Source organism: Scomber scombrus, chromosome 8 (genome assembly GCF_963691925.1).
Source record: "Scomber scombrus chromosome 8, fScoSco1.1, whole genome shotgun sequence".
NCBI classification, from domain to species: Eukaryota; Metazoa; Chordata; class Actinopteri; order Scombriformes; family Scombridae; genus Scomber; species Scomber scombrus.
Window position 1 is genome coordinate 10346070 of NC_084977.1, and position 283452 is coordinate 10629521.

Here is a 283452-nt window from a genome sequence, read left to right on the forward strand (position 1 = left end):
TATGTGGATGCAGAGGAGTGACAACACTTTTTTTTCTAATAGGAGGGTAATTTGTAATCAAAATGAAGAGCATCTTCACTGACACACAATTCCTCCCTCACTCAATCACATGAATCTGCTCACTATTGCACACACACACACACACACACATGCACACACAGGCTCAGCCACATGAACAATAAATCTCAAGGGCGCAGCTAAAGTCAGAGCCGCGGGGCCGAGAACATTAACACTCCTGTTTTGGTCCCTCTTACTATGCATCAATACATCCTCTCATCCTCCCCTCCTTCTACTATCTGGCACTGTCATCAGCTTTCACAAAATGCAGGCACACACTCACACACACACACACCTGGATCTATAATTTACATGTTAAATCTTTAGGCTGTCATTATCAGATCATTTGTTCAAAGGGAAGCTCAGTGGTGTACAGGCTTTTAAAGTGTCAGTCCTTCTTACATTACATCACATTCAGAAATAACATCTGACCTACAAGATTGCATCCTCACAGCTACACACCTGAACGTATCCTTAAACACAATGCTTCCTATATGGTACGAGCAGCTATTCTCAGGCTGATTTTGCCTGACTGAATGTCAGCTTTACGCCACCGACAAATATAGAGCTGTTTAGCAGACAGAAAATGTCAGTCCTTTAACAGGGGTGGGTCAGAGGACAGGGGAGTCAGTTAGTGTGCCAAAAGGATGAGAGGTCTGCGTGTGTGTGTGTGTGTGTGTGTGTGTGTGTGTGTGTGTGTGTGTGTGTGTGTGTGTGTGTGTGTGTGTGTGTGTGTATGTCGGGCATTATCCTGGCGCTAAGTCTTGACAGGACACAACAAGGACACAATATCATTGATCTAAGAAGAGGAAGGCTTGTGTGAGGGTGTAATCAGCTGTAAAGGGAGTAGACGTGAAAGATAGATATCTACAGCACCTGGATGCAGCATGTAAACACATGTCTACCTGTTAATAAGGACGTGTGTGTGAATTTTTTAGCTGACTCCCATTAATAGTCATGTGGTTGGATTAGAGAAGTCACTGCAGCTACTGTATGTGTCTGCTTGAGGAACATTTTGTGGCTGAAGAGTCAAAAAAAATGTACATTTTGTTGCTTAAGAAAAATCATTGGAGTGGGAAGTGTTCTGGATGTCGTAAGCAAGTGATGAGTAAGAGGGAGAGGCTGCTTGGTAACTTATCCGCTCCTCACGTCATCACTTGACACATGTTTGAGTGTTTCTAACCTGTTGATAAGTGTTCAGAGATGCTGTTAGTGCTGCAGATTTCAGAACCACAAAGAAAGATCAGTTCTCACTGTATGCGTTTGTGTGTGTGTGTGTGTGTGTGTGTGTGTGTGTGTGTGTGTGTGTGTGTGTGTGTGTGTGTGTGTTTGTCCAATAAGGGATTTCTGATATTGATATAGATTCAGATAAACCTGCTGATATATGTTGTTTTTTTTGTCGTTTCTTTTAGAGTTTCCTTTAGTTTTGTACATCATGCATCGTAAGCAATAAAGAACTTAAGGATGGAGAATGGACAAAAAGTAGTTTTCTAAGACTTACTTGTTAATATTATAAAAGTGGCTTGAATTCTTGTGCTGTAATAGAACAGGAATTCTTACATGAATAAAAACTACTCAGTTAAGTATTGTGAGGATTTTTATAGCCTACCACAAACACTAGAAATCTTTTAATTGTCTCAAAACACCTTTCTTTAACACATGAATAAGTGCTAATAGTGAGTCCTGAGTCAAATGTATTAATTTCGGGTGATAACAGTATTTGTAGGCCTATCAATTTATCAATTTAAAAGTTGCAGTCCGTAAGATTTTTATGAAATCAAACCCTAGATAATATTCTTTCAGCAACAGCTATTCAATGTATTTATATTCAGTGATTACTTCTCTCTATAGTTGTCTCATTAGTGGTGGAATCAGTCTGCCATTCAAATTATTCACCTAAGCACGAGGGATACACATGAAACAATGCACGCACATAATCCAGCACAATTTAAGTCATTGATAAATGTTGACTGACTTTTTAATTAAATTAAAGCAGGCACGTTTGTTCACATTACTTTAAGCAGCTTCTACAAAGGTTTGTATTAAACCTCACTTGCTGTTACCACAGTAACCACGGATGTTATTGCCAAATCAACCAGGGCTGAAGTCTCAAGGATTACAGCTATAAGTCAAGTAGTATCGGTTAATAGAAAAGTCTGCAGGGCTAAGTGTGTATATGGGCATTTTGCTGCAGTAGCCTGTTGGCACTGTGTGAGCAATCTCACACACTCAGAGCGCTGAAGAGAAACTGAACGCTCTTATAAACTCCAGTAATCTTTGAGCCTGGCATCGTCCAGTTCTATAAATTGATTTGCTGTATATTGGACACGTCCTGTCTGTCGTATGTGGCTCCACGTTTCTTAAAGATTTGACTCCACATATACACACACCACAAAAACACACACACATACACAGTGGGTACTAGGATTGGGTCGGGGGCTTAGAGCAGGAAGCAGAGGCTCACAGATGACTTAAATAAATGCACACTTGAATGTTTTCTCGCTCCCTCTCTCGCCTGACAACTTTTCTTTCCCCGCTTTATCTGTCCTCACACTCCGCTCCCACCTGCTTGGCTCACAGCGCTCCAACCTTCTTCTTTCTCTTTCTTTCCACTCCCTCCTCCTTTCATTTCAGCTGTGCTGCCAACTGCTCCGCCACTCCTCTCACTCCACTGACAACGAGCAGGCTCTAATCCTTCACACGGCCCCTCGAAACTCTGCCCGCTCTTTGTGCTGCTGCTGTATCTTACAGCTTTGGAGTTCCTGAAAGCTCCCTGTGACAGAGACAGGAAGGATAGCAGACAGACAGAAATGGCAAATGTATACACTACTAAGAACACAAAAGCCCAGAAGAACAAATGCAATGCGAGGGACAAAACATTTTTGTGTTCACACTACTGTGTGTTTCTGCGTGTGCGTGTTTGTGTGGGTGTGTGCATGTGCAGTCTGATCCCGTTATTTCTCTAAGGGTGATGTTAGAGCGTGAGCATGAAGCATAGAGACCATCTAATGCAATAAGTCAATAATACATCCCATCATTGCACACGCACATGCACAAACACACGAACACACACAGCACAAAACAGCCTTCCAGGGGTAAAGATGATTTTCTTTTTGAACTAGTTCAAGTTTCATCCTCTGTACTCACCCATGACAGCCAGGCTGAAGTGGACAAACTCATAACAATAGAGATCATGCTCTCATTTATCCATCATGCATCATCCATCATGTCTCATGTATCCATGGAGATTAAGATCACGTGTCTGGAATATTCAAAAAGAATTAGGAGAGGTGATAAGTCAAAACTCAACAACTGTTTATGCATCACTTTCAGCGTGACCCCACTTCGAGAGCTTATGAACACACACACATAAATGCACACACACACACACACACACACACACACACACACACACACACACACACACACACACACACACACACACACACACACACACACACTATCGAGCATAAAAGCCTTTCTGTAGATGACATTGTGTAGGAGCAGAGGAGAGTGTGGCTGTCAGCAGGATTCCCTCTGCTTGCTTGCCCTTGAATGGCATAAGAGGAGCCTACAGTAAGAAAAGATGAGCAGAGACTCACTGGATTGTTGTACCATAAAGGACAACACCATCAATAGATGGCCATGCTATAGGGCCATTGTCAAACTTAAAGCTACAGTATGTAAGTTTTTTCTTATATTTTTTTTGTTGTTGAAATATGCTAAACATATCTTAATGTGGAGAGTTGTTATCAAAGACTTCACTGACCCCGGCTCATTGAACAGCTGAACAGCAGTACAAAGATATTTCCTTCTCGTGTCCCAGAGATTTTAAATTGTTTCAACTTGAGCTAAAAATGTGTGCATATCCCGGGGCTTTATTAATCTGTTTCTTAAATGTACCGAGATACATTTACAAGTAGAGAGGCTGGAGGGAAAAAAAAAGAAGAACCAGAGTTTCTGGTGAGTTCTGAGTTCAGTTATAAGCTGAATTAAACAGAAACATGCAGCCGGTGCATCTGTTGCTAGCTAACTTACAGTTAACGTAGAGTTGGCTGTGCGGGGCGAATAAACACAGACAGTCCAGCAGAATTTGCACAAGTGTGACTGCTGGACTGTTAGCAAGTGCTATTTGATTTCCAGAAATTGCATATTGTAGCTTTAAAAGTAGGTTCCTGTATTTTTTCAACCTGGAGCTTAACCTCATAATTGTGGCTATTCTCAGCAATGAGTCATGCTAACCTCCATTGTAGAGACTCAGGAAATGTGACTCTGACAAAACAAGGGTCAGGCTACATGAACCTAAAGCTTTCCATATAAACTCAAATTTTAAATCATGTTAAATGCTTGTCTGTGAGTTGAAATGAAAAGAATAAACAGAAAGTAGCCTCTTAGCTATTGTAGCTTCTAACGGCCAAACAGCCATCTAATCAAGCAAATGGTAGCTTGGCGATTGATCCATTATTTAGAATGGTCACAATTATGCGAGCCAAGTAAAAAATACTGTAAATTTCCTTTAACACGGGTCAACTTACAAAAGAAAAAGTGCTCAGACTTAATGAGACTTAGAGTGGACTACATGAGTGGAACAGGCCAGGCAGTGTAGGTAGGTGTATTTAAAAGGAGCAAATAATCATTGTCAGAATAGATGTCCGTCCTAGAAAAGTCAACATAGTATGATTAAAACTTGAAGTGAAGACAGTATTTATATTCCTATATTTATTAGCTAAAAAAAATAATCAAAAAACACTGCAAACGAGCCAGAACTAGTTGTAGTTCTTGTTCATGCTTTACGCTGTGGTTCTGACTGTGGTTTATAAGGTTCTGACTGAGGCTTCAGAGGTATCTAATGGATGTGAAAAGTGACGAACAAGCGCCTTTTCAAACATGCCCAGAATGTGACTCGCAGAAAGAGACGGAGAGAGAGACACAGAGGTCAGAGGTCACAAGTCTGTTTGAGGCAGATGTTTTGTAATTACATGACGACACACTTTCTATACATTAATGTGCACTCAAACGAACAAACAAAGACAAACACCATAGTGAGCAGCAACACACCTGAGGGTCTCTGACCTATATACTGTCATATAATTATGACTATACATGTCTATACACACACACACACACACACACACACACACACACACACACACACACACACACACACACACACACACACACGCGCACACACACACACACACACACACACACACACACACACACACACACACACACACAGTCTGTTAATCATTGGCCTAATGATGTTGGTTGTCTGACTTACAGTAGCTCTCCTCCTTCTAGTCTCTCAGCTTTAAACAACTCAACAACTCACAAACACACACACACACATACACACATACACACATACACACACACGCACACATTAAACACACAGAGACTATTATTGTACGAATCTACACAGAACTTGCTTGTGTACGACTAGCAGTTCTGGCTATTTAAAACTGCAGTAACTTATATTAAGTAACGTTTTATCTTTTACTATAATTAAAACGATAAACAGATGTTTAACGAATGGCTGTGGTTTCTTTCTTTCTCAAATGTGTCTCCTGTGGTTCTTTTCTGTGTTCCGATGCATTACAGTGATGTGAAAAAATACACCAACTATGTCAGCACAATGTGCAGATGGAGGGAGGGACGGAGGGCAGAGAGGTGATTGATTTAGCCTCTGCACCAATGCCCTGGCACTGGAGATGGGATGGAGGGATGGAGAGGTGGGAGGGAAAGAGAAGAGAGGTATGTAACGCTGCTGCACCTGCAAACTCACTCAAACCTTGTAAAAGCTAAACTATACTTCAACTCTTCCCTTTTTTTGTCTTTTTGTATCTGTTAACCTCCCTAATTCTTTTTGTCACCTCTCTCTGCCTCCTCTTTGGCCCCAGTGTTTCTCCCCTCTCTTGTTTGTTCCTCATTTCTTTTTTTTAAATTCTGCTTCTCTCTCCTTATTTGTCTTGTCTTCTGCTCTCTCTTGCCTTACCTCCCTCCCTTATCTCCTCTCGTCTTTTTGGCAGGAACAGCAGTTTTATTATCCAACCTCACCTCTGCCAGGATGGGTCAGATACTGCAGTGGAGAGCCTTCTTCACTTGGCACTTAACGTCGAGAGAGAGAGAGAGAGAGAGAGAGAGAGAGAGAGAGAGAGAGAGAGAGAGAGAGAGAGAGAGAGAGAGAGAGAGAGAGAGAGAGAGAGAGAGAGAGAGAGAGAGAGAGCTAAAAACACAGCTGAGGGAGGTAGAAAGGCAAGAGGGGAGTGAATCCATGTACTGCACATACTTTAGGTGAGAGGGTTCAGCATTGCAGCTTGGTTAATGTTATAAAAGCTGAGCTTTTATGCATGTAAAGTAGTTGTGTGTGCAGTGTTTGCTGCAGCTTCTCTTGGTAATAGTGGTGCATCACTGTGGCTGAGGGCTTTCTAAGCAGCGATGGTAGACCAGACATGGCATGCCGATGCCAGAATGCCAGGCCTGGTCTCTGCTGCCAGCGTTGAGGAACCTCAATCGATCCTGACAGCTCAGTGTGTCACCGGGTCACGCTGACACACTGAAGCAGAAAAACAAGGATAAGGAAACAAGCAGAGACAAAATTTACTCTTCTCCATTTACTATTTGCAACAGTAATCAGTAAATATAGTGAGATTGTAATTTGATGCATGGAGTGTTTCCAGTTGTTTGAACACAGCCTGTGTACACTGATAGCATTCCCATAGCGCCCTTTTCACTACAGCCACTAAGCTTTCTTCTTCAAACAGACAATTGACACTGACTGGCCACCAAGGCTTGTTTAAGGAATCATTTCATGCTGTTCATACATTCAGTTCAGACAGCACTAGTATAAACAATATTCCTATATTTTATTGGCTAAATAAACATTTTTCCAGATATATTCCTCTAAGTTGTGTTTAAAATTGACCAAAATCTAGAAAACACAGACACACCATCAACGTGACAAAATTACAAACAAGTTATTATACCATGATAAAATGAGTGGTCCATCATAATTGATGAGTTTAGACAGTGGCTGAAGCTGAAATGCAATCAGGAGATCAAAGGGGATATACATTTCCGTACCTAAGTTCATGACAATCTGAGCAGTTTTCAAGACATTTCACTGAAGGCACAAATAGCACTACAGGAGCCACGACGTGGGGGTACATCATCTGGGATACATGAATATTGGTACAAAATGTGGTGTCTGTCAATCAAGTATATTGAGGTGTTTCACATGAAAAATGACAACTTTGACCTGCTGCTAAAGGAAAAGTCATAGGATCACAAAGGTCTTGAGTTATCCTCTGGGAACCATGAAAGTGCAATCCATCTAGATTTCAGATATTTCAGACAGAACAACACTGCTATCCATAGAGCTATGTTGCCAGTATGGCTAGGAATGAAAAATCAAGTTCAATTTAGGTGCTAATTCTTAATTTGTACTATACTGTACTATAAAGACAAATGTTGTTTTTTAAAAGTTTAAATACCAACTGTTTAAGAATCCAAACTTGTGTGAGGAATCCTTATGTGGAAAATTTGAAACCTGAAACTATGAGGGTGACTCTATCACTGGGCAGTGTTATTTTATATACATAAAAAGACAGAAAACCACTAGTGTATATGAAGTATTAAACAAGGATTTATGCAAATATTTTCACCTCCTCCTAGAGTAATGGCAGATACATCAGCCGAGTAAACTTACTTGTGACACAACATGATGACACATTACTGTTTTTGCCCCAAGCCTGACTAAAAAAATGCTGGACAAATGTCCCCAACAGACGTTTGGCTTTCTGACCTCGTCCTGCTGACCTTTGACCAGCTGTCTGATGGCAAAGCTCCCTGCAGGACTGAACCTTTGAACCTGAACAGAAACCATGGTGAGCCAGATTCACGCGGTGACTGTGAGATTATCTAAAAGACCTATATAACAGGATTTCCATCCCTGCTTTGGACAGATAGAGGGATGAAATGAGGGTGGAGGGAGAGGAGTATGAGAGGAAACAAACTGATGTGACAGAAAACAGAAATCACATCTCACTCAGACAAAACTGTATCACAGTCTTCCATTGAAGCATCGGCTCGGTTCAGATCTGACACATGACGAGAGCATCTTTTATCCAGGTTTCTGATACGGCTATGACAGCAACAAAAACCTGAGCCGAAAATCTTCCGAACACTTCCTGCTCGCTTCCTTCTACATTCAGCAGGTTGTCAAAGGAAGAGTGCGTATCTGTGCTGAGCAGCATGAGAAGGTGAACCAGCCTCAGATTAAACCTCAGAATAGCAGCTCAGTGTTCCTGTAATAGAGCTCATCTTCCTCTGAGAGTAACAGCTCATTACCACAGGACTGCCCCCAAGGACCCCCCCACCCCCCTCCCCCCTACCATTGCCAGCACCTCACCCCTCTCAACACGACTTCACCCCTGAGATGGAGCCCCCACATCATGACGCATATCTACGCATATCTCCCCCACCGTCCAATCCTGTAAGCTGCTAATGTTCATAACATTAAAGTAATTCCTTGTCTCCTTCTTCTTTGTACTTTACCCTCCCCTCCTGTATCATTCATTTTGCCCTTATGTCAAACATGTGACCCATCTTTCCTTCACCTGAACCCCCCACAACCACCACACACACACCCGCGCGTACACTCCCCCCCCCCAACGCCCTCTGTTCCCCTCTGTCCCCTTGCAGTGGCTCTCGTCGACACCTTTCCTGATTTGGACTTTTTTTGATGAGAATTCCCCACCTCAATCTCTTCTGTTTCCCTACTTAACCCTCCCAGGGGCTTCCCAGATCTGCTCTGAATGACACACACACACACAGACGCACACTCGCACTGGCGAAAACACACACAAATGACTTGATCATGCTCACGCACAGCGCATGAGCACGCACGCGGACGCACACACTTTGCTTCGTTGTAGCCTTAATGAGGTCTCATCATGTCTTTTACTCCCTCTCCTCCTCCTCCTCTCTGCTTTCTCCTTTCCTCTTCGTCAAGTGTCATAATTTTCATTCTGGTGCTCTACTGAGGTGTCAAATTAAAACATTAGCTGAGGCAAGTAATTGAGCTTCGTTTGGAATCTAGATCATCATAATAAACTGCTCTGTGAGTCTGACAGACGCAGACTCTTCAAAGACACATGCAAACAAACTCTGTGAAGTCGCCGCTCCATGAATACAAAGTCTATTTTCTGTCTTCTTTGTTCCAGCATGTCTGTGTGAGTGTCGGGATGTGAGAAAGTAAGAATAAAAAGATGGAGAGTGTGTCTGAGTTTAGAAGTGCTGGATGAAGAAGAAGGTTTCATCATGAAGAAGAGGACCTGGATGTGGAGGGGAAAGCCTAATTGTGGAGCAGAGTGTCTCGTGATTATATGTCCCTCTTCATCAATAGGTATATAACCAGCAAGGGTCACCTGTTCTACCTGAAGGAAATGAAAAGCATTTATGCTTACCTCGCATTTTTGTCAAAACGCAAATAAAGGATATATTCCCATATGCCCTTTCTCACAGAACTGCTGGCTCAGCACTTTTCGCAGCTGGTTATAGTAGCTGTGTTTGTGTGATGGATGGCTTCTTGATCCTATTCCAGGTAGAGGTGTAGTCTGACTCATCTTGGGAGACACTGAGTATAGCCGAGTAGATACCCACTCAGATGAAATACACACTGACGCTCCACACACAGCTGAGCAGGCACGGCTGACGGCTTTGAGACGGACAACACAGTGGTGTGTGTACATTGTTCTGCGCTGTAGTCAGCTGCAGAAATTTGACATGTGAGTAAATGGTGCAACGCTTGTTATGTAAAGTTTCTTCACTAACAAACAAATGTCCAGTCTCAGGAGAATACCTGCTCAAACTCAGACTCAATTTCCCCCTCTATCCAGAGCTGTGGTGGGCTGATGAGTCTGGATGTGATCTTTATTGCTTCCCAAGAGAGCACAAAGAGCAGATTACTCTGTCTGTCACTATTATCCACCTTGTACTTACCCATCTCTAACAATCTCCCTGAGGAAATAAGCACATTTCCACCCCAGCAGGATGTAAACTCTTTTCTTTCATTTAAAAGGCAGCCAATTTGGCCTTTGTGTTATATGGGGAAAAATCTGTAAAAATCGTAAATTATGAGAAAGGCTGGTTTTGATTTCCTTTGGGTATTTTTTTGTTTAATTGATTATTGGAGAGGAGATGAAAAGAGGGCAGGGAAAGAGAGAATTTGAAAGATGCATGGTCAGATATCATTCTGGAGGCTGCTGCGAAAAACAGTAATTTTTGGATCAATACAAGAGAGATCAAGATAAAAGATGAGAATAGAGGGAACAAAGAAGGAGAGATGCAATTTTTTGTGTTTCCTTTCCTCCACATGGGCCTCCCTCTCTTCACCAAGATGCTTTGCTATCGATCCGACGCAGGAACTCTGTGCATGTGCGTGCATGTACGTGCATGTGTGTGCGTTAGTGTGTGTGTGAGGGAGAGCAGATGCTTGTAGCTCTCGATAAGCCTGACTCAGCTCGACCCAGTGTGTGTGTGTGTGTGTGTGTGTGTGTGTATGTGTGTGTAACAAACCCTCTCAGCCTCATTTGCAGTGAAGAACTTTTTGTAAACTCAACAGCTCCCATCTGAGATGGTCAAACTCAACAATAAGGAAGCCTGTTTTCACTCTAAGAAGCTGTTTTTACTCTATGCTGACATTTCTCTGTAACAATATGCTCTCACTTTGCCTGAATGCAAGGAAAAACTTGGAAGCACACATTGCTGATTGTTGATGGTAGAACGTAGATATTTTTGCTCTTATCTTTCATCTGGCTTCTTCAGCTGATGCACATAAATAGTGCCTCCATCAAAAGGTTCTCACTCAGAAGTCCCTTGCAAGGAGGGATATTAAGCTATTAGAATATATATATATTTAAAAAATCTTCAGTCATTTATCTTAAGTCACTGTTTGAGCGTGACTTGTTGGCCTTTTACAAAAAAGATGAGTTCTTTTCCTCCGCTCTGAACGATTAGAGAGAGATAACTCACGACTGTAGGCTAAAGTGCTAATGGATTTAGAACAGCGAGAGCCATCACAGGAGGGAGCGTTTGCATGCTGGAGTGAGATTTGTAAGAAAAAACTCATCATATATCCTCCACACGCACACACACACACACACACACACACACACACACACATACACACGCATGCGCATTCCCACTCTCTGATGAGTTAAACGCACTGAATTTGCACCAAAACAAACCAGATTAAATTAAAACAGACCTGCCCCTGAAATGTGTCAGGAAAAGATAATTTATCGTGTCTTGTTGTTTCATCATGTCGTTTTGATTTGTTTTGCATCTTGTAACGCTGTTTTGTCTCACATTTTTAGAATCATGGTTCATATCCAGTCTTCAATAGAATAATCAAAACACCCTTTCTGGTCACTTGGGGATGGCGGGGGCAACATAAAGCTATGAACACAACATTATCATTATCACCTTATAAAACTGTGTTGGGGTTTGGGTTAACAAGCAGGCATCTATTTACACATCCAGCTGACACAGAGCAACATCAGCCTTTGTTTATTGCGCTTCTGGCAAGCTAACAGATTTAAGTCCAATACTCACACACTTTTTTAGCTCCTTTTTGGTGTCCAACTGCTGAAGGAAATAGCTGGTTCTTTAGCCTAAGTGACCCACCTGCCAGCCGCTGACTTCTGTCTTCTGTTTGGTGGACAAATAGTTGGAAACAAGTTTAATGAAAGCATTGAGACTGAACCAAAACAGTAAAACTTTGGGCTGTAGAATAACAAGCGAAAAAAAATCTAAAATGAGCTTTGATACATTGTTAATAGAAAAATATTGATCAGTGCAGCTCTAAAAAATTCCATCCTTCTCAATGCATGGGCCAGAATATAAATTGAGAGAATAAAACAACACTGACAAACCTGTATTTTACCAGCATAAATCTGTGTTTTTTAAAGCTGATATCCTGTAACTATCATATCAAAGCCATCTGTAATTTAAATGCTCACAATGGTAACTATTTTGTAACGCCTGCCAGCTAAATGTAGGAGTAGGGCAGAGTGGTTTCTTTGTGTTGTGTCAGATTCAAGTGCTCTCAGAAGTGCTCTCCAGCTGTGTTCAGCACCGGCACTCTATTTATAAAAAAGTGCATTGAGGCGTGGGAGGTGAGCATAATGTTGCGTCAATATTTCAGACGGCATAAACCACATTGGTGTGTTACTCAAGTAACTGAGGAGAAAGGAGATGTCTGTGTGTGCAGCCACACACACACACACACACACACACACACACACACACACACACACACACACACACACACACACACACACACACACACACACACACACACACAGAGTGGCCTGGCCTATAATCGTCCCTATTTAAAATGCTAATTTCCTCTCTCCCGCAGGTGCCTCACTGTGTTTGAAACTAAATTGCTCATCATAGCAGGTCAATCTGAGCCTAATGAATTCATCTGTTCTCCCATTACACTTACCGATGCTGAGTGGTGGACGACAGGTGTGCTGAGTACTCAAGGGTTTGAAAGCAAAACCTGCGGGCTCTCCTTGATTCCTCTGTGTGTGTGGAGACGGATTTCCACATAAGCCTGTGAATATTTTAGTATTTGACTCGAATGAGGCTTTGACCTTTACTATCTCCATTACAAGGGATATTTTACTCAGTGGTGCTCTCTTGCTCAGTGACATTGAACTACTAATAAGACCAAAGCAGCCTCATAATAACACTGCACCCCCACACCAGCCTGTTTCAGACTTTTAGGTTAAAAACTGAAAGGAGGCAGTATTCATTTCATTTGAGAGGATTTATAACTTTAAGCTGTACATAAATTATTGACTTGTTAAAACTGGAGAACAGCCACACAATGCAGGGGCAATATTGCTTTCAGAATGGAGATCATTTACATAAAAATACATCAACATGCACCCATAGACATATGCAAAGTACCTTATAGAGTGTATTTTCTAAGCCTGCAGCACACTGGAGTAGTGCTATGTTCAGGATGCACATTGCGGGATACATGATGGTGTGGGTGGATGGTAGACACACACATAAACACACACAATAACACATGAAGCTTTAGGCCTGTAAGCAATTATCTGTCCTGACTCTTTGGTTTATGTCAAGGCTGTTCTTGATATGAGTGGTCAAATTGGTAAAAGACACTTAAAAGGATTTTTCTTATTGTCCACAAATCTCATGTGCACAGCCAAACCAACAATAAGCTCATCCTCCTTATAAGGTTTATGTGTGTATTCCAAAGTCTGATATGTCATATTCCTCTGTGCTGTAGTTTGTTGTTCAAAAATTATTAAAAATACATCAGTGAGCCTCACCGTTGCATCAGGTGACCTGTTCATTCCCCCTGAAGGCAACGGCTACCTTAGATTGTTCAGAAACGGCTCTGAAGACTAATAACAGCCATCATGTTTTCAGTCTCAAGAGAGTAGTTCCAGATACAGTAGACATTACTTTGTACGCTTTGCATCACAAATTAATTTACAGAGCTTTTTGGGCTACATATCACAACCTCTTGACTTAAAGTTCTTTACAATGTAAAATCAAAGTCAAGAGGTTTGACATGTACAGTAGCACATCAAGCTAGCAAACCTATAAAAATGTACTCCCACACACTCTCTGGTGCTGTACAAGGAACCACTCTCCAGAAACTGAAACTGTGGTAAGTTATTAGTTTTCGGAACTGTTTTGACACAATGTGCCCAAACTCTTTGTGGTGAAGGAACATGTCACCCAGTGCAGCAGTGTGGTCTACAGCATATAGGAATATGATATATCAGGCTTTGGATAGGCACATAAGACTTTTTTGACTCTGCACATAAGACTTGTTGACAAAGAGAAAAATATTAAAAATCATCAGTCATATCTTTTAAAGTCATGTAATAAGTGGGAACAGTCTGCTAACAAACTACATTGTCAAAAACCATAGTCCACACACACCCAACAGAGAGTAAACACAGGTAATGATAACTGTGACTGAGCATAATTTTCTTCCATAGCCCAGCAACACGACACAACAAACCAGTCTCCCTGAGGGGGGTGAGAGGGGTGGGGGGAGGCTGGAGAGAGAGGTGAAGAGGAGAAGTGTGAGGGAAACAAACAGCGAGGAAGGGAGGTGTGATAGAGGAAGTGGCCGCAGGAGGACTGACAGATGAAAATGACAGCAAGTGACCAAACATTTTCCACATTTTTCTTTGTTATTTCACCCAAAGCAAAGAAAAAGAAATACATCAAGGACAAAACAGAGAGGGGAGATGTAGATGAGAGCCAAAGTAAGTAAGGAACTAATCTGCTATAAGTGGCAGATTTAGAGTTCATCGGCAGCTGTGATGTAATACTTAATGCATAGCAATAAATTAACTCATGGCACCACGTGGGCTTCTTCCCTAGCAACATACTGTACCAGGCATGAGAGGGATGGAGCTAAATGCAGTCATTCAGTAAGCAGCAGGATGGAGCAAAACAGCCCCTCCTCTCTCTATAGCCCCTTTAAGTGCACTGTAGTATTTCCCTCACTGTAAACAAACAATAAATCAGCTCCACTGTGCGGTGCACCTGCATGTTGCGCTTCAATAAACCTTATTTCATGCATGCATGTGTGGTTTTGGTGCAGCTTTTTTCTTCCAGTCATTGATCAACTTTCTTATCACCTTTCTTACTTCTCCGCTGCGTGCAGATTGATTTAATGGTCTAATTAAATGATTACATGCACTCAATGATTACATGCACTCACACAGCTAAGAGACACGTTGAAATGTACACGTTTGAGTAAACTATGTTGGAGATGTTAGGAATGTACTGGTGAAAACATTTGTCAAAAGAAATGGTAAAGGCTTGCCTAATAAGTATTAACAGTTAAGAGTTTGAGCTGTGCTAAACTCACCTCTCAACAAACCTTTAATGTGGACACTGAGCCACTTAGATGCATCCAGGACTTTGCCTGACTCTAAAGGAGAGACAGAAAAAAAGTTTGTGACAGCTGAGGCTTGGCAAAGAGTTTTAACGATGTCTCTCGACTGCAGATCTACACGGTCTTACAGGCTGAAGCTGCTACCTCTCTGTTTCGAAGGGTTAAATGTATCACGTTCTCAGGGGGAATGAAGCTCATCTAAAACGGTGGATTATGTAAGGAGAGCCTTTGCTTGGGCTAATCCTCCTCTCCTGTCTGACTGCCACACTGTTCTTTGATGGTGGGTTTATACTGGAGACGATGGGGTGTCAGGCGAATTCTGTTGTTCCCCCGAGAGAAACAAAAATAATGCTGCTGTTTCCTTATCAACATTCATTTAATGCACTGACGCTTGTGTCCACTTACAAACTCCTACAAACATTCTGGATTATTTTGTTTACATTTAAATTACATTTAAGTTGCACGTAAGAATCATTGCGGCATTGACTAAACCAATGAGTAAAGAGTGTACAGTACACACATGTGGACATCCCAGTAGCTGGCAGGTTGCTCCCAGCGTTTTCCACTTCATGAATAACCATGCCACTTGCCCTGTCTTTCGTTGGCTGCTCCTCATTAGTTTCCTGCTAATCGTGGGAATGAGAGTCTTGTGCTTGCATGCAGACTCAGTAACAGTTAATGGCAAAATTAGTGTCTTCTTTGTGACACACCAAATGAGCTGTATATGTTGGCATGTTCAACGCATGCTCGTACCCGTGGGAGAGACAGTGGGAGGCATGGAGAGAAAACAATGAGGATTACGATGATAGGCATGATTCACATCTGATTTTGATGTTTATCTATTTATTTAAAATGCATGTTAGGTGTTTGTGTGTGTGAAGAAGGGAGGGATTTCCAGCTTAATCGCCTGTCTGAGTCTGATAATGAGATAATCGGACAGTCCTCTATTTGCCCAACCCTTCCTCATTCTCTTCAGAGCCCTCTATCCTTAGCTGACTGCTCCATCTCTCCTCCATTGGCCTGTGCAACCTGAGCCAACCGCTGATTGGTTGAAGCGGGAATTCTGAGGCAAAGGACTAGTGGTTAATTATGCTAATCCAAGAAAGTGATAAGGAGACGGTTTTGAACGTTTAAAACCTCTGGAAACACACACACACACATACACACACGCACATTGAAGCTGTGTGGTTTAGAGAGAGAGAGAGAGAGAGAGAGACAGGCTCTGTGAGAAAATATACTATTTTGTGTGGAAATAGAGAAAGAGAACAGAGTCATAATTAAGCTCTTCCCTATTTCTCATAAATCTCCATTTACTATATGTGTAATATTTGGGGATTCTACTCAAACTTTTAACTGTATTGTAAATATTAAATTATAATCTTTACCAAACACTCTGGATGTTGGGCTTTTCCTCCCCCTCCCCACCACTCATTGCTCACTTGCCCTCTGTTGCTGGTACGCTGCTGGCCTTTACCCCCCCACCCCTCTTCTTGTTAACTGATGTCTGTGGGCTGATAACACTGCTTCACTGATCCACAACTCATGAAACGCCACTCTGATTTTTTTTCTTCTCTCCCTTTCTTTCTCTTCTTTTTCATCTCTGCCCAAAACTGTCTCAGCAGCGGTGGATAATTTCTAGCTGCTCACAAACATATCATTACTGTTTTCTCTGTTTTGGATTATGTGTTTTTTAAGAGCAACACCCAGCAGACTTTTAACACAGCTTCTCCTAACAGACTGATTCTAAACTCATTTACTTTTACAATCAGCAACCCTGCACCCACTTTTATTGGATTTACAAGCTTTGCTGTGGAACTACTTTCTATGCTCTTCAATGCAGCATTTACTAAATCTATAGTCTGATAGTTTGAGTGTATCTGTAATCTCTTGTTTGAATTTACAGGGTGTCCCATTGTGAATCTTGTGGAGGAAACAATATATTTAAAAAAAATAATGTATTGCCTTGTAATGTAATGCTGGTAACCTCTTGTGTCCCACATCAGTCAAAGTCCAAAATTGCCTCTGCAGTCTTGCAAAATCACAAGACCTGCTCAGCGGTGCAGCCCTGTCTGCCAGGACTCAAGCTGCACTGTGGAGAAAACAGAGTCCTGCAGGAAAGAGAGGGAGGGAGAGAGAGCTATAGATTATCAGGAGCATTTCCCTCCCATCTCACTCACCCTTCTTAGCTTCTTTTATACTTGTTATTGCTTCATGCCTGACGCGTAACCTTAAATGTTGAGCTGATGGATGCCCCGTATTCCCAGCTGCAGCTGCAGTTTTCTCGCCCACAACAGCAGATACTCAGAAACCTGCAAACTGTGAGAGGGTTGCCCTCTCACTCTGCCAGATTTCTCCATATAAAATTATGCCTACAGCTTCCCAGAGGCATGAATGTCTGAGCTCAAAACTTACAGAGGAAGAAGGAATCAGCAGAGTGAGGGAAGGATGCAAAGAGAGACAGCAAAGACAAAATAAACTGCAAGAGGTTTCTGTGCCTGCTTGGTTCTTGTTTAGATTTAAGTGCCAAATAAATTGCCTGTGGTTGGCTACTGGAAAATAAGCTTCATTACAATACATTTATCTTTTAGTTATATTGTTCTGCTTCTCGGACTGAGCCACAAAATGCATCATATGTAACATCTATTACATATCAGACATCCGTAGACGTTTATGGTGAGACTTACAGTTAACTGCAGAGTTAACTGACTTAAAGACATCGAAAGAGACAAAGTGAGAGAAAGAAAGAGAGAGAGAGAAAGAGAGAGAGAGAGATAGAGATGGGATAGAGCAACAGAGGAGGGGGATAGAGGAGAGATCGAGTATCTGTGGGAGTATAATTAACTCCATGGTCTGCCTCTCTGCGGGCCTGCGGCATACTGCTCTGAAATGCTGATTCAGTACACAGATAGACAGAATAGCACGGCAGGGTGAGAAGGGGGTGAGGAGAGGGATGCAGTAAGAGAGAGACGAGGTGTTGCAATGAACCAAAAATGTGAAATGAAGCAAGGCATGTCTCCTTTGAACAAAAAGTCACAAATGGAGAAAGAAAAGAGTGAAATGATGAAGGCACGAGTGAAATAAAGCTGCGGCATCAGTAGTTGACTTTTATCAAGTGCCAAGCTGAACATCTGCAGATGCTTCACAGACAGCAGTGCAAAGCCTCATTCTGCATGAAGAGGCAAACAGTGACATCTACAGGTGTAATAATGCATGTGAGCCGCACTGAAATCCTACTGCAGAACTGCTGATAGATACACTTTGTTCCTGTTCAGGCAGAAGAAGAAGAACACAGTAAACCCCTCATGTTGGAGTCACTGAGTGCAGCTGTCCACAGGCTGTACTGAGCCTCTCTCAGGCATTAATGTATGTATGTGTTTGAGAATTTACCTTTATAAAAAGATAATGAAGACATAAACTAAGCAATGCACGTGTGTGTCCTGAGGTCACAGTGTTGTGTGGGGTGCTGAGAGGTCAGTCACAGTTGAAAGTAGTCAGTCTGTCACCAGGCTGGGGGGCAGAGGCCGCTCACATCTATAATGCATCAAGCTGAGTGTCAGGTAAACTGGAGACAAGAACTAAACAATGGGACCAATAAATACTAGGGATTGATAGATGGACAGACAGATAACATAAATGTTTATTTAGATTGATATGATCAACACTCATTTGTTAAAATATTGTACACAATACAGATGAAAGACTACTGTTGAATTTTTTGAAATGCAGTTTTGCTTTACAGATCTGGAACTAATTCCCAAAAAACTGCAGGTCTTCAAATCATGGCTGAAGACTTTTCAGTTCTCTGTCGCCTTTTATTAAATCAAATCTGTGTTATTCTATTTTAGCTTATTTTTATTTTCCTTAGCTATTTTTGACTGTATTTAAATGGCCTTTTATAATGTTTTTCTTTTGCTCTTTGTCCTGAATGCTTTTAATGTTTTATGTAAAGCACTTTGCCTTGTTCTTGAAATGTGTTATACAACTTGCCTTGCCTTCAATGCTGTGAGCAGCACAAATGAAAGTCCATTCACCTTCTTTGTATTGGGGATGGATGCAGAAACCTCAGAGATTATCTATAAACCATCTGCATGGCTAAAATGATCACTTTACTTTTTTGTGTATATTTTGGTGAACTAGTCATTTAAATGTGTCTTCTTTAGTGTGGTGTTCATTGATTTCCTAATTTTGTTTATATATGTTGTGTTTTTGCATTAAGGATGGGAATATTATCAAGCAGTTTGTCACTTGTTAAGTTCAGATCCACCCAGTCATACAGTCCTTTATTGTTTTTTATGGCTTCACTGTTAAATAAAAATAGTTTTCTTTTTAAGATCACATACCACTACTTAAAAGGTACATAATTCAGCAGGCTTCAGGCTGGTGAGACACACTTCTTGAAGCTTTTTGTGTTGATGCGGAGTATGAGTTGCATAATGGGTGAAGTGAAAGTTCCTGTTGCAATATAGACATCTACAGTCTGTGTAAGAAACAAACAAAACGCATCAGGTGCTTTTCTCTTCACAATATGGAAAGGCATGAAGGGAAAAAAACAAACACTGAATAAATGATCTGCTTTGTTAAGCAGGACAGAGTATTATCTGTTTGTTTTTAGGTTCTTAGAGAGTTCATATTGTCCACACATCCTCACATGCCCAGTTCAATACCATCAATCCTCCACTCACCAACAACAGGAGGATTATAGTACTCTCAAAAACAACAAAAATTTGGGTCATTTTTTAAAAGCATTTTACTCAAACAAGAGTTGCATTCAGCTGCAACAGCACTTACTAATAAATTCATACATTATGTATGAGTACATTCAGGAAGGGGACAGTGCGAGAGGAGCTGCCTATTATTCAGGAAAATAAAATATGGTATTTTCAAGTACATCCCATTCAGAAATCATCATATTGCAGCCACAGCAGTGACTGTTCACATTAAAGTCCTTAAAAGGTGTCCTACATGCCATAAAAAGCTTTCACCATAACCGTATGAGCTTAAATTAACATCCCATCTTGGGCCTCAGTTCAGCGAGTCGATTAAGGTCCAATCAAATGTGAATTTAAAGTCTGACAAGCAGTGCAGGTCGGTGCTCAGAGAGGACGAGCAACACTTCCACGCTACAGCTGTGCTTTGTCTTTCAGCTGTGTCCAGTCACCTGGGTCTGTGTGTCAGAGCAGGGATCAGGCTGATCGTCGTCCCTCGGCAGGAAACCCCAAGTCCTGAGCAGAGTGAAGCGCTGGGCGGGTTTAGCGGAAAAGTAGTCCATCTGTTTCTGAGAGTAGGTACTGACTGGAGAGACAATGTTTCTGTAGCTCCAGTCCTGGTGATGCAAATCAGAAAGCAGTTTTAATGACACAAAATGGTCAGAAGCATTACTATAGTTACTAAAATGATATAAAAATGTTACTAACAAACAGAAATTCAACTTTGGTAAAAATTAGCCAATATATGTTGTCTTCTACAACTACCTTATTTCTAATGAACATATACATTATACACTTTTTTAGGGCTATAAGATTTTTGCCAACAAACACATTCCTGTCTTTCTAATTAACTGTGACTAATCATATATTTAATTTCATGTTGAGAATGTATTTTCTTTGTTTAGAGGAGAATTATTTTCAATCGTTTTGTTTAAATAAAGGGAATGAATGTATATCCTGTACAGCATCATGTTATTTCTTCCTGAAGAGGACTGTATGACGATACAGTTTTTTTTTCGGTTTATTCTCATCTCACCACCTACAGTACAGACACACTCAACAGACAACTGAAATCTACTCAGAAGGGAGTCAAACAAAACCTCCAGTCGATGGGGGTCTCTTATCTGAAGGCCATGTGTCTGGAGGTCTTTGACATGAAACAGTTTGGTTTCCCCCGGTCTCCATTTATTGTGTGCGTGCTACAGCTATTATGACTAACAGTGCTGAGGTCCTGTACCTGCCAGTGAAGGTTGAAAGCCTCAAGCAGCTTTATCCTGCCCTCTCTGGAAGGCACACAGTCAGGAGGAACAGGCTGCACAAGCTCAGAGCCCACCGTCATACCTTCAAACACCAGCAGGGCTCTGATGGCAAACCAGCCCCCAAACCTCGGATGCACACACACTCCGAACATCTTCTGCAGGCAAACAGAGATAAAGACGAGTGAGGAGACAAGAAGAGAAAAGTTGCACTACAAGTATCTGCCACAACTGATGAAATGAAATAAAACAGCAACCATCTGCATTCCTCAGGAATGAAAAGCATTACTTTTAAACCCCAGGGTTGGTCTGTGACATCAGACTTCTGGTAGTAGAAAGCTGCTCCAGACACATGAGCAGCAGTCTGTGCCAAGAACTTCGGCTTCCTGCTGGGCAACAGCTCGTAGTCATACCGCACATCCACCTTCTGTCCTGGAAAACACTGCAGGGAAGAGAGAGGAGAGGGAAATATTTAGGTGTGACAAACCAATCATGAAAATAATAGTCGCAATACCATCCGCGGCTAGAATTGGCAGATATGATAATGTAGACCATAAAATACTTAAAATAAAACAACTTTCAGGGAGTTTTCTGTATAGTTTATACCATGGTATCATGGCTGGATTGACCCTAACCAATTATGGAGTCCTAGGGCAAAAATATACTATTGAGCCTACCCCTGCTATGTGTGTATTGTGAATGCACCCAGTAACCTCCTAAAAGCCTAAAGCCCATTAAGTATACACACACACGCACACGCACACGCACACGCACACACACACACACACACACACACACACACACACACACACACACACCTCTGAGACAGCAGAAGACACACAGTGTTTGACACACTGGTCTATGGGGTCAGATAGTGTCTGGCAGCCTCTCTCCTGCATGAAGGGCAGGAAGGCTTGTTCAAACATGGCAGGAGTGCTGAGTATCACCACAGCCAGGCAGTCATCTGGGTAAGCCAGTTGCAGAGAGGGGGGCAACACTGAGTTGTACCAACCAACCTGTGAACATGTTAAGACAGAGTGTCAAAGAGAGGCACAGAGGCAGTAACAAACAGTTTAGTAGGGAAGCAAAAGTGAGGAGTCATGAGTGTGTATTAAACAATACATAATCATACATCCCAAACTTGTCAGTTCTCGCTGTGGATGCATTGACCGGCAGCACATAGTTCACATTTTGTAGTCCTTCTTGGTATTACACTAAAAAAACAGTACCTTGAGAGGATAGACTTCAAATCCATGTTTAGATATACAGTCCTCTAGCAGTCCTGTTACACTTTCCACATTTTCAGTGGAAGCCGCCATGCTTGCACGTCAACACAGACCTTTGGATTGTGGGATATGGTGTTCTTTGTTTAGTCCAAATCGCACTTTCTGCGATGAATTATTGTGTCTAAACGACTTGCTATATTAGGATATACCATAACATGTATTGAGGACGTATTCAACTGAACTATTTCTGTAATATTGTGAATGAAAAGTAAGGGTAACTAAAAAACTACAACACCCAGACTAACTGTGCGGCTACGTCTTACGTAATCACGTTGCTGTTATGGGCTCCTGGATTTAAAAGTGGATCGCAAGGTTTTCTGTGAGTAGCTTTATTAGCCAGCTAGCACAAATGTATATACCTCTATTTTCTTTTATCGTGATAAATTATTTTTTTGCCAGAGACAAATTGTAAGCTGTTAGCAAAAGCAGACGCCATTCAGTATCTTAGAGACGGTGAATCTTTTTTCCCTCCTGCCAACCAAGAGAGTGATGTTATGAAGGCTGAGAGGAGAAAAAAAAGTCGTCATAAAACTGCTGCTAACTGATAATAGCTTAGCTTAACATTACGCTAACATATGATAATTAACGTCTACTGTGACTCGTTGATGTTTATTTCGAGGTGTTTAGTGTACAAATCGCTATGTCTCTCTCAGTAAGCGTCTATTCTACTGGAGTGTCCCTGAGCAACGTCCTGTGTCGCCTCCAGTTCAGCTCTGTTATCACTGCTGGAAGCTGGAGAGAGATGCTGTGTGTTCAACACGGGTGTGGAAATCAATCATCAATGATCAGACTGCCTTCATATTCTGGCACCTCAAGTAGAAGCTGATAAAAGCTTCTCCACAAACGTGCAAATGAATACCCAGGCTTTGCTGTAATTTAATCTCCCACCAAGTGTCAGAGATCTTACCTGGGTTAACCAGTCAACCGACCTGCTACAAAACACGTCTAAAGTTACTGTATCACTATCTTACAGTGGATTTATGATGTACGGTCACTGTCTGGTCATACAACACCTGCATGGACTATGTACACCTAGGATCAAGAATTAACACTAATGCTGATGAGATGATGGTGATTACTCGATGCTTTCCTCTCTAGTTCAACTCAGACATGAACTGGGACAACCAGCTGAGCTCTATCCTCTCAGTAGCAGATGGCAGCGTGGCTAAAATGAGGGTGAGTAGATTCTCCTCCTTTATACGTCTTGTACATAAAATATACACATTACTCAGTGAGGGCCCCTACCTTAAAGGAAAACCCTGGTATTTTCCAACCTGGACCCTATATTCCCATCAGTTTGGAAGTAAGTGACAAATGGGGACAAAAAATACTCAATACAGTTTTGAGGACCAGAAGTTTCTGTCCACATTAGTCACTTAGACCCAAAATGATGGGAAAATATCCAGATTGAAAAAAATACAGGAATTTCCCTTGCAGGCGGCAGGTTAACTTCAGTGCAAGTAAACAACATAAGTGAACTCACTGTGGTGTTTTGATCAGTTGTAAATTGTCATTATTGGAGCTATCTGTAGATGGCACTAATGCTCCACAAAAAAACTGGGTAGTTCAGTCCAGGTTAAAGAGGCATATTGATAGTGAGAATTTGGAAATACCCTTTGAATCTCAAAGTCTTTTATGTGCCCACAGGAGAGACTGACCTCACCAGGGAAATTCTCCAAAGGAGGAGAAGGTGGGTGAATCACTTTATATCTCTCTGTTTGAGTAAAAAGGGGAAATTACTTATTAATGAATGCATGTGTGTAACTTCTACTCTGGCAGACTTCCCAGCAAAATGCAGCTCATGACAGGAGTGACAGTGGTTTAAATGACTTTCATTTGATTTTAAACTTTTGTGAACACTTCCCCTCCTCCTTCACACGCCTCTTCCTCTTCAGATTTGTTTGCAATACGGGAGAGGGTTCATGATTCAGATTTAGACCCTCCTGCTCTGCCTCCTCGAGCTCCCCTTCACCGGCAGCTTTCCCCATCTCTCAGTCCTGGTGTGCAGTGGACAGACCTATCTACTATCCAGTCGCAACTCCAGATACAGAGCCAGGTGTGTGATTGTTTGTTTAGCAGTGAGACGAAACAGTTGGCGCGTTTATCTGATTCATTACATTGTTGTTTTTTTAGAAGTGGAAAAAAAATCAAAAATTTCACCCTGTAATGTTTTTTCAAGGCGATTGAGTCTCTCACCCGGAAACTCCATGACACAGAAAGGGAGAGACAGTCTCAACAGGGTCACATCCAGACGCTGCAAGGTAACCTGCTGCACCATCATTTCTAAACTGAGTATATACTGGGTTACATTATCCTCACACAAATACAGCACCAGACAGCACAAAACTTTATTTCTGTATTTTGTTCACTTTATTGTGTTATTGTATTTTACTGTACTTACCGTATCTTTTTGTGTTTGGTACTGTATTATATTTTTTATGGTGGTTAATTGTTTAATTGTTTGTAGGACAACAGATGTAAATTAGCTTCTGGCTAAAACTAGTACAATCATCTTTTTATTTCTTGTAAATGATTAATGTCCATACACACACTTCTTTTATAAACTAAATTAAACTATAGGGCCTTTCAAAACCAGAGTTACAAGGTGCCTCACAAAATATAATACCATGAAATACAAGTAACTACAAGATGTAAAACAGAGAAGTAAAAATAACAAAAGAAAGACCTAACAAGAAAATGCAATAAAAACAGTTATCAAACTAGGAAAATTAAAACATAATGTAAAAGAACACCATTATAACTTTTGAATAGATGTTATTAAACTATAATAAAAATGCCAGCCTGCCCAGGTGGGTTTGTAAAAGCTTTTTAAACTGAGGCACTGACTCCACTGATCTGATACTGAGGGGGAGTATTTTCGGCATCATTGGAGCTAAAATAGCATGATTCTCCTTTTGTTTGAAGCCTGGACTGAACTTTTAGCAACATTTGATTCTTTGATCTGAGAGGTATCAGTGCAGAATAAGGGGTTAAGAGCTCTGAAATTTAAAGTGGAGCCGGACGATGTAAGGATTTAAATGTAATCAATACAATCTTAAATTGAATTGTATACCGAATTGAGAGCCTGTGTAGTCAGTCAGGACTGGAGTGGTGTGTTCCCTACGTCGAGGATTTTGTGAGAAGCAGCTGCGTTCTTCACCAACTTCAAACAGATGAGCAACTTGATGCCTCACTTGGCTTTTTTCCAATTATGTTCACTCTTTAATTCAATATATTATGGTTGGCATGTAAAACAGCACATTGCATTCACCACAGTAACAATTAATCTTGAATACAAATGTGCACAATATTTTCCACAGTCACAGTGGAGCTCTCATTAATTATTTGTACTGAAACAGAAATCTTTCGATTATGATTTAGTCATATTTATTTAATATGTTACACACACTAGAGGAGAGGGTTCAAACAATAACTAAAATTGTTTGAACAATTTTAGTTATTTGTTTGGTAAAACGGGAAATTCAAAGTAAAATGTCGTTCTGTTAACACAACTTGTGAATGTCTTATGAATTCTGTTATTTCATTATCGTCGTTTTGCATTCTCTGGAAATGATTGGTTAATTACATTGCTTTGAACTGCAGGTCAGCAGCCTGTATGAGGAAATTAATTCTTTTAACATACCCGTATGACTAAAATTCAGTTGGTTCTCGACAGCGAGAGATAACATCAATTTCAGTTACTTTTTGATTTTTTGCACAGTCCTGTTGCATGCAGTGCATACATTTCAATACTTTGACTCCTGTGCCAGTCCTGCTCTGCTAATAATCTCTCCTATAACAAACTTGTGTATCCTTCAATAGAATAAATAACTGGTGACAGAATTCTCTTCATCCTACTGTTTGGTTGTCTTAGTCTGTCAATGAAGCAAAGAGACAACTTAAAACAAACTTTTGCTCATTGCTCTTTAACACAATGCAACCTCTTGTTGTAACTTGTTTTTCACTGTAGCATCAACTGTGTTGTGGTTGAAATGCTTTGCGGTGTATATACAGTATTAGTCAAAAGTTTGGAAACACTCTCTCATTCAAATAAATGAGAAAGTATTTCCAAACTTCTTACTGATACTGTATATAAATAATTTTATTAGTTCAATGACAGTAAACAAACAAATTCCTCATCAAGAGATTCTGGCAGACTATTCCAGCCTCTGCTTGGCATTACATAAAAACATACATTTCTGTCTAAATGGCACACATGGGCATTGCTTTATGGCTCAAAACAGGAAATATGCGTCCATTTTTAGTCTTCATTAAATAAACTCTGGTGCGTTTCCACTCTGATAACTTCATAGTTTCAACTTCACATCAGCTTTTCTCGGGGGAGAGATTGAAGAGTGGAGCCAGTAGCAAAATCTTCCCTGCAACAGGAAGCAAGAGGATTTACAGGAAATGTGGTCTCAATTTTGTGAACCATCAGCACAAACAGTACCACTAGCAATAGATACTGTAGGTGCTACCAAGTTTCCCGGCCATGGTCTCATTTATGTACATTAATTATGCCAAAATGCATACTTTTTTCCATCCTTGAGCTACTGTGGTTTGGATTGTGCTTCATCTGCCAAATGACTAAGTGTACTTCACTTTTGTCTGAAGTTGAGATCCCACATGAGCTTTCTCTCCTGTTCTTTCCCTACTCACTGCCCACCCCTCTGTCTGATAAAGCAAAATATACTCATGTATAATTAAAAACATTAATAAATTATTCAGATGTATCCACAAGGCTTGTTAAGGAGAGAAATTCCCGTCCTCATAGTGACCTCTCTTCTTTTCCAGAGGAGGTTCACAGGTTGCGTGAAGAGCTGAGGGAGAGGGAAAGAGAGCGGGATGAATCTAGGAGGGGACAAAGTCCAGGAGCAGAGAGACGGATGGAGCAGTGGAGGAGAGAGGTTGGGCGTGAGCTGAGCAGTCTGCGGGGACACATCACCAGAGCCACGTCGCTAGGCAACCTGGAGGAGAGGTGCTTTAGGGGTGGAGCTGGGGGGGCGTAACTGCAGACTAAAGTGACAATAGGTCCAGATCGTGATTGACATAGAAATGTCCTGAGGTAGAATTCAAAAAGAATTTGTGGTTTGTGGTTTGCAGAGGGCAGGTGTAAAATAAAAGAAACCACAAGTCTTTATCTCCTTTTCTTTTCATAGTTTCAGCTCAAAGCTCCGGCGAGAGGAGCTGGAACACCTGCGGAGAGAGTTGGACCAGCTGAAAGCACAGCTAAGTGAGTCGCACACGCACATCATACCCACATATTGATTCAGCGGGAATGCACATGTCCAAAGCCTGGTGCTGGCCTGTAAAGTGAAGGCAAGCGCAGTCTTGTAGACAACATCTGTTCCCTCTTTGCCCCATAACAGGGAGACAGGAGGAGGATGTGTTCCTCCAGCAGGCAGAGGCCAGAGAGACCAGGAGACAGTACGAACGCAGCTGCAAGGTAAACACAATGTACCACGCAGGTTGTGTTTGCTAGTGGATGTGTGCTTTGTTTGTTTTTTTCAGATCCTTAACCTTTCCTTTTGTGTGCTTTGCTCAGACGTTGGAGGAGCTGACAGACAGCTACAGAGCTCACAGCACTGATCTGGCAAGGACCGTCTCTCAATATTCACAAACACAACAAGAGGTTCGCCAGATCAGGTACACGTGTTAGCGCGTACAGATGTGTGTATCTGGAGTTTTGTGTCTTAAATCTCTTCTGTGAATTATCATACTGTATGTTACAATTAACCTCTTGCAACAGAGCAACTGTGTCAGAACTGAAGGAGGAGGTCAGGACTCTGATTCTACGAGGTGAACCAACATCTCTACCTTTACTGTCGGCACATACATCAGGCAAGTCACTATCCTTCAGTTGCTCTTACACATATGCACATGCACAGTTTCATTGGACTATTTAACTAGTTTTTGTTTTCCCATTTGCTTCAGGTGCATCACCTCTCCCACTCCCTCGCAGCCATAGAAGAGGGGTCAAAGCAGAAGAGGCGGAGCAGGACTCTGACTCTGAAGACTTTAGCCCAACACCAAGTCTGGCTGATGTCAGCTCAGATGATCTGTCATGGCTGGAGGACAAAGAGTCAAGTGAGCACAAATGTTTTCTTGGAGAAAGATTAGCACAAGCATGGTGGTGTGATGCACCTCCAGGTACAGCATGTAGTACAACATGCTGAGTCATCAATGACACATATTTCAATTATATCATTTTCACAAGCCTTCTGTCCAGCTCCATGTACTCCACCACCAACACGCTCTGACAATTGGATCACACGGGAATGATATGCAGGGCACCAGATGGGCAAGTACTGATGACGGTTATAGCAAGATTGGACTTGTATTTCCCCTTCGTTCCCTCCCACACACATTTGGCTCAACCTCCACTCTGATTCATTCCCAGTAGATTTGACTCACTGCAGGGAGCACTCCTCTGTATTTGCCATTTCAAGAAATTGTTTGTTAACGGAACAGTTTGACATTTTGGGAAATTCTCTTATTCGTATTCTTGCTGGGAGGTAGATGAGACAATCAATGATATGCTCATATCTGTCCTGGAGTCTCAAATGGTTGCCTGGCAACATAATGGTGACGACAAAGTGTCAAAGAAGTTACTGCACCCAAAAATTGTGTAGCACATAACCCCCAATAAAACCACATCATGTACTTTTTTGGACTTTTCTGAGCTGTAGAGGTGCTGGTGAGCAAATTTTTACCAGGCTAGCTGTTTCCATGTTTCCTCTCTTTGCGCTAAGCTAAGCCAACCAGCTGCTGACTGCCGCTTCATATGTACTGTACAGACATGAGACTATGACTAATCCTCACAGCTAAGAAAAAGAGACTAAACAGACAAATTCCAAACTATTTCTTTAGATATACCAAGAGGAGGAAGGTAGAGAAAGTCAAGAAAAGAAAAGTGAGGAATGTAATGTGCAGATGTGCAGCACCATTGTGAGCAGGTTTCTAATCCTACTGTGTTCCTCTGCCTGCAAATTAAGCAGTAAAGATCTCATTTCCTCTCAGACAGTCTCTGCAAAGCTTATCGTTCCTTGCAAAATTTGGTACCCTGTGTGTGTGTGTGTGTGTGTGTGTGTGTGTGTGTGTGTGTGTGTTTGTGTGTGTGTGTGTGTGTGTGTGTGTGTGTGTGTGTGTGTGTGTGTGTGTGTGTGTGTGTGTGTGTGTGTGTGTGTGTGTGTGTGTGTGTGTGTGTGTGTGTGTGTGTGTGCCTTGCTCACCCCCAAGATTTACTGTAACACAAAGTTGATGTTCCCGGAAGAGATTACAATCTCAGCTCTAAATGTTTCCCAGAGTGTTTTTAGGCCCATGAAGCCACACTAATTTGACGATAGTTTCCACACGCACGCACACACACACACACACACACACATACACACGCACACACACATACACTCATACCACGTCACAGTTGTTATGGGAAAACATTTGAATGTCTTCCAACCTAATCTCACATAGTAATACAACAAAAATGCAGTCAATCACTCACACACACAAATTAACTGCCCCTTCTCTGCTCTTCACCTCTGCCAGCTCTTCATCAGAAGCCTCGAGTACGCCTGAGTGTTCAGTCCAGACGGAGCGACTTTGCTGGTCCGGGAACTGATCCAGAGGAGGAGGAGGAGGATGATGATCTCCTAGATGAGGATTTGAACCCAGATTTAGGATCTGACCTGAGTCTTAATGACCTGTGATCTTTTTATAAGGTGAAGTTTTGTCATTTGAATTTGAAAGGAGTAAGTAACATTTCTTTCTCCTTCTACAATACACTACCTGAGATGTATTAATTACAGTATTATAATTATTGATACTGGAATGTATTATTTTAGTTTGATTTGATCAGTGCAGTTTAGAGGTACAGCCCTGTTTTTAAAACTAAAAGAAATATTCTGGTGAACACAAGCAGCCACATGACTTATTTCCTACGTGGTCCCAAGAGAAGGGGAAAGGAAACCAAGAATGACATTAGCAGCAGGCTTTGGCACATAAAATAACAGGTAATTAAGTCTTCCTGGTTGATATCATTACTGTTGTTTGCAAGATCTGCAGATATAATGTGTGATACTGTATATGATTGAAAGCAGCAGGGAAATTCTCCCAGCGTGGGAAAGTCTCAAATGTTATTTTTAAACAGTTATTTGTGAGAATACCAGAAGTGTTAGAGACAGACTGCACAGTGGTGGACTATCAGGTTAATAACTTTTTAATTGACTTTTAATCACTTGTCTATTCATTGTTTAAACTCCCTGGACCTGTATAACGCACCCAACCCTCTCCTACCACACTGCTGGGAAAAAAAAACACTAAAAGATTCAGCAAATAAAACTGGTCTCTTTGTTAGAGACACCATTCATCAAAGCATTGTTTTCCCCCTCATTCACATTAGTGTTATCTGCTAGAGGTCGAGATCTCTGAGGACGATTCAAACTGTTGAAAACTGTGATAGCGGCAAATTTCCTTTAAATAATCAGCCGTAACTGTCTCCACATGTACAGCATGATAGGATCCTGGGAACAAACTGAGGAGACAGGCAGCTGTTTAAAGAACTCTTATGCTTTGTGAGAGCTTCTCATTGAGAGTACAACTCTTTTTATGATGGCAGGGCTTTGTACCAGCTAAGTAGCATTTCTGCAAACCACTCACAGGTTCTCACTGAAAGCTTGACTTGGCCTGAAGCTTTAACTACTAAATTCTGAAAGTCCATCCTGCCAGGGTATAATGCTTTAATTGTTGCCACACCCTCTGCGTTGCGCACCACTGACAACAAATTATGGGTCCAACCAGAGTTAAAGGCAGAAGCACTGTGATTGGCCGACTAAACCACAAGCTTTAGTTTTAGGCACAAGATTAAAGTAGTTATGTTTAACTTTGTTATGATTAGAAATTGTTGCAGTTAGGTAAAGGTTTGCTGTAGTTAAGGGTTGGAAAAGGATCTGGCAGGATTTCAGCTGTGCTCATAACTACAGTGGGATCTGTAAGAAGACACCACTGATCATGATGCTCTGCAGAGTGCAACACTGATTTAAAAAAAAACAACTAAAAAGGCATACCCACAGTATGATTATATTGCTTTAAGTTGGTGAATTTATTAGTTATATAACAAACAAATTGCACTTTAATAAACTTTTATCACTGTTGTTAAGGTTCACAGTACATTTTACCTCTGAAGTTTAAGGTCATTGTACGATATGAAATGCTACACTGTTCAGTGTAGCAGAAAATTCGATATTTAATGGGGCTTTCTTCTTGATGCACTCTTCAATCCAGTAGGAATCTGATGAGGGATGGTTTTTGTTTCCTGGCATTGCAGTTGAAGTGAGGGTAAAGAAGAATCAAAAAGCCATTGACAAAGTCAAGGCACCTAGACACACTCCAGCTGCTCTGCGATCTCCATACACACAGCGCACAACACAAAGACAGACAGTAGTCCCTTTATGCTGTCATGTCTGACATGAGTCACTTTGTGCCAGGCTTGGTGTCAAGCTGTTAAATATTTCAGCATCTAGACACCTCCGCCCCACCCTCCCACCCCCCATCGAGGATCCCAGACCGCAGTGCAGAGCCACGGGGGAGCTAATGGATAGGTTAGGTGTGCAGCGGGGTGTGGAGGTGACTACAGAGAACAGGCAATAGTCAGAAATAAAGGATCCTCTAGAAAGTATTAAATGGCACATTATTACACTACAGTACCTCCTCTAACATGCTCTCTTTGTGTTAATATTGTGCTTGAAGAGACAGAGAGAAAGAAGGCTCATCTGTTTGTTATTGTAGCCAGATAACGGCGGATGAATCAGACCTTTCTACTGCAGTTTTAATGCATTTTCCAAGAATTGTGCAGTGGTGCTGCAGTAAAGGGGCATACTGATTCACTTGGATGTCTGTAAATTAAATGTTTAGTGTTTTGTCTCAACAATAAAAGTTTGTGTAAAAGTTGCAAGAGGAGCTTGACTTTCTGTGGTTCCCCTTTATCAATCAGCGATGTACTCTCAATGCACTTGTGTCTGTTGGTACTGAAGTCATGTTTACAGCAAACTCACTGTAGAGCAGAAGTCTTGAACAGGAATCAGGAAATACAAATGAGACTGATTTCAAAATAGCTTTAATCATAAAACACCAATGGTTCATAATCCACATCTGGCAACAAAGCCTCAATACGCTTCAGGACACTTTTGACACTTAAAGAAAGGGACAAATCCAGGACATCACAGATCATCACATCAGTGTCTCAGGTGTATAATTTAGATTAGAACTGGATGTACAGATGAGTGAAGAAAAAACAAGGGTTCACTAAAAGCTTTTATGAGTACAAAAATGATATAAATGGTATAACATGGCCATCACAGTCACTACATCTCAATTGAATACCATCGACTTTGACCATCATCAAAACAACAAAATCTTTTTCAAGAATGGTGTTCATCTGTAATAGCATTAGTGACTTCTGAAGGCTCATATTGGTCCAACAGGTTACTAAGACACTGTTGGATTTTCCTTTCATAAGTCACTCATCTGTTCATGGCATGAAGATTAAACATCAAACACAAATATTCGCTCCAATTCATAAGCTTTGTTTATTAATCCAGGTGATTTATTAAATCAGCTGTCACCTTGATGCGTTGCTACATGGGCTTCGTTCCAAATAAAGAGAAACATATGTTGTGTATTGATTTGGGTTGTTCTGTTGTCCTTTGTGTCTCACATATGCTCACATTTTCTGCACACTTGCAAAGCAAATATACAGCTAGGCTGATACGCAGTATAATCAATGGAATATCTGTAAAATTGCCTGATGAGAGCAAGGTGCTGTCAGTTCAGTCCATGTGACATTTCCAATAATGTTCGAGTGTGGTGAACGCTGAAGCAGCAGCTAAGATGAAGAGTTTCATAATGTTGTCTTTGTATGGTGCAATCATCAGTAGTATTTACAATGCACAGGACAATGCTAACATTGTGTGGAAAGGCCACTGGCCAATTTCAGTCTGCAACTGTCATGGTATGAATGAGTGCCTCATGGTGAACACGCTCAAGGCTAGTCTTCAAATACAGGCAAGTCAGAGCAGCTACCTTGCACTCAGTGTGCGCTCAAAGTCACACACAGTACTGGGAACGACTGGTTGACTTAGTTGATAGGAATAAAAATGTTTAAGGCACTCTCTCCTGGACTGAAGAAAAGAAGAAAAAAAATCACACTGGACATGTCAAACTCAACCCTAGGGACAGCACAACCTTCAACATAGAAAAAAACAACTAACTCTTAAATGACCCCTTCCATGCCTCCAAAAAAGCCATACATGCACCTTTAACAGACTCACACACCTGCACATACACCTACAAACGCACACATAGCTACGCCTGCACTTATGTACAAACACAAAACTCAGATTTTCTCATACAAAAACAAATGTGTCCATTTTTTTTTCCATTTTTGAAAAACTAAAGTGCAACTTCATTAACACTATAAACAGGCCATTTGTTAAGTTCGTTTCGCTTTTCTGGCCTCTCCGTCATACAACAAGAGGTCTTTTCTGCCAGACTTTACAACATTAACTGATAAAGGGAAATTAGTGCCCTCAGGTAAGAGTCTGGCAGGACTGTGCCCAGGTGTGAACCATCCTGGTGATGGATACAACTGATGATGTTGCCTCCTGCTTTACACCTACCCTTTTCAATTCTAGGGAAATCAAAATATATGATACAACCCCAAACCCTTAAAGATGGGGACAATATTAAGAGCAGAGTAATGAACAGAGGCACTGGCCCGATTTGTATTACAGACACCAAAATAGCCATTTGCCAAAGGGACCCTGACGTGGGTGATGTCTTCATTGTCCATTACAGCCTCCGTCATGTCTTTTCCTGGATAAATTAAAGCAATCCAGAAATTTGCTTACACCTACCCAGGATTCTCTCTGTTTGGTGCAGATTAAGGAGGAGAGACCAGGTCCGACCATTGTGGCATGAGCCTGGATTAAAGGAGAGTATTTGGGCACCAAAGTTCAGCCATGCCTCCATCAGTAGCTGTACATGGACAACGGTGTGTCCTCCATCATATCGTCCTGCACAGGAAAAATTGAGTAGTGTAAGAGTTCATGTACAGTATATGTTTACAAAATCTACACATCACACTCACTCCATACCATCAATTTTGTGGTACCACTCTCTAATAGGTCTTACTTTATAAAGGGTTTATAAGTTGTAAGTAATGACGTTATGAATGGTTGATTAAATCATGCATTCAAGCTTTATTTATCTATTTACACTGGGAATGTGCAATTGACTAATTATCTCTGAGGAACCAACACTGTAGGAGGAAGCCCAACTGTTTCAAGTTAGGAGGTGGGGAACCTGGTTGAGCAGCCAGAGAGAAAAAAAAGACTAGGATTTGAACTCCCAGAAGCTAGTGTGGAAGTGCTTCCCCCTCTAACCCAAAGCCCATCTAGGTGGGTGGAATTTTTTTATTTTTTATTTTTAGAAATATGTACCATAACTGGACAAAAATGTACTAAATTAACCCACTTTGCTGTACATGGAGCCAGTCCAATCCAGACTGAAGTGTCTCTGGGCCCCAGAGCACAAGCCTGAACTTCAGCCCTCATTCTCTGTCAATAACTGTGTCCCCAAAAGAAAAGAAAACTGTTGTTCAGACCTGCCTTCAGAGTTGGTGTTGTGGTTTCTTACCTGGTACCTCTTAGGACACCTTTCTTTTAAAAAAAATGCATAGCAGCAATCTTTGTCCTCATATAACTATAGATTTTAATAAATGGTTTGCAAGATAATCCATTGCATTGAGTTCTGCTGAGGTTATAACAGTGTACCTCACCTTTGTGCTTAATGATGTCTGACAGGTGTCTAAATACCAGCACTGCGACTGCATTGTAGGCGCTGATAGATAGATAGATAGATAGATAGATAGATAGATAGATAGATAGATAGATAGATAGATAGATAGATAGATAGATAGATAGATAGATAGATAGATAGATAGATAGATAGATAGATAGATAGATAGATAGATAGATAGATAGATAGATAGATAGATAAATAGGTAGCTCACCATAGGTAGGTCCTGGAGCCTGCGGAACTCTGGTCTGTTGTCTCTCCGTCGCAGTTTGAGGAAGAGCAGCAAAGTGATGATGACAGCGGTGATGATGAAGGCTGACACCAGGCCAGCCAGGAGGGGGTCTAATGTGGGAGACTCGTGGGCCGCTGGAACAAAAACACAGGGACATATTTCTACTAAGCTGTACCACAAGTAAACAAATGCATGGTTTAACGTGGATTTAACTCTGACCTAACATGATTCAAACATCAGGATGACAGTTTCTTAAATGGTTGTTTAAAGCTGTGAATAGAACTAAATATAGACGCTGCAGCAGCTCGAGTGTTCATCATGTAGTTCAAGACAGAAATGTCAAACACAGGGTGGTGATGTTAACCGTGCTTGAGCTCACAGTTGAACAAGTGTTTTTTTAATATAGCATCTGTGTAAGATTTATTATCTTATTATCATGAGTAAGTTGTTTATAGTGTAAGAATGTTTCAGTTTACTTTAAGAGCGCTGTTTAATCACTGCAGACGTCATAACTCTTGACCTTTCTATGTTGACGTCCCTCTGTGTGTGTATATTTCTGTGTAGGAGTTTGAGTCTGCATTTTGAATTTTTTTGCAGTTTATTTCTGTATATGGATGTTGCTATGGAAGACTGTTTTGTAAACTTAGCTGTTTTTTTATATCCTCTAGTCAAAAGTAACAACAACCACAGAGCAGTGAATGCTCCCTCTTCCTTAAGCTAATGGAAAGAGGCGACATGCCAAGTGTGGCCTAATAAAACCACACAGAGTGAGAGGATTTTGTATTTGAACTATATTCAAAGCAGGCTGGTTACTGAGAAGAGTTTATCAGTTTTTTTTGTAATGACATCCTGGAAAAAGATCTCTCAGTTTGGAAATAATAACATGTACTGTTTATGCACAGAATAGATACAGAAACATATACTGTCATTTAGTGGACAGACAGAGGGAGAGAGGCGGAGGAACGAAGGAAAAACAGAGAATGAGGCTCGAGGCCTGAGTCCCATGACTGCCTCTGTCCCTTTTCCCAAACAGAGCCATGATTGTGGAGCGGTTGGTGGTGACAGTACTTGTAGAAGATGTAGATGGGGGAATGTGTGGTGTGTGTTTGTGTCTGTGTGTGCAGAAGCAAGAGCTGTCTTGTGCTCGAAAAACAAAGAACAGCGTCGCTTTTGTTGTTAAGCTGATTCACTTCGTCTCTGTTAATATCCAGTGAATAGTCCACAACAAACTTATACACCAACACAGAAGATATTATGCACTTACTGTTGCCCCCAACATTGAGCTGGGATGGGTTGTCATCGTGGGCTTTGGCCTGGGCAGAGGTGCTGATTGGCAGACTGATGGTAGTCTTGCTGTGGGCTTCACTGTCAGACTTCGTGGTGTTTGGTTGTGGTGCGAGTGTCGGCGGCTGAGTATTGGGGGGCTTTTGGGAGGGGCTGGTGCTTGATGTTGAAGTGGAATGGGTGCTGGCAGTTGTATTGGCAGGTACAGGTTTGGTTTTGGGTGATGTGGTACCTGGCAGCTTGGGTGCTGGGGAAGAAATGGGGGAGTGCGTTTTGGTGTGAGTGGGCTGGCTTGATGTTGTAATGGTGTCAGGAAGTAAGGGTGTAGAATTGTTCAAGGGTGGTGTTTTGGTGGATGTGGCTGCAGGGGCAGTGTGAATTGCATGTGTGGGACTGGCAGCAGTGGAGATAGGGGCAACGTGAGAGGTGGGAGTGTGGCTCTCAAAATGGGGAGTTGGAGGCTGTAATGTTGAAGTATTTGTCAGGTTCTTGTTGTCCGGGACAGAACCTGTGTTGGTATCTATGGACAGAAAACGAAAGTGTTAGTATCAAAATGCTGTGATTCTACTGGGCTCTGATGAATGTGCATAATCAGCGTGTGTTCACATACATGAAATGAGAATGTGAAGCATTAAAGGGTCAGTTCATTAAAATTGCAAACCAACATATTTACTTCTTGAGTGATATCTAGCCATGCAGATAGTTTTGGTTTTATTTGTTTTCATTTTTTATAAACTCTGTCTCTGAGATTTCTGTCTCCTCTCCCACACAATGGGCGCAAACGTTACCTTCTTAAATTCACTGGAACCTCTTCTATCAACAAAATAGAAATAGTCAATTTGAAAACAGTAGTCTGTGTTCTGTGGATTATCAGTAACATGGACATTTTTTCTGGAAACTGACGTTGCTGTTTATTTTTAGCCATCCTAATGGCATGGCTCTAGGAATGGCAATGTTGGTCTTTCTGTCGGTCAGTTCACCATTTTTGTACAGATGGAAATATGTCAAAAACTTTCAGATGGATTGACTTCAATGCCATCATCAGCTGTGACTAAGTACAGCCTGTCTGAGCAGCTAGCATGTTTGTCAATTCGTAGTCTGGTTAAATATAATTCTTTCAGTGCTGTGAGCAACACAAAAAATTCATAAACCTTCAGTGTGTTTGAGATAAAGCGGAAAAACTTAGACACAAATATATCTTAACATAAAACCACAAGTGTATCTGCATGTCTACTTTAAACATCAAGTGCCTAAAAATATGCGCTAGTCTGTGAATATATTTATGAGTGTAATGTGTGAGCCGGCATCAGTATGCGTGAGAGTGAGAGTTTGTGTCTGAGGGGAGTATTTCCCTTCTACCTTTCTCACCCCCTTGTGAAAAGTCACACAGCATTTAATCACTTCTCTCTTCTCGTCAACACCATCAGAATGTTGTCGGGGCTCACTTTTCTAAGTTGCTCTCTCAACAGATTACAACTCTTCTGCTTCTGTCCTACAGCAACTCAAAAACAAAGTGTTTTTCCGTTTCTGTTTCCTGTTTGGTTTTTTTTTTATTGTTGTTAGATTAGGCTGAGGTTTCTGTCTCTATTTATGTTGTGTTGGTGACTTGACTAGCCACACTTTACCCCTGTCACAATGAGTCTACTCACCCTGTGCTCCACTTCTGGACACAGGCAACAGAGATAAAGACTTTGCTAAATATAGCTCCGAAACACTGAGCCACCTACTGCTGGGTTTCCCACTAAATCTTCTGAAGTGTGACAAAACTTCCCAGCTGGAAAACCTCAGACGCACGAAAACAATAAGCCCAGCATCATATCACCTTTTTTTTTTTATTCCAAAAATGTGACTCCACAACGCTGACGAGAAGTGGCTCAATCAGCCTGCCATCATTCTGCCATTATGTTCTCTTAATTGCTATAAACACACGAGTAGGAATAAGTACCATTCTTTGTTTGGGTTGGTATCGACGGAGTTTCTCCATTTGTAGTTGCGTTGCCATTAGAGCTTGGGTTTGTGTCAGAGCCGTTTAGTGCAGATGCAGCAGCAGGAGCATGACTGGTCTGGTTGACGCTTGAACCAGGAGGAGGGTTTGTAGCTGGGGGACTGGGTGTGGCCTCAGCACCGACAGGACTCATTGAGGTGGGGGCGGCAGCATGGGCATCTTCTGATGAGGGGGGGACAGAGCCAAATTTGGTTAATTATGGTCAATTCCTGGTGATGCCCCCAGAGTCATTAACAACTTCTTCTCTCATTTTTCTAACTAAACACAGGGAAACAGTCAGTGTACACACTCCAAAACCATCAGAATGAATTAGATGCACATCAGTCAACACAGGCCAGTGTTCATCCAAACAGTTATTGAAATTGGCAAATTTATACACACATATTATTTATCTGAAATGTATCTGACCGTGTATATATATCTTTTCAAGCAAAGCAGCGCAGCAATGCATGCTCAGTACAACCACAGTCTTGTCATATCGATCAGTGAGCAGCTTCACTTGAGAGCTTATAGGGCTTTAGTGTAGCTTTATAATTGTTGTTAGGAAAGAAGATCACATGTCATATTAGCCTTCCTAATCCAGATGTTTTTAGCATACTGGGAGCTAAATGCACCCTTAAACCTGAAGGATTATCTACCCACAATCCTTGAAGGCCAATATGAGGTAAAACTTGGAGGTGATGGGTCAGTAGAAAACATAATTTATGTAGCGAAAGTGTGTTTTTCCCCCCTTGTTTCCAATCTTGTAATTACCTCACATCCCCTCACTTTTATCTTGCACGACCTCATCAGGTTGGGAACATTTTAACGGATACTAACGGAATTACAATGAAACACTACACTTTTCTGTAAAACATAATTTTAGAGTACAACATTAAATGGAAAAGAACTGACTGACTTACTTTACATGGCATCTACTGCAGCCCACATGAGACGTAGTGCAAGAAATATATCTGGTCTTTGAAGTGATACCATTTTAATGAGGATCTTCAATCTCTCTCGTTCTCTCTCTCTTTCCTCTGGTCAGGATCTGTTTAGCACTATTGTATAAGTCTTCATTTCTGTTTCTACCTACAGTACTTCCCTTTGATGAAGACCAGAGCACTAATGTAATGTAATGTCATTACCGTTCAGTAACACACTGCCATGATGCCTTTCATTATCCCCATAATCACTCACACAGTTCATCAGTGCACACAGTGATAGAAAGAGAGACAGAGAGAGGGAGACGTATTTGAACTGTAAATGATACGAAAACAGACACACATAAATAGACAGAGGTGCTTGGCTATATAATACTGGCCTTGTTCCCTCACTTGGGTTTTTATTAGAGCTGCTTAGGTCAAATACTGGAGTCTGTTTTTGTATATATGTGTGTCTTTCTGTGTGTCTGTGTGTGTGCAGAGTGGATTCACACAGAGAGCCACTGTTTCCAGTATTGCACACACTCCTCTCTCCAGATATTACAGGGTCTTACTCACAATTTTTCAGGCCAGTGCAGCCTGTACCTGGGGAAATAGCTCTTACTCACTTCTTGACCCTACCGTTGAGAGGAACAGCCAACCATTTTTCTGCAAGCAGATGTCTGCTGCAGCTATGCTCAATGCTTGTCGTGCCTGTAATATCGTGTGTGTGCAAACCATCTAACTGCGGCTGTAAGCACCTATAACCACAGTTTTCTCAGCATGTGATTGTGGTGATTTTTTTCTAACTGTAAATCAACAAATACAGATATTGTGATTTTATGGAGTATAAGATAAGACAAAACAGAGGAAACTAAACATCTAAGATAGATCACGGAAGCTAGAGGTAATATTTTGACCTCACAGAACCTGTTTTTCAAGGATTCAGCGGTACTACAGCAGACATTTAATGTGTTCTCATTGGCACCATTAATTCAAGCTCTTGAGAACTCCTGTATGTATACTGACATTTAAAAAGAAGAGACCAAGATCTGACAATTGTGGTGATTTTTGAGTGAATGAGTTAGTGAGCATGGGTACATCTGAACCCATTTTCCCACGTTAGGGAGGAAGTGAAACAGCCCTCAAACAGCTCTGAGCATGTTGTCTGCAGCCTTTGAAACTGCACTTATTTCAGGTGTTTGCTGCCAACTGGTACGTGACCTTAAACTGCATGTCACAACTCTGGTCTGTCATCTTCTTTTCCAGACCTATGTATATATGGTTTTGCTATCATTATTATTATTATCATTATTATTATTATTACTATATATTATTAGAGCTGCAGCACTTAATCGATTAGTTGATGGATAGAAAATGATCAGCAACTCTTTTAGTAATGTTTTTAACTTACAAAAAGATTTGCTGATTTCTCAATTTCTCAAATGTGATGATTTCATGCTTTTATTTGTCATTTATTATAGTAATGATTAGCTGTGGGATTTAGATAAGAGATTTACAGACACCTTTGACTCTCTGAATTTATTTTTTAATTTTCTGACATATAGACAAAATGATGAGTCAATAAAATAAGATTAATTGATGATATAAGAGAAAAAAAATCCAAGATTAATAATTTAGTAAGGTTTTTTATTATATATCTGTCAATGCAATTAGGTTACTATGGTGCTTAATAATTGTTTATATTTCACATTTTTTGTTTGATTACTTAAATTCATTTTTGTGTGGGTTACATATGCAGTTAGATAATATGATGGCCAGCTGAGCTACTCCTTATTTGTACGTTGCTTTGGACAACATGAAAATCTGCCAAATGAATAAATAAGCAGACTAAATGTGAAACAAAATAAAGCTTTTGATTAGACAGTATAACAAGAGCAGAGATAGATTTGATATTTTTAAGTTTTTCGTTGCTGAGAGAGGCTCAGAGTGATTTATTGTTCCTGCCAAAAACAGAAGACTTGAATAGATATGGAAAAAGTTAATTAACTGCCAACCCCTGCTTTTCCTTGGAGCCACAAGCGTTTGACAGTAGAAACAAGATAATTACATCTTATTTGAATATAAGCTTTTTTTTCTTTTTCTTTTTTTAAAAATCTACCTGACAAGCATCCTAGATTTTGATTTTGCCCCCTGGACTGTATGTTAAATGCTCATAGAGTCAACAAACTGAATCTGTTACCATGGCACTGCTCTAAAACCTGACCATTAAGTCTATGTACTGTACTTCGAAGGAGAGCCAATTAGTATGAAGCCAGTGAAATGACAGTGTGCTGCTGCACATAGTTAGAGTTGTCATTTATCACAATGTACTACCCGGCTCATTTACAGCCAATAAATGACCTCCATTGGAGATGTGCTGTTTTCTATTCATTTGAATTTCATCTAGGGGAGCTGATGGGACAGTTCTGCCCAATAAAATCTTTTCAAATGTCAATAGTCTCATTTCCCTTTTATGTGAGAGGTGCTGATGGAAAAAAAAGAGCGAAGATAGGAGGAGGTGGAGGTGAAAGAAGAGGAGGAGGAGGAGGAGGAGGAGGAGGAGGAGAGAAAGGTATTATAACAGGTAGCAGAGAAAGAGGATGGTGTGTAACGTTTTTGTGAAATACAGGATGTGTTAGTGTAGCCTAATGCATGCAGAAAGAGGAAGGAGAGGGGGAAGGAAACAAGGTGAAAGACAAAGTGAGAGGCGGTTCAAGCAAACACTAGAGGCTTGAGTTTGGAAAGGAATGTCTAAATAAAGCTGTGATTTGAAATAAAATGAGGAGAGTACGGAACTGAGGCATGGTTTGGCTGGAGGTGGGCGAGAGCTCGTCTAACTCTGATCTTCAGGAAGCTGAAAAGAAAACATACAAGAGGAACTCGACTGTTCAGGCTCAGCTGTCTCTGTATGGTGTAATAAGGTGAAACAATGTGGGACTTTCTGCTGTCGTGTAAACTCACTTAAGCTTTGTCACCACAGGTGTTATAGAGTATGTGTACTGTTATAATTCATGATGTGGGGACATAAATCTGTTCACACAGTCCAATGTGGGGATTTGACTCCTTACTGTGAACACAAAGCAAATCCCCATAATAAAAATCATTAAATTTGAGGTTGAAGACTTTGTGTAAGTTTAAGGTTAGGTTCCAGGAAATGACCGTGAGTCAATGTCCTCTGAAATGATGGAAACACGACTATGCGCGTGTGCGCGTGCGAAGGGTGCCACAGCCAATCATTATGACAATTCTTTTTTCTTTTTTTTAAACCAAAAATCATAGCTCTAATCCAACTGGCAAACAATAAATAATCAAAAACAAAATGCTGCTTACCATGATCAGCTGATCCCACATTAATAAACAGCAGCAGCGCACAAAGAGCAATCCAGAGTTTGTTCTCCATCATCTCTGTCCTTTTCCCACACAGTCAGAAAATCACCAAACAAATGAGGTCTGTTCTCCTACTCGCGGGTCTGTCTTGTTCTCCGATCCCAGACTTTAATGGAGTAGTTTGAGAATCCTGGGCAGCTCCTGTACTGTACGACTCAAAGCAGGCAGCAGCAGCTCTGCCAGTGTATGCGTGGCTGGAGGGACTGAAGGAGGAGTGCGCGCGCCCTGAGTCTCTCTTTCTCTCTCTCTCTCTCTCTCTCTCTCTCTCTCTCTCTCTCTCTCTCTCTCTCTCTCTCTCTCTCTCTCTCGGTGAATGCAGTGCCACGTGTTCCCTGTTCAAAATAGGCAGCGGGTCTTGACTCTGTGCCATGACATGACGCGCGTATCCAGTACAAAGACAATCACCCACACACACAGCACACAAGGGCATGCAGTTACATCAAAATAACACAACTTCACAAGAATACCCAGTTCTTGTTGCACTTATTCTGCCCACTTCTTGTACTTATTAGTGTCTCTGCAGTGACAGTGAGTTAATGATGTAAGCATTCATTGACTCATTAAGTAAGCATGTGACAATAACTGAAGAACGGTGGGGATTTGTAATGTGTTAGTATGTTTATTAAATTAAATGTTTTAAATGTATTACATGAGCAGACCCTTTGAATTAAATTACTGCAGTTCTTTTTCATAAGGTTTGCGAATCATCATGTTATAGCCTATGTTTGCATCAGACTGTATAATATGTAATATAAAGTAAGTAATTTGTTAATAAAAGCAAGTCTAAATCAAGATTCAAGATACAAACATTTATTTGCTTGCCAACGAAACACTGATTGGAATTTGTCTTGGTGTGTGGCCGGGGTAGACAAACAATACAATAAAAACACACATCGACAATAAAGATAGACATCAGCATAAAAACATTAAAAATACTCTGGCAAAATCAATAAAACGTCAGCATAAGCCTATGTTATAATCTAACAGAGTAAATAATGATGAGGGGGGTTCTCTCATTATTTTCAGACCTATCATTTGTGTGCGGGTATAATAAATATCACAATGCCTGGCAAATGTTGAGTGATGACTTTCTATGCCACTTTCAGTACCTTATTAATCTTCTTTCCTCTCATCAGTTGAGCAGTTTCCATGCTGTGAAACACAATGTGAAAACAGGCTCTATCACAGCTCTGTAAACATCACACATCCCTGCCATTTATACCTTAAACTGGCCGAGTTGTCACATGAATAACAGTCATTTGTGGTCTTTCTGCACAATATGGCTTACATTGAAAGAAGAGAGTCTGAGTCTGCCATACTGAGGGTTTTAGTGGCCATTCTAAAAATTGACATTTTCTTTGGCTTGATCTTCACAGTTGAACTACTGTATATCATCCCCACTTGTTTCATGGCTGACGCTTTATGCAGGACGTTTTACTGTGGTGTGATGTCTTCAATGACCCACAGGGAGGCGCTGTTGCTCCACAGCTGATTCTTGACTCCTGAAATGTCCATCAAGACATAAACACTGTAGTCAGTCAGCAATTACATTGAATATAAGAGGTACACTCTACATTCATAATATGGCCGAATCATTAGAGAACAGCTTATAGAAAATGTTCCTGTCTTGTTTTACCATTTCAGCCAGTATGCCTGCCACCAGGATTACAGGATATTTTGATTTTGAACATATGATCTGTTGAGTCCTTTTTGCTAACATTAGCACTGTCCTGTCTTCAAAATCATAACATACACATGCTATGATATGATATGCACAAAATATACAGGCCTACAAGCACTCATATAAAAAAAATATTTATTTTAATCACAAAGGCGAATATATATCCAACTGTAATCCCTGATAATTAACATATAGGCATGTACTATTAGATCCCATTTTAAACCTACATGTATTTTTTTTCATATTGCATTATATTTTTCAGTATATGCTCATAGGCTATATGTTCTTTCTGTAAAGAGGATACAGGCTACACATGGGAATGTATTATACGTTCTATTTTTGCACGTTTTGAATACTCCAATACATTCGGGTATGTGAGACTATTTGTGGGGGTTATTGGCAATATATCAACGATAAGTTTTCTCTATTACATTTTTTTTAAAAGCTTCATATTTGGTAGTCTTCAATGTAACAACATACATAAACATATATTTGTGTAACCCTAACTCACATGCATTTAATTTGTAGGAATGAAAAGTGCAGTACAATCCATCAACTAATCGATTAAGTGCTGCAGCTCTAATAATATATAGTAATAATAATCATCATCATCATCATCATCATAGTTCTATATTAGTATATTATTATTGTTGTTGTAATTATTATTATTATTATTATTATTATTATTTTAACGTAATATAATTGTTGCATCATTATAACATGAGGATGACTTTTCATTGGGCAGAGGGGAGAAATGCCGCATGCAAATGTTCACATATAAGATTAGGGAAAACAGGATGTTGCTTTCAAATTTCATTTACAAAACGGATAGAAACATATCATAGCAATTGTTTAATCTAAACAATATAACTGACAAACAAGCTGGAAACGGCACACAGTTATAAAAAATACATAACTAAGTGATGATACATAACATTAAAGTACACGATTTTTTTTGTATTAATTACTCCATTTTCGTGTGTTCTCCGCCTTTAATATTTTTTTGGGGGGAAATCGCTGTTCGGGTAATTGGGTGGTCCCTCACCAGTTACGCTGTGACTCCGATATTTCCCACGGTACCTGAACGTAGCAAGAAGAGGCAGAACAGCGGCACGGCAGCGCGCTGCCAGCATCGTTTCATACCGTCGCAGGACAGAAAGGTGTGAAAATATCGGTCCTCTTGCCAGCCTAGAAATAATACACACAGACGGCATTGTTTTGATCATGCTGTCACACTCTGAAATGGTACTATAGCTGTCTCGTTTGGTTAAATTTGTCAGTTGGGTAGCGTCAATTTAGGCGCATCGCTACGTTAGCTAGTTGATATTAGCATAGCCGTTGCTATAGTATTTTTCTATAGTGTAGGTTAGCATCAGCTAGCCTGCTGTCAAGTGAGGCGAGCTAATGTTAGCTTGCCGGTTAGCTTCTCGTGTTATCATTAAACCCAAATCTGTGATGCCGTCTAGCTAACTTATTCACTCTGATTGCGACTGTGGAAATATTATGGAAACGACACTTTTCTAGAAAGCGACGTTTAACATTGGCTGACTGTGTTGCTCCTCTTTGATCATTTGACAGCTCCGTGTCAGCGGAGTTATGGAGACGCCGGGGAGGATAGCAGCCACACCGGACGCCCTGGACTTCACGGTGGAAAACGTAGAGAAGGTGGGTTTTGTTGGATCGGTCAGTCCTCGGTCAGCAGCCAAGTCATCTTATACTGTACTAGGTTTTTTGACTAAAGAAGGGATCATGCTTTAGATGAGACAGTTGATTTGAGAAGGAAAGATGAATAGCTTTATTTGCCTTGTAGCCTCATAATATAACATTGTTTATTGTATATTTGGTGTAGAGAAATAATGCGTGTGAGTCAACGCATCTGTCCCTTTAGGATCTGTCTCTAGTGAATGGTTGATGTTTAAGAAAACAATGTTCAAATCAGGACAGAATAACAGATCTGTCCATTTATGATGTGCAGTTTATAGTCCACCAGTGATCTGTTATCTCTGTCATTGTAAAATGCTCGCCTGGATCTTGTTTTCTGAGTTGGATTGGCTGTGTGTGTGTGTGTGTGTGTGTGTGTGTGTGTGTGTGTGTGTGTGTGTGTGTGTGTGTGTGTGTGTGTGTTTGTGCGCTTGCTTGGCAGTGTTGACTGTGGCTGCCTGGTTGCTGTGATGAATCTCCCTGCTGGGTGGCCAGAGACTCCGATGTGCTGGGCTGGGTGGGGAGACAATGGGGAGGATGGCACGATAGAGAGAGAGAGAGAGAGAGGTGCTCCTGTGGAAGAGCAGAGTTGATGTGATGAGATGGATTGGGGGACGAGGAGAGGGAGGGAGGGGTGGGAGAGGGTCGATGTCTGTGACAGTGCCAGTAAAGAAAGAAGGGGGGGGGGGTTTGTTGGCGATGCGACAGATATGATTAGAGTCAGGTTTGAACCAGAGAAAGCACATTCCTGTGGGGGCAAATGGTTTGCTCTGATACTGTGGTTTCTGGTGTAATGAAGGAGGAAGAAGAATGACAAACAGTGAGCAAGGTCTTGTCTCCCTGTGGATAATCCCCTTTTTTAAAAATGCATTCATGTTTCATCTCTACAGGTGAAAATAGTGATCTGTGTGTGTGAGAGAGAGAGAGAGAGAGAGAGAGAGAGAGAGAGAGAGAGAGAGAGAGAGAGAGAGAGAGAGAGAGAGAGAAAACATTCTATTATAATTTTGTGGTGGGGAAATTGGAAAAAACAGAACATTTTCTCTTATATTGTTCACATAAACTAAAGTGATAGGAAACCCACACACCTATTGTATGTGTACTATAATTAATGTAACGTTGAGGGTCATGAATAATTTGTCATCATGTATTAAAGTCATTTTTCGTCAAAGTAACTATTACATGAAGTTATTTTCTCGGGTTTCCCACCATTTTTCTCGGCTACAATTCAAGTGAAACTGCTTGTGTCACCTCTGCCTGATTTTCAACAAGGAAATAATCTGAGCCGCATGTCAGATATAGATTCGGTATTCAGTGATTTGATTTGTTTTGATTCATACTGTAGATACAGGAAGTGTATGCCGTGGATAAATGTCAGTGTAGTGATTATTCAATAAGCAATAGGTGCATGTTTTGTTTTCAAAGATTTTTTCGGCACAGACGCCTTTGTGCATGTTTTTACCGCTGACCTTCAAACCTACTTCTTTTTAGACACTGAGAAATAGTGCAAAGCAGCCACTGAATAAGATGTGATATTTTATTAGTGATTTCTTATTTCTTCTGTCGGATATTCATTTTCAGCTCCTGTGAATGCTTTCGTCAGCATTCATTCTGCTCTAAGTGGTAGAGCACTATTATAAATTTCATTAGCTGATAAAAACATGACAAGCATCATCTGAAGTATTGTTTCCTACGAAGTCTTTGACCACTTTTGTAATTACACCGCACACGCATTTAAAAACTGACTGATTGTTCCACTAAGACTCAGCTATATTTAGAAAGCATATTTAGACTCTTAATTTTTTTTTTGGCTAGGAAGGCGTATTTATATTTAATTGGTATCAGCACAATCTTGTTCATCCACTGGAATGACAGGGAGATGATGGGTTTCTTTACAGCCTCTCCATGTGCACCTGAAAGCATCACATTAGTATCTGCGTCCGACCACCTGCTTAAAACCTTTAGAAAAATCTGAGATATTGCTTTCATCTGTAATTTTATTCCTCTTTCTGCCAAACAGGCACAGCAGCAGGTGACTGCGAATATACACACTGCCAGCACACACGTCTCGCTGTTCATCTGAGGACATCAACAGGAGGTCAAATTGCTCTTCCTATCAGTTAATAAAAGCAGCTGCAGCCGCTAAAGGATTGAAACAGAAAAGATGAGCAGTGCAGAGTCATCACTGTGGTGTAGTTTGTGCTCGTTGTAAACACGGTGGTGGAGATCATGGTTCCTGGCTCAGAATTAGTCTTTTTTTGCAATAGAAAGCCCTTTGTTCATTCGTAGGACTGTCAAACAAAGTACCGCATTGTCACTAACTTTGTGTGTATAATGAATGGGTACGTATACTGCCTTACATTTCCGCTCGACTGTAATTAGCCTCCTCTACAATCCAATCTACTATCCACTAAGCAAATGGATTTTAGAGGAAATTGGGAGCTCTGCAAACGCTGTTAAAACATTTTGCTGTTTGGATTTTGTCACTTTGCACCCCCTCCTCCCTCAGACAAACAAACACTTAAGAGAAAAAAAAAATACAGCACAGTAGAGGGTCAGTCTGGGTCGACTTCTTGCTCACAGCATTTTGACAGTGGTGGCCTCCTGTTACCATAACTATCTGTACTCACCTGGTCATCCCCACTACCCCACACACACAGGACGCTGTCCAAACGAGGCTGTCGAGGTCCATTTAGTCTCGCTTAGCTCGGAGGCTCTTGGCTTGTGATGCACTTCTGCCTCTTGTAAAACTGTGTTCGTGGAATTTTAAAAGCAGAGGACACAATCGCGCCTGCCAGCTAGTGAATTATCAAGCATAGCGGGGCGGCAGAATTTGACACTGAGAAATGGCGCACGGTGTATTGAGTAGTTTTGTGGTGGCCAGAAAGGCTATTTCAGAAAGAGGAAGAGGGATCACAATGAGTATCCGCTTATAAGCCATCCACTAATTGACAGAAATGAATAGGAGCTCAACGTGGAGCACATATCATGATCCACACATGTTTTTTTCTGTTTCTTTAGTGTTTATTTTCGTATCCTTGGTGACAGTATCACATTATATTGATTCAGTGGCTGCAATTATTCACTGCTTTGAATCGTGTGGTGGAAATGGAAACTGCATATACATAACTGAGGCTTGCTAGTTTAAAACGCTCCCGACGCAAGGGTTTTATTTTCTGTTCATGTGTGCTCAGATGTTATCGCTATTGGCAACGTGGTACTCTTAATTTCTGTCTTGGCCGCACGCTGTCGACAACCGCCCGCGCACCCTCTCGCACAAACTATTCTTCTCTGTTCCCTCATTAATCGCTGTTCCTCTGCACGTCTTTGATTCTCTCAGTTAGATCGCAGCGACACAACGGGTCGGTGGTGTGGTGGCGACGATGCCCTCTGCAGCACGGCAGCAAACCCGGCCCCTTCCCATCCCTGTCGTGACTTTGAGGGTCACACTGTGGTAGACAGATGGCACAAGAGAACCCTTTGGCAGAGAGATGCCGTCACCTGCTGTGTGTGAACACAGTGTGCAAAGTGTGTTTGTGTGTGTGTGTGTGCGTGCATTGGGACATTTCAATGAGGTTCATAAAATATTAGGGACATCCTTGTAGCATTAAACTGCCCTTTCTCAACCCCAAATACTTCTCTTTATTTAAATCTCCTCCCTTGCTATTGCTGTTAATTTTAATGTGTGCTGCTTCATCATTGTCTTTCGTGTAGTATTCTTTGCTTCACAGCTCAGATATGCACTACAGTTATTCTCCTGGGCTCGGTGCACACAAGTGTATACCAGCTACAGTAAATCCGTGGTTATGTGCGGGAGCAGATGGCAAATCTGTCTTAACTGAACCATTTTTATTTATGTTTTTATCACTTGCATCCCCTCTTCCCCTCCCTCCTCACGTTAGAAAAGGAGTGCAGAGGAGGCTAATGACCTTTGACAGTATTTGCCAAGAGCACGCCATCATCAGGTGAAGCCAGGTGGTTCATGCAGGTTGCCGCCATCTGTGGATAGAAACAATTATTTGCTTCAGCTGCGAATAAACACTGCTGTTTCCAGGGGTGTGCGCACGCCAGAGTGAGAGAGAGAGAGACAATTAATAACGGACAATCACAGCCACACGTGGCGTGATTTCTAGGAGGAGACGGCCAGTGGATCTTTTGTGAGAAGATGAAAGTGGCGAAACGCACAGACTGTTTTGTGTCTTGCGCTTTGATAATAAACCTGGGAAGGACAGACACGCTCAGATGAGCGTTGTCTGGGATTGGACGAGGAGAGGTCTGCGATCACACGACGGGCTGCAGTAATGATCTGCTGCTGCTTTGAACTTTGATATGACAGCCTCATTTACAGAGAGGGTTGAGAGCAGCTGACTAACCAAAGGCCTTCCCAAAGTGTCCGCTTTTAAGAATGAAGGCATGTAACCGTCTATAGCATGGCCACAAAGTAAAACACTAATTTTTCTCCAGATTTGTAGATGACCAGCTAAGAAAAAGACGCATTCAGATGATACCACCTGCACATACCGTACCTGCACCTATAGTTCTCTCCCTCACATATATGTACAAATGCCACCTGACTATGCGAACAAACAGCTCATTAACACCCAGGCAGCCATGTTCAGATTCTCGTACAGTAAGTGGAGACAGATAATTGCATTGCACTTTGGCAGACGGCGAGAGAGCACCACCTGAGACTTTCTGCTTCCAGCAGGCATTGACTCTATATTGATGTTCTTCTGTACAGCTGCAATCGTACGCTGTTACACATCACTGTGTCTTTATAGCATTACTCATCCTTCCCTGTCAGACAGTTTAAACTTCCTCTAATGAGGGAATGGGGAGAAATGTGGATTTTAAAAAGAAGGCTTGAGATCCGAGGGATGAAATGAAACTGGACGGGCAGTTTAGGCTGGAGGGAGGCGAAAAGAGAGACAAAAACGAGAGGGAGGAAAATAAAGAGAATGGCTGGTGGAGGAGGAATTGATGTGAGCAGGCTTCAGGGGTAAAGACAACGATCAGAAGCTCACTGAATAGATGTTTTTTTCCTGTGTTGCTTGTCAGACACTTAGTGCCTGGCTGCAAGTTGTTTTAGTTCAGTGAGCATGTGTGTGAGACAGAAAGAGAAAAAACAGGCTTTTTTTTTTTTTTTTTTGTTGTGCCTGGACGTCTCTTCTGGCACTGCCAGGATTAGAGGTGCCTGTTTAATTAATGCTCCCATTTTCCTTTTTCTTTTATTTCCCTCTCCCAAACTCATTTTTTATCTCCTTTCTCATTGGTTGCTCCTTCTTGTTCTCCCTGCACTCAAGTACTCAAATTACTCAGAGCCGTACTTCAGAAAGTGCTGTTTTCAGGTCATTGCTTTCTTCAGTGTTCAGGTTTTCGAGGTAAAATGTCTGGTATGTGTGTGTGTGTTTGTTGCCTGTTTGCAAGTGAGAAAATATGCTCTTTTCTCAAGGTAACCCGCTCTTTCCACCGAAGGCTTTAAGAACGGCATTGTCTTCTTTCAGCTGTTCTGTTATCTCTGACACCACCCACTGTTGTGAATGTGCGGCGTGTAGTAGCAAACATTTCTCACATGGACTTTGATAGTACAAAGCTGTTCAACCCCCATATAGTTCAAACATCCAAAGATTGTATGGATTGTTTTCATTTCTTTTTCCTTCTTTATTTCCAGGCCCTCCACCAGTTGTACTACGATCCCAATATAGAAAACAAGAATCTGGCCCAGAAATGGCTAATGCAGGCCCAGGTGTCCCCTCAGGCCTGGCAGTTTTGCTGGGCTCTGCTGAGCCCAGACAAGGTACAGTGTGCACAAAAACACTCACATGGACATTACAAAAAGCTTCATTTTTTTCACTCATCATTTGCATTCATCTTATTATCTTTCTTAGGTGCCAGAGATCCAGTATTTTGGTGCAAGTGCACTTCACACTAAGATCTCTCGCTACTGGTCGGACATCCCCACAGACCAGTACGAATCTCTGAAGAGCCAGCTGTTCTCCCAGATTGCTTGCTTCTCCTCCGGCTCCAAGATGGTGCTCACCCGGCTGTGTGTGGCCCTGGCCTCGCTGGCGCTCAACACCATGCCCGAGGCCTGGCCCGGCGCCGTGGCAGAGATGGTGCGGGTGTTCCAGGAGGAGGGGGGAGGGGTAGACGGGCGGGCACGCTGCCTGGCATTGCTGGAGCTACTTACCGTCTTGCCTGAGGAGTTCCAGACCAGCCGCCTGCCGCAGTACCGAAAGGGACAGGTACGTCTGCAGTAACACCTTGTCCCACTTCTGCAGGTAGTGAGGTGTTTATAGGCCTTAAACTGAGCATCATATAAAGCATCATGTTGGTATCTGTGCCGAAAACCAGATATTTTTAATACTCATTAAGCAGAGGGGCAGCATATGAGTGACACACCAGCAATTTAACCCCCGTTCTTCTCCTCTTGCCCTTAAGGTACGGGGTGCTCTGGGCCGGGAATGGGGCTCAGTGTGTCCCTTACTGCAGCAACTGCTGCGAAGAACAGACAGCCCCGGTGCGGTGAAAGCTCGCGTGCTGCGCTGCCTGTCATCCTGGGTGCTGCTGGACGTGCCCCTCAGTGAGAGTGAAGGCCTGGTGCACGACTGCTTCAGCGCCCTGCCTGACCCAGAGCTCTTCGACACAGCGGTGGAAGCGATCGTCAACGCCATCTCACAGCCTGACTCCCAAAGGTGTGTATTGTGATACGTGTCGCGAACCAAACCAAAAGGATGCGAAGGAAAGAAATATCAATACTGTGGCACGAAAGCTGGCCATGGCAATGACTGGAGGAATGACACTGGAGTGAAAGTGGAAGGTAGAGGGAAAAGAGAGGGAGGGGGAAAAAAAGAAAGCGGCGTGTTAGCCGAAGGAAAAGGAACAGACAGGGTGGGCACTGGAAGGGCATCAGGGAGGGACTGATGCAGGGCAAGTTGACAGCCAGGGGGAGGAGAGCAGCATTTCTCGGTTGGCTGGTGTTGCCATGGTTACAGAGCTGGGGAGAGATGTCATCATGCCCTGGTTGATTCAGACATGGAAGGCACCCATTACCCCTCCCCTTGAGAGAGAGAGAGAAAGGGCGGGGATGACGGGACGATGCAAAGAGAATAAAGGGTGTTAAAAGAAGGAGGAGAAGGTGTGAGAGTGCGCGAGAATAAAAGACTTCATCCTCCGTACCTCCACACCTCTTCACAGACCAGGGGAGGGGAGAGGGAGGGGTAGGACCTATGAAGTTGCTGCTGACAAGTCAGTTTAAACACACCGATGTTGTGCTGAGCAGATGGTGGGAAGACGATTTATGGCGGTGGAGTCACAGGTAGAACATCCTCAGTCTCAGCAAGTGATCCCAGGCTCCTAAACATTAGGAAGAATTAGGGTGGGATTTTCTTATTTTGGATAAATGTCCGCTCCTTTTCACTCTTTTCTGTGCTATTCCATACTGATCACTGTGTGTGTTTGTCAGGTCCACCCAAAAGTCTTAACTGTCCCATTAGTTGCGCCTCTTGAGACACATGGCCTCTGTTTTCGTCAGCACACTGTGTGATTTATTGGGTTACACTTAGCATATATATTGTGTTTGTTATGTCTGTGTTAATGTGTGGGAGAAGATCCATAAGAAGACCTGGTATAAGGTTTTTCTTACCCATCCCCTCTAGACTCAAAGCCCACCTTTTTTTATCTGTAGATTCTCTTAAATTCTTTTTTTCCCCTCCCTGTTTATTCTGTGTATTTGATCTTTTCTCCCACTCTGCCTCTGTTTCTTTGTGCTCTTCCTTTTCCCCGTTCTCTTTTCTCACCATCACCACTAAGCCCTCCTCCGTCTCTTGTTCTCTCCCTCTGTTTAAACACATTACAGTCAACTCATTTGGGGGGATGCTATTGGTCCAGCTGCATCCTGTTGCCAGGCAACCAATTTCCCCTGTCTCAGAGTGTTTCAGTAATTGCAGAGGGGATCAGAGGTGGGGAGAGGGATGAGGGGGAGGTGGGAAGGAGGGGGGGATGGAGAGGGGGGCATAAAGGAGGAGTCAGGAAGGAGGCAGAAAGTGTGCAACGGCTGGGCAGGCAGCAGGAGAGGAGAGGATGGACAACTATGATTTAGAGAACAGGAGCGGAGACTGCAGCAGACAGTCTCAGAGGAATCTCCAGAATGTCATCTCATCATCTTATGAGAGGAAACAGGAAACGCGCACACAAAACCATTCTGTCCTTTTAATCTCATCACATAAACACTAAGTCCTCTTTTCTTGAGCCAAGAGTCCATGACCTGCATCTGCAAAGCACCTTGTTAAAAATGAATGATTCTCTGAGTGCATGAGTGCACACTGCCACTCATAGGAACACAAACACACACACACACACACACACACACACACACACACACACACACACACAGACCCACACAGACACACACAGACACAGTCACTCAGAGTTAAGTGCAGTCTGTCCCTGCGTTGCTCTTACAGAGTTGCTCAGACATCCGAACAGAGGATGTAGGCCAACACAAACCAGACACACACACACACACACACACACACACACACACACACACACACACACACACACACACACACACACACACACATACACACACACACACACACAGGTAGAGCCTTATTAGATGGAGGCCAGATTCATACACAACACATCACAGAAGGGTGGAGCTGAATCAGCGTGGGCTGCTGAGTAGGGGACTTTGCTTCATAATGTAGGACCAGAGGACCTGAGGGAAATTATTATAACAAATGTTTCCAAGGATTTAACCTGCAGAGCACAGAATGCGTATTAGCATCAGTTTTGATAACGTTGATCTATAAGGGATTACGTAAGTGCTGAAACATGAAGTTGATTAATTAGTTATTTCAACAAGGCCAGAGTAGCGTTTAAAAAATCACAATACCAGTACCAATACCACTTCTCTTAAATTGATACCAAAACCCCTAGAGTCTATGTCAATCCATACCCATCATGTGAATGGAAACATTCAGTGGCATAAAATGCCACCACTCTTGACCATCCAGATGATTTCTACACAAATGCATCTTAATATGTTAAAATTGTTGAAATATGCATTAAATAGGTGTAAAGAAAACTGTAAAATTGAGTATAATATCTATTGATATGGCCAACGCTTTTGGTGATTGGCTGCAAGCAAAAACATAGACATAGTCATTTTCTAAATCTATGTACAAAAAAGATCGAATGCAGGCATAGTTTGACTGGAGAAGTTTCGATACTATTTTATTGGTGAGTACCGAAATCCAGCCTTAATATCAACAGACAGAAAATACATTTACTACAGTTTTGATCATGAGATGATTGGTTGAATAATTTAGAAAGCAAAAATGCCAAACGTTATCCAGGTCCAGCTTCTCAAATGTGAGTCCTCTTCTCTCATTCATTCATCATTCATTCATTGAATAGCTTTAGGGCTTGGACTATTGGTTGACCAAAATGTGGTTTCCTTGAACCTGAGATGGACCACCAGCCATTTTACATTTTTGGTTTTTTTACATTTTATGAATCAAACAATCTTTTTCTTGTCAGAAGTAAATTAATAATGAAACTATTTATTAGTAGCTGCCCTAAATTACATCCTTAGAGAAATACTGGGGGGGGGGGTTTGCTTTTTTCCCCCTAAATGTCGAGAAAGACACACAACCTTGCCTTGTCATTGATAAATATTCATCGACCTGAAGCCACGTCCTATTGACATTCTCCTGAAAGATGAAGCACCGCCTGCATACCACAAAACCCTCCAGGGACCAACACACACGTAATATGGTTTACATTTATAGCATTCACACATGCACATAATCTCCTCAGTGACATTCAGCCGTACACACACGCACGCCCTTCATCTCCAAATGTCACCTCTTCTCTTGCTGTCATTAAGGATGACAGGAGGATGTTGTCTGATGTTGTCACATGAGCAGATCTGAGCCTGAGAAGAGGAGTGTGCGTGTACATAGATGTGTCTGTGTAAGTTTGTGTGTCGGCAGCGTGTGTGTTGTAGCTGGAGTGAGGGAATTATAGATGGCTGAGACAGCAGGAGGAAGATAGAATAATAACTGACAGCGGCGCAGCTCGGAGCAGGAGCCTTGAATAGATTTTCTGGTCGCTGGTAGATGTGTGGGTTTTTTAGGGTGGGTGTGCTAGATCAAAGGTTGGACTGACTTGGACTGAGATTTGATTTGAAATAAACACTTGTCTTGAGAGGCAGCAATAAATATATCAACCTAGCTGTGAGCGATGTGAGTCAGTTTTATATTCACCAGTGGATGCTACTTTACCTCACTGTGCATGCTACAGGATCTTCTTCTCTTTAAATGAACTGCGCTCCTAACTGTCTGTTCTTGTGTGTGTGTGTGTGTGTGTGTGTGTGTGTGTGTGTGTGTGTGTGTGTGTGTGTGTGTGTGTGTGTGTGTGTGTGTGTGTGTGTGTGTGTGTGTGTGTGTGTGTGTGTGTGTGTAGATATGTGAACACTTTGTTGAAACTGGTTCCTCAAGTGCTGGCCCTCCAGGAGCAGCTCAGAGAGGCCGTTCAGAATGGAGACATGGAGACCTGCCACGGTATCTGCCGCATCGCCGTCACACTGGGAGAGAACCACTCAAGGTGTGTTTGTGTTTGTTACCTGTAGACCTGTATCAACAAAAATCTTTCAGTACAGTTATCTTGGCGATAATATGATTATACACAATTCAGTCATTATTTAGTCTCGAATTGCAATTCAAACATTCTGTAATTCACTTTTCATTGAAGTTGCAATAACAAAATATAAATCTGGGGACAATTTTTAAGTTAATCTTTGACACAGAAAGAGGAAAGTTCAAGTTTACCTGTGCATCAACTTCACTGGACAGCCCTCACACACCCCTCCCTCTATCAATTTCAGTTTCAATTTAATTTGGTTTTATCAGCTTGACATTGTGGATCCAACATATTGCCTCTGTCTCCCTCTCTCTCTCTCTAGGACTCTGTTGGAGCAGGTGGATCACTGGCAGAGCTTCCTGGCTTTAGTCAACATGATCATGTTTTGTACGGGTATCCCTGGCCACTACCCAGTCAACGAGACCACCAGCTCCCTTACACTAACCTTCTGGTATACATTACAAGTAAGAGAATCTTGAGTCAGTGTATTGTGACATTAAAGTGAGTTTTACAGTTAAAAACTCACCAAATGTTTTCCATCTGGGATGGTTTTTAAAAAAACTTTTTCCTCTAGCATAATATTTTCTAGCTTGTTAAACAAACCCAGAAATTAAACTTTGCACTTTGTGGTCTGGAAAGACTAGAATAGTAACTTACTGGAAACTTGCATATGTCAAAGACTATAAAAAAGATCAACATCAACTGTGTCTACACATCCTGATTGCATAAATGTGCTGCTTGTTTGCGATCTCACTCATTTAATTTCTTAGTTTGTAAGTAACTTATTATAGTGCTTGCAATGTCTTTCAGTAAATAAAATGTACTATTGATGCCCTTTGCATGTAAATACTGTGCAAGCCAGAACAGTTGCTTTTACTCTATACGGTGCATAAAAATTTTTATGTCTTGTATTTTATGTTTTTTTCCCCTCCTTGCTCGATCCTCAGGATGAAATCATGTCGTTTGAGTCGGACAAGCAGACAGTGTACCTGCAGGTGTACAGGCCAGTGTATTTCCAGTTGGTAGATGTTCTTCTGCACAAAGCCCAGTTCCCCTCTGACCAGGAGTACGCATCCTGGTCTTCAGATGAAAAAGAACAGTTTCGGATCTACAGGTCGGTGGATGTGTGCGTGTTAGCATGAGTGACCCTTTTTCTGTGTTTTCTACATACCTATTTCTGCTAGGGCTTGGCGATGTCTAGAGAATTGGCATGTGACGATGTCCACAGTGAAACATTGAGATGTCTCGTTGTTGTTGTCCATCTTCATTTTGTGGAACGACATGGAGACAGTGAAGCAGATGAAGTGAAGATAACATTTGAATTGAGTTGATGACAGCTACACTCGTTACATTACTGTCACTGCAATAGAAGCCAATAAGGATCATTTATTCATGTAATCTGTGAAAAAGATGGACATATGACGAAGGGTAAGAGGGGCAGCTTTTAAATCACAGTGTTAGAGGGCTTAGTCGATTACTGTCGACTATGGGCGACGGACGATTGCACTGTCCATCGGCCCAACCCTAATTTCTGCTACACACTGTTGTATTCAAGTGTTTTAAGTGAAGGTCTAAGGTTTTTCAGAAGAGACTCGCTGACAGGATGATCGGTCAGTAAATGAGTGTGATTTTCTCAAATAGACTCTCACTGGACTGCCGGCTGAAATGGCCAAACATGGCTGACAGTTAGATTAACAGATGAGGATCCAAGATTGCATTCCTCTAAAAATGTCTGTTTGCGCATGTCTGTCCTCCAGGGTGGATATCTCTGACACACTCATGTATGTGTATGAGATGCTCGGAGCAGAGCTGCTGAGTAACCTGTATGATAAACTAGGAAGACTGTTGACTAATGCGGAGCAGCCCACATCATGGCAGGTGGGTGAGACATACACACAGATGAGCAAAGAGAAAATGGGAACTATTTTCATTTGGTTGTTTTTTTCCCTGAATGTTTCACAGAAGCCAGTACTGAAAATGTGTCATACCAGATTTCATAAACCAGTATTTTGTTTCCTATTTTTCATTATTATCATTATAGTTATATGGTAGGTTGCATAGAGTCCACACACTCAAATCAAAATAGACCTAAAGCAAGTGGAAAGTAGTTATAAAAATATTGTATATGTACAGGATTTAAACTATTTGAAACATTTTTATATTGATTTTAGTTATTTTAACTTCATTAAGAAAAGCTTTGTAATTGCTGCAATATTGTCAATTCATGCTTATAAGTACACTGACTGCATCCTCATCCTCCAGCACACAGAAGCTTTGCTGTACGGCTTCCAGTCCATAGCAGAGACAATAGATGTGAATTACTCTGACGTCATCCCGGGCCTAATAGGACTCATCCCCCGAATCAGCATCAACAACGTCCAGTTGGCAGACACAGTGATGTTCACTATAGGTGAGACAAATGCAGTTATCACAGTGGAAGCGGAAGTTAAAGATGACATGATACAAAAAAAACTCAACAAAGTAACTGTTGTTTTCCTACCAGGCGCTCTGGCTGAGTGGTTGGCAGACCACCCAGTGATGCTCAGCAGTGTCCTGCCCTTGGTGCTACAGGCTTTAGGGAACCCAGACCTCTCTATTTCCTCTGTCTCTACACTCAAGAAAATCTGTAGGGAGTGCAAATATGACCTGCCTCCCTACGCAACCAACATAGTAGCTGTCTCTCAGGTACGTGCATACATAATTGCACAACTTTTTTTTTCAGTTGAGAGCCAGTTAAATTTTTTTCTACTTGTAACACTTGAATGTTGCAGCCTTTTGTAAGGTTCCTGCTTTCCCAAAATAACATTTACGATTAAAATCACTTCATTTGGATCATTTTCCTGTTACTTTTCATTGCTAAATGGGGTCGTTTTTGTAGTGCTGTCAAAATAGAAGAATTACTCTAACCCTCTTTTTTTTCCTCAAGGAGGTGCTTATAAAGCAGATCCACAAGGTCAGTGTGTGTCCTCTGCCGTTTTCTCTCTCTCTCACTGTGTGTCTTGACTCAGTTCATAGATGACATTTAAATAAGGAACACAGACGTAATGTGTTTGCAGCCCTTAGTCTAAGCTTGACGTGTATGTGTTGTGAAAAAATCTCTTTTTTTATATCAGTACAGAACTATTTACTGCGTGATTAACCTGCAACTAAACCTACATTGTCTCCTCTGACAGACAAGTCAGTGTATGTGGCTGATGCAGGCTCTCGGCTTCCTGCTCTCCGCTCTCCCTGTGGAAGACATCTTGAGAAACCTTCACTCTCTTATCACCCCGTACATTCAGCAACTCGAGAAACTAGCGGACGAAACGGTGCGTACGCAGACCAACATGTAGCAGTACACACACACACACACTCACACACACAGGCATGGTTGGACTCCGCCCAATAGGAACAGGCCTCGAGTCTGTGTGGTGTCACTGCAGTGGAACATTTCTCCACGGGACCAGATTGGATTTGACCCTGCACCATGGGCTAGTGACTCATGTGGAAGTAGCTAAGACACACATTTTCATGCAAACACACACACCACAACAAGAGAAGAAGAAGAAAAAAAATTGAGTTCAGCAAATTAAAGTGCAGACACAAACACTTACTTTACTGGTCATGCTTTCACACATGTATGCCCACAGTTGTGCAGAAGATGACTGAGTTTAAATGTCAGGTCTAAGAGATTGTATTTTCAGACTGGATAGTATAAATGGTACAAATATGGAGCTGTCATTAATCTAAAAATACACACTTTGCTTCTCAGCATTTCTCCTGATTCCTTGTTCCACCATCAGAAAAGTCCTCGGGTGGGATGAGCAGAGATGTCAGCTCAGATGAAGCATTTCATTCCTTTCTGTCTGTCCCTGTCTCACCTTCCACACAGTGCATGCACACACACACACACACACACACACAGAGTCACGCGCTTATCCATTCTCTCTGACTTCCTCGCTCTCTTATTGGTTTCTGCCAAGCTTCTGATGTCTCGGCATTACATCAGACTAGGAAATCAGGTGCTGTGTGTGGAGCAGGACAAATAGTGGCACCTAGTGGGCAGACCCTCAGGTTTACATGAATGACCGTGATGTCTCATGGGGCTGACTGCATTAAAATTGATGGAGTGACTCTCATTGTTGGGATGTGTACACTTATTATTGTATGATAAGGTGTTGTACAGTGAAAGCATTAACATTGTGACGGCAGTTAATGTCAAAGGAGATATTACAGATGTGGCTGTTAAAGGGTGTGGCAGGCATCTTCGTCCTCTTCATAGTCTTTTCGCTCTGTCACATCACCATGGAGACAGAGCAGTGATTAAACACTGCTTGTCGAAACCCTAATTAGTGATTTTACCTGGGGGAGGTGTGTGTGTGAGTGTGTGTCTGCCTCTCACTGAGAGAGAGAGCTCAAATGAGAAAGAGCCTTTACTTTCCATCTGTCACAACACAGACACACCTGCCTCTACTGTGACTGACTAGGACTGAAATGAATTATCATTTTTAAAATGATCAATAAATGTAAGTAATAATTATGTAATTAAGTAATATATTCACTGACAGGATGCCCGATGTTGACAAATGCCCCAATTATGTCTTAGAATTGCTTACTTAGTCTAACCAGCAGACAACAAGAGTCTCTGCAGTGCTTTGTACTAAGTGCTAATGTCAGCATGCTAGCATGCAAACAATGATGGTGCAAACATGCTGATATTAAGCAGGTATAATGTTAATTATGTTTTAGCATGATAATGTATGCTAATGCTAATTAGGACAAAAAACAAAGCTCAGAGGATTTTCATTAGTCTTGCAAGTATTTAGTGATAAACAAAAGTATTTAACAAGTTGTTTTTTTTTGGATTTTTGAATTGTTGCTTGTACTGTTCAGGAGTAAAATGTTGGTAGCTTTTGTGTTACTAAATGAACTTGATGAGCAGTGGGTTGTTTACTAGCACATTTTCAGTATATCAATATGAAAGCAGCTTTTCTTATCTGCGTTTTTGTCTCTTTTTTTCTTCCCCCAGCCTAATCCCTCCAATAAGTTAGCAATCATCCACATCTTGGGACTGCTGTCCAACCTGTTCACTACGCTGGACATCAGCAAGCAGGATGATGAGTCAGCGGATGGCTCGGCACCACCTGTCAAAACAGCCCCACCCCCACCTGGACCAAACCCAGTCAGTCACCACACATCATCATCACCACTGTCATTAGTATGGTTGGATGACTGGACAAATACAGAATGATCAATGAAAGGCTTAATCTATGAATGATACTGTAAATGTTGGCCAATGTAAACTTCACTTAAAGGATTTTTAATCCAGTACATTGCAGTTCAGTAGCTGTAAAAGGCACATGGTGCTTGCAGCTATATGAGCTCAACTCCCCCCACTACATCCACCACTGAATGCATCGGCTATAGCTGGTTTGAGGGTTGAGGGTGGCCAACAGGAAAAAAATTTGCCCTGTCACTCAACCATAGTAATTTTGCTAATAGGCATGCACCCATGTGTAAATGCTATCATGTAATGCTGCTGCTTGTTTATGACTTTGCTTTCTGTTCATTCTATATTTTCATGCAGTTTATTTGTGTTTCAGGTTGTCGTGGTTTTGCAACAAGTGTTTGCTCTCATACAGACAGTACTCAGCAAGTGGCTCAACGATTCGCAGGTTGTAGAGGTAAGTCATCAGCATGTGCAGCTGCATACTGTCAGACCACTGCTTTAGTCAGAAATTGGTCCACTTTAATCAGATGTGACATTTCAGTGAGACTGATTTCATGTTGTTCCTCAGGCGGTCTGCGCTATCTTTGAGAAGTCTGTGAAGACTCTGCTGCATGACTTTGCTCCCATGGTGTCTCAGCTCAGTGAGATGCTCGGGCAGATGTACAGTACAATTCCCCAGGCCTCGGCCCTTGACCTCACAAGACAGGTACACACTCATGCATGTGCACACACACCCAAAAACACTCATTAATATTCTTCCTTTAATAATTAAGAGTTACATGCAAAGAGATGTTTGAGTTTTGTCGGAAAGGGCTGTTTATGAGCTAATAAACCACACACCAGTGAGTCCAAGGTTAATGAGGAGACAGTGTAAGTTTGTAAAATTTCATCCACAGCTTCAGTCTGTATTCAGGTCCACACTCTCAAGCATGATGAAGAATAAAACTCATTTAAAAGATAATAAGTCTTTAAGACTTTAATCTAAATTTACTTTCAAAGTCGACATAATTAAATAATAAATAGCAGTTTTGTATCATCCTCACTGCTTTGGATTATAAGCACTCACTGATATTTTAGTGATCATCACATCAAGTAAATTTACATAAACCCAAGTAGTCTGATTGTTTTTATTTTATTCTTTATCTTTTTCTAAATGCCCTCGTTTATTTAATCAATGTAGGGAATCCAGTTAACACTGGTAGAATTCTGCTGGAGAAACTGGATTTCTTGGCCATTAATGTGTAGTTTTACATTAAGTATTTCTGTGGCAGCAGTGCGGAGGGCTGAGACCATTACTCATAGTGTTGGGTTTTTGTATCTAAATCAATTCAATCTAACTGAAACTGAAAGTCTAAATGACTATGTTTCCACAGCTGCAAAGTAGATTATTTGTAAAATCTGACACATTTGCACAGTAATAAAAACTGTGCTCTCACTATAGAGCTTGTTTCCTCACTGTGCCATCAGCCCAAGAAAGGAAAAAATAACTCTGCATTGTCATATATCACAAATACACTCAAAACATGCCAGCCTTGGTTCAAAATAATGTTGTGTGGGGGAAAAACCTGAATACTAACTAGCTGTACGTAAACACAGGTTTTACAGACATTCGGCGGTTTCTCTTCCAATAACCTGCTTTCTTGTGTGCAAGTAAACACAGTGACTGTCTGATGTGACGTCTCGTTGTTTCAGATGGTGCATATCTTTGCCAGCCAGACAGACCACTTCCCACCCATCAAGGCTCTGTTTGAGCTGGTTACCTCGGTAACATTGTCCATCTTCCAACAAGGTAGGGGGTACGGCCGGGGCGGGACTGTGAATACTGTGAAATGCATCTGTTCAATTCTGTGGTAAATGTGTCTGATCATGTTTGATTTCACAGGGTCCAGTACTGTTTCTTGTTGTAACAGAGGAGGAAAAAAATGAAATTTGTAACAATAAAATAAATATTTGATGTGTTATGGTGACATATACACCCATTTCTTTTTTGGAATAGCTCGGAACCTCTGACATAATGCTACATTTCAAGACCAATAAACAGCTCAGCACAAGGGCCACAACTAGGCAAATGACAACAAGTCAGAGGTCGTTGTACTCTGTGTAAACAGTCAACCTTTAAACTTTGCTCTTCCTGTCTGTTCAACGTGTTGATCATTTTATCAATGCAGACTTGTGTTGGCACTGCACTGATCATTGATTAAATCATTTTCAGAGCATTATGGTTTGCTTTAAACTGATCAACAAGTGATCCACAATGCAATGTTTTCTGTATTGATCTGCCAGGTCTTTGTTTACTCTGTTTTTTAATTATTTATTACACCTTTATGAAGTTGTAGATGAATATACTATTTCAGTGTTTGGGCTGCATGAAAATTCCTTTTCTATTCTAAACTGTTCAAAGACAATTTCTCATGTGTGTGGCACCTGAGCCAGACTTCTGATTTTCTCAACATAAAACGTTCATCAATGAGATGGAATAATTTCATTTACTAAACATGGCTTAGGGTTCTTGTGCCAGCTCTGTCTGCCTTTCCCCTTCCCTTTGTGTTGTCCTTTTTTTCTTCTCCTCCTTTTCCTGCTTTGACTGGTTACTTAATGGCTGCCTCTCCTCCTGCCTCCTAAACTTTTTCTTTTCTGAGCAGGTGCCCTTCAGTAGACAGTATCAATACAGGATACAGTCACAACACAGAGACCACTAGTTTATTCAGTTGGCTGACATATAACATGACAGGGCTGGCCAGCTCAATACGACTGCAGCCACTGCTGTGCTAGGATTAGAGTTGGGCCCTCCATCACAGCCCTCTGAATAAGCCCTGTATTCTCTCAAGGGGTTGTGTGTGTGTGTGTGTTTGTGGATGAGGGCTGGAGGGGGGTATTGAGCAGGAAACTTGTTTGGAGTCTGGGAACAGCTAAAGCTGGGCGCTCACTACAGACGTTTTCTTCTGTTTCATTACAAGTTTGCTGTTGGAGTCCTTCCAACATCAATCTTGACCCATCGGAGAAAAGCATGTTTGAAAGTCAAGAATCTCAAAGCAGATTCTTCAGTCCACAAGCTTCTACAGGAATCGTGTGTTTAAATGTGCATCATTTGCAATCTGTCGTATTTAAAAAAAAAAAAAAAAGTCTTGTAGTCTGTGTCCAGCATAAGGGAGGTATAGATATCAAAACTTATCTTGAACTTTGAGTGTGATTTCATACTGATGGTTATGGGTTCACCTTTGAAACAAAGGGGATCTTACTGACCAGCTCTGAACGGACCCTTGACAGTAACCTCCTCCCCCGAGGCACTTGTTAAAATCTGAGTGTTGCTTGTCATTTGATCATCATGAAGATGCCACTGGTGCTTCAGGGAAGGAGGTAAAAAAAAAAAGGGGGTTCGTTCAGGTTCGGTGCCCCTTTCCCTCCAAACTGTAACAGTAACAGAGGTGCCTCCTGGGTTCCCACTCCAAACCCACTTTTGTTTTTTTAGGTTTGTTCTTTTTCTCTCGTTACTTCTTTCTTTTTTTCTCTCCAAACAGACCCATGTCTTTGTCTTCTGCCTGTTTTTTGTTTTTGGTTGGTCTGTTCTTCCAAGACTCTGCCAAAGCTTCATATGCCCCCCCTTCTCCCCTTCGTTCCTTACTCACGTGTGAATTATTTCAATGAAATATTTTTGAGTTCTCTTTTATTTCCACATGACTGTTGAATCTATTCAGTTGCTGTTTGTATATTATTCTTATTCTCTTATGATTTCTTAAGTTTCATCTTTATTATATTTTAGGACCCAGGGATCATCCTGATATTGTTGATTCATTTATGCAACTCCAAGCTCAGGTGTGTTTTTGGTTTCTTATTTCATTCACTTTGGGTTTCTCTCTCTCTTTCTCTCTTTTTCTGATTTCTCCCTCTCTGTCCTCTTCTCCCTCCTTACCTCTTTCTGTTCTTTGTTACCGGACCTTGCGGCATCACATAGGCGAGGCAGTGGAATGAAACATGAGGGGAATGTTTGAGAAAGACACCCCCGTCTCTCCTCAAACGCTCTTGAGTCTAACAGTCACCTCACGTACAGTAGGATTTTCATTTTACCTACTGACAGCCCCGTAATCCGTTTCTGATATGCTCTTTAAAGTATACACAACAGTCCTTATCTTGTATGTTTACCATCATTACCTATAATACTCTCACTGTGTTGATTTAATTAACTGATTATAGTATAGACCGGCAGAGATCCTGAACAGCCTCCAAAATGCTACTCGGCCTGAAAGACACAGTGTCACCATTTTTATGTTATTTTTTCAGTATTTAACGACAGTCTGTAAAGATGCTGTCACAGTTCGGTGTAAACCTTGTTTTTCTAAAGTCGTCTCAGTAGCCAAGAAAGACCAAAAAAGCAGCAAAAGGTCTTATTTTGAGCTAGTTGCCATTTAATAGGCTCTTAAAAGATTTTGTAAACACAATATGACAAGAAATACTCATAACTCACAGAAGACTAGTAATTTCAATAAATCATCACATTGATTTATTACATATTCTACTTGCTGCTTGGAAAACTGAAAAAACATAGCTCTAAAAAAGTGGCCGTGCTGTATAATGCATGACAATCTACTATTTAATGCACTTACATTTGACTAAATCTTTTCCCCTCTATTCCGTAAAGTCAACATCAGGGCACATTTGCTCCCTGAAAAAAACATCAACGCTCTCAGAGTTGTAGATTAAATATTTTAGTTGATGCAGAGCTCTTTGGAGGATGATGCAACAGCGTCAGTATTAGCGTTGTGCTCCCAGGTGACTGGTTAGTCTCCGAGCCCAGTCCTCCTCTGATGTCATTCCAGCCCAGAGCCAATCAAAGCCCAAATGAATTAATATTCAACTAATATTAATCAGCACAGACAAATTGGCTGATGGCTCTTCTGTTTTATATTTTTGTCTTCTGTCTTCATTCTTCTTCCTTTTGTTTTCTATCTTCGGATAGATCTGACCTTCATCTCTCTCCCTCTCTCCCTCTCTCCTCTCCCCTCTCCTCCATCCTGAATGAGTTCATTATTACGAGATGAGTTGTGTTTCTCTTTATCTGCACATGTTAATTACTTACACACTTCTGTTGCATATTCAATCCAGTCAACCGAAAACAAGGAAAAGTAATGTTTCAAATACAATTGATTTCAAGAGACAAAGCCAAAAACCATCATTGCCTTTAGTTTGACCTAAGTTTCCAATGATTTTCAAAGTTTGATTTTTTGCAATTTGTTTGTTATACCTGCTGAGTTCTGCATTGGAGGATCTCTGTATGAGTTTAGATAGTTTTTCTTAAACAGACGGAGACAGCACTATAGCCTGGTAGGCTGATCTGTTCTCAGTCCTGTGTTGCTGTCAGATCCGGCTACCAGGCTGAGCGGGTATTGTTGATAGCAGTATTTTGAAGGAGCTTATGCAGTGGAATGTGGTGCAGCAGTGCCGATTGGGTCGGTCCAACAGAAACATACTCAGTGTAATGCCTTTATTTGCCTCTTAGGCCCTCAAACGGAAGCCCGATTTGTTCTTGTCTGAGAGTCTTGACGTGAAAGCAGTATTCCACTGTGGTAAGTTTGCACAGCGTTCACACACCCCTACACACTGCAGTGGGAGTTTTGCTGCAGTGCCTGCGAAATATTTGCCTGTCAGTACAAAGTACAAACTGTAAATTTTTGACACCGTCCTTCAATAGTTTGTTTATATTTCTGTCTTTCTGTCCCACTTCTAGGAGTTTTGTCACTCAAATTTCCCGAAGCTCCGACAGTCAAGTCAACATGCTTGTTCTTTGTGAGCGCATACATACACACAGACAACTTGAAACTTTGCAAGAATACACATGTTTATTAATGAGTCACTTGGCTTCCATGTTGCTGACTGTCTGTGTTTCTGCCGTAGACTGAATTGTTACCCCACTGCTCAGATGTGCCTCCGTTGGCCAGGGTGGTGCAGGAGGATGGCAAATTGCTGATCCAGGCCGTACTGGAGGTGAGAAGAACCATTTTGCATGTCACACCACAGAAAAAAACGCTGTTTCACTTCTGGTGCAATTTTTTTCCCTCTGATATTGTAATTAAGGCCTTGTCGTAAAATCTCTCCTCCGCACTCTCTCCAGGGCATCGGGGGCGGGGCATCTCGGAGCCTGATGGACCAGTTCGCCGAAGTGCTTTTCTCTCTGAACAAGAACTGCTTTTCTCTGCTGGCTGTGTGGTTGAAGGAGGCGCTTCAGCCACCAGGGTTCCCATCAACACGGGTCACAACTGAACAGAAAGACAATTTTTCTCAGCAGATACTCAGGTAACCCCACTGGACATTTTCACCCAGGAAAAACATTTGGATAGTTGCATGGTTTTATATTTTCTGCATTTAAGCGCACATGTTCTGTACATTTGTTTTGTTTGTTTAATAGCAAATGAATCAACCACATGATTAGTGTCATATGCTTCATAGTAGTTTCATGTCCCCCTCTCTCATGTAGAGAACGAGTGAACAAGAGGAGGGTGAAGGACATAGTGAAGGAGTTCACACTACTGTGCAGAGGGCTCCATGGTACAGAGTACGCCGCTGAATACTGAAACTCTACCCTTGAACTCTGACCTAACCGTGACCTCTGCCCTCAGTGCAAAACAGACGAACCCACAAACAACACAGTTCTCACAAACCCCATCAGAGAAGATATCATGAAATGATTGTAATGATAACCCGCCCCACCGCAGGACAAGACATGGAACCATTCCAGCACAGACCTGCCATCGGATTAATGGACAAACATTCAATCCCCAGTGGCTTCAGGGAGGCAGTCCTCTCTGCTTCCATTTTTTTTGTTTGTTCTGAGATTGATTGTTTCTCTCTTCTTCCTCTCCTCTCTCCTCCTCTTATTTAAAGGTCTTAAAGGAAGAGTTTGAGCAGCGTTCCCAGCATGCTGCATCACGCGTCCTCCTATCTCTGTCTTGTTCTGCCTTTCTAGATCTTCCTGTGGCTCCTAGGTTGTTTTCTGGTGATTAGCATCGATATGAAATGGTAGTGGTATCGTACGTAGCTACTTGACATTATTTTTCAAAATAAATCAAATTAATTATATATATATGTATATGTATACACATATAGAAAGACGGAGGTTGTCAGTCCTGCTGCTGCTAATGGGAAGAGAGGAGGACCAATGTCAGGGGGAGGATTCTGCAGGAAAAATGACATTAATTCAATAACCTTACTCCAACTCATGCCCCCTGTGATCTCTGCATTTGCCAAATTATCATGAAATGTTTCGTGAATTTGTCCTTTTTTTTGTTCTATATGCCTTTTTGGGGGGTATGAGTGGAGAAGGACAACCGAACACCACATAACCTGACTAAAAACAGTCTGCTCTCTTACCCAGCCCTCTTTGAATAGGGCTGTACCTCATGTACATACAGTCCCACCCAGTCATACTGCAGTCTCCTCTGGTTATGGAAAGCATTGAATGCAGTGGTCCCTAAGGTGAAGCAGGACTGCCCAGAGCGACGGCTGGAGGGGAAAGGGAATTATAGTAGCTGGCAGTGAGAAAGGGGCACAGGATGGACACTGAGAAGGGAACTGAGTGTTCGGAGGGATTAATAATCCTGACGTTGGACTGCTTAGTCACTGTAATCGTGCAAAAATATTAATCAAGTTGTGCATATTAACAGTTATTGCTGAACACTTCTGTGTATTTGAGTGTGTGCGCGTGTTCATACCTGTATGTATGAGAGGTTGTGTGTGCACAGATGTATCTTTTTTTCCACATGTTCAGTGCACTTATATTGGACCTACAGTACACATGCATAATTTCCTCCTATCTTTTACACAAAGAGCCCGTTCATTTCTTCACACCACACTCATTCAGACTACTCTTTGCTTAATGACTGACCAGGCACGTCCAGTACCTCACCTCTGCTGCTCACTGGCAATTTCACCTATCTACTAAACCTGCTCATCATCTGTAATGACCGGTCAGTGATAATCATTGACCAGACTTATCTACTTACCTGTCAGTTATTGATCTCTCAGACTGCACACCAACTAGCCTATTGCTCTTAACAAAACGCTTGTGAACAAGCCACCCAAATCCTTTCATCCATCTGAGTCACTGCCTTGGAGATGACCAAGAAGGATTAGAGAGCTCACTAACAACACCTAAGATCTCTGAGAAAGTTATTGGATCAAGAACAAGCACCGGCATTCTGTGCTCATCCATCACGCTAGAGACATTATTGGTGAAGTGATGTGACGGCTGTAAAATACACTGTCTAGTAAATAAGCAGGATCAGTTGACATCTAATAACACTCAGCATCGAAATGTACTCTGTGGTCTCTGATAAAACTTAATCTCAGTCTAATCCTTCTGTCTTATCCGAGGTGCCTGCAGACATGTAGCATGTATGTGTTTTGTGGGGGGTTTCGGGGTTTCAGGGGACAAACATATTCAGTGCGTGAGATACTGAAAGACATTATTTAAGCCGGGAATTAGCTCTGGAGCGAGCTGTCTGGCCTTTTGAGTCTGATTTGAACTGTGAATGACAGGACGTTCAACACTGATCCTTGATCTGTATTGTGGTCTCGTTCTGATGGGGGAAAAACTAAAACAATGTTTGTCACAGTTTAAAGAAAGAGTAGTAGGCGGATGATGGGAGGGGGGAATGAAATGTACATTGTTTTTGTACCTTGGCTTTAATTTATTAAATATATCTAAGACTGCAGCTCCTGACTTGTCTTTGTTTGGGAGTGATTGTTCTTTTCTGTTATTCTAACAGTTCAATCAAAGCCTCACAGTCTGAATATCCTGCAGATATTTTTCCCAGATCGCTGAAACAATAAGACAAGAAGTACCTGTGTAGATCAAAGTTCAGTTAGATATCTAATAGTAATATCTTTATTTACCTTTAATTGCTTCAATTTTTTTTTAAGTTTAGCCTTATCCAGACAGCTTATTGAGAACATTTCTAGTTGGTAAGTAAAGTCAGTCTTAAAAGAATGTGAAATTTCACTGTCAGTGTCATAAAACTACCTGGTCATAATCCAGAACACCCTGCCCTACCCTAAGAAACCAAAAAACAAACTATTTTAAACCTTTTGATTATTTAGATATAGAGTACTTAAGGTAAAGGAAACAAATACACTAAAATCTATATACAGGTAACATGTAAGGCTAAAATATATACAATAAGTAAATTAACTTAAATATCACAATATATATATATTTTTTTTATCATAATTTGCTGCATCACACCATTCATAATAAAATCCAATGGGAGATAGCAGCCCTGCTACGCATGCGCAAACAAGCGGATTGCACGTGTGTGTGGAGGTCTGTGTCCATCCTGACAGTCTGCAGACTTCAAACCAGTACACCTCCAGTACACTGAAGAAGAGCAGGAGTTTCTCAGGACATCAGAGGTGAGCGACATTTCAACTTTTTCATCCTAAACAAAAAGTCTGAACTGCGGAAGCTAACTTTACTAACTAGCTACCTGCTAACTCTGGTTTAGCTTCCCCTAAACAATTAGATGAAAAAAAGGGGAAAATGTCCAAACTGTCCCAATTGCGAGCAAAAAAAGATTAAAAAAACCTTGCATTGTTTCGTTATCGCCGTATTTTATCTGGTATCACCTTTTAAACGACACATTAAGAGTTGTATCCTCCATGTTGTTACCTCAGATAGACAGTTTGATAAAGTCACGTTATAAACAATGATAGTTTGTGTGTGTGTGTGTGTGTGTGTGTGTGTGTGTGTGTGTGTGTGTGTGTGTGTGTGTGTGTGTGTGTGTGTGTGTGTGTGTGTGTGTGTGTGTGTGGTTAAGGACTAACAGAAAGCTCCTGACCGTGCAGTGTGTGACCTGCAACATGCGCACAATCAGTGTCCCGGTTATGTGTGTGTGTTGAGAGGGGGGGTTTGAGTGGTCATGAATGAATGAGCGAGCTGTACCATCAATACTGTTAAGAATATGAATTTATTGTTTTCTTGTAGTTGCTGTGAAAGTGCTTGATCATTATTATATGAACAGTTTGCCTGGAGAATGATGTTAGATGATGGAGTGATAATATATGTAAGATATGAGAGATTCTATGCATCTTGAGTCAGAAAGTATCATCAGTGATCAGGTTGATTTACTATGAGACAACTGCATCATATTTGCATTACTTCCTTGGTTTAATATTATGGTCTGAACACACTGAGACCTTTTTAGAGACATGTTTTCTGTCAGGAGTGACCGAATTGTTAACCTGGACTGACCTGAAGGCAAAGTTCAGTCTCAGTGAGAAGATGTATACGTGTCCTTACTTATCATTGATCATCAGTGTTGACCTTTGGCCTCTGATGTAGTGATCCAGTACATCAGAATATTACTAATTCAGGGTAAATCAATTTCATTGATAATTAATGCCCACTATTCATCATCTGTGACATTCAGTGAATGATTTTATTAATGGAGGTTGCTCAGTCTTTGACCTGAATCTATTTTTCTGTCTCTCCATCAGTCATGGCTGTGGTGAGGTTCTACAGTAATGAGGCCGTGAAGGGGCGGAGCTTACAGCAGGCCGCCAAGCTCTACCCTGAGCTGTCAATCACAACTGAGCTGTGCTACAATGTGGAGCTGACAGGTGAAACTCAAAGGGATGCTCAAATGCTTGACATATGCTCTCATACTGTGAAGCCTTCAGGATTTTAGGCTTTATTTTCTCCATTCATTCCTTCTCTCCGTTTTTTCTTCCTGCTTACTGCTGCAGGCTGTGAGAGTCTGAGTGCTGAACAGAAGGAGGTTCTACTCTGGTTGTTTCGTCCACCCCTGCAGGCTGAGCCACTATCAGAGAAGCCAAACCTCACAGAGGCTAGCGGGGAGAAACTGGTGGAGATTGGCCCCAGGTATGACTGCACTGTCGAAGTCTGATAAATGATCTTTAACACATCCTACGGATCTGCTTTTGTCCCATAATGGGCCTTATGTTCTTTACCATAGTGACGATAAATGTGTATATATAAGTTTAGCATGTGTTGAAAATTTGAAATGGGTTGTTTGTCATTAACTAAACACTGGAATAAAATGTGCTTGATTACTGAAATGTGGGAAATGAACCAGTAAAGGTTCAGTAATAATATTTTTTAGAGGAGATGCACTAATCCTTTATAACTCCAAAATTAACAACAAAAATAGTCTAAATCCTCACTAGTGGCCCCTAGAGGCTGCAGTGTCCATTACTGACTAAACACCGCATTATTTTAATGGCTTTTGTACAAATAAAGCCTTATCATTAGTGGGGATAAAAATGTAAAGTTTGATGTGATGTTGTCGCTCTGAGAAAGCTCATGACGTGACACAAAATGTTGACGGTTTATCTTTTGGAGAGCATAAATGTGCTCTGTAAACATGATTGTTATATAGCAACTAGATTTTGACATTTCTTGTGTACAAGTGCAGTCTTTGATCTGGTGGTGTCACATTTCAGTAGTTCGGAAAAACCTTCATATTCATCCCGAGTGTATCCTGAATATTGACTCTGGAAGCCTTGGCGGTCTGACTGACCACACCCTGGAGAACCAAAACATGTCGGATATTAATCAGCTGCAAACAGAACGAAAACTGAGAATTTACATATATACATAATCCAGTATGTAGAATGGTCAAACTGGCAATTTGCATTCAAGTAATGTTTTATCTATACAGATATATCATTACTTCCCATACTGTCAGTACCAGCATGTCTGCATGCTGTGCAGGGCATTTACAGCTATCTATGGCTGCTTATTGCCACTCTCACACTGCTCACTGTTCCCACCAGAAGATATTATGGAAACATTTTATGATCATCTAAATCTGCCAGAAAGACTGTGGGCAGAAATGATTTGCATCCTTAGGAATTCCATTAGGTAAAAATAACTATGGTATCATTTTAGATCATTAATAACTTCAAGTAATTCATATTTTGAATCCGTGACACTGGATGAAGACAACACTAGTATGGCAGATATAAGAAGACTTCTTTTGTCACTGGTCTATCCCTCAGGTTGAACTTCTCCACTGCTTGGTCCACTAATGCCGTGTCCATTTGCCAGAGCACCGGCCTCACTCACGTTACCCGAGTTGAGCTGTCTCGCAGATTTCTAATCAAGGTTTGAACACAGAGATATAATTTTATAGCGCACTGACTCCTGATTGTTTTTCACTTTATGTCCTGCTTCTGATGTGATCTACTCCCTCTCTCTCCTCCAGCCCAAGAATGAAGGGAGTGTGAACAAGCTCAATGGAGATACAAAGAAGCTGATTGAGTGTCTGTATGACAGTATGACAGAGTGCATCTACCAACATCCCATCACCTCCTTCGCTGTGGAAACCAAACCGCAGCCAGTGTTTGAGGTGGACATCCTGGGGAAAGGTTGCGCCGCCTTGAAGACCACAAATGATGATCTTGGTAAGACTCCCTTTAACACTTTTCACATTAATTAAGTTTCTCTTTGCACATTCTGGCCCCTGCCCCTTTCAATCTTTACTCTTACTTCTGTCACTCGTACAATAAAAGACTCAAAATTTCATGTGCTATAACCTTTCTCTCTTTTCTTTATACTTACTTTCAGTCTTGCTGTTATCTTTAAGTACATTGTGCCTGCTGGTGGAGGTAATAATGTCACATGATGCATGACATTATTACTTAGCTGGTTAAAGTCACAGGACGGCAACGATGCTGCTCATTATCTTGCATGTGCATTTGTGTGCTTGAATTTGCTGCCTAATTGAGAATGACTTAGTTAACGATTTCACTTTGTACCACCCGAATGCACCAAAACTACAGTGCATTTCATTTGTATGCATGTTTGAAGGCTACTCAGCAACTGTGGTTATTCATGGACTGTCCCTCTCATCATACAAACAGGTTTAACACTGTTCACTGCATCAGAACGTGCTGTGCTGTGCCTGTTTATGTTCATGGTCTGCTTGTTCACTTCTGCCTAGCCTTATTAATATTCACAAGCCGCTCAAATAGATGAGAATCATTTCAGCGCATACTTTGGAGGCGCTGTCATGCTCAACTGGTGAATTGAGCATATAATTAAAACGGGCCTATCTGGAGTTTCCTGATGCCACCGCTGCTCAATCCCCCCCAACAATAATCCTTTCTTATTTATCTGTAGATAAACCAAAACAGCGTCAAATAGTTTTTAGATTGCTGTTCTCTTGAAGCATGAAAGATTTTTGTGTGTGTTGTCTGCAGTGCTGATTATACAAAAAGTATACATGTGTGATTCAGTATCTTTCCTTCCTGTGTGGGGGTTGTTGTTGTTTTTTGGTATTCAAGCTCTCCTGTGTGTTGTGCTCAATGCAGGTCTGGCCTTTGACTCTTGGGATCTGGACTACTACACATCATTGTTCCAGAGGATTGAAAGGAACCCCACCAGTGTGGAGTGTTTTGACCTGGCCCAGTCCAACAGGTGAGTTTGTCTTCCGTGAGCAGATTAGCAGGACAGCTTTTATGTATTTGTCATGCCTGGCTGTTTGTTTTTGTTTTATTCTTTAATGCTTCCTTTGTACCTGCGTGTCCCAGTGAGCACAGTCGTCACTGGTTCTTCCGGGGGCGGATGGTGATCGACGGGCAGGAGCAGGAGGAGACGCTTTTCAGCCTCATAATGGACACTCAGCGGCACAGCAACCAGAACAACGTCATCCAGTTCTGTGACAACAGCAGGTAGCGGAGTGCAAACAGTAATCACACAAGCTGTGTGTGTCTGAATGAGTTTCACACTGACTCACCGTGATGTGCGTTTGTGTGTCCAGTGGTATCAAAGGAATGGAGCTGGAGTGTGTTTACCCACAAGATGCATCCCAGGCCAGTCCATATGAGACACGCCACTCGCTGCGACACGTCATCTTCACTGCAGAGACACACAACTTTCCAACTGGTCAGAACACAGAAAAACCCTTCTCATGTGCAACAGAAATGTCCTTTTTCTTAACGCTTGCTTTCTAAAAAAAAAAATCTCCCATCACATCCAAACTGACTTCCAGGTGTCGCTCCGTTCAGTGGCGCCACCACAGGGACAGGCGGTCGCATCAGAGATGTGCAGAGTGCTGGACGAGGGGGCCACGTCATTGCCGGCACTGCAGGATACTGCTTTGGCAATCTGCACATACCAGGTCAGTAAAACGGTATTATTTCTTAAATTTCAATTGCCTTCATAGAAGTGTTCTTTGCATCAACATGTCTTTTCTTAAGGTTATGTTCTCCCGTGGGAGTGTGAAGGAGAGGGCTGGGAGTATCCTTCAAGCTTCGCGCCTCCACTGCAGGTGGCCATCGAGGCCAGCAATGGCGCCTCAGATTACGGCAACAAGTTTGGAGAACCTGTCCTGTCGGGTAGGGAAGCCTTCTGTACATACACACAAGTGTACCTAGAAACCATATCGTAGGAATCGTATCTACGTTATTGATTAATGAATTGATTTATTTGAATAATGGATCAAACAAATATTATGTAATGATAAGAATAATGTCACGTTTTTTTCTAAAGACGTTTCCATATTCTGATTAGCTGCTAAAGACAAAGAAAGTCAGAGAATAGAAAAACCTATTGTAGCATTTATACTCTCTTTTAGAGCTGCCTTAATATTTGTACTAATTCACTCTTCTAGGTTTTGCTCGTTCCTTCGGCATGCGGCTGGCAAACGGAGAGCGGCGAGAGTGGATCAAGCCGATCATGTTCAGTGGCGGTATCGGGTCTATTGAAGACACACATGTAAAGAAAGGCCAGCCAGAGACCGGTAACGTTTTAACTCAGCGTTTGATTTATTTTAATCAATGCAGAAGATATATTTATATGCATTTATAGATGACTTACCATGTCCCGCTACTCCTCTGCTGTGCTTTTCAATCAGGAATGGAAGTGGTGAAGATCGGAGGGCCAGTGTACAGAATTGGTGTGGGAGGAGGAGCGGCCTCCTCTGTACAGGTACGGCCACTAAATCACACAGAGACTAGCAGTGACCCCAAATTTTGCAGACATGTCAGAGTGTTTGAATACATTTTGGGTTGCAGGTCCAGGGGGACAACTCCAGCGACAGGGATCTAGGTGCGGTGCAGAGAGGAGATGCTGAGATGGAGCAGAAGATGAATCGCGCTCTGAGGGCATGCCTGGAAAGAAGTGGTGGGAACCCAATCTGCAGTATACATGATCAGGGAGCTGGAGGAAACGGTACCAAACATCAGGTTTATTTCTGGAGTTATGCAAAGCTTAGATCATGAGACAAAAGTTAAGGTATTGTATCATGTTTTCATCTGCAGGTAATGTTCTTAAGGAGCTCAGCGAGCCAGCAGGAGCCGTAATATACTGCAACAGGTTCAAGGTAGCGCATTAGCACAGCTACACATACAAAAAGACACAAGTTACGTTTTCATCTTGTTTCATATATGTTAGAATAGCATCCCTTTGATTCTGCTATTTCTCAGTTTATTTCACTCTAACTTTTCTCCATCTCTGTTGTAGAAAGGTGACCCTACATTGAGCGTGCTGGAGCTGTGGGGGGCAGAGTATCAGGAGAGTAACGCCCTGTTGCTCCACCCATCAGACAGGTCTTTCCTGGAGAAAGTGTGTCAGAGGGAAAAGTGTCCCGTTGACTTTGTGGGAAACATCACAGGAGATGGCAAGGTGCTTTTGATAAATGCACATCCAATGTCCTGCATCAGTGGATGTAGTGAGGTCATAGGTCAAACTGCTGTACAACAAACAGACTCCAGATTAGAGTCATTGAGTTTACTTTAATCTAATTTCTCCCACAGATTGTGCTGGTGGAGGATGAGGGAGACAACAGTGTTCAGGCCACCAGGGGTCGCCGTCCTGTGGACCTGCAGCTAGAGTGGGTTCTGGGGAAGATGCCGCAGAAGGAGTTTAAGATGGAGCGGCTGACCCTGACCCATCAGTCACTGGCTCTTCCTGCTGGGCTAACAGTTAAAGAGGCCCTGGACAGAGTTTTACGTTTGCCTGCTGTGGCGTCTAAACGCTATCTGACCAACAAGGTCTGTGTTTTATCTTTGCAAATTTTTCATACACCATCTCTGTCTTTAGAAGCACATTTGTGCAGACAGTTTGTGACTCTCCGTGCCTTCACTCCCACACTCCCGCCAGGTGGATCGGTCTGTGACTGGCTTGGTAGCCCAGCAACAGTGCGTCGGCCCTCTTCACACCCCATTGGCAGACGTGGCTGTTGTTGCTTTGTCACCATTCAGCTTAGAAGGGGCAGCGACGGCCATCGGAGAGCAGCCAATTAAAGGCCTGGTTTGTCCTGCAGCAGGGGCTCGCATGGCTGTGGGAGAAGCTCTGACCAACCTAGTGTTTGCCAGAGTCACAGCTCTGAAGGTGAGTGGGTGATGAAGGGGGGCGGGGGTAAACATTTCAGATGTATATCCAGGCTGTTGCTAACTGTCCTAGCTGTGTGTTGTAGGATGTGAAGTGTAGTGGTAACTGGATGTGGGCTGCCAAGCTGCCGGGTGAGGGAGCAAGTCTGTGGGAGGCCTGCAAAGCCATGTGTAAGGTCATGGGCCAGCTGGGAGTGGCCATCGATGGGGGCAAGGACTCACTAAGTATGGCCGCTAGAGTGGGGAAAGAGACCGTCAAAGCTCCAGGTATTCTCACTGTCTGTGTGCGTGTGTGTGTGTGTGTGTGTGTGTGTGTGTGTGTGTGTGTACATGTGTGTGTACATGTGTGTTTTAGCTTTCCCTCTGCTTCTTTTTTTAGGTGCGCTGGTTATTTCTGCATATGCTGTCTGTCCTGACATCACTGCCACGGTAACACCTGACCTCGAGGATCCAGACGGCAAAGGTATTACACAATCAAACACACACACACTAAGAATTTGAAATGTCATCGTCATCCACTGCTTTTTTTTTCACACACGGACTACACACACTTTCTTTCTCAGACACTAACACTTCGCACACACTCCTCAGTAAAGGTTGTACTGCATCTGACTCTTTGTCATCTGTCTGCAGGCGTGTTGTTGTGGGTTCCTCTGAGTCCAGGCCATCATCGCCTCGGAGGCTCAGCTCTGGCTCAGTGCTACAGTCAGCTAGGAGACTGTTCTCCTGACCTGGACCAGCCGAAACTGTTGTCTGCCTGCTTCAACACCACACAGACACTCATACACGGTCAGGCAAAGTATTTCCTGCCACAGAAGGAATTAGGATTGTTTAATGCGATTCAGGCTTTTTGGCTTTTTATCCGTCATCTTTTCATTCATAACGTTCTCACTATAAAAACAGCTTCTTACTGTGATGACACAGCCATCTAGTGGTTTTGCTGTGAATATATTTTTTGTGTTGCATTTGCTAAGTAATAACAAAAATAACTGACTATCTTTTCTTTTTTTTTGAAAATTGTTACATTAATAGTGTGTTCATGTTAAATATTTGAATTTTAAGTTTGTTTAAAGATTGTTAATAAATTGTAATTGATGTCTGTGTAAGGTCAAACAGGAGAGTGACTTTTCTTTTCTTTTTTCTGTTCTCTCAGATCATCTGCTGAGTGCAGGACATGACATCAGTGATGGAGGTCTCATTTCCTGCCTGCTGGAGATGGCGTTCGCAGGAAACCGTGGGATTGATATTGACTTGTCATCTCAAGGAGCTGGAGGTCAGTGAGCTGATGTGTCACTTGGTTACTTGTAATTGACATGTACAGTGCCTTAAACTGTGCAGCTTAAGAGCACAAACACACAGCATTTTTCCTCTGTTGTCAACGCAGTTATAGAGCTGCTGTTCAGCGAGGAGCTGGGTTTGGTTCTGGAGGTACCCGAGTCTGATGTAGAAACAGTGTGTCAGAAATACAGCGACTCAAGCGTGACGTGCCATCGCATCGGCAGAACATGCGGCTTCGGACCAGAGGCTATGGTGAGACATCGACTTTAATGTGAACTGTATCTTAAGAGTCTTCATTTCACCGGTGATATTGTTTTCCATTTTGCTTGTTTGTCTTTAAGGCCAGTGTTCGAGTGGATGGACAGGAAGTACTGAGAGAACTGCTGCCTAAACTCAGAGCATTATGGGAGGACACCAGTTTTCAGCTGGAACGCCTGCAGACCAATGAGCTCTGTGTTAAACAGGAAGAGGAAGGGTTAGCCAGGAGGACACAGCCTTACTTCAAACTAACCTTTGACCCCTCCGACATGCCCAGCACCAAACATCTCAGTAAGAATACACATACTCTAAGACTTAAGTCAATTCTAGAGCTGCAAGTTGTTTTTTTCATTATCAAGTCATTTATCAGCGATGTTTTGATTAATCACTCTGTAAATGTTTAGTTTACTATTTAGTATACATATACCTGAAATGTTTAAATGATGAATATTTTAAATGTTTATCAGTTATCAAAAGTGTCCCTGATTTAATTTTCAGTTACTTGCTAATCTGTGATTTGTGTTTCTCTTTCAGCTTCAGGGCAGCCTCGTGTAGCTGTGGTCAGAGAGGAGGGCAGTAACGGAGACCGAGAGATGTCTGTGTCTCTTTTTATGGCGGGCTTTGAGGTATTTATTGAAAAATGTGTTAACTGGATATACAGTTTGTTGACCTAAGTTATGTTGTTGATTTCAGTCTTTATCTCTCTGCAGGTGTGGGATGTCACCATGCAGGACCTGTGCTCCGGCTCTTTAACCCTAGAACCTTTCAAAGCAGTCGTGTTTGTCGGAGGATTTAGCTACGCAGATGTGCTGGGATCAGCTAAAGGTATATAAATGCACACACACACACACACACACACACACACACATACACACACACACACAAACACTCTTACAAACTCACAGTCCACTTGGAGATACATATTCTTGTGTAACACCATTTGTCTTTCATAAAAGGTTGGGCTGCTACTGTTGCTTATAACCCCAAGGCCAAAGCTGAATTTGATCGCTTCCGGCAACGGGACGACACACTGAGTCTGGGTGTGTGCAACGGCTGCCAGCTGCTCGCCCTGCTGGGCTGGGTGGGAGAGGGCCAGGACGGAGCAGGTAAGAGGAGAAACGGAGAAGGCAAAAGAGAAATGTGCTTATAATACTCCTATTATAAGTAATATTTACTGTTACTAATGAGTAATATTTACAATTACTAATAATAGTAAAAGGGACCTTATTATTATACTTTTTCCCCCTATTTTTCTCCCAGCATCTGAAGTGGTGCTGACCCACAATAAGTCTGGCAGGTTTGAGTCACGATTTGTCAGCGTTGGGATCCAGGCGTCCCCGTCTGTCTGGCTCCGAGGCATGGAGGGCTCAGCTCTTGGAGTCTGGGTTGCACATGGAGAAGGTACAGTCATCTTACAGCGTAACACATGTAGTAGTTTGGCACCAGTTCTGTTGACAACCTTCAAGTCTGGATAGGTACCTGAGTTAGTGCATTGAGCAACTTATGCAAACACAACTCATCCTGCCGACTCTTATGTCACAGATCAGTATGTTCTGTAACCAACAGCTGTGTTTCATATTGATTTTCCCTAACCTATTTCCTTCAGGTCTGATGCAATTCCGTAGCTCGCAGGCCCAGGACCAGATTATTTCTGGTGGCCTCGCCCCGGTCCGTTACCTTGACGATCAGGGTCATCCCACTGAAGAGTACCCTCTGAACCCTAACGGCTCCCCGCAGGGCATAGCAGGGCTGTGCTCCAGGGATGGCAGACACCTCGCCATGATGCCCCACCCAGAGCGCTGCACCCTGGGCTGGCAGTGGCCCTGGGCCCCGAGGGACTTCAGACCTTCTCTCACACCTTCACCCTGGCTCCACATGTTCAAGAATGCAGCTGCCTGGTGCAGCAACACAAACTGATAATACTGTTTACATGTTTCTGGTGCTGTCAAACAAGTGCCACTGTCTTTGTTGTGGATAAATCAGAACATGAAATTATCCTCTAATACACCTTTTTACTTACTGTGGTACTTGTTCTTGGTCTTTTTGCATTGATACTGTTACTGCTTACTGTACTTTATATCTTTGGGACTTGAATTCACTTTATGTACATTCCATTGGTTTCATCTGGTAATGACTGTTTATTTTACAGCACTAGTACGCACCAGTCAGGTCTGTTTAAATCAGTGTTGCCTTAAAAATAACAAAACCTGATTTAGTTCTCTGTGTATCGCTTTTTGATTATGATGTTCGAGCTCCACTGAAAAATTGGTAACTGAACTTGCTAATAAATGAAATACAACATTTAAGAGACATGAAGTGTATTTCATGGTGAAAAAAAAAACCTATTAAAGTCAATAAATATTTATTTTAGACATAAAAACATGCATTCATACAATATCAAGTATTTACATAGATGGCAATATTACAGTACTGACATGACAGCTTTGCTTGAGCTTGCAGAGTTTCTGACCAGTTAGAGGAGTACAAGGGACACTTGTTTTTTTTTTTTTAAATTGTAGAAATTATGATATAACACAAGGTTTTAAAACTGCTATAGTTTAATTCATGTAAATGGAACAGAAAATAATGCCTTTTCTAATATGGATTAAAAACTAACATATTGAAGACGCAGGAAAGAGCATTTGAAACTGCAGTTGCACCAGTAGGCTGCATTACATTGTATTTTAGATGCTCCTTTTACAGTATATGGGCTCTGTAAACACTCAACACAGGCCTGGAGTATGAGTCCACAGTCAGAGAGGCTCAGATGCTGTCTAACATCTCCACTGTTCCATGCTGTGCTACTGTCAATATTCTTGCATCCACTTGTCCAGCTAACTAAAGCCAGAAGGAGTAAATCCAATAAAGCAAGCAGTCAAGCAGCTCGTACTGGCACCTTCCAGCAGCATTTAACTACAGTGAATCCCCCATTACTCCTTGTGAGGTTGCAGCATTTGCAGAGTGTCCTCTCTCTGGCGCCATTTGCTGGTTGATATTGATAACACAGATAAGGAGCAGAATGACCACCACCAAGTCATCCAGGACACCCAGCAGTCCGCAGAAGGAAGGGTCTGTTTCTAGGGGGTTTGACGATGAGGAGACGGAGTCGAGAGAAGTGGAGGAGATGGACACCACAGTCCCCACGCAGCACAGCGCCACCCTGAAGAAAAACAGCCACACAAGTCCTCCAATGGTGCCCAGGCCACGTGCCAGTAACTGCAGGAGAAGAGGCGCGTCGCACAGGTAGTCTGTTACCTGGAGAGGTCAGTATGCAGAGGAGATGACACGTCAGAGAGTGAAAACATGCCAAACTGTTTAATACACAACTTTAAAGTATGGAAATAGAGTTTTAGATTTCTGTCAGTCTCTAAAACTCAACTATAAAACTACATAAAGGTTATTCAAGGCCACATTTCGGTATTTCAAAGAGTAAGAATTGCTCATCTGAGGCATCCAAGATAGAATAACTATGTGTGTCTGTCAGGTGTGTTAACCAGACACCTCTGTTGTCTAATGTTGGCAGTTGAATGGGACAATAAATCGTCAAGGTTGCGAAAGAGGTATTCCTGTTACTAAAGCTATTATCAGAAGGAATGGTAGAGAAATTCTCATCTTTCCCATGATCTAATCTGGTGTCACATTCAGGACTGTACACGAAATTGCATCCTCTGATACCTTTACACAACCAGACACAGTTTAAAAGAGGGAGAACAAGGACAATTAACAGTTGAAAGGCTTAAAGAAAATTCTGTCATTAGAAAATCAATAATGTGAATTTATTTAGGTGTTTACTGTTTTGGTGCACTGGTGTTTTGTCTGAAAATGAGAGCACTGACCCGTCTTGGGGCTCCAGAATAACGTTTGTTGTAATCTGTGATTTCTCCAAGAACTTCCTTTGATTGTCGGTCTGATCGACTCTCATTAAATAGATGGCACAGCACGCTGACCTGAAAAGACCCAAACATTTTTATTCCATATACACACAGGTTTGAAGCTGTCTCTCACCCTTTTTCTAATCAATTTTTTTTTTTTTAAAAACACACAAAAAAACATTCATACTCTACCTTCTGTCTACAGAGAGGGCAGCTGATAGCATCCAACCATGACCCATGTCTCCAGTAGGCGATCAAACAAGGAGCTGCAAGACCAAACACATGAATCAACACCTTTTCTACAAATATCATCTATCACTTGTGCTGCCATATGCATATGTGTGAAAAATTGCATTGACACTCAGCATACAACCAAGATACAGTATTGCATGATAGAGACAGAGGTTAATCAAGTGTTGAAGAGGCTCTGGGTAGGAAAGGCAGAGGTAAAATACAAGTAAGTGGGGAACTGTGTTAGGTGTCTAAATTAATCTAAAGGTGAAGGAAAGTGTATGCAAGAGTAGACATAGTTTTGTAATCTGTGACAGATATTGTAATATCAAGGTTTAAACAGGTGTGCATCTGTGCCATTAACATGTACAGTATGTTAGAAACATGGCTGTAAAATGACTGCAAAAATCAGACCTGAAGAGAATTTTGAAATTTTCACAGACTTGATCCCAAATTGCTACACTGGCCTCCACTTTGTGCTAGCATTGACATTAGGGTTTTCTTGCCTGCCTTTAAGCACTGAATGCCATCAGTACCCTAACCGTAACCCTAACCCTAACCACCCAAACCTCTCAAGTCATCTGGCACAGCTGTTCTTGCTGTATATTATCAGTTGTAAAGTCTGGTGAGGCTAAGCTAAGTTATCTGGTTACTACTTACTTGAACAGCCTTGGGGAATGCATTAATCAAACTTCTCTTTTTTCTGTTCCATTCTGGTAATAAAAAGTTCATCTTTGCTTAGTTTGTATGAGAGTCATGTAGTGTAACAGCAACATCACACAACCCATAAAGGTTTTACCATTTTGAAACTTTGAAAGTACAATGTAATTATTATTAATTATACAACAGGAGCAGATGTAGTTATGTGAGATTTGAATGTATTGTACTGGGTTTTAGTGACTAGCTGCACTTCATCTTATTTAACTGCACACCTTTTGTTTGCTGTAATATGAGAGGCAGAGTTGGGAAACCATGGCAACGGTTAATTTTTGAAAGCTGAACAGACAGGCCTGAAGGCTGAGACACACAGCTGCAGTACACTGACGATACGTCGATCTGCCAATGAATGAAATCAACCAATCAAAAGATATAAACACCTGATGTAACAAGTGGGCAAGCATGAGAATGAATAAAAATGAATGAATCCAAGCTCATGGGTGATGGAGTGAACAGGTACGTGAATGAAACAACAGACCTAGTCTAGTCCTGGTTTTATAGAACCACTATATGAGAGAGACATAGAGAGAGACAGAGAGAGAGAGAGAGAGAGAGAGAGAGAGAGAGAGAGAGAGAGAGAGAGAGAGAGAGAGAGAGAGAGAGATAGAGAGAGAGAGAGAGAGAGAGAGAGAGAGAGAGAGAGAGAGAGAGAGAGAGAGAGAGAGAGAGAGGGAGAGAGAGAGAGAGAGAGAGTGTGTGTGTGTGTGTGTGTGTGTGTGTGTGTGTGTGTGTGTGTGTGTGTGTGTGTGTGTGTGTGTGTGTGTGTGTGTGTGTGTGTGTGTGTGTGTGTGTGTTTTTCATCTCTTACCACAGAACAAATGGCCACAGTTGGTCTGGACTGGGAAGTTGGCCGTCTGCAGACACACAGGACAGTGCCAGTCCTGTTGGCTTGTGGATGGACATAACTGTGCAGATATGAAAAGAAATACAGGAAGGAGGAAGCAGAGAAAAGTAGGTGTTAAAATATGGAGCAGAGAAAGAGGTGACACGTAAATAATCATAATAATCATATGGAATTACTGTATGTATTATAGAAACGTTCTTGATAATCCTTCATAGTGCATAAGTGCTGAGAGACATTGATTACACTAAAATCAGAGATATAAATAGTGATATTATTATCATTGCTTGGAAGCAACACTCTCCACCAGACTGTGACCCCAATAAAAGCACTAATAAAAATACAGGAGTGCCTGTGTGATGATTAATATGATTACATTAATAATATTGTTTGCAAACTTTAAGTTTGTTCTGTTGTCACTGTTCAGACGTGAGGAAAAACAGGTTTTTTCTAAAGGGTTTCATTATCCCTAAAGGCTGCAGAATTTTCCAAATCTACGCAATCCTTCAAAGAAGTTCAAATATGAGAAATCAGCCAAATGGAAGTAAGGTTGTTTTCACACTGTAAGCCCGCTGATATCAATTGATAATAACAATTTAGGACTGTAGAATCTGTGTGTGTGACCGAAGCTCTCACCTTGTGGCAGCTCATGTACGCTGATGCTGACTGCTCCGATTGACAAACCAAAGATCTTGATGACCCTGGGTGACACTGACCCGCTAGACCTTCAGAAGGTAGATGATCTAGTCTGCAACGTGACACGAATTAGTGACAAAGATAAACACACCTTAGATATTGCATATTTGCAAGAAACTGAAGAGATACCAACACAAAACTAACAATTCGTGAGATAAGGTTGATTGTGCTCAGCTCTTTTCTGTTTGTGGATTACAGATGCTGATGCTTGGACTACAGCTGTTTGACAGATTATTATCCATCAGGACTGCTGTTTACCTAAAAATGTTAAAGCTTAATCGGCATTCCTTTGTAAGATTTATCTTTTACATGGAACATTTAAACTATGAATGTAAAAAATATTATAAATCATAAAATAAAACAAAATTCTTTAAGATTTTTCATACATTTTAAAGGCATTCAGCATCACAATTTTCTATCAGCTTATGAAAATAACACTTTCAGTCAGTTAATTTAACACATCATTAATACTTGAGAAAATAAGTATGCCACACATATTCACGTAACCAAAATGAATGAATAAACTGTTGCTAAGCTTAATATTTTGTCATCAAAAACCAGCTGGAAATATATACACTTTTAGGCAACTATTTAGCTTCTCATAGAGTGATCCTGAGCATCATGAGATCAAAACACATTCATTTCACTTTATCTCCAAGAAATCTCCCACCTCAAATTTCCTCTAAAGCCCACAGCTGGATTGTTTTATAAGTACAGTGCACAACCCCACTGAAAAAACACACCAAAAGCCATCAATACGTTATAAAAGCAGACTCACCTGGACTGAGAGCTGCTGTGGGGGTTCATTGTTAAGCTAGAAACGGCAGCTCAAAGGTATACACGGTCTCCTAGAAGGAAGTGAAGTGCTGCCTGACAGCATCACTGTACAAAAATAAATTGGAACTGCAGGTTAATGATCAACTACACCCTCTAATATCAGCTGGTCTCTGAGTGTTGTTGCTTTAAGGGAGCAGTTGTGTAGTCAGATCAATAATGTAGTGCTTTGTATACAGCTGTACTACTCCTAAGAAATATGTAAAACGTATTTCTTATGACACAAAGATTTCAGTTAATGTGATTTACTTAGTGTGTAAATGTATTCAAATTACTACATCAGAAAAAGTAACATATTCCGCCTTCAGTCTGGTTTGGGGCAAATGATTTGTGTCACACAACACGCCCACCAGATCAAAGCCAGAAAAGATCCCTCCCACCTGTGTTTTTGACCCTGCCAATCATTTACCAAAGTTTACTCTGCCAACGGCCCTGCTTCACATTATTCTACTACTCTTACCATAAACTATTGGTTGTGAAATGCACGAATGTCACTGACAGTAACACTGTCATAAGTGATATCCAGGTCCATTTTTTAAAATCAACAATTTCTCAACTATATACATTTTCTCAACTATTATTCTCATTCTCTACTATTATTTCTATGAATAATTGAAAGGAAAAGGAAAGGTGTTGGCCATATGTATCAAAACACATTAACTGATTTTGCTTTATTTTATCAAATAAATGTCAGCGATTCAAACATCCCTCTCTTATCTGACAATTTGCAGAGATGTGATAATCCTCACATAACTCACCGTGATAGCCATTGCAGAAATATCCGGGCAAATATTTACACTGGCCCTTCGCCTCACCTGAGATGAAAGGTGAAGAGAGGGAGTCCATGTTGTTTGGGTCATCTAAAAATAGCTGCCATCAGTTAATGTGGGTCAGGGTCTCCGAGTGGCAGAGGTCAGTAGATAAAACAGTTGACATTTTAAAAGGATGCTTCCACAGGCCATATGGGTGAAGTCCAGTCTCAGTTTATACACACACGCCATTGCTCTAGACTAATGTAAGAATGCTTTGTAAATTCAAATGAACTTGCATATGTGCATGTCAGCTTCGTTTTGTTTGAGCTCTCAGCTTGTATAAGATTTATTTGAAATTTTCCATAATGGAAATAAATAAATAAAATAATTCCACACTCATGTGAAACTTCTTATCTCAGAGTGACTAACAGCTGTCAGTATGTGGAGCAGTGTGGTGTCTGAATTTCTATTGCTTACAACCTCACGTGAGATATATAAAAGGATAACGTGAGGAAGTTTATGAGAAATGATTTACCATCAGAGAATGGTTGGCATGCTGCCAGCCTTTTAGTGGCTGTTTGGGAACAGGGCAGATTACAGAAATGGATATCTGGTTTAGTTATTAAAGCTTAAAGAATAAAAAGGATTAACATTCCAAACTGGCTATGAAGGATCCCCTCTGCTGGCTATAGGGTAAGGCCATGTAGCTTTGTACAGTAGTCACGTAGTCAAACATGAAACAAAGTGTAATTAAGATTTATGGCTGGTCTGAGCACTTGCGCTTCTGGCGGACAGGATGATGTTTGACAATAAAAAAATATATAACAATAATAATACTAACAATGTTAGGCTATATATACTAAAAAAAATGCTTTCCATAAAGAAGTGAAGTACTGTGAGCACAACAATTATAGCCTACTTACAATAGTTAATTTGATGTTTACAGTAAGTGCATTTCTTTGTGGCATTTATCATGGTTGCAACACTTTTTTTGCGTAACTCGTTTTGGTTGGAACATTTTTTTAACAATACATGACATTCGATTGCTCTAATAAATCATTTATAATGCATTATAACTTCATTTTTTCCCCTCTTTTTTATGACATACTTTCTTTCTGTGAAGTTATCAGTTTTTTCTACAGTTACATCTGTGCACATCTTAATATTGTACACTAGGCCTGTCATAACTTTGTACACTGCAATTACTGAAGCGACCTGAGCAAACCAAACAAGAAAATGATCTTATCTTACAATTATGACTTCCTTGTCACATTATTGACTCAGTATCTCATAAATTACAAAAAACATACGTCCCCCCCCAGTTTTTGCAGGTTGGGATCATAACAATTCTCATAATTAAGATATACATTTTCTATAATTATGAGCTTGGGATCTCTTTTCGAAAGTCGTTTTCTTTGATTAAAAGTAGATTAACTTATGTGATCCAATCAAAGTCTTTCTCTCAGTGTAGTTGTTATCCGCTTTCTGAAAATTACACACATCAGAAATGTTTTGATTTGGTCCAGATAATGGGGCGTAATAAAAATCGCTGACCACTGCTCTGATTGGCTACAGACAAGCAGGACAGAAGTCAATCTTCACATATCTCAATGCTGATTGGCTCCGGGTTGTATCCTACTTTACCTCTACCGGAGCCTGCACACAAGTGAACGTCAAATCGCCTAAGGAGCTGCGCCATTCGCGTACACCTTGCGTTATTTTCATAGCGGAGCGACCGTAAAAGCCATCCATGCTACGTATTTGTCGTTTGAGATTTACCTCTTGGCAGCAGGTGAGGTCAAATGCAGAGGAAAGGAGGAGCGGAAGAGCTTTGCTGACAGGTGGAGAAAAACATTTTAGCTTTTAGCTAAAAGGGAACAAATGGACGAGAATAAAACGGTGTTGGTCGAGAGCCTGATAATATGGGTGAGTGTTTAAACGCTTAGCTTGTGTGAATGTGTGATTTCATCTACCTGTTTGTAGGCAGTGGGGTGTAAACAAAAATACTTAAGCAGCTGAGAGTAAATGTGTAGAATATGAAGTGGGGCAAATGGTTGTTAGTTGGCTAGTCTACTATGAATCGTTGTGCTTCGGTATTACATAGATTAGCTTCATTTGTTCATTTGAGCGTCGCTGTAGCAACAGTCCGTCCAGCCGTCAGCTAACGTTAACGTTAAAGGTGTCGAGCCTCCGGTCGGATAGATATAATGTTGCTACTCAGGAGGCACAAAGACAACAATACCCTGCAGTTTAGTTGATCCTTGCTGGATTTACACTAACAATCCAATTAACTGGGAGTTATTTGTGGGATCTCGCTCTTTTGCTCACGTTATGTCGCTAACACTTATTTATTTAGTGCACCTGTTCCCGTAAGTTAGGTGTGAATTGATGTTGTTGTTGGCCGTCCTGTGTGTTACTCAGATGGGCTGAGCAGTTTGTTAATTGTCTTGCAGCTAAACTTAATCAGTCAAGGTGTGTAATAATGCACCAATATTTTTGAAAGCATAAGCAGAAGTCAAATTAAAGTTTCCCACAAATGGTGGACTTCATTTTAATGCTAGCTACCTAAATTTTAAAGAGATTATGATTATTTTTGTGATTTACGAATCTACTGATTATTTTCACAGTTAATTATTTTTTCTTTAAAATGTAAGAACATAGTGAAAAATGCCCATTTTAACATCTTCAAATGTGTAATTTGCCTGATCAACTGTCCAATACCTCAAAAATCCAAAGAGATTCAGTTAACTAATATATATGACACAGAAAAGCATCAAATCCTCACATCTGAGAAGCTGAAACTGGAAAATATTTGGCATTTTTGCTGGAAAAAATGACTCAAATGATAATCTAATTTGTAAATCCAATTGCCAATCGAGTAATCAATTATTATTATTGCAGCTCTATTTTGCGCTGAACCTTTTCACTGATTGTGTCAAGGTTTAGTTTTAGTAATTACTGAACACAGCAGGATGTTACAAAGACAGTCAGAGGGGTTTACTTTACACCATGGCTGCTGCTTGAATTATTTACATCTTCATTTTAGCAGAGAAGCCGTTATGACTGTTAAGTCAATACCATGTCTTGGAAACTCTACACTTAAACAAAAATCTCAGTCCAGGCTTCTGAGTTCAAGACTTTTTCTGTGTATGCGCATGGAAACAGTGCATCAGTGCAAGCTTTGAAGAAGAAATGCGTGATCAGTAACTTACTATATTCATGCAACCTTTGTGCGACTATTCTCTTGCACCGTTTATGCTCTTTGTCAGTCTCACTTCCCCCTCTATAACAATTACTTCTTAGATTATGTGTATCATACACATTAAAACAAGTTTTTTTGTCAAATTCCTATTCATAACTGACAAGACACTAATTTAGCCTACACTAGACAAAACATGTGATCTGGTGAGACATTTACTCAAGACAAAACAAAGTGATTACAGTATGAAAAGGTCATAGATCATACATTTGGTGATGAATTGAATTGCTTCACTTACACAGATATTTAGTAAGCATGATCCATAATCTATGTATGCTGTATAGGTAATTTGTACATTTCCACCTCAACCATTACCTGTCATCCCTCAATCTACCCATCAGTGCATCCCTGTCCTCTATCCCCTCTTCTCTCCTTTATTTATCCTTCCTTCGTAGTGGATTAGTTGCATTACACTACGTCAGCACATCTGCAGTGTTATGGAGAAAGCCTTCAGTGGTGAAGTGTACTGCATTATTTCCTGCATTCTGCTTGGATCCTCACAATGTTTTCTGCCTCTCAGCTGCAGACCTTCAACACTTCAGCACCCTGCAGAACGGTGGAGGAGCTGACCACTGGAGCTGCAATATCACAGGCACTGCATCAAATGTGAGCGAGCACACACACACACACGTAGGCACACATATAGGCTGTCTCTAACCTCCTCATTAATCATGATATTTGGCTGCTCTGCAGATCATTTCTTTATTTACAGCCAGTCTTGTTTGCTTCGAATAATTCAAATCACAGCAAACTGTTGGGATAGTTTGTTTATTCATTAGACAAACTGAAGTATGCATAAAGTAATTCTGCATAAAACAGCTAAAATAGAGGATGCTGTTTGCCACACAGCTGCAAATAATTGTTCTAATACACTTTAAACATCACAATTTGAAGAACAGTCTAGGGCTGCACTAACGATGACTTTCATTATCGATGAATCTGCAGAATATTCTTTTGATTGATTGATTATAATTAATTTAAGTTAGACAGACAAATTAGCATTACAATCTTACATTGTCACAAAGGTTGTATCTTACCACATTTTAGAAGCTGAACCCAGCAAATCAGTAGTTTTATTTGTTCTTAAAAAAACAATGGTTAAGTCATCAAAATAGATTCATTTTTGTTGATCGTTGCAGCTCTATACCAGTGTTTATTCATTTACAGAGAAATACATTGTAGAGGAAGACTTGGCCAGTTTCTCCAAAGACAGAAGCCTTTAGTCCAAAATACACCAAAGCTAGAAAGGTATACTGTGTTTTAAGTGAGTGAGAATTATGTTTCTGTGTGGAGAAAAATCCTCCCAAGAGGCTTTTACTATCCTACGTTTCTAAAGTAGATTCTCAGAAATGTAGGAAATAACTAAAGTAAAAAGGTTTAGAGAAAGTAAAGCCTTGAATGGTACTCTGTTGTTCACTATTAATGAGAAATTGTGTAGATTTAGATTTATTAAGGTGTGTGTGTGTGTGTGTGTGTGTGTGTGTGTGTGTGTGTGTGTGTGTGTGTGTGTGTGTGTGTGTGTGTGTGTGTGTGTGTGTGTGTGTGTGTGTGTGTGTGTGTGTGTGTGTGTGTGTGTGTGTGTGTGTGTGTGTGTGTGTGTGTGTGTTGCAGAGACCCAGCGTGGTTTTCTGATGGATGGCTCGGTCGCATTAAAACAGATGTTGATGACAACTGGAGACTGAAGGTAGAGAGCAGTGACATCTCCCACATCCTCCACCTGTCCTCTCTGACTTTTCTCCCTGTGTTTTGCTGAACCCTCCTGTGTTAGCTTCATTCCTGCCAAACTTGTCCATGACACTGACCTACTACTGGCTCCAGGGGTGCTGCTTCTCCTGGTTTAGCCTGCACTCTGACTCCTCTAGTGAAATGTGTACATGTATGTGTGTCCAGATCTGTTCACTATATGTAATATCTGTGAGAAAGTCTGCTTTGCAGTGTTCATGTGGCAACGGCGTGATGTAGAGAAAAAAAGCTTCCCATTCCCTGTCTGTACTCTTTGTTTCTGTTCTCACACACTGATAATATCCCCCCTGCTTCTTCCTTCCCAATTATATTCTCACATGTGTACATTTGAAAAGTCTTCATTTTCTTTGCGTGAACATACATTATATTAAGAGATTCTCTGTTGGAATTTTGTCCTTTTTTTTAATAAACTATCTTCATAATCTCATGTGTGATATCCTCAGGTGAGCAACCTAAAGAAGATTCTTCAGATGGTTGTTGACTATTATAATGAGGTATGTAGTGGTTATGTGCACAGTATCCTCCTTGTTTTTGCACAGTTGTTTTCTAATGTGTTTATTGAGTTCTTGTGGGAGTTGTAGTATACACTGTTTTAGTAACACAGGACCCAGGAGCCATGTATGAGGAAAATACAGTGTGCAGTTGAGATCAAAACAAGTACCAAGCAGCTCAAGCCTGGCATACATTAACATCTATAATATGAATATCAATAAACACAATATCAGGTACTACTTCAGCCCAAAAATGTTTAGACCCATTTTGCTAGGGGAATTCATGTTGAAATGTTGTGTGTCCTCAGTCATAGCACTGATACCACATTAAAACACAAAAGTTATTAGGTGACCGGTTTCTGGGACCATATTATGTTATGTTTAAAGCTATAAATCATCAACTATAATTATAACAATGTGGAATCAAACACTTAAAATTGAAGAATAGTTTATTTGCATATTTGTGGATTCACCATTTTGAAACACTGGCAATTATTTTCATTATTGATCCATTATTATTCTACTGCTTAATTGTTTTCTTTGAGTCAAAGGTTATATCTTTCATGTCTTGTTTTGTCTGATTAGCACCCCAAAGATATTCAGTTTGCAGTCTAATATGACAAAGGAAAGTGTGAAAGTATCACATTTTTGAAGCTGAAGCCAGCAAATTGATGGTATTTTAGTTGTTGGCAGATGGAACTATGTTTCACTTACTCTAAATGTGTAAAGTGTGAACACTTATTTGTTGAGTGCATTATCTTTGTCTCTGTATCATTAGGTCCTAGCAGAGGAGATCTCTGACTTCCGCATGCCAGATCTGGCCATGGTGGCAGAGCATTCAGACCCTGTAGAGCTGGGGAGGCTGCTGCAGCTCATACTGGGCTGTGCTGTCAAATGTGAACGCAAACAAGGTATGTGGCGTCCTATATCTTACACGCAATTTATTCACACATATTGGACCCAAACAGATATTTGAATATCTACATTTAAACGTGTGCTGTGCAGTGTAGATAAAAAGGGGAATTGTTTAATGAAAATCTAGTTAGGTTAGGACTGTCAGCTAAACAATGTTTGATTATTGCCCTGCCAAGCCACTGACAAAAGCAGAGCCAATCAGGCAGCGTGGCTGGAAAATCAGTAGCAGAAAGTGGGACACATAAACTGGGAAATACTAAAGTGAGGTATTTAGTGTCTAGGTGTGTAAATCTTTGTTTCACCTTTTGCCAGAATACATTCAGATCATCATGACCTTGGAGGAGTCTGTGCAGCATGTCGTCATGACGGCTATCCAGGAGGTCAGTCCATCATTTTGCCAAGTTTCTATGTCAGTCAGATTAGAGATTTTAAAAATATCAGAAAATCTTTGCTGAGCAGTTAAATTATAACTTTTGAAATCTGGCCCCATCAGCAAAGACGTCAGCAGCAGTAATTGTTAAGAGAGGTTAGATTACATGTGTATATTTGGGTAAAATAGGTTAAGGACTTTCAGCTAATGAGTCTATGTAATGAATCGGGGTGTGTTTTTTTCCCTCCTCAGCTCATGAGTAAAGAAACCATGGCCCCATTTGGAGCAGAGCTGTCGGGGGACTTGGAACAGCAGGTCAGTGTTATTATCACACAGAAACCTTTCATTGATGTAATTGGTACTTTCCTCTGTGAAATTATCCAACCATGTGAATTAAGAGGTGCTATCTTATCCCCAATTTATGGAGTATGTAATATATAAACATCAACCATATATTAATTGTGATTATAACTTTAACTGCAAAGAGAACAAAATAAAAAAGATGTGCAAACTGCAGCATTGTAACATATGTGTAAGGTTCATTTGAAACTCATGTCTGTTTTTTGTTTGTTGCTTAGTTTGCAGTGATATGAAACAGAGAAAAGCAAGTAAAACCTTGGTTCTTTGACAGGCAGTAATTAATAAATTACTTAAAAATTTAAATGTTAAAGAAATCCAAACCTTTCTCAATTTATTGGCTTATCCTTTCAGCGCTAAAGTGTAAATTGGACCAGTCACCAGGATAAGTTAGCTTCAGAGCTAAAGTTTAAAACAGCATTCATACATCTCAACCTTTGAGGAAGAGCCTGATCACAGCACAGAGAGTCTCAAAGTTCAAATATTGACTTTACAGCACAGTTGTTTCTTTAGTCTTCAATGATAGTAAACTGAATATTTCTTTTGCCAAAAAAAAAGGTGTCACCTCAGGCTCTCTTTACAGCACAGTGCAGTGCTTTAGAGCTACAACAGCTGATCAATTAATTTAAGAAAGTTTCTCTGATTCTAGCTTCTCAAATAGTTTTAGTCTTCTATGATAATAAACTTGAATATATTTGTTTTGACAAAACAAGACACTTGAGGACGTCAAGAGCAAAAATGGGGACTGTATCTGCTGTCATTAAATATTGCAGTAAAACAGTCTGTGTGTGTGCTTGTTTCTAGCGAGTTAACATAAGTCTTTCTGCTCTCCCTTCATGTTTCCAGCTCAAAAAAGCTTTGGAGGACCTCACTGAACTTTTAGCAGAGAAGGAAGCTTTAGCCCAGCGCTGTCAAGAGCTGGATATACAGGTGAATCCAGAGCCCATACACACGCTCTGTGCAAACACACACATGTGTGCCTCTGGTACAGTATAAACAGCAGTTGTGTAATTCGCTGTAATGGTTGGTTCCATTGTCTGGAGCTGCTGTGGCAGAAAGACTGCAGGCTTATAGTCTGGGCTTTTTACTGGCTCCCACTGTGGCATCTAGCCCCATGCTCTGCCACTACTGAAGGGCCTCAGCATTGTACAGACATCAACAAAATCTCGCCTAGGTACTGATCACACTTTCAACTGGACTCTTGACAGATTTATTTGTTCTGTCCCCAGTCGTGCTCATCTCTGGTCGCAGCGAGGTAAGTATAGTATGGCTGACCGTTCAGCAAAACTAAACCCATCTAAACCAGCTGCTCAACTGTTTACTCTAACTCAGCTAACAGATGGCTCAATCTGGATTCTGTTTGTGGCACAGTGTGCAGTGAATTTAAATATTTAGCGGGCTTTTGTATGGTTCCAGTAATTTACTCAGGGAATTAATCTTTGTGACAATAATCCATTTTCTAAATGCATCTTTGTCTTTGTAACACTTACACCTATTTGCCAGTTGATTGAGTACACCTCGCTAAAACAAAGGCAGCTGTACTTTCATGAAGGTTATAATGTTCAGTTGTTGTTTAAACTGGTGTTAATTTAACTTTATGGTCAAATTTTATGGTCATTTTGGAGTTGCCGTTGAGTTGAATCAACATCTTTTTTAACAGTTTCTACAAAAATGCAACTTTACAACCTTCATGAAGCAGGTATATTTTTTTGGACTGCATTCATTTAAGCTACCTAATAAACTGGAGACTTGGCTATATATTTCATGAAATAGGAGAATGGAAGTAAAAGGCTCAATTTCATATGTTTTTGAAAATTCAGTGTTCATAGAAGTTGTTTTGTTTTTGTTGTTAAATTAAATTAATCTCAGATAAATAATCCAGAGTCTGGTGGTAAAAAGTACGTATCGGGGAAATGGTGGGTGAGAAGTAAGACTAACCACGTATTAACATGTTTGCTTAAAATGCACTCTGTCTGTGGTCTGCTTCCAGCATGGATTAACTGCAAAGTTTGCTTAAACAGCTGGGAGAGGGAGAGCGTTATCTGTAGTGGAAAGGGTCGGTCTTTTGATGCTAGGATGTGACTTTTCTGCATTGCATGAAATAATTGACCAACAAGAGATTTAACCTCACAGTATCTTCCTGCTGACTTAATGGATCTTTTTAAATTGTATATTTAATCCACATCAGTGAGAGCAGGTCTAACACCATAACATACCCGGACAGGTGGCCATTCTTCAAGAGGAACGGAACAGCTTATTGGCCGAGAATGACGTCCTAACTGACCGAGCCAATCAGCTGGACACATTTGACGACCCAAGCACACCCTCAGGGAGGAAACACAGCCAGTTACAGCAGCAGCTAGAGGCTCTGCAGGAAGAGAACTTCAGGTTTGTCTCATCTTTGGATAAATGTCCTGTATTGTAGTGACCACACTCTGCTTGTTGGAGTCTGAGCGAGTATTCATTCTTGCATCTTTTAGGCTGGAGGCTGCAAAGGATGATTACCGGATCCACTGTGAAGAGCTGGAGAAGCAGCTGATTGAGGTCCAGCACCGTAATGATGAGCTCACCAGCCTGGCAGAAGAGTGTCGAGCACTCAGAGATGAGCTCGACGTTCTGAGGTTTGTGTCTGTGTGGGGAAGTGCAGTGAAGTTTTTTTTTAGTGAAGACCACAAAAATGTAAAAATGATATTAAAAACAAGACTGGACACAGAGTAAACAGCTATTTTGATTCTTCAGCGGACAAAAGTACATCTTATGTTGCCTGCTAATGAGAGATTAGCAGACACCTGGGCCAATTAGTTTGAGGGAGGGTAGGTAATGATTTCACTGATTAGCACACACCTTAATTAGACAGATGGAGCTAATCAGTGGAATTAACTGATTTTGTGTTTGGCTAGAATAAAAACCTGCATACACATGGCTCTCCACCGGCCTTGAAAGAGAGGGGTGACTTCATGCACAGGTACAAACACAGAAAAGAAGGGGAATAACATCAATACCCAATGTAACATAAGACTCAACCAAAACTGTCATCATCATCGGTGTATAAGACGTCTATTTTGGGGAGTGTCATGCTGGGAAAAACGCTTTTCTATTAAAGACGGTGTCGGGTTGATAGTTAATGGTCCAGTAAGGATTTGCTTAACTGTACTGGACCGGTATATTAACTCAGACTGGTTTCGGGTTAGGCTGGTTTCAATTATACATTTTAAAGAAACACAGTAACTTTACATATTTAATACAGTGTGTACCTGTGTGCTTACTCGAGTCCCAAAAACTCTTCATGAGAGCTGTTGCTGTGCGCAAATAGACTACGGCACCCGAGTCGTGCTTTTGCACTTTATACTTCAACATCAGTTTGGTCTGTAAATACAATACCTACTGAAACATCACAGCAACAAGTGTCCTGAAATACTTCTGATCAACACACAATCATTTTTCTGTACAGCATACAGCATTAACGGGTCATCAATAGTCTATTTTCATTAGCTGCCTGAAACAGCTGGAGCACAGCGTGTGCCTGACACAGCTGTTTACAGGATGATGTAGTTCATAAGTGTGGACGCTCACATCATTATCTTTACAGTTATAGTTATTGTTCTTAATGTTGGATGGTCTTTTACATTCCTATGATCATATCCAGATCCAAACTTTCTCTATATTTTACTGGTGAATAGAACACACCGGTGTATAAGACGCACCCCACTCAATGAAAAATATTGCATTAAAGGTGCATCTTATACACAGGTTTTTATGGTAAATGATGTTGGCTCTGTGCAACTGCAGTGGTCAACCTGAGTGCTGCATTTAAACTTCCTTTCTACATGTGCGCTTGATGATTTATAAGCTTGTTCATTGATATCTGTGTATTTGTTTCGTATTCATCTACTGTAGGAACTGCTCAGATCGTGTGGTGATGCTGGAGGCCTCAGTGGACACGTACAAGCGTAAGCTGGAGAATCTGGGTGATCTGAAGAGGCAGATGAAGATGCTGGAGGAGAATAACATGACCTACATGCAAAACACTGTCAGTTTGGAGGAAGAGCTGCGCAAGGCCAATGCTGCACGTGCACAGCTCGAAACATACAAGAGACAGGTAAATCCTAAAATAAATCTACAGTATAAATTTATGTGGTTTAATATGTACATTTGAACGTTTCTTTAAGCTGAATAGCTTTAAAAAAGTGTTGCACTTTGTTTTGTCTTTTAATACATACTCTCACATGTTTTCTGTCAGGTCCAGGAGCTACACAAGAAGTTGTCTGAGGAGTCGAGGCGAGCAGACAACCTGGCCTTTGAGATGAAGAAGTTGGAGGAAAAGCATGAAACTGTGATGAAGGAGAAAGAGGTGTGGCAGCTTTTTTTAAAAGTGTGAAGAATTGGCAGGAGGATTGTGTTCATTACACCTTTTACTAACATTTGTTCTGTGGTCCTCCTAATCACCAGAGGATCATCATCGAGAGAGATTCTCTGAAGGAGATCAACGAGGAGCTGCGCTGCACTCAGGCTCAACAGCACCAACTCTCCCAAGCAGGTATCTCATGGCTATCCAAATCTGACAATGCTGTTACTTTGCCACTTGTCTCTTTGATGATTCAAAAATGTCCAAACTCTCTTTCCATGTAGGAATGATTCCTTCCAGCAGCCCCAGCCATGATAACCTGGCAGCTGAATTAATACCCATTGAGTACAGGTAATAGACAGTTTCTGACAGAATTTTTCTTTATTTTTTGTCTGTGAATATTGACTTTATGTTTCTGCTGGGTTTTTTGCGGGGTTTTTTTAGAGAAAAGTTCATCAGGCTGCAGCATGAGAACAAGATGCTGAGAATTCAGCAGGAAGAATGTGAGAGGGAGAAGATTGCTACTCTACAGGCCCAGCTTCAGGAAGCACATAAGACACGTAGTCAACTGGACACTGAGAACAGGTTAACAGAGTTTTTTTGTCTTTGTAATACAGCCAGATGTAGAGGTTGTTTTCTTCATAGCCACTGGCTGCTTTCCTATTTACTCTGATATATTGTGTGTCCTGATGTGTTCTGTTAACTTAATTTATGAATTCACTCTTCCTACATGTTGCCGTTTCCTTCCTGCATGGTGATCAATCTGCAGACTGAGCCGAGAGCAGGTCAGGGAGCTGCAGCAGCAGGTTGAGGACCTCCAAAAGGCTCTGCAGAGTCAGGCAGCCAAACCTGATGATGTGAGTGTGCTGTCACACAATGGCACCAGTACAGAGAAAATGTACCACAGAGTTGATCTCATTAGGCTGTCAGACTTTGTACTTGCATGGTATTGTGGAAATTAATCACATTGCTTTATGTTTTCAGTCAGTATTTAAACTGATTTTAGAGGTAAAAGTCCATACATTGCATTTAGTTTATTTTGCAGTGAAAAATTAATTACTTAACATTTGTATTTGTAGAAGCTTTGAAATCTGCTTTATTTTCTTTTTTTCAGTCAAACCTGAAGCGGAAACTCGATGCACACATGTAAGTGTTAATATTTGGTCAGTGATACACATAGGTTGAGAGTATTAAATTGAATTTCAGTTTTCTCCAGTAGATGGAGGTAAAGAAACACAATTTGTTTCCTCAGGGTCCAGCTGAATGAGGCCCAAGATGAAATTATGAAGAAGAAAGAGCTGCTGGAGGACCTTCAGCCTGACAACACTCAAACCTGTAAGTCTTGTGTCTGATTTTGCAACCTCTGGAGTGGAAACTGCAAACCTGTCCTCAACACTGCACAATATGAGTGACATAATGACGTGTACTTTTTACGTCTCTTAGCCTTAAAGCTGGATGAGCTGATGGCAGCTCTGAAGAAGAAGGATGATGACATGAGAGCCATGGAAGAAAGGTACAAGATGTACCTGGAAAAAGCTCGCAATGTGAGTGATGGGAGTATCATTTCTCTTTTTGTTTTGTATCTCATCTTAGTGGTTGCGTCCCGTCATTGTTTTTTCAGACCTGTGTTCAAAAATGTGCCTTCTTCCCCTTCTTGTAGGTGATCCGAGCGCTGGACCCAAAGCTGAATCCAGCCACCGCTGAGATCCAGTCTCTGAGGAACCAGCTGGCAGACCGGGACAAGCAGGTTCTCAACCTTGAAGTAAATCAGCATTTTGAGTCGTTCACAGTTAAATGGTTATAATATCAAATATTTCCTCAGGAATGTTTTTCAAACCTATCTGATTTCATTTTGCCTTTCAGCGTCAGTGCGAACAGGCCAGGCTGAGAGAGTATGAGGAAAAGCTGATTGTCACAGCGTGGTATAACAAGGTAAGATCAAAGATGATTTCTGATTTATACCCTGAGATTCATGACTAAAGGCTAAACACTGTCTCTCTCCTCAGAGTCTGAGCTTTCAGAAGTTGGCCATTGAGTCACGACTCGGCCGCTCCTCCTCCGTGCTGTCCCCTGGTCAGTCCTTCTTATCCCAGCAGCGGCAAGTCTCAAACGCCCCCCGCCGGGCGCTCTCCATCAGCGTGCCTGCCACTACCTCCAAGTAGACCTTGTGACACACAGAGCCAAATGTCTCACCTTATTCAGTTAAGGGAAAACTCTACCTTCACTCCCTCCCACAAGTGAGCACTCAAGTGACCTTAAACACATCTGCTCTCAGTGCTTGGGGGAGGGGTCAAGGATGAGCTTATTGGGATCAATAAGCATTTACTTATCGGGCAAACCCCTAAAGGTCATCCAGATGAGGTTATAGAATACAATCCTGCATTTCACTGGCTATTAGTTGACCTTGCGTTGAACATTAACCCACAACCTGTTTTCACCTCACTAGCTAAAGTAGTGAACACTCTCCCGACCATTGACATAGAGCATATTTCCCCTCTGCCCTTTGTGTTTGCTCTGCCAACTGCAGACTCAACTGAATTCTTGCTGTACTCAAATTTAACATTTACTCGCATATCCTGTCATGCTGAGTACTTGGTCAGGAATGAGAGAAATGTAAATGAATGCTTAACAGTTTTATTCAGAATTAGAGCTCGTAATATTTATGAATGTTATTTTTTTTAAAGGCTCACTTGAATGGTAACGCCTACTAAATGTAATTTAAGATGATTGTTGATGTATGTAGAGCTGTACCATCAGACTATGCAGTGGAGGGGGCGGTAATGAGCTGATCCAGCAGACAGCTGCAGAGATAAATACTTGTCTTTCTTTCCAAAGTCATCTTTGAGAAAATGATCATCATATTTGGTGCTGGCCACCAACTGATGTTAAGCATCACATTTTTACTAAAATGGAATAAGCCCATCATGTGAAGCTGTGAAAATCCTATACAGTGATCAGCCTTTGAGGAACTGCAAAAACAAATCCTACACAAGGAATCCAGGACTAGTGTATTTTATTGTGTATTTTGTATCCTTCTGAGAGTGAGGTCTGACTTCTGCACTGGCAGCATGCTCTAAATGAAAACTGTCAGGCCTTTATATTTGTTGAAGATCTATTTAGTAGTGAGTAATCAAGACTATTATCTACCAATTTGTTATTCTGTAATGTAAAACATGATTTAAACACCAGCTTTTGATCCAAATGTGAGAACCAGGTAAAGCATTCAAATGATACCTGCAAATTGTAACTTCAGAGTTTTAATTATTGTGCTGGATATTGTAGTTAATCATGTATTCAGGCTTTTTAGTGTCAATGGAAGTTCAGAGTGAAGAGCGTTGTAGACGCAGGTGTTTTCTTTGTTATTGTGGGTTATTATTATGGGTCTTAAGTTGAACTGCACTAGCTTCAGAACATGAAATGGCTGTTGATTGCCTTCTCACTCTGTATGTCTGCAATAACACTAGAGGCATTCTGTTATGATGGTTTTGCCATTTGTGATCTATAAATGTCCTGTATGTCAAAGCGCTTTTATTTTCCTTAGCAGTGAATGATTCTTGTAGATTGCTGATTTAAAAGCTGTCATTCATATAAAAATAAGAAGTATGATCAAGTAGCACGGCATAGAAACTACAAGTGTAATTAATGTTTGTTTATAAAAGAAGAAAAGTGAGGAAGGCATCATGAATTTAAGGAGTTAAATTTTAAAGCCTTTGATTTTCTTGTGAAAAAAATAAATACATTCTTATTTTCTAAAATGTGTTTTGCATTCAGTAGCAACAACCTTAATTTGGGTCCAAAGATGAAAAACACAGGAGAGCTGAACAAAAACCACCCAGAGCTAAAAATGTTTATTTCAGCATCGACATGTTTTAGCACCTGTTGTTCTCAACAACATTCAGAGAGCAGATGAGACACAGGTGGTGTTGTACAGATGAGTCTGTCATGAGAGCATCCTCCTGGAACAATTAAGAAGCAATTTGCTATACAAATCAACCATATCAAGACACATGTCAAGAAACCATGTAAATGTATTCCCTCAAAATAGAATTCATTTTTAAAAGGGTTTTATAAAAGTAAATACTGTTGAACTTGAAAAAGAGGGAGAATTTTGCTGCTGCTGCCTTCTGGACAAAATAGTTTAAGCTTTGGAAAAAGTCACATGCTGTATTATGTAATCACTGTATGTGTAATAGACGGCATGCTGTAGTTTCCCCTAATTAGCTGTTGTAGAAACATCGCCACCATCGTCAGCTCCAATCATCTAGTCAGGAGCTATAGACAAGACACACTATTGAAGACTGGTAATAAACAAGAATGGTACTGGCATTTTGGTAATCACAGGAAAACTAGCCACAGTTGCAGCAGATGTCCACAACATTTTGTGGCTTAACTAACATAGTCTAGAGAGAGAGAGAGAGATGCAATGTTCAATGGGCCTTAGCATAGATCTTAAAAGGGTGTGGTGTGCGTGTGGCTCCAATGATCCCTTCTGTACTAAGCTCAACTCCATCCAGAGTGGAAAAACAAAACTTCTGCAACAAACTGACGAGAAACAAAAACAGCTCCGTTCTAGCCAGACCTTCACCCAGACATGCACGCTTTCCTGTGGAAAACAAAGCACAAGATTCACTATCTACTCACAGGCATACATTTTCTGCAGCCTCCATAACTTAACTCCTTGTGGTTCAATTTTCTGAAAAATGTTTCAATATCTAATCGGTTTAGTTACCTGCAGAGAAAGGTAAAAAGGCATCCCTCCTCACTAACTTGCCCTCCGCATCTAGGAAGTGTCCGGGGTTGAAAGTGTCCGGAGTCTCCCATTCATCTTTGTCAAACAGGACTGACGTCAAGTTGGTCATTACAGATGTTCCCTGCATACACAATAAGAAAAAACCCAACTCTGACAATGTTCAAATGGTTGGTTGAAAGTTACAGCACAAGGTTTGTAAGCATAAATATAATTGAACATGGAACGTTTATAGTTTTCATAAGCTTAAAAGAAAAGTTTATACAAAACAAACCGGTAAGACAGAAAATCTGTTTTAAGTACAGCCACACCTTGTTGGCAGTTACCAAGGAGGGTCAGATATAATGTCAGCAAGGTATTAACTGAAAAAACAAGGCTCAATCACATGCTGAATGAGTTGTTTAAGCTTATGTGGTGTATGATGTGGGTATTGGTTGAACACACCTTGCCATTCACTTGAATAAGAAAGTGTGTCCAAACTTTTGACTGGCTCAGAATTTTTAGTACATCTTCTTTAAAAGAAACAAATCACAAAACAGTGAGGAGCTACTTGGTGTATATGATTTCAGTATTCTCTCTTTGAATATTAGCATTACAATATACAATAAATGTATTTTTATAGCATTTTCTACTCTTCTAGCTTTAGTGGTATAAAGAACCAGGTGAATTAAGAGATATGTTTATTGCAGTGATATGAACTGATTTTCCCCACATGATAATATTTCACACATCACAAACTGCACTAAAAATGACATGTTGGTTTTCTGATAAACACATAACCAGTTTTGTCTAGTTGTTCGATGAGAAGATATTGCACCTTGGGAATAAAGTAACCGCCCAATGTCGTATCCCTGGCAGCCATTCTGAGTCCATTGAGAGGAACAATGTTTCCCATCCTCTGGATCTCATGGATGACAGCGTCAGTGTAGGGCAGGTTGGGTTTATCAGCCATCGTTGGCTGCCGGGTCTGTCCAATCACACTGTCTATCTCTGCCAGGACTTTGTCTAGCAGGGGAAATTAACGATTTTTAATTGGTTAGATAAAGTGACTTCTCTCTAATTTAAATATGCCAGTTGAGGCTGATGTGGATATTGCCATAATATTCTATGAGAAATAGATTTATGTTGGAGTGATATCTCTCAAATAACTGATATCCTTGTGCAAAAACAACCACCAGCTCCTCTGAATTACAGTAGCAAACATTTACTGTCTTAAGACACTTCAAGTCAGGTGGACTAATTGAAAAACAGACTGTTCTCGCTGTGCCGCCTTCATACATAATAAATAGCAGTTTATAAATACAGAAGAGAATCTCTAAATCAGCAGAAGTTAAGAAGTATGGCATCTTTGATCTTCATTATGTTCTTCATGGTTGTTGTTTTATCTCTATACTTCTGCTCTGTGATTCATCTGAGCACCCACCTTGAATATGAGGGTTCTTGATGAGGTAGATGAGGCCCCACTGCAGGGTCTTTGAGGTGGTTTCACTGCCAGCCAGGAATAGATCCAGACAACACAGAACCAGGTTTCTTTCGTCGAAGCCCAGTTCACTGTTTCTGTTGCGCTGTCAGAGTGGAGGGACAAACATACAGTTGTGTTTGAAAAGGGGTTGTTTTTGGCTCTCACTTCAACAACTGTGAACACCTACTTTCTCTTCAATGAGGAAGGTGTCGATGTAATCTCGTGGGTTGCTGGGGTCCAGATCCAACTTGTGCCTCTCTATCTCAGACCTGATGGATGCCTCCAAAGATTTAGAGTTGCTGAAGATGTCATTGTGAGGCCCGGGCAGATGTTTCATCAGTGCTGGGAATGCATTGTAGAGCTGTGTGGAGCGAAAATAAGGAGCTTATTCAGTGGTGCTGGTTTAAATCCTTTGGCAAATAAAAAGATATCAAAATGGCTATCAGCATTTTCTGTTGAAATAAGTTTTAAACTCATACTGCAGGGGTGAAATCAGTCCCTGCAAGTATGCAAACGTTTGCATTCTTTGAGCTGCATAAAATAAATAATTTTGTCCCCAGCCAGCATCCATATTGAACATACCGGACACTGCATGTTTAGTATATGGTTACTGTTTTGCTTTTTATGTTAGAAAAAGATTACATAAATCAGTCACTGATATTCTTAAAATGTACTCAAGATTACATATTTCTTCTCAATGACACTTTCGATTGACATGTATTAAGAACTGCATTGGATTTGGTCCTTGTAATGAATGGATGTAGCCATGTGAGGTTGTTCAGTGTGTCTGAGCTGCTTCCATGTCTTACTAGAGCCCATATGGAGCCTTCCAGATAGGCCATCTCTGTCAGGTTCTTCAGCATGCTCTGGAAGTTGTGGTCACTGTAGTCAAACCGTCTCCCAAAGACTATCAGGCAGATTATGTTGGCCACTGCGTTGTTTAAGAGGGGCACGGGGTCAAAAGGCTCACCTGAACAGAAGAAAAGTCTCATGTCATGCTGTACTAGATAGAAGTGTTTAGTTTTTATTTTTATATTTTGCTCTCTTGTCTCTTGCGTTGTGTGTGCCTGCCTCTCTCCTTCTCCATGACCTCCTGGAGATGGCGGCTCTCTTCACAAATGCTCTGCTCGATGGAGCTCTTGGCCAATCCAAAGGTCCGCAATGTGGCCATGGCAAAACGTCGCTGTCTCCTCCACACTTTCCCATTACTAAAGAAAAGACCCGCTAACGCACAAAGAAACCAAATGATGTTGCTCAGAAGCAAGGAAGCAGGATGATACATAGATTCTGACATACTGTGTGTGTTATAGATTTGCATGAATCACCTGAGTTTCCTGAATATATTCTGGTAACCATTGGGATATAAGGCCGGTCCACAAAGTTGTCAGCCTGTGTCACTATAGCTTCCTTCACCATCTTCCACCCAGTTACAAACACTGTTTTGTCTCTTCCCAGGCGCATGCAGAACACATTCCCATAAACATCAGCTAGCTGTGGATGCAGGATTAGAGAATAAGTGTCCTGTTGTCTGACATGTGATCCAGATACATTTTCTGTGACACTGTGACTTTCTATCAACAGGTTTTAAGCATTGTTTCTTACCATAGTCTCATGCAGATTTAAACATTTTGATTATTTCTCCAATCTTGTGGGCCTGTTAAACTCATATGAAGGCAGTGACTGATGTATTTAAGTATACAATGTATTACTAAATAGCTCTCCTATCCTGTTGAACATGCTGAAGTTGCTAATTATCAGATTAAAAAACACTGCTTCCTAACATGCAAATATGTTGATGTGGCCACCTTACCTTGGTTAGGTAAATGTGAGGTTGTTTAGGATCAATGCTGAAGACATTTCCTAAAAGAGGGAGAGTCGGTGGTCCTGGAGGAAAGTTAGGTGGATCCTTTTTGTTCAGAAAATATGCTATGAGGAGAACAGCAAAAATAAAAAGCAGCACTCCCCTGATGTCAAACCCCAGCAACAAACCACACATCCACATTGTGAAGCAGAGGAGAAGACTGATACAGATCAGTGTTTGGCCCCTGACTTGCCTCTTCATTTATTCCTAGTTAGAGATGGGCTGGTGCTCTGCTGACTCACCGCTTATGTAGACATAATGATGTATGTGTTTGTGACAGAAAGTTGGGACATCACTAATCAAATAAGAAATATAGGCTAAGAATGGGCTAAAAATGTACCCATAGAAATGAAACAAAGGGCAGGAAACAAAAAGCTTTCAGTCATAAAAATCTGAAATAGTTTTTTATTATAAGGTTAAATCAGCCAATTTAGATCCTTTATGTGATAAATGTAAGAGAGGGGAGGCCACGCTTATTCACATGTTTTGGACTTGTCCAAGCTTGGAGAAATACTGGAGAGATGTTTTCCAAACCCTGTCCCTTATTCTTAATCTTGTGCTAGAGCCCAACCCACTGATTGCCCTTTTCGGCACCACTGGTGAAGTTGACACGTGCCTCACTCCAACCAAAAGCCGCACACTGTCCTTTGCCTCGCTTTTGGCTAGGCGTGCGATTCTATTAAGATGGAGGGATGCTGCCCCGCCTACACATGCTCAGTGGTTAAGGGACATCATGTCCTGTCTAGACCTCGAAAAGATCCGTTATTCAGTTTGTGACTCCAGCAAGAAGTTCCAGAAGGTGTGGGGACCTTTCTTGAAATACTTTGAGAACCTTAAGTCAGATTGAAGTATCTGCCCCTCTTTCCTTTTTTCCTTTTTTCCTTTTTGTCCGTTTCTGTCAGTTACAATGTCTGTATCACTCAGTGTCTAAATTTGCCTTATTTCACTTATTTACCTTTATTTGTCTACTCATCCTGTTTGTTTGTTTATTTACCTATCATATTTTTATTGTTTATGTATCTTGCAACTCAATACTTGACTTCCAGCAGTTCCCTACAACACTCCAGGAATAATACTCCTCAGGAATCACAGTTTGTGGATGTGGCTAGTGGGAGGGGAGGGATGTTTATGTTTATGTTGAATCACTTGAAAAATGTACAATGTATGAGCATGCACGTATATGTGATGTGATACATGTAAAATTCAATAAAAATATTTGAGAAAAAAAAAAAATCAGCCAATATAACTTTAGGAGGCAAGTTTTTCATGTGTTGTTGAATTATAAAATAAACTTTACAAAACATAACCAGCACAATGCTACTCAATAGGATTTAACTTTCAACATTTTACCATGAGTGATGCTAACAAACTTTACAAAACATAGTATTCTCATACTTAGTTCATACATACAGTCATGTGAAAAAATTAGGACACCCCGTTAAATATTCAGTTCTTTATTAAGAAATGTTCACATATCGATGTCTAATCTCATTGTTATTTATCTCTGGAAAAGAAAGTGATTCAATTGCAGGTAAACAAATTAACCTTGTTGTACTCATTAAACAAAAATGTATATTCTAATTGTAGGAAAAAGTTAGGATACCCTGCCCCCTAATAGCTAGTGTTACCCCCTTTGGCTGAGATAACTTCAGTTAGACGCTTCTTGTAGCCATCTACCAGTCTCTGACATCAGTCTGAGGAAATGTTGCCCCACTCAATGCAGAATTCTTTCAGCTGTGAGAAGTTTGAGGGGTTTCTAGCATGTACAGCCCGTTTCAAGTCACCCCACAGCATTTCAATGGGATTAAGATCTGGGCTTTGACTCGGCCATTCCAGGACTCTCCATTTCTTAGTTTTCAGCCAGTCCTTGGTGGATTTACTGTTATGTTGTCATGTTGCAGGGTCCAGTTCCGCTTCAGCTTTAATTTTTTTTACAAATGGTCTCACATGTTCCTCAAGCACCTTCTCATACACGGTAGAATTCATGGTGGATTCTATGATGGTGAGCTGACCAGGTCCTGCTGCAGCAAAGCATCCCCAAACCATGACACTTCCACCTCCGTGCTTCACAGTTGGTATGAGGTTCTTTTCCTGGAATGCTGTATTTGGTTTACGCCAAGCATGTCCTCTGTTCTGGTGTCCAAATAATTCAATTTTAGACTCATCTGTCCAAAGAACATTATTCCAGGAGTCCTGGTCTTTGTCTACATTTTCTCTGGCAAACTTCACTCTGGCCTTCACGTTTTTCTTAGAGAGCAAAGGTTTCCTCCTTGCACACCTCCCATGAAAATTAAACTTGTGTAGTCTCTTTCTGATTGTAGATGCATGCACTTTCACATCAACAGTAGCAAGAGTCTGCTGTAGGTCCCGTGATGACATTTTAGGGTTTTTGGTGATTTCTTTTAGCATCTTGCGGTCTGCTCTCGGGGTGAACTTGCTTGGACGGCCAGACCTGGGCATGTTGGCAGTTGTTTTTAATGTCATCCACTTGTAGACTATTTTCCGGACAGTGGAATGGCTGATTTCAAACTTTTTTGAGATCTTTTTAAATCCGTTACCAGACTCATAAGCTGCTACAATCTTCTTTTTGAGGCCTCAGACAGTTCTTTCGATCTCACCATGGTGCTCACTCTCATTTCAACAGTCAGGGGCGCATCAAACTAAATGTCTGAGGTTTAAATAGGGCAAGCCTCCTCCAAAATGCTGAGTAACAATGTTCTGATCATTTGCACCTGATGTGATACACCTGTGTGTGATTTTAGCCATTTTAAGTGGGAATGAATATGGGGGTGTCGTAATTTATTCCTCACCAGAAATTGCATTTTTTTTAAATTACATTTTACAGAAAGTTTAAAAAAGTATTTTCTTCAGTTTCAATTGTTTAGTTATATTACTTGAATGTGTCAGTATAGTTAAAATTGATATTAAATATCCATATGTCCAAATATGTTAAAAAAAACACAGGCTTTCATAGGGTGTCCTAATCTTTTCACATGACTGTAGATACACTGAACAAAAATATAAACGCAACACTTTTGTTTTTGCTCCCATTTTTCATGAGCTGAACTCAAAGATCTAAAACATTGTCTATATACACAAAAGACCTATTTCTCTCAAATATTGTTCACAAATCTGTCTAAATCTGTGTTAGTGAGCACTTCTCCTTTGCCAAGATAATCCATCCCACCTCACAGGTGTGGCATATCAAGATGCTGATTAGACAGCATGAATATTGCACAAGTGTGCCTTAGGCTGGCCACTCTGAAATGTGCAGTTTTGTTTTATTGAGTGGGTCTGGGGGGGATCAGAAAACCAGTCAGTATCTGGTGTGACCACCATTTGCCTAACCCTAACCCTAACCCATCTCCTTCGCATAGAACTCTATGCGAAGGAGATGTGTTGCACTGCGTGAGGCAGTGACCCCCCCCAATAAAAGCAAAACTGCACATTTCAGAGTGGCCTTTTATTGTGGCCAGCCTAAGGCACACCTGTGCAATATTCATGCTGTCTAATCAGCATCTTGATATGCCACACCTGTGAGGTGGGATGGATTATCTCGGCAAAGGAGAAGTGCTCACTAACACAAATTTAGACAGATTTGTGAACAATATTTGAGAGAAATAGGTCTTTTGTGTATATAGACAATGTTTTAGATCTTTGAGGTCAGCTCATGAAAAATGGGAGCAAAAACAAAAGTGTTGCGTTTATATTTTTGTTCAGTGTAGTTCCTTTGTAGAAAATGCAGGGGCCATGCCTGATTTCAGACATAAAGCATTTTTAAATACATATTATACGTAATTCAATACATTATACACATTTTTCATGTTCACAAATCTTTTCTTGCTTTAATCCCTGAAAATGTGATAATTTGAAAATGGATATAGCCTGTGCTGGCGTCACATCAAGCAGTGTAGTATTACTTGATTATTGACGAAATCCACAGTCCTCATTTTGAACAGAAATGTATTTAAAAGTTAATCTGAAGATTATATGAAGTTTCAGTCAAATAAAGTGGATATCCTCTACAGTTTTTTCCTGTTTGTGTCTCAACTGAAAGTATTTTCCTGTTCAGATGCAGTGAAAGGATCATAAAAACAAGAATGAAATTATCACGAAAAAGATTTTGGACTTTTTCCCCTGGGCACCTGACTGTTGTTTTAGGACAGACTGGAAAAATTGTGAACCTTTCCTTTAACTCCAACATTGTAGCCATGAATATATATTATGCAAATGACTTAAACCAGAACTGTCACACATGTCATCAAATCATTTATTATTTGTTCACAAATATATTCAAATGATTTGTCAATGATTTGTTTAATATTAACCAATGACTTATAAATTGTGTGAAAAGGGATCTTTACTACATAGAATAGTATAAGAAAATGTATAAATCTCGCCACTAATAACTACAAGGACAAAGAGAAATGTCTCTTCAAGTGTGGAATCAACACAATAACCTTTTAATGTACAGAACAGACAGTAACCAAGTCCTCATAACAGAGAATCATACAACAGAAAAGGTTGATATGGTTTGGTTATTATGGGTCGCTGTTACATCTTACATAAACCCGGTTAGATGAAAATTTGATGCTGCACAATTCAGCGAACCTTTGCGCAAACCTTGAAGGGTTGCGGTACAAGTGTGGTTCCAGTAACTCCCTCTGTACTTAACACTACTCCATCAGGAGCAGAGAATGAGAACTTCTGAAACAAGCCCACCAAAAACAGGAACAGTTCCATCTTGGCCAGCCCTTCTCCGAGACACACACGTTTCCCTGAAGAGTTCACAAACACATGCAAAGGTTTATAAGCTCATGATAACAACCAATGTTCTGGGTCAGATGATGTCTCACAGCGAGTTTGCTGTGGCTTACCTGCAGAGAAAGGAAGGAATGCTTCTCTCTTTACAAACTTTCCATCAGCATTTAGAAAGTGTCCTGGGTTAAAAGTATCTGGAGTCTCCCATGCAGTCTTGTCAAACAGCACAGAGGTCAGCATGGGCATCAGGGAAGTACCCTATGAGCAAAGATCCACAGGTAAACACTAAGCAATGCTAACATTTTTAAATCCAATATTTTCATAAGAAATAAGCTTTTTAACACTTTTTGAACGACTGTTTAGATGAACCTTGGGTATGAAGTAACCGCCGAGAGTCGTGTCTTTGGCAGCCATTCTTAATCCATTGAGAGGAACAATGTTTCCCATCCTCTGGATCTCATGGATGACAGCGTCAGTGTAGGGCAGGTTTGGTCTGTCCGCCATAGTGGGCTGGCGGATTTGTCCGATCACGCTGTCTATCTCTGCCTGGACTTTCTCTGAAAGTATAAGAAATGTAAGTATTTATGCATGGAGCAATTTAGAGAGAAAGAGTGAGTATGGTCACCTACCCTGGATGTCAGGGTTTTTGATGAGGTAAATCAAAGCCCACTGCAAAGTAGTGGAGGTAGTCTCTGTTCCAGCCAGAAACAGATCCAGAGAACACATAGCCAGATTGGTCTCATTGAAGCCTAGATCAGATTCTTTGTGCTGTTCAGGAATACAGAGAAGACACAGTAATGAATGACTGTACAGCTGCAGTGCAGCACTGTATTTGCAATGCCTGTTGGTCACATACATTCTCCATTTCGATGAGGAAACTGTCAATGTAGTCCCGTGGATTGTTGGGGTCCATGTCCTGCTTGTGCCTCTGTACCTCCTGACCAATGAAGTCCAGGATGGTTTCATAGTTGCTGAACATTCTGTTATGAGGGCCTGGCAAGTGCTTCATTACACTGGGAAAGGATTCATAGAGCTACTCCGCAGAAAACAGAATATGAGAGACAATATCATTCACCTTTTGTGACAAAGTCAACCACACACACGTGCCTCCCAGTTGGTTATATTGACTCCCACAATCCCACCAGAGTGCTGTCTCTCTGTCAGTGACTGAGCTAAGTGGATGTTTTTGACTTACATTACCCCATACAGAGCCCTCCAGCGAGATACCTTCAGACAAATACTTCAGCATCATCTGGAAGTTGTGGTCGCTGTAGTCAAACCGTTTCCCCATCACAAGCTTGCAAATGATGTTGGATACAGAGTTGTTGAAGAGGCCTGCTGGGTTGAAAGGTTCACCTGGAGAAGGAGAGTCCACTGTTTAGGAGATACTATTTTATCGCTGTTGATTATGAGCTTGTGCTTTGCTGATTGTAAACCACCTTTGTCATTCTCTATCTCCTCTTGAAGGTATCGGATCTCCTCACAGATGCTCTGCTCCGTGATACTTTTTCCCAAACCAAAGTTTCGTAAGGTGGACATGGCGAACCGTCGCTGTTTCTTCCATGTTTCACCACTGCTCGTGAACAGACCACCTAGGCACAAGCAGAGGAAAGAAAAGTTAATGGCTGATGAAGAACTCATTACTGCATATACAGTGTAAGACAGTGAAATAGATTTTTACACCTGTGGATCCTAAGTAAAACCTGTCAGCAATTGCACTATGCGGTCGATCCACAAAGTTCTCGGCCTGTGTCACTATGGCTTCTTTCACCATCTTGCACCCAGACGCAACCACCATCTTTTCACCACCGAGGCGGACGCTGAACACGTTTCCGTAGACATCAGCCAACTGGAGATAGTAATAAAATAAAAAATGAACAACAGAGCACACAAGTTTTATAAATTGCTCAATAATGAAACAACACCTACCAACGTCTCTGTCGAACATATAAGTGAAAGTTTGAGTTACGTTTACTATTTAAACACCAGATGTCAGTATCTGCCATTAGTTTGTACATTATATTGAATATTTTAAACAAACGCATGTTTGATAATGTGTGGACAATTTAAAGTTGCATTATACAGGTGAATAAATAAAAATAGTTGAAATAGCTTCAACTTTTTCATGCTTTGGCAAAGTTGTACATTGTATTATGGTTCATGCAATTACACAAGCTTTAAATGGCCTCGCACCTCAGTACATAACAGACATGCTCATCAGTTACACACCAGCAAGAACCCTCAGATCCACAGGCAGCAGCAATCTAGTTATTCCTGGCACAAAAACTAAGGAAGGGGAAGCCGCTTTTTTGTGTTTATGCCCTACGCAGGTGGAATACCCTGCCTGAAATAGTCAGAGGCGCCACATCAGTGGCCACTTATAAAAGCAGATTAAAAACATTTCTTTTTATGACAATGTTAGGTGTGTGTGTGTGTGTGTGTGTGTGTGTGTGTGTGTGTGTGTGTGTGTGTGTGTGTGTGTGTGTGTGTGTGTGTGTGTGTCTTTGATTGTGTGTGTAGGTGTGTGCACATGTGTCTTTGTGTGTGTTTGATTGGACTTGTTTTACACTTGCACTGTGTTGTTAGTTATTTTATCATGATTATTTGTTGTGAAGCACATTGAGTTTACCTTGTGTATGAAATGTGCTTTATGAATAAAATTTGACTTGACATTATACTGATTGTGCATTAGTGTTGTGTGAAGTATCTCATGTGAGCTTTGTCGAGTCATTCTGATACATTTCAATTCAAACATAAATTTGATTTGAATTTAATGTAAGGAGAAAACATCCTTTTTAGTAAACATTTACCTTGCTAAAATAATTTTGTGGATGTTTCGTCAAACTGAAGAAATTCCCCACAAATGGGAGACCCAGTGGTCCTGGGGGATAATTTGGAGGATTCCTGTTTCTGAGGAAGTCTGCTATCAGAAGGACGAGAAAAAAAAACAATAGTATCCCCTTCAGGTCCAATCCCAGTAAAAAGCTGTAAAGCCACATGGTGAAAGAGACAAAACAGCAGCAGCAGCACGAGGAGGAATGTCCGAGTGGAAAGGTTTGTGCTTCAGGAGTGTCTTCCTCCGTACACCTCTGGCTTTATAATGGCTTTATTCAATCCTGTACTGGGTTAAATGACAGAGAGAAAAACATATCTGTTACAAAGTCTGTGCAAAGGTACAGTTGTAATGTACTTACATAACCAGTCAAAGACCACACCTACTTTCCCCTTGACAAACAATACCCCTGTCATAGTAACAAGAAACAACTCACTTCAGGAAATGATTGTACCAAAAAATATCGATATTAATGGAATCACTCACGAGCAAAAACATTCATAGCTCAGCAATATGATAACATACATGTAAAACCTCCACTGTGTTTCTGCTAACGTCATTTGACTCAGTGAGGGTGCAGCAATAAAACACTAATTCAGTAATCGTAATCATAAATCAGTAATAAAGGTAAAATTCTCCTCCTCATTGTTGACCTTCATCATATCAAACCCAACAGATTTCCCCTGCAATCAGCCAAGGTATGTTAAGTCGTTACAGTATTCATACTCTATCATACATGAAATGTAACTGACGCTATTAAAGAAATCACTAATTTACAAGTTTTAGTTTTAATGGTGCTGATCCTATTTAAAGCTCAGCAATATGATAACATACATGTAAAACCTCCACTGTCTTTCAGTAACCTACGACAGAAATTGTATAGTCATAGTATAAACAGAGTAAAATCGACAATACAAAGTGCAGTGGGAATAAAAGTAAATAAATGGATATGGATCCTGCACACAAGTAAAACTGGTCTCCATGGGGGAGAAAATCAGAGAAAAGGTATGTCGTCTCTTAGAATGCATCTTATTCTGTCAGGTATCTTTTATATGACCAAGAAATCTCAGACAACAGATATTACAGGGAATTTATTATCGATGTTGAGACAGATTAAGTAATATGAGAAACAGTTGATGGCTAAAAAACACACAACACTTATTATATTAGTCAGCTGTATACAGCCTTGACTTTAGGTGTCATTTATAGATGCAAAGTTCACAGGATTGTCTGTGTGTCAGAGTGCAAAACACCACTACGGAGCCCCTCTGGTGACATGGTCCAAAAAAAAAAAAATGTGGCCACAATATAGCTATAACGTGCGCACGAAATACTAATTCGTGGCCGCGAAATAGGTATAACGAGCGCACGAAATACTAATTAATGATATCAATATTATTCCTGGACAGCTGGGTAAGCAAATCGAGCGCACCTTCTCTAAGGTCTAAGGTAGAGGCATTACAGAGGCTAAAGCTACACGATGGACAGAGACAGTATGATAGAGTTTTATTTTAGGCTGGGAATGAGCTACAAAGACATTCTGAAAAGCCTGGGATTGCAAGGAACCATAAAAACATCATCAAAGTGTTAACATAATGGTTTAAAGGAATTGTAGCACATTTCATCTGTAGGTAAACGTCAGACTGATCAATAATATACATGTAGGGAACTTTTTTTTATCTTCTGTGATTTTATTGAAGGACAAATGTCCAGAGAACACTACAGACACATTCAGTAGTTCAGTCAGACCAACAACAACCTGCAAATCAATACAAACTAGATACTGATCACTGATAGGCTATAGGTTCCCTCGGCAACGTGATACATACAGTGAGCGCTACTGTAACTGCGCGGCTTCGTCCGGTGGCATCATTAAACGCTGCGGTTCATAGCCTATGTATTCCCTCAGCTGAGAGTCTGACACACATGATGCTACTTTCAAAGGAGATGATCAGTGAAAAGGCACTTTTTAAGCTGATACGTACGGGGCTCCGTACGTAGGCTATTGTAGGTTCTAGACCTGTGCGCTAGATTTGCTTACCCAGCTTTCCAGGAATGTTATCAATATTATTAATTAGTATTTCGTGTATACGTTATACTTATTTCGTGGCAACGATATATATATTGGCCACAATTTAAAAATGTTTTTGACCATGTAACCAGAGGGGCTCCGTACACCACAGTGTCCTTACAGAAAAAAATTTAAAACTTATAATTAACATGAAAGACATTTTGATAGAAAGCATGTATTGATGCATAATATATCATGAACTGCTGTGGCTTCATATTAATAAATGATCGAGTCAGTATTATTATGTAACACTCAGTAGATCAACAGTTGAAATCATTAAATCAACATCTCCAAGTTAACCAGTTCAGACACAGTTGTACTCGTGAGCTCGTCAGAAGTGACTGGATCAGCCTCCACAACAGCAACACACGGGCTGTGTCTCAATACAAGGGCTGCAACCTTGTAAGGACGCGGCCTCGCGGTCTTCGAAGACCGCGTGCTACTGAGGAACCTCACAAGGATGCATCAACCGTTGTGAAATGGGACGGTTTAGCCTTCGAAGCATTTCTTGGTTGCGTCACCAGCTGCGTCACCAGCTGTTCCCGCCCATAAGACGAGAAAGGCACACACAGAAGAAACAACACACATAAGAATAAGACAAACAGAAGAAAAAAGAGGTGGTGGTGGTGGTGGTTGGAGATGTTACATATTTTATTATTTTTTAGTTATTATAGTAGGCTATCATATAATTTCATTATTATAACAAATATTTCAAATACTACTCATGTTTTTTTGTTTTTTTAAAGAAAAGGAAACGGATATTTACCATTGCCACCCAGTGGATGATGCGCAAAGCAACACTGCTTGACCCAAGATACCGAGGGGACCACATGAAGCCACCTGAGCTAAGTGATATAAAAGCAGAACTGGTAGCGGAGATGACAAAGTACATTTTTGAGTGTTTAATTAATTATTAATCTAAATAATTTTGAATTTTATTGTTTTTAGTATAATTCGTTTCGTGCGTTTAAGACCTTGGTTAAGATAATTTTATATAATTCGCTTTGCACGGGGGGGGGGGGGGGGCGGCATCGTCCCAACCCTAGTGGACAGTGGAGACAAAACCCCCAAACACCCTGAATACCAGCCCAGATGATGTCCCACGGACCATAGAAGACACCAGGGTATTTATTGTGGCATCCCATCCAGCCCAGCAGCACTGCTAGGGACTCCTGCTCAGCCTAATTACATTATTCTTTTCATTTTTTGTTTTATTAATTTGTTATTATTTATTAATTTATTATTTTTATTATTGTAAATCATTTGGAATTTTAGTAGTGTTGTATTTAATAAAAATATTAATAGTTTGTTCATAATTGTACATAATTTTCTAATAATAATCTGTAAATAGTTATTTCTGATGTATTTTTTGAAAATAGTTAAATGTTAAGACTGCCCCCTTGTAGAGTTAAGTTTCATCCTTTGCTAATAAAAGAAAATATTAGAGAAAATATTAAATCCCTTGTTGTTCCTGAACAGTAGCACTTTATGCCGTTTGCTAATCCTGTTATAAATTGTACTTAAGTTGTAAATACTAAATGGAAAAGACAACGTGTAACAATTAACAATATTTGTATTTTATAACAATACCATATAAAAACATAAACGTTTATTAACAATAACAACCATTGTTCTTTTCGCGGGACTGAACATAGATATATATGGAACACATGTTCTATATATATATCAATGGGACTGAACAGCGGCGCGCAAAGGATCTTGGGATATATGAGGCTATAAGGATAGTAGCGGTGCATCCTCAAAAACAGGGAAAACAAGGACGCATTTTGAGGCTGCGTTTGAGCATGCGTTTGAGGAGTCTTCGAATTGGGACAGGCCTTCGCGCGCCGTTGTGACGTAACCGGCCTTAAAATGCGTCCTTACAAGGATGCAGCCCCTGAATTTAGACACAGCCATATACACTACACTACAGACACATTCAGTAGTTCAGTCAGACCAACAACAACCTGCAAATCAATACAAACTAGATACTGATCACTGATAGGCTATAGGTTCCCTCGGCAACGTGATACATACAGTGAGCGCTACTGTAACTGCGCGGCTTCGTCCGGTGGCATCATTAAACGCTGCGGTTCATAGCCTATGTATTCCCTCAGCTGAGAGTCTGACACACATGATGCTACTTTCAAAGGAGATGATCAGTGAAAAGGCACTTTTTAAGCTGATACGTACGGGGCTCCGTACGTAGGCTATTGTAGGTTCTAGACCTGTGCGCTAGATTTGCTTACCCAGCTTTCCAGGAATGTTATCAATATTATTAATTAGTATTTCGTGTATACGTTATACTTATTTCGTGGCAACGATATATATATTGGCCACAATTTAAAAATGTTTTTGACCATGTAACCAGAGGGGCTCCGTACACCACAGTGTCCTTACAGAAAAAAATTTAAAACTTATAATTAACATGAAAGACATTTTGATAGAAAGCATTTATTGATGCATAATATATCATGAACTGGGAAAACAAGGACGCATTTTGAGGCTGCGTTTGAGCATGCGTTTGAGGAGTCTTCGAATTGGGACAGGCTTTCGCGCGCCGTTGTGACGTAACCGGCCTTAAAATGCGTCCTTACAAGGATGCAGCCCCTGAATTTAGACACAGCCATATAGTTGTTCGAAAGCATTTGGTATTCTGGTGTCAGAAAGATAGGATCAATGCTGGCAACATTTCCTAAGAGACGGAGAGTCGGTGGTCCCAGAGGAAAGTTAGGTGGATCGTTTTTGTTCAGAAAATACGCTACGAGGAGAACAGCAAATTTGAAAGGCAGCATTCCCGATGTCAAGTCCCAGCAACAAACCACACATCCACATTGTGAAGCAGAGAAGACTGTTAGGCTATTGATCAGTGTTAGGCCCCTGACTTTCTTGCTTTAATTCCTGGAAATGTGATAATTTTGATGAAAACTGGTGTAGTCTGTGTGCTAGGGTCAGATCCATCAGCATAGAATTACTTGATCATTCTTGTTATTACCACCAGATTGTGCCAGAGGAAGACATATTTAAATCCAGCACAGTTTGAAATATTTTACATTTCAATTATTTACAATTAAATGTTTTGTGAATGTTTTGTTGATTAATTGTTTTCAAATGATTTGTTATTTATTTATAATAGCATGTAAAGGAGATCGCTGTTACAGCTTACATAAATCTGGTTGGATGGAAAATGTAATTCTGCACAATTCAGCGAACATTGGCGCAAACCTTGAAGGGGTGCGGTACATATGTGGCTCCAATAGCTCCCTCTGTACTTAACACTTCTCCATCAGGAGCAGAGAATGAGAACTTCTGAAACAAGCCCACCAAAAACAGGAACAGTTCCATCTTGGCCAGCCCTTCTCCGAGACACACACGTTTCCCTGAAGAGTTCACAAACACACACATGCAAAGGTTTATAAGCTCATGATAACAACCAATGTTCTGGGTCAGATGATGTCTAACAGCGAGTTTGCTGTGGCTTACCTGCAGAGAAGGGAAGGAATGCTTCTCTCTTTACAAACTTTCCATCAGCATTTAGAAAGTGTCCTGGGTTAAAAGTATCTGGAGTCTCCCATGCAGTCTTGTCAAACAGCACAGAGGTCAGCATGGGCATCAGGGAAGTACCCTATGAACAAAGATCCACAGGTAAACACTAAGCAATGCTAACTTTTTTAAATCCCTTTTTTTCACAAGAAATAAGCCTTTTAAGACTTTTTGAACGACTGTGTAGATGCACCTTGGGTATGAAGTAACCGCAGAGAGTTGTGTCTTTGGCAGCCATTCTTAATCCATTCAGAGGAAGAATGTTTCCCATCCTCTGGATCTCATGGATGACAGCGTCAGTGTAGGGCAGGTTTGGTCTGTCCGCCATAGTGGGCTGGCGGATTTGTCCGATCACGCTGTCTATCTCTGCCTGGACTTTCTCTGAAAGTATAAGAAATGTAAGTATTTATGCATGGAGCAATTTAGAGAGAAAGAGTGAGTATGGTCACCTACCCTGGATGTCAGGGTTTTTGATGAGGTAAATCAAAGCCCACTGCAAAGTAGTTGAGGTAGTCTCTGTTCCAGCCAGAAACAGATCCAGAGAACACAAAGCCAGGTTGGTCTCACTGAAGCCCTGATCAGATTCTTTGTGCTGTTGAAGAATGCAGAGAAGACAGTAATGAATGTTTGTACAGCTGCAGTGCAGCACTGTATTTGCAATGCCTATTGGTCACATACATTCTCCATTTCGATGAGGAAACTGTCAATGTAGTCCCGGGGATTGTTGGGGTCCAGTTCCTGCTTGTGCCTCTGTACCTCTTGACCGATGAAGTCCAGGATGGTTTCGTAGTTGCTGAATATTCTGTTATGAGGGCCTGGCAAGTGCTTCATCACACTAGGAAAGGATTCATAGAGCTACTCCGCAGAAAACAGGAGAGGAGAGACAATATTATTCACCTTTTGTGACAAAATCCACCACACACACGTGCCTTGCAGTTGGTTAATATTGACTCCCACAATCCCACCAGAGTGCCGTCTCTCTGTCAGTGACTGAGCTAAGTGGATGTTATTGACTTACTTGACCCCATATTGTGCCCTCCAGCTGGATAGCCTCAGACAAACACTTCAGCAACATCTGGACGTTGTGGTCGCTGTAGTCAAACCGTTTCCCCATCACAAGCTGGCAAATGATGTTCGATACAGCTTTGTTGAAAAGGCCTGCTGGGCTGAAGGGTTCACCTGGAGAACGACAGTCCACTGTTTAGGAGATACTATTTTATTTCTGTTGTTTATGAGCTTTTGCTGTGCTGATTGTAAACCACCTTTGTCATTCTCTATCTCCTCTTGAAGGTATCGGATCTCTTCACAGATGCTCTGCTCTGTGACACTTTTGCCAAAACCAAAGTTTCGTAAGGTGGACAAGGCGAACCGCCGCTGTATCTTCCATTTTTCACCATTGCTCATGAACAGACCACCTATGCACAAGCATTCAAGGATTCAAGGATATTACTTCCCATTCAGCCATGTAGGTACATGAAAGAACAAAATACAGCAGTCAGGTCCCGGTGAATTAAATATACATCAATGCATAGGAAATAAGAGTTAATGGCTGATAGAGAACTCATTACTGCACACACAGTATGAGACAGTGAAAGAGAGAGATTTTTACACCTGTAGCCCCATGGTAAACCCTGTCAGCAATTGCATTGTATGGTCGAGCCACAAAGTTCTCGGCTTGTGTCACTATGGCTTCCTTCACCATCCTGCACCCAGACACGACCACCATCTTTTCACCACCGAGGCGGACGCTGAACACGTTTCCATAGACATCAGCCAACTGAGGATAGTAATAAAATCAAAAGAGCACTTCTGCATCACATTAGCTTTATGAATTGTTCAATAACGAAACAAAACCTGCCAATGTTGAGTTCCATTTACTATTTAAACACCAGATGTTAGTGTCTGCCGTTAGTTTCTACATTATATTGAATATTTTAAACAAACGCACATTTGATAGTGTGCGGACAATTTAAAGTTGCATTATCATGTTGAATAAATAAAACTAGTTGAAATGGCTTTAAGTTTTTAATGCTTTGGCAAAGTTTTACCTTTAACTATGGTTCATGTTATTCTATTATACTGATTGTGCAATAGTGGTGTGTGAAGTATCTCATGTGAGCTTTGTAAAGCCAATCTGATACATTTAAATTCAAACATTCATTGGATTTGAATTTAATGTAAGGAGAAAACATTTGTATTGAACCTTTACCTTGCTAAAATAAATGTGTATGGGTTGCTCCAAACTGAAGAAATTCCCCACCAATGGGAGACCCACTGGTCCTGGGGGATAATTTGGAGGATTCCTGTTTCTGAGGAAATCTGCTATCAGTAGGACTAGAAAAAAAAACAATAATATCCCCTTCAGGTCGAACCCCAGTAAAAAGCTGTAAAGCCACATGGTGAAAGAGAGAAAACAGCAGCAGCGGCAGGAAGAGGAATGTGAAAAGGTTTGGGCTTCAGGATTGTCTTCTTCCGTACACCTCTGGCTTTATAATGGCTTTATTCAATCCTGTACTGGGTTAAATGACAGAGAGAAAAAACATCTCTCTTACAAAGTCTGTGCAAAGGTACAGTTGTAATGTACTTACATAACCAGTCAAAGACCACACCTACTTTCCCCTTGACAAACAATACCTCTATCATAGCAACAATAAACAAGCAGCAGCAGGAGGAGGAACGTCCGAGTGGAAAGGTTTGTGCTTCAGGATTGTTCCTTCCTCCGTACACCTCTGCTTTTATAATGCTTATTCATTCAATCCTGTAGTGGGTTAAATGACACAGAGGAAAAAATCCCGGACACAAAGTCTTTGCAAAGGTACAGTGGTAATGTACATAATCAGTCACAGACCACACCTACTTTCCCCTTTGACAAACAAGACCTCTGTCATTGATTGATTGATGATTCTTTATTGTCAGACAGGTCTGAAATTGTTCTTGCGTCCATCAGCAGCTCCATTGCAAACAAAAAACATGCAATACTAATACACAAAAACAGTGACAACAGACAAAGCAGTGACATATCAGCAGACAAAAACAGTGACACATCAAACTCTACAAACAACATACACAGCACATTTAGTGTCCGTTCATAGAAACAAGAAACAACTCACTTCCGGAAATTTTTACTACACCTAAAAATATCAATATTATGGGAATCACTGTGATAGGTGTATAAAACCTCCACTGTCTTTTCTGCTAGCTATATTTGATGTTAGTACTTATATATTCATAGTAGTAACATACATGAAATGTTACTGACGCTTTTAAAGAAATCACTAATTTACAAGTTTAGTTTTCATGGTGCTGATGCTATTCATAGCTCAGCAATATGATAACATACATGTAAAACCTCCACTGTCTTTCAGTAACCTTTGACAGCAATTGTATGTTCATATAGTAGCCAGGGGACTACCCCAGGGACTGGTGAGTAGGTGATCAGGTACAGCTGTGTGTAATTTATCCCAACCTCCAGCTGCTATTTATGCTCAAGCACATGTGTCAAACGGCCAGGTGTTGGTCGAGGTCCTTCTGTTACCTGGTTAGCGGTGAATACTACAAATGAAGCAGCTGGTATGTATTGTAATCTTCTTTTTAAACAGTTTTTATTGTGAACTAATTACACAGTGCCTTACCACTTGTTATCACCAATAACTGCAGCGATAGATGGGAAGCATAGTAGCACCGTCAGGCAGAGCAGACAAGCGAGACAGTGAGTGACAGCGAGTGACAGCAGCAACACTGATGACACAAGGCCTGCCACAAACAATTGGGGTAACGTGAATTGCTTTTATGTTTGTATTTCAATGACACTTTTTTATTTTATTCTGACGTATTCTTTTTTTTTTATTGCTTGTTTCTAGTTAGTGTTAAAACCTGAGCCAAAGCACCGTTTAGCTTTTAACAAGGAGTAGTTGATTAGGGGAAAGACTGAGGCTGGTCAGTGTGACTAGACTTAACTGAATGTGTTTTTATTTGTGAAATAACTATAGGACAAGGTGTTTTATTTGCGTGGAGTGATTTTTCGCTGTGTGTGTATAGTCCCACCTGATTGCTATACTGTCTAACTAGACCGCTTTAATCCCCACCAATTGTATGTAAATCAACCCACCTGTTCAATATTTCTTTTTCTTTTCTTTTTTTCCCCCCCTTTTCTTCTAAATTAAACATTGTTTGCTCTCCGACTGTATTAACGGGCCTTACTTGGGTTTGTAGTAGTCATGGGCAGTGGAAAGTAGTTTAGCCCACACAGAACCCAGGTACTACAATAGTAAACAGAGTAGAATCAACAATACAAAGTGCAGTGTGAATAAAAGTAAATAAAACAAAATGGATTCTGCACACTTAAAACTGGTCTCTTTAAAAAAAAAAAAAAAAAAAAAAAAAGTAGTCTCTTAGAAATGCATCTTATGCTGTCAGGTATCTTTTTATATGATCAAGAAATCTTAGACAACAGATATTTCAGGGAATTTATTATCAATGAGACCGATTAAGTAATATGACAAACAATTGATGGCTAAAAACCACACACTAATTATATTAGTCAGCTGAAGCTTAACAGCCTTGATATCCATCATAGGTGTCATTGACAGATGCAAAGTTCACAGGACTATCTGTGTCAGAGTGCAAAACACCAGTGTCCTAACAGGAAAAAATTTAAAACTTGTATTTAACACGAGAGACATTGTGATATAAAGGATGTATTAATGCATAATATATCATAAACTGCTGTGGCTTCATATTAATAAATGATTGAGTCAGTATTATTGTGTAAAACTCAGTTGATCAACAGATTAAATCAACATCTCCCAGGTAACCAGTTCAGACAGTTGTACTCATGAGCTTGTCAAAAATGACTGGATCAGCCTCCACAACAGCAACACAAGGACTGGTTCTAAAGTTAAATTACTCTACATACATTGCAGGATGTTAGATATTTGAATGTAGCTGTCACACACTGATTTTTTTTAAAGGGGCATTTCACTGAATCTACATTAATCCGTTTATTGCCTGCATTACAAACTGGATGATGGTTGTGAAGTACATAAAATGTGAGCATTTAGGCAGAAAGGGTCAAATGTAAAGATGTTTGGTGTTGCTTCATGAAAAATGTAAGATCCAGCCTGAAGCAGGTTTCCCATTTACTGTATAAAGCCCATTTTGGGCTCCAGATGGGGTCTGCGCAAAATCTGATGAATTGCTTCAAGTGATATCACTTGAGTCAACGTCGGTTGGGTCTGAAGACTACGAGTTGGAAAATGGGGATGTAGAGGTTACACCTGAATCTCTGATGTAACTGTTGGCAGTCAAGTTGCATTATGGGTAATGTAGGGGTGTGACGAGATTAAAACGTGACGATATTTCTTGTCGAGGTGAATGGTGTCTTGCAAAGCAATATTCAGGACGCGCACAAAATACATTTAAAAAAATTAATAAAAAAATTAAAAGGACAATCGGTTTTCTATCGCTCATTTGCACGTCATGTCTTTTTATGTCTCCTGTGGATCCTTAACCTTGTTGCAGCTTCTACCTGCTGATAAGATCTCAGTCAGAAGCAGGAGATGGGGAGAGGAGCAGTGTAATTATGTGATACAGGATTTGTACAATTTACTTTTATATCTGTTTTTATTAGCAATATGTTATAATTTGTGATATTTGGATTCTTTACTTAATTTATATTAGAATTGTTTCTATTCTTTAGAATTCAGTATTTGTGATTATTTCCATTAATCCCAAAATGATCTATCTATATGGGGAAACCTTTTACAGTGCTTGCATACTGTGTATGATAATTCATACTTAGAAAGTAGAACTGAAGTGACATTGATTACAAGATAATTAGTTAAAACATTTCAAAATGCGCCTGCATTTTGTGACTTTCAAATAAAAGACCAGTCATATATTTCCTCATTGAAATGTTCATAAATAGTGTTAATATCTTGTCTCGTCTCGATCTCGTGAACCCAATATTGTGTCTTGTCTCGTGAGCTGAGTGAATCGTCACACCCCTAGTAGGCAGTGTATGTATGTTAAGTATAAAATGTATTACTTATTAGCTCTCCTAGCCTGTTGAACATGCTGAAGTTGTTCAGTTTCATGTAAAAAACAAAACACTACTTCCTAACATTCAAATGTCTTGATGCTGCCACGTTAATTTGGTTAGGTAAAAGTGAGGCTGTTTAGGATCAATGCTGAAGACATTTCCCACGAGAGGGAGTCGTCAGTCCCAGAGGAAAGTTAGGTGGATCCTTTTTGTTCAGAAAATACGCTACGCTAGAATTATTTGATCATTCTTGTTATTACCACCAGATGGTGCCAGAGGAAGACATATTTAAATCCAGTACAGTTTGAAATATTTTACGTTTCAATTATTTACAATTGAATGTTTTGTTTATTTTCAAATGATTTATTTATCTATTTATAATAGCATGTAAAGGAGGTTGCTGTTACATCTCATATAAATCTGGTTAGATGGAAAATGTGATGCTGCATAATTAGCGAACTTTGGCGCAAACTTTGAAGGGTTGCGGTACATTTGTGGCTCCAACAGCTCCCTCTGTACTTAACACTACTCCATCAGGAGCAGAGAATGAGAACTTCTGAAACAAGCCCACCAAAAACAGGAACAGCTCCATCTTGGCCAGCCCTTCTCCGAGACACACACGTTTCCCTGAGGAGTTCAAACACACATGCAAAGGTTTATAGGCTCATGATAACAACCAATGTTCTGGGTCAGATGATGTCTAACAGCGAGTTTGCTGTGGCTTACCTGCAGAGAAAGGAAGGAATGCTTCTCTCTTTACAAACTTTCCATCAGCATTTAGAAAGTGTCCTGGGTTAAAAGTATCTGGAGTCTCCCATGCAGTCTTGTCAAACAGCACAGAGGTCAGCATGGGCATCAGGGAAGTACCCTATGAGCAAAGATCCACAGGTAAACACTAAGCAATGCTAACATTTTTAAATCCAATATTTTCATAAGAAATAAGCCTTTTAACACTTTTTGAACGACTGTTTAGATGAACCTTGGGTATGAAGTAACCGCCGAGAGTCGTGTCTTTGGCAGCCATTCTTAATCCATTGAGAGGAAAAATGTTTCCCATCCTCTGGATCTCATGGATGACAGCGTCAGTGTAGGGCAGGTTTGGTCTGTCCGCCATAGTGGGCTGGCGGATTTGTCCGATCACGCTGTCTATCTCTGCCTGGACTTTCTCTGAAAGTATAAGAAATGTAAGTATTTATGCATGGAGCAATTTAGAGAGAAAGAGTGAGTATGGTCACCTACCCTGGATGTCAGGGTTTTTGATGAGGTAAATCAAAGCCCACTGCAAAGTAGTGGAGGTAGTCTCTGTTCCAGCCAGAAACAGATCCAGAGAACACATAGCCAGATTGGTCTCATTGAAGCCTAGATCAGATTCTTTGTGCTGTTCAGGAATACAGAGAAGACACAGTAATGAATGACTGTACAGCTGCAGTGCAGCACTGTATTTGCAATGCCTGTTGGTCACATACATTCTCCATTTCGATGAGGAAACTGTCAATGTAGTCCTGGGGATTGTTGGGGTCCAGTTCCTGCTTGTGCCTCTGTACCTCTTGACCGATGAAGTCCAGGATGGTTTCGTAGTTGCTGAATATTCTGTTATGAGGGCCTGGCAAGTGCTTCATCACACTAGGAAAGGAGTCATAGAGCTACTCCGCAGAAAACAGGAGAGGAGAGACAATATTATTCACCTTTTGTGACAAAATCAACCACACACACGTGCCTCGCAGTTGGTTAATATTGACTCCCACAATCCCACCAGAGTGCCGTCTCTCTGTCAGTGACTGAGCTAAGTGGATGTTATTGACTTACTTGACCCCATATTGTGCCCTCCAGCTGGATAGCCTCAGACAAACACTTCAGCAACATCTGGACGTTGTGGTCGCTGTAGTCAAACCGTTTCCCCATCACAAGCTGGCAAATGATGTTCGATACAGCTTTGTTGAAAAGGCCTGCTGGGCTGAAGGGTTCACCTGGAGAACGACAGTCCACTGTTTAGGAGATACTATTTTATTTCTGTTGTTTATGAGCTTTTGCTGTGCTGATTGTAAACCACCTTTGTCATTCTCTATCTCCTCTTGAAGGTATCGGATCTCTTCACAGATGCTCTGCTCTGTGACACTTTTGCCAAAACCAAAGTTTCGTAAGGTGGACAAGGCGAACCGCCGCTGTATCTTCCATTTTTCACCATTGCTCATGAACAGACCACGTATGCACAAGCATTCAAGGATTCAAGGATATTACTTCCCATTCAGCCATGTAGGTACATGAAAGAACAAAATACAGCAGTCAGGTCCCGGTGAATTAAATATACATCAATGCATAGGAAATAAGAGTTAATGGCTGATAGAGAACTCATTACTGCACACACAGTATGAGACAGTGAAAGAGAGATTTTTACACCTGTAGCCCCATGGTAAACCCTGTCAGCAATTGCATTGTATGGTCGAGCCACAAAGTTCTCGGCTTGTGTCACTATGGCTTCCTTCACCATCCTGCACCCAGACACGACCACCATCTTTTCACCACCGAGGCGGACGCTGAACACGTTTCCATAGACATCAGCCAACTGAGGATAGTAATAAAATCAAAAGAGCACTTCTGCATCACATTAGCTTTATGAATTGTTCAATAACGAAACAAAACCTGCCAATGTTGAGTTCCATTTACTATTTAAACACCAGATGATAGTGTCTGCCGTTAGTTTCTACATTATATTGAATATTTTAAACAAACGCACATTTGATAGTGTGCGGACAATTTAAAGTTGCATTATCATGTTGAATAAATAAAACTAGTTGAAATGGCTTTAAGTTTTTAATGCTTTGGCAAAGTTTTATCTTTAACTATGGTTCATGTTATTCTATTATACTGATTGTGCAATAGTGGTGTGTGAAGTATCTCATGTGAGCTTTGTAAAGCCAATCTGATACATTTAAATTCAAACATTCATTGGATTTGAATTTAATGTAAGGAGAAAACATTTGTATTGAACCTCTACCTTGCTAAAATAAATGTGTATGGGTTGCTCCAAACTGAAGAAATGCCCCACCAATGGGAGACCCACTGGTCCTGGGGGATAATTTGGAGGATTCCTGTTTCTGAGGAAATCTGCTATCAGTAGGACTAGAAAAAAAAACAATAATATCCCCTTCAGGTCCAATCCCAGTAAAAAGCTGTAAAGCCACATGGTGAAAGAGACAAAACAGCAGCAGCAGCACGAGGAGGAATGTCCGAGTGGAAAGGTTTGTGCTTCAGGAGTGTCTTCCTCCGTACACCTCAGCTTTTAAAATGCCTTGTCATGCTTCGTTTAATCCTGTAGTGGGTTAAATGACAGGGGGAAAAAATCCTGGACACAAAGTCTGTGCAAAGGTACAGTGGTAATGTACTTACATAACCAATCACAGGCCACACCTACTTTCCCCTTGACAAACAATACCCCTGTCATAGTAACAAGAAACAACTCACTTCAGGAAATGATTGTACCTAAAAATATCGATATTAATGGAATCACTCACGAGCAAAAACATTCATAGCTCAGCAATATGATAACATACATGTAAAACCTCCACTGTGTTTCTGCTAACGTCATTTGATTCAGTGAGGGTGCAGCAATAAAACACTAATTCAGTAATCGTAATCATAAATCAGTAATAAAGGTAAAATTCTCCTCCTCATTGTTGACCTTCATCATATCAAACCCAACAGATTTCCCCTGCAATCAGCCAAGGTATGTTAAGTCGTTACAGTATTCATACTCTATCATACATGAAATGTAACTGACGCTATTAAAGAAATCACTAATTTACAAGTTTTAGTTTTAATGGTGCTGATCCTATTTAAAGCTCAGCAATATGATAACATACATGTAAAACCTCCACTGTCTTTCAGTAACCTACGACAGAAATTGTATAGTCATAGTATAAACAGAGTAAAATCGACAATACAAAGTGCAGTGGGAATAAAAGTAAATAAATGGATATGGATCCTGCACACAAGTAAAACTGGTCTCCATGGGGGAGAAAATCAGAGAAAAGGTATGTCGTCTCTTAGAATGCATCTTATTCTGTCAGGTATCTTTTATATGACCAAGAAATCTCAGACAACAGATATTACAGGGAATTTATTATCGATGTTGAGACAGATTAAGTAATATGAGAAACAGTTGATGGCTAAAAAACACACAACACTTATTATATTAGTCAGCTGTATACAGCCTTGACTTTAGGTGTCATTTATAGATGCAAAGTTCACAGGATTGTCTGTGTGTCAGAGTGCAAAACACCACTACGGAGCCCCTCTGGTGACATGGTCCAAAAAAAAAAAAATGTGGCCACAATATAGCTATAACGTGCGCACGAAATACTAATTCGTGGCCGCGAAATAGGTATAACGAGCGCACGAAATACTAATTAATGATATCAATATTATTCCTGGACAGCTGGGTAAGCAAATCGAGCGCACCTTCTCTAAGGTCTAAGGTAGAGGCATTACAGAGGCTAAAGCTACACGATGGACAGAGACAGTATGATAGAGTTTTATTTTAGGCTGGGAATGAGCTACAAAGACATTCTGAAAAGCCTGGGATTGCAAGGAACCATAAAAACATCATCAAAGTGTTAACATAATGGTTTAAAGGAATTGTAGCACATTTCATCTGTAGGTAAACGTCAGACTGATCAATAATATACATGTAGGGAACTTTTTTTATCTTCTGTGATTTTATTGAAGGACAAATGTCCAGAGAACACTACAGACACATTCAGTAGTTCATTCAGACCAACAACAACCTGCAAATCAATACAAACTAGATACTGATCACTGATAGGCTATAGGTTCCCTCGGCAACGTGATACATACAGTGAGCGCTACTGTAACTGCGCGGCTTCGTCCGGTGGCATCATTAAACGCTGCGGTTCATAGCCTATGTATTCCCTCAGCTGAGAGTCTGACACACATGATGCTACTTTCAAAGGAGATGATCAGTGAAAAGGCACTTTTTAAGCTGATACGTACGGGGCTCCGTACGTAGGCTATTGTAGGTTCTAGACCTGTGCGCTAGATTTGCTTACCCAGCTTTCCAGGAATGTTATCAATATTATTAATTAGTATTTCGTGTATACGTTATACTTATTTCGTGGCAACGATATATATATTGGCCACAATTTAAAAATGTTTTTGACCATGTAACCAGAGGGGCTCCGTACACCACAGTGTCCTTACAGAAAAAAATGTAAAACTTATAATTAACATGAAAGACATTTTGATAGAAAGCATTTATTGATGCATAATATATCATGAACTGGGAAAACAAGGACGCATTTTGAGGCTGCGTTTGAGCATGCGTTTGAGGAGTCTTCGAATTGGGACAGGCTTTCGCGCGCCGTTGTGACGTAACCGGCCTTAAAATGCGTCCTTACAAGGATGCAGCCCCTGAATTTAGACACAGCCATATAGTTGTTCGAAAGCATTTGGTATTCTGGTGTCAGAAAGAGAGGATCAATGCTGGCAACATTTCCTAAGAGACGGAGAGTCGGTGGTCCCAGAGGAAAGTTAGGTGGATCGTTTTTGTTCAGAAAATACGCTACGAGGAGAACAGCAAATTTGAAAAGCAGCATTCCCGATGTCAAGTCCCAGCAACAAACCACACATCCACATTGTGAAGCAGAGAAGACTGTTAGGCTATTGATCAGTGTTAGGCCCCTGACTTTCTTGCTTTAATTCCTGGAAATGTGATAATTTTGATGAAAACTGGTGTAGTCTGTGTGCTAGGGTCAGATCCATCAGCATAGAATTACTTGATCATTCTTGTTATTACCACCAGATTGTGCCAGAGGAAGACATATTTAAATCAAGCACAGTTTGAAATATTTTACATTTCAATTATTTACAATTAAATGTTTTGTGAATGTTTTGTTGATTAATTGTTTTCAAATGATTTGTTATTTATTTATAATAGCATGTAAAGGAGATCGCTGTTACATCTTACATAAATCTGGTTGGATGGAAAATGTAATTCTGCACAATTCAGCGAACATTGGCGCAAACCTTGAAGGGGTGCGGTACATGTGTGGCTCCAATAGCTCCCTCTGTACTTAACACTTCTCCATCAGGAGCAGAGAATGAGAACTTCTGAAACAAGCCCACCAAAAACAGGAACAGTTCCATCTTGGCCAGCCCTTCTCCGAGACACACACGTTTCCCTGAAGAGTTCACAAACACACACATGCAAAGGTTTATAAGCTCATGATAACAACCAATGTTCTGGGTCAGATGATGTCTAACAGCGAGTTTGCTGTGGCTTACCTGCAGAGAAAGGAAGGAATGCTTCTCTCTTTACAAACTTTCCATCAGCATTTAGAAAGTGTCCTGGGTTAAAAGTATCTGGAGTCTCCCATGCAGTCTTGTCAAACAGCACAGAGGTCAGCATGGGCATCAGGGAAGTACCCTATGAACAAAGATCCACAGGTAAACACTAAGCAATGCTAACATTTCTAATTCCCATATTTTCATAAGACTTTTTGAACGACTGTGTAGATTGTAGATATATGCTATGTGTAAATGACCTTTAATATGAGCATTGTATTTTTATAAATGTGTTTTTATGTTTACTTAGTAACATTCTTTAAAGCCAGGCTTTTATTTTATATATATTAAGCAGACGGATATTCAGTGATTTTATTTTGAAAGCGTCTCGCCGAGACCTCATACACATCAGGTGCTTCGGACTTTACCGGCACGTAGGAAAAGTGTGTCTGCAAGGCTAAGAGTGTGTCTTCAATGCTAAAAGCAAGCAAAGTGTGCCTAACTCACATGGAACGCCCTAGCACCTGGCTAATAAGGGGCACAAGGTTTGTTTTTGTTACCATTTCATGCCATATTTATGTCCGGCTCGAGTTTGGTTGCCGTTGATATTTTCATGCATAAAACGTATTGTGGTTAGCGGTAGCTACTATTAGCATCGGTCAAGTTGCCGTGTCGGTCTGTATTGAAGTGAGATGAAGCTATAAGCTAACTCGTAGGTTGTTTTGGTAATGCAACAGGACGTATTTTGTCTGTTTTATATGAGGTCTGCTAAGGTTAAAAACTGTTTATTGGGTTAAAAATGAACGGTTAAAAATGCTAATTTCATGTCAAATATTGTTTTATACTGCACTCTATGTGAGGTTGTCTTTCAGTTAAAATGTGAATTTTCCCTCATGACTGTAACATCAATCGTAGCAGTTAAAATATATAATTAAATTCATGGAGTAAAACCCGTGAGTCTACAATACGTTTATTAGATAAAAAGAGAGTTAACTTAACTTACATAATTGTTTAAGATAAAGGCAGTTAAAGGTATTTTCAAGTAAGAGTAAAGGTAACTGTATTTTGTTTTCTTCTTTTCATAGCTCTTACGCTGTGTTTACATTGAATACGGTCCAAGGAATAAAACACTGTGAACCATCAGTTTGAGAGTCCGACCATCATTTAGCCGGGGATGCTACACTATGAATTTGCCACTGCTAAAATATCAGATAAGGGGATTAGTTACTTTATTGTTTGTTTCATATAAAGATGTGGTCCTATGTGTAACAATTTGAAAGCAGTAAGCTTGTTGTGTAATAAGAATGCATCCCAGTTGGAAGACAGTTGTCCTTTGGTAAAGACATGATTATCACATTGCAGGGGTAAAGACAGAACAGTGCTTCTCTCAAATAATAATGATTAGGAAGTCATCATCATTATCTCAGGGGCTATTGTTCTGTACTCAGGGGCTATTGTTCTGTACTCAGGGGCTATTGTTCTGTACTCAGGGATAAAGGATGTCTTGTGATTCTGTAAGTTTCAGAGACAGGAACTATCACACTACCCTGGACGTTGCTTAAGGAGGTCACAGGAAGGACACATGAGAAGATGGAGGAGGGAGTCCGATCACCTGCCCCCCAGGAGACCACACCTCACATTGCATAACCATTCTGGATTGTATATAAGACTGGGTTAGGAAGAGATAGGGGTCAGACTTCGTGAACTGACGACAGACAATGTTAGTCAGGGATAGGAAATCTCGACCCAGAGCTCTGTATGTTTTATTCATTTACTGCTAAATAAAATAGCCTGTTGAGACCGCTCATCTTCTCCTATTCTTTCATTAACGAACACACGGACTGAGCTACACATAGCGTAAGATTTAGCAAGTAGAAATAGCTCAGATCCAAACAAGATGCACCTTGGGTATAAAGTAACCGCCAATAGTCGTGTCTTTGGCAGCCATTCTTAATCCATTGAGGGGAAAAATGTTTCCCATCCTCTGGATCTCATGGATGACAGCGTCAGTGTAGGGCAGGTTTGGTCTGTCCGCCATAGTGGGCTGGCGGATTTGTCCGATCACACTGTCTATCTCTGCCTGGACTTTCACTGCAAGTATAAGAAATTTAAGTTTATGCTTGATATTATTTAGGGAGAAAGAGTGAGTATGGTCACCTACCCTAGATGTCAGGGTTTTTGATGAGGTAAATCAAAGCCCACTGCAAAGTAGTGGAGGTAGTTTCTGTTCCAGCCAGAAACAGATCCAGAGAACACAAAGCCAGGTTGGTCTCATCGAAGCCCAGATCAGATTCTTTGTGCTGTTCAGGCATGCAGAGAAGACACAGTAAAGAATGACTGTACAGCTGCAGTGCAGCACTGTATTTGCAATGCCTGTTGGTCACATACATTCTCCATTTCGATGAGGAAACTGTCAATGTAGTCCCGGGGATTATTGGGGTCCAGGTCCTGCTTGTGCCTCTACCTCCTGACCGATGAAGTCCAGGATGGTTTTGTAGTTGCTGAATATTCTGTTATGAGGGCCTGGCAAGTGCTTCATCACACTGGGAAAGGAGTCATAGAGCTACTCCGCAGAAAATAGGAGATGAGAGATGATATTCACCTTTTGTGACAAAGTCAACCACAAACACATGCTTCCCAGTTGGTTAATATTGACTCCCACAATCCCACCAGAGTGCTGTCTCTCTGTCAATGACTAAGCTAAGTGGATGTTATTGACTTACTTGACCCCAAGTTGTGCCCTCCAACGAAACAACTTCAGACAAATACTTTAGCGTTATCTGGAAGTTGTGGTCGCTGTAGTCAAACCGTTTCCCCATCACAAGCTGGCAAATGATGTTGGATACAGTGTTGTTGAAGAGGCCTCACCTACTCTCCCCTTGACAAACAAAACCTCTGTCATAACAAGAAACAACTCACTTCAGGAAATTATTGTAATACCTAAAAACATCGATATTATGGGAATCACTCACGAGCAAAAACATCCATAGCTCAACAATATGATAACATACATGTAAAACCTCCAATGTCTTACTGCTGGCTACATTTAACTCAGTGAGGATGCAGCAATAAAACACTGTACACTGAAAAAAGTGACTTTTTGGTGCTGTAAACTCTATTAGAGTAACTGTCATAATTTATACCTTGTATTTTTAAGATTCAGTAAGAACTAGAGTTTCTTAAGTAAAATTAAACATTTTATTAACGTAATACATGAATTATGGGGGAAGAGTAAGTTTTACTTAAGTTTCCTCATACTATTTAAATGTTTAATAGTTGTACGTACATAAACCTAAAAATATTACATAAACTTTACTCTGAAAATCTAGTGTTTTGAAACGCATGCACGACGACGCATGCGCACAGCACAACAGTCTCTGGCCGACTGGCTCTGCTCCGGACGTTACACACAGGATCACATCACAGAGTACTGCAAGGTGTAGCGCGCGCAAGTCATTCCACAGGTAAGTTATTACGTTCTGTTTTAAATTTGTGATAATATACGTCTGCATGCAGTTTGACGCAAGATATGTCACTGTTCATAAGTTAATTTAAAGTTAGCATAACGCTACATTGGTCCGTGCTGGCCTGTAGTGGGAGGGCTGCAGTTTTTCCTGTTCATTATAACTTCTACTCGCAAATAAATCTGTCATGTGTTAATTGTTTTATTTAGCTAGACAAAACAAAATGTTCATTAATGTTTATGATGTAGTTTATTTCTTATTAAAATATTTTTCCATCAACAGGAAGCAAATCAGAACAGAACATTATTCTCATAATTCAGGCAAGTAGAAAATAATGTATGCATTATATTGCTTTGTTATTTTCCCTTCTTCATCCATCATAACGTAATATTAAAATTGTGGCTGAATATTTTAGACCATTGTTTTAATACCACAAATTGTGTCTCTTCATTTTCAGGGTGCCCTTTGGAGGAGCCAGTGGACTTTGTGGACAGTTGGAGTTGAGGGCTAGGGAGAGGAGGTCGAGGAGAAATTCATCAGGGAGAAAGAGTAGGCCTCTTGTGGTATGAGATGGTCGTGCAAACGATGCAATTTTAGGTCATCAAAACGTTTAGAGCTCATAAAACATTATAGGTTGAAGCATCCACACACTAGTCAAGGCCGATCACTACCCTGCTTGTACTCAGATTGTCCTTGTTTATTTAAAAGTTGTGGGGCACTTCATGCACATTTGTCTAGAAATCATACACAGACTCAACAGTTAGGGCAGATAGTTTCATTTTCATGTCTTGTATGTAATTCATGTAGTTTTAACACAGAGAAGCAATATTTTGAACACCTCGGGACTCATCTGAAAAAGCACGAAACTGTTAATTGTGTTTTTAAAGATTGTGACTACAGTACGAATATATATTCAACTTTTGCTTCACATAAAAGTAGGAAGCACAATCCTCACTTCCGCACATCCTTGTCGAAGGCCATGAGATTTTGCCAGGGTGCAACAGTACTGCGAAAGCTTGCTCACTGCTCATGGGACTGATTTATGCCCTGAACTTGGCATACCCTCCCACTTTGCGCTACACTTTTGAAGTCTTCCAAAAACTCTTGCTGGAGCTGGATGGATTCAAACTGTCCCCAAAAGTAAACACCTTGAAGTTGAAGTTGCTTTCCTAAATGCATGTCATGACTTTGTCATCCTAGAGGAGGAAAATGACATCATTCATGGACCCTTGTTGAGGACGTAGCATCATGCATGGACTCTTGTGAAGAAATGCCAAGAATTAGCACTGAGTTCCAGTTCGTCTTGGTTTACTAGTGGGTTGCCTGTCATAAATGTTTTTCCGTGTATTTGTTGTTTACCAGTCATACCAACCTTTGGATATTTTCTTTAAAAAATATACTTAGTCTTACTTTAAATACCTTTTGCTGGAGATACATCTTTAATTTACTGTTAGTACAAATTCTAATGCAGTACAATATAATGCACTTTTACTATTAACGCAGTACTTGTACAGTACATTCTGTTTTTTCCCCCATTTAAATAGGGGTAAACATAATCCATACACCACTGCTCAACGTTTAAGAGGCGGTTTCTGTCCTGACCCTCTCCCAGAAGTTGTTTTGAGCATGTTTATGTGTGTTAAACGTTCTTGAATATCTGAGTATTATATTTCTGTAATGAATGTAGAAACTCTGTTTCAGAGGGTTGTAAGGTTTTCACTGCATATTTGAAAAGCACTATTCCAGATCTGTACTGCATGTACAAAAGTATTGGGACACCTACACAATCTAATACAATATTTATTTCCAGTACAACCCAATAGTGTAAAATTGGATGCAGTGTATACTGTGTAATACTGTCTGTTTGTTCTTTTTATGTCAGTCATGCCAATGTTAAATGTATGGCTGCCCCATAAAAGATTAGGCAATTCAATCCACAATAGTAGTGGATTTACTTTGACAGTTCTTGTTTGTTAAACTGTTTAAAATTAAAAATAAACTGTTTAATTGCATTGTAATTTAGTTGTGTGATATGTGATACATATATATTAAATGCATAGAGTATTGGTTAAATTTATTTGGTAACATTTATCAAAAGAAAACTGGCAATGATTACCTAATTTTAGTGAGTAATGTAACGTAATGCAACCAAGTAAATTAAAATGTGAAGCACAAGAAAATAATTAAAATCTACTAAATTACTTCATAACAGCAAATACTACAGATATATAAAATTTACTTAAAATTTTGAGTAAAATGATGTTCCTGCCTATGAAAAACAAGTATACTTTACTTAATTTGTTTAAATAAATATAACTTAAAACTTGGATGTAATTAAGTAACTGTTACTTAATATCTTCACAACTGTTATGTTTTATGGTAAGTAGAATTTACTTGATACTGGCAAGTGAGTGTTACTTGATATTGCAGCATTACATTTTACTTAAATCATTTGCGTGCAAATACTTACAATAATTTTTTTAAGTAAATCTTATGAGTTATTTTTTTCAGTGTAGTTCCGTAGCCTAATTGTAATCATAAATCAGTGATAAAGGTAAAATTGTGTTCCTCGTATTGGCAACCTTCATCATATCAAACCCAACAGATTTCCCCTGCAATTAGCCGAGCTATGTTAAGTTCTTACAGTATTCATACTGTATCATGCATGACATGTAACTGGCGCCAAGCAATCACTTATTTACAAGTTTAGTTTTAATGGTGCTGATGCTATTCATGGCTCAGCAATATGATAACATACATGTAAAACCTCCACTGTCTTTCAGTAACCTTCGACAGCAATTTTATGTTCATAGTATAAACAGTGTAAAATCAACAATACAAAATGCAGTGGGAATAAAAGTAAGTAAATGGAAATGGATCCAGCACATAATTAAAACTGTTCTCTATGAGGAGAAAACGTTTGTAGTCTCTTAGAAATGTATTTTTTGCTGTCAGGTATCTTTTATATGATCAAGAAATCTTAGACAACAGATATTTCAGGGAATTTATTATCGATGTTGAGACAGATTAAGTAATATGACAAACAGTTGATGGCTAAAAAACACAAAACACTTATATTTGTCAGCTGAAGTTTAACAGCCTTGATATCCATCATTAGGTGTCATTTATAGATGCAAAGTTCACAGGTGTCTGTGTGTCAGAGAGTGCAAACACAGTGTCCTAACAGAAAAAAATGTAAGAAGTGTATTTAGTACGAGAGACATTGGGCTTCATTCACTAATATGTGTGCATATGTTCTTACTCTCCACAAAAAATAATTGCCTGCGCGAAATCACCGCCGGATTCATGACAATTGCGTACCGGCCAATTTTGTTCTCAGCACCGTGCGTATGTTTGTTAATCAGAATCATTCTAAACTGACGGACTCCTGTCCTCAATCAGCATACTGCCACGCCTCTATTTCTCTATATGAAAACATTCGTTTGGTGTGTCATAAAGGGAGCGCCGTGGTCAACAGAGAAGTTGAGATATAAGAGATGATCCCGAAAGGTTAAAATCAGAAGAATTTAAAAACAGCAGAAAATGAAATTAATGGGTCGGAGGTGGAAACCAGAAAAGGCTGACACTTTTCTGTAATGTGTCCTCCAGAGTGACGATGTTATTTATTTATTTTAAACCGAATCCTGCTGTGCCATAACTGAGGCGGTGAATGCTGTGTCCCTAGAGGTTGCACAAGTAAAAGAAAAAATCCGTGGACATCGAAGTTGATGCCAAAACACGAATCGCAGACCAGAAAAAAATAGGGAAACAGGAGGACAAGGAGCACCTGATCCAGGATGAGAGACTGCCAGCAATTATTGGACAGTTTTCATAAAGAGGAATTTGTTCAAGGAATGAGGGAGAAAGTGATGACATCTACCAAGAACCGTCACCAAGAGGTCATTTATGTCATAATTATTAAGATGATATTTGCAATTTCATGTCTTTTGTAATTGTAATTAACGACTGCAATTCAATCAGAACAAACTTTTATTTAAATGAAAATACAAACAGTATGGGCCGTCCACATTGAGAACAATAACTATAACTATAACTATAACTATTACTATAATGACAACGATGTGAGCGTCCACACTTATGAACGATAACGTCCTGTAAACGTTTGTGTCCAGTAAGCGCTGCGCACTCCAGCTGTGTCTTCAGCCAATTATTGATCAGTGGTTACTGCTGTAGTATGTTGTATGGAGAAATAAAAGAAGAATACAAGAGTTCAGAGGTGGATGCTCATTCAGTGTGTTGATCAGAAGTATTTCCGACATTATTTGCTGTGATGTTTCAGTAGCCTATTTAGCAAATAAATAAGTTCATGATTTAATGTATGTGTGCATTTCTTGCTGCTTTAATCATTCCTCCTGTTCACACTGACCATTAGAAGATCTCTTCCAAATGTGCTGACAATGTATGTGATGGAGGTACGAAAGTCCTCACTTTGAACAAAAAACCCCCCAAAACAATGACTTATAAATTGTGTGAAAAGGGATCTTTACTACATAGAATTGTATAAGAAAATGTATAAATCTCGCTACAAATAACTACAAGGACAAAGAGAAATGCCTCTTCAAGTGTGGAATTAACACAATAATCTTTTAATGTACAGAACAGACAGTAACCAAGTCCTCATAACAGAGAATCATACAACAGAAAAAGGTTGATATGGTTTGGTTATTATGGGTTGCTGTTACATCTTACGTAAAGCTGGTTAGATGAAAATTTTAATTCTGTATAATTCAGCGAACCTTGGCGCAAACCTTGAAGGGATGCGGCACATGTGTGGTTCCAGTAACTCCCTCTGTACTTAACACTACTCCATCAGGAGCAGAGAATGAGAACTTCTGAAACAAGCCCACCAAAAACAGGAACAGCTCCATCTTGGCCAGCCCTTCTCCGAGACACACACGTTTCCCTGAAGAGTTCACAAACACATGCAAAGGTTTATGAGCTCAAGATAACAACCAATGTTCTGGGTCAGGTGATGTCTAACAGCGAGTTTGCTGTGGCTTACCTGCAGAGAAAGGGAGGAATGCTTCTCTCTTTACAAACTTTCCATCAGCATTTAGAAAGTGTCCTGGGTTAAAAGTATCTGGAGTATCCCATGCAGTCTTGTCAAACAGCACAGAGGTCAGGAAAGGCATCAGGACAGTACCCTATGAACAAAGATCCACAGGTAAACACTAAGCAATGCTAACATTTTTAATTCCCATATTTTCATAAGAAATAAGCCTTTTAAGACTTTTTGAACAACTGTTTAGATGCACCTTGGGTATGAAGTAACCGCCAAGAGTCGTGTCTTTGGCAGCCATTCTTAATATGTTGAGTGGAACAATGTTTCCCATCCTCTGGATCTCATGGATGACAGCGTCAGTGTAGGGCAGGTTTGGTCTGTCCGCCATAGTGGGCTGGCGGATTTGTCCGATCACACTGTCTATCTCTGCCTGGACTTTTTCTGCAAGTATGAGAAATGTAAGTATTGTATGCTATAACTATGCTTGGAGCAATTTAGGAATAAAGGGTGAGTATGGTCACCTACCCTGGATGTCAGGGTTTTTGATGAGGTAAATCAAAGCCCACTGCAAAGTAGTGGAGGTAGTTTCTGTTCCAGCCAGAAACAGATCCAGAGAACACAAAGCCAGGTTGGTCTCATCGAAGCCCAGATCAGATTCTTTGTGCTGTTCAGGAATGCAGAGAAGACACAGTAATGAATGACTGTACAGCTGCAGTGCAGCACTGTATGTGTGATGCCTGTTGGTCACATACATTCCCCATTTCGATGAGGAAACTGTCTATGTAGTCCCGGGGATTGTTGGGGTCCAGGTCCTGCTTGTGCCTCTGTACCTCCTGACCAATGAAGTCCAGGATGTGGTCGTAGTTGCTGAATATTCTGTTATGAGGGCCTGGCAAGTGCTTCATCACATTGGGAAAGGAGTCATAGAGCTACTCCGCAGAAAACATGAGATGAGAGATGATAAATACTTTTTGTGACAAAGTCAACCACACACACGTGCCTCGCAGTTGGTTAATATTGACTCCCACAATCCCACAAGAGTGCCGTCTCTCTGTCAGTGACTTAATTAAGTGGATGTTTTTGACTTACTCTACCCCATACAGAGCCCTCCAGCCAGATAGATTCAGACAAATACTTCAGCATCATCTGGAAGTTGTGGTCGCTGTAGTCAAACCGTTTCCCCATCACAAGCTGGCAAATGATGTTGGATACAGAGTTGTTGAAGAGGCCTGCTGGGTTGAAAGGTTCACCTGGAGAAGGAGAGTCCACTGTTTAGGAGATACTATTTTATCGCTGTTGATTATGAGCTTGTGCTTTGCTGATTGTAAACCACCTTTGTCATTCTCTATCTCCTCTTGAAGGTATCGGATCTCCTCACAGATGCTCTGCTCCGTGATACTTTTTCCAAAACCAAAGTTTCGTAAGGTGGACAAGGCGAACCGCCGCTGTTTCTTCCATTTTTCACCACTGCTCGCGAATAGACCACCTAGGCACAAGCAGAGGAAATAAGATTTAATGGCTGATGAAGAACTCATTACTGCACATACAGTGTAAGACAGTGAATGAGAGATTTTTTACACCTGTGGATCCTAAGTAAACCCTGTCAGAAAGTTCACTGTGCGGTCGATCCACAAAGTTCTCGGCCTGTGTCACTATGGCTTCCTTCACCATCTTGCACCCAGACACGACCACCATCTTTTCACCACCGAGGCGGATGCTGAGCACGTTTCCAAAGACATCAGCCAACTGAAGATAGTAATAAAATCAAAAATGAACAACATAGTACTTCTGCATTACACAAGTTTTATGAATTGCTCAATAATGAAACAAAACCTACCAATGTAGAACACATTTACTATTTAACCATCAGATGTTAGTATCTACCATTAGTTTCTACATTATATTGAATATTTTAATTTTAATTTAATTTTAAACAAACGCACATTTGATAGTGGACAACTTAAAGTTACATTATGCTGTTGAATAAATAAAAATAGTTGAAATGGTTTCAACTTTTTCATGCTTTGGTGAAGTTGTACATTTTACTATGGTTCATGTAATTCTATTATACTGATTGTGCAATAGTGTTGTGTGAAGTATGTCATGTGAGCTTTGTCGAGTCATTCTGATACATTTCAATTCAAACATAAATTTGATTTGAATTTAATGTAAGGAGAAAACATCCTTTTTAGTAAACATTTACCTTGCTAAAATAATTTTGTGGATGTTTCGTCAAACTGAAGAAATTCCCCACCAATGGGAGACCCAGTGGTCCTGGGGGATAATTTGGAGGATTCTTGTTTCTGAGGAAGTCTGCTATCAGTAGGACGAGAAAAAAACCCAATAGTATCCCCTTCAGGTCCAATCCCAGTAAAAAGCTGTAAAGCCACATGGTGAAAGAGACAAAACAGCAGCAGCAGCACGAGGAGGAATGTCCGAGTGGAAAGGTTTGTGCTTCAGGAGTGTCTTCCTCCGTACACCTCTGGCTTTATAATGGCTTTATTCAATCCTGTACTGGGTTAAATGACAGAGAGAAAAACATATCTGTTACAAAGTCTGTGCAAAGGTACAGTTGTAATGTACTTACATAACCAGTCAAAGACCACACCTACTTTCCCCTTGACAAACAATACCCCTGTCATAGTAACAAGAAACAACTCACTTCAGGAAATGATTGTACCTAAAAATATCGATATTATGGGAATCACTCACGAGCAAAAACATCCATAGCTCAGCAATATGATAACATACATGTAAAACCTCCACTGTGTTTCTGCTAACGTCATTTGACTCAGTGAAGGTACAGCAATAAAACACTAATTCAGTAATCGTAATCATAAATCAGTAATAAAGGTAAACATCACACCCTTGTATTGGTGACCTTCATCATATCAAACCCAACAGATTTCCCCTGCAATTAACAGAGCTATGTTAAGTCCTTACAGTATTCATACTGTATCATACTTGAAATGTAACTGAAGCCCTTAAAGAAATCACTAATTTACAAGTTTTAGTTTTAATGGTGCTGATCCTATTTAAAGCTCAGCAATATGATAACATACATGTAAAACCTCCACTGTCTTTTAGTAATCTTCTACAGAAATTGTATGTTCATAGTATAAACAGAGTAAAATCAACAATACAAAGTGCAGTGGGAATAAAGGTAAATAAATGGAAATGGATCCTGCACACAATTAAAACTGGTCTCAATGGGGGAGAAAATCAGAGAAAAGTATGTCGTCTCTTAGAAATGCATTTTATGCTGTCAGGTATCTTTTATGTGATCAAGAAATCTTAGACAACAGATATTACAGGGAATTTATTATCAATGTTGAGACAGAAGTAAGTAATATGACAAACAATTGATGGCTAAAAAACACACAACACTTTTTATTAGTCAGCTGAAGTTTAACAGCCTTGATATCCATCATTAGGTGTCATTTATAGATGCAAAGTTCACAGGAATATCTGTGTGTTAGAGTGTAGAACACCACAGTGTCTTAACAGGAAAAAAAAGTAAAACTTAAAATTAACACGAGAGACATTGCAATATAAAGGATGTATTAATGCAAAATATATCATGAACTGCTGTGGCTTCATATTAATAAATGATTGAGTCAGTATTATTATGTAAAACTCAGTAGATCAACAGTTGAAATCATTAAATCAACATCTCCCAGTTAACCAGTTCAGACACAGTTGTACTCATGAGCTTTACTGGATCAGCCTCCACAACAGCAACACATAGACTGGTTCTAAAGCATTTGGTCTTCTAGTGTCAGACAGTTAGATTACTCTAAGAACATTGTAGATTGTAGATATTTTGAATTTAGCTTTCACATATTGATTGTTTAAAGGGGCATTTCACTGATTTCACACTAATGATCAGTTATTGTCTGCATAATGCACTGGGGTTCTGGAATACATAAGATGTGATCATTTAGGCAGCAAGGGTCAAATGTAAAGATGTTTGGTGCATGTTTGGTTGCATTATCAAAAATGTAGGATCCAGCAATTTTGGTGCTTGATCCTTATTAGGGACAAAAATCAGGGTGTCTCTGCCCCTGTTGCTTTGATTGTGCTTTGATTTTTTCCTCTCTTTCTTTAAATGTGTCTCTCTAAAGTCCCCACTCACTCATTCAGGTGTTGGTTAATGTTAAAGGTCTGAGTCAGGTTTCCCACTTACTGTAGGTGCAACAAAAATAAAACAACAAAACAGGAAAGTCAGAGAAATGTTAGTCATTTTTGATAGTACTCATACAAACAAGAGATATATTTTGGAAAATAAGTAAACAACACTTTGGGTGGACCATGACTGTACATGCGCTTTAATCATTTTAGTATTACTGATGTAGAAACAATAAGCAAGTCCGAGTCCCTTTGACTTAAAGGGGAATTCCACCAATTTTATACGTTAAAGTGTGTTTACAGGTCTTGAAGAGCACTACAAAATATGTGAAAAAAAGTTGTATAAAGCCCATTTTGGCTTTAGATCGGGTCTTCGCAAAGTCTGATGAATTACTTCAAATGATGTCACTTGAGTCGGTTGGGTCTGAAGACTACGAGTTGGAAAATGGGGATGTGGAGGTTACACCTGAATCTCTGATGTAACTATTGGCAATTAAGTTGCATGATGGGTAATCTAGGAGCTAGGTTCTGACAAAGAGGAAGAATGTTTGGAACTAAAAATATATCATCTTTGTTTCCTCTGCATTGATTTTGATCTTTTTTTGGTAAAGTAAGTAAAGTACCCTTAATATCTTCTGATCTACATGACAGATTTGTTGTTGTTGTTCCTGTTTTCTTCTTATTATTAATTATGTCGGGTTAAATATTCATATATTATACAAACTAGTTTTCAACTGCAAGTCAGATACAATTTGTGATTTGGAGAATGTGGAGATTCTGGTTATTGGCGTTTGTGTTTGGTTGGGATTTGAAAAGCCGAAACAATAGAGAGCATTAGCGAGGCGTGGCTAACATCCTGAAGCTCTCGGGGGAATGGGTGAAGCCCAGCACACCCTCCATGCTGGGAATTTCTCCAGGAACAGCAGAGATGGTGAAGCGTTGCAAAAGGCATGTAAAGAAAAGAAACAACTCCATTCTGGCCAGGTTCTCCCCTAAACACACTCGTTTACCTGTGAATAAACCGTAGACAGCAGCTTTAGTTTAGTGTTGCTATTAGAAACTATGTTGTTTGCAATTCTTGTTATTGAAATAGTGTGATAGAAAGTGGAGGAAAAAAAACCTGCTGAAAATGGTAGGAATGCATCCCTTCTACAGAAGTTGCCCTTTGAATCCAAGAAATGTTCAGGATTGAAGATATCTGGAGTCGCCCACTCATCCTTATCAAAAAGCACTGATGAAAGGATTGTAGTAACAGATGTGCCCTGGAAAGAGTCATGAAATATTGTGTAATATCAGTAGCTAATCATTTACAAATTTTATAGCCGGACATTTACCTGGTAAGTTTGGTAAATAGTTCTTCACCTTTGGTATGAAGTATCCTCCCAGCGTAGTGTCTTTACTGGCCATTTTGGGGAATCCCAGAGGAACAATATTTCCCATCCTTTGAGTCTCATGGATGACAGCGTCAGAGTAGGGCATGTTGGGTCTGTCGGCCAGCGTGGGCTGACGGGACTGTCCAATAACTCTATCTACCTCTGCCTGCACTTTCCCTGGGTGAGGAAACAGAATCAGAACTATGGCTCAAATAGCACAAAACCATTCATAGCTTCCTCTGGAATACTGTAGTGCTTCAAATGATTATATAGTAGGATGAACTGACTTTGTATCTCTGGGTAGTGCATCATGTATACGAGGCCCCAGGATAAAGTCACAGAAGCTGTTTCTGTCCCAGCCTCAATCAGGTCGATGGTGCAAATGAGTAAAGTGTCGATGTTGAAGCCAGCCTGGGGATCCTCCTTCTTCTGTCAATGTGTCAACACAAAACACAGTTATTCTATTATACACAGTGCTGTCATAGGCTACTTTATATTTACCATGGATGGAGTTCATTTTTTTAGAGAATTCAAATGTTTTCTTTACAAGACAAATGTAACCAGTATGTACATCAATAGAGCTCTCCAGCATTGCTAATTTAAACTATTGGAGCATCGTGACTGAAGTGGTCAATATGTATGTAGACATTTTGTCAAGTTTGAAAGAAAAAAATGATTATTTTGGAGGGCAAAACAGTCCAATGAGAAAAACTTGTGAAACACTAAAAAAATTTAGTTATTGAATTTGACTATTTATCGCATCTTCATTGGGCAAATTAGCTTTGAATCAGGAGTTTTTTTGAGCCAGGTAAAAAGCATGTGTGGAGCACTATTACTGATATTTTCAATGTGCCTTTAAGTTTGAAGGGGTACTATATCATGTCTAAATTCAACAGTGAAAAATGTATTCACCAGACAGTAGTTTGCTATTAAATTAAGTAGCATTTAATCTTATCTCTGAGCACAGATGAATTGGGACTTTCATCAACTGTTTGTTTGTCATTGCACTCTATCAAGCAGTTTCCATTATGGGACAATACAGTTTCCATTATATTTGACTGTACACATTTTGAATGGGTTCAGGGTAGCTTTATTGAAAATAGGATAACAGCTTACTTTCTCCATCTCTGCCAGGTACACATCAATATAATCACGAGGGTCCTCGGGGTTCCACTCCTCCTGGTGCTTCTCTATTTCCTTTTTCAGGAACACTTTTATATCCTTGTAGTTAGCGTGGACAGTCTGATGAGGTCCCGGCAGGTGCTTCATCAAACCAGGGAAGGCATCATACAGCTGTTGATGGAACACACTTTCAGATAAGTACTGTGGTTTGTTTTGTGAGCACAACACACAGGTTGAGCCTCGGTGACTGATGAGTCCATACCTGAGTCTGAGCTGAGCCAGCGAGCACAACAGCCTCATTGTCCAGCTCCAAAACCTTGCGAAAGCTTTGATCACTGTATTCAAAGCGATGTCCAAAGAGCACAGAGCAGATTATGTTACTCACAGCATTGGTTATGGTGTACTGGGGTTTGAATGGTCCTCCTGGGAACATATTGAATCCCATTCAAGTTATGATGAATATTACATATTCATATAAGACAAAAATGATTTATTTAAAGCAAGTCTACTTGCCTTGTTCCTCTTTGAACGTCTCACAAAGGAAGTTGCATTCTACTTCAATATATCTTTCCAGTGACTTCTGGCCCTCTCCAAAGTAATGCAGATGCATGCTGGCAAACTTCCTCTGCTTCTTCCACATGTAACCATTGCTCAGAGCTATGCCTGAGAGAATGTTATACCAAATTATTAATGAAGCATTTAAGCTCTGCACACAGATTGCTGCATCTACTTTCACAAATACATGGAATGCGCTTGTTTATTAATTTTCTGCCTTTACAGGCTGAACAACAATAATAATGATTTATACAAGCTATGATAAGGTCTTAAACTGGTGATTAGTTTCAAATAAAGTCACTCTCTAACCTCTTCTGTTGGCATTAAATCATAGATGCTAGAAAAGCAAATGCAATGTTCAGATAATCTGAATTCACATCATAGTTTGTTCCACGTTGATTCGCTGACTAGATTCTTCCTTCTATTGAGAGAAAAAAGATTTGATAAAAGACATTTGTGGTTTCAAACATTCATTTACTTACCAAGCCCCTGGAAAACAACGTGGAAGAGAGGGACAATGGGTCGATCAACAAAGCTGTCCAGCTGGCTGACAAGAGCCTCTTTGACCATCTTGTATCCTGAAATAAACACCAGCCTCCCGCTGCCTCTCCTCAAGCTGAAGACTGGGCCGTATTCCTTAGCAAGCTGCATATTCAATAAAATAAAAATATCCATACTTTTAGTTTGTAATTTGATTTGTGTATATATATTTGTCAGTTGAAATGTGTCTTGTCACAGTCTGGCTCAGTGTTCATTAGTTGTTATTCTCCTATGTTCGAGCAGTAACTCTCAGCCTTTCATTCCTTTGTTTGGATTGGACTGCGTGGGAAAAAGATGTTGTGAGATGAACTGTTAGAAACCTCTGGCAAGATACAATTGAAGTTGTTATTGTGTGTTTCCTCCTACTTGTTATGTCTACACACAGGATTCTTTATTAAAGAGACAAGTATAGAAAATCCTTCACACAACGTCTTAAGACCTGACTTCTTAAAAGTCACACATATGAACACTTAATCTAGAAAGTATAATGTTAATTATAGCATTGTTATTTCTGTTATCACTGACCAACATGCTGCTTAGTTGTCCTATGTCCTCTCCCTTGTTCCCAGATTGTCAGTTTTGCATGGCTTACCTGGTTTATCTACTTTAACAATGTGGTATGAATAATTTGTCTTACAACTCTGCACTGCTTGTGACCGCTGATACAAGAGTTGTATACTGTCATGTTACTGTTAGTTTCCACTAGTGACGGCTTTGAAGCAGTCAGTTGCAGTCATTTTGTTTGGTAATTGAATAAATTAATAGTTATTTTTGAACACATGGACTTGCAGTTTTGTCACTGATTATTTGGCATTTTTTTTAACTCTGTTAACTGTCTCAGGTTGATTTTGAAAACTCACCATACTCTATTGAAGTCTTATTATATAAGTATAAAGCAGCATGAAATATGATATGATAAGTATAGGAAAATATTGCTGCTGACCTTCTCCATTGTTTTGAAATCAACTCCTGTGAAGACATTTCCTAGAAAAGGCACAGTCCAGGGTCCCGGTGGAAAGTTGTGAGGCCTCCAGTTTCTGACCACATCAGACAATAATAACACTACAAAAGTGAACAGCAGCCAACCAGTAAAGTCCATACACTCAAAAAGTGTTTGAAAAATCATGGTGAAGATTTGTCAAAAGACCTCTTTGAAAACAGTTAGATCCTGCGGACAGGATGGTGGTGAGTCTCACATTGTTTGACCGGGGAGGGGAATTGATCCAACATGCCCCAAATGTTACGTAATGCTGTGGGCCTCTCAGGACCTTTGGGAGAAAAACAAGACTGGAGCTTGAGATTTTCCAGCTGGCTGCTGACTGTTTGCACATCCGCTGCATTTCTAGGAAACAGGGAAGTCTTCCTGGCAAATTTGAATACATAAAATAATAGTTTTAAGCAAAATTATTTGTCGGTACAACCCAGATCAACAATGCAGTTGTCAGACAATGTAGTAAATGCATGTAGTAGTAGTGTATACTCTATAACAACCATGTTTAGTAGAAAGTTGTTCCACTATCATAAAAACTAAATGCATTTAGCTGCTAGCTACATTTGACCCAGTGAGGGTGCAGCAATAAAATACTATCATTCAGTAATCATGATCATAAATCAGTAATAAAGATACATTTCTCTCCCTCTCATTTGTGATCTTCTTTGTATCAACCCACAAGACTTTACCTTTGACTTTACCTTCAGGTAACAGAATTAGGTTGAGTCCTTACAGTATTCATACAGTATTAAACATTAAAGGCTATTCAAGAAATCACTAATTAACAAGTTTTAGTTTTAAGGTGCTGATGCTTTTCAGCATGATAAAATGTGATCAGACGAGGGACTCATTGCAAACACAATCTTTGCATTTCGCAACAGGAACATGTTTGTTTGTTTGTTACAGAAAATTCTTTGGGGGATACAGCCAACTTTACAGCAGACCTTTAGATAAAATACTGCATAATCAGCCACCAGGTGGCACAGAAGAAAAAGAAAAAGGACACATTGAGAGAGAATGGGGGTTGCTATAGTTTATAGTTTTCTGGAAACAGCCTCTCATCGTTTTACTAGGAACTGCATATAGCTCTTCCTGCATTGCCTTTCACCTTGAGCCATGAGGTTGCAGCTTGGTTTTCAGCCACAGCATTAATATTGTCTAAAAGGCTGCCGAGTCTGCTCTGAATTTGACCAGTATTGGAGGATTGTCATGGGACATTTATTGTTTGGACAGTAGTGTTGTAGGGAGTATAGAATGGAAAATTAAATAAAATCCATATAAATATCAATAACGAGTGAGTCAATAAAGAGGCCACCGTAATCAGGGAAATCAAAGGAAGGAGATAAATCCATAAATAGTTAAATATTTGTGCTGTATCCCTCTAAAGCTAAAAGTATGTCTACTCAGTGATAACGCCCAACAATCTTCTTCTCTCTGCACATGTTTTCAGCCTTTGCCTCTTTGGTTATAGGATTGTGGTTTTTAATGGCTAGAAGCTTGTTAAAGAAGTTCTGGTCCAAAGAGGACTGGACTATGCAGATAGCATCACCTTACAGCTGTTTTCTGAAATGATTTGGAATAAAGGTAATGTGTGTTTCTTGTAGCTAGTCAGCATTTAGTCAGGGCAGTAGAATCAAAATGACACCACATTAGTAACATTTCATTGGTGGTTAGTGCAGTCAGTTCCAGTTACTTCCAGTATAAAGCTTATTTGTGTTCTTGAAAGGTTGTGTGGCCTTAAGTGTATATCTGTGAAAGCATAATAGATTTTCTGCTCATACATTTACAAACTGTTTTGGACAAGAGGACACCGGAGCCATCCATCCAGCAGGAGTGCAACTAACTCACTGAGGCCTTTCCCTTCACTAAGGCACTGACATTTTCTTTTTCAACAAGCAACTGCTAATGTTACTTAACTAGTTACAGGGCAGTACCTTATCCATGACTAAGTAATTGTTTATGTTTATTACATGGACATGTGATTTACCTTTTCCCTTATCTTAACATTTGTTATACCAACTTGTTAATTATTCATAATCACAACCATACATTATAACTTTCTAAAATCATTTCCACATGTTGCTCATCACATGTTCCTGTGTCCACAGTCACTGATAAAGCATCATTTGCTGCTTGCTATTTGGGGATCACTTTGAGTACAATGACAGGCAGTGTTAGTTTATTCTTCAGAGGCAAAGCACTTAAAGGGAAGGGTGTGGGTGCAGGTGCTTTATCCAGCCAGACTCTATAAATCAAGAGTGTATTTTAATAACAAAAGGCTTCCAGAATATTCAATTATATCAAATATATCAAAAATGTGTAAAAATTAGAAACTGTGATAGAAAATGTGTAACAAAGAAAACATAATCAAGAACAGTACAGGATCTGTTGACATGGGCCTATAGGTCATTTGTTTAATGCTATCAGATGGTGATACATTGAGGTCCATCAAAACCCAGCAGGACAAAGATATTAAAAAATGCAGCTACATACTACTGTAAGAATATTTCTTTGAATACTCAATTTGAAAATTACTATACCCAGATTATTTTTGAATTGTCATAGGGTCTTTTTCCCAGCACTTTTAGATTTGTCATGGCAGGAAAAGCACAGATGTTTGTTACTAATACCTTTAACAACATATTAAAGTGTCCCATTAAGCCATGACTGTTTGACAGTGAGCCAGTATGCACAGTAAGGACCCTGAAAGCTGCCAAATGTAATTCAGCCATCATTCTTTTTTTTAAATGTATATCTGTGAATTTCTCACTGTGGCATTTTTACATTTCTTACATGAAAAAGGTCTATTGCAGGAAAAGTGAAGGTGTATATATTGACATGTGACATGACATGGAGTGGGCAATTTGGATAAAATCCTGTGTAAATGTAATATTGTTTTATGCTAAGGAGAGATAGTTTAACCAGATGGGGAATGACTTTTTACTGATTGTTTACATATCCAATAAAGCCTTCCTTCTTACTGATTTGTGACATTGCCCACAATGTCATAACAAACCAGCGACATTAAAAGGTCAGGCACAAATTTGACAAATTAATATAATCTCATGATATTGTCCTATTCCCCAACATTAGCTTTATTTCATTTATGTCAGTGAGCCAGCATGTACAATATCAAAGTCTAAATGTTTGGCATGATCTCCATCTCTATAGAAAACAAAATTAATGAACACAAAGACAGCTTGAACCCCTCATCACTGAGAGACTGTAGCAACTGCTTCCCAATGGAAGAGGTGAGTGTTTTGGTTTTTTTTATCTTAACATTTTGTGATGAAATAACTGTAAACTTGATTTTGTGTCATCAATATAAAGGGGACAGAGATTGTCATTTTGATCTAAACAATTTCTGTACTTTCAGCCTGGGCCTGTTTAATGCTAGAACTCAGGCAGTTTCTCACAGGTCAGCTCTGTATTAAGAGAGACAATGTGTGATATGTGTGTAACATCATTGACCCCTCAGCCATCTTCGTGGTACACAACACTCACATTGTTTCCTGTTCTCAATTTGTGCAGGGTCCGGGCTATTGTAGTTGTTTCATCCATACAGCCCTCTCAGACACACAAAGCAATCCTATACTGATGCAGTCATCCATGAGATCCAGAGAACACCATTCCACTCAATGTAGTCCAAATGGCAAACAAGGACCCCACTGGACACAATCCCAAAAGTAGCTACTTTACGTCTGCATTTGTATCTTGTTTACCAGGTTTAATACAGTAGCACCCTAGTTGTTTGGCCAGCAACTCATAAATCACGCTATTCTTTTCATGCTATAAAAATGCCTTCCTGAAGAGAAAGGGTTTTAGGTTTTTTATAAAAGAGTCTAGGGTCTGTGCTGCCCTCACATGGCTAGGTAGGCTGTTGCACAAGTGTGTTGCAGAGCTTAGTCCTGGGGGCACAGAGGAGCGAGCTGCTGGCAGGTCCTAGGGTGCAGGAAGAGGTTGTGGTATGATCATTTCCTGTAGGTAGGGATACACATGTCTCTTGATGGATTTGTATTTGAGTCACAGGAATTTGTAGTCAACCCTGTAGGAGGGATCCGTGTGAAGAGCACATTACAATAGTCCAGTCTTGAGGAGTTTGTCAGTGAACCAGAGAGCAGGAAAAACTGGCCTCACATGTCTCGACATTTTGTTCTTAATCAATAGACCTCTCCAATAAATGATTTTATATTATTAAGTAATTAACTGTAATTGAATAAAGTATGTAATGAAATCCTTAAACAGTTTTTACAAATGATCACTGGTAACTAAATTGTGACTGTCTTTTCCACTGCTACTCGGATTTGTCAAACTTAATAAAACTTGATGTGTGTAAAAAAAATAAACTACTGAGATTTTGTTCATGCTTTTAATTAAAACCGCTGTGTTCAAGCTGGTTTAAGTCTGAGGTTTGGCAGGTGAGAAAAACACTCAAAGTAGCATGTTTATCAACCATGTACTGTATGATACCTGCTGTCATTATGAATTTAGTTAGCTCTGAACTGCATATATCATCATTCGTACTTCATGCATCAAACACCAAACTCACTCTCAGTTCACATATCAAAAAGTAGTACTTTAAGCTGTTTTCCTAAATTAAAACTTTAACATTTTTTATGGAGAGTAATTCTGAAAAAGTGAGGTCTCTTTTATCTTTAGAAGACGGTACACTACCCCTGACTTCTGGGGTTTCCCAAGTTGACGATTTTAGAGTTAGAGATGGAAAATAACCTTTCAAAAGAAACCAAAAAAAACTCTGGTAGCTTAAAAAGTCTTAGGCTCTGCTTATATTTCATCAAACACAGTCAACACTCTGAGGGACCATGAACATAAGCAAGCAGCTCAATGAGAAAGATATTGGAGGGGTTTTTTTTAAATGCAGAAGGACCTCTATCAGAGTAAGTTTGTTTTACAAACCTATAGATTATACTTTAAAAGGTAGACAATTTACATGTCTTGTCAGTTCAGCAATTGTACTATATGTTGCATGTTTGTGATGTTGTGTGAAACTGCAATATATTGATGGCCTTTTACTGAAATCCACTGTATCTGCACCTCCATCAGCACATTTTGAATTACTGTCATAAAACAATCAGGCTGCTGTGAAGCCACAGTCAGCACTTTCCAGTAGACATTGATGTCACGGTGTATGCTTTATAATGGGGTTGATGAGTTAATTATCTGCTAACAGTAGTGTGTTTAATGAGAGCAGGTGCTCAGCACATTTGTGTTTAAGGTCAAATGAACCTTTGTGGTTATGAGAAACTTAAGTAGGACACCCAAAGTACACAAACTGATGTTCAAAGTTTTTGCATTTGCCAGAATACCACCAAACTAGGTCACTGGCCTCTTTAAGATGTTTCATTTGCACAGAAAAGATCACTTAGTCAGACATATCTCACAAAGCAAGTCAAGGAGGAAGATGTGACTGTGCCTTCAAACTTTTTGGATGTTATCTCTACCTAAAAGGCTAAAGAAAGGCGTGCAAACTGTATGAAATTCTGGTGAGTTGTATCTTAGCATATATGATAATGTAACTTGAGAGGAGGAGGAGAAGAAGCAGGAAAAGATGTGAAATCATTTCCGGACTGTAATCTCTTTTCAAGGTGTGTTATCAGATCATATCATATTTGACACAGTGCATATTAATATCAGTTGTGCCAGTAAATAATTGCAGTGACAGAAATGTCATTTCTTTTATCTGCCATGCAGCATCTGTGTCAGAGTTACTATGACTGGAGCCGCTTGTACTTCTGTAAATCTTATCAGTCACAAACTTGCACTTGAAAAGATGAGAAGCTCAACAGAACACTGTATCGCCTCCTCATGTCTGCCAGGACGTCCCCTGCACACCGATGGATAAGATGAGCTCTGAGTAAGGAAATTTCCATCAGGTCATTCTGCCAAAAACTAATATGTGGTGATTTATAACAGGAATAACTTTTGTTTACAGCTGCAGAGTGGGTTCTCTGAGATTAACAGAGATGAGCTGAGATGAATCTCGTCTCAACCATTTGGAGATGCATTATTACACTACTCTTATTTTTTTCCATGAAGTGTGAGTATTACAGTATCTGTCTACGTTTTTATCCATTCATACTGGTATCAGCCCTTTTCTCTCTGGTGCAGTTCAGCCCCTGATGTAGTGAGAAAACTGTAAAACTGTATTGTGGTTTTGAGTTTTAAACCATGTTTTTACAGGTCTGACCACAGCGGTGAGAATAGAAAAAAATCAAAACAAAACAAAAATTAAGTAACCGTAGAAAATATTCTTTTCTCAATCTCTCTTAGTAAATGCTTTACTTCAGAGCTAGCAATGGAGTTAGACAGGACTAAACAAAGAAGATGGGATAGCTTGTGACGCAGGTCATGAGACAAAACTGTACTTCACTATGCAGCGGTAAAAAACTAATGTTTTTTATGTGGGGTTTTTTTCAGTCTGGGTCTCTACTGCTGTGAAAACATCGACAGGGTGCCCTTTGCCCTTCGATGGCTGCCTGCGCTTAAAAACCCATGGCTATGTGACAGTGGAGCCAGCTTCACCCTTCCTCATGGGTTCAAACTTAACAGTGTACTGCCACATCACAGACTGTCAATCGAGGAAGGAATGGTAGAAATTTGACACAATATAATATCATAATGTGTTCTGTCTCTACATTGATTTTAAAAGATCATTCATAGATTAAAAGATATCTGTTACATTGTATTAAAAATATATTTTATGTTTTCACATATCAATATAAAATATTTTTATATTTTTTTTTCAAATGCAGTTGTGTTAATGACTTCCAGGTCGATATTCCTGAAGGTGAATGGTCACATTGTGTATCCTGAGAAAAGCGATAACTGTACTGCAATATTCAAGCTGTTCAATGTCCGGATGCTGCCATGGGTGGAGTGCAGGATTGAGCATTTTGGGATGTCGAAGATTGTCAATGGACTGGGCCTACTCAGTGGGCGTAAGTAGAGTTGGTTTTAATGTGTAATTCAAAGGGAAAGAACATATTTGAGGAGATTTTACATGCATTAACAAAATTACAAACAATCAGACAATTACATACAAATTTACACATTATTAGCTTATTGCAAAAGTCTTAATAGTCATCATGGTGATCTAGATGTTGCTGGGTGGCAGCTATGTCTAAAGTAGGTGGTTTGCTTAAAGATGCAATAAATGACATTGAGCCTCACTCACACATGAAAATATGTTTCAGTGCAGTTCAAGGCAATGCAGTAAAAGAAACTTTAACAATTTTTGATTTGCACTGCCAAGTTTGACAATTTGATTTGAGCTTTGCAAGTTTTCAGCGTTGTTTGTTTTCCCCAACTTTATTTAGTAAACAACACATTTTTGGTCTGAGATGTTGGTGTTTTAGTACAACATCTAGTGGTTGAATGTCGTGCATTGCAACTTTAATTAACTTAGAAGCTCCCTAACAACCACTTAGTCGCCATTACTCTGCTACATACCCAGAAAATAGTTGTTTGCTGACATCCAGTGGGGCTCAATGTCATCTATACTGCATCTTTAAGGTGTTACTAGGTAGTTGCTAGGGTGCTGTGTGATCTTTTTTAGATTCTTTTTAGATGGTTGTTAAGGCATGTGGGATGGTTGCTATGGGGATTCAGCATGGTGGGCAGGGTGTACCTTAATTCTGCCAGTTTACTGCATTTACACTTCATTCTGAAGAGAGCTGTGGCAGTCTCTATAGCTTGTGTGTGAGATTAACTAACACCCAGCTAACACTAGTCACAGCTTCAATAAAATTTTATTTTCTGGTTGTTTTCACAGCGGTTACGTTCAACAGCACAAACCACCTAACCCTGCAGCTCAGCCTCAAACCTCTGAATCTGAAACACCTGCATGCTGTTTAAGACACAGCGGCAGCTTTATGCTGCTTTAGTTGGTTCAGTTTAAAAAAGGCTTAATGAGAGATCCTATTTATTTCCATCTGTAAAATAAATCAACTCTGATCCTGATTCACTTCATTTGGAAGTATTTTATTGATAAGCAAAGACAGTTAGTCTAGTTTAGTTATTTGAAGAAAAACAATGTGAAACCGTATTTTATATGTTCATAAGTAATTAACTAGTTGAACTTGGATAATCACATCTGCTTTCTATGTTTCAGAGCTGAAATATGGACATAAGTATTTTTTGATAGTTTGTTTCAAACATTTATTAACTGGTTAAATTTCTTTCCTGTGCTTTGTGGGTGTGACCTTTTTGCAGTGTCATCACCGTTCAACCAGTAGTTAAATTACTAAAGCACAAAAACATTTTTTAGACAAATAACCTCTTAATCTTGCTCTCATAATGAACCAGAATGATGCATTTGACTTAAAAATGTACAACATTTTCTTCCGGAAAACATGCCCCCGGACCCCCTAGAGGGTTGGACTGAGACCCTACCACCATAGCCTCTCAAAATTCTGTAGGAAACACTGTGGATGGACAGCTGACATAGCACAGCAATAACATTAACATGTGTTCAGAAATATCAAAAAGTAGCTTCTGTCCTACTTAAAGTTTGACTGACATTTATATGTTAGATTTTGAAGACGCTGTAGGTTTTTGTTTTGATTTTTTTTCTACTTTGTTCTGCTTTTGCTCTTGAAAGTCCCTCCAGATAAACCTAAAAATATTATCTGTGAAACGGCAAAGAACTCCAACTTCATAAATTGCTCGTGGAAGAGAGGACAGAAAACGTATGTCCATACTACCTACAACGTTTCACTTAACAGGTACTGTGTCATGTTGAGATCAAATAAAGCTATAAGAAAATATAGATTAAAGCCGGATATATCTCAGATATATCAGTATTGGCGTATTTGTTTGATATGTGCTGCTATTTTTATTTTATTTTTTAAAGATAAACTATATAGGCAGATTTTTATGTATACTTGATACTTTTTCTTAATTGAAGTTTAATATATATGTGCATGTTTTTTGTTCTGTTTTTTTAAATTATTATTGTTATTGGCCGATATATTGATATCAGAATTGTTTTACTAACCACTATCGGTAGCTATTGGCATCATCCCAAAAATCCAGTTTCCGCCGGGCCCTAATGTATACATTTGTATATGCGTTTGACAACAGCACCTAATTTTAATGCATGTCTTATTATCAGAGAAAATGGGACCCTTATAAATTTATATCGGATCCAGGATGCTGAAGAAATCTCCATACCACGAGCAAAGTTAGCAGATAACACTAAATATCAGTTGATCATCACTGCTTACAACCACTTCGGAGCATCCCTGTCTGATCCATTTACCCTCTGCATAAAGGATATAGGTAAGCTCTCACTTCTGTAACTCTAACTCTAACTTAAACACATATTTTTACAGATGAGTGAACATCTACGTATGTAAACACACTTCCTATTAGATTTTCTTTTGAACTTTTTATCTGAATTACTTATATTATTATAGTAAGTAAGTATTCTCTTGAGGGATGAATCATCCTGTGAACTGTCTGTTTCTCCACCATCACATTTTGACTATCTTGACATGGCTATCAGTACACTATCTCTCTGTTTGTGTATATCCCTTTGAAGAGAATCATTTCAGCCCTGCCTCAGCCCACCCTTGTGATTTTTTTGTAAACTTCCTTTTGATAGTTTTGATATCCGTCACAACAGCCCTAACTTTTTAAGTCATCACGGATTGATTGATAGTTTTGAATTATTTGGCTGCACTACAAAGTCAACATATGACACAGATAGTCACGTTCACATATGTACAGTATTCTTACACTATGTGTATATTTGTTTCTTCTGTAGTTATACCAGAGACCCCTCATATTATACAGATACATTTTGAGAATAAGTCCGTAGCAGCCATGTTGCAGTGGAAAACTGAATCCTCCCAGCGTCTCAAGACCTGCATCAGACACCGCAAAGATAAGGGTTCCTGGGTAAAGTGATGTTATGATATGGTTTTTCAAATGCCATAGTCTCTACTAAGAAACCATAATATCAGTCTTTATCGGGCAGTGTGCAGATAATCTAATCTCTTGATGATTTGCAGGAATTGAACGAGGGAACAGAGCTCAGTGAGGGTTTGATAAAAGTGGATGGCCTGGAGCCTCTGACAGAATATGAGTTCCAGATGAAAACATGTAACTTAACATCAGGACTGACACAGACCAGCACACCCATGTCATCCTGCAGCAGTGGGTCGTTCTGCAGCAAATGGAGCCCATCTCACAGGACAAGAAGCCCTGGAAGAGGCAAGCTCACAACCTTAACCACAAAATGTGTTCCTTATCATATAACAAAAATGATCTGCATGTGATAATTTGTGAGTTTGTGACACAAGTCACACAACTTGTGGTAAAATGTATTTTCAGGCCCATCTCAGCAACTAGATGTGTGGAGGATATTAGGCAACCAGGTGACAAATGCACAGATGGTGACTGTTCTGTGGAAGGTAATATCTATGCACTGGCTCTGGCTTATATATTGCTATTACTGATTTTGTAACACAAAGATACAACAAATATCATCAAGATAAATTGATGATACACAGAAACTCAGATTAATCACTTATTTAACATACTCACTGGATGACGTAAAGAAATAAACCTTTATTGATTAATGGACTTCTTCCCCCAGCCTCCACCTCCAGAGGATTACAGCGGTGAGTTGCAACAGTACAAGATCTTCCTGGATAACAATCCAAAACAGAAAGAGACCTGCCCTGCTGCTCTGAGCCGATGCTTAGTTCAGGTGCCTCCAGAAGTTCAGGCAATAAGTGTCAGTGTTGTCACCTTGTATGGGACTTCTCCACCAGCTGATGTGCCACTCAGACCCTCAGGTACGCATATATTACACTTAAAAGACAAATCCTAGCTAAACAAAGTTAATCAGTAAAGTGAAATCCATTTTGGTGTCTCACTGTTTAGGTGTTTTTGGACTTGCTCTAAGAGAGCTGGCTCCTGCAGCTCATGGGAATGCTGTGCTCGTCTCCTGGTCATGGTCAACGGCTAAACAGTGGTTAACATCTGGAGGAGAGCTGTTGTACTATGTGATAGAATGGATGAGTGTTCCTGCAGCAGAGCTGCAGTGGCAAAAACTGGACAAAGATCAAAACAACACCTGTATCAAAGGTACAAAACACTTACATTCAAGAACATTTTTATACTTAAATGCACAAGATGAAATAAAACAGCACTTGTTCTTGTATCAGAGGAGCCCCTAAAGTTTTACACTTATGAGTATAAAAGACACAAGAGCTTCAACTGAATTCCAGCAGTGGCCTCCTGTGGGCAGATGGTGTATAACACTAAATTGTGCTTTCATTATTTCAATAAGTTTGAATGAATGATATCCTTAACACAACTGAAAATTTACAAGCAAAGATGAAGATTTGTGAAATATAATTGAGTTCATACTGAAAGTGATTAGTTTTCCCGTATTGTTTTAGGTCTGACTGCAGGTGTGAGGTACAATATCTCTCTGTATGCTGTGACCACCAGAGGTGTTAGTGCCCCATCATCAGACCTCGTCTACTCCAAAGAACAGAGTAAGATTCATAGATTCAAGATCTGCAGAAAAAAGTTTATTCCAGGAATTTTAATTGATAAACTCTCTCACCACCTTCTCTCTATCTCCTTCATTGAATGTCTTACAGAGCCAGTGTCTGGTCCCAGTATGTCAGTGCTGGTGCATAAAGCCAATCGGATCCTGATCCAGTTTGATGAGCTGGCTGTAGAGCAGCAAAGAGGCTTCATCACAAACTACACCATTTATCTCCAGATGCTATACTCCAGCAACAAAGAACTCAGTGGTGAGCACCTGTACTGTGTCGTTGTATGTAGGCTTTTTTATATCTATAAAATTAAATATGTCTGTGCCACAAACAGAGTGTGCCCTCCATGAGGTGGCAGCAACATCTCAAAGACAATTATATAAATGTAATTTTATAACCTGAATTATCCTGCAGTTAGACCAAACCAATCTGCATACTACAGATTGAAGGGCATAAGTGAAAAATATGTATTCTTGTTATTTGGATCCAAAGACATTTCATTCATAGTCTTTGGAGCTTAAAGTGCTCAGTGAAAATGAATGTACTGCATGTCAGGAGGAAACACAACTTTGCAGTGAGTCGTTTCCTGTTCTTGAACATCAAGAGGACTGCTTTGGGGCTCATTTAACCATATGTTTGCGTGTGTACTTTACCTTGGTCAGACTAAGGCTTCCTAGCACACCCGTGTATATGTTCATGTGTGGGAAATCATGCTGTAAATGCGGCAGTATGCATATATAGTGTCTGAGCACACCTAACTGTTACATAGTGGAAAGTGTGCAACCAGCATTCCATTGATGCTCCCCTCCCACAAGGCTTCAGTGCATCAGCAGGGTTTTTCAGCTCTCACTTCCAGTAACGTGGTAAAAATCAAGGGTGATACTGCTGATGCTTGTTTTATTTTGTGTGATCAATTATTGGTTGTAATTTCCACACTACAGACAAATACCACAGGTACAATAGTGATGATGTAAGGAGACAATCCAGCCATTGGAGTATAACAGATATCACAGTACTGAAATGAAGAAAAAAAATCATTATTATACATTAATGTTTTGGAAAGTAATACACATTTTTGTAATCTTAAATGACCCAACTTACATTTAAACCTGTCGTTGTGATAAACCCATCTATTGTTTGAATGTGTGTGACAAAGTTTTAGCCAGTGACTAACTTAGAGGACATTCATGTTTCAAACACTGGTTGACATCATTCTCATTGTGTCTTTGGTGAATCATAGAGTTTTCTAGAACCAGCTTTAACCACCAACAGGAAGCCACGTGGCTACATACACACATGCAACTGTAAGGCAGTTACTAACCAGGCACAGTCACACACTATTTCTGTATTAACACTGTAAAGGCACCTGAGAACTTACCCTTTCCTCTTGTGATGTGACATGTATGTGCACCCTGAACACTTTTAGTTTTACTTAGGTCATTCCATCTGAAGTTTTACTAAAAACTTACTTGATAAAGACATCTTATTCTCGTGCCACTTTTGTGGTTACTTAACAGTCACAAAACCTAATTCACTGTCAGCATGTGGTGATAACAATTACAGCTGCACCACACTGATAAAATCATGAATGACACGAATCTTCGTTCTCTTGAGCTCTCTAGTAAATTCAAGCTCTGGTGGAAAATTAGATGATACAACACAGAACTAAACAGTCTCCATATGTGACAAAACATTCTCACCACAAGGTCCATTTAAAAGTTGTTCAGGAGCTTTCAATCATAACTCCAGTGTGCCCAGTCATCATGGAAATGCAGACGTTCCGTTACTTTTCTGAGCAGTTTAGAGAAAAAATGAGATTGACAGCTCATTCTGGACCCTGGAAATGATTGTTCACAAAACATACTAAGCACAAGGTCCACTTAGAGATTGAGATTATTGTTTGTGTTGTTTCGACAGTCAAGACTGATTTATACCACTGAAATTCTGCATTAGCATCAGTGTAGCTGCTCAATTTCGGCAAGTTATTCTTACCAATATTGCATATAAAGCTACTTTGATAAAGACAACCGTGATGGTCATCTGCTTCTTTCTCTGCAGTGACAGTATCTGCCTCCGTCTCCAGAATGATATCGCTGGACTGTCCTGAGGGAGATCTACGTCTCCAGATGACTGCATCCACCTCAGCAGGAGAAGGACCACGGGGCCGTTTGATCTCCTCTCAGCCTGCAGCCCCTGCAAGTCCGTCACCTGCTGCCATTTATTAAACCTTTTCTTTGACCGCATTTGTAATTTCCCTTTGTTTCATTCTGATGCAAAGACACTTAAAAAGGAAAGATTAAAAAAAATAACATATTCTAAAGTGAAAGCTACGCGACTTAACTGTCTCTCCCATTTTGTCTCCTCTAGTTAGCACGGTTGTTGTGATTGTTTGCATCATTACCTTCTTCGCAGCGATCATAGCCAACCTGATGTGCTGGAGCTGTGTGAGAAAAAGGTATTGTTGAACAGTATTTGTGTTTAAATATACTTGTTTCATCATAGCAGACTTCATCTAAGAGGTACTCTGAGGATAACCATGATTTTCTTTATCTTCAGTCCCTCGTGATTGATTGTATGTGTGTATTAGGTTTTGTTTTACTAGTAAGCAGGATGGATATCAGTGTGCCTCATATCATGAAATGCCACACCACAACATGAGCAGATAAACACAAAAACCACCTGATGAACCTGAATAGAAACCTAAATCCTGTAGCCAGAGCTGTATTAAGGTCAAAGCACACCAATGTGATTAGCGGTTTTGGCTGTGGAGATGCAGGTTTTGTGTTTCGTGTGTATTTACATTGTCAATATTGTCATTGTTAGTTATACACAGATCAAATAGGCTTTTACAGGTCAGTGCCAGAATAAAGCAGAAATGTACTAAATGAATACATCTGTTAATAAACTTTTATTATCAATACTGGAAAGAACGTTTAAAATCTAATTGTCTTTCTGTCTCAGAATCAAACAGAGATGCATCTCTTGGGGACCTTCCTGGCTCGTTGAAAACTTGCCAAAGCTGGGACACAGTAATGCCATCAGACTGCTGGAGGTAATCAAAGCAAGATAATGAAGCTGGCTCTGTTGCCATTCATGCTTCCTTCTTTTTTTCCGTGAACTACTGTTAACACGAGCTCCAAAACAGCAGCTGCAACAACTCCATGAACACCAGCGATAAGAACAGAATCACATGCTATCAAAAAGTCCTTAAAAAAAGAGAAACCAGTTTATTTCTCTGCTCTTACTATTTTGAAATTTTGTAAAAGGCTTTTAAAAAATTGCATCTAGTTACTATACATAGTTCTATATAGTGAAAAGACACATACTGCAGTCATACTGTAGTCATACTGGACTATAGTATGAAGTGAGGTGAGTTGTTACTCCCTGTTTTCTCTTTGAAAGCATGCAGCTACTTTGTTTTGATGTCAACAACTTTCGTGAGCACCTGTCAGTGAATATTAAAAATCTTTTTGTTTTGGTCTCCAGCAGGGCGGAAGTGAACTGTCATTCTCGTCCATCCAAAGTGACCCTCCGCTGTCCCCCATCAGTCTGATCTCCCAGGAGGACAGGGAGGATATGTACCCCTCCTTTCACGTCGAAGTATCCCAGGTTGAATCAGCAACCCAACAACGACCCTCGGTGGAGACGCCTTTACTGGACACAGGTTCTGGGACAATGCTTGCTGACAGCCATCTTGAACACGTCAGCTACAAACCTCAGATCGTTACGTCTACTCCACTAGAAGAGGAGGTGCAGGAGGCTGAAGAGGAGCAGAGGGACACGCCAGCATATGGCGAGGAAGACAGGTGTTCAAGTGTATTTGGAGAACTATTTGGAGGCTTGCTGGCCAGTGTGGAGGTGGATTTTTCCGATTCACCTTTGGGACTTACTCTCAGCTCTGTTAATTGTCTTTTGTGGCCTAAAACTCCTGAAACAGCAAGTGTCCTGAATAAAGGCGTCTTACTTGGGAGGACTGGGAGTAATGTGGAAGAGGATTCCCCATCTGTGGATTCACAACAGGCTGAAATAACGACTGCTGACCAGGGGGACGCTGTGCCTCAATGTGCAGACACATCACTGACTGATGGTTACTTCCCTCAGGTGTCTGCTGATGGCATTAATACAAGCTATCACACACAGCGGTAGCAGCGACACAAATGGAACAATCTGCACTACTAAATTGAAGAAAGCATTATTTAAACATCACTTTATCTTAAGTGATGACCTCTTCGTGTGATCAGAGATGATCTTATTTCAGGGATCTGTAACTGCAATCAGCACTGTTAAAAAACAAGTTATTAAATGAATGAAAGAATGTATTGAGTTTGATTTAAGTGTGTAGAAACTCCTCACTATGGTGTCTGTGTATTGACACCAAGACTACATATGTAATGGTTTTGTCCATGTTAATTAATGCTTTAATCATCAGGAATAATTCAGTCATAATGACAGCATGTGGGTTGCCATGTTGTGAAAAATCCCTATGGCAGGTCTACTGTATCGTCCTGCAACAAAACTTCCTTTTTATTGAGCTGCAATGGAAAGACTTCTGGAAAAAAGCTGCAGGGGACCTGGTCAATAGTGTTTTGTGGTTTATTAGAAAAATGAGTAAATCATTAAAGGATAGGTTCACAGTGTTTAAATGTTGTCCTCAAACAATAGTCAGGTGTCAAAATAAATGCTTACACATGTTGCTTTTGCTGTAATTCCTCCTGTTTATACTGGCCATTATGATACATTCATAATGCACTTGTAACATGATGGGGAACAAAATCCACAGCTCTCCTGTAAACATGTATTTACAAGTTTATAATATGGTTTCAGGTGCCTTTCAAGTATCTTTCAAAGTTACTCTCTTAGTGTCAAGTTCTCTCTTTTCGTTATGATCCTTCAACTGCAGCTGAACAGGAAAAAAGTTTGTTGAAACACAGATTAGAAAGATTTTTCACTAAAAAGACTGTAATTGCAGAAGATATCCACTTTAATTGACAAACTCATATTATCTTCAAAGAAACGTTTAAAAACACTTTTACCCCATCACTTACATTGTAAGTGCATTTGGAGATCTTCTAATGGTCAGTATGAACAGCAGGAATGATAACAGCAAGAAAAACCTATTTCAATTTTCATATAAGCATCTGACTGAAATAATGTGAACACATCCTTAATGAAGAATCAGAGTTTCTTACTTTGGGGGTCTTCCTGATTAATCAAAGAGCTAAAAAACAGACTAAATGAGTGCCTTGCTGGTGGAGGATACACCAACCTAGGGCTGCAACTAACAATTGTTTTCATTATTGATTCATCTGCTGATTATTTTATCAATCAGTTATTTGGTCTATAAAATGTCCTAATATCTTCTTTGGTCCTGATCATCAGTCCACAAACCAAAGATGTTCAGTTTATTATCACAGAAGAAAAGCTGGAATCAGAGATTTTGGACATTTTTTCTTTAAAAAAAAAACCCCTCAAAATAATAAATTGATTTTCTAGATAGTCGGGAATACATTTCCTGCCAATTGACTTATTGATTAATCAACTAATTGTTACAGCTCTCCATCAACCAAGATAATTCTCCAAAACCTGGCAGCCAAACATTTCTCATAACTGTCTTATCACTGATGGGCCATTAATGCATTGCTTATTAACTGTTAATAAAGCCAGTTACAACTTCTACAACTTTTATAAAGTATGTCTTATAAATAGAAGGTGATGTCCTTACTTGTACCATATGAAGTGAAAGCACATTTGGAAATGAAGAAGTGTATCTCATCATTTTATGAAGTCAAAATACATATTCTGTATTAGCAACTGAGATGTGTTTCTGTTTTTCAACATGAGGGTGTGACCTCTGTGTGTTTCTAAAGATAGCCATTCATTTTGTGTGCCTCAAGCAAGTTTTGATACTGAGTGTGAAATTATACCAATACACATCAAGTTAGACGGGGGTTTCCTCATTACAGATAATGGCTCAGGGCATAGCATAGTTATCTGCTCCTGAACCTGCATTCACGTCATACATACACCACCGGCAGTTTGAGGACTTCCTGACAGTTGTCTCACTTCCTCCTTCACATCATAATTTCTGGAGGGTCTCCACTCAGAGGCTGCAGTTGTAAAACTCTCCCTGGTACCTCATTGTCTTTAAATATAATCACAAGTGTCAAAATATACACTGCACAGTTATTTTATTAAGCCTGACCCCAGTATATTGAGCCACATCTTAAGTTGAAATGTAGTGCAGCTAGAGGGGAAAGTCCCACTGCACCACATGGGCATATGTTGGAGGGTGTAAGAGGGTTCAGGCTGTGTGGAAAATGTGATAATAGAAATGTGTCTGTGGGGTTGTTGTGCTTTTGCAGCTCCTACTTTTCACAGCTGTCTAGACTTTCCTCATCAACTTAGAGTATAGTGCCAGTCAAAGACTAGATGGGATCAAACCTGCATCTACAATCTCTGTTATGAGAACATAAGAAAATCATGGTCTACTTTGAGGATAAATATAATGATGCAGGGTTTTTTCTTTTTTCTTTTTAGATGAATTGGAATAATACTGAGGATGTTTTATGCACTATGTTAGTTATAAAAGCTAACGAGGATCTGCACAGCCTCTATGAAACTTCTGTCTGTCTGGCTTCACTGGTGAACTGTGACTTGGTTTGTGACTTGACATCTGTCACATCACACCAGAGGCGGTAGTCAGTCAGTTAACACAGTGTGTGGACGCACTGCGCTCGCCAAAGATGTTCAGGACCAGCTACGATAAAGGCTAGAGCTTCAAATAAAAGAAGAATGAAATATGATTTATGATTGGAGTGTCTCGGTGAGTGTATTGAGGGTCTGTTTTCTCCGTTTTTATGATTGCCATTACTGATTGCTCACTGCACTCACTGAAATTAAATGACTCTATGATTTAATATGAATCGATTACAATATGGTTAACGTTCAATTTAAGACGACGCACTGAACCGTTTCCCAGAAATAAACGTGTGTTCATCATTATTCGTTTAAAAACATCTTCAAAGTCGCTTTATTTCAAAAACGTAACTTTATGTCTGCTTCTTTTAAGATTAAAATATTCGTTCCTGTGGCGATGTGACAGACATATAAAAAGACTCATGGCGACAAAGTCCCAAACATGGTCCATGTTCACTGTCATTACAGCGCTGGCTGTGCAGTTATGTATAGGTAAGTTTATACTTTACATCCTCTACATATTCTTGTGGGACTGTGCGTTATTTTATATTATTTGGTAGTTCAAACTTAGATTGCGGGTCTCGCATGTCCTCTTATATGTGATAACTGTATTTCTTATACTCTGGCAATCTAACCTGATATTACAAATAGAATATACATATAAATTATGTAACAATTTGTGTAAAATTCTTACAAAAATGTAATGATTACATTTTCATATGGATAATGTTTTTATATAACACAGATGTCCAGGTTTACATTTCCTCAGCTGCTCCAAATCCAACACATTTATGACTAGTGTCATACTTGCATTTATATAACTAATTAATCAAATAAGAAGACACTGTAAACATTGTATCGCAGTATATATATAAGTCATCATTTCTGCTTTTAGGTGTGAAACCATGTGTCATCTGGTCCAGCACTGGACCTGTGGTGCAGCGAGGTTCCACTTTCAAGGTGTACTGCACCTTCAACTGCAAGTGCAAGTATTCCATGTGTAGCGACCAACCACCCACACTACAGAGTCACCAAATGTTTAATTATACTACTACATATTTGAATGTGGTGAATATTACAACTGACAGTACACACAGCTGTCTGTGTGACTGTAGTCCTGAACCTTCACCAGACCCCTGTGGAATGGACATCTCAGTTGGATGTGAGTATGACATGAAGGAGGTGAAACCTGCGGTAACAAGATTGTTTGTGCACCAGTGAAGTGGATTTCGAACCATTTTTCTCAATTTATAGAGAAATTCAATGCAAGAGTGATCATACATGACAACATGAGCCATCACCTAATTTAATTTCCATGTCATAATGTTCAATTGAAACTCATGAAGAGCAAGCAGCTGATCTAAATGGTTTAGTTGCTTGAAAAGCTCTGCAGAATGTTTTACATTGTGTGATGTTTCAGGAAGATAATTTAATTTCTTATGATCTGACTAATTCTTCAGGCTGCAAGAGCTGTAAAAAAAGACATGGCTGGGTCTGCTGTCACTTTTATATTTACACCCTTCACATGTTGAAGACGGAGTGCAGCTAAGTGTCAAAGCCAACTGTGAAAAGTCACTTATTGTAACCATAGAGCTGTGCCTAATTTAGGAGTAAAAACAAACATGTTTTTTTGACACATACCATGTGCCAGCCCCCTATACGGAACTTGTGCACAAGATTATCTGTACAAAGTCTATAATATGACACATTAAGCATTTGAAGAAGATGGAATCTGTTCATGCAAAGAATAAGACAATGTACATTTTATGGATCAGTACTCACCTTTACTTACAGAATATTTGGGTTTATTTAGGATACAAACATCCCTACTTCCTAATTGATATTCTTACTGTGTTAGAATGAGACCTCCTGTGCAAGTCATGAGTTAGTGCAATTAAAACATGAGTAAAAACTGATATATTTACGAGTTTTCTAATAAATATTCCATTCTTCTTTGTCCTTCAGATCTACCAGATCGCCCTAAAAACATTTCATGCTTAAAAAACGTTCTTAATAATGGAAGTGGACTTGTGAATTGCACTTGGAACAGTGGACGGCATACTTATCTTAGGACTACTGCAGAACTGAGGTGAGTTTGAAAACCTTTAGACGTCACCAAAACATGCAATTTACACCATACTTTTCTCAGCAAGCAGCAGCAATGTCAGCTTTATAGTTTATTGTGACATTGCTTATATCTCCTGTCAAATGAAACCTGGCTTTGTGTGTTTCAGGGTGACAACTGTATCTGAAAACCACACAGGTAGACCACTGTCCTACAAAGCCTCCAGCAAGGGAACTGATTTTCCATCAGCTAGTTTCAGTGTGGACAGCTCAGTCCAGAACATCTCTGTGGAGATCCACGCCCACAATGCGCTGGGTACTGCTGTGTCTGCCTCCATCAACTACTCTCTCAGTGACATTGGTAAGACCTGTAGGAATTGTCCAGGTCCAAGGACTTCTGTTTGTGTGTTGCATGTGTGAAGACAATTTTAGGGTCTTTGTAAGTTGTTGTGACTGGTATTTTAAAACCAGCTCTGTTGTGAAGTTTGTCCTGCGCTTATAAAGTAACCTTAACGTTCATGATGTTCCTTCCCACTAATCTGTGATGACATCATTCAATGGTTAGTAATGATGCAGTTGGATCCTTTTTCATCAAAAGAAGTCACACATAACCTTTGTTTTTAATTCATCTAATCATGCTTTTGACTGTGTCGATCTGTGCAGTGATACCATCAACTCCTGTTCTCGGTCAACCGGAGTGCTCTTCCAGGCAGTGTGTCATCAAAGTAGAGCAATCTGTGAAGACACCACACCTGGAGATCCAATACAGAACAGAACAACAGACATGGACAACTAATCCAGACTCAGTAAGACGTTTCAACTCAGACTGGTTCTGATTTCTAAACTTTGGGGACTTTCAGTGTGATATTGCAGACAGTTACATAAAACCTTTCAGCACATAAGGTACTGGATGATCAGACCACACTGTGCTGCTGATTCAAAGCCAAATGCAGATATGAGTGTCAGCATGCTTAACATGTCTCAAAAAAAATCATAACCTTTCATGTTTCATCATGCATACTTACAGTGGGATCACAAATGCCAAATTACTGCAGGAAAACATATGATGAAAAATAGATGTTTTGTGGTTTACAGGAAATGCAGTTCCAGTCCATCTCCTCCCTGGAGCCCTACAGGTTGTATCACTTCAGAGCCAGATCCAGATTCAGCTCCGGCCTGTGGAGTCAGTGGAGTGCAAACGTTTCAAGCTGGACTCAAGAGGAGGGTGAGCAAATGTGCATTTAGTCTGCTGCTCCTGAAGAGTGTTCAGAGCTCCACCTTGAAGTATTTTTGTACTTCCTGAGTGAGAGCACCACTGACACTGTCTGCATACTCGCTGCAGAAGAACACATCTGAATGATCTGAGTATTTACAGTATCTCTGTGGCACACTATCTATGCTCGCTATCAGATTATGCAGTAATATTGCCTTTCCTTTGTGTTTTTTGGGGTAGTTATCAGATCACCACTGACTGACTGCCGGATACATATAAGCCGCTGAAACAGGCCTGATTGGGTTTTGTGCATACAGTGTCATATCAAACCAGTCTGATATGACACAGTATGCATAGTAGATTGCACTGATACATGAGTAAAATCTAGCAGCTAGCTGTTTTATTTATCAATGCAACACTGAGTCAGTGTGAGGTGCTGTGCAGTGGTTAAGAAGACAGTGATGCTTCATGGGAGATATGGCTGTGTATATGTTATACTGATGGTGTGAAGATATGCACATCTCTCTGTAAATATGTAAGCTATGAATGTGCAGCAGTGACAGATCACTTCACTTTCCACTGATAGTCAGCAGCAGTAGTAGCAGCAGAGGTCAGAGAAGTAGTTGAAGAGGCAGGTTTGGTGAACGTAACATATTTTATTTGAGCATGTAGCATGTTTGTCTATCTTCCTCATTTTCCTGGATAAGCAGATCACGTCAAGTGATTATGAAGCATTTTAATCAGGCTTTAAACTACAGTAGCACCGGTTCTTTGCCAGGAAAGTCTGAAAATCAACTAACAGTGGTTTGAAGCATGCTTGGGAAAATAAATATATCACCACATCCCCTTGGTAGCTGTTTTGCAGCTTTACAATCATATCACACAATCTTCCTCAGTGTATGGAGTTTACGCAGCTCTCAGTGTTTCATTGTAGATTTTCTAGTTCTTCTGAGCTCTTTAAGGACTTCCAGTCCAGGTTTCAAGTTCATTTTTGATCATGGAAATAGCAGTTGACAAAACCTCACCCATTAGTACAGTAGGTCCTCTTATAGTAGTAGCTGTTCTGGAGCTATTATACTATTGTAGCACATGTTCAATAAATAATTGGTTGCCTTTTTGGGAATGTCGTAATATTCCTGGATTGTCTATAAAAGATAACATAAAACCCAAAAGACTAAAAATAATTTTACATAAGCAACATTTGTTTCTTGTGTTAGAAGGATTGCAGTTAAGCAGCTGACTTTTAAATCCCAGTTACCCAACAGCACTTGAACTCACCAATAGGGAAGCATTGCTGACAGTCTCTGCATGCATTGCTATGAGCCTTTAAAGTAACTTTGATAATCAAAAGACAACTGGATGTCAATTGTGATGGACATTATCTTATTCAGCCTTTAAGTATTTCTAATTTAATTTTCATTCTTTAAGAGATTCAACTCCTGACTAAAAGGTGAGAGGTCAGTATGAAAGATTGCTTAGTTCTTTGGTAAATGGTTTGCATTCATTCAAATATCACTGACATGTAATCACAAAACCCCCAGTGTGGTTTTTTAACCTCATACACATACATATTTCACCACTCAGCTCGCCAGGCTGATGCAGCAGTGCGCACATCTCAGAACTTCTTGGGTGGGGCGACATTTACGACCCTTATGTGTTATCACTTCTTACATACACTACTGTGGCCTGTGATGTGTCAGAGTTACCCCCTTCTTAATGGCACAGATACTTATCAAGCACAGATGTCAGGGAAAAACTTTCACTCATTTACTTCAATGAAGAGCATCCATCTGCACTTTAGCCACAATTATCATGTAGATTAACAGTAAAACACTGGCTGCAGAGATGTCAGTGGTTTACTGTTACTTTTACAGTTCTGTAATAACGTTACTGTAATAATACCATGAACTAAATTACAGTACATTGCTGTATTTTCTTGATGCTACAGCATTACCATTTTCTCGACAATTTGCTTGTTGTAAACGTTGTGTACAATTTACTTCTGTCATAACATCAGGTACTAAAACACAGTATAGTGCTGTATATTATGGAATTTACAGTATACTAGTGGCAGCAGGGTATGTGTCTTTACTGGATTTTGCTCATTTAAAAGAAACATTTAATGTACTTTGAATCAGATGTGGATTTACACATCACTTCAGAGAGTTGGAGGTTTCTTGGAAATGCTACTCATTGCTGTCAGACTTGGACATTAAACATTGGATGTTTGTCTACTGATATCAAAACTTAACATCAAGGTTTAGTTCGAGTCATTATGAATAACGTGTAAGAAATTTCAGTGTAAACTATTTACTGACTTTACTCCATTAAAAAAATACAAATCGGTAATCTGTAATGTAAAAAACTGTAAATATCAACCTTTTCACACACTATTTTACACTTGCAGTCAAGTGATAGAGTTCTGTTGTTTTATAGCTCCTGCCAAAGAGTTGGACGTGTGGTATGCTGAATCTGCCTCTGACTCTAATTCCCTGAAAGTTTATTGGAAGGTGAGTTTTAAAAGTAATTTTTTCTTAGTTTCAATTCTGCACTGTTTCATCAGCTTTAGTTTTGTGTTTTCCATGTGTTCCCACTCCCCTTTCTCGCTCTGAGTCTGTGTGTGCTTGCAGTGTTGTAGCCATAGTAACACTTTTTAATCACCTGCTTCTCTGCTATGTGCTGCACAAACTAAAGGTCAAGCCTTGACCACCTCCGAGGTTTAACAACAACTTAACAACTCACACACCCACACACACTGTTTCACAGTCGCACATCCCTAACCCTCGACCGCATACACACAGACCTTCAGTCATTTAACGTCACATTAAAACAGCAAGAGATAAGTGAAACCTGACGGCAGACGCCGCAGTTTCAGTTTACAAGAAAAGAGGAGCTGAACAGAAATGAGGCGTCTTACACACACTGTTTTTGCAGTGTGTTGATTTCGAACATCCATTAAGGACAGCCAAATCCCAGGCTCATGTAAAAACACCATGCCGCTCAAATATGCTGTTTCTTTCTCCTCAACTCTGCATTGTTCAATAACCAACTAAAGCAGATATACATTGTTGAAGTCAATGATTTACTTTTAAACATTTCTCTGACGGCAGGACACTGACATCTCCATCGCTAGAGGGAAGATCTTAGAGTACATAGTCAGCGTTAACAACTCTAAATCGATCTTCATCACTAACATGACTGCACAAGACAGAAATTGTGTAGTGCAATCCTGTCCCAACTGTGAAGTGACAGTGTGCGCTCGCAACTCTAAAGGACTCTCCCCTCCTGCAAGAATTACAACCTGCCGCATGAGAGGTAACTTTTTTTAAAAAGCCGCTTTGAATTTGCATATGATTCTGTCTTGTAAAGGATAAGCAAGTGTTCAGGTGTTCATACTGTACACTTTTTTTTTCTATAGCGGAGCCCCCTCAGGATGTGCAAGTCATGACTAACAACCACAGTGTCACCATCTCCTGGAGCAAGCCTGAAACTGCACTTCTGCCAGCTGCGTATGTGGTGGAGTGGTACCCAGAGGGCCACAAGCTGGAAGAGCTTAGATGGGACAAACTGAGCAGGAATGACTACCATGCTGTCATTACAGGTGTGACATGTGGAGTTACAGTAAATATAGGTGAAATAAGACCAAAAAAAGAGGAAATCAGTAATCAAACCAGCCATTCACTATAGACTGGTTGTGGTGGTGACGTTCCCTTTTTTTAAGGTCTCTGTTGACAGCCACATTTATTTTTTCTTATATGTTTCATTATGCAGGTGTTAACCCATTTGAATGCTACGAGGGAGCTGTGTATGTTTTGTATAATGACCGCTCTATGATTAGGACCAGGTTTACAGGTGTCTACACTATGGAGTCAGGTAATATCTATTGATGATAGTTTATAATTTCATTGATTTACCAAACAAATTGAAGCAACAGAGTTAGTAACAGCAGTGTTTTTTGGGGTGGGTTTGCTTGGTGTTTGCAGCCCCAGTATCTGGTCCATCTGTCAAGGAGACGGTTGAGGGAGACACAGTAAAAGTGACCTGGACAGAGCTTCCCAGGGGTCAGCGTGGGGGTTGTATCACCGAGTATACCATCTATTTAGAAAACAGCAGCGGACGCCAGGAGACTTGTAAGTACAGTTATAATTATGTATGAATTTTTTATTTTTTTATTTGACTGGTCTCTCACACATTGGATTACATGACAAACAACATATAAAACAAGTTTCAGCAATTGACATCCATGTTCCAAAGAAAAATGAGTTTCCAAATGTAAGACAGCACATCTCAGTTGGACACACAGGAATCGTTTCCTGTTAGGCAGATGAAATTTCATATAATCTTCCATGCTAAACCATATTTTCTAAATTTTGGCTTATTCAAAATCTCACTAGCCCATTTTTGTTTTAACAGATGGAAAAAAAAATCTGTAATTGAGCCAAGATTAACTTGTATGTTTCCTTGCACCCTACTGTTTTAAATAGTGTGCTTGTACTCTGCATGTCTCTGTATCTTTCATACCCATCAGGCACTTGTACATTGTTTGTAGCGTATATTCTTGGTACAGTCACAAGAGTAACTTCAGTAAACGTGGCTCCTCTGCTGTTTTTTTTTTTTTTTTTGCATTTCTATTCCAGACAAAACATCAGAAAATAAAAGAAAATACATCATCGAAAGCCTGTCTCCATCTGGATACAGCCTTTGGATGACTGCTTCGACTGCTAAAGGAGAGGGCCCTGCAGGTCAAAAGGTCAAGATCTTCATCCAGCGTAAGCAGCTTTATGTGTTTCTTGAACATTGGATCAAACTTGCTCTGCTGGTAATATTTGTTTCACATGAACTCTCAGCTATGATAGAGTTGACTGAGTTTACAATAACTCAATAATACTGTTGCTTCAGGAGAATAGACTGCATAGCTGCATAGTCATGCTTTTCCTCTTTGTCCGATATATAATCAAAGGTTTCACCGTGACAGCTGTTGCTACTGTCTGATGACAGATATTATTCCTGCGTATGTCTGACATCTTGTCCATGTTTTATTGTTGCTGCTGCAGAAGACAACCAACTGCACCTCATACTGGTGTGTGCGGTCGTCTTCATCACCATGGTGTTTCTGCTGTGTCTGTGCCAGAGTTCGGCAGTAAAGCAGAGGTACAGTATGTGACCAAGAACTGTGTGGATTTATGAGTTAAAGCAACTAACAAGCTCACAAGTATCTTTATATCACTTACAGTTGTGCTTAAAACACACAACATAGTCAGTGAAATGATGCAACAATAAAAATTAAAAAAAATGCCATGTTGTTAAGCAGTTCTCCCCATTCCCCCCTCAGGTTCTGGGTGTATTTCCAGTGCCTCATGCTCGATGTTGTGCCAGATCCTGCAAACAGCAAATGGGCAAAAGAGTGCACCCAAGTGAAGGTATTTATGTAAAAGTGCATGAAATACTAAGGACTGTACTGCAGCTCATTGTTCCTCATTTTGAGCATGTTTCTCCCTCCCCAACAGGGCAAGATGAACCTCCCACTCCAGCTGAGTGACTCGAGTTTCACCGAGGAGGATGAGCCAATCCTCGTGGATGTTGAGGAGCTGCCAAAGCAGATCTGTGACATCTCCGCACCTACAAATGTCTCCTCACAGCTCCCCGAGACCCAACCGGCCACCCTGCTGTACCCTCTGACCACGTACATCAAGAGCTTCTCCCATGACTCGGACAGCTCAGACCAGACACACACCTCTTTGGAAACAAACACGACGATCGACTATATCTCATCACACGGACTGGGAAACATGGACGAGGAAGATCAGGAGGAGGAGGAGAAGATGGAGGAGGAGGAAGAGTTTGTTGAAGTGCTTGGTTTCTTGCCCAGTCACAATGCTTTCATGGAGCCACTGATGTTTGGAGGGAAGTTGACTCTCGATGCGGTCAAAATCGACTGCAGCAGCTTCTTTGAGAACAGTTAGCGTTAACCTGAAACCAGAACTCTTTGGTGAGATGAGGTTCGGGGAAAAAATTTTTTTAAGAGGAAGAGAACTTCAAAATGAAAAAACAGTGGATGATTGCATGACTGGAGGTGGGAATTGGATGTGCAAACATTTCTGAATAACCAGCTTATCCACTGAGAGATTGGAGAAAAAAAATTGCTCTTTTTTTTCTGCTTGGCTCTAAGTTTTTGGATCAGGTGCCTAGCTGGGACACAAATCAACTACTTTGTACATTGAGGCTCAGAACTATAACAAAGACAGCTCTCTTGCTGTGGTCTTGAAAAGTGTTATGACTGAAAATGTACTTTTTTAAATTTTTATTCCTTGCATTACCATTGTCTTCTCTTCAGAACAACATTGGACACACTAATACTGTGACCAAAAATAAGCACAGTACAAGCTGCAGGTAGAGTATATCAGATGAACTGAGGTATTTGGATATGGTCTCATCCTGAAGCTGACAGTATCAATAAGCCTTTTTCACAGCAGACATTTTGACTTGTCAAAGTAGGAAAAATACAGGAGTAATAACATTTACAATGGCTGTTCCACAGTCAATTGTCCCAGGAAATGATCCAGCATGCACACCACCACAACCCTGAAAGTGAAGCAGCTAAATGGAATACAGCTGTTTTTAATGTTTATTTACATCTGTGCTTTACCAACTGTGACGGGTCAAAATGTCTCAGAGAAAAAAGCCAGTCCAAAATGCATACTCTACTGTAGCATCGCATTGTTTTCCATCATGTATATTGCCTGTGACTTTAGATACATCTACTACCTCAATCTCAGCTAAGCAAAAAAAGAGTTTCATTTGTTGGTGAAGTGCATACAACTGCTGCATGGTGAGATTATGTGCCAATATTTTGCTAAAAATTATCACTCAACTGCATTTAAAAATATATAAATTAAAGAGTATTTGCATTTTCATCAGCAGGCTGGAAACTTAATCATTTCTTGAGTTTATAACTATTTTGAGCAGCAGTCTATCAATGTCTTTATTTAGGGATTAATTTAGCTCATATAGCAATTTCTGATTTATTTAATTATGGTACCTTATTGGGAGATTTGATTCAATTTTCATGTGCAAATAAACAAGTGATTTTATTGTCTACACATGAAAGCACCAACATCTGCATGCATTTAGATGTGTTTTTTGTGTCTTGTCTTTCCTTTCTATGGACTACTTGTATGAAACAGCAAACTGATCGGTTTTGTTGGTGTTGGCATTAGGTGAGGCTCAGGCACGTCTAAGCTGTGACATCTTGTAAAACCAGTTTAACAACCTCAGGTGGGAGATGACCGCTTGACAAACTTGCATAACATGTTTTTTCCAGTAAAGACTTTTGTATGAATGCTCGCAGGCGGGGTAAAAAGAGTGACAATGCAAAAGATTTATCGACCATCTTTATTTACCGACAGAGGTCTCTAATAGCAGGGCTAGAATTCACACATTTGTAGAGCACGTCAGTTGTTCCACACAATGAACGACTGTATTTCTTTCAGAGTGATTATGCAGTGGTGCCACTGTGGAAGCTACAGGGCAAGTCAACAGTGGAGGAAAAATATCAGCACAGAACAGACTGCAGAAACAAACTGAAGCTGGGCTAAGTTTACATCTGTGTAAGGATGCTCGAGTGGAGTGTGTTAACAGTCGGAGAAGGTCTGAGGGCGTTCCGGGGACTACTGCCACATCTCTACCGAGTAAAGACACTTGCTCTCCGTATCACTCTTTAAAAATAAAAACAAAGGCATTAATTGACTTGCACATGGCTAATATCAAAGATGAAATGGGCGGGGAGGAAGAGACAAGACTGAGTAGCACCCTAAATATAAGAAAATCAGTACACAGGGAATAACTTCCAACTTCAAATTAATCCACTTGACAAAAGTCTCAGGATCGATGCTAATTTAGGATCGTTATCGCCTTGTGTTCCTCCAAAAATGACCTAATGTTCCTCCTTTAGAACATTTCAGTACAAAATAACCTTAATACGGATTTAAGCGCCATTTCATCAATGCATTCAAATGTAGGCGGCATCACTCGATCAAAAGATCAAGCCATGTCCTTATTTGCACCATGTGAAATACAGTCTCTGAAAGAATTTATGAAAATAGTTCAGATTTACAGGCCGAAGATCATAGAAGAATAGACCTCCTGTATAAAATATAAAACAATACCCCAGTGCTAAAGAAAAAGAAAATCCTTAAATCTCAATGAATGAAGCTGTAACTTCATCAGAAATACCTGGTGTGGCAGAGCTTGAGCTTGGGTTGGAGCTCCACAGTGCCTATTTTAAAGCGAGCAAGCAATGGCACACACCAAGCTAAAATACTCCTTATGCTTACATTTCGAAATGCATATTTTCAAGCAGCAATTACAAAAATTTATCAATGGACAATGCATAACCTCTGAAAAAAATACTGTATGAAAACATCCCTGCTACTTTGTTTCCAAGTACAAAACCTCTACCAATAAGTTGCTCCAGAGTAGCAAGAAGTCCTTTTCTTTTTTTGTTTTTTTTTGTTAATTTCTGTTTTTTTTCCATCTTCATTTTGTTTTTATTTCGGTAAAACTCAGTCCTCACATTGAGTGCCATAGTTAATGACAGTCTTCTCCATCATTTTACTTTGCTGAAGGATCCAGGAACATGCAAGCCTCGTAGTGGAGGTGCTCAGGAGGCTCCTGTAGGCCTGAGGGGCAGAAGCCTCTGCTTAAGCCAGGGCTGGGAAGGCCTCTGGGTCATCCACGTTGGGCACAGACGCAGATGACTGTGAAGAAAAGGAATCATCAAGTTAGAAAATGAACATTTTTAAGATGTATCGTAGCTCACATGAGAAGCAAACTTTTGACTAGTTTGATTGAAATGTAACAAAGAACAGTTTAATCTCATAAAAGACGAGCTACCTTGTCAGTCCTTGGTGCACGGACCGGCCTGGGGGCTTCACTGCGGCTTTCGCCACCAGCGCTGCCGCCACGCCCGCGACCGCCCCGGCCGCCACGTGGTCCACCGCGTCCGCGGCCTGGACGGCCCAGGTCTCCGAAGTTGATCTCCAGCTGGGACGTAATGTCGTTGGCTGGCTTCCGGAAGTGGTGCTCATCGTCCAACTAAATTGAGGAAAAGGGAGGAATGGGTTGATTAGTATTTCTTCGCATCTTGAAGCTTTGGCGTACGATTGTTCGCTCACATGTATGATTTGAGTTTAGATGTTGTATGGGAGGTTTTACCTTGGGCTCCTCAGGCTCAGGCTCAATCAGATCGCCTTTTTTGTCCTGGGTTGGAGAAAATGATAAACATTAAGAAAACATACTGAGGTGACCTCTTATCCCTGCATTTCAAGGTTTTTACTAAGTATATTGCATCAGTCAACCTAAGTTACACTGATACGTGGCAACCACTGTGGTTGAACTGCAGAGTTTGACGGCAGTCTTTGGGGAACTTTTGCTTTCATTTTTCCAGCTAACTCTGACAGTGACGCATGTGTTAACAGGGTGTTATTAACAGGAAATTGATCCACCACTTGTAAAAGATTGTTGATCTACATTGACATGACAGCCTGACTTGAAACCCCTTAAACATTTGAATGAAAATATGACAAAGTGACTGATGCTCTAACTGCCTTCAGGGGATCAAGTAATAAAACTTTCTACTTGCTGCAATTTTCTTAAATTATATCATCAGTAAAAGTAAATGTTCAACATTAACCTGTTCAGAAAAAGCAGACTTACCTCTGCCTTGGACTTGTGCAACACAAATCCTTTGTTCCAATCAGCTCCCTCGTTGGCCTTGCGGATGTTGAACTCCACCTTGGCCCGCTCCTTGTCCTGCATGGCCTTCCATTCATCCAGAGTCATCTCCTTGGGGCCTTCTTCCTTTACTTCCTCTACCTCATTCTCCCTTCAACAAACACAAAGACACAGCGCCAGTGTTAGCAGCACAAATATCACTGTTAATATAAATCTGGGTTCGTTTGCCGTGTTCTTGGTCATAAAATCTCATTTGTTTGGGCTAAATTTGAATGTTGAGGGATACAAAAATTCTACGTTAGGCATTTTTCCATAATTACAGTTAAACCTAAATCTCTTAGTCAAGACTCCGAAAGACAAAAACACAAGAACTTACTTGTTCTCAGAGTCAGCAGGTGGATGCTCCTCTCCCTCAGGGTTCTCCTCAGTGACGTTAGATTGGTCAAGTTCGCTATGAAGGGAAAAAAAACAATTAAAAGACCGTTATTACCAATATTATCAACATACAGCAAGACGTAAAGCTGGGAACTGAGAACCAGAAAATCTTTTAGAAATATAAACCGATTCCTGGAAGTTATGTTTGGTCCATGCTGTCGTCTGCATTGCTGGTGTTGACGCATGTTTAGGGTTCACAAAATGGCCGACTACAGCTTGCAGTTAAATTACAGAGGAAAGCAGTGACATCACTGTACAGATATACATTCATAGTCATGACGGAGAAACCGCTAATAATGTACAAAAAATGGCCTGACTACACTTCTCATTATTTTACTTTTTAACCTGTTGAACAACACCTGTGGGACACTTTAGCTTCGGTAACTTTGTTTCAGGATCACTTTTACTCATTCTGACTTTTACACTGTTAAAATATTTAGTTATTAATGGGACCATGGTGATTTCTGGTAAGAGGTTAACTCAGTTCCTTACAGACACCTAACCACAACAGTAGTCCTGTTTTAGAGACATGTTGCTTCACCTTCCTGATCATTTCTGAGCCTGTAGTTTGTGCTGGTGTGCCATAGCATTGGTTTTTTAAATATTTTGTCCACCTCACTTATAAGAATGACACTGATAAGTCTTTATAACAAACAAATTAACATGTTTCTAAAACTTCCTGTTGTAACCTTCATGAAGGTAGAATTGATTGCTAAGCTGCACTCTCAGACTTTATTAGCTTTAACTTGTTGTTCCTAATAAACAGGATTCTGATTGGATTTTGACTTTTCTTAGTTAAATAATTTACCACCACGATACGGTATGATTTAGAACTGATGTGCAAAATCAGACAATGTCTTATTTTTCTTTTTAGAACAATGCAGATAAGACAAAAGTGGAGTGTAACACTCAACAAGTCTCCAAATGGATCTTAACCAAAGACATTAGATTTACATTAATTGAAACCACTGAGCTATAAATGCACTCCAGAACTAATCCTAATGCTGCCCAGGCCCACCAAGACCCAACTATGCTTTGCATCTATGAAGGAGACCACAGTTGCCTTGCAGAATATAAAACAAAATACTTTAATACAAGGAAACACCTTTTATATTTCATAATTGTATTTTCAGTTTAATAAAATGTGTTCCGTAACTCTCCCAACATGCAAAGTTTGTCATGCTGCATACAAATGAACTTACTTGAGTTCATCCTTGACGGTGCCCCAGTTGTGAGATCCGCTTCCGCCACGCTTCTCCTCGCCTTTTAGACTACTGAAACAACATTTGCTTTAGCCAGGATCTCAACACATGCAATAAATGAGCACACGGGTCTTAATTAGACCCCATGTTAATGATATATTTTTAATATACTACATAAAAACTGAAACGGAGTACTTACGATCGGTCGCTGCCACTGTGTCTGTCAAATTCACGCTTTCCTCTGGAATCAAAGCCATCGCTGCGGCCCATGCCGCGGCCCCTGCCTCCGCGAGCTCCCCTGGGTCCGCCGCGGCCTCTCATCGGCCTATCACCAATAGGCCTGAGGAGGAGGACAAAGAACACCATCAATGTGAAAGTCTAAGCCACCTACAGGCTGTAATTAATAAACTATTTCTAATTAATAAACTTCTTAAACGTTTTCTTTTAAAGAGACAAAGACAGAAATAGTTAAAGGACGACTACATTCATATGTTTTAAATTCTTTAAATTACAAACTCTCCAGTAAGAAGACATTAGCTCAAGTTGACTAATGTTTATTAGTCTTGGTCACACTTTGAACATTTCTTACAACAAAACAAGAATGTACATTTTCAAAGTAAACTAGTGAGACAGAGAGCTGCCTACATCAGTTTGGGCCACATATGAACCCTTATCACCAGCAAAACCTTTAACCGTTACTGTTCCCAACCCCACCCTTTAGCCTAGATAGAACGCTGAAGAAAACCCCCCCCAAAAAAACTAATAGTGATTTGTTCTCTTTGCTTTCATGTGGGTGTTGTTATTAAAAATGTCTGCTGACTGGACACTGAACTCACTTCTCCACTGAGAATTCGCCTCCCTCTGGTTTCTCACCACCTTCACCAGCAGGCCTCTCGAAGCGGCGAGGGGGCCGCCTGTCCACAGGCCGTCTGTCTGTGGGGGGGCGCCCCTCACCCTGGCCGCCCTGGGGTCTGAAGCCTTCGCCCTCCGGCTTGCGGCCCATTCTCCTCATGCCGGCACCTAGGGGTGATCACAACAGGAGGATTAGTGGACCAATAGCATTGATAGATCAGGACCCACTGCTGAGCCCCAGACAAGAGAAATGAGAGGAGGTGATTGTTCTTTTGAAATGGAGCAAATACTCCAATTAATGTGCTGAATTAAAAAACTAAGGCAGCTGGTAGGATTGGTTTATCAAATAATTATTGGATACGACATAATACCATGATTAAAAAGTTGAAAGAATTAAATGTGATGGAAATGGCATTTTAAAATTGGTGAATTGAACTTAGAGAGATGGGTATTAATCAGAATGATCACTCTTTAGTTCCTCCTCTGACTGAGAGGAGCGCCGATTCAGTTAAATGACCCGGTCACTCGGTGGCTGGAATTAACAGCCTTTAACCCTACCCAGCACATGGTTGACAGCCAGTGGCCCAGTGTGACACAAGTCCCACCCTTTGCATAAATCACCAGCTACCAAAATAGACACCCCTCCACCACAACTACAGCAGCTGGGCGGCACCACAGTGACGCACCTGTCTCATCTTCTCTCGGTGAACAGATATGAGCACACTTTGGCAGGCTGACGCTCTGATAATGGCCAACTAACGGCCTGTGAGTAATATCCCTCCCCTCAAGAGTCAATTCCTGACTCTGGATGCTTCACTTCTGCACATAATAAATGTTTAAAGTGTTTAAAAAACGATGTAAAAGACAAAATATTAATTTTAAGTCACTTTTGGGTTGTTTTTTTTTTTAACAGACTTACTTATCAACTGAAATAAAGACCTACATAAGTACTACCTGGTAAACGCAGATATGGGAGCTAAACGCTCTGAGGCAGGTTGACTGCATGCACTAGGCACCAATAGGAAGTGGCAGTTGGAGACTGTGCTTTAACACGCCCCACACTACAACCACGAGGTTCATCACCATGAGAGCGAAGCTCCGCACGTCTGATGACAAAACCCCCCAAAAACCAACGTGCACCCCCACGATCCACCTAGCACGTTTTTGCTGCTTAAATGTGTCGTATTTCACATGGCCGCTCTGCTCTTATTTTACATTATATAACACGATTTTTTTTGTTTTTAAGTATGCAGTGATAACCTGCTTACGGCCTATATATAGCGCTGCTGTTAAATAAAGTGAGCTGTACTGGATGTCACGACTGGACTGAAGTAACATTAAAACAGTTGACCGCGGCTTTATCTATGAGGGCGAGTTGAGCCTGTTCAACAAGGCCGAGAGGAGGGGGGAGATCAGCCAAAACAAGTTGGCCTGCAAACTGTTTATCGGTGAATAGCTGGAGCTGCTCCCCTCATACAGAAATACACTTTAGTATAAATGTCATTGTTCCCGCGGCTGACAGCCCGGAGGAACACAAAGCAGCCATGCGGACCTCATGTCAGGCGGCTTATGAAGCTGCTGAGCTACTACAGCAAGCCACTTAGCCTGTTAGCGCTAATCTCCTGATGCACTTTAACTCACAAAAATGACAAAATATGTTTTACCATCTTTCTTAAGTGGGGCGGGCGCCTGGGTGTCTTCCCTCTTGTCGGTCAGCGGGGTCTTTCTGTCTTTCTGGGACTCCTTTCTGGGCTGTTTGGCAGCCTGAGCTGCAGTCTTGGCGGCACCAGGAGCGAGAGCCTCCTTCTTCTTCTTCTCTTCAGCTTGCTTCAGCTGCTCAAACGGATCCGACTCATCGTCAAATAATTGGTCGAACCGATTGGTTATGGCACAGCCAAAACCTTCTTGCATTTGTCCGGGCATGATGGCGCCCCTTCAGCAGGATTTTCCTCCGATTCTACGAGGCTTGGTGCGAACACTTCGCTAGATGAAGCCACAAGATGGCTGGGAAAAGGACCTTCTTCTCTTCCGGCGCGGTAGACATCCGGGACCTGGGAGTAGGCGCGGGTGGGGCGTGTAGTTCTTTTAGCACGAGGAGCAATGTGTTTAGATACGGGGCAGACCGATATAGAACTACACTACCCATAATGCAAGTTTCGCTAGTGTTGCTAGCCTCTGTTGAGCAAAAGCATGGGCGATTTCATACGCACGCTTGTTTTGACTCCTCAGAAAAACCTCCTTAGACCTTCAAACTGCCGTCCACCACGCTGGATCCGTTTTCTAACTATTAAACAGCATTATTGTGTAATCTCGGTCATATATACTGTCATAATACCTGTGTAAACGTGTAAAGAAGACAGCAGGTGCAGCAGTTAGTTAAACTTGCATGACACTATGGAGTTAAAAAGCAGGATGTGGACTCAGTTTAGCATTTTGGCACTAATTGAACTGTATTTCTTTATATATTATGTATTAAAAAAGATCTTTAAAATCAAAAAACGATAATTTACTAATTGATCCTTTATCTAACCAGCTACAAAAGATTAGAAGCTGCATGGTCAGCAGGGCAGCATGAACACTGTCACAACAATACAAACAACATGAAAAGACAAATTCAACTCTTGCACACTACAGATAAGTGAACACAACATCCAGATTAATATACCATCCAAGATTATGGACAAAATCCTTACAAATACTGACACATTTACAGTAAAGCACCCTCACGAAATGACAAACAGGGTGTCATATCAGACTAAACTGGTCAAGAAGGATCAGGACAAGTTTTTGGGTCTTAAGTTTCAGCTTTACCCTGCTGAAGTACACTTGAGTTTAGACCTTGAGGTAATAAAACCTGATCCATTCCACAGAAAGTTGGTTCTGTGCACTAACATGGTGAAATAGGGTCAGGAGTTGTAGGGGTTAGAAAGCATCCCCCATTTCCGAGCAGTTCATTTATGCGTACATTTTCTCAAGATTGTGTTTTGTTTCAAGTCTGACGCTAAACGGTTTGGAAGAAGGTTATGTTTTCACCCACATGTGTATGTTTATGCATACGTGGGTCTATTTGTTTATTAGTAGTATATCTAAGACATCTAATGTGGGTGTCCTAATTTCTTCAGGGTCTACAATGCTGAACATGTAATCACAACTTCTTATGAGACCTCTGGGGACTTTTGTTGCCCTTCTGTCATCCGCCCTCGCGTCCTGTCATCTCATTCTCTGCCAAATAAAGGTAAAAATGCCAGAAAAAACCAACCTCTGTTTCAAATCTCCTAAAATGAAGTTGGTTGAAATTCGGTGCAGTGGACATGAGTGGCTATCTTTTGAAGGGTTGAACTGAGTCTGGGCTCTTCAAATTAAGCGATGATTTATGTTACCATCATGTTGCACTCCATTGCAAATCAACTGCATTTCCATAATAGAATTTGCATTTGGTATTTTATCACACAGTAAAACCAATTGAACAGGAAAAATATAATATGTGCCTAAAGGTCACAACTTTGCAAGGAAAATCATTTATGCTGTGAGGAGGTTCATGCTCTGTCTTAGTGGGTATATCCGCTCAACAGTTTTGATCATGAAAGGCTACATAGTGAGACAGACATCTTGATAAGTCTTTACTGCTTCCTTTCATGAATGGTTAAGATACAGTACATGATTGTAGCAGAAGAGGCAATCTTGCTGAAGCTGTACTTTGAGCTGTAACATGATGCTCATACTGACAATGCTGATATTAAGCAGGTAGTCTGTAATATTTAGGCAACCAGTACAGCTGAGGCAGATGCAAATAACATTAGTTTTGCAGGTATTCGGCCATAAAGTAAAGTACAACTTAAACATTTGACTTGATGATTTGTCAAAACTTAAATACATATTGATTATCCTAAAAATACATGGCCCCTGGTAGTTTGTTTATGCAAAATCTGACAAATAATGAACAAAACTGGAACTAAATCCAATCTCAAATGTCTCATTGATTACTGATGATATTTTGGGAGTTGTGGGTGTTTGACCTTATAAGGAAAGTCAAACCTTGCCAGCTGATGTTAGGGATCAAATGTGTGATAGTCAAGGAGACAAATGGATACTTGCAGTCTGGTGAAACGTATACTGTTACACTCACTCACATACAGTAGCCTATATTTATTTTTTGCTTTGTATCATAAATCTAATATAGTGACTCCTATTATGTGTCCTCAGTAAAGTCAAGCAAACATAAACAGAATGAAAAATCTTAACTTATATATAACTTATATATAATAATATATATATAACTTAAAAATACATATAAAAAATGTGAATAAATATTTAGTATTGCTGTTAGTGGCTGTGGAGTATTACAGCTTGTTTTTTTAATGCAGTCCAGAATGGCCCCAATTTAAAGTCCTCAATGTTTCAATTAGGCTAATGAGGCTCACGTTTTTCAGTACTTAGGAGGATTTTAAGGGTCAGCTCATCTTCATCATCTCCATATGACATTTTTGTTCATAAACTAAAATGCACCAGAACTTTTTTTTTTTTTTACTTAATTATTAATATGAGGTTTGATTGCACCAGTGCCTGAAATTTTTGTCCAATGTTCGCAAATTGGCACGATAAAATCAAAGTGTGTTTAATGTATTGTTCCTGCTATTTCTCGTACAGTAGATGTCAGAAAACGACTATTTAATAATTAGAGTGAGGTGGCGACAGAAGCAGTAATTGATTTACTGTTTGTCACCGTCTCTGAACTGAGTGGTCCAACCCACAGGATGATGCCATATACGCCGACAGTCTCTCCTGAACACACTTTGAGAGAACTCAACCTCATATTATTCCTGCGCATCAAAAAGATGACATCTCCAGTCACCAAAGCCATGATAGAGTCCTACGCGCTCATGGTTATGGTCATGGGCACGTTTTTTGTCTATTTCTGTGGAATGGTGTGGGCTTTTTGTAACCCGAAGCTGAGCGGAGCAGAGGAGGAGGAGGAGGCAGAGGAGGAGGAGTGCGGGACTGGGAAACAAGTGGCAGAACACGGGGACCACGGCTTGGTTTGCGCCCCATATCCTCCACCTGAGCAGAATTTCAGGTGCGCCTGTGCACATCCGCCGGCACCACCTTACACCGCAGAGGGGCTCACACAGACCACTTATGTAAACTTCTGGGATGATACTGATAGCCTGCTGTCGGACTGCACTGCATTTTGTCGTGAGGATCATGGAATAAACAACCAGATTGCCGATATACAATGAACTGGATAATGAGTGGACTGAGAACAAGTGGACTGAAGTGGATGAAGGCAAGGATTACTGCTGAACGATCAAAACACGCATAATTCTGGTTGTTTGTCCTTTAACAGACCTTTTATTTATGCCTGAAACATAAAATACAGACAAAAAAAACAGCAAATCAAACTTTAAATGCTCATAGAGTGACTTTGCGACTTGCTCATCCTTGCTGTATATTCAGACTTGCATGTTGCTGTGTCAGGACACTGAGAGGAATGTTAATATTGTGAGTCTGACAGCCAGTGTGCATGATGCTCCCAGGTGACCTTCAAGCCAAAAATAAAACGCTCTCCATGACAGAATTGTGTGATATGCATCAGGATGATCCAGCTCCTGCAGGGCCACTGTAAAGATGTTAGGATTGTTTTTGTTTTTCCTTCAGTTTCTTCCTTACTTCACTTTCTAGTTGCTGCAATTTCTCATACAAAGCATCTGATGTTTCCAAATCAATATCCATCTGGAACATAAAATACAAAACGCACATTAACAATTTTTGCATGACTGTTAAAACAAAATTTCCATGGATAGAATTTAATGCCATACCTTCTGTGGTTGTGTGTAGTTGTTGCCTAGCCCCGATGTTAAGCTGTGGTACTTGGCTTGTGGGTCCAGTGATTCAGGCTTTTGATTAAACAGCCAGAGCTACAAGGCAGAGCAGCATTCATGAATCAATTAGTACTGAACTGAGCAACTGAACTATGGGAATGTGAAATGTTGCTTGACCTACCAGAGATTCAGCTCCATTATAAGGTGTCAGGGTGAAAGTATTGGTGAACACTCTTATCTGTGTGCATGAAAACAAATGCTTTCAGATCCAACAAAGTAGCTCAAATGCTTTTTTAAAATTCTTCTTACACCCAATATAAAGACAACCAAACTGGAAAAATAGGTGTAATACTGTAAGAGTATTACTTACAAGCCAAAAGATAGGCATTAGCAGGATCCAGAGGAATGCTGGGAAGGAGGGCAGGATGTTGAAGGTCAGATTAGTCATCACAAAACCAGGACAGATCACAGATGAGTACAAACCCTAGAAAATGCAATGACAGCAGGCTCCCAGTCATCAACAGCTTAAAGGAAGAACAGTTTACTTCACAAAATGTGGATGATACGCGTGAAGCGTTTCACAGCTGACCTGTTTGTTGTAGTGTGTGTTGAGTGCCAGGCTAAGCAGGTCGGAGGCATATTTGGAGGAGCTGTAGGGCTGCGTGCTTCTCTGGTGCTGTATGTCTTCAAGGCTAAAAGCTGAGCGGTGAGCGTTACTGGAGGAGGTCCAGATCAGCTGTGAGGTCCGGCCTGCCTGACACAGAATGGGTTCCAGCTCCCTGATCTTTCCATAGCACAGAAGGGCACAACAAAGAAGAAAAAAGTGAATCCACAAATGTCTCACAGTTTGTTTTGATGAGAAAAAGGGAAATTATCAGTTACTCTGGAACTCAGCAAGTTAGTTGCATTTTTTGGTCACGCAAGAACCGTTTTTACTACAAAATGACTGAAAAAGATGTAAATATTTTGCTGCAACAATGATGCTATGCCATCTTTTTCCATATATCTTAGAGCACAAACAGATAATACTATAATACTAATAATATTTCTTGGAGAGACCTTAATATAATCAGTAAAATTTTACACTGAAAACTCAATAAAAAGAACAATCTAATTGAAACCCTTTATGTACTTTTTAGACACATTACCAGAAAAGTGTCTATGCTGCCCTGTTTTCCTCTGTAAACTAAATCATGTGATGAATAAGTGTGTTCCTCTGTGATTGAAATGTCATGCAAGTTTTAGAATCAGTCTGCAAACCCAAAGTAAGCTAAATAACCTGACCGTATGGCTAGGACAGTATGCACTGTTAACATTTAATGAGCATCGTTGCTATGTGACACTCAGATCCAGTGTCACCATCAAACAGCCAACAAGAATTGCTCTCTGTGCAGAAACCTGCAGGGAACATGGCTTCGTACTGTATATGTGGACCAAAATGTCAGATAAGTCCAGTGACTCACTAGCACAAAGTGACCGAAGAGGTTGGTTGTGAATATTTCCTGCAGGCCATCATCCGTGATGCCATCGTTCTGTGTCAGAATCCCCTCGCCAGTGGCAAACATGGTGATAATATTGCTGCAATAAAGGCATCATAGAAGTTTGGGCTCTGAGAAAAGCAACACGGGGAATAGATATTTGAAATAAACAATGTTACATAAATGAGACACGTCAAAGTATAAAAAGCTGGCACACTAGACTGTAGCTCCCGAATTTTTTTTATTACTGATTGAAAGAAGCAACGTTTTAAATAACACCATAATAACATCATCACAAACACAAACACAATTTTCCTCTTCCTTTAACCTCTTCCACTTTTTTTGGTATTTAAATCTTTTCCTTTTTAACCTTTGTCAATCTGGTCTTTTAAATGTTTATAAAAAGAAATCTGTACAATCTTGTTTTACTGTGTCTTTATTCTGCTTTTTTGACACAAGTATTCATTCATTTTTGGGACATTAGATGTTTATTGTGGGGGCTGCAAATGTTTTTTGTGACTTTCTTCAAGCTTTGATAATAAGATGATTGTGATCAGGCATCAATTGTTGCCAAAAATTATCTTTATTTGTCTTGCTCTTTGTCATGTTGGTCAGTTTTGTCAAAATGTTGCCATTTTCAGTCAGTGATAAGAAAGATTTAAGGAGCTACAATCCAGTATCCTGACACTTTATTCACTTCATTTCATTTGTTGCCAGCACCTGACCTAAAATCATGGGATGTTCACGCATAATCTATTTGCTGTTAAAGTAAAAAAAAGCCAGCAGTTGTAATAGGCTACTACTCTGTGATTTAAAGGAGCTTCATTTTTCTAACATGCACATCCAGTGTAGAGAAGAAATGCTGCACCATGTGAGCATCTAAAATAAACACTGTACCTGGAGAAGAGGCCTTTGAAAAAAGATTTTACATCGAACTGTGGGTTTGGCATGATGCCTGCATTCAGGTAGAGGTAGTCCAGTCGGTTATATCTGCAGTTGACAAATAAAGTTATAGTTAATCCTCATACAACACATATGACTAACAGGGTCTGAATGTAGGTCTGTCCTCCCACCTGAGTTTGACCTCCTGTGCAGCACTGAGGACTGAAGTGATGCTGCTGGTGTCCATCTGCAGCAGGGCCACCTGAGCTGTGGGATGAGAGTTGAGGAGGGCAGAGCGAGCAGCCTGAGCCCGGCTCATGTTCCTGCAGGCCAGACACAACTGGAGACCCTCTGTGTCCTGCGAGAGGAGACGCTCACAAAGTGCCAGGCCAATACCACTGCAGGAACAGCCACATACTGTACTGTCAATACTATCACTACTGCTGAACAATAAGATTTGTAAAAAATCATCAAAATGATATAGAACAATCTTTGAAGTTTAGTCTTATGTCATGCAACCTTTGTACCCAAAGAAGCCAGACTTCTGTTTATCATAAAAAACAATAAATACAGTTATTACCTATTTGCTCCCGTCACCAAAACCACCTTATTCATCTTTTTAAATCCAAACCAGCAACAAGTTTCGCACAGAAAACACCAAATGTACTGCACTTTTTAAAGCAACAAGCTCTGTGACCGGTCCACGGAGTATTTTCCTTCCCTGTGGAGTCATATTCTTCGCCCCGCCTCCTCATTGTAATTGGTTACTGCAGCAGCACTCAGCCAATCAGATCAGAATCACAGTCAGCTCAGTTTGAAGACAACACACATAAGAGTCAAATATTCAGTAGACATGAATAAAGCAAAGAACTCTCAATGATAGAATTCCCTGTTGGATTTTATTTTTATTTTGTCTATCAATGTACAACTTTTGTTTACACGAATATAAAAACAAAACAAAACATATTTTCACTGAAAAACAAACATTTGATTACAAAGGTGTAATAAAAACAAACAAATCATGAATTTGTTCGGGTGCAATAATGTTTTTACAGCTATACATCGATGTCCAATTCATTTATAACACCAAGAGGATTGTAAATGCCATGAAAATGCTCTTTCATCCAGTGAAAATCACCACGTGCCTCATGTCTATCAGGAATGTGAAATACACAAATTTATTTGCTAAACAATTATGAACTATTTACCTACTTGTGCAGATATTTTTTATAGATCACAAATTAAGGAAATAATACAATGACTTTTACACAAAAGATGAAAATGCAATGCATTAGGGCAAGAGGCATGAGTGTATTTTAGGGAAGATACTATGAATAGGACAAAGACCTACAGCTGAACTGGCTGAAACAGTGGTAGTTATATGCAGGATTATGCTGGAAAAGTAGACAAAATGAAGACTCCAGCATACATTAATAAAAGAAAGTGGAAACTGCTGCTTACTAAAACTCGTAGATGAGTCAATAGTTGTGTTTTTATGATCTAATAGAGTACAATCTACTGTGAAAGTGATTTGTAGCAGTCCATTTTTATACACATGATTTAAGTTGAATATCCCTGTTTCATCTACATTCCTGATTTAAAACACTGTTTACTTTCTCTTTCAACACAGGCAAACTATAAGCACACATGCTTTAACATGTTCAACACACCTAACATCTCTCCACGCACACATACTGTTGACCCGACATAGAACATGGCCAAAACAGCCCCTGCACAGCCTCCTGATAAGCATCTTACATGATCAATAATCAAGCAGCATGAGGCGGATATTAGTTTGTGATCAGTTTGAAGTGAGGGAAAAATATTTACTGTAGCAGTTGTTGGTGTAGATCCAAAATGTGAGAATAATTACTGCATTCAATCAAATATAATCCTACAAACAACATATTAATAGACACATATATCAACAAAACATAAACAGAACAAACAAATATGAACATATAAATATTAATACAAAATATTGATATTTATGAGACTTATCTATTGAAAATACACAGACATACACTTCATGTTCAAATCACCATATAGAAAAACTGCAGGGAGATGAGAAAGATGTTCTATTAATGTAATATTTCCTCTTTATTAAAAAATATGTGGCGTTTGTCTGAGAAACTGAGATGAAATACTTGAAACAAAATGTAACAGTAATGTTTTTGCTGCACTTTTCCCCTCTACATTCAAGCAGTCTTCCAAAAGAAAGCACATGAAAGTTATTCAACAATGCTGCATAATTTGGTCATCAATACTTCAAACATGGGGGGAAAAATGGAAATTCAAACTCATTTTTAAAAAAAGATGAAAAAAAAGAACTTAAAATACAAATTCAAAAGTGCCGAATGTTACTTGCTACATTTAATTTTGGCTCCTGCAACACAAGTCACAACCAAACATCATGTCCTTTTTGTGTGTTTTTGGGAAATGTACTACAAATCAGAATGGACTCTCTAAGAATATATGTCTATAAAACAAATTAGCAAACATGCTAATTAAATGCAAACTGACACACACCAAATGTCTCTGATAGTCCATCTTTGAAGTGTGCAAGTCCATGAAACAGTGTTTCCCAAATTGTAGCTAAGAGCCCACAGGTGGCCCCCACCTTATTCCTCAGCTGAAACAAGATAGCTTAAACCTGGATTGTGTCTGCACCATGGTCTACTCTTGTCATGCACCATTTCTCTCAGAGATGAGCACTGTCTTAAACATTGCCCTGGCCTTAAGGCTGTATTTCCAGGAGGGCTCGGTGTATTTCCTGGAAAGATGGCCTTTCCTTCGTGTTTCTCCTCCAGCAGCTCAGCATGATCTTGTAGAGCGAGTCCGGACACAGCACAGGCTGAGGCAGGTAGATCTGCAGGAAGGAAAGAAGAAATGAGGCCGGTGATTCGCTGGTGTTTATACATACAAGATGACATATTTGTAATGACACTCACCTGTCTTTTCTGGTCCCTGAAAAACTCTCCTGTGTTTTCTATCACCTGCTCATCAGTGAGCTGAGAATAGGGCTGCTCCTTGCAGAAGTTGAGTATCTCCCACAGGGTCACCCCAAAGGCCCACACATCGCTGGCTGTGGTGAACTTTCCCTGCACAACAGATATTGTGTATATAGTGATGAGCATGTTTTTCTGCACTATCTGCAAATACAGTGTATAACTAATTGCATTACTGGTCAACATAACTAAATGTTAAGTAATTACAATTTGATACAAATTCAATTTGGTTTTTTTAGGCAAAACCCAAGAAGAATGAAAAGGTCCATATTTAAGAATGAATTCCAACAAAATTCAACACACCTTTCATTAGCAAGACTCCATTCTTATATTTCTTCATTTTTTTGTACTTCTTCTTCGTCATCTTTTCATCAGTATTTGGGTGTATAACTAATATTCATAGTGCCATCTATCAGTAGCCTAGTGATGATTTTGTACCCTGTCCCATCTTTATTAAGTCTAACATTATGGTTTCTTACTCGTTCAGGTCATTCCTAACCACGTAGAGCTGTGCTGAATTACACATAACCCAGGCCTAATAAAATATGGAATAATTTTTCTCCATTATACAAGCTGTGTTCCTCACCAGCAGGATGCTCTCCCATGACATCCAGCGTATCGGTAGAACCGCTCTGCCCTGGATGCGGTAGTAGTCACCACTGTACAGGTTCCTGCTCATACCAAAGTCAGCTATCTTTATCGTGTATTTCTTGCCCACCAGGCAATTCCGCGTGGCCAAGTCTCGATGAACAAAGTTTAGAGAGGACAGGTACTTCATCCCCGATGCGATCTGAGTGGCCATGTAGCAAAGATTACTGAAGCTGGAGAGGAGAAATCAGGAGAGGGAATTATTTGTTGAGAAGGAAGGAAAAAAATTCACAAAGGCACTTATTTTTAGATTTTTGAGCACACACCTGACTGTAGATGCATTGCTGAGCTGAGCGAGTTGTCCCTCCGGTTCGTGGCGGGACAGAAACTGGTTGAGGTCTCCGTTCTCCATGTACTCTGTGATCATACAGAGAGGGTCGCTGTAGATGCACACAGCAAGCAGGCGAATGATGTTGGGGTCCTTCAGACGGGACATGATCTTTATCTCTTTCAAGAAGTCATTCCTACAAACACAAAGAGACAAGTGACTGACTTCCCACTGTAAAAAACTCCCCCAATTACAATGTATAGTAAGTTTAAGATAACAAGATCCCTCTAACACACAGAGTCAATACCTTGCATTTTTGTTGGCATCTGAACGGAGCATCTTCACAGCCACTAAAACTGGCTGGTCCTCAGGGATGTCAAATAAAAACTCTTTATTCATGAACTCCTGCATTCCCTCTGCTTCACACAGGTGCACCTGAAAAGAGAAGAGGGGAGAGGACAGAATATTAATGATAATAAAGCTTATCTAAAACTCTAAGTAAAGCTGTAATAGATTAGGGAAGAACACAGACCTCTCCAAACTGTCCCTCTCCCAGCTTCTCTTTGAATATGAGCAGTTTTCGAGGGAACTCCTCCACTGCAACATCCTTCCCCGACAACAGGTCCATAGTTAGTGCAGGGATGGCATATGTGTTGCTTCCAGTCACGCCTTGCAGGTTTACAATGTCTGCCTCTGCGTAGTGAGGGACGCCATCTTGAACTGCAGTAGATGTGGTGGATTTAGAGGCTGCTGTGCTGGTAGAAGCTGAAACACATTATAGGATGCTGTAACTGAGGCTCTCAAATATAAGTGTAGCTTGTTAGTCTGTAAACAGATGTGTCCACCTACCAGCCTCCTCTGAACTCTGTGTAAACTCTGGCAGCTTGCATATGAGGCGTGAGGGCTCCTGGTAGTCTGGGCCCAGGGGGAAGATTCGCTCGTAGGTGGAGTTAGACTCCTGTTCACTGGTTGTACTCGACTGGTTGTGGTTGTGGTTGTACACAAACGTCTCACTCTGTATTGACAAACTAGCAGTTAGTTCATCATCCAGCATCCGGCGAGAGGCCTAGAATGAAGCACGCGGGGGTGAAAGAACAGATCTGACCACCTCCCGAAGGAAAACTCATAGTGGAAATTCTCAAAATGAAATAGCATCCATTGGCTTGTGTCAGGATGATACATTTTACTCAATCTAAAATCTATATTAGCTCACCTTCTCCAACATCTTCTGCCACACCTGCCTCCACAGGATAATGACAATAATGGCCACAAGGATGAAGATGATGGCCACTAAACAACCAATCAGAATCCGGGTGTTGCTGTCATCTACTTTGTGAGTTGGGTCCTCTTCTAGGGAGGGAACAGGCAGAGTCAGAGGAGACTGAACTACTTGCATTACTACATTTTTGTGAATTGTATTGCAAAGGCAGAGTACATCTTTCTCATTAAGAGGTGTAACTAATAATATTAATAATAGCTGAATTTTATTTGACATAGTTTACTCTCACACCTTAATGGAACAGAGTCAATTCATCAATTATCAGGACCATGTCAAGGATCAATTACTGCTCAAGTACGTTTTCTTGCTCGGCCCCTTTATTTTTGCCATCTCTTACTCTCTTTTGTGGGTGTAGAGGAGAAAAGCAGCAGGAAGACAGTGCAACATCAGCCAAATTAACAGCATAAGTTGGCTTTCCTTAACAGCTGCTAATGTAGGAGCTGTTTATCAAGCACAGTCTGCACACAGCCACACAGCCATGAGAAAACATGAGTGGAAACACCTGTGTGGGAGACCTGTGGGTGTATGTGTCTACAGCTTTAAGGAATTTGACATTTATTCCATGTGCTAGAAATGCTCATGATTCTCATATAGTATCAACTGCCTCTTGGTTTCCTACACAGCTCAGCAATGCGTTGTCATTTTTTGTAGCTTTTCTGACATTAACACATTTTTGGATTCTGTACTTCACGTATAGTACTAGCAGTACTAAAGTCTTAAATTGTCTTAGTGTGTGTTTATTGATTTTATGTTTATATTTTCCACTTGATAGCCTGATCATGTTGATCAGCTTTATTCATTTATTTATAGCAGTTGGTGACTATTTAATGTACACTTTAACTGTCAAACAAAATGGGGCCTGAATAGTATAACTGACTTGAGGAATAATTCTGACAGACAACAGTTCTAAAACTGCATTTTTCCAGTCTTGAAGTAGAGTTGTATAAACCATCTCTGGTGTTAGCATAGTGTTTTAATATATTGGTTCACTTTGGATCATTATCAACCCTTATCAAAATCTGCTTGACGAGGTTCATTATTGTTGGATTTTTCTGAAATCCTGATGACCTACTCCACCTTATCAGTAGGTCTTAGTGACCTTGGAGTCCCCTGATTACCTCTTACATATCCTAGACTTTGCTGCTTGTTGAGATCATCTTTTAGACCAAAACATAACTAGTCCTGAACTTAGGACTGTGATTCTTCTATACCATTACATGGACAGTATTTTCTGATATTATCATGTAAATGTTTGTTTGTTGTCTCTGTGTTCTAACATTATCAAGTGCTCAGACAAAGTTTTTGACAACAAAAGACACTATATTTTTGTCATGCAAGTTTTTAGTTGAATTATGTACAGGTCTGTGTTATGAGTAGTATATAATTGTGCATGTGTGTGTTGTGATCACTGACCTGGTGGGATGTTAGGTGGTAGTCCTGTCTTGGGTGGAGCCAGTGTTGTGTTGTACATGGCAGTATCTGAAAGGCCAGATAGAACAGAGGTGTTCAGAAACTTCTGGTCAGTATTTTTAAACTCATCAAAAGAAGAGTTTGAATGTTGGGACTTACCATACATTTGCAGCACCTTGCTGAACTCATCAAACTCAACATTACATAGTTTTTCTTAGTTAAGCTTCAAGTGTAAATCTAAATATATGAGAATATAAAAACTACCAGGGAGCATCACATTTACAAATTGTACACACAGTTCCTCAGTCTACCTGACTGAAAGGTGATCTCGCTGAACAACATCCAGGCATCAGCAAAGTAGAACTGGCACTTGATGGCACTGGCCATGTGGTTGGCCAGGTTGACCGTGACAAAACGGGCACTCAGATTCTTCTCGTCCACCAGATGGCTGAAGGAGAGTGGCGTGGCCTCCCAGTCTGATTCAGAGCGGAAGTAACACACCACCTGACGAAAGGCCTTGACATGTCGTGAGAACATGTTGTTGCAGTGAACCTGGACAGATAAAAGCAAACAGAGAGGCTTTTAGAAGTGATGGAAACTTAGAAACTGAACCTTGGGGGAAAGAATGAGCATGGATCATCAGGGGCCTCACCTTCATGGTGGTGAAGTTTCGTGTGCGGTCGAACTCAAACATGATTTCAACATATCCACTGGGGAAGCTCTCATTGTTCCAACCCACGTAGTCGTACCCTGGCCACACATTGTACACGTGACTGTCCAAAAAATCGTCTTGGCCACACACCCCATCAGTCAGCTGGCCCAAGCCCTCTGTCATACTGAGAAACAGAGAGACATTGTTAAACATTAAGATTGCATTTCATTTTTTACCATCATCCTTTAGTATCAGCTCCTCTGTCAGAAGGTGTTCATGATACAACACTCAACACTAGGTGGCAGCATTATAAAACCAATTCTTCAACTCTTTCTTTGGCTATAAAATGGGACATTTTCTTTCCCCTCTGCTCTCTTTCCCCGACAGAGATCATGAGGTATGTGTCATGGAGGACATTATTCACCATGCCATAATCCAAACATTAATGTCAACAAAAGACTGATTTGTTCATTCCGGTTTTAAACTTTGCGAGCACGGTTGACTCAGTTGTTCCCATGAGGTATTGCCTAACAGTAAACCACCATGACCCACTCACCACTGTCTGTCTCTTTGCTTTCACCATGGTGACCAGGCAACAACAAGGTGAGGGGAAAAAACTACTGACGAAGGATGAGAGGAATGATGAAGCGGCGTGGTGGCGATGAGAGAAAGAACAAAGCACATACATACACACACACACCTGTAGATGACAGCTCCATCATAGACAGAGTCGTTGAGATAAACAGGATAAGAAGGCACGCTCATCTGTTCTCCTGCTGGAGCATTGTACGACACAAGACCGTCTGTAAAGTAAAGAAAATCATCAATTAGATTAAAAAAACCATGATCCATCCCTAAAAACTCTTGTAGTAGAAGAGCATTTTTCAAAACCACAGAAGCTTGTTTGAAAGTGTAGTTAAGATTTTCATTGTTTAGTGTCACCAGTGTGACAAGTTCAGTTAAATATTTACAAAATGGAGCACAATGTAAGGATTTAATTTTCCATTTTGTTCCATGTTGTTGTGTTAACAGTATGGGATACATGATTTATTTGAGGGCCTTGGCAATCCTACCATCAGACTCACAATCTGTCATTTACCCACAAAGAATGCGGAGTCCTTATCGTGTGAGTTTAACGAAGTAAAAGATTTCTGCTTTTATTGTTATTTACTTGTTTTTTGCACTTACACTCAAGCAGGTTATTTAGAATATCCCCAATAATAGCAGAGGGTAGGCACATATGACGAATAACAATAAATGATACTGATCCTTTACTTTTTAGAGAGTCAGAGAAGGCTGTTTGGTTTCTTATTTCTCTTCTTTTACTTTGATTGGATCTCAAATGTCATCCGATTCTTATATTTAAAACATGTTGAAATATTTTCTTCATTTCTTCAAGCTTAAAAAAACCTACATATTCTTTAATTTATGCTTAACAACTTTGATAATTGAACCCATGAAGTTCACCTGACAAACCTCTCTGCTTTTAAAATATGTAAATGTACTTGGTTGTTATGCCTGAGAATGCCAAATAACCTGTGAGCACAAGAAACCCATAGTGGCACCAGAAGGGTTAATTCAATATTCAGTTGATGATATGGTTATTATGTACATCAGCACAGTCACAACACTGCCCTGCTTGTTATGAGAATCAGCTGATCCTCTCTATCTTATTCTGTTCAAAGGTGAGAGTTGGTTGCCTCTGTGATCTTTGATCCCTCACTCATCAGACCATACAGATCCTCCTCTGCCTGCAGTCTTTTCCCCGTCAACCTCTTACCCAGCCATTCACAGCCGTAGAGCTCCACTCTCATGCAGACGTTCATGGAATGGTCTGTGACAGGCATGAATCGGACAAAGCGAGCAATGATGGGCGGCTCCAGGTCCTTGAGCACGATGTCGTAGGCATTTGTGTTTCCATCAATCACCTGCGCATACAACAAATACACACTGACCTTATGAAGAAGCTTATCAGTGACAGAGTTTGTAATCTGTATGAAAACAAACCCACAGCCTCCCTATATAATCTTAATTAAAAAAACTATAAATCACTTCAGTATACTATCTTTATCATCACCACCACATACCAGGTAAAAGCAATTAAAGGCCATAAAAATATGACCTGGAGACAGTGCTTATCAGAGGTTTGTTATAAAAGTAAAGAAAGATCATAAAGTGACGTCCAAGCCAGAAAAAAAACTAGTTTATAGGTTGACTTACCTGCTTGCCCTGTCTGTTTCTCCATGAGATCCAGCGGCTTCCATCACGGCTGTACTTAATTTTGTACATTTGGGCAAACTCATTACCAATGCCTCCCGCATGACGACCCTGGGTGCCCACAAGGGTGATGAAGTGGAGTGAGCGCAGGTCAATCTGGAGGAACTCCTTCAGGCTGTCTGGCTCGACTGTTATCTCTGGACACCATGCGCCATCGCCCTCCTCGAAGTCCAGCCTGGGGAAGAGACAAATGGAAAGAGACAGAGGGGAAAAAGATGAAATAACGGCGGGTAGATGTTCATATAGAATTACGGCAGGAAAGGGAAAAGAGTAATAGAAAAGAAAAACTAGGACAGGATGGAGAGGGAAAGGTGAGAGGAAAGTAAAAGTGAGTGCGGTGGTGAATTTCAGTTCTTAGAGCCCCTTATAAAAACACAGCGGGGAAAGCTTGCGTCGTAAATTCACTTTAAAGTGTTAATTTTGGGCAACGACGGGGGGGTTGGGGTGACAGGGAGCTGGGCGAGACTGAAAACATAGCCAGGTTGGACGGTGAAAATGTATTACATCATTAGGCCGATACTTATTGAAGGCCACCCAAGTACTGCTGCACACACGCATACACATACATGCATCCTTAATCATGTGGCTGTGAGTAGAACTGACACCCCAGTTTGTGGTTTACTGCAAATAAACAGGCACAGGCACCTTATAGGATAAACCACCCACACACACACTCATTATCAGGGTAAACTTACTATGAGGCACGTGTGTGAGTCGATGTGTGCGTCAATGTGTGTGTGTGGGCGAGAGAGAGAGAGAGAGACCTACCTGCCATATCTCGCAGCGGTGGATTCGGACCATTGGCTGGAGGCAGAGATGTCCTCATCCTGTATCTGCCCTCCTGACATCCCCAGAGGATACCGACACACACCTGAGACACAACAACACGTTTTATTAAATGACTGCAAGACATAAACAGATCAGCAGATGAATATGAAAAATGTCATGAAGGCAGATAAACATCTGCACAGTGCCTTGATGTTTACTCAGACATAAACACTCATCATGAAAAGGCCTAATTACTAGCACTGTTGTTAATGAGTAGCTTTTTGTGTTTTTGAGTAGAAGTAGAGTTCTGCTTTAACTTTAAGATTAAGCAGCTTTAGAAATCCCAGAATTATAGAGCAACATCCACTCACGTTAACATGACACATTTAGGAAAATGTGACTTTCAGCTTTTGTTTCCTCTTTATATCCATGAGGCAACCAGTGAAAAAACAAGTCCCTTAAAGAAAGGATGGCTTTAAGTTTGGTGTGTTTCTCTGTTCTTCTATTCCACAGCATTTTAGAAGGAAATTGTACTTTTTTTGTCTACATCATTCATATGTGACTTGAAACTTGCAATGATCATATTAGATATGATGTATACAGTAAAGTAAACCACCCATCAGTATATGAAATAGCTGTTTGGTTCCATCTCAGCTAGCTACACCATTAAAATGCTGCTTACAGGTATAATAATCCAATACTATTTTATAATAATAATATAACACTGACATTAGCCTGCATAGTGAGTTTGAATTTTTTGAATGCAGGGATTTTAATATAGAGTATTTTTACACTGTGATAGTTCAACTGTGACTTAACTGAAAGCTAAAAGTATGAATAATTATTCTTCCACTGCAGGTTATATATTTCCACTAAAATGTTTACTGTCAGGATCCACAGTGGCCCTTTAAAAGAGATCATATTGAACAAATTAACTTGTAAGTTGTTTTGACTTGAAAAAATGATTAAGTTTATTACAGTACCTCTATTCAAACAGTATGCTCTAATACTCTTTCCACCCCTGGTATTTACTTGGATTATCACATTCTGAAACGTGCGGCTCCCCTCACTCCTCTCAGACCAACCGCAGCGCTGGTTGGCGCTGAAAATTCAAAACCATATTCAAACAGACGCTCTCAGACATTTCTAAGACAGAACTACTTAATCCCCAGCCTGTGTCAAGAAACCTGCAAAGGGTGATGGATAGTGCTGAACGAAGGGAGTGGAGTGGTGGTGTTAGAGGACTGCGTGCACACACACACACACACACACACACACACACACACACACACACACACACACACACACACACACACACACACATTACAAGCAACTTCTTGCACTCAAATTGGGGTTTATTTTATTGAAATAATAAGCTGAATCCATTCAATGTCTCTGCCAGTCCAAACAGTGCCGGTATCAAACATATGTGTGTGTGTGTGTGTGTGTGTGTGTGTGTGTGTGTGTGTGTGTGTGTGTGTGTGTGTGTGTGTGTGTGTGTGTGTGTGTGTGTGTGTGTGTGTGTGAGTGTGGTTTAACTGGCTGGTCCGAGCCCATCACGCCCCCACTGTGCGGTCAATAGAAGCAATATGCCCTCTGTTTCCTGCATGCCCCTCCACCCCCTCATCTCCTTTTTTTCCCGGTCTGTTCTCTGTCCTCTCCTCCTGTGTGGTCTCTCCCCTTCTCCTTTTCTTTTCCTCTGTCCCCTTCATTGGCAAGAGGTGATTAAAGTTGACAGCGCATTTTAGAAAATCCTCATCTCATTATGACTCAGTGGGCTAACTGTGCGTGACACAGCAGACATGTTATCTATTAAGGTTTACAAGGCTCTGAATGAATTTACTGATTTCTGGGTGTTTCCATCAGTCTTTATCTAGAGGGTTGGGTCGAGGTTGTGTTTTGGTTTAACACTGATAACTCCACCTAACAGGATGTGACCTCCAGGTAGCCTCATTTGCACATGAAAGAGCCTGTGTGTAACAACCTCTGTGAGTGTGATAGCTTTGGATGATAGCTTTTAGTGGAGCTGGAGGCGGAAGTTAAAGGAAGACTGACCCTGTTCGCCTGGCCCCTTGTCTCACAGAAAAACCTTTGAGAAGACGCCAGCAACAGCAGAGCTCGAGGTTCAAGGCCCTCTCTGTCCCTCTCTCGCTCTTTCTTTCCTCCTTCTTCTCTCCCTGTGATTTTCTCTTCCTCTTTCTTGATCTCCTACAAATATTTGCACAAAAGTCAAAATGTGGAAACCCCTGAAGGTTTAGGGCTGATGACCTGATACGCTATACTCACGTGTGTGCGCACATGCACACATATTCCAGACCCACAAAAGCGGGCGTAGATGCAACACACACACACACACACACACACACACACACACACACACACACACACACACACACACACACACACACACACACACACACACACACACACACACACACACACACACATACAGGCTTCGTCTTGGCAGTGACACAGTGACAAACAAAAACTCTTCCAGATGTCACAGACTGCATTCGCCTCCTCAGTCGTCCTTTCATCTTGTCCTCGCTAACCTTTCGATGCTGCCCTCCTCACTTCATCCCTCTACAGTTATCCCTTTTTCTGCATCTGTTTACACCCCTCCCCCCCAGCCCAGATCATCTTGGCTATAAGCAGACCACATCAACCCAAAACCATCTAACTCTTCTCATATTCTCCACGTATTAGTGGTATCTGTGGCTACATAATTACAAAACAATTCAATGATAGGTGTGGTGCTCAAATTGCACGAATACAAATTGTCAGAACCGACTTCAAGAGCAACAAAAGAGATCTCCAATAAATTATATCAGATCAAATCAGGCTAGGATAAGATGACAAAAATACAGTGGAAATAAAGTGGAAGAGTTGGAATGATAATAACTGGCATCAAGTAGCTAAAATGTTGTATTTGCATTTGGTGTAGTGTTGCTATTGCAGCCTGGTCCAGAGGTTATGGGGTTTGAGGTGGCTGGCGTTCCTGCACACATGAGCCTCATTCACACAGAGGTGCAGAATGTAAACAGATGTTGAGATGGAGAAAGAGAAGAGCACAGTGCAGCATCTCCTCTCTCACTCCTGCTACTGCCACCACTGGCATAAGATATTGTAAAACAAAAAAAAAAAAAAAAAAATTCACCTACTGTAAACTTACAGGAAATACTGGGGCCATTATGTGTATATTACATGGTATGGGGTGGTAACATAAGTTGAGTCATTTTTTAAAGTCTTGCCGGAAAGATGCAGAGATACAGACCGCAGACAGTGCAACATCACCGGTCAGGGAAAACACAGAAATTGCCCAGGACATAATTGATGAAAATAGGAGTCATTATCAGAGTCTTTTACCACATCCTAGAGACAGAGAGAGACGGGTTTCAGTGTGTCGTGCCGGATGTATGACCACTCTCCTAAATGTTGGTTTTTGCTGTGTTTATTTATCTACCCGACCCACTCGGAGGTGACCCCAGGGGTGAGCAGTGGGGGCAGTGGAGTGTGTTCATTTGGACACACACACACACATACACAGATCGACCCCCCTAAACACACACACTACCACCACCCATCAGGCTTCACATTCGGCCACAGCATCTAAAAATATCACCCCAGAAAAAGGTGGAAAAATACCAGCCTTGTGTGGTGGAGAGAGAGAGAGAGAGAGAGAGAGAGAGTGAGAGAGAGAGAGAGAGAGAGAGAGAGAGAGAGAGAGAGAGAGAGAGAGAGAGAGAGAGAGAGAGAGAGAGAGAGAGAGAGAGAAGAGAGAGAGAGTGAGAGTGTGTAACAGACTAAACCCTCTCGCTCACCTCATGATTTTTACCGCACCCTGACTACTGAAAGGCAGGCTTGTTCTGTATTTACTGTTCAACCGCTGGCTCGCTGTTTCACTTACAAGCGCACACACACACACACACATACACACACACACACACACACATACACACACACACACACACACACACACAGACCACACAAACATGTGTTGTCACGCAAGTTGATGCTCATTTGCAACATAATGTGAATCCACTACATGTCAGTGCAGGTTTTGGTTGGTTATATCTTGAAGTATGACTTAGTAACTTTTGCTAAACAGTGGCCACTTTTGCCACAAGTGGGAATTACAGTATTGTAACTGGAGATCCTCTGAGTCAGCAGCTTTAAAGCTGATTTTTTAAAATGTCTATCTGATATTCATTCTCTGATCTGATTGTTTAGCAGCTAATTTAATTAATAACTTTGTCTGCTGTTTGGTGGTGAGCAGGTTGTGTACAGTGGGTTTATCAGATCTGCCTGCTGTGGTTGGAAATGTTGGTGATGAGACATGCAGGCTGGAAAAACCAAAACAGTGGGCTGAAAGATGCTAAAACACTTTGTAAAGCTGGGTCATAATGAGTGATCCCTTTCACACAACACAGTCATTGGATCCATTGTCAACATACAAATATTTTTAGTTCAGCTTTAAATACATTCAGTTACACTCAGTCAATTGTTTGAAAGAAAAGAAAGGGACCGCAAGCAGGAATCAACAAGTGGTGACTTCTGGTGAGGTATGATGTGTTGGTCTTTTGTGATGCTAAAATATAGCATAGCAATCATATAATAGTTTACAGCCTCAATAAACTGACAGCTACACCGCAATATCTGTCAAATGTTTGCTAATATTAGCCACTATAAGCTACAGGTCATACCATACCAAGTGAAAAAACCCTTATTTTCAAGTGAAATACTGTGTTATTTCTTCTCTCAAAGGTTATATAGTCGTGCTTTAATGTTATTACTGGGATTTAAATGATCCACAGAGGAACTTTTAATTCATTCACCCACTCATTCATTCATTCAAAATGTACTCTACACATTCAGAAGGAGATGAAGCCCACGCAATAGTAAAACTGCGTGACATTTGGCTGTTCTGCCCCGGCCTTTGCTCACGTGCATACGTCCTCTGTCTCCACAGTGAAATAAAGTTCGCCCACTCAGGGGTAAAATGGGAAAGACAGGGATGGTATAACTCCATTGCTTGGGAATTTTAAACAGGGGAAAGTTGGCATCACTCATCATCTCAGCTCTACTAAATTCAGCCATGAATATTTCCAGACTGTGGAAAAATTACCCTCTTCTCAATGCAGCAGAACTAAAGCATTAGACAGAATTATAGGTGGATATATCCTGCTTCCATATATTAGAGCAGGTTGAGTTTTAAGCTTTTAATAATGCTGAAGGGTGATTTTTTAAACATAATTGCTTTTTGAGTGAAGGAATCCCTCAGATTATAGATACAAATCTTTTTCTCTAACAGTGAACTTGTTGACCATGATCAGATGCACAAACAGTCCTTTCCATGACTTATGAGTGGTCAAATACTGGGAAACACACACTAGCACAGACACACATACACATACACACAAGTGCCGGGGAGAAAGACAGAGCCTATTTCAATGGACTTTCCTGCTGTCAGAATGTCTGGTATGCATTAGCCACAGACTCCAGTGGGATAGCTGGATCCACAGCATGCGTGTGCATGCGGGTATATGCATGTGAGCGGGAACACAAACACACACACATACACACTCACAAAAACACAGAAAGAAGAGAAATCCCACAGGGGTCAAACATTCAAACTTCTAATTAAGTGCAGTTGAAAAGATGTCTCATAAAATATCCATGGTCAAAATCTTTGGTGTTGAATCCTAAATGGTGCAAAATCTAAGCTTCTGAAGCAACCTTGAAATGTATCAAGCATCCTATGTTACATTCACATCTGGTTAAATAGGTCAGAAATGTGGCAAAAAATAGATTGATATATGCATGACAGTAACCACAGCATGTGCACACTATTCTACTTGAAAAATCCTTCTATAAACACTCTGTGATCCCTATCTCGCTCGCTCTTTCTGTTTCTTTCCTCACTTTCTTTAAGCTTCTTAAAAAACTTTCTGCTCACTGCTTTTTTGGCACAAAGAATCAAAGAATGACTAACCGGACAAACTGGGTTTGAGGGTGTATTTACATGTGGTGTGTCTGTGTGTGTGTGGCTCATTCTGTGAAGACGGTGAAAAGGACTCGAGGTACGAGCAAGCACTCCACAAACCAACCAAGAAAGGGTTAAACTGTTTACTGAGCTCCATCTGAGAGCAGAAAGCCCCTACATGAACTCATGTTTGATGTTATTTTTATACTTTCTTAAAGTGAAACAGGATTTGCAGTGTTATAACACAGTTGAGCATAATGTCAAAAGTTTTTGTTTAAAAGTGTAAGTGGGGTGGAGTGAGGCGGGAGGATGTGGAAGTGATGGGGCGTTTTTTTTCGTTGCTGTTTTTTTCTTTTTAAACACTGCTGAGTGAGGTCAGTGTAGCCTTTCAACTCTGTGCTGAACTTTTCTGACCAAACTATCATTAATTACTATTTATTTTTGAGTATATGTCATTCATTATCCTTTCAACAACAAAGAAAACTCAGCCTGATGATAGAAGCTTTGCGAGTGAAATCATAAACAGTAGCCAGATCAGGGTTTTTACTGGCAAATATCTGCTATATTTCCACCATTTCAACAATAACTAAAAACCTCTCTTTGGTTCCTTTTTGACTCTGTCTCTGCCCACCAAATGTTGCTACTCTATTTCCTCGTAAAAAATTATTGGTCCTATTTCATTGACATCACAAAAACCACCCGTACCGTGAAGGGAGAGTTGAAGAAACACATGCATGCTGGGATCAAAGAGGCCAAACCAGAGAAAGGGGACCACAAAGCAGCACTTATCCAAAATCTGCATCAGTCACAGTCTGGACTGGACCAGAGCACCAAACCCAAAAACACTACCCAAAACTCACAAAAGACATTTTATAGTATTCACAAACTCTTGAAAATGATCTCACTGCAGTCTGAGACTTGAATACAGATACCCAAAACCCTTGTTTAGAAGAGAAGGGAGCTGCACAGACCTGGGTTGACCTGCGATGTGACAGCTCCCAACAGGTAGAGGAGGATGAGCAGGAGGAAGTGAACGTCCCACAGGTGCTTCATCACAAACACATGCACAGACAGGCTTCCAACCTAGAAAACAAGACAGACACAGCAGGTTACACGAGCATATGATTGACATTACGATATATTGCTTAACCACAATGCTAAAACTGTGAGAAGCAGCTCAGTATGTAAGCTTGTATTACACAATGAACACATTTTATTTTTTATTTACTCCTCTGTATGCATGGGAACCAAGCATTTGTTTGGATATATAAGGGAAAATGGCAGTTTAATTGGATGCATGTTTTTATTTCACTCAATAAAAAGACACAATAATTGCCACCTAACAGTGGAATTTCCATTTATTTAGTGCTTTATCACTCTATTAAACTCAAACTGTGGGGATATTTGAATATCAACCCTGCAAGAGAGAAAATCATTTCAGTTCAAATGCAATTTAGAAAAAGGCTACATTTTATTTTATAATTATAAATTATAAATTGTAGGAACGAATGATGAATGAATGAAGGGACAAATGATGGAGGGAGAGGAGAAAGAGACATAGAGACACTGAGTCACAGACATGACTTCAGCTGGACAGACGCAGCGCCAACAAGCCGCCTCCAACTGACCGCTTAGTCCAACAGCTGAGAAAAACAACTAGTTTCTGTCCATTTTCTGATTTGACTGTCCCAAATGTAGAGTTTAAAAAGAGGGACATGTGAGGAAAAAGGACATACTTGGCAACTTCACATTCAGCTTTGTTCATGAAATGTTTACAGTGGGGCAGGGATGTCTTGAGTCACATGCTTGAACGCTTTTCAGACACACTTGACTGAAGAGGTGAAGTGTTGAAGTTATTCTAATCGTGACTGAGTTAACTGCTTGGAACTTGGGCGCTGTTACTGCAGCTAAAAATCTGTTATGTAACTGAGGTGAATTTTATTGTTCACACCACGTTAATGGCATCTTACGTAACAAAATTGTACAGAAAATGAGCAATGAGACACGTTTAATCTTTTATATTAGCTAGAGGGGGAAAAACTGCTCAGTATAGGGCTGAGCGATAATCGACAAAATCAAATATTATAATATTTTTGACTAAATACCTCAATGTCGATATTGCAAAAAATATTGTAGGGATGATTATTGGTGCTTTCACAAAATATCACAAAATTACCTAATTACTATACTAATTTTACTGTTTTACAACACTTGTGCTATCATGATATTACAATGTCCAAACAAACACAGTATCTAGTCTCATATCATTATATATGATAATGATATATTGCCAAGCCCTACTACTCAAGTCTTGATTTTCAGTAGTTTCTGAATATTTAAGCCACTATCTAATGAGTTTGTATATTTATTGTAGTGCAGGTAATAAGCTTTGTGCTCCAGTGCCAAAGTAAATACTAAACGACATCACCAAAGTAGGGTTATCTAAACCCACATGACAAATGACTCAAAACAAAACTACCAGAGAACTGTGGGAATCTACACAGAGAGACATCAATGTGTGTGTGTGTGTGTGTGTGTGTGTGTGTGTGTGTGTGTGTGTGTGTGTGTGTGTGTGTGTGTGTGTGTGTGTGTGTGTGTGTGTGTGTGTGTGTGTGTGTGTGTGTGTGTGTGTGTGTGTGTGTGTGTGTGTCAGACATTTCCTGGTCTTTATCACTGGCCAAGAACAACATCTCCCTGACGTTTCACCGATGAAATAACAGAAGGATCAGCAGCATTTTTTTGCTCAATGGGACAAGACTGAATACACTACAGTACAGGCTTTCATTCACAAACTGTTAAATCTGCTGTGCAGTATTACACTACTATAACAGCTTTATTCCTAAAATTTCATCTCGATACTTCTCTCTCATTGCTTACAGTAAATTCAGTCTCCATCAGTTGTAACTTCGCTCTCTAAAGTACCAGTTAACCTTTATCCAAATTAACCTCTGACATATATGAAGTCCAGGTTCACATATGTGCTCTGGGAAAAAAATCCAGACCTGTTGATTTTGAACTCATGCCCAAATTCACTTTATTTTTGCCCAGCAAGCTATTTTTAATGATCAAATAACAATTTCTTCAGCTTTCCACTCTGCCTTGCTGCAGCGATCAGTCATTTATGCTTGGAAATATGAAAAATGTGTTGTACAACAACCCAGATAGTTACAGTTCGTTTCTTCCAAAGAAGTTGTGCATAAATACTAATTTTCCATAGCAACTTGAGCCAGTGCCCCAACAAGACCCATAAAGCAGTCCTTCAGTCAAAACAACCTCAAACTAATCTCGTGCGACCAGCATTGATGGTCCACCCACTGATTTTTTTGTGACACTATTTAAGGCCTGACTTGCTTCTTTCATTGTGCCCTCGCACATAATCTTGTTGCTTTTCTTACTTCCACTTCTGCAGCTTCAGGTTACATCCACTTCCCTCTGAGGCTCCTTCCTCTAAGATTAACTTCACTCGGCCTTTCGAAAGCTAATGAAAGACAAACAGCTGATGGCTTGTGTGTGTTTGGAAGTCAAAAATGTGTTTACCATGTGCCGGAGAAAATTTATGTGAAGGATGCCTGTGCTGTGTTGGGCAGGAGAATCGCCCTTTGGTTCAACTTTGGGTGACTCTCAAAGGATCATACTGGTGTGATTGCATGTTTTAGCCTATTTACTCCAAATAGGATACATTTCACATTAGTGTGCACCATTTTTAAATGCATTCCATAAATAAGGGTTAGGGGTCAGTCTCTAGAAATATATTGTGAAATATCTCCACAACTATGGGAGTCATTACTGTAAAATAAATAGCAATGATGTGACTTTGCTCATTTTTGCATCAAAAAAGATGCAGCCAAGTCTCATATTCCAGATGAAGCCGACAAAATTTTAGGTCTCTTGAGGTAGATTTTAATACTAAATTGGAATGTGCTGAGGCTGGCGATTGCCTTAAAAGTAGGAAAGATATGTTAAAGGCTATGGTGGGCTTTGGAAAATGGTGGGCTGTAATGTAAAGTGCATGTGATTGGTAATAATGGGATCAATTGATGTGAAAATACAGTAGTCTAATACAGTAGACTATTCTGTATTTCAATTTCTTTCCAGCATTAAAGCTGCAAATATGAGCTTCATGCTATCATTAATATACTTAGAACACAAGTTAAGTTTGGTGCAAGTTTAACATTGGAAACTTAGATGGTCATCTTTTAGCAGCTGTTACAATGTGTAAAATTAATTATCTGTGTATCAGCTGTATTGCTGTTGCATCCCCAGCTTCCAGCTGTGTTCTCGATACCTATATGAGGTGAACAGCTGTTATTCCCTAACTGGCCTCTGCTGTAGTGACATCAGATCGGTCGGCCGCACTGGAGCTACAGGCACAGGTTCACAGCTCTGGAAACTTCCTCTCCATTCTCGTCTTACAGGAACACAGCAGGAAAAAGTTATTCATGTCCTATCTCTGTTTCAAAAAGTATCTATTCCAAGATTTTTTCCTCTTCACTTTCAAAGACATATCACAAACGTTTGTGGGAAAAACTGTAGAAAAACAAAGACGAATACTTTTGAAAGCATTGTTAAATAATCAGAAGGTTAACATTTTAACTTGGAGTATATACATTTCAAAGGTGCCTTTTATTTATTATGACTCTTTCCATTCAAAGATCATTAGTGGTCTCACTTCATTATGAAATTATTACCTGCAATCATTTCATACAAGTACAGTAGATGCAACTTTTCTTTTCTAGTCACTTTTCTTTTTACAATAAACACTGCTCTTCACAGTTCATTTGAGCAGTCATATTTTGCAGTAACACTGATTTTTTCCGACCTGAGAACACAAGCACAAAGAGTAAAAGAGAGATGGGGGGATTGGAGACAGAGTCCTGCAACAAAGAGCAGCTGCACAAACCCTTCAGTGGTGAATTTATTCTCATAGCTCCTGAGAGACGGAACAGGAAATAAAGAGGAGATCTAGGTCACATACTGCGGCCTTCCCCACCTGGATGTCAGAGCAGAGCACAGAAAGATGGAGGTTTGACCTCTAGGCCCACAAATACCATGAACCAGAGAATATATAGTGTAACTCTTCAAAGGTCTTTTTTAGTTGTTTTTTAATTGAGGAGAACATTTATTTCTGGAAAAATATCTCCCTCCATGTACAGTAACGGGCAGCAGAGACTAACAGGCAGAGTTTGGTTTGGCCATCACTGGTCTGAGGTAAAGTCTGCTTTACCAGGTAAACTGGGTCCGCCTAGTGTTTGAGGAGCGTCGAGGACCTCAACAGTTTGTTACAAACTCATAAACCAATGCAGGCAGTCCAACATAAACAGCTACAGGGAGAGTCACTGGGGTGAGGAGGGAGAAAAGGAGTGGATGACATGCGGGAGAAGTGCAGGGTGGGTGTGAGATGAAAGTGAGACAAAGTGGAGGGTGGAAGTGGAATAAAGATGTGTGTGTACTAGATTTTGCAAAACATAAAAAATGGGCATTCTCTATTTGATTTGATATATGTCTAATGAGGGATCTTTGGCACCAAAAATGATCAATAAAATGAACTGATGAATGATGAGGTGTTTTGAAGGTGTTTATATGTTATGTTATGTTATGTTATGTTATGTTATTTTATGTTTTGTTATGTTATGTTATGTTATGTTATGTTATGTTATGTTATGTTATGTTATGTTATGTTATGTTATGTTATGTTATGTTTTGTTATGTTATGTTATGTTATGTTATGTTATGTTATGTTATGTTTTGTTATGTTATGTTATGTTATGTTATGTTATGTTATGTTATGTTATGTTATGTTATGTTATGTTATGTTATGTTATGTTTTGTTATGTTATGTTATGTTATGTTATGTTATGTTATGTTATGTTATGTTTTGTTATGTTATGTTATGTTATGTTATGTTATGTTATGTTATGTTATGTTTTGTTATGTTATGTTATGTTATGTTATGTTATGTTATGTTATGTTATGTTATGTTATGTTATGTTATGTTATGTTATGAGCAAAGGCATTAATTTAGAAGTGAAAAAATACTCTATTACAATAATGAATAGTGAGAGTTACTTTTCTTCCTAAATCTGGTCATAATGACCAAGATATTACAGCATGACAGCCATTTTGCACATACTTATTTTCTCCCTCTAGATCAAATATAAAAACAAAACCATATGTTTTAAAAGTTTCTCAATGTGGTGCCAAATTACTGCATCTACCAGAGGGGGTTATGGCATGTCACTTTACATTAAACACGCAATATCTAACATGTCAGTTACTCACTAAGACTAATACCTGTCTGCAGATGCAGTCATAGATACGTCAAAGTGCTCCATCACAGCACCAGTCAGACTGGAGGACACATTAAATATTATGGAGGGAAAAAAACAGGTTTAATCAATCTGACTGGACCTTTGTCTGAATTCAAACAGGTTTTTATAAACACCAAAATGTTGATAGCCAGAAAGCAGAGTTTATTGTATAAACTTAGAGCAGAATGTTCCTGAATAGAACGACTATTGACTTGAATTTCTGCTTCTGGGAAAAAGAGTCTGTGCCCCATAAATATCAGCTCCCTCTTAGCTCGTTCAGGAAGTGGTGAAGGACAGATACTCCCCTCAGAAACCCTACGAGGCCACGGAGCTCAACCAAAAAACACACAAACACTATACCTTCCTTTATGAATCCAGGGGATGAATTATCTATATTGGAGATAGATTGACGAGTTTCCGATCATTTGTAGAGGTCATTGCAAAGGTAATTCTAACCATTTTAGCCACTTTAATGAATCTCAAAGGTTCAGACACTGACATTCACCTCTATGGTTTCTTGTCTTACAATCCCAGAAACTTAAAACACACTCATGCTTTCAGTAAGAGCTCACTTTTTTATTTGTGTGAATAATCAGACTTTGACTGTCTTAAGAAAGAAAAACAGTGGTGTACTACCAGGTTCTGCACCCTGGGAAAGCCTGTAAAGTCAACACACAGGTTTACCTGGCTCTGTTCCCTGGCTCTGTCCCGGTCTCTGTCTCACTTACATACCCACACAAGCACACACAGCAGCGTCAACACTTGGGGCTTTACATGCAGAAGAGTGAATAACCAGTAGAGGCTCAGAGGGGAGATCAACTGAACACTTCACCTTCCAGCCACTAAAAAGTGTCCAGGATCTGCTGCTATTAGGCCCCAAAAAGACGAGAGGACAACTTCTAAAATTACAGCTCTGGTTTCACAATCACACAACTCAAACGTAGCTCATAATAACTGTTCAACTATATGACTTCATGCTGATTAAATGTGTAGTGTAATTACAGTACTTTCACAAAATTAGAGGTCCAGCATATTACACTGAACCGTTTGATGTTGGATTCCCGCTTTTTCATCAACCCACAGCTCATGGTCCTGATGAGTGTGAATTAAAATCATTGCAGTCTAACAAAGTCAAATACTGGAGATTTTTCAGTCCATCATTGCTATTGTAACTACAGTTTGAAAGTCAGTTTATCTTTTTTAATCAAAAAACAGCCTCCAAATTCTAAACTGAATCACAGTTGAACACTGTTAAATATTTAGGTTACAAATGCACAGAAATGTACAGTATTACATTATATTACGCACAAGTCATAATTCTAAAGTTAGCCCATCTGCCAATTTTGACCCCATCTAAAGGATAAATTCACATCTGTCAGACGACAACAACAGTCAGACGCCTAAATGAACACTGAAACAAGTTTTGTTTGTTATAATTATTCAGAAACACTTCCTAATGTACTTCCAATGTAAGTGATGTAGGCCAAAACCCACAGTCCTCCTTTTGTGCACTTTTTTTTTTAAAGTTTACCTGAAGTTAATGTGAAGTTTCAGCCATCCAAATTAGTTAAATAAAGTGTCTTTAAGTATAAAATTCCCTCTTTTTGGTGAAGGGAAACTTCCTTTTAGATTTTAACTTTACAAACACTTTTAAATACATGTTTGTACAAAACAAGAAGAAATGATTACAGTTTAAAAAAAAAAATGTCAATGTTCATTTGGGCTCCTGACTAACTGACTTGTCTGTGAATGTATACTTTAACAATTCCTAAAATGAAATGAAAATGAAAATAAACTTTCAGCTACATGTAGTGCAACATGTGCTTTGTGAGAAGCGCCTGATGGCCTGGTGGTCAAAACACATACAATACCATATAGCCACCATGTCTCCTGTTCAGTTCTAGCCGGGGACCTTGGTTCTACGTCTCAACTCTCTCCCTTATTTCTTGTCTGCCTCTCCATCAACTGTCCAATAAAGAAACATTTCTTCAGAAAATGTATATGTGCAATCCCTCTTAAATAAAAAATCAAAATGGCAATGCAAGTACGTGAGCTGCTGAAAACAATGCAGGTTTAACGAGCAGAAAGTTAAATAATATGAAATCTGCTACCTCAAACCAGAAATCATGCCTGGCATATATGTACATTATCTAGTGGTTTTGTGTTTATGCGCGCTGTTGGTGCCGTGCGTGATTGCTATACAGTGTGTCCACATGCACCATAACCATCCACATGTGCTTTCTATTATGTCCTTCTGTTTCTCCCTTCAGGCTGTACCATCACAGATATTTTATTTTTATGGGAATGCATGAAATCCGAATCACATTTCCCAATCAGACCCAGGTGGAGTCATGTAAACACCCAGCAGTAAAACCTGAGAATGAGACACACGCGTGCACGCAGGCTTACATTACTTTTCTCTGCAAATGCAAACACACATACGGTGTGCAATTACATTTTCTCCACAGGAAACAATCGTCTATTGTCTGGGTAAGACGTGACACCTGGGGAGAAGTGTTTTAGTCTACAGGCTTAATTATAGGATATCTTACACCACGTGTGCACATGTAATGATATACAAGGCAGATTTTGAGTGTGTCTCTATGACAGAGTGGATAAAAACATGACTCTGTTTCATAAGCAATAGTTGCATAGTAATATGAAACCTAAACACTGAAAAGCTAAGATCCTGCGCTGCTTCCTAGGCTGGATATGAATACCTTAAATCCAGCTAGTGAATTTTGTCACATATTACTCTCTTTATCCTCTCCTTTCTGTCAAGTCTCACTGTATAGAAATGTCCTCTTTTGCAAGGAGGTTGTGGTCAAACTACAGGAGCTGGTCTGGATCCTGTCTTACTCACTAATGCGGACACAAGTGTTTGAAGAAAGGTCCTAAAAGATATACCCTCTGCAATTACCCTGTCCTACACATAATGGAGCATAAGTTAAGATTTGAGGTCTTACATTCTTTGGTCTGACATGCTGCTAGAGGAGCACACCTGCTGATGGTGCCATCAGGGTCCTCTGGTTGCCTGAGGACATGAACTGTTCAAATCAGGATATGCAGGTGCTCGTAAAAGCTACCAGCTGATGTTTAGTGGCCACAGGGGAGAAGGAAAGTGAGAAACCGCAGGAGAGACTGTACGCCCACTTACCTCACCTGTAAACACTCACAGATTCAGCACTGTATTTTATCTGCCTGCAAATTCCAACAAATATTTCAACAAAGACTCCTAACTGTGCAATGCCGTGCAATGACAAGGGCTGTGTTTGTTATGTAAGGGGAGTAGCCTTAAAAACGTTTGACTGGAAATCCATTTTAATTGAGTATCCAGGCCCTGAACTTTACAGCTACACTGTCAGATTGGAAAAACAGCAGCTCAGGCCAAGAAGCTCTATTTTTTTCCACTTCCTCAGGTCCATCTCAAGCAAGCGGCTTAAATCAAGAGCATTTGTGCAGTGAGAATCTTTCTTTAATATTTCAACAGATTAAGTACATCAGAGTTCTTGAACAAAGCAAAAAACAACAAATTGATGACCACTTTTCTTTGTAGAGAAAATAACATTATGTTTAGGAAATAATGATTGAATTTATGTAAGTGGAGCTGAACACACATGCATCACTTAGAGTAACATAAATAACATAATTCATCTCTTCTAATTCACGTTAAGCTTGTAATAGTTCTGTAAAAAATCCCAGTGTTCATACAGGGTGATACGTCAACTCATTCATTGCCTAGGCTGTCATTTGTATACAGTGGCAGCCTACAGCACGTCATGAGGTCATTTATATTCTGAAATATTACCTCAGATCTTCCCTGACAGCCTGTAATTTGGGGACAGAGATGATGAGCATCACACAAACACATAAACAAAAAGAAACTGCCACATGTAAACAGTGTAGAAAGAATGAAGAACGACTGAGGAGAGACATCAAGGCCACAACATGTGTAAACATGGAGGAGGATTTGGGCTCAGACTACTGTGTGTGGATGTGTACGTGCATCCATCTTCTATAATTATTTGGTTTTCGTGACCATCTGCGTGTTCATGAAGCCTTCTCTGCAGTCTGGATATAAGCATCACCTCATACACCTCATTAATTCATCGATTATTCCACAATGGAAATTACCACAAAAGAAATTCAGGTTCTGTCATATTTCCTGACACTGGAGCTAAATCACTTCTGGTTTTGGAAATTCAAGTCAGAAAAAGGCACATAATTCAAACTCGGAAAATAAGAGGAACAAATGCGAGCTGCTTCGAGGCTACGTGTAACCTAATCCCCATCAAACGATAGGTGATGAGTGCTGGTTTGGGCAGGGTCGAAGTTCAAGCACGTGTGGGATGCAAAGTCAACAGTGCAGTATTTTAGGGATGATGTTCCCTGAAATGCCGCTATTTATACCAAATTACAGCATGCACCTCAGTGAGCGGAGTGCGCAGCTGCTTTTCTCCTGCCAGAGGCATTGATTTGAAAACACTTCCAATCAAACAGCGTCGGTGTAGAGTTACAGCTAAGCTAAGTAAGCACTGGGTGCCTCCAGTGCCGTGTTTTGAATGTGGGGTTGAAATTACAGCCTTTGCTGTGGTGTGTGATTTGGGTCTGTATATGAGGATGTCAGTCAGCCTCCGCACTCTGGAAGGAAGGGTTGCTAATTGAAATGACATGTCCGAAAGACTAAGTGATAACACACTCCTAGTCTGGTTCCTCTATGGGCTCCACTAGCTGCTTCTACAAACAACTTTCTTACTTTCTATTCCTCTGTGTGTTTGTGTGTGTGTGTCTGTGTGTGCATGTGTGTATGTGTGTTTTAGCCTCCAGTATGTGTACAAATTCATGAATCGAGTATCAAATTACATCCAGATAATATGATGATGGCCTGAGATTAAATCCCCTTTGAATGTTCTCTCCCCTTCTGTTTTCCAACTGTTTGCACAAATAAAAAACGTTAAATGTGAGTGAAAAAAATGTGATCCGCTCAGCTCTGACAGCCACCACAGGCATTTCATATGTTTCCCCATCATAAACAACAATTCCTCCATCCTGCTTTGACAAAGAATTTATTCAGCCAGATAAAGATGGATAAAGAGGTATTTACGCATCCAGCCTAGCTTGCACACGACAAGAAAATCCATGCTAACATATTCTTATACTGTCTTAAATTGTCCATCTATGGTGATCAGTGCATTCCTGGACTTAATTTTTATGTAATTTGCCTTTTTTTCTTCCTCAGTTTGCTTTGTCTACTGTTCCTGAGAATCTGACAGTGGAGCACGTACAAAAAATGAAGTTACACTCCTCACTCAAAACACAACGTGTCCCAGTCCTGTGCTACATTCAGCCTTCATGTACACTGTTGTAAGTGCAGGAATAAGACTTGTACAACTGATTTCTCCTTGAATACTGAATGTTACTTTTTAAACTTGATGATGTTGATGTATGTTTATTCACTCATTAGGATACATTAAGGAAATATGTAAATGTAAATGTAACATCATGTCACCTACATTAAGTTTTGTGACTTGAACTCACAATAAGATTAATAACAATAGCGCAGAAGTTTAACAAGTTTTAAGTGTAAAAGCATTTTAAGATGTTTTCCATTTAAAATGACGTGGTGAAAGACAATCTGGACATTTGAAGCTGGAGTATCAGCACAAAAATAAAATAAACAGTAACCCTTGCTGAAACACCTAAAAGTACCTGCTGTGCGCCCTAACTGATATTAATAATATATTTCCATCAGGAATTTATCGATAGATTCCAATTTCTTTCAAATCAATCAAATTAAATCTCTGATCATAAAAATATATTAAATAATTGCAAATTTCCCCATTACAACTTTTCAGAACACTGGTTTTTTATTACAATGGCGTAAAACCAAAAACAATCACACTGAGGGAAACGTGAGATGGTAGCTGGAAACAACAAAAAAATAGGATGTTTGTATGTAAATAATCCAAAGAAATGATTGTCACTGATTTTTGTTCTGTAAATTGATGAATTGATTAGTTGGCATATCATTCATCAGCAGTAACAAAGAGCATTCACATAAACAGATACTAGACCTTCCCACTTGGTGTACACACACACACAAACACACACACACACACACACACACACACACACACACACACACACACACACACGGTCTACCAGAATGACCCTACGATCACCTTGACCTCTCTATGACAATAACTCCATTGATCAGTGCCTCCTCTCCTCTCTTCTGTGTAGAGTTACCAAATAACTTCCAACAAGGCTGAAAAGAGGCCTCTGTGTGGACATCTATCACCCACATACCACAGGAGGATACCTACATACCACCTACGTAACACCTACATAACACTGAAGAACACACACACCACTTCCATGACACAAAAGAAAGGTTGTGTACTCGAGGGGATCGAAAATTCAGTTTAAAAGCTGCAACGTGAACAATTATCATTTCAACTGACCACAGTAAACTTTGAGAGAAATCCACGCAGCCATGGTTAGAGTTAGAAATTGCTTTTCCACAGTTGTTTAACTTTTCCAAAACATTCTCCTAACTACGCCGCCACAAGAAAGCAAGTGAAAATATGAGCTTGATGCTAGACGGTCACATAATTTTTACATTAGTTACACTTCTTTTTGTCACTCGTAAACAGAATAGTTGGTGCCGTTCTGCGCAATAGAGATGCAGTAAAAACTCCATCCTCCAGTCATCCAGAATTACACTTTTTTATATGTATAATTTATTTTTATAGTCAAGAATTTGCATTTATAAAGGAGGATGCAGAGTCTCATGTATGTTTAGAGTTAAAATGAATTGTTTAAAAGTGGAAAGTCCTCTCAAGATCTGATGACATTTAGATAGAGACGCTTCAATCATTTATATTCTTTAAAAAAAAACCCTGGTTGTTATTTGGAATGAAAAGCTATTTGGATGAAAGAATGAGCCTTAATCACACTTAAAGTCAACCACAGCAAAGTAAAACAGTATGTAACGGCTTCTGTTTGAAACAGCTGGATTTGCAGCTGAGCAGAGGGGAGTTTGAATCTGGCACTGCATCGCTCCACTCTGCTGTCCACTCTTCTAGTCTGCCATGCAAACAGCAGCTACTTCACACAAAAGGTACATGGAGTTCAAACGTGCAACTGAGGCCCCGACAGTCTGAAATACTTCATGGAAAACTTTAAGTATTCTCACAGGCTTCAAAAAAGCTGAGGAGAGTCTAAAGTTCTGACTTTTACAGCTTAAACAATGATGTAAAAGAGAAAAAGGTCAGTGTGGGAAGTGTAAAAGAGAAAAAAGGATGACTTACTTCTAAGATGTTTCTTTCCTTTCAGACCATTTGTTCAAAGATGGTTTTCGGTTATTCCAGTGAGAGTCAAGACGGCTGGATGTTTCAATCCGAGCCCCTCTCTCTCTCTCTCTCTCTCTCTCTCTCTCTCTCTCTCTCTCTCTCTCACTCTTGCTCGCTCTCTGTCCCTCAGTCGCCTTCACAAGGACTCACTGGGCTGATGTAAGAAACCCCTGCGCATAGGAAAAAAAGAGAGGGAGAGGAGAGAAAGAGAGAGGGAGAGAGGGGGAGAGAGAGAGAGAGAGAGAGAGAGAGCGGAGAAGAAAAAAAAAACCTCACATTCTGTGGATTCTTGGGAGTGTGCCAAAGTCCCAGAATTCCACATGCCATACATAAGGTTTCAATTAAGGCCGAATCCAACGCTCAATCAGAAAGCTTTCTTCCTCCTGAAAAGAGCCTTTCTTTTGACAGCTAGAGGCTGAAGCAACTATAATTGAAGGTAACGTTTGTGCTGCTGTCTTCTAAATCTGTAGGCTGTCATCTTTCATTTTAAGACTTTAAACTTAGTGCTTGTTACCATGACAATATATCACATCAAGCAGGCGTTTTAAGTTTAAATGCTGCAAAAGCATTGAATATAAAATCATAGATCCAGACTCATTTTTGAATGTGCGACAAATACCTAAGAGGTAACTTTTTCTTTTATTAATCTCAGTGGCACTAACTCTGCAATGTGTCACAGCCATAATGATCAAACCAGATGCATGAAAAGTGTGACTCAAGTGTCAGAGAGAGGTCGTCTTCTACTGACGTCATTCACTGTGTTTTGCTGCTGATGTAGCTTGAACCTTTTGACCAGTCTAGAGCAATTTAAAAGTTAGGTGAAAACTATGTACTATGTACAAAATACATTAAAACTTCAGGATTTTCTGCTTTCTAGCTGTGAAAAAGCAGCCTGTAAAAGAAGCTATAGCAGCAGCAAAGTGGATTCCACTTACTGGGGGGAACTTATTACAATTTAAGGACTTTGCACATTTCCAGATACTGAGGCGAGGGTCTGTGTAACAGAACTTCATACTCAGATTTCATATAATTTTGCATAGCATAGGAAATGTGTACAAAAATCTGCATACAGTCCAAGACGACGTTAAAGTAGGTGTTTTTCTGCTACCACACTGCAGTCGTAATGCAGTTATGGAGCTGGAGAGTACGACAGAAAGTGAGTCAGAGAGGAGCCACAAAGAATATTTCCTGAATGGCTGCAGCGGCGTTGCATGCTCTGGCCCATCTTAAACATAAACCATGTGCTGGAAACTCTGATTCAAGGCACCAGGAGCTATAATGCAAAAAGCACACCCTGCAGATTTATTTGTCTTTGCCTTCTTGTGCTGTTTTTTGGGGATGCTGTGCACAGGTGATCAAACAGACACACAAAGGAAACACATTCAGCAGGTCTTCCAAGTAGGAAATTTCTTTAATAAAGATGATATAAATCATAACAACTCTTAAAGCTGAATAATATCTCATATTCAATGATTACAAGGAGAAAAGAAGTAGATATTATAAATACCCCCCACAGCCCAGACCATGTACCTTGATTACAAGAAACATCTTTCTGATCATTTCATCTCAGACCAATGTTGTATAAAAATCACTAGGTAAAATGAGTAGATGGTAATTTCCACCTATATAGCTTCTATCAGTACATATAAAAATAAGTCTCATACGCAAAATAAATAGATGCACCTGCCGGTCAGTACAACAGGGTTCTTGTCCTTCATTTCATGCTGTGTTCAAGTGCTCTTCAAAACAAATATGAAGTATGGCATCAACATACAAAGCGAAGAAAACTTAAAACATAAACGATACGTTCATTCAGCCTCTTTCATAAACACATGCACATGTCATTGTTATTGCACAGCGATGACATCACAGTTTCTCCCTGCAACCGCTGAGAGACAAAAGGAGGTTCGGTCTGTGGATTGTCCCTCTTTCTCTCTCTCTTTCGCCTCCATTCTCTAAACTCCGTTTTTCACCAGCTCGTGGACTCCACTCTCATCAATCGTCAGTGTTGGATGAAACTCTCGTCCCTTCACCAACTCTTCAAGACCCTTAGAGAACAATAGGAAACCATCATCAACAATCAACATTAGTGGGTATACAAATAGAGTGCAAGTAGAGAACAACATCTGCAGTTCACATTTAGTACGTCTCCTTACCTCTCCCCCATAGGACACAAGTGGGGAGATCTCACATTTGATTGGTAGGTCTGTCCCATCCTTCAGGCTGAATTAGGAGAGGATCAGAAGAAGAAAAAAATGAAACAGAATGAGCGATTGTCTCATGGAAAGGTTGAGGGACGGTAGCTGAGAGAAGCAGCTGTAAATCCTTGACACAGGTGTTCTTCTACTGCGGCTTGTGATTAGAGTTCAAAGAATTCGAGCTTCAACAACATTCCCAAACACGACCAGTGATTAGTCCTTTGACCCATAAAATACTTCCTCTAGAAGAAAACAGGTGAATGACAGGTAATGTGTTCGTATCTCCACCCAGTCCTTTTGAAACAACCGGAGGAATTTTTCCACAACATTGCCATCATTCAGCTAGTTTATTTTCTAGATAATCATTACAGAAAACAATCACTAATCACACATTAGGTGTTCTGCTGAGTAGCTTCTGTATCATGTGAACAATCGAGAATGAAAAAAAAGCTGGATGATTGAGGAAGAAGCACACCCCTTTAAAAGCTGAATAGCCTGAATAACATTCATGGGTGCTATGAATCATGAATGAAGCACATGCTGATTTAATTAACTTTTAAAAAACAAGCAGATAAATGTAAACTGAAAGGCAAACTAGCAAGCGTTGGATCGGTACAGAACTGCTGGATTTGTTGTAACTATTTCACACACAAATCAGCAGGTTTATCATCTATTGCAGAGTTGTCACTGTTTGCCAGAAAGTGTGACTGGTGCCTATTACTCAGCATGCAATACATTATATGTATTAGTAGCAACCATCTGAGGGGAAAATTATCTGTCAACAGGTCACACATCATCTGACCAGGAAGCTAAGAGGACTGCATTTACAGTCGTCTAAACTGATCCTCATCATTTCCTTCATCGCAATTGACTACAGAGACAGAAAAATCGCTGCCAACTGGCTCTCGTCCCTATAGATGAATCTTTTCAGTGTCGATGAAGGAAAAGGGGATGCGATAGATCAGGAGTAATGTTATAGTGTTAACACTTCTCAGCGAGAGTAAAAAGAAAAACCGAAAACCCCATCACCATGCACTCAGAACTGCAGGGGGATAATTACTTTCTGTTTCCATCATCTGTGACACTGCCTGCTGGTCCATCTCTGGAAACATTGCACGGGACACACCGGAGCAAGACCAAGCATGAGAGAATGGCAGAGTGAGTGTGAGAGGCTAAAAAAATAAAATGTCTACAATATGAATGAAACAAATAAGGAGCCAATGCATACATTGTGTACACAAAGTGTGGAGATTGTCGGAGTGAGGATGAAGAACCCAGGATGTTTCTGTGTTCATATGAAATGCGGTGTGTGTCTTGTGAAGTGACATGACATGACATTGCATGATGCTGTTTGTGTTTAAGCGGGCTGGCTGTGGTCACCTGGGTATGTAGGGCACGCGTCTGCCATTCTCATCAATGAAGTGGCCCCCAGCGTTAAGCACCCAGCGGTGGTGGAGGGACATGAGGGCGTGTCTGGCTGTGGTGGGCGTGTCCTTTGCATCCTGACTGTCGGCGTTCTTCAGCGGGGAGAACTCGTCCTCCCTCAGCACCTCGTACACGACGAACATCCTGTTGGACACACATACAGCATCACGTTAGCATACATGATAACTGATTAACGGTTTAGTAGATTTATCAAGCAAAAATGTCAAACACCCCCCCCCCCCCTCAAATATGAGGAGTTTTTGAACATTTGTATGTTTTTTTTAGACTGCTGATCAGACAAAATGTGAAAATATATGAATTGTCACCTCAGACAAATGTGAAAATATATGAATAGTCACCTTCTTCATTATGTCATAGAGATGAATGGATAGGCGAATGATTGGTAAATGTCCTAATCAGGACAGATGGTTGGCATTAAACTTTTAAAGGGGAACTCAACTAATTATACACATTAAAGTCTGTTTACAGGTCTGGAGGACTATTACTTCATATATGAAAAGCTGTCTAAAACCTGATAAACTGCATCATATGATTATTTGTCAGTTGGGTTTGAAAACTACAAGTTTGAAAATGACAAAAAAGAAGTTACTAGACCTCAGTAGCCCGCTCCTCATCTCTGCCTAAGACTGGCAGCTCAAGACTACGGTAGCAGCTACTTGCATATCACACCTAAATGTGTACAGTCAAACTGAGTCAAGCTGCATTGTGGGTAATGTAGGTACCAGATTTGATACCAAATAACAAGGAAGAGAAATGCATGCAATGAAAAAAGATGATATCTCTGGTTCTGGTTCATCAATTTCTTCTGGTGTAACTGCTGTTTACACCAGACATCCAGGCTAAGATTTCCTCTTCCATGTGACAGTTATTGTTTACAGTCTGATTAAACTTGAAAAGGCCCGGGAGAAATGCCAACTCCTGTAATTTTTTCAAGGGCAATTGTGTAATCTGAGTTTGAGAGCAATTTGTTTCTTTAATTGAAGGAGACAAACATTTTTTCCACACAGTACATGAACACCAATATTTTTTGTAGATGTTTTAAGTCCAGATGACATTTCGGACCATGTGTTCTACCTTTCTTGCTGCCCACACAGACTGTTTACCTACATGCAACCAAAGCATGTTCCTGTAAATTGGTCTTTGTCTTTTTATTGTGTTGTTTTAAAGCTTTTACCATTTTGATTGTACAGCACTATGGTCCACTGTTGTTTTTAAATGTGCTTTATAAATAAATTTGACTTGATTTGACTGTAGAAGATTCTGCATTCATATGTAGATATCTGTTTAAAGAGATGACCACAGATGAAACAGTGGTTGTACTGGGCAGCTTCCAGGTGTTGTTGTGTGCAACTGTGTGAGTGTGAATCGGGCGTTCCTAAAAAAAAAAAAGAAAAAAAAAAGAGCATTGTTCCCAGTTAAGCTGCCCTGCACAAATAAATGTTAAAAAAAAAAAAAAAACTAGTTGTAGCTTCCAGCTGGCACAAAAAAGCGCATTTAACAGCTTACCAGAAAAATTCGGTCAGTTATTACGGTAATGGGCTGCAGAAATGAAGTCAACACACTGTCTAAATGTGCACGCACAGGCTGTCATATCATTTGTTGTGTGAATCCAGACTTAGCAGATCAAGTGCTCTGTTACAAAACAAACAATCAAAAATGATTAATTGCAAAGTGGATGCAAATGAAATATGCACTATTGACACAGTACTCAAACAAGCAATGCCTATTTGGGATACAGAACATATAGTATGTGTGCTGACACAACAGAGTATGAGAGCATAAACCAAAGACAGAAAAGTAGGACTTCCTGAAAGTACAGGGTCCTTCGGCTGCAAAGTGAGTCAACCCATCTGGATTCTGCTAGAGCTGCCAGTCCGGGCACAACTGTAATCCATCTCTTCAGCAACAGCAAAACGTATTTCTCATCCCTTTTTCTTACAAATACAGTGAATAAACCTCGTAGGAAGCTGGCCATGTCTGCTGTGTTTTTCCATTGGTCAATCATTACAGGAATCCTTTCATTAGATGTAAAGTTCTATTAGCAGTGGCATGACTCAGAGCTGATGTCATGTAACACTGGTGGAGGTGAAATGAAGGAATAGCTCATAAACCTTCATCCTCCTGCAGAGAGCTTGGCAGGCCTGGTCTGCTGGACCAGACCTTGGAGCAATGGCATGACTGGGGCGGAGAGGATTTGGGGACTGGAAAAAGAGGTTGGTTTATGCATGGAAGGACAGATCAAGACCAGTCAAGCCAGAACCATATATGCAATCCAGTCGCTACTGAAACAGAACATAAGATACTCATTGTGCTCAAATTCACTTGCATACACATTCTGGTTGGAGCTAAAATGTCAATTACTGATGCTGTAACATAGAAAAAACTCACTTGGCAAACTGAAAGATGTCAAAGACGAATTTTTCCATTTTAATCCCATTTGGTTTATCCGGTTTGATTAGTTGACCCTCTGCATTCACAAATGGGATCTTCTTCTGGGCCACATGGTGCTGCAGCTTTGGCTCATACTTCCTTAAAGATAAACAGAGGAGAAAAAAAAACACATACTTTACATTTACTGTATAATGACACTGAGCTCTCTTCTCGCCAAAGACAACCACAACCACTGAAAAAACAAATGAATAAATGTTGACAGACAAGAGAACAAAATGTACGATTAAAAAATGTGCATTTGTCTTACTGCACAATGTCTTTGAGGAAGGAAAAGCTGAAGAAGTGATTGGCTACGTTTCCTGCGTTGAACATCAGTCGGCCGTCATTGCTGCGCTTCTCAGCAGTTGCCAGGGTGATCTCACTGTACTCAACCACCTGATAAAGTCCATCCACCTTGCAGACCACGCCCACTGCCTCTGTTGAATTGGTTTTCTCCACCACCTGGAAACAATGACATAAGACTCGTTATAATTTCAAAAAGTATGACACTGAATGGCATCAATACCGACTCCCAAACTGTGGTACACTTTAGTAATAGATCATTAACCCCTAACTAGCTCCTTATGTGTCTAAAGAAAAACTGTAAAACGATACATAAAGTTTTCCTAATAGTCTTTATATTATATTGTCTGTCTTTTGCAGAGTTGCATTAGCAGCAGAGATGAAAAATGCAGCCATTGCAAAGAAACCACCAACAATGTGACAAAAAAGCTAGTTTGGCAGAAAGCACATTAAAAATCTACAGCACATATGCGCATGCTAAGCAGTAACTTGCTATACATTTAGGACAAAAGTTGAATTAAATTTGGACTCAAAAACAGCTAGGAAAGGATTCGATTTTTGAGTATATTTCATTTTATACAGGCAGCAAGTCTGCACTGAATGAAAAAAAAAATCCCTCTCCCCATTTGTTGGTTGCTAATGACAGAGTGGAGTCCTGATGAGGGGGTTGGTGAACAGGGTGGGGTGAGGGGTGGTGGGTTGGTGAAGCCACATGAATTGTAGTGGAGGTTAGTAATTTATGATCGGGAGGGTGGGACTCTGCTCTGATCCGATCCTTCCATTTCTTCCCCACCGCACAACTCGTAATGTCAAACAGGAGTGGGGTCTGGATGATCTTCAGTTCCACACAGTTAAATATTTCACATTAGTCTGTGTTAGCTGGAAAATATACACGGCATGAGAACATTTATTTCAAATATTGCAGAGATGTTGTGTACCTAGTTAGTCCGAGTTGGTGACATGGTCCTAAACGAGCACATTAAGTCAAGTATCTCAGAGAGAAGTACATATCTAACAAAAACATGATCTTGTGTGTGATTCTTAAAAACTCTTTCTTAAGAATCACACACAAGATCATGTTTTTGTAGAAGCAAACTGTGATGTGAACAGAGATTACAATAAATGGTATTTGATGAAATGACCATGCCACTGAACATTTTTTAAAAACCTAATCAGGAAATCATGGAAGCTGTATTAAAGTCACACATTGATTAATTATATCTTCTTCCCCAAGTGTCTAAGATGTCAACATGTTTAGACATTTTAAGATGCACCATTATTCATTTGATTAATAAGATGAAAAAAACACTTTTTTTTTTCTTGCTACTCCAACAACTTTTACAACAGCAGACCAAACTGATATCAACAGCCATATGCTGGTAGCAATATGCTGTACCAGCCAACCACCAAGTCACTTACAACTTCAACCAATGCATTTATTTTTTGGCATTATTGACTCACTGTTTCTCTTATTTCTACTCACACTGATGCCCAAGTCTGTGCTGAATCTGGGTAAGATGTGGAAAGTTACATATTACCTCCCAGCCACTTCTTTCACAAGTTTCAACAGCTAAGAGCCTCAATGTGATGGTACAACACACAAATATACATGTTATTCCCTTCAGATCCTAAACGCGCTGCACAGGCTCCCTGATCACCCATCAGAAAATAAACTGTTCTGACTGCCTTGTTGATACAGATCATTTATAAGTGGGTTCATTTTTTGTTTGTCTTGTGCATGCACAGGAGAATGCAATATTTCAATGATCTACAAATGTCTGTAATGTGCCAGGAAACACAGAATCGTGCCAGCAAAGGCTGGGATGAAGAGGACTGTAAGCCAGTAAACATGGATGTAAATAACACAGGCTTTAAAGTCCTCTGAAAGCTGAAGCTTTCCCCAGCCCTCTAGGATACACACGGTGTGTTTTGGTGAGTAACACTCAATGTCAACACAACTTTGTTTATTTACAAGACAACTCAACAGGGCAGCTTTCAGCATTCAAGGAGACCAAGAACAACACCAAACAGTTACACACAGAACTTCTATTGAACTGTTTTAACCAATAAACTGTTTTGCACATGTTGTAAGACAGAACGATTGCTGTAATGCAAATGACATTTTTTATCTTTGTTTCATCTTTTTTTTCATTTCCTTGTTTCTATTTTGGCTTTTGGGGTTGAGCCAAGGATGCCATTGTGTGTTGTGTGCGTTCTCCTGCTTGAGTAGTTCAGTAAATATGTAAGAGAGAAGACAATCCACTATGACAATGGACAAAACTGACTAGACTAGCATGTGGATCTTCTTTCCTTTAAATCACAACCTGATGGACCTGTCCCGTGAAGAGGATCCCAACTATTCCATGTTTGTTGGCTGTACTGATGTACACTACGAGAGGATTGAGAGTAAAAAACTAAAAGATCTACAAATGTATCGTGAAGACATTGCATTTGATCATGGAAAAAAAAGGTTTCCAATTCAACTAGTGTACCATGAAAATACTTTTTCCGTCCAAAGTAGCTGTTTATGAAAAAGTGGCATCTGCGCATCACATTCATGTTATCTGAGATGATGAAGACATGAGACATTCTGTGCCAAACCCTGGAATTTCCTAGAAAGCTGTAATGAATTTATTGCTCAAAACGACTACAAGATGAAACCAAGTGGCCTGTATCTCCACCCGCTGGTGGGTTAAAGAAGGTGCAGCTACTGAAGAATGACAGTTGCCATACTATGACAGCAAACTGGCCACACCATTTAATACATGAACAGCAAACAGCCAAAATATTTGAGTCAACACCCGTCACCCTTTATGACCTACTGGAATTAAAAAGGTCAGGATGGTCAGGCTGGATTACATTTCAGTCTTCATTCAGGCACACTGACGGTATAGTTTGTTCACTTCCCATGTTCTGACGCACTTGATACACACATCAATTAATTTGAATAAGTAATGACGATATTTATTTGCTCTATTTGATAGGAGACTATCTTTTCGTGGATTCATCCTAAGCAGGTTTCCCTGGATCTGAAAAGTGAAGCCAATTCCTTAGTCTCTTAAAACTGCATTCTATCTAATGGCCAGCAGGGGGAGACTCTGCTGACTTCAAAAAGTATAACTGTTCATATAGAAGCCTATGAGAAAATTGCCCTACTTCTCATTTGAGTTATTACCATTAGTAAACTGTTTCCTAATGAGTTCATTCTTCGTCTTCTTCAGTACAGCATGATGTAAAATACATGATAAAGCAAAGTATGCTTTAGGGTGTGGCTGTCTTGTAAATGGAACGTTGCTACCACAGCATTGCGTGAGGTGCTGTACTTGGACCTTGCACACTCATTCAAATATGGTCACCTCTCATCACTTCTGACTGCAAAAAAACAAGATGGCGAGTCCACAAGCCAACTGGTGACATCATGGTGGCAACGTCCATTATAATTACACTGTGTATAAGTCATCCATGCAATTTTATTATTACTTCCTGATCTGTTCAAAACTGACTATGATAATCAGTGTCATGGGAGCACAAAAGTGAGGAATCATCATGTAAAACACTTTTATTGCAGGAATATAATAAACCTGCTGGAGTCTGGGAGTAGTCTTTAGTGACATGTCATGTGATCACGTAGACAGTGTGGAGTGTCTTACTGAACCAAGTGGCACAAGACCACAAGTTTTTATTCTACAGGACATTCGACTTTACAACCAGAACTCTGTGAGGAAGTTTATTTAGGATTTTTATTATGAGATATAGTTTTATGGTGTTTTATCTAAAGTTTACTTTGTTGATATGGCTGGACAGGAGCACTGTAATCCATAAACTCATAAGAACATAGTATGAATAAATTGAACCTCTGTCTCAACCTTCTGTCATTTTTACTCCAAATTTGGCATCTAATACAAAAAAAGACAGGTAAAATATAACCAAATATCAGACTGTAAGATCATTTGTAACTGTATTTAACTGACCTGATGTCTTCAGCATGTAGTTATTTGTCACTTTAATGATCCTCCTATCAGTATTGGCAATCAAGTGATACCATCCTAGTGTAACTATAATGCAGGAGATGGAGGACAAAATCTACAGTTCAACATAAGGTCAAGCACACACTATGAGTGAATCACTTCAGGACCAGTATGGTGAGGAAGAATTATCACGGCAACCAATTCATTTTTAAACTTGCATATGGACATGAGAGTATTGCATTATGTAGACTTAGAAAAATCAGAATGTATGATAATGCTGTTTCAGATAATTATCTTTAAAAAGGTGGAGCAAAGATCTTGAAGCTGGTAAGAAAGGGACAAAGAATAGACAGAAAGAGTAAGGGGTGTGACAAACCTTAGCTCCACAGTCCGCTCCCTTCTGTACGCAGAAACCAACAAAGGAGGGGTCGGCCACTTTGACCAGGATGTTATCTACACAATATACATGGATGTACCCAATCCCCCTCTGCTCCATGTCATCGATGATGCCCTGGTTCCCCAAGGCTCTGTAAAGACCCCCGTTCCCATCTGAAACACAGACACACTTATTTTAAACAAGTAACTAACATACTAAACAACACTACACGTGGAGCCAAAACACACAAATTACCAGGAGCCATGGAAAGTTTCCCTTTGTTCTCCAGGATGATCTTGCCGCTGTAGTCCATGGCTGGTAGCATCCCCTGCGTGAAGAAGATGATGTTGTTCTTGTCCAAGCCAAAATAGTTACGTTGCGAGAAGAACTCCTTGGTGGACTCCATTGTCCTGCCGCTGGTCATGATGTACCTGAAGGCAACACAGAAGGAACTCGGTCAATGATTTCTGTATGGTTTGTTTTCCTCTCCTTTTTCTAAAATCAGTAGCATAAAATAAATACATGTGCAAAACAGGTGAGAGAACAGTGTATTTAGTATGCTTAACAGAAGTCTTACAAAAGCTGAAAACACCCACGCCTGAGAGGTATAAAAGAATATGACTTGAATATGACTATGAATAATAATATAACAATAAAAGTGTAACAGGTTCCTGACAGAATCAGACCTGCTGAAGAGTATGCCATTAAACCATTTCTGACATAATCTCCAGTAAGTGTTAAATATCCTTACTGCCGTGTTATGGGTATAAAGACTTTGCACTTCACTGCCTTCCTGGTATCTACCTCATCTTTAAAATTTTCAAAATGCCCTTAGATCTGCTCCACGGGGAACTCTAATCTTTTTCCAGGAACACAACTTCCTTGATTGAGTTTCCTTTGATGCTGACAGTGTTTTGACCCATTTAATCATCACACAAGCACAACTGGGGCAACTGGTTATACAGTACTTCTCATTAAACATAGAGAGAAGGTATTTAGTAGCTTAGATCTGTTTATTTTTCACATAAAATAAGCGCTTCACCCGACAGGCATTAACTAAAATGCCTCAGTGCCCAAAGCACAACATGCCTTACCAGGGAATACAGCACTTGATTTTGTGCTTTTGCTCCGCCAGCTGTTGCAGCTTCAAGATGCGTTCAGCCTGAATCTGAAAGAGGGTTTTGTGGGACGGCAGCCCCACATCGTACATGCCTTTGGGGTAAGAGACCCCCAGTCTGGTTCCCTGGCCTCCAGCCAGCAGTAAGGCTGCCACTTTACTCTGAGAGATACAGTCCAGACCTGAAGGGGCACAGAGCATAACAGACTGAATTATCATTGATAGTAGCATTAAGATTAGATTGTTTAGTACAATAAAGTTTAAGATAGTGAAACACATCTATAGATATGACGGTGCATGATTTCCATATATTCTCACAATATCTAATCAAGAGAATTTTTATGATAACATTTAATAATAAAGTTTAATAAGCAATCACCCAATGTTTCACGCCTTATCCTACAGGACTTTGGCAATGCGACATCATAAATTAGCCCCGAAATAAAACTCTCTGACTGCCTTTATTGTGGTTGATTGGTTTATCTTACATAAACTGCGGCTACGTGACTTGATATGCAATGCTCTTTCTTCTGCAAGTGCCAAAAGACAAGGTTCATATGAGACAGGGCGGGCCTGTTAGACTTTGACTACCCTCCCAAACCCCACACCCACACCCACACAGTTTTGGTCCTGCCTGACAGATCAGAATGACCTCATGAGGGTCAAAAAGCAACACAATTTACGTCAGGCCCAAATCAAAACCAGATGTTCTCTGCTGCCCACCTCCATTGTCACCTTCCCCCAGGAAAAAGCTCCACAGACTCACTAAGTGGTAAGACCTCCACTGCAAAGGGGGATTGCGCAAAGCATAATGAACACAAGCTGACTTACTCATATGTCAAATCTAGACAATAAGCTAGGGCTGGGAGTAGTTTGGGAGTTTACACAACCACACAGAAACAGGGAGTTCCTGATGCTGCTCAACTAGGACTTCTCAATACAGTATTGTGTTTTATCATAATGGCTTCTTTTGTGTGGAAGTACAACTGAAAATATCAATAACACATGTTTGAGGACCCCCACTGTCCCATGTCAATATCACTGCATCTGGGTTACTATGGGTAACCCAATCTGATACCAGGAAATTTTCTCTCTCTCTCTCTCTCTCTCTCTCTCTCTCTCTCTCTCTCTCTCTCTCTCTCTCTCTCTCTCTCTCTCTCTCTCTCTCTCTCTCTCTCTCTCTCTCTCTCTCTCTCTCTCTCTCTCTCTCTCTCTCTCTCTCTCTCTCTCTCTCTCTCTCTCTCTCTCTCCCTCCTACATATTTGAAAGTTGGATAACAAGACCTTATTTCTAGGTTCCAGTTTCCCTGCAGTAACTTGGCAAGTCTTGTTTAACAACTGATAATTACGCACATGCTCTCTCCTACTGTATGACACAGTAATAAATCCATTAAAACCACATACAACTAAAGATGATTCCTCGTTTTTCCTGATAGCATATTATACAAATAAGGTGTGAATGTCACGATTCAGGCAGTAACTGTATGAAGATACTTTTTGGTGGCTGAGATGTTGTTTTTTAGCTTACCTGCTAGTTCCCAGTCTTTCAGACACTCCCTGTCCCTCGTCACACTCCCCAGCACCTCCCGGGGCACCGGCCCCATGCGGGCATCCATCTTTTCATGTTTGCTGCTGCCGGATGTCTCCATGGCATTCTTGAAGAATCCATTGATTTCTTGAAAGTCCATCCCTTGCAGGTCACGGGTCAAGTCGACCTGCTCCTCCGGGCTCAGCTCCTTCCAGAACTGCAGGAGGTGAGACTGGCTGGCATCAGCTAACCTCTGGGTGAGTCCGCTGGCTTTTGGGTCCATGATCAACGATGCTGTGTATGAACTTTGCCACACTGAAACACAAATTCACAAAAAGAGAGATGAGAAATTGAACGGTTGGTTACTACTGAGCAGGGCTATAGTTACACACAAGCACGCTGAGGTCAGGTGCTCAGCAATAGTTCTGGAAATTTGTGAGGTTTGTCAAAACATCAAGCAGAGTTTACATTCTACAATTACACACACACACACACAGAATTATTTTTAGGATGATTCAAATATTTAGACTTTATGTGTGTATAGGCAAATCATAATGGGACCAGGCTGTAGCGTGGGGAGATCAAGTTTACAGTTTGGTAGTCAGAAGTTTCTTAGGTGGTAAAGTTATTCTAGGGAGTGAATTCACAACCTAGGTATTTACATTTATACCTTGAACTGGAACAACAGGTAAACAGCTCATTCAAGGAAGTACAGAAATGTTTAATTACTCTCTTTGAACCAACACCCACGAAAAGCAGGCTGTTGATCCAGGAAATCATCACATTACTTGCATTTGTATAAGATGCTGAAGGTGACAGCAACATACGCCCATTTACTTAATTCAACTCTAAGATGTCAGACATAATAATCGCGATATAATTCAGACTTAACCATTTTTGCACAACCAGGAAAACAATGTAGCCAGTCATAAATCGGGTCTCATTTAAAAGACAAACCTTTAAAGTTTTACAACCAATTCTAAAAATAGGCTGAAGTGTGGGAGAGTGTCGCTTCACAGATTAAAGTCTCTTTTAAACTTTAAAGCTTGAGGGTGTTTTGACAAGTTAAAGCTACTCCCCTCACCAGCACACAACTGGGGTGCCTCACTTAACTCGTAGCAGAGTAAAATTTGCAAGGAGCCAGCAAAGCATAATTTAACACTTAACTGTAAATGAACTAAACTGTTCGCTATAAGAGTGTCTACTACTAAGTCAAGCTAACATGACATTTATCAATCACTGGGGTTAGCCGCTGTCTACAATAGCAGCAGTGCTGGCAGCTAACCGGCTAACCGTGGAAGAAACAGCTCTCTCAGTGAAAACTTAACACATACATGAATGAAATAATAAACTCTCACCGCTTGCAGGTACTCCGGACGGCTATAAGGTTGTAAATGCCACTGGCTGGGAGAGGTTCAACGTACTGGCTACTAAGCATCTCAGCCGGACTACGCCTCCTGTAACGTCACGCTTAACGTGGCACTGGCGGATCTCCTGTGTGTGTGCGCGGGGCCGGCACGCATGCTGCCTTCAAGTACTGCTCGTAAATTTAAGAAGACGAAGTGACGGAAGGGATTGTAGCTGTCCACGTACTGTTATGGAAATATCTGGAAAACTAAGTGTCAGAGAAACTCACTGTCAATGAAAATAAATGTTCCATTCAAAGTAAAACTCTGGCGTTTCTTAAAGATTCCCTTCATACATGTTTTAAGGCATATAAAAAAAATACTCTAATTGGAACAATGTATCATATGTTTTTTCTTACCGCAGTGTTTTTGTGCACTGAAGGGTTCACGTTGCCACATTACATCTGTGTAAATTAGACTATCTGATGTCACGCTCGTAGGCCCGATAAAATTTGATTTTCAGTGAGCACAGAGAAACTTTACACTTTAAGCAGTTATGTGAAAACAAGCTTTTAGTCAAACTCTACACTTGCATAATTCTGAGCAGTGAAGCTCAAACATCCAACAAGAAAAAACATATTTTTGAGTGGAGAGTGGATTTAAAAAAAAAAAAAAAGTAAACGTACATAAATATTGGTAGCAAAGTACTCATGCAAAGTATTACTATTATTAATATGTTATATAGACCTACAACTCCACCAGCACATGACCCTCCCCAGACATTAAACACCACAAATCAATTGTCCACTTCCAACATTGTGACTTGGATAATATGACATGTTGAATAAAAATGCTTGTATGTGTGTGGGCACTCACCTTATCTTATAGTTCTTCTAGCTCACTGATGGATGATTTTCTGGTTGGTGTTGTAGTGATACAAATAGGGCCACAGCTTGATACTTTTTCCTGGTGATTGATGCCATCTGGGGGTTTTGTTGTCCACTCTCTTATATTAACCATTTCAGGAACATTTTGCTCAAACTTAACCAACCAACACTGAGATATTCCTCTTATTTTGAGATTATATTTATAAATCAGAACAACTATCTGTAAGTATAATATATTGTTGAATTGCTTAAAGCATCACATATATTTTCATTATGCTTGCAAATTATTCACCTATATCATATTAAGTATTCTATGTTTTGAAACTGCCTGTGATTTGAATTAAAACCATATCCACCTTTAAAATATACTGAAACTGTCTGCAATTATGCAGAAAAATGAATGTGGAGGTTAGTATGGTACGGATTTGTTTTCTAAGTATTAAAAAACAAAATATTGTCCACTTACTAAACACAAATGGTATGATAATGCTGACTGGCACAAACCTTTGGAGCAAGCTCAATTTATATATATATATATATAAAGTTTATACTTTATACTTATATTACTAAATATATACTTTTTATGACTTTGTGGTTTAATATTACATGCAAAGAACCAAACCAAATACAGGGGGTTGTTGGTGGTCGCTTGTTTTTTTTGTGCTGTCATTGCATGGTTTTATTAAGGGGTTGGTGTTTTGTTTTGTTTTCCTATTTAGTTGTTCGTATTTTGTTTTTATTATTATTGTTGAACAATGTGAATTGCGGAATCAGCACTTCCCTTCATCTCTATACATGTTCTGTCTAATTGTACTTTACCTGTATTCTTTTTTATCAATAAAATGTAATACAACTAACTATTTAGCTTAAAACCTTTGTTTAAAGTCGGCTTGTTAACAAGTCTTCCTTTGCTAGAAATATTTTGTAGGCTCTAAAATGAGCTGCACAGGCATGCTTGTTTATCTTGGAGGGATTGTATCCTGCAGTCCTGAGCTCGACCACACAGGGGCGACACCAGTTTCCTGTCAGCTGACACATTTTGTTTTGGTCCTCCTCCCTGCTGAAGTTAGCCCAGTGCTCTTCACCTAATTTGTGTTTCTGCGTCCCCACACAGCTAAAGGAAATGAAGAAGTTTTTCGATGACATTAAGAAGGATATCAAGTTTAAATCAGCCGGACCTGGGAAGAAACTAACAGAAGAGGGCAGGTAAAAAATAGCAAACTTTTCTCCGCTGCTACAACGCTAGAGCTAACTATTAGCCGCACAGCTATCTATCTAGATGCTTAATGAGCTCGCTGCTGGTTGTTATTGATTATCAGCAAGTATCAAAGCTAAATGTTGATTAGTTAGTGATTTCCACTCAGTGTTACGCAGCGTCTGTACCGCCGTTAGCAGCCGTTTTAGTTATATAATAACTGTGCACAGTGGGAGGCGCCCATCTAATTTCAGGGTAGCTAACAGATAATCCCTGAACAAGCTTATTAAGCAGGTCAAGTAACGTAATGTGACTTTTAGTCATAGTTAAGACACATATCTCACTCACTACTCACTGGAAAGTGAACTTGCTGTGTCATGGGCGTTTTGATAGTGTTGCTGATAGCGTATGAAACAGCCTCGCTCATTGCTCGCGTTATAAAAAATGTGTGGCATTTAGTGGCCAGCATGTCTCCTCACCTCGCTTTTCTGTCCTTTACAATGAACTTACAGTAGCAAGTCCCAGGTGGTGCAGAGCAGCTCCAGTGCCAAGCTGCACCGCCATGCTCCCAGTGCAGGAGCCCAGATGGCAGGAGCCGCAGCTCTGGCCAGGATTGAACAGCACCCACGGCCGAAGGTTCACACCTCTCAGGACGCCATCAGGAGCCAGGGTGGGACCCGAAATCCTCCTTAGCAATCATTCATTCTGTGTCTGTGTGGTGAAATCACACACATTTTGAGTTGACCCTTGCATATTTTGTGTAATATTTATTTTGCTCATGAAAACAGAAAAAGGGATGAGTTTTTCTAGGTGCCTCACGTTCAGTTATCACAGTAGTAAGATTTCTTTAAAAAGTGTAGGAATTTACTTTAATGGATATCTGGCTGAAGTTTCAATATCCCATGGTTGAGTACAGCTAGGTCAGAGTTTGATTTAATAATCACAATTTTGTTTTCTACTGCTTATTATCTGTATTTTAAAAGTGCTGAATTCTATTAAAAAAACATAATTGCATGACTTTCTGCTTTTGCTTGTAGTTAAAAAAGAGCTGGAGGCTGAGGCGGCCGCACTGGCTGAAAAAGACAAGGCAGCTGGAGCTGAGGTATGTATGACAGTGATGTGTTAGGTTGAATCAAAACCTTTTCAAATTACACCATTATAAGATCTTATTTGTCTCACAGTGATCAGTATCAAATCTAATGATATTAACAACAATTTCTCAACAGGGATCCAAAGTGCCAGTGAAAGATCCCACCTGTCTCTCAGTGTCAGGTGTGTATTTCACCTGTCCACTAACTGGAGCCATTTTAACTAAGAGTGAGAGGGAAGTACACATTAAAGAGGCCATTTTAATGGTACGTGAAGATATTGTCATATCTATCTAATGTTCTCAATATAGCTCAAAGTAGTTTTTGAAATTCTTAGCTAAATAAAAATATGATTTGAATGAGATTTAATCTTATTCTTCTGAGCGTTGTTGACAAAACACGTAATCTGTTTTTACTGTCAGCGGTTCGAGGAGGATGAAATTGAGGCCTCTGTTATGATGATGCACACGTTTAACAAGGACAGAGAGAAAGTGAAGGTTGCTGTGGACATCATAAGCAAGTAAGACACACATGTATCTTCAACTGACGCTGACTTCTAGTTGTTTTTAACTACTCTCACAGTTAAACATTTTCAATAATTTGATTTTATGTTATTTTAAATGTCACGTTTCTTCATTGTATTGTCCACAGATACATTGAAAATATATGTAAGAATCCCACAGAGGAGAAATACAGGAAGATAAAACTCAGCAACAAAGTATTTCAGGTGTGTATGAAACTGGGTTTTCTCATTATGACTGTCTGACTGTTACATTTTTCTTTTATAGCTCTGTACTTATTTCCTTGTTGCTGTGTTCTTCAGTTTAAACTCAAGTCTGCCCACACAGCTATACTGTGCCCAGATCTGAGCTTAATTAAATATATCTAAGGCAGTAACTACAGCGATTTATGTTAAATTAAACACTGTACCTTGTTTTTCACCAGTATGACCGAGCTGATATCTGATTTACTGTGTACAGAGTAGTGTTTGCTTAAAACAAGACTTTCTCCCTGAGGAAAGAAACTGAATGTGGTAGCCGTCTTTCAGGACCAACAAGCTTGTCCTAAGTGGAATAATTAGACCTCACACAAAACCAGAAATCTGACTTCCTTAAACTGTACTATGTGTCATGTATTTTCAAACCTGAATATACAAAGTAATTGTTAAAAATGACTGCAGAACCACAATAAACATAATATTGGTGCATCAGTGTATTGCACAAGTTCAGCTAAATGAGGGGCATAGTACCCTCTGTCCTGCTTTATTTCATAATCCATTTCCTGGTCATAATTTTAATGATTGATTTTATGGCATCTCAAGATGTAACAAAGGATGTGTTTGTTTTATTTCAGGATAAAGTGCGTTCTGTGGAGGGCAGTAGAGAGTTCCTGCAGGCTCTAGGATTTACAAGCATTATGCTTCCTGTAGAAGGTCAAGGTAAATGAATCCTGATGCTTTTGATCAACAAGTCCCTTATCAACAAGGGTTGTTTTATGTGAACCGCACCTGTCAGTGGTTTTTCTGTAATAATATCACCTTTCCTGGTGATCAGAGGAGGAAGAGGAGTTCCTGGTGTTGACAGAGCACAGTCCTGATGCCCTGGAGTTGATGAAGGAGAGGAGGGATCGTCTTCTGAGAGGAGAGCCAGTCAGAGCTCAGCTGAACAGAGAAGCCCAAGCGTTCAGAGCCTCTCCCAACGCCATGCGCTTTGAGCTGCCACCAGAATTCTACAATCTGACAGCAGAGGAGCTCAAGAAGGAGCAACAGCAGAGGTACAGAGTCCTTTTTAATAGAAGGTCCAGTTTAAATAAAAAATAACTACATTTATACATCCATCAACCGATTAAAACAGATACAATTTAAACTGGACATATGATTTTATTGATTTTATTTCTACTTCTCACTGTGCTTTTTTTGATCAGTTAACATCTAATCAGACACAACAACTACATTTTTCTAATTGTGATAGTGATGCAAGAAAGGAAGGAATAATTTGAGTAATTGTCAAAGAGTGATTATGCACCCTGATTCACAATACTTGATTAAATCTTGCACAAGCAGCACTCGGCTGTCACAAAGAAGCCACATACCTGTCTGTGCGCTTGTTTTTAACAAACTGGTCGGCCGTATCTCAAGTTCTCCATAGATTCACAGTTTATGCAGTAAAAATTCTCGAGGCTGATGGAGGGGACACTGAGATCTTCTGAACTTGTGATGTTCATGTCAGTTGTAACTCATCATAACTGTGTAGGGTAATTTCATAGTGATATAGCAGACTCAGTAAGAATGAGAGATATTTATATGAGATATTATCTGCACAGGATATTTAGGCTCAGAAACTTTTGCACGTGTCACGCTTCTATAAGTCACATTTTAGGAGAAGGCAAATGCATTTGTAATTGTAATGACTGTTTACAGGCTCAAACACAACCACCAATAGTGCACCCTCTAATCCTAACTTGTTTTATATTCTCCCTGGGTGTGTTGTTCGCCTCTGGCCACGAAAACATCAAAGTGTACATCACACCAACCTCCCTTGAGCCTGCACTAAAGTACCAGCTTGTCTTGTGTGAATTTCTCAGGAGTGATTTGATAGAGAAGAACGCCATGCTTCGCACTAAAGCCATGAGGGAGAAAGAGGAGCAGAGGGAGAGAAGGAAATACAATTACACCCTACTCAGGATCAGACTGCCTGATGGGAACCTGTTACAAGGTAAGCATCTAAATTTGTCAACCAATTCACATCATACAATACAAAATCTATTTTAACGTATTGAACAGTCATCAAATATGAGTTTTGTTGAAAGCCCGATAGAAATGAGAGTGAGTCAGTAAAGCTTATGTGTGACTTCAGGGACTTTTTATGCCTGGGACCGGCTTCCTGTGCTGTTCAGCTTTGTTCGGGAGTCGTTGGTGGACGGCTGGCAGCCGTTTGAGCTCATCGCTCCTGGAGGTCAAAAACTACAACAGTCAGAAGAAGTCGCTCTCGCAGAGTGTAACTTGGTGAGTTTGTGAAACTACACAAAGCAGTGTGTCTAATAAAAGGAGGCAAAGTAATGCTGAAATAATTCATTGATCAGTCAAACATATAGGAACTTTTGTTTTGTAATTTTGTAAAGGACAAAGCTGGCAGTAGTCTCTATCGCAGTTGTTGACAAATCCCTTAAGACCAAATCAACAATAAATTGAATATGTATACTGTATATCCACAGACTGATATAGTTTATATTGTGCAGAATACCTCTGTTGTCGTCCAAGAACTATTTATTTTGGATTGTTCTCACATGCACCTCGCCCCAGCTGTAAATTCTGACAATGCACAAAATATAGAATTATTCTATATTTATTCTTTGGTGTTCTTACCGTAGAAAATGCCAAAATATTTGCTAGTTAGTTTTCTCACTTTAATAATATACAGAACATTAAATACCTTTTAAGATCTGGTTACATGTAACTATGTTACTATCTGTACTAATAGAACATATAACTTGATAATGAATTGCAGATCCAATACAAACAGAGCTGTTATCTTCCTGTGATATAATATCAAAGCATACTTGTATGTTTTTCACAGGTTCCAGCAGCTCTGCTCTCATTTGCCTGGGATGCAGCTGTGCAGGCAGATATTGCAGCAGCAGGCAGAAAGAGCCCCGCACTCCTTAAACCAGAGCTGCTGGAAAACATTCGGACCCTGAACTGAGCGGACTGTCCCTGAACTCTCCCTGCTACCTCCCTCCCCGGCACCACCGGCGTGAAGTTGCCCCTTAAAAAAAAATGACTAGCGATATGATTATTTTTTACCAATGCTAACATACTACTGTATGTCAGTAGCAGTGTTATAGACGAGGGGCAACTTCACTCTAATGCGCTTATTCTGCTGAGTCTCCTCATACCCGTGTCTCACCTCTGAGGGGATAATGTCACACTGCATTCTGCCTCCTGCTGAAGGAAACAGTAACAGATGGAGAAAGCAAAAGACGTGTTGTTTTGTTGTTGCATTCTGAATGTACATGCTGTGTAGTAGACAGACTGTGGCAGCAGCTCACCGTGCAACAGTCAACATTTCAGGTATACTTTACACGGCAACTAATTAAACTACTGTTTAATCGTATCAAGTGTCTTCACAAAATACTTGAAATGCTGTTAGTTTTGTTTGGTGATGCTCAAGGTTGAATCAATGTTTTGTCTTTTAACTCAGTGTCACCTGGCCTGATTTGGTGTAATATGATTGGCTCTGTCACTGTCAACATGCGTCAGCTTGTGGTTGCCTGTTTGTCCTCTGCTCTGCAGTGGCCACTCCATGACACACTTCACAGAGTGTGTAAACTCCTACAGAGTTTTCTGTTTTTTTCAACAGTAAAAACCTAAGTAGTAATTTAGTTGACAAATATGAGTGAGAGCACAAGTCCAAACTATTTTTTTGGGATAACTTGACTTCTCATTAAAAAAAACCCTTTGCAAACAAATATTGTTTGGAGCAAAGAGTTGGACTGACAATATAATGGTGACTCTAATACAAATATATGTTGTATTAGACCAGTTTTCAGCATCTTCAGGATCCATTAAAACTCTATAAGGCACAGTAGATGTTTAAATGTAAATGAAACAGTGTGTGCCACATGTATCTGTGTCCACATTAAGTGAAAAGTGGTTTAATTGTAGAGGCTCGCTGCAGAAGCTTCATGTAGTCGACTCGCTCTAGCATGCAGGCAGTCAATTACAATTCTGTTAAAACTGGCAGCATGGACTCCTGTTATATTAATAATAGTGCTTTTGACTAATGTATTTGTTTGTATCAAACACATTTGCTCAAGACAAAAAGGGTCTTTTTCAAACACAATAGGAATATATGAAAATTAATAGGAAGTACGAGCCCAGTGAATCCAATGAGAATCAATGTGAAATCCATCCTCTCCACTGAAACATGAAGGTTAGTACATTTTAAGTGGTTTTGCTGTATGTGAATCCATACCAGTTAAATCTGAAAAAAAGGAGAAATTATTCATTTTATTTCTTCAACTAAGAGTGAACGCTAATTTTGTTGATTAATAGTATTTGTTTTTCTCCTGCTTGTTGTTGGTTAAAATGACAACAAACTACCTCTCAGTGCTCATCTTTCTAAAACATCCCAAGTTGTACACAAACCGCTAATAGCAGAATTAGATACAAGTCACAGGGTTGAGTGACAGTCGTAATCATCTAAAAGCTGGGGACTAAAACAAGCTGTTAACTATACGTTTCATGCAGAAGTTATTGCACATTCCCAGCGTTCACCAGGCAGTCAGCTGTCTGCGACATTTCCTCTGCTGTCTCGTTCAGCCTGCCTACCAGCCGCCCACTGGTACCCTGAAGGGTTTAAATGTGTCATTGTAACCTTATAAAAATGATTAGTGAGCAGTTGTGATCTGTACAAATGTTCTGTTGCTTTTTAACCTGCCTGTAATAAAGATGGCTTGCATTGCATCTTTATTTTTGTTTAATAAATTATGAGGCAAGTCTGTGTTTTAATGTCAATATGTGCCTAAAATGAAGACATACTGTGAGTGGAAGATCAATTACATTCATGAATTTCCTTTTGGACTTAAATGTTTTGAAGTCTGGTGCTGTACATATAGACATATTTAAATAATGCTTTATTGAAGACAAATGTAAAACCTGCCAATTACACAACTGAAAGCTCAGTGCACATCTGACACCTTAAATGTTAACAGCAAGAAGTGGATGGTTGTTCACTACTTCAAATGTTAATAACATACAAATGACTAGACCAGAGTGGTAATAAGCAGTGATCAAATGTGTTCATGTAATTTAGCTTTTGTTTACCAGTGATCCAACAGAGTGAAAACATGGACACAAATCTCTACCCTCTCCCTGCTATGATCCCCCCCCCCAATTACTAAATGTTATGTACGGTTTAAACTCCCCACATCAACAGAAACATACAGTACCATCTCCACCGTGAAGCCTGGGGGCAGCAGCAGCTTCATGCTGTGGGTCTGACTCTGCGCAGCAAGCTCTGGAAGGCTCGTCAAAGATAGGAAGACTGCAGCAAAATACACAAATCCTGGAGGAACCTCTGCCGCAGTGTGCAGGAGAAATGTGAACTGGGAGATTTAAAGCTTTATAGTGGCCAAAAAAAATAAACTGACCAGTCATGATCCGAATGTAACTCTTCCAAGCTTGAGCAGTTGTGCAAAGTGGGAAAATGCTTTATTTTTCAGATCCAAAAAGTTCCAGATAATCTGTTTGAAGAACTAAGCAATCTGATATTAATTATGGTGTCAAATTAGCAGACTTCTAAATTATCATATCCAACTAATTGCCAGCTTAACCTGAGTATTTAGTAAATTAAACACACGGTTTTCAGTGAGTAACTGACTAAGACAGGAATATGGAAAACTGGTTTCCCTATAATTAGTACCTTGTCACATTGGAGATTCTCTAGAAATAGCTCAGAAATGATTTCCTGCCAAATAAAGCATCACCAAAATTGCAGTTCCCAAATGTGCAGAGAAGATTTAGAACTTGTATTATCATTTGCTAGTCTTTCATTAGTTGGTAAAAAAAAAAAAGAAGTCCAATTACATCTGGTATTATCCAAAGAGGCAAAACAATAAAACATGTAAAAATATGAATGTACTACAGGCACTGTTGAGCAGCCTTGAGGACAAAAGCATCTCTTCTCAAATACAGCTTTAGTTGTCGATATGAAAAATTAGCAATTGTTAAAATGATGTGTTAGCTGTATGCTACCAAAGGCCCCCAGATGGAGGGTGTGGAATGAATGGTATATAAAAGTGCAGTACTTTTATTCACGTTTAATGAATTTATCCTGTTCAAGTATTCTTGAGAAAAAAACAAAAAAAACAAAACAGAAAAATACATATTTATAAAACATGACACTGGACCTAACTGTACAAGTACAGATCTAGCAACTACTCCAGTGAGTTGTCAGAATTAGAAATTGCAGAATAAATGCACAAAGGGAAACGTATGGAGGGACTTGTAGCCTGTCATTTCCCAACTCTAACTTCTGGTAAACTATATACATTTAGAGCATGACCAGATACTTAGAAATCCAATAACATAATGAAGTCAACATTTCCAAAACCGTAAATAATGCTGTTCTTGATGTCTTGGATGCTTCTTGTCATGACAATCAGGCATTTCTGTTCTGCTCTTTCTTCTGTTCAACCCAATCTGCTGTAGCAAAAGCAGTGCCAGAGAGATGCTCACAACACATGTGCCTGACTGAAACGTCAATGCAAAAAAAATCAGACACATAGTTAATGAACATTTTGTCAAATTTGCCCTTAATACTCAAATCAGGCACTGTGATTTTACACACATCTACATTTCACAGGCAAGATGGGACCTGACACTTAAACAATTAGGTGACAGGAAACTCATAATACTGAGCAGACGCCAGCGTGACCTGCTGTGGATCGCCTGTACCAGAGTGCTGTGCTTCATCTTGCTTGATTCTGTCTTGGACACAGTAGAGTTTAGACCCTGGAAGGAGGAATTTAATTAAGTAAAGATGGGCGTTGGGATAGAGGCAGGTGCAGGGTTCCCGAGGTGACAGGGTGAGGGCCTGTCCCCGTCCTCAGGCAGTGGCAAGTGTAGGAGCAGCGCTGGCCACTGGAAGAGCAGCTGTGTCAGAGGGGGTGACTTCCATCAGACCGTCTCCCTCGCTGGTTGAGCCTAAAAATAACATTTAAAATAAGATTGCAGTGTTCCACTAATCGTCCCCATGTCATCTGTGTATGGATCAAACAATTTAGATACAAAGTGTCAATTAGCAAACTTTAGATTTAGAGTTTAAAACTAGTTGTTTCCTCTCGCTTCCAGTCTTTACACCAAGTTAAAGCTCCAGCTACTGAATGCAAAGTCATGAGTGTCAGTGTATACTCGAGAGGTAGTAAGACAGAGGATCTCCCATTGCTACATGTAGTCAGTATGTGGGTTCACGTGTCTGTGCACAAATCAGCATGTTTTAGTTCAGACACAGTCTCTCTCCATTAATTGTTCCAAACTATAATTAAAAGATTCACAACCTAATTACAAAACAACTGAGGGAGAAAGGGCTGAGCATAAAAGAAGCTGGAACTGTTAGTCAGAGGCTGCCTTTAGGTGAATGTGCAGGACATGTTTGTGTTGCTTTGTTTTGACAATTCTCGGTTTTTTCTCAACCAATCAGCTTGCTAGGTCTGCACAACACATCGATATTTGAGAGGTCTGTGCGTCAGCTTTGCGACTTATTGTTAGGGCCACAATGTCACTGTCATTGTCAAAGAACTGGTCTGTGTGGCTGTAATTTCTGAAATGATTTTCATGTCTTAAATCATGATAATACAAAACTTAAAAGTTGTCAGAATGTGAGTGTTAGGGTTAAAACTGGCAACAGCTTTTTACTCCTGCTTCATAACTCACCATTCTGTGCAGAGATGATCATGCAGTCTTCCTCATCGTCTTCCTCAGTGTCAGCTTGAAAACCATCGGCTTCTATTGCTTCCGTCTGGCAAAGACAGAGGTGTTAGGACCAATAGAGACAGTAATTGGCAACATTTAACTCGTGAATAGCAGATATTCATGACACAATAACCTGGACCAAAAAGGGACACTAACTTTAGAACACAATTAACTAAATGGTCACAAAATGTCATATTTTTCTACCTGCTCAGTGTCAGTACATCTCTTCATGAACTTGGTGATTGACATGCTGCCTGCGCTCTTCCTTTTGTTGGAGGATGAAGATGTGGTGGAGGAGGTCTGAGGTGTAGTTGGTGAGTTTCCCTGAGAGCCTGTGGCTGCCTGGGGTTCTTCACGGGACTCTTCTCGAGCTCCTGTGGTGAGGTAGGTCCACTGGCAGGGCACTGGAAGAGCCTCCAGGCCAAAACGGGACAGAGAGTCTTTGTGCACGTACCAGCAGCAGCGTCTGTAGGTTGAACGCTTTTCATAAACAGCGTTTTTCTTCATGAGGCGCTTCAGCTGTATTCTGATGAAAGAGGGAAGAAAAATTTGGTAACATCTGGTAACATTCAACATGTGACTCGCAGGGTCCATATATTGACTTCATTTGATTCAACCCAGGTGTGAATTCCAGGTCTGGCTCATCATGTCCACATCAAATTATTTACAATATTTACGACACAAAACTCAGAAACTCTCCGATCGATCATTTGACTGCAGTGATGTAGTTAGTTATTATTATAGTCGTTATTTGTGAAGCACTATATCACATATTTATGATAACTTTTATCACCAAATAAGTTTTACCTGGTGGGAATGTTGTCTGCAGGTCTCTGAGGGCTGGACAGTTCAGGAAGTGATGAAGACGAGGAGGTCTGCTGACGACAATACTCCTGAAACTCACTGATGATCACTTTGCTGCTGTTGAGATTGCCGTGCAGCAGAGGCAGCAGCTGATTGAGTACTGTGAGAAAAAAGAGCATTTAACTGTTATAACGTGTCATTAACTCATAAATAAACCAAACTGGGAACTTAAAGCTTAATTCAATGCCTTATAGGGCATAAAAATGTATTGTGGAGTTTATCTAATTTCACTAGGAGTGGCAGAAAGCATTAATAATAACAATAACTAACAGTAAACCTAGAATTACTAATTATGAAATAAATTATGTAATATTCTTTAAAAAAAAAAAAAAAAAGACATTCAAAGTGGTGTTATGATTATTAAACTGAGTAAAAAAAAGAAAGAAGAAAAGATGCAAGAAATTAACTGTTACTATTAACATTTCTGGCAGCTGATGACAAATTCACCCAAAAATGAACACCAGTTCAGTTCTTTTGATTTTCCCCTCCACTTAAAAAAGGGATTAGCATCATGTCATCATACTTTGGTGCAGCACCACCATTACACCTCAAAAACAGGGAGGTAAATATCTCAATTTTAGCATACAATATATATAATATGTTGACAAATCACTGCATATATTCATTAAAAAAACAACAATAAGCCAATCATTTCAAGCCCCTGACAATTTGATTCAATAATCTTGCTTTATGGTCAAAATACAAAGAATATGTCAGATAAAAAATTGCAAATGGCACTGTCAGGTTGTTTCTGCTGATGAGGGCACTTGAGCCAACTGATCCAGAAAAAACACAAAATTGTAGAAAAAGTGGGTCACTCAGTCCAGTGGCTGAGAATTCTGATGGGTTTGTCCGGTCTCAAATAGACCGTCACCAGCACAAGGCTGTTTTCAGGCTACATCAAAGTATATCAGTGAAGGATGTGAGACACACTTACATTGTTCTTCTCTTTGAGCCTTCTGTGACAGCTCATTTGGGCTGGGGCTGGTGTCCGGCTTCGGTAAAGGCTCCACCAGACACACAGCATAGGGCTGGAAAAGCTCAGAAACAGGTCCCTCTCCCTCCCAGACGCAGCCCCTCACCACTGGCTCCAGAACCTTCATCTTCTTCTTAGTGGACATAAGCTCGTCCCACTCCCTTGCTTTCAGTCTCTGCTGCATTTTCTGTTTTTCCATGTCGCCACCATCCTGGAGGTTGCATGTGTGTTAACAGCGGTGCAAACAGGAAGCAGAAACTTTGCCAAAGTATTTTGAAACAAGAAAATCCAAACAACTATCGTCTAACAGGACGAGGAGAGATAAATCCCTTCATACCAATTCTTCTTCCAGCGCCCCTTCATCATCAGAAAGGTAGCCATGAGGAACAAAGAAGCCGTCATCATCGTCATTGTCATCATCTCCTCCCTCCTCCTCATCCTCCTGAAAATGATAAACAGTTCAAAGTTTTTTTTTTTTTTTAAGTAAAATTATTTTCTAAAGACCCAAGATTAATATAATCATGCATGTTGTTTTTCTAGTTAAAGCTGATTTACTATCACACTCTCAATACATTCACAGAGATACTCCAACAACACTTTATATTCTTTGATTATTCTGATTGTCACTTCTTTTTTTCTTTTTAAGTTACATTAATCGCTGCATGCAGATGTGATTTTAGAGTCAGCAGCCAAACAGCAATTTTTAATACAAGGACCAACACAATTCTCACTATATATTAGTAGTGCTGGCAGCCCTATTTCAAAGCATCCTCGTTTACAGAGTTGGATTTCATGACGACATTAAATAATACATTTTATAAATTCTTTCAAACTCAAGTCACCACTGGCAGCTGCTCTGCAAGTTTCAAGGCTGTACAAGTTGATTGTTACTAATAATGCTAACTACATTCAATGTATAGGAATATACTGACACGTTTTGCATGTGCATTAAACCATTATACTAGGAATCTGTGTAGACAATACATGAATGGAGATTGAAACTTTTTTTTTTTTTTTTTTTTTAAATAGCAAATAGAGAAATATTTATACTTTTACACTCTTTAGTGAAACTCACCCCTTCGCTATGAGAGAGGGACTCTCCTGGTTCCTCTTCCTCCCATTCCTCATCACTGTCCACCTCATAGTCCAACAAATCCTGTGGTGACAGAACGCAGCTGTTAGCGTCACAGCTACACAAATAAAACTGTCTGACATAAAATGCAAATAAATATTACAGCTAGAACACTATCAAAGATAAGATTGATATAGAAACTGGTGTTACATTTAAATGTATGCCACTACAATCAATTTTATTGCCCATAAAAAAAATTGAAATACTTATTTCTGGGACAAATGAACCGAACAAATTGATGCCTTTTGAAAATGAAATCTGTTTACCTTGTCTTGTCTGAGGGGGCAGCGAGGGGAGATGTGTGAGCTCTTCTTACTCCAGGTGCCCCAGTACGCTGGACGGTAGTTCTCATGAAACTGCAACAACTTCAAGGATCCATATCGTGTACGGTCTGGCACGCCATCTGGTTTGGGCCCATCCACTGCTATACACTCACTGAGAAAACAGCGAATGTGGAGAGACAGAATGGTTAACCAAGGCCCCCATGGGGACATCTATCTAATATCTACACAAAACATCAAATAACTGTTAAAAATACTTATTGGGGAATTTCCGAAAGGCTCCTCCTTTTTTTTGCCATGATTCAACTGCTGAACATTTTTCTTGGAAAGTTTGTATGGTAAAACAGATGCAATGGTCACTTAATTAGGTACAACTGTACAATCTAATGGCGCTTTTCCACTACACAGTTCCAGCACGACTCGCTTCGACTCGGCTCGTTTTTTTTTGCGTTTCCACTAGGGTAAGTACCTGGTACCTGGTAGTTTTTTAGTACCTGTTCTGGTGAGGTTCCAAGCGAGCCAAGCCGGTACTAAAATTTGACGTCGACACACTGCTGGCCGCTGATTGGTAGTTGTCGCTGGAAGTGTCATGAGCCGTCCCACACAAGAATCAAACCCGGCATTTTTAAATACCGGCAGCAGCGTTACAGCCATACGGCTCAATTTTCTTGCTTTGTGTGTGACAAAAAGCCACATACAGGAGCAAGAACACCATCGCCTCCATTGTTTATGTGTTTGTGTCGCGTATAAAACGACATCACCGCAGTTTCGCGGAGCTTTGCTATGACGACCCCACCCACGTTGAATAGGTACGTTTTTGTAATGGAAAAGGTCTGTTCAGGAACCGTACCGAGGCGAGCCGAGTCGTGCTAGAACTGTGTAGTGGAAAAGCGCCATAACACAACAGCTCTGCCACACTCTGAATTCTACTTCTCTGACGCTAATACATTTTAAGTTTTAGTTAACACTGAGAGAAAGGTGATCATTCTACTTTATTATTTGGATTGTATCAGGTGTTTTTGTTGTGTGAGACTGTGTTATATTGAGGTGTTTCTAGTTTTATGGTCATCCTATTCACATGAATGAAGGTGGCACAGTTACTGTTCACTATGAGACAGCCATTCAACATATATCTAAATACACTTCTTCTAGCTCTGGAGTTTTGAGGAGGCGATGTGGTCGTAGCATTTGAGTGTTTGGAACATACGGATGAATTATATTACAGGAGGGGTGCAGGATGTTTCTATAGATATTTTTGTGACTGGGTTGCCACTGAAATCCATCGTTTACAGCAATGAATCCAAACTGGCTCTTCTTTATGAAGGAGCACAATAAAAACTTTTCAGAGCCAGCCTTCATGCCTGCAGGGGGCTTTAATCATCAAGAGAATGATTCAATTGAGATTTTGTTTAAAGAGAAGTAATGTTATCACCCAAAACTAGGTTAGTTCCCAGCAGGTTAATATAATGTGGCAGGCAATGAAATGCATTAGACACAAACATTTAAATTACTGTTCCCAAATGTTCTTGTGGGGGATTTTCAAAAGGTCTGGCCCTGCTTAGGTCTGTCTTTGATGTAGGTTCCTTGACATGGCAAAAACATGCCGGTGGTATGCTGGGCAAACTGGGATAAACATTGTTAGTATTCTCACCTGATCAAGTCTTTCTGTCTGGGTTGAGTGGGGCCTGACCGACGGGGTTCTCTTCCGATCCATTCCTTCAGACCCCTCAGGTTATCACCAGGGTTCAACAGATACTGGTCTAGCTCCTCCAGAACAGAGTCCTCACACTGAACCCGGCACAGTGGTGCTAGAGACATGTTTTCTTTTATCTCAAATGGAGCAAACTTCCCACACGCTGCTGCAAGTGTCTGAAACAGTGACAGGATATAAGAAGTTGCAGTTGGGATATACAGGATCACAGCATGTGTTGAAACTCAATCAAGCTTTACTCATTTAAGCTTGTACTGGAGATAAGATCAGAAAATGTTATGTAACTGCTAGCTTTCAGGCAACAACACAGTACTTATATGCAATGAGCACCGTAGTCTTGCACAAAAAAAAACTGTTTAATCAGTATCTCTAGATGTAATTTGACCTTGACGCCTGCTTACACCTACAGTGGGTAACTTATGTTATAAAGGGAAAGATCAACCAACCTTTGGAGCTTGTTGAATCTTGGCTTTTTGTAAAAACCTCGTGATTTCTGCTTTCTCAGCTTTAAAACGCTGTAAACAGACATTAGTCAGCAGATTAATTGGTGTATTTGTCCATTGCAAACCTGAGACATGTATGTAGCACCCACCAACATCTTTCAGCATAAACTTACATCTTTCTCTTCTTTCAACCGTTTCTCCTCTTCTTTCATTCGCTTCTCCTCTTCCTTCTTTCGTTTCTCTTCAAGTTTAGCCCTGAGGAAAGTTCACAGCACAACATTTAGAAAACACATTTTAACCAACACTGACTTGTAGCACTCATATACAATACCAACATCAATGGGATATGTCAACACTTTAGAATCACAGAAATCATTCATGACTCACTCTAGTTTTGATTTCCGTAGTTCCTCTTTTGCTTTTAACCTGTCTGCCTTTTCCTTTTCCTCCTTTTCTTTTTTCTCTCTTTTCTCTCGCTCATCCTTTTCCTTTTTCTCACGTTTTTCCCTTTCTCGGTCCTCCTTTAGTTTGCGAGCCTCTTCTTTCTTTTTCTCTTTTGCAGCTTTAGCCTCCTCCTTCTGTCGTTCCTTCTCCTGTCGCAGCCGAAGCCTCTCCTCTTGTTCTTGTAAACTCTACAATTACCAAAATTCAACATCAGTTCTCCCTTTAAATGGTGCTTTCAATAAATGGTCAATTGTTTGAGAAATATGAAAAAATAACAAAAAAAAAACAGGTTTTGTTTTAAAGCAGTGCAGTGAATGATTTATGAAGTAAACAATGGCGTCTGAGACAGACTTCAGCTTATAGTGTATACATCAAATGTCTCACCTTTAATGAGCGTCTTTTCATCTTTTTCTCATCTGCTGGTATCTTAGGTGTGTTCTTTGGCTCCTGTAAGAATAAAAAAGAAAAAACAACTCTGATTATGACTGTCCGAATGGTTTGATACAATGTCTGGAATTTTGATTAGCCTGATACTGTGTTTAAAAAATGTTACTATGTGTAAATATCAACAATACATGTGAAAACATTAGACATCCTCACTAACACTATGATACTATCAATAGATATTTGATCAAAACTATGAGATATTTGATTTCCCTCAATATTGCAACTCTCATGTGATAAAAATAAAAACTTAAATATTTATTGAATTTTATGCTGAGGAATGTCAAATAAAATATACTACAGAATTAATATGTCACAAAAATCAATTAAATAAACGGTAGGTAGCAAATGTTTATCAAAATCTCTGATATCTAATGCTAAAACAAACTTAGCTTATTGTTTAAATCATACATTGTATTACCATGCTGTGCACTGAAATACATTTTTGAATGATTTTTGAGATACATTACCAGACAATTTATTAGGAATTAATATGGTGATAGAAATGTTAATATTAAGCACAACTTAGTGGGATTGAACAAAAAGCAGAAGTTGGGAGCTGTACATACTGTGGGTGTAGTTGTGGGTGTTGGGTCGTCAGCGTTGGACTTCTCTGGTGAGCTTTCAGACACAGAGCTGACTGATGAAGCTGACAGCATGGAGGAGTTTCCTAACTCATTCTGTTCCTCTGGCTCACTGTCAGAATCCTGTGTTGTGTCAAGCTGAGAGAGAGATGTCTGATTCTCATCTTTTCCCTTTTCTTCATCCTCCTCCTCCTCCTCCTCCTCCTCCTCTTCTTCTTCATCATCATCATCATCCTCCTCCTCATCCTCATCCTCTTCTTCTACTTTATCATTGACTACAATGCAGTCTAAAATGTGTGTTTTAGGAGTGTGCTCAGCATTGATGGATTTCCCAGAGGAGGTGGTTTTGTCTTTGCTTTGATGCTGGTCTTCTGTTGGGAGGCATGAAGAGTCAGGAGCTGGTAAAACAATGCACTTTACAGGAGACATCGTGTTGGAGTCAGTCAGATCTATAACCATGTTCTCATCTGAGGCTGCAGGACCCCTGCGGCTGAGGAAGCCATCAATGGGCCCGCGACCATTAACCAAGGGTGGTCCATTGTGCACAAGGGGTGGAGAGGATTCGTCCTTATTCTCCCTGTCTGAGACTCCTGGTTCAGGACAGGAATGTTCACAGGGGCGTTTAGGCGGCTGGTTCTCTTTAGGTTCAGGGTTCAGGCGCTTGAATGGGAGACGAGCTGCAAGCACATACAAAATACTTAATCACCATCAATGGCTATTGTGTTGCATCTCTGTCAATGTAAAACAGGTGATAGGAATACAAGTTGCAAAAGTTGTTCATAAAAATTCAACAGCAACACAAATTAAGTAAGATTACAACAACTTAAATACATTTATAATGTTGTCATAACTGTAAAGGACAACTGCAACCATCTTGCTGGCAACTTATGTAAACTTGTGCAATTATTATCTGTATTAGTTGGTTTGACAGTTCCACACTTGTGCATGCACATAGATTAGGTAAATATAACACCAAACACAATGAGGATTTGATCAAATACGCACAATAGAGGGAACAATTAAGAGAATATAAAGAAAATGTAAAGGTGCAGTAATCATGCAGTATTAAAATGATCAACCTTCTAATAAATCAATGTTATCTGATCATTTCTGACTGTCACAGATAATCTTTTAATACTGTCAAACATTCTTGATTAAAAAAAACAAAACTTTCGATTTACCTTGTACAAGTTTCTTGGCATTTTTGTTTGACTTGCAAGCCATACCTATAAAGAACATAAATATCATTAGAATGTAATATCTCACATAAAACTGTGCTTCAAAATATTCAGGTTTGAAATAATGAAGTAGCTCTGAAATTGGTCAAAGAAAAATCAGTCGATGACAGTTTTGACAACTGTGATACTGACACCTGTTGTTTTAACAGTTGAAGCTTTTTGCAGCAGATGAAAGAGCAGAACTGACTTAAAGTGACAGCCACTGCAAATAAAGCTTTCAGTATATAGCTTCATTGAATTACTATACTTGAAATCATAGAAAGCAAAGGCGAAGATCGAATAACTAAAGAAATAAAAACTCGACTTTTTTACTTGAGTTATTGTTAAAACTTCGCTTGAGGAAACGTAGCATTAGTTTACTACTGTAATAAGCACACGACAGGGTAGCTGCCGAGCTGTAAGCCTTCCTAAAATATCAAACACCTTCGTATTCATATGAAACTGTCGGATGACAAATACACTCTCAATATCAATCTTAAACTTGCATTAACGTCACGATAGTTTTCAGCGTTGGTGTGCTGCCGCTGCACTATTGTAATGAACGTAATGTTAATGGTTGTGTTTGGCTTGCGCTCCCGCCAACCGGTACATCAGACGGTGCAGCAGGCCCGGCCGAGTCCGCACTGGGCACGCACCTTTAGGCTGTCAGACGAGAGCTGCCTCTCCGACCACAACACTGAAATCTTAAAGTACGACAAAATGGTGTAACACGCTACAACTGCAAGAAGCTCGGGTGTGTGAGAGAGCTTAGACAACCTAGCAGCTGCAGAGGTTCACCTATGAGAACAGTTTTAATTTGTGGTGCTAATGTTTAACCAATTCACTGTACGCTAGTCGTAGTAGCAGCCCTGCTAAGCACCCCGGAGAGCTACAAGCTAGCAGATCAATTGTAGTAGTGCAAGCCACTCGGTTTTTACGGGAAAGTAGCTATGAAAGTGAAAATAACCGCTACTAATAGGCTGACACCCAGTCTTAACATAACGATATTGTTTGTCATGGCACCTTTAGCTACGTTTCCACACATTATACCAACATGATTACATTAGCAGCTGCACCCGGACAGTAGTCAGGTTAGCTGTATACAACCGGTAGCTGCCATGTTTGAAACATTAGCGGCAAACGTTCACATTAAGTTATATCAGTTAACGTTTAGCTCGTACCGATGACAACAGTGAACGTTAACGGTGTGTAGTCAAAGTAACGAGGTCAGATTTAACTCTAATGTTACTCCGTTTTATGTCGTTTTATGCTCACTTTATAAGTAGACAACACTCCGTTCACATAATAATAATAGTAGTGATAATAATAAAAACGTTGGCAAGTTGGTAGGACTACCTGCCAGCTTGTTAGACGTAGTATTAGCGTTACCTCTTCTGCGAGGAGTCGATGCTGCCAAATGTCCGTCCACCGATGGGTTTTCCGCCGCCAGCATCCCGACCACTAACCCGGGGCCCCTCTAGTTTGCAATATTCTCCGGTGAAACAACTTCAAAACAACGGGGCAAATCTTGTAAACACCCGAGAATGCCCCTAATAATGAACCGAAGCTAGTCTTGCTGTTCAAATTACATGTATTTCTAATTTATTTTACATAAACCATGGCGCACTAACTTTCCGCATTTCCCACATACTCCCTTGTTTTACCCCTCTGCCTGCCTCGCGCTCCCCCAGTCGGAATTGGCGGGAGTGTGTCACGTTCATCAATTACGGTCTCTGATTGGTCAGAGCCAAGCTACTGGTCGATGGTGAGTGCGCTTGATTTGTACCACTGCGTTGCGGGTTTGCACCAGTTTTGCTCTTCAGTGTAATAAAGTGCTTCGAAATACTTTTAATGGACGTAGAATTCCAAATGTTACATGATGTTGAATTGTTCCTCGGAACCACGATATTCATTGAGATTATTTTATTTAGTTGCGTAATATATATTGTGTTTTTTTAAATAAACAATACTGTCAACCCCTCCCCGGAACATCCTGTGCTATAAACCAAAGGTCACCAGATGTACGTCATCGGGCACGCCTACTCCCTGATGTTTGAGTCTTTCTGATTGGCCACGGAGTTTGACTCTCTGGAGTCAGAGTTGCCATGTTGTGGGATAGTACAATAAAATGAAAGAGCCGGAGAGTAAAGTTTAAGTTGGCCGGTGATCGGTGATCGGTGGATGATCGATCACCCAGCTAATAGTCATCATTAGTTTGGCATGGTACATGGCATTCCTAAGACATTTATATATTGTTTATTTAAATATTGCTTTTACAATTGTTTTGAAAGAGTAAAGCATATGTTGCCACTAACTCACCACCCCACAGTTTTAGAGATTAGTACAGTTGTCAAATGTTGAAAATAAAAAACGTCCATCCTAGATAATACTTTGAAAAGGAGCTTCAATTGTCTGCTCCAAGATGATAATGAACTTTTATAACTGTTTACAGAATGAGTGTATTTATATTATGGGTGGGATCCTAGGATCCGGAGTAGGAACGGCGTCATGTTGCAGTCACGCGTTTCCCGTTTACCGCTCACATGCCTTTTTGGGATTTGTAGTTCTTCAGGCCAAGGAGCGCGTTGAATACAAACGCGTTAGAACTACAACTGCGAAGGCTTAGCGCAGGCGCAGTGTGTTTGATTGGGAAAGCGCATCCCGAGTGATTCCTGGACCCCTGCAGTTGTCGACGGAAACGTGAGGAGACAAACGGTGTCCCGGTAATGTTTTTGTGGCTTTATGATGTTTTACGGTGACTTGGTTTGAAGCGAACAGCCTTTTGACTTGTAGTCCACTGCCAGCCAGTTAGTCAAATGAATCAAAACGGTGGATAAAGACACTGCAGCTCATCTATGCTGGACGACCCATCTTCCTAACAACACTCTTTAGCTGCTATCTACTGCATAATACCACATACAACTGTAAACATGTGGTGACATCGGACATAGGTATAATTTTAAACAAATGTAATACATTTAATGTATTCTGTTTGAAGGTAACTTGTTTGGTGAAAGTTGGGATGTGCACTTGTGCAGCCAGAAGCAGCCATGAGTAACTCAACTTTAACCGGTTGAAAGTTAAACATTAGCTTTGTCAGTTGTTATCAGTGTTAGCATTCTTATGACATTTAAAAAACAAGCAGTGGATGAAATCTGCGTACAGTAAAAGACTTGAAAGAAAATGGGTTTCCTGACGGGAATGATATCGATGAGTGTTTACTACTGCCTAACTGCTGATTTCCGTTTCTCTAGATTTGAATTCTCCAGGAAAGAGTGTAGACTTTACAATGGGAGGTTTGTCACATATCTATCTATCTATCTATCTATCTATCTATCTATCTATCTATCTATCTATCTATCTATCTATCTATCTATCTATCTATCTATCTATCACCCTCTCTGCAGTGTATTAAGGCATGCTGTAAGACAGAAGATATTCCTTTATTAGTCCCACAGAGAGGACATTTTCAAAATATTAAATTCACAAAATATTTAAATGTGAATTATTAAGACTGCACTATTATGGTGACCCTTTTGCTTTCTGTTTTAGATCGAGTCAACAACTTTCCTCCCCTGCCTAAGTTCATCAGAATTAGGCCATGCTTTTATCACAACATCGAAGAGGAAATTCCTGCTGCCCACCAGCAGTTAGTGCGCAGAGTCTACACACTTTGGATGAGTAAGTGCAACTCTCTGAGAGAAAGCTAATGCATTCATCTCTTTATTGTTAAGTAAAAAAAATGTAGAAAAGATTACTCTCCTTTCTTTCCTCTCCTCACATCTCCACTGTCCTCTCTCCTCTTCAGTGTATTCGGGCACGCTGTGCATTAATGTGATCGGGTGTATTGCCTGGTGGGCTGGGGGTGGAAATGCCACCAACTTTGGCTTCTCCCTGCTCTGGCTCATCCTCTTCAGTCCCTGTAGTTACACCTGCTGGTTCAGACCTCTCTACAAAGCTTTCAGGTTGGTCATCATCTGATAAATCTCATGAAGCAGAATCATTTCTAAAATTTCTTTCAGAATTTTGGTATGTACACTGTGTCAGACTTTTGCATTTTCTGTGGTGGGAGTGGTCCAGAAGTGACATGAATAGTATCTTAAGAAGTGACAAGATAAATACTATTAACACAAAGAAAAGACATCGAGCTGTTGAAGTATGAGTCCAAAGAAATGATTGCTGCTGATTAGCTTCTAGTTTTTTTAATTGCACTTCAACCCAACATTTCTAGTCTTTCTGTGGCATGTTAATTAGAGTAGATCATTATTGTGGAAATTTGTGATGGTGTCAAGGATCTGTCTTTCTGTAAGTTTAATCAAAGCATTTGTAAATTGGCCCAAGCATGCAGAGATCAGTTGTCTCCACAGAAATGGAAAGGGAAGTTACATATTTATATGGGAAGTGAAAATGTTTCCACTCCATCTCCTTATTTGCATGGACAACGCATCTCGTGCACATTTTTCGACAACTTTTTGCTGTGGTTTTCAACCACAGGCAAGGCTCATATTTTTCATGTTTCAGTGTGAGTGCATTGATTGACATTTGCATCCACACCAGTGGGATGAAGCAACTTTCAAATAAAAATAGAGAAACTTCAACTCTAAATTTATTTGTTTTGTTTTTTCTGTGTCATCCTGTTGTATTCTCTATCTCTCTCTCTCTCACTCTCTCTCTCTCTCTCTCTCTCTCTCTCTCTCTCTCTCTCTCTCTCTCTCTCTCTCTCTCTCTCTCTCTCTCTCTCTCTCTCTCTCTCTCTCTATCCTTTTTTTTGTTTGTAGGGCTGATAGCTCGTTCAACTTCATGGCCTTCTTCTTCATCTTCTTCCTCCAGTGTGTCTTGTCTCTCATCCAGACCATAGGCATATCTGGCTGGGGAACATGGTGAGTTGAACCAAACCAGCTTTCAAAACTTTGCACATGTTGCTTGCCAGTTTTTATCAGCGAGTGGGTCATGAGGGCTGATCTCAGGTGAACGCAGCCAAAAAACGTTCTATCAGACACTTGCTTGTACATCTTTGGATCTGAAGCAAATTGTCGACACGCAAATGTTTGCCAACACTGTTACTCACAAAGTTGTTTTGAAGTGATTTCAGAGCATGTTCCTAAACCTTTCACATATGTACAAATCAACTGTCCTTTACTTCACCGTTATATTTAAAATCATTTTAAGAGATAAAGCTTTTAGAAAATGCCTCACTGAAAAAACCCTTTGTCATTATTATAGGACAAAACACTAACATTTGTACATGTAATACAAAGGTGGTTAATAAAAAACAGTCAACTAAAACATTACCACTTTTTATTTAACATTTGAATAAAGGCAGTAAAAAGCTAAATATACAGTCTTTAACTTCATAATCAACTCCAAAAACTATGACTGTGACTAATTTAATTTAATTTTAAAGTGCTTTACTGCAAAAGTGATATTCAGTTGCCTTTGCTCACTTAAATTAAAATAATCTAGTAATAAGTTTGTATTTTTTGTCTAATTTCATGTTTCAAACTCGTTCATACATAGCCGTTGTAGAAATTTGTGTTATAAAAGACGATGATAAGGATCAGTTTTTCTGTAAGTTTAATCAAAGCATTTGCAAATGGGCTCAAGCATGCAGAGCTCAGTGATCTCTACAGCAATGAGCAATGAACTATGTAAAAGTTACATTTTGTACAGAGTGAAAATTTAACTGCTACATCTCTAGTTAGGGAGAGAAGACAGGACAAACAATACATTCAACCACTTAGGCAACATTTAACTTGCATTTTCCCAATATAGGCATGGCTCATCTGTATTTGTTTCCATTACACTGGCTCATTAAAAGATCATATCTTTACAGTACTGTATATTTCAACCTTTGGATATTCTGACACGTTTACAATATTACATTATTATTTTAATTCTTGGATACAAAGTCTGATTCCTATAGATTGAAAGTCACTGTCTTTGCACAGGTTAAGTCATATTTTAATATTACAGTGTATTTGGTTGGCTGGTTTTATGCATGCTTATTGATTTACTGTTGAAATGCATGAAAATATCATATGATTTGAAGTGTAGATTATTCACAGTATGGTCACTACCATCAGTTAATCATTTAGATATAGTCTAGACCAGTCCAGTCTAAAGTTTGGACACACTTACTCATTCAAGGGAGTGGGACATTGTGTCCACACATATGACTGCTTCTCTACCTTTAGTGTCATTCAAACAAGAACTTGAAATTGACCTGTCGTGTTTTTTTCTACTGAAAAAAACTTTTGGAAACTCTAGAAAAAGTTTAGAAGATATTTAGAGTACTAAGATTAACAGTATATTTAGTGTACCACAAACTGCAGTCTCACAATTCACCACAGAGGTGAACTAAAGCCTGTTTTTGAGCTAACGTAGTAACAACTAAAGCTGAACATTATAAATGTCACAGAGAGGAATACTATTCACATTTAACTGTTAGACAGAAGATTTGTTTTTCTTTTGCCTTTCTATCTTATGCAAAACACGTCTATCATTGTCCTTCAGTGTTGAGTGCAGGGATGGAAAACGAGTCATTTCAACTTGTGTAATAGTTTCTCATTGAGTACAGTAGTTTCTCATGTACTTGTCAAAATGCTACATTTGTCCTCATGTGGTCATTAGGTCATTTTACTGCAATTTACAACACAAGCTTCTTTAAACTGAGTAATATTTAAGTCATATTTAAGTAATTTATGGTGTCACAAATCAGTGTTACACTGATCATCATTATGCTATGTTTCACTGCATCTGTTTCCTCACTGCTTAATGACACAAAGGTAACTTTGGTTTCTGTATTAAATGCACTTTGCTAATTGCATACTGTACGATACACTAACCCATACTACTCCATCTCACTCTCACCACCACATCAAAGCGGCTGGATTGCGACAGTGATGTTTTTCAGCCAAAATGTGGGCTCCGCTATAGTGATGCTTATCACAAGTCTGCTCTTCACTCTGGTGACTGCTTTAATGGCACTGGTTCTCATTAAGGTGAGTGAACTCATACGCTGTAAATGCACATGCACATACACACACATATATCGTTGCATTTAGTTTTTGCCCCTCATGCATATAAACCTGGTCAGGCACCTGAAAACAGACTCGCATACGCATTATGCACACCTCTTGTCCCCTTTCTTTGCGTGCTGCAGGTGCACAGACTCTACCGTGGCGGTGGCGGGAGTTTGGAGCGAGCTAAGGAAGAGTGGAGCAGCGGCGTGTGGAAGAGCGGACCGGTGAGAGAAGCCGGGTTCAATGCCGTCGCTCAGAGTGCTCAAGGCCCGAGCTTGCCACAGTACCCTACATCAGTGCCAAGCTATCCCGACAACAGTCATTGGTGATAGCGACACTGGCCTCTAGGTGGAGACAGATAGCTGGCCATTTCTGCGATGCACAAGAGCGTCATTCAAAACATCATATCAATTCACCCTTATGGCAAAGTGCATAGATGTTTTGGGGTTTTTGAGTGAGAGGAAAGGATTATAAAATGATTTATCAAACAGTTTTGGTAGCAAAGCTCATTAAAGCCCTACATTTGTTGTGGAGGTTTATCTTCAAAATATGCCATTCCATTTCCACTTTGTTTACATGTAATGTTTTAAAGTGAATAAGACAGAAATACAGTTTTATGCTCAAAAGAAATTTGCTTAGGAACGTTTTTGCAGATATGCAACTGGAAACTCAAAAAGAGTGTGAACAGCTTCAGGATAGCAGTATGTGATGGGCATGTGCCTTATGGACCTTTTATGACTTATTATTTTATGTGCTGCCAGATCTGCATGCTAGATATTGTAGTATGATTAAGAAGAAGTTTTTTTTTTCTTTTGCAATGAAGGAAACTGATTGATTGATCTGTGTTTTATGTGAATTCTGGCAGGCCATTTTTTTTTTAAATTCATTGTGCTTGATATTTACATGCTTGCCTGCTTCGGCTGCAATTTCTTGAAACTCGCCTTACTATTACGTGCAGTCTTTGCATGTCAAAAATGTCTAGCTTGACTTTCGCCTAACACATGCTGCATTTTTGTTTTAAGTTGGACTTGTGCTTCAGTGAAGCAACGTCTGGAAACATTTCAAAAGATGTTGGTGCGTAACCTCTCTGATTTTTCACTGTTCGCTGATGTGCCATATCACTTTCCATTATTTTGATACTGGGAAAAAAAATAGTCACACCCAAAGTAGATATTTTGTTGTTCTCTGATTCAGTATTTCTCAGTTTCTAATGTTCCAAAGCTACACTATTTGCTTTTAGTGGCCAGTGCCCTGCCATTAGAGCACCTTATCAGTTGTTGAAATGTTCCAGTCACTTTCACCCAGATAGACTGAATTTTGGTATGAAGTGACTGCAGTGTGCTTGCATGCAGCCTGAAATAGGATTGAAACTGGATATAATTTACTTATGTAAAGGAACCAACCTCATGTAAACTGTGTAAACAGACACACATCCCAATTGGCTGATTGAAATATAAACATTTACAGACGGATCAGCAATTGAGTGGAATCTTGCATGTAAATGTACAGTAGTCAGACTGTGTAAATGCAGTCTGATATTTCAGCTCTCTTTCTGTCATTCAAACAGACATCTGGGGTTTAAAAAACCCAAAAACAACGATTGTGGCTTTGGTGCAGTTTACTGCACCACATTTCAACCATTTATTTTTTATTTTTTTGGCTCAATGATTTAGTCAAAGCCTTTATGAAGTGTGAGCACCAGTTGGAGGAACAAGGTGCCACGACTTAAAAATTCATTTTACTTTTCTTCTTACTAAAGTGTCCTTCATGGCCAACTGCCAAAATGAGTATTTTGATTTTTCTCTGTTGTTTGATAAGTGACAAAATATTATGGATATGTTCAAGTAACCTTGAAATATTGCAACATTTCAATAAATATTCTTATTCACACTGTCTGTCCTAGTTGAATGTATAAGAACCATTAAGGTAGGGATTTTTGATGATATGAAGTCTTACACTTTTCCCACACTGTCTTTTCACATAAAGGTGCTGTGTGAAGACAGTAGCATTTCTATTTTTGATTATCTTTGTAATAATTGAAGGTTGGATGGGATTAAGACATTAGAAAACTTTGGCTTCAGGTCTCAACAGCATATTTGGACAATCAGACTCCTGTCAGTCACTTGTTCAGTCTGGTCAGCCCTGTTGGTTTTGCGATGTTTGAAACAAAGGAAAAAGAGAAAGTGTTGAATCTTTCACCCAGGCGATGAGATGCTGCTGAGACATTGATTTACTCAGAAATGTAAGTGAGGGATGTTTGAAGGAACTGAGTGTAAGATAGAAAAAAAGACTGTGAGCATCATAGAATAGCTCACAAGCAGCTGAATTTAAAAGAGAAAAAACCTCATTAAAACTTTGGAGGATGATGAAGAGGAGAGAGGGCAGCTAAAAAAAAACCTAAGAGTGATTTCTGAAACTTACCAAGCAAGCCCACTGGCTTTTTATTTTAGAATAAATAAACTGACAACAATAGTTGCTGTGCAGCTTGTCTTAATTCCCTGGTGTATATTATTCCTAGACTGAGCATATCAGTGAGATTTTAATTTTAAAGTATGCTGGAATACATTTTTAACAGCAAAATCTATGCAACTGCTTTGGTAGTATTTTATTGATTTATTGATAAGACAAATGTATAACCTTAATGGCATGGCAACTTTCTTATACTGCACTGCTGAATAATTAAACAGAGACCCACTTCAACCCTTTCATAACTGCTTGTTTGAGATGAATCATGAGGCGGCTCTGAGCATTAATTGTTATGTAATCATTGTTGTTAATGACAGAGTGTGAAAAACACAGAGCAGATTCAGACTACATTGCTGTAATTTGGTGTGGTCTCAGATTTTTTTTTTCTTCTTCTTTTTTTTTTTTTTTTAACAAAAACAGGCAGGTGTGAGTTATGTTTGTAGTCTGTGTGTGTTTTTTCGTTGTCCCGAAACACAAACCACAAAAGCATCTGTTTGGGGAAATCATGACACAAAGCACATCAGGTGAAGTTTACCTGTATCACGTTCAAACAAATTTGCTGTCTGTGTGAGAAAGAAGGTAATAATTACTGACAGCTACATACACGTCAAAAAGTTTAATCATTATCATTATTATTATTATGAACAAGGGCTGCTGCATTTTCCAAAAGTTTGACACCAAAAACCAACATTTACATTTTTGATCCGTCTCTGATGCAAATTCACTGACAAAATCGTACACTCACAATTCTACGTCCCAATGAATTTTTTTTATTTTTTATAGTTAGACCAAAATATATGCTTTGAATATAGAAATATAGATGTGTACCCTGGTTACACTAGCTCACTCTCAAAGATGATGTAACATTTACTGGAGTGAAATAATCTTTTTTTTTTTTTTGCTACAGACAAAAGAGCTACAGAGTTCACTCTTTATCACAGACAGTATGAGCATTTGACTGCTTAAACACAGAGGTGTATCTGTAGTCCATTTTTTAACAGCCACCTGAATATAAAAGAATACAGGCTATTGATTAATAATTAACACAGCAAAAGACTGAACAATACTCTGACTGTTGAATGTTGTCTTAAATAAACAGTAAAATCCCAATAAATGAAATGTGCTTGGAAGTTAGAGGTCAAAGAGTTCTTTGCTACTTGTTCATTGTTGTCGGCCGTATTTACAAGACTTACAGTAGATCACAAGTATTTCAGAAATAAAAACTTAACTGTGACAAATAAATAGTAGTTGAAAAAATGGTCTTTGCTGTACACAATATATTACACAAAATGTATTCACAATTAATCATTATAGAAAAAATACATGTATAAAACATTGGCTTTTCAGTTATTTCATGGAGTAAATGGAGAAAATCTCCCCAGATATCCTGTAAAAAGCCTTTTTTCAGAGTATCAGCTGCCCGGTTAGAGTGCAGAAATGATAGACAGTGTTGGAAATTGGCAAGGAGACAGAGGACACCAATCAAAAGAATACATAATGTGAAAACCTTTTTCTAAGCGCCGTGTCTTGTTGGAGGTACACCTATAGGATGGTAATTAGTTCACTGGTGTTAGCCTTCTATACCTCAGCAGAGTCAAATCTCTGACTCATCATTTATGTAACCCAGACCGTCCAGACTTGAAATGTTGGCCATGGGTGTGAAGTGGTGCTCCCCGTTCCCTTTGAAGTCAACAGCAGAGTGATTATTATTGGCACTACAACGTCTCCCAGACTCAGGCTCCAGGAGCTTTATCTCTGAAGTTCTGTTCGGGATGTGCATGTATTCGGTAGATTGTCGTTTTCCCTCGTTGGCACTGGAGCTTTGCCCAAACTTAAAGCATTCCAAACCTCCTCGACTCCAGATCCAAAATATGACCCCCATCAGTGAGAGACAAAGCAGGGACAGCAGGCCAACGGCCACCTCTAATCCAGTTAACCTGCTAGTGTCACTTTGAGGCTCTGGGGACACATGGTCCCCAATGTCCGGATCTGGCCCCACCCCCGGTGAAGCTGTATTCGGACTGTGAATAGAGTCTGAGGAATTTTTCACCTCACTGCCAGGAGTAGTGTTGTCCCCCACTGCTGGGCCTGAGTAGGGCTGTAAACGATAAACCGCCACAGTCCGGTTGTATGTCCTGCCATTGATTTGCTCCACTGAGCCACAGGTGTACAGACCAACGTCAGATTCAGAAGCACTCAGGATGAGGAGGCCCCCGCTGTAGATGTAGTATTTGTGGTTGGAGTGAAGTGTTTGGCCAGAAAACTGCCACATGACCTGTGCCAAGTTGGAGTGGAGCTCACAAGGCAGCTGGATGTTGTTCTCTGGAATCAGGGTCAAATCCACTGCCGGTACTGGATCTAAAAACACATACAGACACAAGGTTGGCCTCACTGCATACTAATAAATAACCCTGCTGGGATCCTGTAAATGAACATACCAGGCTGAGGACACTGCGAGATGTCTCCTTTCTCCAGACTCTGTATTGCTGTATTTGAGGAGGAAGAGGATAAGCTGTGGACGGAGGAGCACTGCTCAGTGGAGAAGTCCCAGGCACAGTAAGGATCCCTGGCCAGGATGCAGTCCACACAAGTGACATAGCGGCTGCAGTTACTGACTGGCATCTGGATAGCACCAAACTCTGAACCCGCAAATAGCTGGCCCTATGTATGCAAATAAACACACACAAACAATAAGTTAAGTGTTGGCATCATCACCAGCAGTTCAGTGGTATCCAAATTGACTTTGAGCTAACAAATCATATTGCAGCTATATTTGCGCTAGTGTGTTACTTTGCTGGATGAGAGGCGCAGGATGTTGATAGGTTCAGCATTTTCATACAGTTGAATCTCCTCAATGATGAACATCTCTCCATCATAGTTGACGGCCTTCTGAATATAACCGTTTTCTATCAGGAGACAATAAGTGCCAGTGAGACCTTATAATCACATAATAAACAAACACAACTAGTAACCAAGATCATGGCTTTGATAAACCCTGTCATTACTCATCAAATGTGTGTCTTAATCAGTCGGCAAATGAAAAACACACCGATTAAACAAATCTTGTGGTGGCTTTTCAAACCTTCAAGTCTCTCAAAACATGCTTTCTCAGTCAGATACTTAATATGAGCAACAGGCTCCAACACAAACATACAATTTTCTGATAACCTTAGCATCAGCTCTACTTTCATTTTATTAAAACTAGTACTTGTTACATAGTTTACCAGTGCCAATGAACATGACGGCATATCTCTGTCCATCCAGCGCCAGCACGCTGTCCACTACAATCCGAGTCAGCAAGGCCCCCTTCTTAAGCAGCAGTGGGCTCCCTGTCAGAGGACGAACTGCCTCGTCCATGAGGGGACGGTCCCTGATGAACTGGAGGGTTTTGTCAGGAAGGTCCAGAGAACGATTCATCCCCATTTTACGAGCCACATTATTGATGCACTGGAATATAAAACCACAATTTTAGAATTGTGCGTTTTACCTCGTATACTTTTATGTGGATATCAAATATAACATCTGGCTTCAACAAAGTCTTTGAACTCACCGCTCCTGGTCTGGGGACTGGCACCTCTCCTGTGTACATCACCCACTTGACATGTGATGTCTCCACAGCAACAGGTGTCTTAAACTTTCCCTCATTGAAGCTATCTCTAATGGCGGACACACTGTATGCGCACACTGCAGATACCTGAGACAAACCCCTGGAAACACCAAATCAAACACATTTAGCCAACAAACCAAGCTATATTTTCTTTTTTTCTATGACTGCAGAATACCTTTTAGATCTTGAATTAATTGCTCATCAGTCAAACAAAAGTATTTACTAACTTATATTACACTCAACATAATGAATCAGACAAATATTCGGATTTAAAATGTGTGCAGTATGTTTTTGTTTGGTCTTTTGACCAATATTCATATAATCCCAGCCTGGACACATAAATATGTATTGTTACAAACCCAATAGCCAAGAATTATTTGTGAATATATACTTTCATACATTGCTCCACATCAACGTCTACCCTGATTCATCAAACCACAGGATTTGACTGGTCAGTACTTACGACTGGGGAGTGAAGACAGCATAGAAGACACTCTTCCTCCAGTCTTCATGCTTCAGCAGGAAGACATCCTGTACAATGGGGGGCAGGCTGGGTTCAGGGAGGGAACAATCCAGACGAGCTTTTAGGAACGTCGTCCATTTCCTTTGCAGCGTCCGCTGGCCGCCCATATCCCCCTAAACACAGAGACAGAGCACTGTGTTGTGAATTTCTACAAATATTCCCCTCAATCACAACAATCAGGCGAGTCACTTGAAGATCACTGAATGTTAGCTGTGTTTAGTAGTTTTTATTCATCATACCTTACAGACACGGGCCACTCGTGACACTGCAACCTTGCTGTAAAAGTCGTACTCCATGGCATTCTCGCTGAAGAACATGTATACTTTATCATCATCACCATCAGGGCTGAGATAACTCTCACCCACAAAGTCCATGTAGACAAAGTTTGGCTCTGAAATCACAAAACAAGAAAAAAAGTACTTGAGACCAATGTAGAAATATCAACTATCAACAGATACACTGCAGTCAATTCCAACTGACGTGCACACCATTATATAAAACTTTTAATGGCAATTTTTAAGCTCACCACTGAGCCAGGAGCTCTTAAACTCTGTGCGGAGAGCCAGGTTTGAACTGCGCAGAACCACCGGCTCTGAACCCAAGAAGTTGATGGATGTAGCAGAGTACAGGTCGTTTCCTGTTAGACAGGAACAATGAATGAGGAGAAATTCCTGAAAAGCAATTATTCATATGAAGTTGGAACAATATCTCATTTAAAATGTCCACTAATGGACTGAACCAGCTGAATATTTTCTGACTGATTAGTGGCTACTGTGTGTTGAGGGAGCAGGCGGCAACAGCAAAGATATTGGGTGACATTTGGTGCCCATTTCTTGTGGCAAGATAATATCCTACACTGATCCTTTCTGTGGGTGCACTTTGAACATTCAGCAGTATTCTGTGCTTTGTTCCCTTTTCCTTTGCCCACAAACCTGAGTCAGACACTCACCAACCATGAGGGAGGAGTATCTCTGGAAGGGATCAAAAGGACATTTCCCTTTTCCCTCCTCCTGCTTTCCCTCTAGCCTTAGCTGTCCATTAGCAAACGTCTGTCGGAAACAAAGTGAAAGAAAGAGGAAAGTTACAAAGAAAACCTGCTGAGGGAATGAAAATAAAGTAAACCTGTGGAGTTTTGTTTTCAGACACAGTACTGAGATTCAGGACTGGAATAATAATTCTGTACCAGTGGCTTGCATGTGTTAGTCCAATAACTACAACCTGCATATATTTATATTATTACTCACCACTGTATACTTTGTACAAAAGATAAATAAAAGTTTATGGATTCATGGTAATGCATTCATTGAGTTTTCTCAGAATAAGCACACAGTGGTTAATAAAAGAACTGTAGCTGAGGGTCTTTGTCTACTGACTGCAACATTCATGCATAGTCAGGGTTGCTTAGCTTAAAGGATACATGATTTTCTATGTTTCTTATTTTCAACAACTCCCACGAAAAGACAAAATCCTATTGCTTATCCACAGATGAATATTGCTTATTCATCTGTGCCATAGACCTCTATTGTTATAGAAAAACGATTAAAAACACATGAGTGAGTCACTGTTGTGCTGGGTGACATGTTCCCTCATTACAATGACATCCCTCATGGGCGATGAACACTGTAGTTTATTTGCAATCACCGTTCTGCTGCCCTACATACTCACAAGAGCATTAAATGTGTATTGATCCGCGACTTAAAATAGTCCGACAAATGCGCTATTCACTCCTGTTTGAATAGCATCTGCTCGAAACTGCAGTGCCCAGCTGTTTTATATCACTGCACCTTTTGAAAAATGAAACTACACATGTGTGATCCATTTTTAAAGCATCTTCAATAGGAGGATACAGGCAGTAGCAATACAATTTTAGTTCCGATTTTTTCATGGGATTTGTTGACAATAAGAAGAACAGAATCATGCCAGCTTTATGCTTTAAACAAGCAAAACCAACTGTACGGACCTCAAAGAAGTAAAACTGGCATTAAAATAAGCAGGAGTACTGAAGCCAATGACTTGTCTTTCATGAAAGTAATGAAAAAACGGCACATGTTTTAACATGATTCAAGTTACACAAGAGAACTAACTCACCACCTCAGCTAATAAACAGAAGTGCCCTAAACTAACCCCATATATATATCCATACTTACCATATAATCACAGATGGGGCTAAACGCATTTGTGCCACACACATACATAGTAGTGTCATTCACTTTGTGCAGGGTTCGAATGTAGTTGCGGCATTCCACCTGCAACAAGATCCAGCAGAGAGAATGCCAAGGTCAGAGATCTGTTAGTTCAGCCACATAAAGTACAAACAGGCACAGATACATTTACTGCACATGCTGCCTGGAAATTTGCTGGTGGCCAAGGGTCAAGGCTGTATACATGCATTTTCTTCGCATGCCTTTATTTGGACATTGAGCACGAAGCTGTGAGCAAAGCACTTCAAAGAGAATTCTGTGTAAAGACATGAAAAGAAAAAAAGCCTCCCATATGAATGATTTACAAATGCACAGAGATAAATTGCATGGGGGAGTGAACTGCTTTCAGTCAACAGTCATCCTTTAACACTGTATCCATGCCCTAAAAGTAAAATTAACCATATGTAAGGTTGTTTTAAAAAGACATTACACAAACCTCAGCGTGTTTTCCCTTGTACGTGCACTCCCTCTGCTTCTCCTCGGTAACTCGCCAATACACCTGCATCAACAGAAGGAAAGTGTCATGTCAAAGCATGCAGGGATAGTGACGCAACCCCACAGTACGACAGTGCTACTGTTGTCCGTTTACCCTCACACATTTCCTTGTTTGTCTAACATCAAGATCAGTTAGTTTTCAACAGAATGGAGTATTTGCTCGCTGGGTCGCCAATACCTCTTCAGTTGAGAGTGTCACCTGTGTAACTGCAATCATGAATCAACAGACCACTGTCTACAGTTCAAGAAGACCATTGCTGTTTTAAATTCTGCATGCAAATGTACACTGGTGAAGCAGAGGACTCTAAACTGGATTCTGACGTGAGAGCTATTTAATGTGCTTTTGTGAAGATATATTTAGCAGAAATCCACTAGACACTCAACTTATCAAATAAAAGGGATACAAATATTCCAAATTTAGATACTGGTGGCATGAACTTCATGCATGATAAGAAGCACTAGCAAAATGTGTCCAAATAGTTCCTAACAGCCAACAAGAGGCTGATTGATGACAAACGATAAGGATGAATCCAGTCCAGCCTTGAGTGGCTTAATGATTAGTAGGTCCAACAACTGCAGTATCATACATGTCCAATAAATATTTCATGCTTAAGCTAATTAATCGCAATTTCATATAAAACCAGCAGCACTTGATTTTTGCTGTGCAGGCATGTGTCAATAGCTTCAAATACACATCGCTGATCAGAACAGAGAGCCAGAGCTGCACATTTTATACACAGATTTTTTTTTTTTTTTTTAATGAATCTTACTCTAATACACTTTCTTACCACAGCCTTTCTGATAGAGATGTTGTCGATGTCCAGAGCATATACGGCCTCTCTCGCCCCCAGCAGCAGCAGGCCTAGGTCATCTCTCATCAGCATAGTGGAGTAGTTGAAGATCCCCTCTTCTCTAAACGACTTCAGCTGGCCTAAACAGGAAAAACATCACGTATGCATTAGTACACTGAGTTTCACTTTATTTCTCTTCCACAATTTGGATGCTGTGACTTTGTGCAGTTGGAAAAATGCTCCAGCAGCAAAAACAAAATGCAAATTCATTGGAATTTAATAAGTTTGTCCCAGCTTGCTCAAAAGTTGCACTTCTTGCTCATATATAATGGTTGAAATATTTAAATACATCCTTAAACTGCCACAACTTTTAGCATTTACTGGCTAAGGCACGACCTAGAAGCAAACTTAGATTTGATTATCAAAAAGGACCCAATTTCTCTGCATCTATAAAACAATATCTCCCAGAAACACTAGACTATTACATACTGGCTGATTAAAGTGGGGAGGGGTTGAATTTGAATTTGTGACTTACTCTGGTAGGGGACAGTCTTTCTTGGGACACAGTAGTGAGTGTCAAGTGCACTAAGCGAAACACGGAGCATCAATCCACAGACAATGCTCAGGGCTGAGAGAAGAGACATGGCTCAGAGTCCTGGTTTGTCTAAGTGTGGAAGAGCTGCACACTCCAGCTCTACCACCAAACCACCCAATCAGAGACAGAGCATGGTCCAAGGTCTCAGTCCAGATGTTGTTGTTGTTACACTGAGGGGACCTCACAGTGTTGCACATGTGCCGCTCCGGCACGGGTCATCTTTCACTTCAAAGATCCTTGCAAAAAAAAGTACACACAAATGTTTAACCAGGCCTGCGCGGTGCGGATTAGTCCATTAGCTTCGGCCCAGTTTGAATATTGCGTGTGTCCTGTGTGGAGAGTATCTATGTTGGAGTTAGCCTCCAGCGCAGTGCTAATGAGCCACTGGTGTCCGCTCTGGAAGGAGGAGCACAAGCCATGCTGCTCAGCTACTGGAGTGGGATGCCGGAGGAGATCATCTTCATGGTGTCCCACTTCTAGGAAAGACATGAAAATATGTATGAATATAATGATTAAATAGATCCTTGAGATGGCAAAACTGACTAAAACAGGACACCAGAACAGGGTGTTACAACGGTGACTGTTTAGCCTCCTGCACCTCATCACTTTCCACTAAATACATTGTTTGATCATTCATGGATAATTATTGTATAGAGCTACATAAATGTTTGGCAACAGTGCTGCTCTTTTTCTAGTTTATAAAAAGAAAATCTTATATAATCATCAAATAGAAAATATCTAAGAAGTATAAGTGACAGTAAGCAAGATTAAGAGAAAGAGAGATTAGAGATGATCCCTCAGATCTTTTTTTTTACCAGCCAGAGCTACAACCATGAGAAAATCTCATCTCTTAGCTGGACACTGCAGCAATTTCATTAATTTAGGGAACCAATAAATCCTGTTTTTTAGTCCATAGTACGAGTCAAGAACCAAAAACACAGGATCCTACAATTCCCATTATGCATCTTAGTATCCTTTCTGAATCTTTCAATATACTCTCCTTGTCTGTTAAATGCTTGTCTCTGTCAAACTTACAAATTTGCATGTTGTCATATCAGGTTTTTTGTTATAAAATTTGCCCAATCCAATATGAAGCCATCGGGGTTATTTTCTCAGACTGTTGAAGACAGAGGAGTGTCAAGTAAAATGTTCTTCATCTGTAAAATAAGTGGAGCTATGCCTTTATTTATTGCTGTTTTTTAAAAGCCTGTTGGTCAAAATAATGCAAACAACAGGGACAAATATAACCTCACTGTTACATCAGAGAAATCTCCCACCTCTTATGGTTAGAGGCATGAAAAGTCATAGCTGTAACAAAGGAAACTGATGTCAAGTGAAATTCTGCCACGCTGCCCACCAACCCCCACTCTCTCTTCCTCTTCAACACTCTGTCTCTTCCTGTCCTCCTCCCTGATAAGAACCTGCTTCCTCTAGGCTCAGCGGGGTTCAAGCAGCAGAGGGGATCAGTTCAGGTTTGGGCATGCATGCAGATCACAATAATTCACTGCTTTAGCACTCCATCCCTACCATGGGATTCATGCTGAATTGAGACTTACCACTTTTGGCAAGTTTTCTCTCTGTTTTGACAAACTGAGCGGCACTGCCTCATTCAAAATTCATCAAGGTACGTTTCCTCAAAATAACACACAAAGCATACTTAACAGTGGACTCACAAGGTAAAAAACTATACTCTTATCTTTTTGGTGCACACTGCTCCAGAGCAGCTGCAACACATGGCTGCTTTGCAACTGTTATTCAGATTTTAGTTTGCAGAGAAAAAAAAATACAGCAGGATTCAAGCTTTGAAACACACCACAGAGTCGTCACCTATTGACAGAAACCAAAATGACAGCATCCAAAATTTCCTCGAGAGACAGCCTGGCGCTCTCTCTCCCCTGCTGCCTCTGAAATAAGCTCGGTTTTGAATGTGCATGTTGCAACAAACTGCCATGCTCACACCTTGTTGTTACTTGACACAGCAGGACGAGCTGCTGCACGTATAGGACTGCTCATCTGTTGTCAGAGCAGTGATGTCTTGCATGCCTTTCCCCTCAGGCTCTGTATGTGTGTGTGTGTGTGTGTGTGTGTGTGTGTGTGTGTGTGTGTGTGTGTGTGTGTGTGTGTGTGTGTGTGTGTGTGTGTGTGCGGAGGGCGGGGGGCTGTATGTTGAGTGCTACAGCTGAATGGAATGACTGCAGGTTGTTTTTCAAAGCACTTGACAGATACTTCCAAACAGCGCAGACAGGCAGGTATGACTATAATAATAGAAGAGCATGCAGCAGTTGTCCCTCTTTTCTCTTCCTTTGTTTATTCAGGGTCTCACACACACACACACACACACACCGACATGTGCACAAGTGGAATAGGAATGGGGGGAGGGGGGTGCATAGCTGAGGGTTTTATACAAGTTACTGGTCACCAATCATACATACACACTGTTTTTTTTGTAGTATGGGATCCTCATGTTTGATCAAGTTATTTATTTTATATGACATGACAAATCTTGATCATATTTTGACACCACATCTTTATCAATAGTTATTCATTTATTTAATGATAACGCATGAATAAAAGGCACTCTTGGGTTACCAGATAATGACCCAAAATTTATGTGAAGGGTCTCTTTGGCTGATATAAATCCTCCCCCTTTGCCGCTTGCTTGTTAATTCATCAGGATTCAGGAAGGACCCCTCCCATGGACTGTTTGACCCCCTACCTTTATTTATTAAGGCTCCCCATTATCATTGCCAAAATGCATTTATTAATGGCTTACTAACACGTATTGCTGCAGACTTGATGGCGTACTACACAGTGGCCGTCTGACCCTTAATTAATATTAGTAAGTCATTAATGAAGGCTTGCTCTGAACACTGATAAGGATATGGTGACAGATTGTTTTCTAATTCACCATCAGAGTGGGTGTGTGCACAAGTGAAGACACTGCTATGAAATCAAGATAGGTCTTTTGTTCATAGGGGATCAGTGCCGATTGTAGTACAGCCAGCAAAACCTGCTCAAAGATCAGTCATTAAACACACAGCTGCACTTAACAACTTGATAGTCTCCTCTTAAAGAACTATGCAATGCCTGATTATGCGCATATCATTAAATAAATGAAATACATATAGATTTTATTGTTTATGAAAAATTGCACAGTGTCTGCATACACTTAAGAGGCATTGAAACGCTCAGTTTGTTTGTTTCTCTTGAATGTCATCTTGACATTTGAAGTGCTGGTTTCAAGTAAATACATCAACCACAAAGTCAGCGTCAAGGAAGATGAACTGCTACAAAAAAACAGAACAGACACCAAGAGCGTGACAAAAATTGTTCATGTACATCTCGGCAAGTCCAGATGTAACTGTGGAGCAGGTGTGGGTATGTATTTCCCACATAGTAAGGTAGTCTTTAAGAGGTTAGCACTGTGGCCGCTGGTGGGCTTTTATTATTCAAGTACTAGAATATGAACGAGTGTGGGTTCAGAAGCTGCACATGAACTAGTACAATATGTTGAAGAAGCCCTGCAGCAGTATCTCCAGACACTCCAACCACTTGAAGCATGAGGATATTTATAGACCACTCAGGAGCTTCCACCATATCTACAATTCTCTACAATAGTTTCTCACTACAACGACACGCTGCACACAAAATCAAACCCTGAACAACGGTGTGTGGAGCGTGCACCGACAAGCACACTGTTGTCATCACCGTGAGTCAAAACAAATCGAAATCCAAAGAGCCGTGTGAACAGTCAAACAGCTGGACTGTGACTGTGTAGGTCTGGGCTTTACTTTATAGTATGTCTTGTCCTTTGTATGACTGCACTGTATGCTTTATGGGCGAGGCCTCCTCCCCCCTGTAACTGATTAAGCTGCAAGGTTGACTAACTGGTCTACAGGTTTGAATTCTGGTTGAATCACTGGTTCGTTGGTAGGCTGCTTATTTGTCAGTATGCCAGTTTCCTTCTGCCTGATTCTTTGGCTGCCAGTCAAACGTAAGCTGTGCAGCCCACTGGCAGGCAGGCTGGCTATGATACAGTATTCCATCGCACGGGGCCTAAACAGGAAACCGGTTGTGGGAGGGTGTTCACCTTTGACACTCCTTGTGTCACAGACTCTGTTGTGAAACAGTCGCTGGAAAACACACCCCAGTTCAGCATCGGGTTATATTTTTGCAAGCTGGCTAAAACAAACCTCTTTTTCTATTATAATGACAGCAGCTTGCCACCTTTTGTTGTGATATGCAGGAGAGTTGTAATTAGCTGAAAACAATACTTCAAAACATGCTGCGCGCACTGTTTTCAAGCCAGCTACGACACATATCATTAAAGCAAAGCTAATGGACGACTAACAGTCAAAGACAACCAACATGAATAAAGACTATAACCACCCTAGACATACACAGTATATTCAATAAACTGTTCAATAAACCAGTTGCTCCCATCTGATAAATGATTTGTCACTGATGAGGCATTACTGATAAAGTGGATTTAACACTTGAACGCACACATGTACGCATACACACACCCAGACAAGTCACAGCAGGAGCTGGGACACAAAAGGAAAATATGAACACTCTGACAGCGTCAACCTGTGCTGTGTGACAAGTTCACTGACAGATGGGAACACCCAAAAAAACAAATTGTAGATACCACATCAATTAGTTTGGAAATTGAATACAAGTGAAATTCACTGTGGAGGTTTTACTCCACTTTATAGCAACAATGTCAGTAAAATCTTAGATTCTGGCAGAAGCAAAGACGGTTATTGAAAGACTATTATACTCATTTGAAATATTGTGAAGACAGAAATATTAAGCACTAACTGTTTACTGGAGCAGATGCTTCATTAGACAAGTCTTATATGGCTGCCTATATTGCCTATGAATGAAGAGAATTTTAAAAATATCACATCCGCCTACTATGTGATAGCTGCTTTGGTTCTAAAGACACTTTTGAGGTCACAATCTGTCAAATAAATCCAGCTCAAAGTGCCACTTTATCATTTGATCGTGTGTGTATGTGTGTGTGTGTGTGTGTGTGTAGGTGTGTGCGTGTGTGTATTAATGTGCATGTAAAAAACAGAAATGTGCATCAGCTTAAACCACAGACATCCAGCGTATGATCTGTGGTGTTGCTGTGTACAGCCGTGCCTCGACTCCCCGTGACCCCACTGAGCTGCTGCACCATGACGCTAAAATTGGGCAATCCCCCTGAGTGAGTGCACTGACAGCACTTAGTATATCCTCCAGCTCGGTCAGCCAGACAGACACATGTCATGTGCTTTCAGTCTCGCCACCCATTAAAACTGCACTCCCTTAAATATCAGATCAACCCTTGAACACTCAATTAATTTGTCATACTGTATACAAAATGCAAACCCAAGCACATTAGATTTTGTGGTAGTGAATTATTGATATGATCCATAGACTGTATATAAAAGATATGATCATATACTGTAGTTATTTCAATCATGATTATTCAGTGAGAATGTAAATGTTTCCAAAATTGGATGAAAGATTTAAAGCTGGGAGCGTGTTATATATTTTCACAAGCTGATTTGTACCCATGATGAAAAAGATTTGTACCTTTAAAAGTCTGCAAATGCAGTAGTTGGTCAGTTAAACTTTGAGAGTATAAACAGTATATTTGTACATATGGTGAATGTTGTTTTGCTGGTGGTACAAACATGTTTTCCCACAGGATTGAACCACATCTTCACTGCTTTTCCAGTAGCACAGAGCATTCAGAGCTGGAGCTTTTCTCCAGAGTGTCAGCACTGACATTATCCGCGGTGTTAAGTGGTTGTGCAGCACCCACCTAAACGCATATCCTACCACTGCTTAGTCTAGCTCTTGGCTGCTATTATTAGATTAGGATATCCTATAATCTTAGATAATACAGTGAATTTACTTTGCGCTGCCTGTGCACCTCTCAACTCCTCCGGTTGCAAAATCCAATTCCCACAGCCAGCCGTGGGCTCCGCGCAAAAAAAAAGGGAAAGAAAAATAAAAACAAGCCTGTGGGACAAACAAGCCCGCAAACAAACAAGTCAACAAGTCACAACAACAGCACCTGATGTCCACGTTAGACTCACCGGGAGTTGTCCGGGTCTATATCAGAAACCGCTGTTTTTCTTGACAGTGATCCGGCACGGCGCTCTCTGCTCCACCTGTAACGCTCCTCACTCCTCCTCTGCTCCTGCAGGGAGCGATCATCAGGCAGCTCTCAGCGCCCGGCACTGTCTGATCATGTGACTTTTGATTGTACCTTTCTTCAAAGGCTCTCACCCGTTCCCTATCCAATCAGCTGTGACCACAAAATCAAATCAGTTTCCCCGACTGCTTTGTTCTTATTTTATTTTATTTTTTACTTGGATGTGTTTGATGTCGTCTAATAAAAATGTTTAAAAAAAAAAAAGAAAAATCTAATAGCTATATTACAAACTGTACAGCAAGAACTGCATTTTCAGCATCTGAAAATTGAATGTAAACTCTAATAACAAGGACACTGTTGATGTGTTGACACTGTTGAAAAAGATTCATTCAAATCCCAAATCCCAAAATAACAATTCATGTCACAAAATAATTATGTCACAAAATAACAATTTACCACTTTTTTTTGGTTTATTTTCTGTAAAAATGGTATATTGATCACAATTATGTACAGGTGTTGACTTTTTTTTTTTTAAGCAAAAAAACGAAACAATTTACATTTTTGCAAATTTAAAGCATCTAATGCCATCTAGTGGCTCATATTACTGAACATGCCTGAAAAGAAATAATCAAATAAAATGAATGTCCAGTTGAAGAGTTAAAGAGAATCCTTTTCCAAAAAAAAAAAATATATATATAATATGTACATGTAAATGTTAAAAAGTAAAGAAATGCCACTGCAGTAACAGCCTCTATGAGTTGATATGTGTAAGGTCCATCTCTTCACTATTTGTATCTCATTTTGCTTTCCTCATATTTCCTGCCAGGATTTGGGGTCCGAAGGTTTTGACATGAAGAAACTGTCTTAAGTTTGTCTGCTGGCGCCCCAGGCCGAGGAGAGGGACGCATGTTTCCATAGATAGGAGTCTGTAACTCTGTATTAGAAAGTAAACACAGGATGAATACAGTATTAATATCTGTAGTTAACATGAAGACCCTTCACCGAGTACATGTATTAATCAGTATGTTTCCCCCACCTCCAGGTTATATCTTTAAGATGTTAGTTTTGTTTTTCAGTTGCATTGTGGACAATAACAGTGTAGAAGGGAAATTGTATAATATTAACATAATACATTTTGCAATCAAAATTACTTTCTGCAAAAACTTAAAACTATACTATGTACTACGATGTACTACTATGAACTATAAAAATGTAAATGAAATCATGAATCATTTTTATCCTATTTACAATTAGGTAGACATTTAATTATCTACTGTCAATAAATCCAGTGGTTGAAATACTGAAGAACACAAATAGATGTACATTGCCCTCATTAACGTTTAAAAAAAAACAAAAAAAAACAGAAATTGCAAGGTTACATTAGGTGTAACAGCTGCAGCCTTGATCAGATATGTGGACAAACTATTGATAATATAATATTTATATTATATAAAAAATCTTTAATATATCTTCATAAAGTATAAATAATTCCCAGATGCATTGTATCAACACAATAAATGCTGTTAGATAAGGATGACAAAGCTTCATTCACAGTAAAATGTTATCAAGCAGGAAATGTATACACATCTTTTTTACTGGCTGTGTTCAAGTCACTGATAAATTATCATGTATTTTTAGAGTTGGTTTGGGCCTGATTTCCACTGTATTGGAAGCCCCTAATTTGCTCTCTATTGTAGTTTCTCAGATGCTTAAGCACTGTTCTCAAAATATGAAAACATGAAGTGTAACTATCGTCATCATCATCAAATCATACTGTGCAGCACACACTTCATTTGTCCTGCAAACGGCTGCTGCTTACTCAAAACATTTGACTCAGGTTCCAAAAGTATATAAACTGATCAACTAGTGAAATTTCACTTCATATTCGAGACAGTCAACATTACAAACTCTAGTTCTATAAAGTTAAACAGAGCCAACTGAAAAGTAACCATGAGCGTGTGGCTTTCCTGTGTGACCTCTATTCATAGTATGCACTGACAGCAATAATGTGTAGTATAATCATACAGCTAAAACATTACATCGCTGATCAGTTAACCAACTCAATGCAACACATCACAGTATGGTTAAAGCAAAACTGCCTTCAGCTGAAAGTCTCTACAACAGTTTCGAAGTGCATTAAATTCAATTTGGCAAATTTTAGACACATCCGCAGTTGCATGTCAACTAAGGCTGCACTAATGTACATGCACTCAATGATCTTCTCCCACATAACATATTGTCTGACAACCTGGTCTCAAGCTAGCAACACTGCTCTTAAACCTCTATTTTCTCTATATAAAAAAACTCTCAAAGTGCTGGACAGGAAATCCAACAACTATCATCACTGCCATATTTTATTGAAATACAAGTTGTTACACTAGGAACACCTGATTAAATATTCACATTCCTGTCTTATGTACAAAATCATACATGGACTTGCTCCTCCTGTATTGAGCCAGTTTATAAAAATGGCATCAACATCCACACGGAGTGCAGCTAGAGGAGACTGTGTGGTCCTGTTTAGAAAAAGTGCTTTTAGCCGGTCTGCATTTTCAATCAGGGCTGCTCGTGAGTGGAACTCCATTCCAACTCACATTAGAAATCTTTCAAATTATGCTTCTTTTAATTTAAATTAGTTAATTAGTGGTCAAAGCTGTCAGCATTAAATTGTAGTGCTTACATTTTCCTCCACGTTTGCTGTTTAAGCTGAGTCTTCGTTAGCTTGCGTGTGTATGTATGGATTTTTGCATTGTTTTCTCTCTGTTGCTCTCATAATACACAAAAAACACAGTTGCAAGACCCATGTATGTATGTCAGGCGTGTAGAGTTTGTCCTCCTGCTGTGCTGTCTCTTTTCCATTCTCTGTGATAGCCCCCCTCCTGTCACAAAACCACCACAAGCTTACACACATTTAGGTTTCTATGTCTGATGGAACTTTTGAACCTACACAAAACCCAATGACATGGTGTAAGCGTAGTTAAGAAATGATAGCTAA

At 40.1% G+C, this 283452-nt stretch overlaps 24 protein-coding genes and 1 long non-coding RNA gene across 33 annotated transcripts in view; 9 read left to right on the plus strand and 16 right to left on the minus strand.

Annotated features, from left to right (window-relative positions):
• Positions 1–19748: 19748 nt before the first annotated feature.
• Positions 19749–22344, minus strand: mmachc (metabolism of cobalamin associated C). The gene is made up of 5 exons (XM_062424298.1): positions 22211–22344; positions 21800–21997; positions 21271–21423; positions 20963–21139; positions 19749–20342 (listed from the first exon to the last, which is right to left on the minus strand). The coding sequence occupies exons 1-5, from the start codon at positions 22298–22300 to the stop codon at positions 20160–20162; spliced, it is 801 nt and encodes a 266-aa protein (XP_062280282.1). The 5' UTR covers positions 22301–22344; the 3' UTR covers positions 19749–20159.
• A 1027-nt stretch (positions 22345–23371) lies between these two features.
• LOC133984841 (cingulin-like protein 1) lies at positions 23372–32221 on the plus strand. The gene is made up of 11 exons (XM_062424323.1): positions 23372–23443; positions 23915–23957; positions 24163–24323; positions 24447–24528; positions 27062–27245; positions 27427–27500; positions 27637–27713; positions 27813–27913; positions 28017–28108; positions 28202–28354; positions 29813–32221. The coding sequence occupies exons 1-11, from the start codon at positions 23378–23380 to the stop codon at positions 29971–29973; spliced, it is 1194 nt and encodes a 397-aa protein (XP_062280307.1). The 5' UTR covers positions 23372–23377; the 3' UTR covers positions 29974–32221.
• Positions 32222–32362: 141 nt separating this feature from the next.
• Positions 32363–43101, minus strand: LOC133984858 (mucin-2-like). The gene is made up of 5 exons (XM_062424345.1): positions 42876–43101; positions 38581–38802; positions 36616–37155; positions 35334–35485; positions 32363–34335 (listed from the first exon to the last, which is right to left on the minus strand). The coding sequence occupies exons 1-5, from the start codon at positions 42946–42948 to the stop codon at positions 34291–34293; spliced, it is 1032 nt and encodes a 343-aa protein (XP_062280329.1). The 5' UTR covers positions 42949–43101; the 3' UTR covers positions 32363–34290.
• A 2631-nt stretch (positions 43102–45732) lies between these two features.
• LOC133984935 (importin-13-like) lies at positions 45733–70850 on the plus strand. 2 transcript variants are annotated; one of them, XM_062424453.1, is made up of 23 exons: positions 45733–45858; positions 46192–46278; positions 51983–52108; positions 52200–52556; positions 52753–53006; positions 56785–56925; positions 57284–57425; positions 57909–58075; positions 58719–58839; positions 59224–59371; positions 59465–59646; positions 59888–59914; positions 60135–60269; positions 61970–62122; positions 62544–62624; positions 62739–62876; positions 63863–63959; positions 65931–65983; positions 67665–67731; positions 67893–67951; positions 68060–68149; positions 68277–68458; positions 68640–70850. In XM_062424453.1, the coding sequence occupies exons 1-23, from the start codon at positions 45838–45840 to the stop codon at positions 68734–68736; spliced, it is 2925 nt and encodes a 974-aa protein (XP_062280437.1). In that variant the 5' UTR covers positions 45733–45837; the 3' UTR covers positions 68737–70850. The 2 variants fall into 2 exon arrangements, with proteins under 2 accessions (XP_062280437.1, XP_062280438.1); XM_062424454.1 differs by having other exon boundaries at positions 45734–45773.
• Positions 70851–71477: 627 nt separating this feature from the next.
• Positions 71478–82348, plus strand: pfas (phosphoribosylformylglycinamidine synthase). Its single transcript, XM_062424666.1, has 28 exons — positions 71478–71572; positions 72656–72778; positions 72905–73040; positions 74180–74285; positions 74386–74584; positions 75494–75599; positions 75713–75853; positions 75943–76067; positions 76174–76302; positions 76382–76519; positions 76795–76923; positions 77038–77111; positions 77198–77354; positions 77444–77505; positions 77646–77807; positions 77939–78175; positions 78285–78515; positions 78601–78781; positions 78894–78977; positions 79148–79303; positions 79668–79787; positions 79899–80044; positions 80134–80341; positions 80585–80676; positions 80761–80875; positions 81007–81156; positions 81311–81451; positions 81657–82348. The coding sequence occupies exons 2-28, from the start codon at positions 72658–72660 to the stop codon at positions 81965–81967; spliced, it is 3957 nt and encodes a 1318-aa protein (XP_062280650.1). The 5' UTR covers positions 71478–71572; positions 72656–72657; the 3' UTR covers positions 81968–82348.
• Positions 82349–82426: 78 nt separating this feature from the next.
• si:dkey-183n20.15 (RING-HC_RNF170 domain-containing protein) lies at positions 82427–87292 on the minus strand. Its single transcript, XM_062424668.1, has 6 exons — positions 87186–87292; positions 86348–86459; positions 85679–85775; positions 84115–84188; positions 83887–83997; positions 82427–83305 (listed from the first exon to the last, which is right to left on the minus strand). The coding sequence occupies exons 1-6, from the start codon at positions 87212–87214 to the stop codon at positions 82964–82966; spliced, it is 765 nt and encodes a 254-aa protein (XP_062280652.1). The 5' UTR covers positions 87215–87292; the 3' UTR covers positions 82427–82963.
• Positions 87293–89785: 2493 nt separating this feature from the next.
• hook1 (hook microtubule-tethering protein 1) lies at positions 89786–103213 on the plus strand. The gene is made up of 22 exons (XM_062424669.1): positions 89786–89919; positions 91773–91858; positions 92864–92936; positions 93439–93489; positions 94265–94397; positions 94714–94781; positions 95024–95086; positions 95975–96058; positions 97353–97516; positions 97609–97749; positions 99026–99227; positions 99369–99479; positions 99578–99665; positions 99758–99824; positions 99918–100058; positions 100243–100330; positions 100588–100619; positions 100726–100808; positions 100917–101017; positions 101134–101235; positions 101337–101405; positions 101480–103213. The coding sequence occupies exons 1-22, from the start codon at positions 89875–89877 to the stop codon at positions 101633–101635; spliced, it is 2148 nt and encodes a 715-aa protein (XP_062280653.1). The 5' UTR covers positions 89786–89874; the 3' UTR covers positions 101636–103213.
• A 687-nt stretch (positions 103214–103900) lies between these two features.
• Positions 103901–107684, minus strand: LOC133985103 (cytochrome P450 2J1-like). Its single transcript, XM_062424670.1, has 9 exons — positions 107493–107684; positions 107008–107173; positions 106754–106906; positions 106492–106652; positions 105870–106043; positions 105644–105785; positions 105038–105225; positions 104203–104344; positions 103901–104076 (listed from the first exon to the last, which is right to left on the minus strand). Exons 1-9 carry the CDS (start codon positions 107682–107684, stop codon positions 103901–103903), a joined length of 1494 nt encoding a protein of 497 aa, XP_062280654.1.
• Positions 107685–111973: 4289 nt separating this feature from the next.
• Positions 111974–115539, minus strand: LOC133985199 (cytochrome P450 2J4-like). Its single transcript, XM_062424797.1, has 9 exons — positions 115115–115539; positions 113988–114153; positions 113744–113896; positions 113500–113660; positions 113161–113337; positions 112934–113072; positions 112674–112861; positions 112421–112562; positions 111974–112321 (listed from the first exon to the last, which is right to left on the minus strand). The coding sequence occupies exons 1-9, from the start codon at positions 115301–115303 to the stop codon at positions 112146–112148; spliced, it is 1491 nt and encodes a 496-aa protein (XP_062280781.1). The 5' UTR covers positions 115304–115539; the 3' UTR covers positions 111974–112145.
• A 674-nt stretch (positions 115540–116213) lies between these two features.
• LOC133985200 (cytochrome P450 2J4-like) lies at positions 116214–123482 on the minus strand. Its single transcript, XM_062424798.1, has 9 exons — positions 122961–123482; positions 122363–122528; positions 122014–122166; positions 121770–121930; positions 121430–121606; positions 121205–121343; positions 120945–121132; positions 120692–120833; positions 116214–120588 (listed from the first exon to the last, which is right to left on the minus strand). Exons 1-9 carry the CDS (start codon positions 123147–123149, stop codon positions 120413–120415), a joined length of 1491 nt encoding a protein of 496 aa, XP_062280782.1. The 5' UTR covers positions 123150–123482; the 3' UTR covers positions 116214–120412.
• A 3651-nt stretch (positions 123483–127133) lies between these two features.
• On the minus strand, positions 127134–129119 carry LOC133985201 (cytochrome P450 2J4-like). The gene is made up of 7 exons (XM_062424799.1): positions 128842–129119; positions 128598–128758; positions 128258–128434; positions 128031–128169; positions 127771–127958; positions 127518–127659; positions 127134–127418 (listed from the first exon to the last, which is right to left on the minus strand). The coding sequence occupies exons 1-7, from the start codon at positions 128981–128983 to the stop codon at positions 127243–127245; spliced, it is 1125 nt and encodes a 374-aa protein (XP_062280783.1). The 5' UTR covers positions 128984–129119; the 3' UTR covers positions 127134–127242.
• A 1774-nt stretch (positions 129120–130893) lies between these two features.
• LOC133984766 (cytochrome P450 2J4-like) lies at positions 130894–136079 on the minus strand. Its single transcript, XM_062424235.1, is given in 8 exon segments — positions 130894–132988; positions 133092–133233; positions 134995–135182; positions 135253–135391; positions 135480–135549; positions 135551–135654; positions 135815–135954; positions 136064–136079. Coding segments are annotated over 8 exon segments (975 nt in total). The 3' UTR covers positions 130894–132812.
• LOC133985202 (uncharacterized) lies at positions 133254–134896 on the plus strand. Its single transcript, XR_009925445.1, has 2 exons — positions 133254–133636; positions 134177–134896. It is a non-coding gene; the product is annotated as an uncharacterized LOC133985202 (long non-coding RNA).
• Positions 136080–141127: 5048 nt separating the features above from the next.
• On the minus strand, positions 141128–150509 carry LOC133984767 (uncharacterized). The gene is made up of 18 exons (XM_062424236.1): positions 150240–150509; positions 149239–149401; positions 148715–148864; positions 148464–148624; positions 148196–148372; positions 147367–147508; positions 147069–147256; positions 146827–146968; positions 146544–146716; positions 143782–144060; positions 143159–143324; positions 142912–143064; positions 142668–142828; positions 142331–142507; positions 142104–142242; positions 141832–142019; positions 141579–141720; positions 141128–141479 (listed from the first exon to the last, which is right to left on the minus strand). The coding sequence occupies exons 1-18, from the start codon at positions 150420–150422 to the stop codon at positions 141304–141306; spliced, it is 3060 nt and encodes a 1019-aa protein (XP_062280220.1). The 5' UTR covers positions 150423–150509; the 3' UTR covers positions 141128–141303.
• A 5772-nt stretch (positions 150510–156281) lies between these two features.
• Positions 156282–165970, plus strand: il23r (interleukin 23 receptor). Its single transcript, XM_062424238.1, has 16 exons — positions 156282–156345; positions 156759–156897; positions 157080–157246; positions 158908–159031; positions 159421–159587; positions 160075–160208; positions 160322–160523; positions 160644–160723; positions 160909–161110; positions 161199–161402; positions 161720–161818; positions 161927–162082; positions 163883–164023; positions 164192–164279; positions 164786–164876; positions 165311–165970. The coding sequence occupies exons 1-16, from the start codon at positions 156282–156284 to the stop codon at positions 165968–165970; spliced, it is 2718 nt and encodes a 905-aa protein (XP_062280222.1).
• A 2959-nt stretch (positions 165971–168929) lies between these two features.
• On the plus strand, positions 168930–177826 carry il12rb2 (interleukin 12 receptor, beta 2a). Its single transcript, XM_062424239.1, has 15 exons — positions 168930–169012; positions 169416–169682; positions 170486–170609; positions 170755–170945; positions 171248–171390; positions 171680–171809; positions 174234–174307; positions 174908–175112; positions 175216–175398; positions 175569–175670; positions 175781–175927; positions 176435–176566; positions 176852–176948; positions 177130–177217; positions 177305–177826. Exons 1-15 carry the CDS (start codon positions 168943–168945, stop codon positions 177758–177760), a joined length of 2409 nt encoding a protein of 802 aa, XP_062280223.1. The 5' UTR covers positions 168930–168942; the 3' UTR covers positions 177761–177826.
• A 1344-nt stretch (positions 177827–179170) lies between these two features.
• Positions 179171–186050, minus strand: serbp1a (SERPINE1 mRNA binding protein 1a). 4 transcript variants are annotated; one of them, XM_062423980.1, is made up of 9 exons: positions 185683–186050; positions 184003–184186; positions 183366–183506; positions 183167–183235; positions 181906–181980; positions 181512–181683; positions 181011–181055; positions 180690–180890; positions 179171–180553 (listed from the first exon to the last, which is right to left on the minus strand). In XM_062423980.1, exons 1-9 carry the CDS (start codon positions 185939–185941, stop codon positions 180497–180499), a joined length of 1203 nt encoding a protein of 400 aa, XP_062279964.1. In that variant the 5' UTR covers positions 185942–186050; the 3' UTR covers positions 179171–180496. The 4 variants fall into 4 exon arrangements, with proteins under 4 accessions (XP_062279964.1, XP_062279962.1, XP_062279965.1 ...); XM_062423978.1 differs by having other exon boundaries at positions 183167–183238; XM_062423981.1 differs by having other exon boundaries at positions 181512–181680; positions 185683–186049.
• Positions 186051–189359: 3309 nt separating this feature from the next.
• Positions 189360–192914, minus strand: hsd17b7 (hydroxysteroid (17-beta) dehydrogenase 7). Of its 2 annotated transcripts, none has more exons than XM_062424243.1 (9): positions 192778–192914; positions 192389–192555; positions 192213–192305; positions 191301–191415; positions 190427–190621; positions 190208–190321; positions 190019–190075; positions 189835–189933; positions 189360–189748 (listed from the first exon to the last, which is right to left on the minus strand). In XM_062424243.1, exons 2-9 carry the CDS (start codon positions 192514–192516, stop codon positions 189647–189649), a joined length of 903 nt encoding a protein of 300 aa, XP_062280227.1. In that variant the 5' UTR covers positions 192517–192555; positions 192778–192914; the 3' UTR covers positions 189360–189646. The 2 variants fall into 2 exon arrangements, with proteins under 2 accessions (XP_062280227.1, XP_062280226.1); XM_062424242.1 differs by having other exon boundaries at positions 192389–192595.
• A 1957-nt stretch (positions 192915–194871) lies between these two features.
• Positions 194872–209540, minus strand: ddr2a (discoidin domain receptor tyrosine kinase 2a). Its single transcript, XM_062423958.1, has 16 exons — positions 209462–209540; positions 202508–202610; positions 201683–201914; positions 201243–201390; positions 200163–200265; positions 199463–199646; positions 199122–199362; positions 198814–198879; positions 197335–197471; positions 196967–197187; positions 196654–196876; positions 196429–196556; positions 196120–196317; positions 195792–196026; positions 195149–195298; positions 194872–195066 (listed from the first exon to the last, which is right to left on the minus strand). The coding sequence occupies exons 2-16, from the start codon at positions 202585–202587 to the stop codon at positions 194935–194937; spliced, it is 2478 nt and encodes an 825-aa protein (XP_062279942.1). The 5' UTR covers positions 202588–202610; positions 209462–209540; the 3' UTR covers positions 194872–194934.
• A 13994-nt stretch (positions 209541–223534) lies between these two features.
• Positions 223535–236971, minus strand: uap1 (UDP-N-acetylglucosamine pyrophosphorylase 1). Of its 2 annotated transcripts, XM_062423744.1 has the most exons (11): positions 236877–236971; positions 235519–235833; positions 233969–234173; positions 233130–233305; positions 232875–233047; positions 228496–228689; positions 228186–228326; positions 225732–225920; positions 225412–225453; positions 224310–224376; positions 223535–224201 (listed from the first exon to the last, which is right to left on the minus strand). In XM_062423744.1, exons 2-11 carry the CDS (start codon positions 235799–235801, stop codon positions 224109–224111), a joined length of 1563 nt encoding a protein of 520 aa, XP_062279728.1. In that variant the 5' UTR covers positions 235802–235833; positions 236877–236971; the 3' UTR covers positions 223535–224108. The 2 variants fall into 2 exon arrangements, with proteins under 2 accessions (XP_062279728.1, XP_062279729.1); XM_062423745.1 differs by lacking the exon at positions 225412–225453.
• A 1838-nt stretch (positions 236972–238809) lies between these two features.
• ubxn6 (UBX domain protein 6) overlaps positions 238810–283452 on the plus strand; it is a 409082-nt gene continuing 364439 nt past the window's right edge. The window contains exons 1-11 of the mRNA XM_062423746.1: positions 238810–238957; positions 239459–239616; positions 239984–240048; positions 240173–240301; positions 240457–240554; positions 240686–240761; positions 241388–241472; positions 241588–241807; positions 242618–242748; positions 242890–243038; positions 243610–244135. Coding sequence (XP_062279730.1) covers positions 238875–238957; positions 239459–239616; positions 239984–240048; positions 240173–240301; positions 240457–240554; positions 240686–240761; positions 241388–241472; positions 241588–241807; positions 242618–242748; positions 242890–243038; positions 243610–243735 — 1320 coding nt within the window. The 5' untranslated portion in view covers positions 238810–238874 and the 3' untranslated portion in view covers positions 243736–244135. The remainder of the gene's footprint in view (positions 238958–239458; positions 239617–239983; positions 240049–240172; positions 240302–240456; positions 240555–240685; positions 240762–241387; positions 241473–241587; positions 241808–242617; positions 242749–242889; positions 243039–243609; positions 244136–283452) is intronic.
• chaf1a (chromatin assembly factor 1, subunit A (p150)) lies at positions 246992–258258 on the minus strand. The gene is made up of 16 exons (XM_062424330.1): positions 257993–258258; positions 256568–256612; positions 255372–256063; positions 254743–254805; positions 254302–254546; positions 254088–254169; positions 253918–253986; positions 253412–253629; positions 251746–251914; positions 251423–251503; positions 250685–250789; positions 250309–250558; positions 249315–249471; positions 248712–249033; positions 248469–248553; positions 246992–247739 (listed from the first exon to the last, which is right to left on the minus strand). The coding sequence occupies exons 1-16, from the start codon at positions 258054–258056 to the stop codon at positions 247642–247644; spliced, it is 2745 nt and encodes a 914-aa protein (XP_062280314.1). The 5' UTR covers positions 258057–258258; the 3' UTR covers positions 246992–247641.
• On the plus strand, positions 259255–264439 carry scamp4 (secretory carrier membrane protein 4). Of its 2 annotated transcripts, none has more exons than XM_062423735.1 (7): positions 259255–259326; positions 259858–259899; positions 260156–260284; positions 260412–260568; positions 261382–261483; positions 263487–263604; positions 263766–264439. In XM_062423735.1, exons 2-7 carry the CDS (start codon positions 259893–259895, stop codon positions 263952–263954), a joined length of 702 nt encoding a protein of 233 aa, XP_062279719.1. In that variant the 5' UTR covers positions 259255–259326; positions 259858–259892; the 3' UTR covers positions 263955–264439. The 2 variants fall into 2 exon arrangements, with proteins under 2 accessions (XP_062279719.1, XP_062279718.1); XM_062423734.1 differs by lacking the exon at positions 259255–259326 and adding an exon at positions 259336–259554.
• On the minus strand, positions 264583–280535 carry si:ch211-129c21.1 (uncharacterized protein LOC563087 homolog). 2 transcript variants are annotated; one of them, XM_062423733.1, is made up of 14 exons: positions 280399–280535; positions 274244–274779; positions 273706–273848; positions 272859–272921; positions 272369–272467; positions 271171–271270; positions 270748–270858; positions 270461–270612; positions 270162–270334; positions 269642–269798; positions 269316–269538; positions 268882–268997; positions 268530–268752; positions 264583–268449 (listed from the first exon to the last, which is right to left on the minus strand). In XM_062423733.1, exons 2-14 carry the CDS (start codon positions 274350–274352, stop codon positions 267686–267688), a joined length of 2433 nt encoding a protein of 810 aa, XP_062279717.1. In that variant the 5' UTR covers positions 274353–274779; positions 280399–280535; the 3' UTR covers positions 264583–267685. The 2 variants fall into 2 exon arrangements, with proteins under 2 accessions (XP_062279717.1, XP_062279716.1); XM_062423732.1 differs by lacking the exon at positions 280399–280535 and adding an exon at positions 280215–280295.
• Positions 280989–283452, minus strand: part of LOC133985013 (uncharacterized) — a 5043-nt gene continuing 2579 nt past the window's right edge. Inside the window, exon 5 of the mRNA XM_062424554.1 lies at positions 280989–281391. Coding sequence (XP_062280538.1) covers positions 281243–281391 — 149 coding nt within the window. The 3' untranslated portion in view covers positions 280989–281242. The remainder of the gene's footprint in view (positions 281392–283452) is intronic.

Coding starts and splice junctions, on each gene's coding strand:
- LOC133984858 (XM_062424345.1), bottom strand. CDS start 42,948: ATGATGGAGAACAAACTCTGGATTGCTCTTTGTGCGCTGCTGCTGTTT. Junction 38,803..42,875: donor TGTGGGATCAGCTGATCATG/GTAAGCAGCATT, acceptor CCCCCTCATCAG/AAGATGCCCATGCTGCCGCC. Junction 35,486..36,615: donor GCTCAATGTTGGGGGCAACA/GTAAGTGCATAA, acceptor TTTTTGTTCCAG/CGGCCCACGAGTCTCCCACA.
- scamp4 (XM_062423735.1), top strand. Junction 260,285..260,411: donor AGTCTACACACTTTGGATGA/GTAAGTGCAACT, acceptor TCTCCTCTTCAG/TGTATTCGGGCACGCTGTGC. Junction 263,605..263,765: donor TGGCACTGGTTCTCATTAAG/GTGAGTGAACTC, acceptor TGCGTGCTGCAG/GTGCACAGACTCTACCGTGG.
- mmachc (XM_062424298.1), bottom strand. CDS start 22,300: ATGGCGGCTTCCACTGAAAATGTGGAAAGTGTAACAGGACTGCTAGAG. Junction 21,424..21,799: donor TGTCTTCTGCTGTCTCAGAG/GTGTGTGTGTGT, acceptor TCTTCCCTGCAG/TGTTTTCCAGGACAGAAGGT. Junction 20,343..20,962: donor CTTTCAACCTTCACTGGCAG/GTACAGGACCTC, acceptor TTGCATCACCAG/GACTGGAGCTACAGAAACAT.
- LOC133984767 (XM_062424236.1), bottom strand. CDS start 150,422: ATGATTTTTCAAACACTTTTTGAGTGTATGGACTTTACTGGTTGGCTG. Junction 146,969..147,068: donor GAGGATACTTCATACCAAAG/GTGAAGAACTAT, acceptor GACTCTTTCCAG/GGCACATCTGTTACTACAAT. Junction 143,065..143,158: donor GGTTTACTTAGGATCCACAG/GTGTAAAAAATC, acceptor GCTTGTGCCTAG/GTGGTCTATTCGCGAGCAGT.
- il23r (XM_062424238.1), top strand. CDS start 156,282: ATGAATCTCGTCTCAACCATTTGGAGATGCATTATTACACTACTCTTA. Junction 156,898..157,079: donor TGTCAATCGAGGAAGGAATG/GTAGAAATTTGA, acceptor AATGACTTCCAG/GTCGATATTCCTGAAGGTGA. Junction 160,724..160,908: donor TGGTGACTGTTCTGTGGAAG/GTAATATCTATG, acceptor TTCTTCCCCCAG/CCTCCACCTCCAGAGGATTA.
- hsd17b7 (XM_062424242.1), bottom strand. CDS start 192,812: ATGAATAAGGTGGTTTTGGTGACGGGAGCAAATAG. Junction 191,416..192,212: donor TTCAAAGGCCTCTTCTCCAG/GTACAGTGTTTA, acceptor CCTTTATTGCAG/CAATATTATCACCATGTTTG. Junction 190,076..190,207: donor TAATGCCTATCTTTTGGCTT/GTAAGTAATACT, acceptor TCATGCACACAG/ATAAGAGTGTTCACCAATAC.
- uap1 (XM_062423744.1), bottom strand. CDS start 235,801: ATGGACCCAAAAGCCAGCGGACTCACCCAGAGGTTAGCTGATGCCAGC. Junction 234,174..235,518: donor GAAAGACTGGGAACTAGCAG/GTAAGCTAAAAA, acceptor GTGCCCCTTCAG/GTCTGGACTGTATCTCTCAG. Junction 225,454..225,731: donor CGCGTGCCCTACATACCCAG/GTGACCACAGCC, acceptor CAATGTTTCCAG/AGATGGACCAGCAGGCAGTG.
- il12rb2 (XM_062424239.1), top strand. CDS start 168,943: ATGGCGACAAAGTCCCAAACATGGTCCATGTTCACTGTCATTACAGCG. Junction 170,946..171,247: donor CTACTCTCTCAGTGACATTG/GTAAGACCTGTA, acceptor CGATCTGTGCAG/TGATACCATCAACTCCTGTT. Junction 175,928..176,434: donor CAGCGGACGCCAGGAGACTT/GTAAGTACAGTT, acceptor TTTCTATTCCAG/ACAAAACATCAGAAAATAAA.
- LOC133985199 (XM_062424797.1), bottom strand. CDS start 115,303: ATGTGGCTTTACAGCTTTTTACTGGGATTGGACCTGAAGGGGATACTA. Junction 113,661..113,743: donor GGAGATAGAGAATGACAAAG/GTGGTTTACAAT, acceptor CTCCTTCTCCAG/GTGAACCTTTCAACCCAGCA. Junction 113,073..113,160: donor TCCTCATCGAAATGGAGAAT/GTATGTGACCAA, acceptor ATTCCTGAACAG/CACAAAGAATCTGATCTAGG.
- pfas (XM_062424666.1), top strand. CDS start 72,658: ATGGCTGTGGTGAGGTTCTACAGTAATGAGGCCGTGAAGGGGCGGAGC. Junction 74,585..75,493: donor GACCACAAATGATGATCTTG/GTAAGACTCCCT, acceptor TGCTCAATGCAG/GTCTGGCCTTTGACTCTTGG. Junction 77,112..77,197: donor GAGCGGCCTCCTCTGTACAG/GTACGGCCACTA, acceptor TTTGGGTTGCAG/GTCCAGGGGGACAACTCCAG.
- serbp1a (XM_062423978.1), bottom strand. CDS start 185,941: ATGCCCGGACAAATGCAAGAAGGTTTTGGCTGTGCCATAACCAATCGG. Junction 181,056..181,511: donor TGCACAAGTCCAAGGCAGAG/GTAAGTCTGCTT, acceptor TCTCCAACCCAG/GACAAAAAAGGCGATCTGAT. Junction 180,891..181,010: donor CTGAGCCTGAGGAGCCCAAG/GTAAAACCTCCC, acceptor TCCTCAATTTAG/TTGGACGATGAGCACCACTT.
- si:dkey-183n20.15 (XM_062424668.1), bottom strand. CDS start 87,214: ATGAACCCCCACAGCAGCTCTCAGTCCAG. Junction 86,460..87,185: donor CACAGCAGCTCTCAGTCCAG/GTGAGTCTGCTT, acceptor GTCACGTTGCAG/ACTAGATCATCTACCTTCTG. Junction 83,998..84,114: donor GCCCTCTCTGTAGACAGAAG/GTAGAGTATGAA, acceptor GGGTCTTTTCAG/GTCAGCGTGCTGTGCCATCT.
- ddr2a (XM_062423958.1), bottom strand. CDS start 202,587: ATGTCAGGAGGGCAGATACAGGATGAGGACATCTCTGCCTCCAGCCAA. Junction 196,318..196,428: donor GATGCCAACAAAAATGCAAG/GTATTGACTCTG, acceptor TTGTGTTTGTAG/GAATGACTTCTTGAAAGAGA. Junction 195,067..195,148: donor TCAGGGACCAGAAAAGACAG/GTGAGTGTCATT, acceptor TCCTTCCTGCAG/ATCTACCTGCCTCAGCCTGT.
- LOC133985103 (XM_062424670.1), bottom strand. CDS start 107,684: ATGTGGATGTGTGGTTTGTTGCTGGGGTTTGACATCAGGGGAGTGCTG. Junction 106,907..107,007: donor AATATATTCAGGAAACTCAG/GTGATTCATGCA, acceptor TTTGTGCGTTAG/CGGGTCTTTTCTTTAGTAAT. Junction 104,077..104,202: donor CTTTTTACCTTTCTCTGCAG/GTAACTAAACCG, acceptor TGTTTTCCACAG/GAAAGCGTGCATGTCTGGGT.
- LOC133985200 (XM_062424798.1), bottom strand. CDS start 123,149: ATGTGGCTTTACAGCTTTTTACTGGGGTTCGACCTGAAGGGGATATTA. Junction 122,529..122,960: donor TACACATTTATTTTAGCAAG/GTAAAGGTTCAA, acceptor TACTATCCTCAG/TTGGCTGATGTCTATGGAAA. Junction 122,167..122,362: donor GGTTTACCATGGGGCTACAG/GTGTAAAAATCT, acceptor GCTTGTGCATAG/GTGGTCTGTTCATGAGCAAT.
- hook1 (XM_062424669.1), top strand. CDS start 89,875: ATGGACGAGAATAAAACGGTGTTGGTCGAGAGCCTGATAATATGG. Junction 101,018..101,133: donor ACCTGGAAAAAGCTCGCAAT/GTGAGTGATGGG, acceptor CCCTTCTTGTAG/GTGATCCGAGCGCTGGACCC. Junction 101,236..101,336: donor AGCAGGTTCTCAACCTTGAA/GTAAATCAGCAT, acceptor TTTGCCTTTCAG/CGTCAGTGCGAACAGGCCAG.
- chaf1a (XM_062424330.1), bottom strand. CDS start 258,056: ATGCTGGCGGCGGAAAACCCATCGGTGGACGGACATTTGGCAGCATCG. Junction 249,472..250,308: donor GGCTCAAAGAGAAGAACAAT/GTAAGTGTGTCT, acceptor TTTTTCTCACAG/TACTCAATCAGCTGCTGCCT. Junction 249,034..249,314: donor GCAGACAACATTCCCACCAG/GTAAAACTTATT, acceptor CTCTTTCATCAG/AATACAGCTGAAGCGCCTCA.
- LOC133984841 (XM_062424323.1), top strand. CDS start 23,378: ATGAACTGGGACAACCAGCTGAGCTCTATCCTCTCAGTAGCAGATGGC. Junction 27,501..27,636: donor CCAGCTGAAAGCACAGCTAA/GTGAGTCGCACA, acceptor GCCCCATAACAG/GGAGACAGGAGGAGGATGTG. Junction 28,109..28,201: donor ACTGTCGGCACATACATCAG/GCAAGTCACTAT, acceptor CATTTGCTTCAG/GTGCATCACCTCTCCCACTC.
- si:ch211-129c21.1 (XM_062423733.1), bottom strand. CDS start 274,352: ATGTCTCTTCTCTCAGCCCTGAGCATTGTCTGTGGATTGATGCTCCGT. Junction 270,335..270,460: donor GAGTGGCCCGTGTCTGTAAG/GTATGATGAATA, acceptor CTCTGTGTTTAG/GGGGATATGGGCGGCCAGCG. Junction 268,450..268,529: donor CTCGCAGTGTCCTCAGCCTG/GTATGTTCATTT, acceptor ATGTGTTTTTAG/ATCCAGTACCGGCAGTGGAT.
- LOC133984935 (XM_062424453.1), top strand. CDS start 45,838: ATGCTGTCACACTCTGAAATG. Junction 62,625..62,738: donor ACGATTCGCAGGTTGTAGAG/GTAAGTCATCAG, acceptor GTTGTTCCTCAG/GCGGTCTGCGCTATCTTTGA. Junction 62,877..63,862: donor CCCTTGACCTCACAAGACAG/GTACACACTCAT, acceptor TCGTTGTTTCAG/ATGGTGCATATCTTTGCCAG.
- LOC133985201 (XM_062424799.1), bottom strand. CDS start 128,983: ATGAGCAATGGTGAAAAATGGAAGATACAGCGGCGGTTCGCCTTGTCC. Junction 128,759..128,841: donor GGAGATAGAGAATGACAAAG/GTGGTTTACAAT, acceptor GTCGTTCTCCAG/GTGAACCCTTCAGCCCAGCA. Junction 127,660..127,770: donor GCGGTTACTTCATACCCAAG/GTTCATCTAAAC, acceptor CTTTGCTCATAG/GGTACTTCCCTGATGCCCAT.